The 286,391-nt window shown below is 48.1% G+C and overlaps 4 protein-coding genes and 1 non-coding gene across 9 annotated transcripts; 1 reads left to right on the top strand and 4 right to left on the bottom strand.

Moving 5' to 3' along the window:
* Positions 1-56,773: 56,773 nt before the first annotated feature.
* MCFD2 (multiple coagulation factor deficiency 2, ER cargo receptor complex subunit) lies at positions 56,774-98,624 on the bottom strand. Of its 2 annotated transcripts, XM_061155472.1 has the most exons (4): positions 98,509-98,624; positions 60,747-60,907; positions 59,607-59,766; positions 56,774-58,262 (listed from the first exon to the last, which is right to left on the bottom strand). In XM_061155472.1, the coding sequence occupies exons 2-4, from the start codon at positions 60,893-60,895 to the stop codon at positions 58,134-58,136; spliced, it is 438 nt and encodes a 145-aa protein (XP_061011455.1). In that variant the 5' UTR covers positions 60,896-60,907; positions 98,509-98,624; the 3' UTR covers positions 56,774-58,133. The 2 variants fall into 2 exon arrangements, with proteins under 2 accessions (XP_061011455.1, XP_061011456.1); XM_061155473.1 differs by lacking the exons at positions 60,747-60,907; positions 98,509-98,624 and adding an exon at positions 66,204-66,302.
* On the top strand, positions 98,405-217,511 carry TTC7A (tetratricopeptide repeat domain 7A). 3 transcript variants are annotated; one of them, XM_061155467.1, is made up of 20 exons: positions 98,405-98,662; positions 106,869-107,032; positions 112,804-112,972; positions 127,134-127,264; positions 129,441-129,556; positions 143,207-143,285; positions 144,101-144,258; positions 144,870-144,933; positions 154,852-154,989; positions 156,532-156,615; positions 160,833-160,937; positions 170,092-170,209; positions 171,873-171,930; positions 173,068-173,140; positions 175,808-175,968; positions 190,214-190,330; positions 193,722-193,819; positions 195,854-195,988; positions 202,906-203,108; positions 215,258-217,511. In XM_061155467.1, exons 1-20 carry the CDS (start codon positions 98,479-98,481, stop codon positions 215,477-215,479), a joined length of 2,577 nt encoding a protein of 858 aa, XP_061011450.1. In that variant the 5' UTR covers positions 98,405-98,478; the 3' UTR covers positions 215,480-217,511. The 3 variants fall into 3 exon arrangements, with proteins under 3 accessions (XP_061011450.1, XP_061011452.1, XP_061011451.1); XM_061155468.1 differs by lacking the exons at positions 98,405-98,662; positions 106,869-107,032; positions 112,804-112,972 and adding an exon at positions 120,308-120,717; XM_061155469.1 differs by lacking the exons at positions 98,405-98,662; positions 106,869-107,032; positions 127,134-127,264; positions 129,441-129,556 and having other exon boundaries at positions 112,833-112,972.
* A 5,862-nt stretch (positions 217,512-223,373) lies between these two features.
* On the bottom strand, positions 223,374-223,446 carry TRNAE-UUC (transfer RNA glutamic acid (anticodon UUC)). Its single transcript has one exon. It is a non-coding gene; the product is annotated as a tRNA-Glu (tRNA).
* A 7,799-nt stretch (positions 223,447-231,245) lies between these two features.
* On the bottom strand, positions 231,246-265,759 carry STPG4 (sperm-tail PG-rich repeat containing 4). The gene is given in 8 exon segments (XM_061156119.1): positions 231,246-231,265; positions 231,268-231,367; positions 234,391-234,495; positions 249,834-249,888; positions 250,095-250,159; positions 262,053-262,310; positions 263,399-263,455; positions 265,616-265,759. Coding segments are annotated over 8 exon segments (804 nt in total).
* A 3,837-nt stretch (positions 265,760-269,596) lies between these two features.
* Positions 269,597-282,289, bottom strand: CALM2 (calmodulin 2). Of its 2 annotated transcripts, none has more exons than XM_061155471.1 (6): positions 282,168-282,289; positions 276,657-276,687; positions 271,497-271,640; positions 271,278-271,384; positions 270,732-270,867; positions 269,597-270,262 (listed from the first exon to the last, which is right to left on the bottom strand). In XM_061155471.1, the coding sequence occupies exons 1-6, from the start codon at positions 282,168-282,170 to the stop codon at positions 270,234-270,236; spliced, it is 450 nt and encodes a 149-aa protein (XP_061011454.1). In that variant the 5' UTR covers positions 282,171-282,289; the 3' UTR covers positions 269,597-270,233. The 2 variants fall into 2 exon arrangements, with proteins under 2 accessions (XP_061011454.1, XP_061011453.1); XM_061155470.1 differs by lacking the exon at positions 282,168-282,289 and adding an exon at positions 277,729-277,835.
* Positions 282,290-286,391: the final 4,102 nt, after the last annotated feature.

The following is a 286,391-nucleotide window of genomic DNA, read 5'->3' as shown; positions in this document are numbered from 1 at the left end:
CTGGACCATGCTGAGGTGGGCAGGTCAGCCTATGGATTGGCTGTCTGGAGCTCAGGTGCCCACATCTCATCCAATCACCTGGGGAAGAAGGGAAGCACTACTGTAGGTCAATCTGTGAATCTGAAAAAAGATACAGCTGTGTCCTAATCATCAAAACCTGTGAATGTGACTATTTGGGGAAAAACGGTCTTTGTATTAACAGATATGGTTGAGATAAAATTATCCTGGATTATTCAAATGGGTCCTAAATTTAAAAACATGTCCTTCTAAGAGATGTGTAGAGAGAAGACAGACACAGAGGAGGCTGCGGGAAGATGGAGGTGAAGGCTGGTATTATGCAACCACAGCCAAGAAATACCTGGCACCACCAGAAACTAGAGGACCCAAGAATTCTCCCTTAGTGCACCTGGAGGGAGTGTGGCCCTGACGACACCTTCATTTCAGAACTTGAGCCTCCACAATTAAATAAATTTGTTATTTCAATCCACCAAGTTTGTGGTAATTTGTTACAGCAGCTCCAAGAAACTAATACAAGCACATTGCTCAAAATATAGGTCCCAGGCAGCAGGATCCCTTGGCAAGACACTTTTCCTGTGCTGACATATAGGCCACGTAAGCATACACCTCATTCCCCGACCAGGGAGTGAACCCTTGCACCTTTTTCTTCTAAGACCTGAGACCTGCAAGCCAAGACAGCTTGCACCCCAGTGTCCTACTATTCAGCATCAACACATGATGCTTTCAAGAGGTCTCAAGACTGAAAAGATGTGATATATAGCATCTCTTGAGTCTCCTGCATTGGCAGGCAGTTCTTTACCACTGCGCCACCTGGGAAGCCCAACAGAAAACTATTTGGTCATAAAAAAATGAAAGTGAAAGCCACTCAGGTGTGTCCAACTCTTTGCGACCCCATGGACTATACAGTCCATGAAATTCTCCAGGCCAGAATACTGGAGTGGGTAGCCATTCCCTTCTCCAGGGGATCTTCCCAACCAATGGATCAAACCCAGGTTTCCCACATTGCAGGCATATTCTTTACCGTCTGAGCCTCCAGGGAAGCCCAAGAATACTGGAGTGGGTAGCCTATCCCTTCTCCCCGGGATCTTTCTGACCCAGGAATCGAATTGGGGTCTCCTGAATTGCAGGCAGATTCTTTATCATCTACCATGGAAGCCCACTCAATCATAAGAAAGAATGAAATCTTGCCATTTGTGACAACATAGATTGATCTAGAGAGTATTATGCTAAGTGAAATAAATAAGAGAAAGACAAATATCATATGATTTCACTTATATGTGAAATATAAAAAACAAACCAAATGAACAAATGGAACGAAACAGAAACAGATTCACAGATACAGAGAACAAACAGGTGGTTGCCAGAGGGGAGAAGGAGTAGGGGAATGAGTGAAGTAGAGAGGGAGATTAAGAGGCACAAACTTCCAATTACAAAATAAATGAGTCACAGGGATGAGATGAAACATACAGCAGGGGAATATGGTCAATGATATTGTAATATCTTTCTATGGTGACAGATGGTAACTAGATTTATCATCTTGATCGTTTTGTTCTGTATAGAAATACTGAATTACTACAATGTGCACCTGGAACTAACATAGTGTTTTAAGTCAACTTTACTTGAATTAAAAATTTTTTCCCATTCCCTCCAAAAAAAAAAAAAAAGGTATAAGTTAAGATCAAGATGGAACAGTATTTTAAGAGAATTAATGATAAGGTCATGGAAAGAGTTTCCTTTGGTTGTCTGTCTCCGAAGGACATAGAGTCCTGAGCATCCTTTCAGAGGCGGAGGGAAGAAACCAGGGGAGCAGGAGAGGAGACAGGAAGAGTCATGTCCTAATGCCAAGTACACCATATCTCTGTTCACACAAATTAACAAATTAGAGCATCACGGAAGGTCAGGGTTTTGCTTTTAGCCCTCTCACTTAACAGATGAAGAAGCAGAGGACACAGAAATGAGTGACTTCCCCGGGGTCCCCTACAGCTGTTTGCTCCAGACATCCAATCCCCTCCTCTTCCCATGTGTCCAGGACTTCATAATGTGCCCTTGGCAAAGACAACTATTTTTTAACTGCCTTTATTCATGTCTCTACATGTTGTAAAATGCCTCTAGGACTTTTCTATTCTTGTGCCCTTTCCCCGCTTCCCTGGACATAGTGGCTCATGAACGCCTTGTCCCTGCCAAGTGCAGCTGAGGAAATGGGAGCGGCCACTTGGCTGAGCAGACAGGAAAGCATGCACTGAAGGGGCTCTGGTCCTCTAGCCTGGCCAGGACTGCAGCACCCCCACACGACTGCACGTTCCTCGGCCGCCAGCCGAGAGCCCTGGGGTCTATAGCTTCCCACCTTCCTTGCAAGCACAGTTCTAAGTAAGTTCCTGGCAATAGAGTCACATACACAAGATTTCCTAGACCAAAGATAGGAGAGTCCACCTTCTATGAATTGGCCTGGACGGACACGAGGTTGACGGTGGCCTCCAGGCAACCTCCTGCAAGCTGTCCAACAGTACTGCTGCAGACTGGGTGATCTCTGCAGACCCGGAACTTCCCAATTTTGTGGGGTCTGACAGTGGCTTCCCTGACCTTCCCTCATCCAGCCCTGTCACCTAAATCCCCTAATATACAGCTTTTAAATCCTATGTATTTGGGATATCTGGAATGGTTTCCATTTCTCTGACAGAATCCTGACTGGCACAGGTAAAGAAGCTATGTAAAATGATGTGTGTGTCGGGTCGGCGTGGGGGAAATCCCTCTGGAATGTAAAAGTTTCCTCCTAGAAAGTGAAATTTGTTTTTTTAATATATAAAGTGACAAATTGGCCCTTAGGTTTGTTTTTGTTAGTTTGGTAGAAGCCTTCTCAGGTGTGTGACCTTGAAACCACTAGATTAACATCAAAACTCTCCTTTGAGACTTCTTCCAGGCAGGAGAGTCCCTCTCCCTCGCCTTCATCCTTCCTGAGATCCAAGAGAATCATGGTCAAGAGGGCCAGCTCCAGGGAGAGTCTTCCTTCCCTCCAGGACTGCTAACACACAGGGAAAAAAACAGAAGCCACAAGGAAGTCTAGTCTTTGAGTATGGCCATTCCATTTGATAAGAGCAAGGAGCAAAACAAGTTTACATTACCTGATTTGTATGAACAATCAGAACAGAAGTTAATCAAGTACAGATAATCTTTGAAGACACATTGCAGTTGATATTTTGGGGAGATCATAGTATTTGCTGCCTTTTTTTTGACACTTTTCTATGTACTGCCTGAAGCTGTTTTATATATTATCCTATTTAATCTTCCCAACAATGCCAAAGTGAGGATAGCATTCCCCCAGGTTCATAGCCTGAGGCTCAACCAGGTCAAAGCCACCTGACTACTGAGCCATCCTCTTTCCAAGGAGTCATTTGGCTTCTTTTACTAGAAAGGAGGAAGGAAGAAACAAGAAGAAAAGAAAAAGGCAATAGGAAGAAGAAATCAGAGAGAGAAAGAAAAAGGGAGAAGTGAGGGGGGACATCTGTAAGCAGAAAGCGGGGAGAGGAGAAGGCCCAGGGATTATGTGAAGGTAGAGAAACTCACCTCCTCACCACTTCTACTCAGACAAGGTGTTCAGAATGTTACCCTTGCTCTTGGCTATATTGATTAGCCAAGCTATTCAACTGCTCCTTATTCTCTGGCTTTCTGAACCTCCAATGTGAATAGGAAAAGCCACAACAATCCACTCAATATAAATATCTTACTCCAGAAGGTAGATTCAATCATGCTGGGCAGCAGCCCCAGCCCCTGGACTAATGGGGAAGGGGTATTAGGTTTGCCCTTGTGCCATGGGGTAGCTGGTGAAGACTGTCTTAGATACTCTCAGCCTCTCCTTCCAGACCCTTCTCTAAACACCCTCAATCCCACCCTGGCCAAGGTCCCCCTCTGTGTATGTGAAAGGCCAGGCCAGGGCTGGGAAGCCGAGAGCTGGTCCATATCCCCTGAGATCTTAGATTCTCAGAGGTCCCGTGAGCCAATCCTTCCATTTTATGAATGAGGAAATGGAGGGCCAAAGAGGTGAGGGCAGAGGCCCGAGGCCACACTGTCAGCACACTGCTAAGGGCCCCAACTCTTCCCTCTGGCAGCTCTGCATCTCCCAGGGCCCCAGCGCCCAGCAAAAGCCTCACATATGATCATAATTACAGTGGGCTTGGCCGGAGCCCAGCCACACCGTGAGCACATCCAGGCCTGGTAGCTGGCCAAGTTTCCATCTCAGTAGAAAAATGAATAGGGTCAAGGGATACATGTTAATCCCAAACACACGAGTGGGAAGGAGTGGGGTGAGGGAGAGAGGCCAGCCAGGATTTCTCGGGGAATGTCAGTCCACCAATAGCTCCTGAGATCCCCCTTCCCCCTGCGCCCCAGGAAGCAGAGCGCCCCTGGCCAACAGACAAAAAACAGGCTGTGTGCTTGCCTGTTGGGCATTGTGGTTCCAGAGCCATCTTGAGATTGTGGTTATAAACCCTGCTGGCTCCAAAGCCCAAGATGGAACTCAGCTGGTGAGACTTGGCCGGGGGCCCCAGAGGAGTCACCCCTCCTCTGTAGTCTCCTTTCTTGCATTAAGCATTTTCCACAGCCTTTGTGTTTCTATCTTTTCTTCAGCATCACCATCTCCTGCCATGGATAAGGAAACTGAGGCAAGGAGGATGGGCTGAGGCCGGGTAGCCGGAGGAGCTGGGATGGGCTAGAACACAGGCCAGTCTGGCCCACAGCCTCCCTCCTGATGCTCCTGAGCTACCTGGGGTGGCCTGGGCTGTGTCTAGGACTCTCCTGCTTTTCCCGGCCACCCTCACAACATGCCCAGCATCTGAAGACTAACTTCATGAGATGTCAGCTTCATCTGCCCCACACCTGCTGCGTGGTCCTGCTGGGGCCCCAAATTCCACCTGAGCTACCAGCTCTTGCCACCTCTAACAGTGACATCTCACATCCCTGAGGCTTCTACACTGTTTCTGCAGCCCTTGAGACAAAAGTTCCTTCTTCCCTCCCAGACTTGAAGCAGCCGTGAGCCGCACACCACTCCCAGCTTACCTCAACTCCCAGAATACCCATCTGCAAGCTGTGCTTGGTTCTGGCTGCAGAAAAGGCAGGGAGTTTGAAATTTTGATCTGTGGTATATGTGCATCTACCCTCTGGGAGGCTTATAACAGGTTCAGTAGGTATTAGGAGAGCCACCACTCTCTGCCCTGGGCACAAAGGAGTTAACACTTTTCTGGAACTTGACTAGTCCTCAGCCATGTCTGACTCTTTGTGACCCCATGAACTCTAGCCCGCCAGGCTCCTCTCTCCATGGAATTTTCCAGGCAAGAATACTGGAGTGGATGGCCATTTCCTCCCCAGGGGATCTTTGCAACCCAAGGATCTGTATCTCTTGCATCTCCAGCATTGGCAGCTGGATTCTCTACCCCTGCACCACCTGGGAAGCCCAGAACTCTACTAATACCCTGTGACATGTTAAAAAAAAAACCCTGTGGAGGACAGCAGCCATCTGTTAAATATCAATTGTCTGGTGGGGAAGAGCTGTGGCCCCCAAAGGGTACACTGGACTTTTTTGATTATTGATGCCTCTGAGGGGGTACACATCCTCAGAAAATGAGGTCTGCCCCAGAAAAATGTGCTTATTTACACTGACTTCTAGACTGCCTGAGGACAGCTCAGGGCCTGCAGCCAGGCATATGAGCAAAGGGGCGAGCAGGCTCCAGAGTGCAGCTTCTTGCCGACTGGGGGATTTATGGGCGTCCTGGTCAGGCCACGTAGCCTGGTTTTGAGGCCAGCGGCTGGGCCAAGAGGTTGGCCAAGGTTTTCTGAGTCTTTGTAAGCAGCTGGGCCCTTCGGGAATATGCTTCTGATACTGTGGGGGAGGGGCCAGGGGTAGTTACCTGGTCTCCCATCTCCTCCAAAAGCAAAACCTCAGCAGGGGCATTTCTCTTGATGAGGCAGAGGGGGGAGCCACGAGGGTGGGACGGGGAGATGGAGCAGGGGAAATGTAGCATTATTCTCAGAAGGCTAGCTCTCTTTTTTTTCTACTTTCCAAAAGACCCAGTGATCACTTTGTGTTTAAGCCAATCTTGCTTTCTCAAAGAAATGAAGAAAGAAAAAGATGTTTTTTCCAGGAGGTCTGATTATAAGAATCATAAGACTAGAAAGATATGGAGGAAACATCAGTCTCCCAGTTCTGCCTCTGCCAGGTACTAAGTGAAGCCCATAGGAAGTCGCTGAGCTGTGAATAACTTGCTGGGGTGTGGGAAGCTCCATCAGCAGCTCCTGGGCTCCCAATCTCAAGACACCCCATTCCATTCTATTCATATTCCCATTGCTGGAGTTAAAGTCCATTTGTTCCTTTCAATTGTCAAGAACTGGACAATGACCAGGAGACTAGGAGCTGGTGATTTGGGTCATTCAAGGCTCTGAGAGAAAGCAAGTGGGGGAGCGGGGTCTCTATCACCCCAGGGCACCTAGTTTTTAAAATCTGTGCTGTCAGTGAAACAGCAAACCCCAGATCCAGGGCTGCCCCAGTAGGACCGCTGTCCGAACAGCACAGCCAGGGGGTCAACGTCCTAAACAGATGGCGTCAGTCTTCTGGTCTTGCTCTGCCCAAGAAAAATAGAGTGGGTGTCCCTTGATTTCCTGTTTGAAAATGTGCTGGCGGGGGGGTGGGGGTAGTCGAGGGACAAAGAAAACATCTCATCTCTCCCTAATCTATCGAAACTATGAATCTCGACCTCCCCAAGGTGAGGTAGAGGTGGGTTGGCGGGGCCCAGGGAGTGGGAATCTGGCAGCAGGGGCTGAGCTCGGGTAGCCCCTCCAACTCTGACAAGCTTTGAGCTCTGAAACCAGGCCCCAGGGGAACCCCATCACCTCACAGCAAGCCTCTCCTTGCCCCCACAGCTGCTCACAGCCCAGGCCACTCAAGATGACACTTTCTAAACACTGCAGAGAAAGATAAGAAGCAGACGGGAGGAGAAGCCTGGGAGCCGGAGAAGGCCCCGGGAGGAAAGTAGGCTCCCTGCTAAGAAAAGTGGAGGCACCAGACCCCAGCACAGGGGCCTGGATGGCCAGAATGCGGCTCTCACCCCAGCTCTGATGGCACGCTGAGTCGGTCCACACAATGGCGGGAGCCAGAGCCCTTGGCCTGGCCAGTACTTCTCTGGTCATAACTTGCGCTCCCCTGAGCAGCCTGGGCACAGGCACTGCCCCCACGCCCACCCCGTGCCCGTGGGTGGGTGCCGAGCTCGTGCAGAGCTGCCCAGAAGGGGAGATGGGAGAGTTAACTTCCCACCAGCGTGGTTTAACGAAGCACAGCTCCCTCTGTGTCACATTCCGGGACCAGGTCTGGCTCGTGGCCTCGTGGCACTCAGGACGCACCTGGAGAGAGAATGACTTGCTGTATTACTCCACCTGGAGGGAACTGGCATTTCAGCTGGGACACATTCCCCAGGGATGGCAATTCAGGGGCAGAAAAGGGATGCCCATGTGTCCCTTACAGCAGACACACAGGAGCTTGGTTAAGTGCAGGTGGTCTGTGTGGGGGAATCTGGGTGACCTGAGCTCTTGACCCACCTGGGGAGTTTTTAGGAAAGTCATCCAACGGTAACAGCAATAGGAATAATGATGGGTGCTGTGGTGCAGAGGTGAGGGGACGCTTCTTCTGGTGGGCTCCAGAGAGGAGTTTCAGGTCACTCTGGTCCCTCCTTGAAACCTTCAGAATGACCGGAGCACTCCAGCCTGCTGCCCGCAACCAAAGAAACCCTGGGAAATGGGCTGTTTGGGGTTGGGGGCTGGCAGCTCATTGAATCCTTACCCCCTTGAACTCTTACTTCCAAAGACAATCGCATAGCACACACTTTAAGGGAGAGTTGCACACCTCACACCTCCCATGGGTGATCTTTGGTTCCCCTCCAGTCCAGACAGGGTGAAATAGAGCCTTGGGCCGCTACCCAACTCAGCTCACTGCTGTCTCAGTGCAGAAACCTTGGGAGAAATCCCAGCTCCAGCCAAGGAAAACATGAGTCTGGCCTGGCTAAGCCAGATGGCTTCTTTCTCCCCACCTTCTGTCCCCCCGACTGCTACCCTCTGGAGCCAGTAGGCTGTTTGGATAACCCCAGGACCCCTCTCCCACACTGTCTATAGCCAGGTGTTCATGCAGCATTCCAGAGCCGTGGCCAGGCTGTGGGTCGCTGCCTTTGAAACAGTGAGAAGTGTGAGGCTCTGGCTCCTAGGAGAGAGACCCCTTCAACCGGCCTTCCCTGAGCAGGAACCCCTTTTGGGGAGGGGTGATTGTCCTCCAAGGAGTTCACCTCTGCCCTCACTCCCGACCAGGAGCAGCACAGAGTTCCCATTCTACAGGTAAAGAAGAAACTCTCTGATTTCTCCTGTCATCCCCTCCAAGCCCCTCCACACTCCCCCAGGCCTCGCCTCATGCTGAAATGCTGACTTGCCTGCTGGGCTCTGTGAAAAAAGACCTTCCCACCTTTGCGGATTCTGGTTCCAAAGTTTCACCAACCTCCTCTTCTTTGAATGAAGAACCCCAGTGTCTCACACAGTGTTTCCTTCCCTCTTGAACACCGCTGTTCAATAGAAATAAGATGCAAGCCACAGATGAGAGTTGCATCTGAATTAATATTGTCTAATTGCCACTTTTTTTAAAAAAGAAAAGTGACATTCATGTTAATGATACGTTTTATTTAACCCAATCTATTTATATCAACACAAATGAATGTTATCATTTCAACTTTTAATCAACAGAAAAACATTATCGATGTGCCCTTTTACATTCTTTTTCTCATGTTAAGTGTATTCGTTTCCTGGGGCAGCTATAAAAAACTACCACAAATAGGGTGGCTTAACGTAATAGAAATTTATTCTCTCACAATTCTGGAGGTTGGAAGTCTAAAATCAAGGTGTCAGTGGGAAGCCCAGTGGTTAAGACTCCATGCTTCCACTGTAAGGGGCACAAGAACTACTACATGCCATGTGGTGAGGCAAATAAATAAATAAATAAATAAAGGTGCAGCAGGGCCACACTCCCTCTGCAGGCTCTGGGAAGAATCCTTCCTTACTTCTTAACTTCTGTTGATTAGTCCTTGGTAGGTCTGCCGCCTTCACCACACTGCCTTTTTTCTTTCTGTGTCTTGATTTTCACATGGTTTTCTTATAAGGGTACCAGCCACTGAACTTTGGGTTCACTTTAACCCAGTTAAATCTCATTTTAAATTAACCAGTTACATCTGCAAAGATTCTATTTCAATAAAGTCACATTTTGAGGTTCCAGATGAGCATGAATTTTAGGGGGACACCATCCAACCCAGTGCAATGTTGGATTCAACGTTATCAGGCCAGTAAAGTCCATGCCCCCTTCCCCATCTGATTTTTTACTCCTAAGTAGTCACTGTTGTCTATTACATTGTCTCCGTCCCTTTGTTTTCACTTTGGTGATGCTTGGGGCAGGACCCCGGGTAAAAAGAAACAGGAAGGGGACTTTCATGGCAGTCCAGTGGTTAAGGCTTCATCTTCCCATGCAAGCGGTGTGGGTTCAATCCCTGGTTGGGGATCTGGGAACCCACATGCCTCATGGCCAAAAAAACCAAAGCATAAAACAGAAGCAATACTGTAACAAACTCAACAAAGACTAAAAATGTGCTACATCAAAAAGAAAGCAAAAAAAGAAACAGAGATTAATTTTAATTAACTTTAACCCAACATATCCAAAATATTGTCATTTCAACATCTAATCAATATAGAAAAAGCTAAACAAGATATATTTTTTTTTCATACTAAATCTTCAAAATCCCATCTGTGTGTGATGCTTACAGCACATCTCAAACTAGACAAGTCACATGTCAAGTGCTCCACAGCTGTAGGGAGCTAGTGGTACCCAACTGGACAGTGTGGCTCAAGAAATTATTTTTAAAAAAAAATTGAGGCCTATGGTGATGCAGAGGACTCCACTGAGGAGGTTGAGGGGCTCCAGGAGTGGAATTTCCTTGATGGCTTCACCACCTCCAGGGTCTCCTGATTATCTTTCATCTGTGTCTCCTGAGGAATTTCTAAAGTTAATCCAGAGTTACTGCCAGTCTCTTAAAGCTGCAAATGACCTTTCTCATACACTCACCACACACACACACACTCATCCACATATCTTGGGAGTCTTCCAATTGCCTTCTGCTATGCATGGACCTCACAAAAAGTGACTCAACCTTACATAAGAATCTGAGGGGGCCCAGGAGTGTGACTCACCGCCTTGAAATTTCCAGTGGGTTACACATGTCTTCGTAGATGAATTTTTTTTTTTACTGTATCTTTAATGGTTGTCAAAAAGAAAAAATTTGATGTGGGAGGCAGATTGGGTGAGAATCCCGCCTTGGGGCAGGAAAGGATAGTTATGATGGATGGGAGGGCTCTGGGGCTGAGGACAAGGCCCTTTCAGTGTCAGGCTTCAGAAGGTTCTGAGGAGAAAAGAGGTCGCTTCCTCAACCTAGATGCCCCTCAGCAGCTGAATGGATAAGGAAGCTGTGGTACATATACACCATGGAATATTACTCAGCCATTAAAAAGAATTTATTTGAATCAGTTCTAATGAGATGGATAAAACCGGAGCCCATTATACAGAGTGAAGTAAGCCAGAAAGATAAAGAACATTACAGCATACTAACACATATCTATGGAATTTAGAAAGATGGTAATGATAACCCTATATGCAAAACAGAAAAAGAGACACAGATGTACAGAACAGACTTTTGGACTCTGTGGGAGAAGGCGAGGGTGGGATGTTTCGAGAGAACAGCATTGAAACATGTATATTATCTACAGTGAAACAGATCACCAGCCCAGGTTGGATGCATGAGACAAGTGCTCGGGCCTGGTGCACTGGGAAGACCCAGAGGGATCTGGTGGAGAGGGAGGTGGGAGTGGGGATCGGGATGGGGAATACATGTAAATCCATGGCTGATTCATGTCAATGTATGACAAAAACCACTACAATATTGTAAAGTAATTAGCCTCCAACTAATAAAAATAAATGAAAAAAAAAAAGAGGTCGCTTCCTCTTAGGATCGCAGGGCATTTCAAGATACCTCGTGTTACAATCACCTCAAATAGCAAGACTCAGCCCTTGGAGTCTCCAGGAAGAACTTTGATTTGGGAAGGTTTGACCAACTTCAGTGTCACTGCTGCCTAAAAAAATCCGCAGAGCACTGCAGGTCAGGGATTCCCAGCTCTGGCCATAAAATTCCTATGTCTAGTCACACCCCAGACCAACTCAGTCACGTCCTGTGGAGATGGGGCCCAGGCATCAGTATTTTCTGTAGATTTCCCAGATGATTGCAACATGCAGCCAGTAAGCAAACCCTGCCGGTGGGAGGGCCTGGGACCCTTTTATACCTGGTGCATAACTCCAGTCCTTGATACCTTGTTTAGTTGCTAAGTCGTGTCTGACTCTTTTGCAACCCCATGGACTATAGCCCACCAGGCTCCTCTGTCCATGGGATTTCCCAGGCAAGAATGCTGGAGTGGGTTGCCATTTCCTTCTCCAGGGGATCTTCCCAATCCAGGGATCAAACCCAAGTCTCCTGCAGCACTGGCAGGTAGATTCTTTACCACTGAGTCACCAGGGAAGCCCCATGAAGCCTTAATGCAGAAGGGGAATTGTTAGTTTACAGTTGGTGGCAGAGTTCCCCAGAGAATGAGCGCTTCTGTTGGCAAGGAGCAGGATGAGTCCTTGGGGGTGAAATGTGAAGCCCCCAGGGAATGGCCCGCTTGGGCTGAAGGTGTGGACGGGTGCTACAGAATTGCATCATGAAAGAGAAATAACAGCGGAATCCGAGAGTTGGGGCTGGCAGCTGGAAGGGAAGGGCACTGCCAAGGAGAACATTCAGGTATTCAACAGGTATCTGTGTGAAGCAATGGCCAAGAGTCTTAGAAGAGTGTGACAGGGACTTCCCTGGCAGTCCAGTGGCTAGGACTCCACACTTCCACTGCAGGGAGCGCGGGTTCCATCCTTGGTGAGGGAACTAAGATCTCACATGCTGTGCAGCGCTGACACCCCCACCCCACCCCTCGCCCCCCGCCAAAAAAAGTATATGACTTTCTGTTTTAAGGCATTTGCTGGGTCATGGCACAAGGTACCTCACTTTCCATCTTTATGCCTTTAGTGAGCGACAGGGCAGAGTATTCCAACGCTGAGGAAACAGGACAGCTGAACCTGGCCGGCTCCCACCCCCCCACACAGACATGCTCAGAGCTGCCGGGAGCACTGTTGGGTCTGCCACCATACCTGGTATATCAGGCAGGGGCCCAGCAGGAAACAGATGGCGTGCTCAAAACGGATCATGTGAGAGAGTTGAATGAAGGGACTATTTACAGAGGTGTGGGCAGCCTTGTGTGTGTGAAAACAGTGGAGCTGGTACCAGCCCAGCACCATTAACTCTACTAGGCCTGAGGGGACAGGAACAGAACAGGCTGCCTGATGAGAGTCGTGGCCTTCTGTTTGAGGGGCACAGACACTCTCAGTGACCCCACAGGGAGGGGGTCAGAGGAAAGACATTATGGGCTGAACTGTGTCCCCCCCCAAATTCCTGTTGAAGCCCTAACCCACAGAGTTTCAGAATGTGACTGTACTTGGAGCTAGAGCCTTCACAGCAGTGATTAAGTTTAGATGAAGCCATTAGGATGGGCCCTCATCCAAGCTGGCTGGAAACCTTATGAGAAGAGGAAGTCTGGACAAACAAAGTGACACCAGGAACAGGAGTGCAGAGAGGAAAGATGGAGAGAGAAGACAGCGGAAACGCAAGCCAAGGAGGGAGGCCTCAGAAGACACCCAACCTGCTGACACCTTGATCTTGCACTTCTAGCCTCCAGAGCTGGCAGAAATGTATTTGTGTTGTTTAAGCCACTCAGCCCATGGTACTCTGTTATGGCAGTCCTAGCAAGGGAATATAGATGAACTTTACCCTCCTCCCTCTTTACAAGCTCTGGCTGGTGCCCCCCACATTGGCCAAACCCAACCAAAAGACAGAGGGCATGAGAGCAAGTATGCACAGTCCACATGGGTCAGACCCCAGGGAGGAGAAGGTGGAGCCTGGACCAGAAGCGGCAGACAGAGGATGTCCGTCTACCTGGGAGGGGTGCTGAGCCAATTTAATGTATCAAAGGATAGGTGACCAGGCTTCTGACACCAGGTTGGTGTGGTAGGACACAGGATGGTGTGGTGAAAGTAAGCCACCACTTGGACCAAGATTGGAAGAAAATAGAAAAAAATGATGATGTTTGTCAAGACGGTGGCTAATTATTTTTTTTCAAAATTTCCTTTACTCATATAGTTAGGTTGTTTTCCAATAAAAACAGACAATCCAGAGGAGATTTTTCAGAAAAAAACCACTTGAATGTAAGAGTCTTTTTTTTTTAAATCCATTCAGCCAGTCTGTCTTTTGATTGGAACATTTAGTGCAATTATATTTTAAAAAATTATTGATAGGTTTGTACCTATTGGGGCTTCCCTGGTGGCTCAAGTGGTAAAGATTCTGGATACCCTGGAGAAGGAAATGGCAACCCACCTCAGTATTTTTGCCTGGAGAATCTCATGGATAGAGAAGCCTGGTGGGTTACAGTCCATGGGGTTTGCAAAGAGTCGAACAGGACTGAGTGACTAACACTTACACTTTTTTCATGTACTTATTGCCATTTTGATGATTGTTTTCTGGTAGTTTTTGTAGAGGTTTTTTTTTTTGTTGCTGTTGTTACTTTCTTCTTTTATTGCTCTCTTGTTATCTGATGACTATTTTTAGTATTTTGTTTGGATTCCCTCCTCTTTTTGTATGTGTATCTATTATAGGTTTTTGTCTTGTGGTTACCATGAGGTTCATATTAAACAATATATATGTGTTTACTTTAAGTTGATTATCTCTTAAGTTCAAATCCATTCTAGAAATCTTACATTTTTCCTCCCCCACCCCTACTTTTAATGTTTTTGACATCATATTTTATATCTTTTGTTCTTTGTGTGCCTTAACCTCTTATTATAGATGATTTTACTACTTTTGTCTTTTAACCTTCCTACTAGCTTTAGAAGTGTTTACTGTATATTTGTTTTCTCCTTTCATAATTTTCCTATTTCAAGTTGTGGATTTTTCTTTTCCACCTAGATAAGCCCCTTTAACATCTCATATAAGGCTGATTTAATGATGCTAAACTCTTGTAGCATTTGTCTGTTAAACTCTCTACTGTCCTTCAATTCTGAACATTCTCGTAAATATTTGGCTGGGTGGACAGCTGTTAGGGGGCAGGGATATAGTGGATGAGGGCAGGTAACTCCCTTGAAATATTACAAGCACCATTGGAAGTAAGGTGTCCAGGTGAACTGTGCAAGAGAGGCCCCTTCTTGCATATGACAAGTGATTCCCTAACCCTGGACTCCATCTCAACATGGGGCACACCCAGGACACAATTCAGAGAGGAGCTGCCCTAAATGCCCCTCACTTGTGCCCCCAGAGTCCCTGGGGAGCTGCCATTCTAGACTCAGCCTGGTGCCCCCACCTTTGGTCTCTGAGCACCAGGCGTGCCTCCCACTGGCTGCCAGCTGCCCTCCCCAGCCCTTCTCCCTCTCACGCTGATGCCCTCAGGCCAGTGCTTACCAGCCTGGCCCCTGCCCACCCCTTCCCTTCCTCAGCCTTTGGCCCGAAAACCTGGGTTTTCCAGATTAGGAGGTGCAGATTGTTCCCATGGGTTCTCCTCCGGGGACCTCGGGCTGGGCCAGGTGGAGGGGTTCTGAGAACGTATGTGTCTTTCGTACACAGAGCTGACATGTGTTCAACTATTCCCCAAGCCTCCTTAACTTATAGGAATCAATAAGAGGAAACCAATACCACAGGACCACCCACCTCACCAAGTCAATGTGAGGGCTGCATGACAATCAAGACTGGGGTTCAGAACACATAGCATATAGACATGTCCAACAATGGGGAGATTACAACCAGATGCAAAAGCTAAAAGAGAATGACACCACAGGGACCAAGCAACCCAGCTATGGGACCCTCCAACGTGGGGAAGGGAACACACTTGCATTTTTTGGTGAAACAAGAAATGATAAAAACCCGTTAGCAGAAAACCTAACTCAAAGAGGCTTAAGCAACCTTACATAACAAGAAATCACAAGGTAGGCTGGCTCCAGCAAGAGTTAATTAGCAGTTCAGTGACGTCACCAAAGACCCAGGTTCTTTCCAGCTTTCTGCCTGGCTATCCTTGGTGCTATTGTCAGCCTTGGGCTGGTAAGTAGATGGTTAGAACGGTTCCAGGCACAATATCCAGAGGTGTAAGACAGATCTCTTTGGAGAATGAGAAATCTTCTTCTGAAGCATCCCAAATAGATTTTCTCCTTGTATCTCATTGGCCAGAATTGGGTCACATGTCCAGGCCTCACAGGCAAGAGGAATGGAACCATCGTGATTGGCTTGAACCAATCAGGACCCAACACGTAAAGCTAAAGATAGGCCCACCTGGGCTGAGGCATGTGGCCGGCTGGGGGAAAGTGGATGCTTGAATTAAGTCAGGTTCTATTACTGAGGAAGATGCTACACTCCAGCTGAGGCCAATTCCAGGAGCTGACACCTAGCAGGCACCAAATACTTAGAGTCATTTCCCTTTAAGCATCTTGCCGAAGGGCACAGAGCTATAAGTAGCCTGGCCGGAACTCAAATCCACAGAGAGGAGAACAAAAGGGCTAAAGATAAGTGGAGCTTATTCACAGTTGTCCCCCAGGACAGCCCCTATGAGGAAAAGCCTCCTTCTCTGGGGAACTGACTATTTCATCATCCTGCAAGTGAGGGCGACAGTAATAGCTTTGTGGAGCAGGGGTCCCCCTCCATTCCATGATGACCCCATGCATCCCACTTCTGCCAACATCCAGCCAGCCCAGCTCTCACATCACAGCTGCATTTTTCCATCTCTTCTGTACAAAATAACTCCCCAAAGTCTGACAGTTTTTCCTCTGTCTGTGTTTGATTTATGGCTACAATTACAAGCCTTCCTTCACATGGCCCGCATGCCAGCAGAGATCTTCTGCAAGTCAGCAGCGCTGCCATCCCAGCTCCTGGCTCTCATCCCCAGCATAAGTGCTGCAGACGACCCTTTCCTCCACACCCTGAGCCCCAGACCCTACTCCCCACCCCACCCCCCCACCCCCAGATGCCTGGGTCTGGGCTGTATCAGAATTGGGCAACAAGTTAAGTGATCTCTTTTAACAGAGACCCTGAAAGACAGGAAAGGCTGCTCTCCCCACCCAGCACCCACCTGGCAGGGCTCAGAGAGCATTGACTGCAGTCAAGGGGGTGGACTACCTCCCTAATGAGATCTGTACCATATGTTGCAGGGGGTTCCCATCCTGAAGGACAAAAAAGCCTCCAGGCCGTGTTTGATTAGTACCCCAGCTTCACTTCTGGCCCTTTTTGATGCTTCTTCCTAAAGTAATCACTCTGAAGTCCAGGTCTCTGGTTCGAATTCTGGCTCTGCTTCTTCAACAAATTCTCTGTACCCCAAGTTCCTTCTCTGTACCCCAAGTTCCTTCTGTAAAATGGGAATAAGGATAGTACCTACCCTACAGAGCTATTCTTGGATTAAATAGAATTAGCTTTTGCATGTAGTATGTGTTCTCAATGTTCATTTTTATCATTATCATTATGGATGCCTAGTTTCTAATCCAGAGTGACTCTTGGGTACCACTCACTGAGCATCTGATGCTGCCAGGCACCCTGCGGATTGTGTGGGATCCCGGTCACCTTGGAAGACAGCACCCCTGTCCTGAAGATGCCCAAACCCAGGCCTGAGGAGCTAGGAACTTGTCCAAGTTCTCACAGTCAGGAAGTGGGAAAGCAGAGATTGCATCCCAGATCTGGCTGGGTCCACTTTTTCACTCCACCAACTGTCTTGCCACCCTATTTTATCTGAGCGATGTTTTTGGAGGACTTTGGGGCAACTAGAGAAACCTGAGATGTGATAGAGGGACGCTGCCCAGTGAGGACACAATGCCACAATCCCAGGGCTCACCAGGCAGCCTGGGGCTCCTGAGAAAAGAAGGCGAGGTCTACAGAACCCTCACCACCTCCTGCGTCTGTAGCTTTTGTTGTCTGGCACCTGATGCTCCACAGCGATCCTGGGAAACTTGGTAGGAGAACGGCCTCTGGGGTCACTGCAGGGAAGCAGGCTGTGGAATAAAACTCCAAGCATGGACAGGGAGGTGCGGGTGTGGCCCTCAGCCTGGCGAGGGAAAAAGTCCTCTGTGTCCCTTCCCACCACACTTCTGGGCCAACTGGAGGATATAGATGGGGCCGTATGCTAGCAGGCGGGGTCACTGAGCAGTAGGGTGTGGCCCCTTGCAGGCCAAGCCAGCACAGTGCCCAGCGGGTAGGGGCTGAGTCCGGAGAGGAAAGGCCTAGGGGTTGCTTTTCCTTAGAAGAGGTGTTTCTCCACGTGTCTCCTTCTCCCCACTTGTTACAAGTAGCCCCGGGCAGCAATTCTCCCCCATCCCAAGTCTGCTCCATCCAGACAAGGTGAGCCTGAGTCTGATGCCAGGAAGGCCACCTGGGCCATGCAGCCTACATGTTACAACTGCTGCTTCTGGGCTGGCCTCTGCTTCCCTGACAGCTAGCTGTGGCCTTGCCGGGGTGGGGATGCCCTTTGGTCCAGGTTCTGGGCCCTGATTCTGAGGAAAAAGGTGGTTCTGCATTGGTTCCTAGGTTTAGGGTCAAGGCTCCAGCCAGCAACAAAGTGCCCTAGAAATGGTGAAGGACAGGGGAGCCTGGCGCGCTGCAGTCCATGGGGTTGCAAAGCGTCAAACACTATTTAATGACTGAACAATTTTGCTTGACCTTTTCCTGTGAGGGCTGGAAGGGGCGGGAGAGATTTGAATCCTTCTGGGTCCTCTGACCTGATATCCATCCTATGGCCACCTCAGTCTCCCTGTGACATTGAGAGTGGGCGGTGGCAGCTATACTAGAAAAAGGAAAGAAGAAAGAAAAAGGAAGATGGGTTATGTCCTTGAGCCTCTGGAAATAGCAGGTTTTGTCTCTGGCCCCCGGGAATTTGCATGCAAAAAGCCCATGCAATTCCTTGACACGCGACTCCCCCTACCCCCTGCCCCGGCCCCAAACCCAATGGCATTTAACTTAGCAAGGGAGACAAGTGCAAAAAAAAATGGAGACACTGGGGTAAGAGGAGAGGCTATGGGGACATGGAGAGCAGCGACGATGGAGAGGTGGCGAGGGCACATGTGTCCCTAGCCCCGTGGCACTAACAAAGCACCTGGCCTTAGGTCAGGCCTTTCCCATCCTGTGACACAAGCTCTTATGACACTGAGGCAGCTCCGAGAAACTGCCCTGTGTCACTCAGGAGGTCAGAGCAGGCTTCAGGACTTTTTGGGTGAGGATGTGACAGCCAAGCCAAGGTCCAACCTTGGTGGGGGCGGGGGGTGCGGCTCCTCAGCAGCGAGGTTGCAGGTTTGGAGGCCGAGGCTGAACCTGCAGTAATGGGTGACTGTGCAGGGTGGGTGGGGCGGTCACGGCTCTGGAGGGAAGGCCTCTGGGAACACAGCATTCTCAGGAAACAGCAGTTCCTGTTGTAAATCCTGGCTCGTCGCCTCCGACAGACTTCCTGACTGAGCTGCCTGGCCCCGGTGCTGGCACCTTCCCGGCATAAAGCAGGAGTGAGGATCTGAAGAAGATCTGCTGAGTGGGGACTTGCCACAGGACCCCCACCCTGACTCCTTTGGGAATCTGTTCCTGCCGTGCTGGGGTACTCAGGGCTACTCCTGGGGGGCCAGGGTCATAGCCCCCAAACTGGAACTTCAGGAGCTGCATTCTCATCCCAGTTGACATGCTGGGCAGGGCACACCACTTCTCTGAGCCTCGGTTGCCTTGTCGATAAACAAGACGCTGAATCTCAGAGCCCCTTTGGAGGTTCTGTCATTTTTATTCAGTTGCTCAGTCGTGTCCGAATCTTTGTGACCCTCTGGGCTGCAGCACACCAGGCTTCCCTGTCCTTCACCATCTCCTGGAGTTTGCTCACATTCATGTCCACTGAGTCAATGATGCCATCCAACCATCTTGTCCTCTGTCACCCCTTTCTCCTCCTGTTCTAGATTCCTCTTTTGGAACCAGTGGTGCCACTTTAATAACTTGCCATGTATTCCTATGTTGGTTTATGTTTGGGTGTCCTCAAAGCTCCCATGGTAAGAAAGGCAGCCTTTCTCTCTCAGCAGGTCACAACTTCCTTGGGGAGAGGCCTCTGCCTTGATAACAGGGGCCGAAGCTCTTTCTGCCTCTGAATTATGATTCAACTCAACAAGCACTGGCTGGGCCATGCCACGTGCCTGACTCTGGGCTGGGCATCATTGAGCTCAAGGACCTTCCCTCCAGGAGTTCTTAGTCTAGTAGGGGAGACAGGCAATAAAACCTCCCTGAGATAAGGGTAAGAGAGTGGGTCAGGGAAGGAGACAAATGGCTCGGTCAGGGAGGTCAGGGAAAGTTTCACAGTGGAGAAGTTTCCTAAACTGGGTCTTGAAGGGTGAATAGGAGTTCGATAAACTAAAGCACAGGCAGAGGGAATAGAAAGTGCAGAGGCACAGAAGTATGAAAGAGTGTCACAGGGGAGAACTGCAGGAGTCTGAAATGGGATGACAGTAAATGGGAGAGAAACACCAGGGATGAGGCTGAGGCTGTAGGGAGGGCAAAACAAGAAGGCCTAGTGAGTGGGCAGCCTAAGGGAATAGAGCTTCATCCTGAGGGCCATAGGAAGCCATAGAAGGGTTTAGGCAGATGATGTGAAGATCTGTTTCTCAGACAAAACCTCTATAATATGGAGAGCAGGGCTTTCCTGATAGCTCAGCTGGTGAAGAATCCGCCTGCAAAGCAGGAGACCTGGGTTCGATCAATCCCTGGGTTGGGAAGATCCTCTGGAGAAGGGAAAGGCTACCCACTCTGGTATTCTGGCCTAGAGAATTCCATGGGCTGTATAGTCCATGGGGTCGCAAAGAGTCAAACACAACTGAGCAACTTTTTTTCTTCATGGAGAGCAGATCATGGGAGAGGGTGGATGCAGGAGCGAGTGGAGGCTGAAGGCTACTGGGAGCTATTGCAGGAGCCCAGGAAGAAGCAAGGAGGACTGGACACAGCCTTAGCACTGGTGGGTGTGGAACCAGCAGTCGCCCAGGGGACAGAGGCAGCAGGAGCGGCCATCCAGAGCAGCCATCACAAGTGGTTGGGAGAAAGAAGGTCCCCAAGGTACCAGCAACCGGTTAGATGTGCTTCGTGTCATGGGCAGGCATGCTTCTGCACACCCAGTGAAGCTGTTCTCAAAGGAAACACACCTGGGTTCCCCGCCACCTACTCTGACCACACAGTTTACTCCTTGTGCTCTCCTGGGGGGACAGCCTGTGACCCCAGCCTACCCAACCCAACTTAAAACAGCTTTCTGGGTCTCAAACAGCTTCCTGCCTTCTTCTGTCTTGTGGCCTGGAGTTCTGCTTCCCCTGACAAGAGGCAGAAATTCGAGGAGCTGGGGAGAGATCAAGGGATCCACCCACAGTCCCACCAGTCCAGCAACTTCCAGTTCCAGGGCTCCTCCACACCCGAGCCTTCCCCTTAGGCCTGCGCTTCTCAATGGGGACATTTTTTCAAGTCCTGAGACATTTAGGGCTGTAGGGACAGGAGATGCAACTGGCATCTAATGGGTAGAAGGCAAGTGTGCTGCTGTACCTCCTGAAATGCACAGGGTGGGCTTTACCACAAAGAATTATCCAGCCCCCAAAGTCAACAGTGTTAAGGCTGAGAAACCCTGCTTCAGATGGGGTGTCAGGGTGCCCCAGCCCACAGAAGCCAGCAGGAGCCCAGATGCTTGAGCAGGGCTCCTAGGAAGGTGTCCCAGTGATAAGGACAATCCCACCAAGAGCAAAAGTTGGTGTCTGTGTTCCCAGGGCCCTGATGTGGCTTGAGGGGCAACCTGCCCCGGGTCCCCCAGGGGTAGAGGCATGGCCAGGCCTGGAACTCACCTCTTGGGCCTCCTCGGCCAAGTCCCAGAAGAGCCCCTGAGTTCTCTCTGATGTTCAGTACCTGCCCAAGTTTGAGGGGCTCCTCCCCGCCACCAGCAGCCCCACTCCAGTGGGCTAGGGGAATTTGTTTTCTTCTTTGGAGCTTATGGCATGTTCAGCTGTCTCTGATACTGTGGGCCACAGGGACCCGAGTGAGCACGGGTCAGGTGCAGCCGAGTCCATCTCCACTGGCAGGGTTTGGAGTGTTTTGGCAACTCACATACACACAATGAAAGCAGGGCTGTCTCCAGGACATGTGTCTGCCCCACTGTGGCTCACTTTTATTTGTTTATAGACCAAACTAGCCTGCCTTTGCTGTTGGTTTAGTCTAACCCCCACCCAACTTTGACCCCCACCCCCACCCCCACCCTGGGGCCTCTGAGGCCCCTCTGCCCAGCTGGCCTCTCCCGTCCTGAGCCCGGGACACAGATTCTAGAGCCCCCAGGGTGCCTGGCCTGAGTCTGGCAGAATCTGCTGCACGTTAGGCCACATGAAGAGGAAATGTGCCATCAGACTGATTGGGGTTGGAGAACAGCTGTACCCCTTCCGCTCTGGGACCTCAGGCAAGTTCGTTCCATCACCTCTCTGTACCTGCCTTCGAGTCTGTAAAAGGGGGAGGAATAGCAGGGCTGCGATGAGAACGCCCAGCTGCAAAGTACTTAGAGTAGGGCCAAGCGCTAGATCACAGGAAGAGCTCTCATGATTAACACGTGCCTTGGTGCTCCTCTGTGAAGCATGAGCACTAGAGTCCTGGCCTTTGGTCCACCCCAGGTCCACCTGGGGGTGAAGACCAGCCCCCTTTCTGACCAGATCCAAGACCAGCCTCCCCTACTCACCTCCCAGGGCACTGACCAGGCAAGAAAAGGGAGGGGGCAGTTTTTCCGGCAGAGGCTGTGGTATTTCTTCTTCTTCGATGGGTACTGCTCTGAGGAAGAGTCAAACAGCTCTATGCTGTAAATGCATTGTTCATTGGTGGGGGTAGGAGGTGGGGCTGGGACAGTAAAGCCTGGCTCTTACGTCTGGTCCACAGAAAGACTGTGGGCCTCACTTTCAGAGCCTGGATCCCCCTCTCTGTTCTTCAGGCCAGTCCCTCTCCACACGCTAGCCCCAACTTCCCAATCACCCCTCCACAGCCCCCAAGACATTTCTGAGCCTGTCTCTGGGCAGAGGGGGAGGGGCACCCCCCACTGCCCCTTCTGAGGTTGAGGAGGTCAGACTTCTTTCTGCTCCAGGTTTTCACGATCTCTATTTCATTTCTGTCTGTCCTTGTGTATCTGAAATGTACACATTTCTACACAAGTTCAGTCTTCTGCCACAGTCCTCATGGGTCAACACACAAGATTTCTACCCCCCATACCATAACTTTGTTCTATCACTTCCAACCATAGGACATAATACTGGGACCCCATCAACTTCACCCCAGAAGACAATGTGCCTTTTCTCTTTCCCAATTCCCAAGCTTCCTCTCCATCCTCTCCCTGCCCTCCCCAACCCCAGCACAACAGTCCCACTGCCTTTTTTTTCATTCCTCACCTCCGCCCTATGGTTCTATTTCCTCCCCCAAGCTGGCCTTACAGGAGACTGCCTGTTCCCTGGGTGAAGGAATGGTCCAGTCTTTAGAATATCCTTATAGCTTTGATAATCCTAGACAGCATATTAAAAAGCAGAGACATCACTTTGTTGACAAAGGTTTGTATAGTTAAAGCTATGATTTTTCCAGTAGTCACGTACAGATGTGAGAGTTGGTCCATAAAAAAGGCTGAGTGCTGAAGAATTGATGCTTTCAAACTGTGGTCACTGGATAAGACTCTTGAGAGTCCCTTGGACTGCAAGGAGATCAAACCAGTCAATCCTAAAGAAATCAACCCTGCATATTCACTGGAAGGACTGATGCTGAAGCTGAAGCTCCAGTACTTTGGCCACCTGATATGAAGAACTGACTCACTGGAAAAGACCTGATGCTGAGAAAGATTGAGTGCAAAAGGAGAAGGGGATGGCAGAGGTTGAGATGGTTAGATAGCATCACTGACTCAATGGATATGAGTTTGAGCAAACTTCAAGAGATAGTGGAGAACAGAGGAGCCTAGTGTGCTATAGTCCATGGAGTGGCAAAGTCGTACATGACTGACTGACTGAACAACGATAATACAGCCTTGACATCCAGTCAACCAATCTGTGACCAATCACCCTCATCAAGAGGCTCTTTAGTTCCTCTTCACTTTCTGCCATTAGAGTAGTGTCATCTGCATATCTGAGGTTGTTGATATTTCTCCTGGCAATCTTGATTCCAACTTGTAATTCATCCAGCCCAGCATTTCACTTGATGTACTCTGCATAGAAGTTAAATAAGCAAAGTGACAATATATAGCCTTGACGTACTCCTTTCCCAATTTGGAACCAGTCTATTGTTCCATGTCCAGTTCTAACTGTTACTTCTTGTCCTGCATACAAGTTTCTCAGGAGGCAGGGAAGGTGGTCTGGTATACCAATCTCTTTAAGAATTTTTCACAGTTTGTTGTGATCTGCACAAAGGCGTTAGCATAGGAAATACACTTATTTTTATTTATTTCTTTGAGTGTGCAGGGTCTTGGTTGCAGCCCATGGGATATTAGATCTTCCTTGCGGCATGCAAGATCCTTTAGTTGAGGCTTGCAAACTTAGTTGCAGCATGTGGGATACAGTTCCCTGACCAGGGATCGAACCTAGGTCCCCTGCTCTGGGAGCTTGGAGTCTTAGCCACTGGACCACCAGGGAAGTCCCCCTGGTCTTTTAAGTGATCTATAATTAATAATGTTGTTTTTGTTATTTAGCACTTTCTCATCAAAGGACTCATTTATTCCTTGCAATCATCTGACAAATAAGGCCACGTTTAAGGCGTCTCATGAGTGGCCCCAGTGAGATTGGCAGAATCCTTGGATTCCTCTGCCCACTTCGGATTCCCATTGCCAATGTTAATTAATTGTTACGAAGGATGGGAACAGGAAGGGGAGAAATTCCATCTTCCTTCTTAGACCAGGGATGCCCTGAAAAGATTGCCTATGGCTATCTCAAAGGCAAAGCCCCCTTCTCCTCCAATCTGGGACATTCCCAAGCTACTGACCTACGGGTCTGAATATCCGGTTGCCCAGAACAGTGGAAGCCTGCTCTAGAATGCAGCGACATCTTCTCTGAACTGAAGTCTGGCCCCCAAATGGCAGCCTTTCTGTATACCTCCACCCCATGATGAGAATTTAAAACCACCCTTCCCTAGGCACACCACATGGGACCTTTGGTTCCTGGCTGAATGTCTGGCCTCTTGCATTCCCCCACCCTCATTTCATTACCCTAGAACATGGCAGAGCCACAGTGGATGCCTGATAAAAATACTGGCAGCAGAAGAAGGAATCGGCTTCTCTGGCACAGTGTTCTCAGGAGTAGCTGAAGGGAATCAAGCTGTCAGCAGGGACCAGAGCAGCCTCTCCCCTCAGTCTCCAGCCCTGAGCTCAGGGCCAGATGAGGAGGAAGGAGCGGGGAGCCAGAGGGGAGTAAAGGTGATGACAGGGGGTCAAGGTGGTGGGAGGAAATGACCCCAAAGGTCCAAAGCCCACTCTGACTTTTCAACGGGGAGTTTCTTCTGCTCCCCCAACCATTCCTCACTCCAACCTCACTTTGCACAATCGATGGATTCCTGAGAAGATGCCAGGAAATGATTTTTTTGGGGAAATCATACCCTATTCTGAATGCCCAGTGGGGAATGCAGTGTTGAAATACATCTTCCGTAAATCCTTTTGTAATGTAACACCCCCTCCCGTCACCCGCATTGCCCAGATCCGGTGAGTTTCTCCTGGATGCTCCCCCACTTCCTACACTAATGAGCTGCCCTCCTCCAGGATCACCTGGTTTGGAGGTAGAGGCCAGGCTGGGGGGACTGTCCATCTCAGAGGACAGAAAGGACAGCTAGTGAGATGTCCGCCTCTTGCCGGCAGGACCTTAGCCCTGCAGTGCTGAGTCACAAGCCATGATGAGTCACCCAGCATTGTTTGTGCGGATGAGCCTTGAAGGGATCAGTCAGACTGTGGGGAAGTGGACTTTTCTCATCTCCCCTTGGGCTTATGAGTTTGTGTGTGTGTGTGCGTCTGTGTGTGTGCACACACGGGGCAGCACGTACACAGAAAATCACTTTCCTAACACATCTGGGGTAAAAATGACATCCTTCAGTCACAAGCCTGTGTCTTAAGATAATAGGGTCAAGGCTTTACAACATTAGCCTCTGGAACCCTCCCTTAGGGATGCTGTAGGGAACTACTCTCCCAGCTCTCCCAAGCAGGGCTCCCCTTCCTCCTCTGGGTCACCCCCTCCCCTCTTACCAGTCACTGAGTTCCTTAAGGGCAACAGCTGTGTCTCATTCATCTTTGTTCACCTGGCAGAGTGCATTGCATACAATCAGTTAAGTTCAGTTGCTCAGTCGTGTCTGACTCTGCGACCCCATGGACCGCAGCACGCCAGGCCTCCCTGTCCATCACCAACTCCCAGAGCCTACTCAAACTCATGTCCATTGAGTCGCTGATGCCATCCAAGCATCTCATCCTCTGTCATCCCCTTCTCCTCCTGCTGGTCCTTTAATGGACCGGAACCTGGTGGTCCAGAGTCAACGATAAGAAAGTAAGAGAGAGAAAGGGGCTGACATCCCCTGGTTTACTTGGAAAGCCAATAGAGCCCTGTTCTTAGGGCTCGTGCTGCTGCACGTAGGCACCGGGTGCCCTCTCAAGTGGGTGAAGGAACAGTGTGCCTTCTCGAGAGGGTCTTAGAAGCCCGGGTGAGAAAGTGAGTTCAGCAGGCCTCCACGCTCCAAGGAATTAGCCAGAAATAGAGAGAGAGAGAGAGAGACAGAAAGAATAGAAAGAAAGAAAGACACGGGGACCCAAGCTCTGATGGAGCAAAGGTGTTTTAATCAACGTGGTGTGTGCATATATACTGTCTTACAAGGTGATTATTCTCAGCAAAGATAAAAATTCCAGACTTACAAAACAGAAGACATCCCTATCAAAGAGAGAGTTGCAAACAATCACCTTTTACCGTATGGTTCATAAGAAGGAAGAGGGTACTTATCACCATAATGAGAAATGCCTGGATTCCTCAGCCCTGGGAATATTCAGGAATTAATAAGGGCCAGAGGGTTCCTGACAGATCCAAAACAGCACACAGGAAGCCTCTTGTTAAATGCTTCCTGACATCCTCCCACCTTCAATCTTTCTCAGCATCAGGGTCTTTTCAAATGAGTCAGTTCTTCATATCAGGTGGCCAAAGTATTGGAGTTTCAGCTTCAGCATCAGTTGCATACAATGCATGCTCCCTGCGTACTTTTAGGCCAATGTCCCAAGGCCAGTGCTGACCTTTTCTCCTGCTGTTCCCTACACAGTTAATGAGCAGAGCCACTCTTGCCTCTGTGGAAACCTGAGTTCTCCTTAGCAGACAGGGCCGAGAGCAGTGGGTCTCCACATGCCTCCCCAACCCAATTGGGAAAACCAAGACAGGAGGTGTGTGTTTTATGATCCAGGGAGCATTCTGAAGAACACAAACCCTGCAAGCAGAAGAGCTTGTTTCTGAATTGACTGGGATGTGTTTGGCTACTCACACCGCCCACTAGAGTTGGCCTCAGAGAATTCACTTTAAGGAATAGAGGGCGTCTTAAACCAACGATGAAAGTGAGTGTTAGTCGTCAGTTGTGTGTGTGTGTGTGTGTGTGTGTGTGTGTGACTCTGTGACCCCATGGGATGTAGTCCACCAGGCTCCTTTGTCCATGGAGTTCTCCAGACAGGAATACTGGAGTGGTTGCCATTCCCTTCTCCAGGGGATCTTCCCAGCCCAGGGCTCAAACCTGGGTCTCTTGGATTACAGGCAGGTTCTTTACCATCTGAGCCACCAGGGAAGCCCCAAACCAAGGATAAGAGCCTTAGAAATCACCCAAAACATTTTTCTATACAAATGTGGGTACAAGTATAAGTTTTTACAAATAAGAAATCAAACTGTACATTCACTCTTTTTTTAATTCAACAATATATTACATTCTTTTGTGTTAATAAACTTAGACTTAAAACTTCATTCATTGCTGGTAGTGCTTCCATTGTAAGGACATGTCAGGGTTAGATGCACGTGCTTTGTTGTATGACAGCTAGCTTATTTGTCACTTTAACATGGAAAAGAACACTAAGAAAGAACACTTATATACACATCTTGAGTGATCATCTCCATCAGATGGTTATTGACAGTAGCATTGCTGGACTATGGGGTAGGCATTGGGGTTTTCAAGTGTTTTTAAGCATGTCACCTACTTCTCCCCAAGGAAAAATTGTACCAATGAAACCCTCTCTCCAGCAGCCATGAGAGTGCACATTCCCTCAGGACTCACTGACACTGGGTCCTATGAGCCTGCAAATGATTTTCAAAGAATCAGTCAGTCATAAATAAATTTTTGCCTCCCTTGCTTGGAATACACTTCACAGGCAATGATCCAAACTCCCTGGGGAGGGACTGATATGACTGAACAGCTTCTACCACGTGTCAGCCATGAGACACATTTGCTGTCATTTAATCCCATGAGGTAGATACTATTGTTCCCATCCTACAGATGAGCAAGTAAAGGTTCAGAGAAGTTGAGTGACTTATCCAAGGTCACACAACTGGGTAATGGACAGAATTAGGCTTTAACCTCAGGTCTGAGAACAAGGCCCATGACCTCTCTCCGGATGGCTCCTGGTGACACAAAATAATTTGGCCTTAATCCACACCTTCCAGCCACACTTTAACCACACCAGTCCCCTTCATAGGGTGTACCCCCTGTGTTAGCATGGCCACTGCTAGATGGTGGAATCAGAAGTGATTTTTTTATTGCTTATCTGTACTTTCTATCACAGCAATGTTTTACTTATTTACTAAAGAAACAGAAGAAAGATTTAATTTCTTAAAAACATAATTGTCAAGATTCTCTTGGAGAAAAGAGAGTCCCCTCCAGCAGTGTTTCCCAGTGTTCCTAGAAACACACCACACTCACGTACATGCTATGATAACCTGTCTGTAGGTAGGAGGGAGCAGAGCATCTCAAAAACATCCGTGACCTTCCAACGCCATGAAGGAAGACTGGGGCCAAGCTCACACACAGTCAATTCTCCTACAACAGTCCACTGGTCTTTGAGGATGTCCTAGAGCTACTGCTGGCCTCTTTCTCTCCCAGGTTCCGGGCTTCCCTTGACTCAGGCCAGCTGTCTCTGGCATAGACCCCCAACCAGCCAGCCTCTAGGGAAACTGCTGGAACCAAATGACTCCAGCGGCTGCAGTTAAATGACCAGATCTTCCAAAATAAGCAAAGGGAAGCTGAGGGAGTCAGGACTGCCAGCATCAATGAAGGAGTCAGCTGAGGGAAGCAGGAGGGTGGGGTGGGGTGGGAGTGGAGGCAGAGCCTGGGAACCTATCACTCAGGGGACCCAGGGGGCAACAGGGGTTGGTCTAAGAAAAGGGTAGCAACTGGGAGACAGGATGGAGGGTGGGGCAGGGACTACCCCCACTATATCCACATCGATATGCATCTACCAGAATGCATTCTGGTTTGGGATTTCTGCAATATATTTAAAGTTTAGAGGACATGTGGTATACATCGGATGGATGGATGGATGGATGGATGGAAGGGTGAATGGATGGGTGGATGGATGGATGGATGGAGAACTGACTAAACAAAACAAAGAATGCATACATTGATGGATAACTAATAAAAAGGCTTGGTTCCGTTGAAGGTCAACAATACCAAGGTGAATCAAGAGTTGTAAAAATGCTCATTGAGTCCCTAATCCAATTCTTGTGAATTCACTCTTAGGAAATAATTCAGAGCAGAAAATTTCTCTGGCCCCAAAAGGCTGTAGTAGCATTGCTTCTAACACAGCAACACCAGAATGGCCTAAATGAGAGACGATCTGGGGCTGATGAGTAAATTACAGTAAAATGTTGTATTATGCAGTCATTCAAATGATAACCAGAATGACAGTGTTAAATAAGGTAACCTTATTTCTGAAATAATATTAAGTAATAAAAGGAATTTAAAATGTGTAAGTCTGTAGAGCTCTGTTACAAATTGGTGGAAAGGTATTTAATGGAAAGAATATTATAGGCTCCAACATTGGAAGATCCATATTAAGGCCCACTTGCATCTCAGACGTGGTGCTTCATACCTTTAGCCTCACTTCCCACAACCCTGAAGTGGGGATGATGTACACATCATTTCCTTGTTGGGAGGCCTTAGCGATTATGTGGCGGTGCTTTGTAAGCTCTACAGTACAAGTCACACACTAGTCAATTTCTGGATTGAGATTAGAAGGAAGACAAATAAATACAGTGATGGGGTTAGAACTGGTATTCAGAGACATGCAAATTAAAACAAATATAATACAATATTTCACCCATATCAGATTGCCAAATGCCACCAAACAAAGAAACAAAAAGCACACATAGAATGTCCTCAAGTCTCAAGTAAATTGAACCTGAACCCCAGCTTGGGCTACCCACCTTGACCAGGCAGTGCTGGGTCAGAAAAGTACAAAGTGGAACCATGGAGGGGCATCCAAAGACAGAGGACTCGCTCCCTGGGAAAATAAACCAATAAGTTCAGCTTCACTGAGCTTGGCGTACCTGCAATGGATTTAGAGTGATAGCAAATACAAACATAGTGTTTGCCCTGGCCCAGTAACTTTACAAGAGCTTTCTTATGTGTTAATTAATCTTTTCAACAGTCCATTGGGGGCTTTCCTGGTGGCTCAGTGGTAAAGAATTCACCTGACAGTGTGGGAGATGCAGGTTCGATCCCTGGGTTGGGAAGATCCCAGAGAAGGAAATGGCAACCCACTCCAGTATCCTTGCCTGGAAAATTCCATGGACAGAGGAGCCCAGTGGGCTACAGTCCACAGGGTCACAAAGAGTTGAATACGGCTTAGAGACTAAATAACAACATCCCATTGAAACAGATACTATTATCCACATTTTGGGTAAGTTTAGCTGGGCCCAAGACCACCCGCTTTTGACCAGGAAAACCAGGATTAGGAACCCTCGCCACCTCTCACACACAGGCCTCTCTCCAACAGGCCTACTTCAATCTCCTGAGATCACCAGTCTAATAGCTGCAGACCTGAAGCCATAGCGCAGGCAACTCTGGCCCCACCGCAGCACTCTGGCTGGAGGACAAACCAGCTGGTCAGTCAGCAGTTGGCCATTTTTCGCGGTGAGTAGGTATCTTTGCTGCGCTGGAGCAGTGGACCAAGCCCGGATGAGGCCCAGGTCTTCACACCCCATCCGCCCTCTTCCCGGGTACCCTGCGTCCCCACCACCAGTCCTTGGATTTCTCAGTGCAGCACCCTGACCCTGGGGAGGGAGCTCCCGATGCCAGGTTTTCTCCCTCCTACCGGCGGGATGGACATGAGTTTGAGCAAGCTCCGGGAGTTGGTGAAGGACAGGGAGGCCTGGCATGCTGCAGTTCATGGGGTCGCCAAGAGTCTGACACAACTGAGCGACCGAACTGAGACTGCACTCCCAGGAGAAGCCTCCAGGGGGCGCCCTCATCCCCAAGTCCAGAGGGCCTAGGGTGCAGAGTCAGCGCTGGGCACCAAGCCTGGGGTGATGGTTGGAACACAGGAGCTAGCTCTGTGACCTAGAGAAATAGCTTGGCTTCTCCTAGCCTGTCTCCTCATGTGTCAGGAGGAAGAATGATAGCTATTTTGTTCCCGGGTCTACTTACCACATCGGGTTGCAGGGGCGGAATAATGGAGGCCCTTGAGCTTGCCACTGGGCTTTCCCTTGTGGCTCAGCTGGTAAAGAATCCGCCAGCAATGCGGGAGGCCTGGGTTCGATCCCTGGGTTGGGAAGATCCTCTGGCGAAGGGAGCAGCCACCCACTCTATTCTGGCCTGGGGAATCCATGGACTGTATAATCCATGGCGGTGGCAAAGAGTCGGAAGGGACCGAGCGACTTTCACTTTCTCTTTTCAGTCTGCGCTAGGCGGCTCGGTCTCAGGGAGGAGCCCTGTGTCTGGGCTGTAGGCGCTAAGAGGACAGGGCTTCTTGGCAGGGAAAGGGAAAGGGCCTGAAGTGCCCCCAACAGTATGATCGCTGGCCCTGACCCCAGCTGTTTGGAATTGAGTTCACAAGTATTCCTCAGCTCCCGCTGCAAGTAAAACGGTGTTGGTGTGTTTGGGGCCCTGTGGGGAGAGGCGGGGATGAGGCAAAGGCGAGCAGCAGTCAGGTGGCTTAAATGAACCCTCACCCGCTAGGCACCAGGTTTTTCACGCTCACTGCCTCCTTTAACCCTCACAGTCACCCCCGAGAAATAAAGACGGTCACCTCCTTTTTACAGACGAGGAAGCAGGAGCCGGTCCAGATTTTCCCGCCTGCACCCCTACCCCGCACGCCCCCTCCCAGGACAGTCTGAGTGAACTGACGGTCTGGACACAGGAAGAGAAGCTCTCCAGGGGCTCTCCAGGGACTCGGGTCCGGCTGAGTCACCTGCCTGGGTGTCCGTTTCATATGGCCTCTCAGTTATTCACTGACCAAGAACATGACTTAATTCCCCGTGGGCGATCCCACCAGGCACATAAAGAAATGGGTGATGACTGTGACACAGAAGCTAAAAGCCTCAATTACCCTTCGTGACAGGAACAGGGGACTTTTTTATGAAGAGAGAAATTTTTGCCTCATAAATTGCACTTGTGAGGGGTCAGCCCGCACTGCTGGTGACCCTGTTACATCCTTCACAGCCAGAGGCAGCCTCACAGATAGATGGCAGGGATCACCCCAGCCTCACCCCTGCTCATTAAGCCCCAGATTCGTGGTTTGAGAGAGCTCTGAGGGGTCAGAGCGGGGGCCAGGGTTAGGCCAGGAGAGGCAGCCAGAATGTAGGTATATTCCCGGCTCTCATCTTGGCTCTGCTTATGGGTATCAGTTGTAGGGGGTGGGCAAAGGGAGGGACTTTAAAAGGTTTTCTTGATGCTCCAACCCCCAGAAATTCTGATGTAATGGGTCCAGGGTGGAGCCTGGGCACTGGGAGCTTTAATAGCAGCTCAGGTAATTCTGATGTACAGCCAAATGGAGAGCTAAATAGACCTTACCTGGCCCTGACAATTGATGAATTGAACAGAAAGTTTTTAGCAAGTGCGGGCTGGTGGGGGGCAGGACCAGGAATAAAACACAGTTTCTACTCAGGCTCCTATACGTGAAGCCGTATTTCTGACTCCCCATATCCCATGGGCAACAGGGACCCTGTGAGGGGGCCTATATGCAGGATGTGGTCCCTTGGGGAGAAGCAAGCCGAAGCTTGAGGTGAGCCCAGAAGATGATCTGATCTGTTTGGGAGCTCCCACCAATGCACACAGCCACTGCTCCCCTCCCAAAACTGTCATTCCCGGGGGCGTTCACCCCTTCATCTCTGCTGTCTTGCTCCTCTGACCTTCACTAGGTATCCTGAATGCCCCACACCCAGCTGCCTGAGGATCCCCTTTCACTCCACTTACAAACGTTTGCTGACTGCCTCAGGGTCGTACTGAGCACCACGACTACCAGAGGCAGCGGCCTGGTAGAAACAGGGACATGGGGAGCTACTTCAAGGACATAGCGGTTCTTATCCCCAACAGGTGGAGTCCATCTGTTAGGTAGTTAGAATAGGGAAAAAGAGTCCAAAATGGCGGTGGCTAAAAGACCTGGAAGGGAAAGCCCGCGAAAATAGAACAAAGGAAGGTCCGAGGACTGGAGTGTGAACCTCAGGTGAAACAAACAACACTCCTGGCCGGCCCAATTTACATAAGACAGGCCCGGGGACAGAGAAACATATAGAAAGAGGAGTCAAAGCCCTCTTCTCTCTCTCTCTCTCTCCCCCCCGCACGATGGGGCGATCTTCTCTTCGCGTCTTTGGATCGACGTGCCTTCATGCCTCGAAGATGGATTTTCCTGCTATTATCTAAATAAATAGAGCTGTAACACTGAGCTGTAACACTGATTTATTGAAGAGCTATAACACGGTCTGTCCTCCGAGAGCTGTGACCCACCAAGGGGTTTTAATGTCCATCACTCCAAATTTTTGTTGTGACGAGACAAAAAACCGAGGAGCATACACTCGCGTGACACATCCATTTGATGCGTTACCACAGGGGGAGCAAGCCGAGGTTCAGAAGATTCTCTAACATCTTGTATAGTTCACAGGAAGGTTCCATAGCTTTCCACTTACTCTTGTGGATTAAAAAAAAAAAAAAAAAAAGCCCCATTTTCTATAGTAAAAAGCCAGTTCACTTGAATATCAAAGCCCCAAACTCTCACCCAGTTTTGCTCTCTCCCCTTCCCTCAGCCCAGAGGTGGCTTGGGGGTCTCAGGATCCGTGCTGACATTATAGTGGAGACTGTGTGCTCTTTAGGGGCTTTCCAGGGCGGGGGTGGGGGTTCCTTGGACTTGACAATATCTCCTCCCAAAGCTGAAACGACAGCAGAAGCCCTGTTTAACAAGGCTGTTTACTTGCCCGATATTAAAACTTCTGTGTGTTGTTGATTTATTTTTTTACTTTTTAAAATTTATTTCTTTTTTTAATTGAAGTGTAGTTGATTTACAACGTTGTACTAATTTCTGCTACAGAGCGAAGTGATTCAGTTATACATATAAATATATATTCTTTTTCATATTTTTTCCATTGTGGTTTATTGAAACTGTTTTCTTTTTTTTTTTTTCATTTATTTTTATTAGTTGGAGGCTAATTACTTTACAATATTGTAGTGGGTTTTGTCATACATTGACATGAATCAGCTATGGAGTTACATGTATTCCCCATCCCGATCCCCCCTCCCACCTCCCTCTCCACCCGATCCCTCTGGGTCTTCCCAGTGCACCAGGCCCGAGCACTTGTCTCATGCATCCAACCTGGGCTGGTGATCTGTTTCACTATAGATAATATACATGTTTCGATGCTGTTCTCTCGAAACATCCCACCCTCGCCTTCTCCCACAGAGTCCAAAAGTCTGTTCTGTACATCTGTGTCTCTTTTTCTGTTTTGCATATAGGGTTATCATTACCATCTTTCTAAATTCCATATATATGTGTTAGTATGCTGTAATGTTCTTTATCTTTCTGGCTTACTTCACTATGTATAATAGGCTCCAGTTTCATCCATCTCATTAGAACTGATTCAAATGAATTCTTTTTAATGGCTGAGTAATATTCCTTGGTGTATATGTACCACAGTGAAGTTGTTGTTTGTTTTTTAATGAAGACAGTTAAGAATATGAATTTTCTTATTTTTGTACATTATCATTGATTGCTCCCCCACTCTTCAATAATAAATAAAAGTATTATATGTCCATTGCTCAGTTTCTACCACCCAGAAAAGCACTCATTCATTCATTCAACAAATATTTAGCCTAGTGGCTCCCATATCACTAAAATGGCTCTTGCCGCTATGGACACATCAAGAAATATATTAGCATAGATCCCGCATTTGGAGAGCTGACTGTTCACCCAGAACTCAGAAACTAATAATTATGATGCAATCTGCTGCAGAAAAAGAAAAAACACATCCCCCTTCATTTCAAAGACCAGAGATTTCCAGAGTTCACATCTCAGTACGTGACTTTCTAGTACCGATATTATTATTGTTACACTCAACACTACATTGAGAATATTTTCCCCATATCAACAAATATTTTCAACAAAGTGATTTTAGTATTTCAAGATGTGAGGGAATCATGAACATCTCACTCATGGAATCTTTAAAGCTGAAAGAGTCCTTATTCTGTGGGTGTGTGAAGTGGGTTAAAAATCAGGAAATGGTTAGAAGAGTGAATTGTAGAGGCATTTCCTTCCTAATGGCACACACATTTTGGGAAAGGAAGGGAAGAAAAGTTAAAACACTGTGTTGGCCAAACACATCATGTGCAAGATTTAGCTCCAGCCCCTAAGAAGCCACTCCTTTCATTGAGCCACAGATGAGGGCTCAGAGACCCAGGAGGCTGTGTGCCCAGGGGGCTCTGGGGTGACATGATCAGGACAGCTGATGGTCACTATCAGGTTGCACCATGTCCACAAACTAGACAGCCGGGTTCCCCCTTCTCCCTCTGGATCCTGAATTTTTTAAACAACTGCCTCTATCTTCTCAGCAAAGCCCAAGGTTGAGGCAACCAATGTTGCAAACAAACTTTTTCCCTTTTTAAGGGAAGACATTGTGCTCCTGGGAGCCACAGGGCTGGACCCTTGAACACCTTCTGAATACGAAGGCTGAACTTGGCTGAAATTCCCTTTCCTCAACCTCAGCCAAACTGCTGCTGAATTTCAACTTTATTTAAACTTTGGAAAGGTCTGGTGCGTGTCTTTAGTTGGGAGAGGTTTTTTCCTGCCTTTTAATCAGCTCATAAGTCAATAAGCAGCTCAGGCCATAAAGTTCATACTTGGAGAAACCAAAGACTAAATCACCATCCGCATTCACACCCAGGGTGGACAGCCTCAGCTTTCAAGAATTTGGTGTTTGTCTTGGAGAAAACCAAGAGCCTGACTGCAACCAAGGGAAAGAGAAAGGCTGCCTCAGCCCCAAGCTCGGCTTCCCCTGCAAACACCGGAGCGAAGGTGGTAATAGAACCATAGCATGGTTGAGAAACTGTCCAGGGGAACATCTGAGTGGATTTGTTCATTTGAAAGTTCTGAGATGGTCTGGTCTTGCATTGATCACCTCTCCATGTTTCTGAGGAAGTGAATTCACTAAATCATCTGCTGATGATGTTCTTTGTGACTCTGCTTGGTCGTGGTTCCCAAGTGATTCACCTTGCGGATATTTTAAACTTTCCAACTAAATTTTAAGCTTTGGGCAGGAAATTTGTGGGGCTTGGGAGTTTGGTTTGTTTTTACCACCACCCACCTACCTGCTCACCCACGACTCTTCACACAGGCTCTGTTGTGATGAGATGGGAAAGAAGCAAAGTACGTCAAAAGTTGTGGTTGCTGCTTCACTTACTAGCTGACATAGAATAAGTCCCTTCTCTGGGGCTTGATTTCCTCATCTGAAGAGTGAGGAGAGCAGTGTCTGCCCTGGGAGGTTGTACCACATTAAATACAGGTGATTAAACTGTAAAAGGTCATATAAAGTTGCTTACTATTTACCCTTACTGTTGGGCTCCCCTGGTAGTTCTGACAGTAAAGAATCTGCCTGCAAAAAAAAAAAAAAAGAATCTGCCTGCAATGTGGGAGACCCAGGTTTGATCCCTGGGTTGGGAAGACCCCCTGGAGAAGGGAATGGCAATCCACTCCAGTAGTCTTGCCTGGAGAATTCCATGGACAGAGGAGCCTGGTGGGCTGCAGCCTATGGGGTCGCAAAGAGTCGGACACAACTGAGTGATAACACACACACATCCTTGCTGTTAAATGCTAGTTATCCACATGGAGATTTAAACTGTCTCATGAAGAACGTTCATTTTATTTCGTTCTCTCCTTACTATTGGGTTGGCTAAAAAGTTTGTTCAGGTTTTTCTGTAACATCTTACTGAAAAACCCAAATGAACTTTTTGGCTGACCCAATGTGTGTTCAACACGCTTCTGGGGGAGAGCAGAGGGCAATTACTAATAGCTCCAGAAAGAATAAAGCTGCTAGGCCAAAGTGGAAACGATGCTCAGTTGTGGATGTGTCTGATGGTGAAAATAATGTCTGATGCTGTCAAGAACAATATTGCATAGGAACCTGGAGATAGCGGAAGACAAGCGAAGCTTGGTATGCTGCAGTCCATGGGATCACAAAGAGTTGGACACGACTTAGTGACTCAACAGCCATGATATGTTCCCAAGGAGAAAACATTATAGGAAACTTCTGAAGCAAGAGAATAAACTGCAAAGTGATGGAGCCTGGCCCTGGGCTTGATGCTTTCTCATGAACTCATTTATTCCCTCCACAACCCCATGAGGTGAGAAACATAATTATCCCCATTCGGTTGGAAAGACAGACTCACTCAGAGTGGTTTTCCATAACCTCCTTACTCAAGGTCATCCAGCTTAGGAGAAGTCACAAAGTGTGCTGGTAAACTGACTCCCTGAAGGGAAAAAAACGTCTGGTGTGTGGGCCCATTGCTCTGGTTTAAGTGCTTCCTCCTTGGCTGATTTCACACTAACTGGCACTCGCCTGGCAATTGAGTGGCAGTGTCAGCACACTCCTGGATGAGCAGCGTCTGGAAGCAAACTCAGGTTTCTTGGTGAAGATCCTTTCCTGGGCCCAGAGCTCAGACACTCTCCTCCAGCAAAGAATCATCTGGCACTAGGGAGGGACCAGGACCGGCTAAGCCACCTGGGGCTCCACCCCCACATCTACCCAACCAGATCCCCCCCAGGCAGGACCGGAGGGCTTGCATTCTAAACACAGACTTGTACGGGCACTGGAGTTTGGGTACTGCCCAGCCCTCAACCTCCAAGAAGGTGATGAGTCCAGTCACCCAAAGGCCCCTCCCACTCCTGTCCCTCAAAGGCAGCAGGGGAGCTGACACATCGGAAAAGAGAAAAACACAGCATCCTGTGTCACCTGTGGCTCAGACAGTAAAGAATCTGCCTGCAACCTATGGACGCCTTATCTTTGACAAAGGAGGCAAGAATATACAATGGAGAAAAGACAATCTCTTTAATAAGTGGTGCTGAGAAAACTGGTCAACCACTTGTAAAAGAATGAAACTAGAACACTTTCTAACACCATATACAAAAATAAACTCAAAATGGATTAAAGAACTAAATGTAGGACCAGAAACTATAAAACTCCTAGAGGAAAACATAGGCAAAACACTCTCTGATGTAAATCATAGCAGGATCCTCTCTGACCCACCTCCAGAGTAATGGAAATAAAAGCAAAATTAAACAAATGGGACCTAATGAAACTTAAAAGCTTTTGCACAACAAAGGAAACCATAAGCAAGGTGAAAAGACAGCCTTCAGAATGGGAGACAATAATAGCAAATGAAGCAACTGACAAAGAATTAATCTAAAAAATATACAAGCAACTCCTGCAACTCAGTTCCAGAAAAATAAGAGACCCTATCAAAAAATGGACCAAAGACCTAAACAGACATTTTTCCAAAGAAGACATACTGATGGCTAACAAACACATGAAAAGATTTTCAACATCATTCATTATCAGAGAAATGCAAATCAAAACCACAATGAGGTACCATTCAACGCCAGTCAGAATGGCTGCCATCTAAAAGCCTACAAATAATAAATGCTGGAGAGGGTGCAGAGAAAAAGGAACCCTCTTACACTGCTGGTGGGAATGCAAACTAGTACAGCCACTATGGAGAACAGTGTGGAGATTCCTTAAAAAACTGGAAATAGAACTGCCATATGACCCAGCAATCCCACTGCTGAGCATACACACCGAGGAAACCAGATCTGAAAGAGACACGTGCACCCCAATGTTCATTGCAGCACTGTTTACAATAGCCAGGACATGGAAGCAACCTAGATGTCCATTGGCAGACGAATAGATCGGAAAGCAGTGGTACATATACATGATGGAATATTACTCAGCTGTTAAAAGGAATGCATTTGAATCAGTTCTAATGAGGTGGATGAAACTGGAGCCTATTATAAAGAGTGAAGTAAGTCAGAAAGAAAAACACCAATACAGTATATTAATGCATATATATGGAATTTAGAAAGATGCTAACGATGACCCTATATGCGAGACAGTGAAAGAGACACAGATGTAAAGGACAGACTTTTGGACTCTGTAGGAGAAGGCGAGAGTGGGATGATTTGAGAGAATAGCATTGAAACATGTATATTATCATATGTGAAATAGACTGCCAGTCCAGGTTCGATGCATGAGACAGGGTGCTCGGGGCTGGTGCACTGGGATGACCCAGAGGGATGGGGTGGGGAGGGAGGTGGGAGGGGGGTTCAGGATGGGGAACACATGTGCACCCATGGCTGATTCATGTGAATGTATGGCAAAACCACTACAATATTGTAAAGTAATTAGCTTCCAATTAAAATTTTTTAAAAAAGCATCAGCCTGCAAGTCAGGAGACCTGGGTTTGATCCCTGGGTTGGGAAGATCCCCACTCCAGTATTCTTGCCTGGAGAATCCCATGGACAGAGGAGCCTGATGGGCTGCAGCCTATGGGGTTGCAAAGAATTGAGCACAACTGAGTGATCAACAGTTTTCTTTCTGTGTCACCTGTACTGGGATTCTGGTTCTGGGTGTCCATTAGGGGCTGGATCATGGTGGTGAGCTGGTGGCTCTGTCTCTTGATTATTACTGTTTTTCACCAACTCTAAGATGTAGTCATTTTATTTCATTTTATTTTACCGTTTATTTACCATTATTTCATTTTAATTTACCACCAACAAAGAAAGTAGCATAGCTTAACATATCATAGTAGCATAGTGTGTGTGCTCAATTGTGTCTGACTGTTTGCAACCCCATGAACTGGAGCCCACCAGACTCCTCTGTCCATGGAATTTTCCAGGCAAGAATACTGAGGTGGGTTGCCATTTCCTTCTCCAGGAGATCTTCCCAACCTAGTGTTGAACTGGAGTCTTGTGTCTCCTGCATCAGCAGGTGAATTCTTTAGCTCTCCCGACACCTGGGGGAAAGTGTTGCCAAATTCAAAGTTGTGAACATACAAAACAGTACATTTTAGAATCTAGGCGTGTACATGTGGGTGTTCACACATTCATGGGGTCTCACTTTATTTATGTTCTCAGAGATCCGTCAGATTTGGTCAAATGTATCCATGCCTAGGAGCACATTGATATATACTATTTATCCATCAGTTATCAATAAATGCCACAGGCATTTGACACAATTTCCACAACAAGCCTATGAAACAGGCACTAGATTATCCACACTTTCAGAGGACATAACTGAGGCTCTGAGAGGCCACCTCACCCCAGAATCCTAACTCCATTCAATCCTGGCCCTCGAGAGATGTTCAAAAACGTTCTCTGAATGGACTTGTAGAGCCCTGTTCCTCCAGGCTTGACCATAAATAAACCAGTTTGAGTTCTCTATGGTGCTTGTGTTGCTAAAGGATGAATAACATTTCTAAAAGCAAGGTGTTCTCACCTCTGTTGGGCTTTCAGCTTTCTTAGACTTCTTGAAGAGAAGTGTGGCTTTGGAAACGTTTGAGGAGCTTGCTGGAATCGAACCTTAGGGATTAAGGTTAGGATGTAAACTCCATTGTGTAGGGCCATGACAGAGCTCCCTCATACCCGCCTCTCCTTCGGGGCTTGGCTCTTTCAATTTACCTTATTTTCCAAATCCAAGTTGTTGTTGTTCAGTCAGTAAATCGCGTCCTACTCTTTGCAACCCCATGGACTGTAGCACGCCAGGCCCTCCAGGCCTCCCTTTCTCAGGTTAATCCGCATCAATTCCCATGCCTCTCCACCCCCATCCCCACACTGTGGTAACCTCTTGGTGGCCTTGCTCCCTTGGAGAGCAATATTGATGCAAGTAGTGGGGGAAATCCCTTTTCTCTGTGGCTGAACTGCTATAGGGTGGAGATTTTTCAGAAGGCATTTGTATTAGGAAAAGAAAGCACAGTAACACAAAGGTTGATTACACCTGGACTTCAGACACTGCTTTGGCTTCCCTTGTGGCTCCGCTGGTAAAGAATTCGCCTGCAATGAGGGAGACCTGGGTTCGATCCCTGGGTTGGGAAAATCCTCTGGAGAAGGGAAAGGCTCCCACTTCAGTGTTCTGGCCTGGAGAATTCCATGGACTGTGTAGCCCATGGGGTCACAAAGAGTTGGACTGGGCGACTTTCAGTTTCACTTTGGCGCACTCAGAGTTTACTGAGGCCACAGTAACACCATTGCCTCTGCCCATCCAGGTCATCATTTCCATTGTTTGAAGAAAGGTTAATAATGCCTTCCCCAAAGTAGTTCAATCTGAGCAATTTTCAAGTTCATATTCATTTTTGAATGATTTGTTGTTGCCATTTTGTATGTGTGTGTGTGGGAACGTGGCCGTTTGATGCAGGCAGATTTGAAGAGGAGTCAGCTTATCCTTTTGCCCTTCTAAATAATCGTGTGGAAGGGAGGGCACCTCCAATTAAAAAGACCCTGGGATTCAGCTCTGCCCGCACAGGAATACATGGACGCATCTGATGTCAGCCAGCCTGGCTCTTGAATTTGAAGATTAAAAGCTTTTTGTTCCACCTTGAAGCAAATAAAGCCGCCGACCGCACAAGGAAACATTCTGTTTTCCTGTCAAGCTCAGTGACCCAAACACCATCTACTGTAAGTTTTCTCACCAAACCTGATTCATGTGTGAAGAATTCACACATGTCATGTGTGATAGTTTGGGGGTTAGCTTAAGGTCTACTTCTTACTAAGATCATCAAGTATATGTTCTTTAATGTTTTTATTTCTTTAATTAAATAATGGCAATGTTACAGAGTCCTTTGTATAGAGAACATTTCATATAGACCATCATTCTTTAACCACATCCTAATTACTGACTTCGTGTTTGCATGTCACCTTCGAGACTTCGTCCACATATGTATTTTAGCTTCGCTGCAGTCAGAGTCTGTTGTAATTTACGTTTTCCAACTGGAGTGAACAGCTCAGAGAGAGCAGTACTGCTCAGACCAGCACCAGTTCCCACTGCAACTCTCAACCATCCCCCCAAAGACCACAACTACTCTTTCCTTTCATTCTCAGGATGTGACCACACATCTGTGACAGGGACAGTGTACCCTGTAAATGAAGCATAGCTGTAAGTCTAACACATAGTAGGTGCCCAGAAAATGCTGGGAGGCCCTGAATTCTCCATTCAGACCAGTCAGATCATTTTGTACTGACCTTAGACTGTCTACCTACTTACCCACAGTCTTCCACTTTTCCCACTGCCTTCCCCCTGGAGGAGCAAAATAATGCAGCGATGACTCTGTCTGGGAAATCCGCATGGGTTGTGGGAGGGACTTGGATTTTCCAAGAGAGAAATAGAACTGACTCAAAAAATAAAGAGCCCTTGGATGCGATACCAAGTCTGGGAAAGGCGATTCTGCGGGACGCTGCTGCCATCTAGTGGTGCAAATGCAAATGACAAATTTTATATCAAGAGAGGGAAGCGAAGTCGCTCAGTTGTGTCCGACTCTTTGCGACCCCGTGGACTGTAGTCCACCAGGCTCCTCCGACCATGCGATTCCCCAGGCAAGAATACTGGAGTGGATTGCCATTTCCTTCTCCAGGGGATCTTCCCAACCAAGGGATCAAACCCGGGTTTCCTGCATTGCGGGCAGACGCTTTAACCTCTGAGCCACCAAGGAAGCGGGGATTGGTGAAAACAATCTGCCTGCAATGCAGGAGACCTGGATTCCATCCCTGGGTTGGGAAAAGCCCCTGGAGGAGGGCATGGCAACCCACTCCAGTATTCTTGCCTGGAGAATCCCCATGGACAGAGGAGCCTGGTGGGCTACAGTCCGTGGGGTCGCAAAGAGTTAGACCAGGCTGAGCGGCTAAGCACAGCACAGAGGGGATCAATAGATGACAAAAATCTCAGGATCTTAAGATACAGACATTCAACAAGTCATCACAGGCAGAGTCAACACATGCTGATTAAGGGTTCCTTCCTGGCCTAGCCTCTGCCATGCATTTAAGTCTGGGTGGTGGTCCAGCAGGTAAGAGAAGACAGATTCAGGTCCTCTGAACTTAGGACCCTGCCAAGACAACACCAATTAGGAGAGGACCAAACCTGGGTGGGGGGCAGGCAGGCAGAGGAGTGATGGGGCTTGGAATCTCACTGTAATACACATCTATTTTGCATTTAAAAATACATTATTTCTAAGGTTATAAATAATTTATTATGTGTTACAGACTATATATTCTCTAGGGCAAGGGTTCTAAACCTCAGGCCCACCAACTGTCGTCCCTAGATATACTTCAGGGGTTCCATGAACTTGGGTAGGAAAAAAAGGACATCTTTATTTTCAGGAAACTTAAGCTGAAATTTAGCATTTTCTACAATTATGAATTAGGCATCAAACTATGGTGGTATTAGCAGAAACGGTGACTTCATCATTCACAGAAAACTTTAAAATATTTTCCTATCATTTGTAGTCATTGCAAATGTCTCAAATCACTTACTTATCACGACTTTGAAATTACAGTGATTGTTGTAAGTGCTGGTAGATGTTATTAATGTGAATTAAGAAGCATTTATATTATTAAATGGCTCACCTCTTAAAATGTTTTGGAATCTGTATTTCAATGTAATTGACTTCTTTGAAATCTTTTCTTTTACACATTTGAAGGCGTTATTCTGTGAAGGGATCCATGATGCATAAGAGGTCAACACATGCTGTTCTAGAAGCTCAGGAGAGGGACTGGTGACCACCGGCTGGACTAGTCAGAGAAGGGGTGAAGGGCTTCTTTGCACTTTATTAAAAGGGGCCTCACAGAGAAGTTTCAACACAAGCCTTTCCTGAAGAAGCAGAGCCAGGCTTTGCTAAAATGTAAATATGGGAAGGTCTCCATGATTTCTTCTGTGTCCAGTCCAGCAAATGGCCCCTCTGGAAAGAGTCTGAGAAGATAACTTGGTCCTAAAGGAAGACTGGTTTAAATTGTTTTCATTTTGGGAGCATTTTCATTATATGTGACTTAAAGCCTCTATGACAACAGAGGATTGACTGACTGGTGATGGAACTGGATTGGTATGGCCGACGGGGTCAGCCTGTCCTTGAGTTACACTGTCCCCAAGGCCTTGTCTGTGTGCATTGGCAAGATTCTCTTGGTCATAAACAATATAGAAACCAAGTTGGCCACAGTTAGGAAAAAAAAGGCAATTTAGTGGAGGCCATTGGAATCCAAGCGAGAGTGGAACCGCCCTTCTCAGAGCGGCTGCTCAGGCCTCCTAGCAAGAGGTGTCTGGAGACCTTCTCTCTAGAGCAGTTTCTCCAATTTAAATGAGCGTACGAGTCACGGGATCTGTTAAAGAGCAGATTCCAATTCAGTTGATCTGGGATGGGCATTTATAAACACCCCCACCCCGGGTGATGATGCTGATCCATGGACCACACATTGAGTAGCAAGGGTCCCACACACCTGCCTCCACCACCGTGCCTGCCTGCTGATTGTCCCTCGGTCCAAAACATCAAATCCCCGGGAGAGAAAAGGCATTGGCCTGAATTGCATGGGTATCCAGGCCTATCTCTGAAACTATGGTCAGTATAGCCTTACAGTTTGGGCATTCCCACCTTCAAGGAGGGGAGAAAAGAGCTATTGGCTGGAGGTCCCACCCTGAGGCAGAGGGAAGACTTGTAGCCCTATGACTTCACTGTCTGCTCCTTGCCAGCCCCGTCTACACCATCTTCTTCCCACCCAGTGACTTTTTCCAACAACCCAAGGACAGTTTTGATGAGGTTGTTGTTCATGGGCTCCCATAGCCCACAAGAATGGGTACTTTCAAAACCCTTAACCCTTCAGATATGGTCATTCTACTCTCAAAATCACACCCCACAGAGCTCATAGAAGTTAGCTTATGACTACCAGAGTCTACCCTGTGGATGACCCCCTGCTATTTCCAGCACTCCAATTCCGCAGTATCTGTGGAGCTCAAAGTCTCTCCCTAAAATCTAGATGTGGACACCCTTTGGGTCTCTCCTCTCAGGTTCACCCAGCACATCCACCCCTGCCCCCATTCCAGTCCTCTTTGGCTATATCCACAGCCAGGGGCAAGGGACACTCAACCTCTTCTGCCCTGTGCCACTCAGGCAAGCCCCACGTACTTCCCTCCACAGAGATGCAGTGACTTCCTCACCTTCCTCTCCCCTCCCTGGGCCTCTTAGCCTTGGCAGGAGTGATGTGTACGTCCTTCCCCAGCCACCCAGAGGGAAGCAATTAAAAATTCATGGACAGAAAATGCCCAGCGCAATGTTTCTGGCAGAGCAAATCGAATTCTCTGAAAGCCTCTGAAAGAAGGCTCTAATTGTGAGTACCGCCGGTATAGCCCCTGGGGCACTATCACCAAGCAACCGGCCTCTTCTAACACTGGCTCAGAGGTCCCACATTTCAAATCGCCACGATGGGGTTGAAAAGACGACATTTTTCAACACTTTTTGTTTTTCTTACCTTTTTTTTTTTAGTCTATTTTCTCTCTATTTTCCTTCCTGCTGTTCTGTTTCCTTCTTTTATTGTTGCCTTTGTGTTCAAAGAACTCCGTTTAGGCATTCTTTTAGAGTAGATCTGCTGGTGAAAAAGTCCCTTTATTTTCCATGGTCTGAGAATGTCTTGGTTTCCCTGTGAGGATATTCTCACTAGATATAGGATTCTGGACTGAGGGATCTTTTTTGACACTTGAAAACTGTGTGCCAGTTCCTTCTGGCTTCCATAGTTTCTGATGAGTATGGGCTGTTGTTATTCAAGTTGTTTTTCCCTTATAGGTATGGTTTTGTTTCTGTCCCTACACCTTTGAGATTTTTTCTTTGCCTTTAGATCTCAGATGTTTGACTGTGATAAGTCTCAGTATAGATTTCTTTGCACTTATTATTCTCTTTGGGGGTTTTCGCACTCTGGGAAAATTTATTAGCCAGAGAGTAGTTTGGCCAGCAATTTAAAACATTTTCATTTTATATTGGAATAAATGATTGGGCTTCCCAGGTGGCATTAGTGGTCAAGAATCTGCCTGCCAATGCAGGAGACACAAGAGATGTGAGTTCAATTCCTGCATCGGGAAGATCCCCTGGAGTAGAAAGTGGCAAACCTCTCCAGCATTCTTTCCTAGGAAATTCTATGGACAGAGAAGCCTGGCGGGCTACAGTCCACGAGGCCGCAAAGAGTCAGATATGACTTAGCAACTGAGCAGTGTTCCCTGTGTTATACAGTAGGTTCTTGTTGGTTATCTATCTTAAATATAGCATTGTGGACATGTCAATCCTAAACTCTTAATCGATCCCTGCCCGCATCCTGCCTGCCCCCCACCACCACCCAGTAACCATAAGTTTGTTCTCTAAGTCTGTTTTGGTTTTATAAATAAGTTCACTTGTGTCATTTTTAAAAAATAATTTTATTTATGTATTTATTGGCTCTGCTGGGTCTTCCCTGCTGCGTAGGTTTTCCTCTGGCTGCAGTAGGCAGGGACGACTCTCTAGTTGCGGTTCGTGGGCTTCTCGTGGTGGTGGCTTCTCTTGTTGCAGGTCATGGGGTCTAGGCACTGGGGCTTCAGTAATTGTGACTCCAGGGTTCTAGAGCACAGTCTCAATAGTTATGGCACACAGGCTTAGTTGCTCCATGGCATGTGAGATCTTCCTGGACTAGGGATCAAACCCTGTCTCCTGCATTGGTAGGCAGACTCTTTATCATTGAACCACCAGGGAAGACCCCATTTGTGTCTTTTTTTTTTATTCCACATATAAGCAATTTCATATGATATTTGTCTTCCTCTGTCTGACTTCACTTAGAATGATAATCTCCAGGTCCATTCATGTTGCTGCAAATGGCATTATTTCATTCTTTTCGATGGCTGAATAATAATTCCATTTTTATATATGCACCACGTCTTCTTTATCCATTCATCTTTCCATTCTTCTTTGTAACTTCTATTTCTTTGCAGAGACTTGTTTTTTTCGTGCTTGTTTGTGATTGTCGAAATATTCTTTTTATCACAACTGGTTTAAAATCCTCATCAGATAGTTCTAACCCATCTAATTCTCTAACAACTAATACAGATATCTAACAGAGAGCATCTGTACCTCAGTGTCAGCATCTTTTTTCCTTCAGTTTGATGTCTTCCTGGTTCTTAGTACGATGAAGGACTTTTTAGTTGACACCTGGACATTTTCCTGTTATGTAATGAGACTGGATCTTATTTAAACCTCATTATCTAGTTTTCTATGACATCAGTCCAGCAGGGAGCAGGTAGGGTTCTGTCTCATCACTAACGGAGGGAGAAGTCCAGAGTCTCCATTAGTCCTGTGTTGATAACCAAAGCCAGGACCTCCTCATTCCCGCTGGGTGGGGATGGGAGTTTGGAAACAATGTGGTCTCCACTGACATTGCGGTACCCGCGACCTTGTTATCACTGTCCTTTTGTCTTTTTCGTGCATGCTCATTTGTGTACAACTCTTCGCGTCCTGTGGACTGTAGCCTGCCAGGTTCCTCTGGAGTAGGTTGCCATTTTCTTCTCCAAGGGATCTTCCCCACTCAGGGATTGAACCCGCATCTTCTGGGTCTCCCGCTTTGGCAGGTGGATTTTTTTTTTTTTTTTTTTTTTTTACCACTGAGCCACCTGGGAAGCCCTTGTTGTCACTGAGCAGTGGAGAAATCTTAACCCTCTATTGGGCCTCCTCTGATCCATCCAGCAGGAAGTGGGAGGGAACCCAGGTGGAGGTAGAATTTCAGGCTTGGTACTGCCTAGCAGGTGGGAGGAATAAAAGTCCAAGCTCTTGGCCTCCTCTGGCAGGAAGGAGGAGAGAACCCTCATCACAGCCTGGCAAGGGGGAAAGTCTGGGCCTCGCTCAGCCTCTGCTGGAAGGGCCAGTTTTCCCCAGTGTCTGGCAGGAGCAAAGCAGTCATTGTCTAAATGTTTTCTGCCTTGTTAGGCTGCTCTTGTCTTCATCCTTGGCTAGAGACAGCAGGTTTTCATGGGGGCTTTTTTATGTCTGTGCCTTTTGGCATTTCCGGGTTGCAGGCTTCGTTATCTCCAAGTGGGATACATGAGGTTAAAAAAATGAAAACAGATAAGGGAACTCACCACCATATGTTTGCTCAGACCCCAAAGCCCCTGGCCAGCCTGTCTTCTCTCCACCTTTCAGAGTCTTTCTATGTCTGTTTTGTGTATAGTGTCCCAGGGTATTGTGCTTAGAGGAACAGGGAGAAGCATGTCTGCTTGCTCTTCCCAGAAGCAAAAGTCCTGTAGTTTTTTTTTAACATCCCAAAAGTTCAGATATAATGTTCATGGTTTCTGCAATGAATTCCCTGTTGAAATGCTAGCTATTTGGTTTGGTCCTTGATATAATGGATTCCCTCTTGTGGTAGAAATGTGATTTAGCTTTTGTTTTATTGGAGATGCTATTCAAGAATATTTTTATGTTCACCTCAGCACCTTGTAGGGAAACGGGGTCAGTGACAAAAAGCCTTTTTCAGGGTGGGTTGTGGGGCAGGGTAAGGAAAATAAAGAAAAGACTCTTTTCTTTTTCTCTTCTCCAGGAGGTACTCAAATCTAGATACTGTAACAGAGAGGTTACATAGTAAACACAATAAGTATCCAGTAAGTAAATGAACAAATGGTATCATTTGTATATAGCATTGGTGTAGATTGTATTGTTTTGAGCAAAATGTAAATTAACTAGTCTGACTCTTCTGGACCACAATTTAGCAGTGCCTATCAAGGCTTAAAATTATTCAGTCCTCAGTAACTCTATTTCCTCAAGAAATAATAGTAAAGATAGACACGATTTTAGGCACAAAGAGAGACATCACAAGGAAAATTTAACACCACTGATGAGAACATTCTCACATGTTATCTAGTTCCTCAGTGGACAAATGGATTGACATCATGGTCTATCTGTTCAACAGAATAACATGCAGCTGTTAAAAATGAAGTTTACAAGGACTACATCAGAGGACAGGAGCATGTCTTTGATAAAAACATCCACAAATTGTATAAATACCATGATTAAAATAATGTTAAAAAAACAGAAAAAAAAGACTATGAGGAAATACATCATCATATATAACTGTTGAATGAGTCCATTTTTTTCCTTTCTTTACTATTCTGGATTTTCATATTATTATTATTATTACGCTCTTCACTTTCACTGAAGAGGCCTTGTTTAGGCTCTTATTTTAAATTTTTATTTATTTACTTTTATTTTTGTTTTATTGTTTATAACTTTTTATTTGATTATATTTATTTTTGGCTGTTCTGGGGCTTCACTGCTGCAAGGGCTTTTCTCTAGTTACGGCGATTGGAGGCTATTCTCTAGTTGGGGTGCGTGGGCTGCTCATTGCGTTGGCTTCTCTTGTTGCAGAGCAGGGGTTCTAGAGCACAAGCTCAGTAGTTGTGGCACACGGGCTCAGCTCCTCCACGGCACGTGGGATCTTCTCTAATCAGGGATCGAACCCATGTCTCCTGCTTTGGCAGGCAGATTCTTTACCACTGAGCCACCAGGGAAGCCCTGATATTATAATTTTTTTAATGATTTTGTTTATTTATTTTTGGTCTACTGGGTCTTTGTTGCTGCTCGGGCTTTTCTCCCCTTGGCAAATAGGGGCTACTCCAGTTGTGGCGCTCGGCTTTTCATTGTGGTGGCTTCTCTTGTTTTAGAGCACGGGCTGTAGGGTGCAGGGCTTCAGAAGCTGTGGCACTTGGCTTCAGTAGTTGCGGCTCCCAGGCTCTGGAGCCCTTCATATTATTTTTAAGGAAAATATAGTATATTCTTCTAATGAAATCCCAGCATTTTGTTCCTATTGCACCAAGAGGGAGAGAGTAAACTGGTTGTGTACATAGTCAAGCACAAAGTAGGAAAATAAAGCTGACACATTAATACATTTGTTTTGTTTTTTAAAATTAGTTTATTTATTTCAATTGAAGGATAATTTCTTTACACTATTGTGGTGGTTTTTGCCATACATCAACATAAAGCAGGCATGGGTGCACAGGTGTCCCCCCATCCTGAAACCCCCTCCCACCTCCCTCCCCACCCCATCCCTCTGGGTTGTCCCAGAGCACTGGCTTTGAGTGCCCTGCTTCAAGCATCGAACTTGCACTGGTCGCTCAAGTAGCAGAATTTGTATAGATTTAGATGTATGATGCAGTTTCACTACATAGTCACAGGCTACGGAACTCACTTTGTCTTAACTCCCTATTGAATCCTATTCAGGGTTTTGTTGTACACACTAACCTTTCAGCAAATTGCAAATAAGAATGGCAGGGAATAAGACAGGGAACAGATTTGATCTGAAAATGTTCTAAAGCTGTGTTAAGAACCCTCTTCATGGTAATCCTGATTATTGAAAGACATGGCTAAATTTCTAGGCTTCCTGCCTTCTCCTCTAACTCCAAATACAAGATTGATGTTCCTCCTTATCCAGGGTTCTTAGGGGCTGTGAACAGCTTGCATCTCTCATTGGTGTCACATGGATGCCCTCTTCCCACTGCCATTGGTCCCAGCTGCCTATGGGAATACGACCTTCCTTGTCTAGGGCACAGGGGTGGGGCCTCCTGCGTAAGCACTGCTGGGACCTGTCAGGTGACCACTGCACTGTGACCGTCATTCTTTACTTATTCACCTGTGGCTACAAGTCACTAAAATCTGCAGCTAGTCCCCTACTCTTTCTCCTGTAATTGGATTTATAATGAATCCAATCTTCCTGGGTTTGGGTTTCTTTAAAACACAGGCAAAACGACTGTATAGAATCCCTTTAAACGGTGCTCGCCCTGGATATGTTTGTGAGGACAAAGCTTTTATTATCAGAGTAAGCTCAAGACCTTTAGAATAGGGATGTTGTCTTTTCTACCTAGATCTAGAACTCTACACATTAATACATTTTAAAACACATTATTGTGAACATCAATTACATTTGACATCCAAATACCCCTGAGTTCTCCAGCTGCAGGCTCATCCTCTCAGAGCATTCCATGGACTCTCCCCACCCTACTTTTGTCCTCAATTCAGTTCTCTGGTGCCCTCCAAGTCCTGACCATGGACTGGAGTGTTGCCAACCTTCCTATCAGCCCTCTGTCTCATTTCTCTAGTCTTTCTCTTGTGTGTGCTTGACATGTTTCCATTCTCTCCTCCCAGCTCTGGGACTCCGTTACTTTACTTAGGTAGGCAGATCTTTCCTCTTTTTCAGGCCAATGCTCCCAGGAACCTCTGTCAATCTCCCTGCAGCAAGGCAAACACTCATGGTACTTAGAGAACACCTCGGACTGGAGGAAGTAACCCCACTGAAGATCCAGGTGTTGAGGAGCGTAAATTGGTTCAAAGAGCCATCCTGTGTGCCCTTGTACAGATGCAGACATTTTTCCTAAATGGTGTCAGACTGGACCATGTTTGACCATGATTATTTACTCCTGAGAAGTGAGTGTGAGTGATTCCAGGCAGTTTGGGTCTGAGTTGGATGATGAGAGTCTGACAGAAAGAGAACAGAACACGGCTTCCCCTCATGCTGATGATGGAGGCCCAGGTGGGAAGAGGCGGGAAGCTGGGCCTTCAAGTACAGTATTTATCTATCTCAGCAGCCCCTGAGGCCTGGCCCTGGATGGTGAGGAGTGAGGAGATTTCCTTGGAAGAATGGACTATTTCACTGCCAACCATCCTAGGGCAGGACATGCAGAGCTTCCCACCTCCCTTTTCTAAAAATTGTACCCTGATTTACTTTGCAGAAATGCCTCCTCATCACCATCACTCATTTTATGCTATTGGGGCTCAAGCCCCTCCCCAGAAATGCATCGCTAGCCAAGGCCTGAGCCCCCCAGTCTGTGTGGCATGGCCTTGGCCTCAGTGATGAGTTGAGGGCTCAGAATATTAATGGTTCTGACTGACACAAAGTGCTCCCTCTCTGCAGGCTCCGTCCTTAGGGTTTTGCAAATGTTACCTGTGTTTCCTCAATCACTCTGCACACAAGCCTCATGAGGTGAATCTCATTCCTGTTGTAAGATGAGGAAACTGAGCTATAGAAGCACTAAGTAACAAGCCCAAGTGACACAGCTCAATTCAGTTCAGCCGTTCAGTCGTGTCTGACTCTTTGTGACCTCATGGACTGCAGCACGCCAGGCCTCCCTGTCCATCACCAACTCCCGGAGTTTACTCAAACTCATGTCCATTGAGTTGGTGATGCCATCCAGCCATCTTATCCTCTGTCGTCCCCTTCTCCTCCTGCCCTCAATCTTTCCCAGCATCAGGGTCTTTTCCAATGAGTCAGCTCTTTGCATCAGGTGGCCAAAGTATTGGAGTTTCAGCTTCAACATCAGTCCTTCCAATGAACACCCAGGACTGATCTCCTTTAGGATGGACTGGTTGGATCTCCTTGCAGACCAAGGGACTCTGGAGAGTCTTCTCCAACACCACAGTTCAAAACCATCAATTCTTCGGCACTCAGCTTTCTTTATAGTCCAACTCTCGCATCCATACATGACTACTGGAAAAACCATAGCCTTGACTAGACAGACCTTTGTTGGCAAAGTAATGTCTCTGCTTTTTAATATGCTGTCTAGGTTGGTCATAACTTTCCTTCCAAGGAGCAAGTGTCTTTTAATTTCATGGCTGCAGTCACCATCTGCAGTGATTTTGGAGCCCAGAAAAATAAAGTCAGCCACTGTTTCCCCATCCATTTGCCATTAAGTGATGGCACTGGATGCCACAATCTTAGTTTTCTGAATGTTGAGCTTTAAGCCAACTTTTTCACTCTCCTCTTTCACTTTCATCAAGAGGCTCTGGCCCCGAGGCATGTGGGATCTAAGCTCGCCAACCAGGGATCAAATCTACACCCCCTGCATTGGAAGGCGAAGTCTCAGCCACTGGGCTGCCAGGAAGTCCTTGGGAGTCTTGGTTTTGCCACTGAATAGCTGTGTCACTGAACAGTGACACAAAACCAAGACTCCCAAGGACTTCCAGGCGGCTCAGCGGCTGAGACTTCGCCTTCCAATGCAGGGGGTGTAGATTTGATCCCTGGTTGGGGAGCTTAGATCCCACATGCCTCGGGGCCAAAATACCAAACATAAAATGGAGGCATCATTGTAACAAGTTCAATAAAGACTTTAAAAAATAGTCTACATAAAAAAAAAAACTTAAAAAAAAAAATAAAGACTCATATCTAGGTAGCCTGAAACCAGAGTTCACACTCTTCACACCATGCCATATGGCTTTCTCTGGCATGATCAGGGCACAGGTATGTGCCACGGCAGAGTCAGGCTTTCTTCTCTGCTGAGCTGGGAGCCAAGGGGAGGAGGGTGGTGGTTGGGGCGGGGGAGGGGGGTGAGGAAGAGGAGGAGGGGCAGGGGGAGGAGAGGGAGGGGGAGGAGGACGCCCTGGGTCTGCTGTCTGGGAGCTGCAGGTGAAGCGCACTCCGCAGGGGGTGGGGCTGAAGACCAGCAGAGAGAGGCTGCTGGTGGTGGAGGGAGTTCAGGGGTCAGCCACACCTGAAGTCAGTTTAGTAATGTGGCCGACACATCCTCACCCATTTTTCCCCTTATTCTAGTTTGAGTTGACATTTGATTACTCCCTGTCATACTTTCTGTTCTCCCTTTCTAAGAGCTCCTATTAACTGGATGTTGGATCTCTTCAGTAAATCCTCTTACTTTCTTTTCTCATCCAACTATTTGTCTTTTTGTTCTGTTTCCTGGGAGATTTCCTTGACCTTACTTTTCATCCATGGAAAACATAATGGGGGTGGGGTAGGGCATTTTTTTATTTCCAGATTCTATAGTATCACATTTTTTGTTTCTAGATGCTATTTCCAATTTTTCCTTTCTTATGGCATCCTAATTATGTTTCCTGGATGTGATCAAGTCTCACATCTCAGAAGATACTGATCATAATTGCTTTAATTGTCTGCTCACCCCTGTATTAGTTCAGTGTCCTCAGAGTTCCTTTTCTCAGCTTGTTTTGGTTACTGTCTCTCTCATGTTGAAGGTTTCCCCTGAATTGACGTACAATCCTAAGTAACACATTCATATTTAAGTGTGACAATAACAAGTTGATTGGTAGCCATGGGTGTCTGGACGGGCTCCATTTGGTAGTTATCTGCGTGGGGGCAGGTGGCCCGCCTGGATTTTCATTGGGAACCCCAACATGTCAGTAATTGAAGGTCTTTACGCAGGGGCACTTCAGTGTCTCCAGAGAATGGACTTTTCATTCACAAGGAACACAAGCCTGGCTTCTGGCTTTCTGAAGCTTTGTGATCATGTGCAGAAGAGCCTTTCACTTTTGCTTTTAGCATGGTCCCCTCATCCCCACACATCGCTTGGCATTCCCAAGCCAAGAGCATCTCTGGCTCACCTCCTCAGAGCCAGTCTGCTATACTCTGAGGAGGATGAGGGGGCTAGCTGGCTGCAACAGACTGGGCCTAGCTGGGTCTATGCCCTCCTCTCATAGGGCTGGAATAATCCCTGCTTTTGGCTCCCGCTTCATGCCTCCCCGGGGCCTTGTTCCTTCAGTCCCCAAGTCTTCCTAGAATTCTAGGGGACAAAGGAGCTGCTTCCCTCAGCGCCACCCTCATTCTTTCCCTGTCGGTCCACCTACCACTCCCCCCTGGCTTTCCACCCTCAGGCCTGGCAAACCCAGGTCACTGAAGGTAGAATTTGGTTTTTTTTGTTTGTTTGTTTTTATTCTTGATTTGGGACTAATTACTTGAGATGGAGATACAGGTGCTTTTATTCTGTCATCTTGCAGTTGCCATTTATTAAAAAAAAAAAAAAAAAAAAACCCTCTTCTAGTGCTTTATCAAACTGCACACCTCCAAAACGCCCCGGGGGGACCACAGCCAGGTGAAAAAGCAGGCTTGAGGCAGCTGTCCTTTGTGGTCTCCATCTCCACAGCCCTGGACACTGCTGGCGCCTCTCTTCTCTTTTCTAGATCTTTCTAAGGAAGGAGGCACAGCTAACGGCTTGGGTGCCTTCTGTATGCCGACTAAGGAGGTCTGGGAAGTGGTCTGTTTTCCCCTCTCTAAGGGGGATTAACTGAGGACCAGTGAAATCATGGGAGGCCAGGTGAGTAGAAAACTCCTTTGATTTCCATGCTTTTGTGTCCTTCACCATTGCATTCAGTATGACCCTTCATTTCTTCCCTGAAAATTCACTCACTCACTCACTCACTCACTCACTCATTCATTCAGCACTTTTGTTGCAGGAAGGGGGGCCCCTTCCAGGGCCCGAAACTGGGCTCTTGTCTAACACTTGGAAATGAATTGTCCGAGGAGACACATGTTGACAAAGCAAGAGATTTTATTGGGAAAGGGCACCCGGGTGGAGAGCAGGTAGGTAAGGGAACCCAGGAGAACTGCTCTGCCGCGTGGCTCGCAGTCTTGGGTTTTATGGTGATGGGATTAGTTTCCGGGTGGTCTTTGGCCAATCATTCTAATTCAGAGTCTTTCCTGGTGGTGCATGCATGGCTCAGCCAAGATGGATGCTAGCAAGAGGGATTCTGGGAAGTGGACGGACAGGTAGTGTCTCCTCTCGATCTTTCCCGAACTCTTCCCTGAACTCTTCCGGCTGGTGGTGGCCTATTAGTTCTGTATTCCTTATCAGGATCTCCTGCCATAAAACAACTCATGCAGATGGTTACTATGGTGCCTGGCCAGGGTGGGCGGTTTCAATCAGTGTGCTTCCCCTAACACTTTGACTGAGGAATATAATCAACAGAGAAGAGAGAGTTTCCTGGTGGTCTAGTGGTTAGGATTCAGTGCTTTCACTGCTGTGGCCCAGGTCCAATCTCTGGTTGGGAAACGGACGCCACAAGCTGCACAGTGGGCCAAAATTTTTTAAAAATTAAAAAATTCAAGTTAAAAAAAAAAAGCAGCAGAAGACATTTGATGCCTGCCCCTAAGGAGCCACCCACTTCTTCCCAGCCTCTCCAGACCCAACTCTTCAGGGAGACGCGGTCCAGATACTTCGGCCAGGCTGAGGAACAGGGAGGGGACTGAAGGTGCTTAGCTCATACTCTGTGCCGGCCATTTGCTTGATGTTTTATATATATTTTCCCTCGCTTCAATACTTCTAACCACTCTGTGGCTAAAGTTCACCATGTCTTTAGATAAGAAAGTTAGAGAACTTTAACAGCATAGCAGGCTTGGGGTTTTACCTCAGCTCTGTCTGAGTTCAAAGCTTGTGTTATAAGGCGGCCTCTCTCAGGTGTATTTGTCTCTATTTTGGAGATAAAGAAACTAAAGAGCAGAGATGTTCCTTATACAATCTGAGAAATCGAGGCGGGCTGAGACGGCCAACACCTCACTAGGGGAAAGGAGATTAAGGGGCCGTGATGGGGAAGTGTGGACCAGGCAGTGATTCGGGTTGGGGGGTTGGGGGGGGTGGGGGTGCTCCCACAGGGAATTTTCTATGAGGAAAGGCAGGCTAACCATCAAGGCCAGTGTGGAATAATTTCAAAGTGAAGCCAGGTCTGTTTAACCGGGTGACTCTACCTTGTAGGAATCTGCCTCTTCCTCTCCAGCTGCCTCAGTTCCTAGCTGCCAACAGTACAAGGTTCTTTCAACCGTGGGTCTGCTCACTAGATCCATCCAGAAGGGCAGCTCTGGATGAAAAGGGGCAAGACCCAGGGGTCTCGGGCAGGGGATGGGAGTCAGAGAGGCAATGGTAACTAACTTCTTCCTTTGCTCTCCTTTCAACTGGCAGAACAAAGTGTCATTTCCAAAAATCCAGGGAAGACTCTGCTTCCTGCTTGGGCCAAGGGTGCTTTCAATAATGCTATCTAATTTAAATTTTCTGGCTAAGAAAAAAAGTCACCGAGAATCAAGGAGAAAACATTGTATTTTCCTAGACAATGTCGTCATAATCTGAACTTGGCCAGAGAAGGAAGGTCCAAAAAGCGATTTCATGCAGAGGAAAAAAATGCCTCCAGAAGGAAAGTGACTGTGAATCCTAGATCTACCCCTGCAGAAAGGACCAAGGTAGTACCAGGGAGGGTTAAACGTGGGCATTAAACCAACCCACCCTTTGGGTGGTAGGAGAAGAGGCCTATGTGGACAAAATCAACTGCTCTTTCATTTCATCAGTTTTATTGGTCATATATCCAGAATTCATTATATAAATCTTTCAAAATAACCAGTTATTACAAGAATAGTTTACAATTCAGCTCTGATTGCACAAATACCTGACACAGGAAACCATTTTTACAAATATTTATTTTTCTTATAAGAATACTTTGGTACAGAAAATAAGCCTATATATCTTACAGAAAATTTTATGCAGTTTTTTTTTTTTTTAACCCATTCAACTATCATTTCAGGTTTCCTATCACAGCATATCCATCACATTCCATAAACCAACTTATAATCTGCAGCCACTTCTGATTTTGAATTACAATTGAGATTCACACTATTACGAGTTTTTAGGCTTCTTTTTCTACTGATCTGAAAGAATTCACGTACTCAGGCAGAAGAGGTAATTTAAACAATATTCCTTCTAGATCTCATGTGTGTTGGGTTAATCACTGTGCTTGGTGAAGAATCTTTTCACTTTTCACTCAGGCTAGACTGGCTGGTCGTTCACCTCTGCTGTATCAAGCAGAAGGGATAAAGTCCTTACATTCTTAAGAGTTTCTAAACTGCAAAAACAAAACCCTAGAAACAAGAGTTAAATACAAATACCTAGAAAGCTAAAATGTTTGCTAATGATGAGAAGTAGGGAACACTTTTAGAATTGAGGTCTCTCCTTGGTTGAAGAAGACATAAAAGATAGTGTAAGGATGTGGCAGTAGTATTATAAAATATTGAAAAACTGAAAAAGGTGAATCACTTAGGTCAGTGGTGTGTTGTTCCTAAAGTGTCAGGAGATACAGAATCTTAGACTCTAGCTAGCTCAACTATTTGACATTCTTCTGATCTGTGGCTTTGAATAGCCTAATAAATACTCCCTTGACCAGAACAAGTAATCATTTAGGCCAGGGGAACTTTACAGAATACTGACCACGTTCCTCTGAAGAGACAGGATACCCCCAGGGGAAACATTTGGCATTCATTCCATTCCTTCAGTTACTGAAAAGTGTGTCCAGTTAGCAAAAGCTTGTCTTACTTTTCAGGTAGCATGAATTAAAACCAAGAGCCTGGCAGCATTCTCCGTCCAAGTTCCTGAGTGCTCAGCTCCAATCATCCAATTTTTTTATCAAGCCCTTGTCCAATAAGATATTTAACAGTACTTGGGGACTACAGTAGGTCCCATTCCTCTGCTTTTTTATTTCTCTTGATTTCTCTTTCTCACCCCAGTGTAACAAGTTGCTACAGGTTTTTACCAAAATACCAAAGCAGTATTTTGGAAAAGAGTTATTTTGCATTATGGAAAGTGTCCGATCACATTATAATGGGTCAGATTTGCATTTAACTGGGAGATGGCCACATCGGGTCTACTGCAGGGATTTTGCAAATTCGGCATAGTCGATGTATCCATCATTGTTCTTGTCATCGTCTCTCAGAACACCATCTATTAAGTTGATCAACTCATCTTCGTTCATTGGTGTCTGCTCATTTCCCTCCTACAAGGTACAAACGACACCATGATGAGCTGCATCTTTTACTGACAGCACCTGGTTAATGTCCAAAATAAAATGTCCTAGACTCCTTCAAATGTAGTACTTCTGCTTCTAGGAAATCCACAAGCCACATGTTAGATCCAGAGTCAATTCACATCAACCCAATTTAAAAATTATATTTGGCAGTTAAAAGGACAACGCAATCAAAGTAGGCCCTTGCTGATTTGTTTTTAAAAATACTTTTCATTCTTTTTTCATTACCAAAGTCATACATGTTCATTGTAGAAAGCTGGGTCTGGCTTACAGAGAACTCGGAGTTTCATAGATTCCAGGACCCACAAATCAATCCTAAAGAAAAGCTCGCAGCCCAGGCCCTCCCACAGGTCAGCTCTGCTAAAGTGGTGAGAGCCCACACTAGACATGTGGGGGTCAGGACAAGAGGAAGGAGGCATTGCCGACCAGTAGACCCCATTACAGTCTCTGAGGTGAAGGCACTTCTGCTCCAGAAGCGGGTGTGGCAGGGCTCACGTTGCCAAGGGCTGAGCTGATGCTGCTCGTATCTGTGGCCAATTCGTCCTCTGTCACCTCTCCCACGTCCTGACCCTCTCCTCTCCTGTCCACCACCATCCTCGCCTGCCAGGGCAGCTGGACCCCAATTCCTCTCTCAAAGCCAGTCTTTGCTAGCATCCATCAGTCTGCCTCCCACAGCCAACACTGCATTAGCCACACTTGTCTCCCATGCGAAGCCGCTGGTGCTCCCCGCTACCTTCAGAGCAAACACAGCCCCGCTCAGCTGGCAGCCGGTGTGAGCACACGCCCCTCCCCAACTTTGCCTCTCCTCCTCTCTTGAGATTACGGTATGGTCAAATGGAACAGACATTAGATCTGGAGGCATAAGATCTGAGTTTCAGTTTCCTCACCTCTCAAATTAGAGATAACAACAAGGACATGACCACCATACTGTATCACCCAAACCCCCACTTATCATCAAATCCCTCGATCCCTTGGCCCAGAATGGCCATTCTTCCCAAATGATATCACTTCTCCCCAGTTCTGCCTTTTGAATGTGGTCTGCCTTTCAGCTAGTTCTCAGACCCTGGCACATGGTGGAAATGCCAGTGGCACTTGCTAAAGATCCCAGGCAGGCTCTGGGACTTCTGCCTCAGCTGGTCACCCTTTGTGAGAAGGCCCTCTGAACAGGAAAAGAGGCAGAGCTGAAGATGAGCAGAAAAAGGAGAAGCAGTAATAGTGTTGTACAAGGATAGGGGAAGTTGTCAAGAGCAGGGACTGAGTCACCAGAGGGAGGCCCCTCCAAGATGCTGCCCCCTGGGCCACTGCCCGACCTACCTCCTTATGGACATGAGTGATGGCCGTGGAGAGTTCTAGGCCGTCAAGCAGATTATTGCCATCATAATCATGCATTTTGAAATAATGGAGCTGCAGCTCTTGTGGGGACATCTCCGCCTCTGGTTTGTTGATGACACCTTCGAGATGCTCCATGATATGCCTAAAGACCAACATTGAAGCTCAGACCACTTGGCAGTGCTGGGCTGGGATCCTGCTGAAATCTTAAGGACTCTGAAAAGTTCAAGATCTTCAAGTACATCCATCCCAGAAAAACTAACAGAAACAGTGGCAGACCACTCTCCAAGAAGATAGACATAGGCAAGGCCATGAAAGGAGTAGGGGAAAAAAAAATCAAACAGTTCATCTGTTATGCTGGCAAGATTATGGGTGCTTTTTCCTTTTTATTATTAGAATATGGTTATAACATTTGGGTGTGTGTGTGCATGTTCAGTCGTATCTGACTCTTTGCGACCCCTTGAACTATAACCTGTCAGGCTCCTCTGTCCATGGAATTTTCCAGGCAAGAACATTAAAGTGGGTTGCCATTTCCTACTCCAGGGGATCTTCCGGACCTTGGGACTGAACCCATGTCTCCTGGGTCTTCTGCAATGGCAGGCAGGTTCTTTACCTAACATTGTTGGGGGAGCTATTAATTTTTTTTTTTTTTAAAGCAATTTAAGAATAATAGACCAGGAATTGTAGGCAGGAATGTGTGAGGCTAACTGGCCCAGGGTAAAAGTTCCAACATATGATGCAATGTTTGAACATGCCAAGGAAAAAGAAAAAGATCTTGTCATAAGCAAGAAACCTTAGCTCTATTTTGGACTCTGCCACTGCTGCTGGTGTCTGTGTCTATCTGCCTGTCTGTGCTGAAAGAGAGAGACAGAGTGAATTCAGGAAAGCCATTCATCCTCTTTGGGTCTCATCTGTGGTATCATGGCAAAAAAAGAACACCTGGACTTACAGGGGGCTACAAGGAATAAACACCATGCCCAGTGCTCTTTCAATGTCAAGGGGTTCTGTCAAATGTCAAGGGGTTGTACAAATAGTAGAAGGCAAAGGGGACAGCATGTGTCTTTGTAACTGGCTGCAGCTGCAGACGGGGAGGCCCCTGGACCACAGCCCTGGCTGAATACGTACTCTTGGTCATGCACTGTGCTCTTATCCAGGCCCATGCTGCCGTGATGGGAGGAGCTGGCCCCGGGCTCCTCGGCCCTGGCACCTGGGACACCAAAGGCCCAGAGCAGACCACACAGGAAGGGAATTCTGAGCAGTCGCAGAGATCTCATGGTCACCGGTACCTGGGAGGTGGGGAACAAGAAGGTGAAGACGAGAACACCATAACTGAGGCTCTTTCAAGATTTGACACAGCACGCTCCGGGGAACTGGGTGAAGGAGCCGGGCTGGGGGAGAGAACTGGCCAGCTCCTCCACCAGACTGCAGGATGGCCTCGGGCTCTCCAGGTCCCCATCACTCAAATGGGCTGGCGGGTCCATGACCTTTCCTGAAGCCCCTTCAGAATGCCAAGCAGCTCAATGAGAGCTTACCGGGATCTGGAGAGCACTCCTGCCTACGAGCAGCTTACAGTCTGGTGAGAGAAATACTTCCTGCCGAGAGCATGAATCAAGGCAGAAAGTGAGGTGTACTAAAGAAAGAGGAAACCCTCTGAGAGTTCAGAGGACGAAGTATCCTTTGGACTAGAGAAGGCTAGAGGTTAACAGACATGGGGACACTTCAGCAGGTCCAGACAGAGGGGTGTGCAGTGGACATGCAGGAACTGAAGGACGAATGGAAGGTGTGAGTAAAAGGGTGGGTGCAGACAAGTGGGAGAGAGACTCCAAGTGGGTGAGTCAGACCTGAGCTTAGAGGGTATGAAGTGGATGGAACAGTGGGCAACAGGCTGCAGAGGCTGACCAGGCCATGCTGGAGGCAGCTCTGCATGCTAGGCCAAAGAGGCTGACATTGCCTGGGGATGAATGGGAGCCGCTGAGGGAGATGAGGGCAGAGATGGTTTCAGAATGGCTCATCTGGCAGTGCAGTGGGGAAGGTATTAGGTAGAGTGAGACCAGAGACAGGGGTTGAGGGAAACAATGGGTGGGTTAGATCAAGGCCCACGGCAGTGGACATTAACCCCTGCCTCATCCACCTCCCAGGGCTGTGAGGGAGGCGAGTAATTGAGCCACGTGAAAGAGCACTGGGGAGGAGAGCTCCACAGGGATTAGGTTCCATCAGGTACTTCCAGGGTTTGGCTGGACTTGGAGTCAAGGTCAACAAGGAGACACAGCTGGCTACACAGCAAGCTCCCCGAGGGCAGGGCTGCCTTGTTCCCACCTGTGCCCCACCAAGGCTCAGGCAGCCTTACCTAACTGCTATTAAACGGAAAGTCCTGATCCTTCCAGGGCTTACAGACTGACCTCTATAAAAAAAGAAGTTGAAGGACAGCCAGGAGACCTCTGCTCAGAGGTGTTCTCGCCCCTCTCACCAACCCCAAGAGGCTCTGGAGGGCGGGACCCTAGGAAAACGCCATCCCCACAATGTTTAGGAAAATTTCCCAGGCCCGCTTTGCTGGATATCAGCAGTATACCCTCCCTTAAGGAGACAATGGTCCCTGGGATATATAACTTCTAGGTGTAAAAAGAAGCATCGAGTCTCGCGACTGAATAGGGACATCAAAATGCAATTGTCATATTTCATAGCAGAAAAAGACATTCAATACACACCAAATGAAAAAGAGCAGGCTACAAAAGTCTGTAAAGAACAATTCATTTGGGGGAAATTCCCTGGTGGTCCAGTGGCTAAGACTCGGTGCTTTCACTGCTGTGGGTCTGAGTTCAGTCCCTGGTTGGGGAACTAAGATCGCACAAGCTGCGTGGTGCAGCCAAAAAAAAAAAAAAAAAAAATTCATTTTTGTAAAAAACAAAACAATGTATGTGTATTTCTCATACAAAGAACAAAGACTAAAAACTATTAACAAAGATTACTTTCTGAATTATGAGATTAGGAGTGACTTTTATTTTTCTTCTCTTCACTTTTCCATTGCTTCTAAAATTTCTACTATAAACATGTTTTTCCTTTACAAATATATATTTAATGCAATTCATCCCATAATTTTGTTCCAGTTCTATATGGATGGAATAAAAAGGGGGATTCCGGTTGAGTCTCATCTCTAGAAAATAATTTAGAAACAGCCAGAAACTACATCCCAAATAGAAGTGTCCAGACACTGATGAGGCGACTGCCATTCTACCTGGTACCTGAAATCAATGTCTCAGGTTACTCTCCACAAAGACTGCCCCAACCAGAGAAGAACAGCTTGTTCTGACCACACACTGGAGAGTTCTGGGACAGGAGGGACCAGACGGGGAAGCCTTTAAGATTCATAATGCATTAGATGTCTCTTTTTCTAGCAAGCCTTATTCAATTCCAAGTCTGGCTTAGACGGTCTTCCCATATGCTCCTAAGTGTTTCCCTTCAGAAGGGTCCTGTCTGTTGCTGACAACAGCTGTGCATGTGCCTATGAACATGTCTGAGGACCTCTCGGTACCCTCTGTTGGACTGGGCTCTGTGAGGCTGGGGGCGGGATTCACATTCACAGCACTGGGCACAGTTCCTACAGAGAGGCTGGTGGTTCTCAGCCTTCGTGCCATGGTCCTTGGGAGCTGGGGGGTTACCATCCTCACCCATACACTGCCAGGTTCTGATGTCAATGTAACTGAAGATGAAACTTGGTTTTGGCGCTATCTATCAGATAATAGAGCTCAGTGATCAACAGACCCATGGCACCATCTCCTATAACCATGTGGTTGGATACTTAGTATATCAGGTAGGGGTAGGGTGAGGGGAACAGGTTCTATTGACATAACACCAAAAAGCAACCAAGTGCTTGGTAATATAGTAACTTTGAGTCCGAATTATCCCCTCTTCAAAGGAGATAGGATAAAGGCCAAGAACCATCCATTTGGGGCTTATCCATTTTGGTTTGCTGTGCCAGATTTCTAACCTTGAGACCACAACAAAAGCCAAATTTGCAAACACAGAAGAGAAACTCCCCCTAGCAAGTGCTACAAGAAGAACAGGGTATCTGACTGCCACCTGACAAACCATACTGCTCACACTGAAAAGGAAATACTAGCAACCCCTTCCGCCAAAAGAACAAGTTGCATCATCCACACTCTAACTATTTAGCTCAAGGCCATAGCAAAGAGCTTGGCAGATAAGCCCCAGGAGTTCCTGGGTTCACTGGCCTTTCAGAAAGTGTAAAGGTTAGGCTTAGAGAAAAATCCAAAGGAAGAGAGATTTCTGAATTTGAGACATCCTTCACAGGAGTTCTGGGGAGAAGCGCTAGACCACTGATGGCGGCTGGCTCCCACAGGGCCTTGACTCTAACAGGGCTTTCCTCCCGGCTCCAGCAGCCTCTTCCAGTCCTAGGGCATTTGTTCCCACTGGTTCCACCTGTCCATCCTCCCTCTTCCTTCCAGGCCCAATTCAAATGTCATCTCTGTGTTTCTCAGCCAAAACCAACTGTTGCCTCCTCTGACCTGCCTGCGGTCTCTCATACTCACTTGGCCTTAACATATGGTCACATACTGTTCTCCTTAATTTTTCTCTTTCCCTCCCTCTGTGAAGACGGGGAAGCTATTTTCTCTGTCTCTCCTTTACCCTAGTGAATTTATAACAAAATACTGAGCTCACCTGGCAGAGCAGGCCTTCACTCTGTATCAGGGCTCTGGGCCCTGGGACCCAGGTGTGTTGTTCGCCATCACAGAGGATCTGACCTAAGCTAGAAAAATAACTTCCCCCAGGGGTCCTCCCAGCAGTGGTTTGGCCTGGCCCACTCTTATTGTGTCCTTAGTCTCATCAGCACCGAAGAGTTTGGAGCCAGCCTTCTTCCCAGCAGTTGTAGGCAACTCTTCTCTCATGCTACCGCCCTCAGTTAAGAATCAGACTCAAAGTAGCCACACATCCTGTACCCAGAGTTGATGCCAAGGAAAAACTCTGACTGGTACTTTCCCATTTAAAACTGCCATGGTCCTGGACTGAAAGTAAGGGAAGAACCAAGTTCCTAGACAAAGGAACCTCTACATGGGCTGGGGGTTGAGAACTGGTTCTGGAGAAGCCGGCAGTTAATAACTTGATCTATTTGTTCATTTCGGAGGGAGCTGCCATGCTTCATTTATACATTTAACTAAACTGTTTCCTGGGTTTCCCTGGTGGCTTAGCAGTAAAGAATCTGCCTGCAATGCAGGAGACATGGGGTTCAATCCCTGGGTTCGGAAGATCCCCTGGAGAAGGAAATGGCAACCCACTCCAGTATTCTTGCCTGGGAAATCCCATGGACAGAGAAGCCTGGCAGGCTACAGTTCATGGGATTGCAAAAGAGTTGGATGTGACTAAACTACAAAACAACTTCACCAAACAGCTTGGGGCTGCACAAGGTTCTGAGGACAGGTATGTCTGAGGATAGTATAATCTGTGTGACAAGAACCATACAGGCTCCTGTCACACAGATTACAGCCCAGTGGAAAAGACCAGTAAATGGGACAGCTGTAGGGTATGGCAATAGCCCCAACCCCTACCTGGGTTAATATATGAAGGATGATTTTTTCCAATTAAAGGATAGTACTTCAGGTAGAGCGAACATGCTGTAACAAACACCTAAGCCTAGAAGGGACTTGGTCCAATCTGGGAACTAAAAAGGGTTCAATATGGTTGAAGACAGTATAGTGGAGATGGATGAGTTAGTAAAGTAAAAAAGAAGACAGGTCACCAAGGGCATTGAAAGCGATGTTCAAGAGCTTGTAAGAGCAATGGGGATCCACAGAAGGAAGATCAGGGGATGGGAGGAGGGTTCTGGTGATCGTGATCAGATTTCGGTTTTAAGGCCATCACTCTGGCTTTCCAACATATAACAAAGCACAGAGGATAAAGTAGGGGCACAGGGGAGAGATGATGGTGGCCTGAACTTGCTGGAGCAGAGGAACTGGGCGTGGAGAAGTCGGCGTATCCAAGAGAGATTTGTGATGGGTTCGATGTGGATGGGTAAAGCGTGCAGGAGGTGACAATGACGGGCAGGTCTCTGCTCGGGCATCTGGATGGATGGCGGTGCCATGCCCACACAGGGGATACAAGAGAGGAATACAGGCTTCCCCGCCTCCCTGTTCCCCTGGTACAGCCTGGCCAAGCTCGGCCCCCGTCAGGACCTGTTTACTGTCTCTCCCAGAGAGAGACGGGGTACCAAGGGCAGACGGAGAGCAACGACTCAGGCCCGCGCGCAGGTCCACCGCAGGTCCTCCAAGAGCGCGGAGATCGACCCCGGCCGGCCCATCAGGCTTTAAAGCCCCTACGGCATATGCCCCGGGAGGGAGGCTCTGCTCCTAGTCGGCTAGCTTCCCGCGATGGCTCGGGGTCCGAGACCCCCACCCAGGCCGCTCTTGCCTTCCAACCCTAGCCAGAAGCCCCGAGACCCCCCGAAGGAACGCCAGGATCCCGCCCCGCTGCAGACTCCTGAATGCCGCCCCCACGGACCTCCTCCTCTAAGGTCGGGCCACAGGGATCACAGGCCGTAGCCGGATCGCGGGAGGCCCCCGGTTCACTCACCCTCGCTGCCACCAGCTGCCACCAGCTTTTCCCCAGACGCGAAGCCCTCCAGCATGAGCCTCGCCAGCTCCCGTCCTCGGTACGTTTTTCCTCCGCTCCGCCCCCTCCCTGGCCCGCTGTGCGCACGCGCGTCCCTTTCAGCCCGCCTATTGGCCCCGCCTCTGACCAGTGCGGGATCCGGCGGGCCGCTGGGGTGCTTCCACGTGTAACGGGCTCCGGCCCTATAAGGGCTGGGCGGAGGCATTTCTTCTGTCTACCTTCCGTAGGGCGACACTCGGTTGGATCCTGGGTTGGACCACCTGAACCCCCAAGTCCGTAGGGGCTAGGCAAGCCCGGAAGCCCCCAGGAATGTAGTAGGATGAGGACGTTGGATGGCGGATGCAACTGGCGTCCAAGCTGGCTTTCACCTCCACCACCACCTCCACCTCTACAGGTTCCTGGGTTTCTCTGACAGCAAGTTAGGAAAAAATATAATAGTGTGAAGAAAAAAATTGTTGCCTGCCATTCCAGTTCTGTCAGGATCAAGCCATTAACCCCTGCAGTTGCTCACCAACCGTGGGCCTGGGGCCAATTTCAGGATGGAGAAAAACGGGAAACGTCCTGTACTTCAGGTATACTTAGATAGGTTAAGATGCATCTCTAAGGAAAAAATTCAGACAACCCTAGGAAATACAGAGCTGTGGGCTCAGCTAGGGATTGAAGATGATGCAGGGACTTGTTTGAGAGAATCATGTTGGGAGTCTGGGAACCGGGAGAACCAAGCAGCCAGGCTTCCTGTCTTTGTATGGGTTGGCAGAATGAAGAAAGAAACATGGATGGTGAAAATATTGTCTAGGATCAAGTACCACTTTCTCGTTTTAATAGCTCAGAAAATTATTTCCTCCCTTCTCTGACCATTGTGGCAGGACAGCAGGGGTTTAGTTGCTCAGTCATGTCCGTCTCTGTGACCCCATGGACTGTAGCCAGCCAGGCTCCTCTGCCCATGCGATTCTCCAGACAAGAATACTGGAGTAGATTGCCATTCCGTTCTGCAGGGAGGCTTCCTGACCCAGAGACTGAACCCAGGTTTCCCGCTTTAGAAGCATATTCTTTACCATCTGAGGATAGAAGAAGCCCTGTTAATCCCAGACTCCTCCTCCTTTCCTTACTCTGAAGTTTGAGTTAGTTTGATCTAGTTCATTTTTCAGCTCTCCCTCTGCCATCCATCCATGCTTCCATCTGGTTGTTTATTCATTCATTCATTCATTAACATTTCTTAGGTACTAGGCTCTGTGCTAGGAGTTGACCAGAGAAATGAATACAAACAAGAAATGGTCTCCTTCAACAAGTTCAGTGTCTGATAGATGGATAAAGCATTTCTCATTCTCTTTATCCAACACTTCCACTTTTTCTGTGGATCTTATCCTGTGTCATCTCTCTCTTGAATCACCAATCACTTCCTCTCTAATAGACCAGCCCCAGGATCATTCATCTTGCTGTGGTTTCTTCTCCACTGCACTACTGAAACTGCAGTCTTCATGCAAATTCAGCGGTGCCTTCTCCTTTTCTTTGTTTTTACTCTCCCTTTCGGTACTATTCCTCACAGTCAGTCATTGCTACTTTGAAACACCTTCTTCTCTTGTTTTTTGATGCCCTGTACTCTTGGTCCTTCTCCTACCTCACTAGCTGTTCTTTCTTGGGTTCTTTTCACTGACTTCTCATCTTCTGCTCAACCTATAAATATCAGGGTACTTAGGGTTCTATTCTTAGTCCCCTTCTTTGTTGACCTATCCACTCTGCCTATGTGATTTCATCTAATCATGTGGTCTCAGGTGCCATTTACACGCAGATGACTCCAAAAAAAGATTTCTAACAGTGACCTCAGCCTATAAGTCCTGACTCCTCAAAATAACTGCCTACTTGCCATCTCCACAGGAGTGTCTAACTAGGATCCCAAACTTAATTTGGCCCACTGAAATATTTTCACCCCCAAACATGTACCTCTCTTTTTCCCAGTTTAGCAAATGTCACTGCCATCCATTTAGTTGTTCAAGCCAGATTCTAGGAGCTACATTCCCCCCACCCCTCAGCTTTACTGAAGTATAACTAACACCCAGGAAACCATCATCCACTACTTACACTACTGTGAGAACTTCCATATTGACCTTCCTTGCCCCATTTTAGTCCATGAGACATTTGTTTAAGCCATTCATAGAGGACTGTTCTAGAACTTGTAGCTGAACCCATTCCTAACAGGCAAATAACTTGTTACTAGAAGTGGGACACAAAAACCAAATACTAAAATGTGGGATTGGCTAACTGAAGGTTAAGGTGGCCAGTGGTGAAGACTCTCTATTCCATGTTGGAAAGCTGGTGACCAACATGTTAAGTCATAAAGAGCTGAACCGCTATCACTTGCTAAACCTTGGGAAAAACCCACATGCCAACCAAAGTTGTATTATAGGAGAAATCTCAGGAACAATACAGAACACTTGAGAGTGTTGCCTTTTTTCCTTCCTTTTTAAAGTAGCTTTCAGCAAAGTCCAAGAGAGTGGCAAATCCAGATTAGAGAGGATGGATTTGAAAGCAGAGATTAAAGAAAATAAGGCCTTGGTGAGAGAGGAGGCCTTGATGAGGTGCAGCTCACAAACAATAAATGCTGGAGAGGGTGTGGAGAAAAGGGAACCCTCTTACACTGTTGGTGGGAATGCAAACTAGTACAGCCGCTATGGAAAACAGTGTGGAGATTTCTTAAAAAACTGGACATAGAACTGCCATATGACCCAGCAATCCCACTTCTGGGCATACACACTGAGGAAACCAGATCTGAAAGAGACACGTGCACCCCAATGTTCATCGCAGCACTGTTTATAATAGCCAGGACATGGAAGCAACCTAGATGCCCATCAGCAGATGAATGGATAAGGAAGCTGTGGTACATATACACCATGGAATATTACTCAGCCATTAAAAAGAATTCATTTGAACCAGTCCTAATGAGATGGATGAAGCTGGAGCCCATTATACAGAGTGAAGTAAGCCAGAAAGATAAAGAACATTACAGCATACTGACACATGTATATGGAATTTAGAAAGGTGATAACGATAACCCTATATGCAGAACAGAAAAAGAGACACAGAAATACAGAACAGACTTTTGAACTTTGTGGGAGAATGTGAGGGTGGGATATTTCAAAAGAACAGCATGTATACTATCTATGGTGAAACAGATCACCAGCCCAGGAGGGATGCACGAGACAAGTGCTCCGGCCTGGTGCACTGGGAAGACCCAGGGGAATCGGGTGGAGAGGGAGGTGGGAGGGGGGATCGGGATTGGGAATACATGTAAATCCATGGCTGATTCATATCAATGTATGACAAAACCCACTGGAAAAAAATAATAATAATAATAAAAAAAAAAATTAAAAAAAAATAATAAACTAGCTGAGTCTCACAATTTGGAGCCTTGCTGGGTTGAAATAAACAATTTTCTTTGAATATCCAAGTTGAAGCCAGAACAAAGGGAGACAGGGAAGAGGCAGCTTTATCAGGAGATAAGATAGAGGCCCAAGGGAGCAAAGATGGACCACAGGTGGCTTCTCCACCTGCTTCGTTTTGAATTACCTTCACTGCAACTGAGCACACAGGGACCAGCCCCTACAAGACTTAAATATTCTTATACTTGGTCTTGCTTGTTTCCCAAAAAGAAACATTTGAGGTATACACAAGAGACTAATAAAAGAGAACAGAAGTGAGAATAAGACCTCATTTTATATCTTTTTGTATTGCTTTAATTTTTAAAAAGTCAAATATATTACCTATTTGGTGGGAAATATATTCTTTCATTAGAAAACCATTTGAAGACTCTCTAGATAAGTTATATGATTGTGATTACTCATGCATGGACTTGACCAGAAGCCTAACAAATGATGGAGGGAGTCATATATCCCTAAAATCTCAAGCCTGGTCAACAGTGGTCGCCCCTGTTAACAAGGGAGGGGTTGCAGATCCCCTACAAGAACCTGATATGTGGTCATGGAAGAGACCCCTTGTTTCTGTCCAGCAGGACTGGACTGGATGTGGTTTACTGACTGTGGTTTACTCTATGTTTTTTATTCTGTTTTTTTCTGAAAAGAACAGTTTTATTATTTCTTCACATTGTGCACTGACTGTGTTTCGCTGTATTTTGATTTGGTTTTCTTCTTTATGCTTATTGATGCACGGTTGTTCAGAAAAAAACACACTCTTGTTTTCCTTTACTCGCACACACAATACTTCTGACAGCAGATGTGTGGGCTGTTTTCCCCACACTAAGCAATTCTCTGTGACACCAGCTGAGTGTTCTACAGTGCAATTCAATTATGACACTAACTGAAGTTAGTACAGTCCTCACAGGTAAAGGACTCAGCTGCATAAGACTGCGGCCCACTTCCGATTCCAGGCTCAGTAAGTAGGTCCCCAAGTTAACCATGACTTCTGTCGGACTCGGCTACAAATTGAAGGTTCCCATGACTCCCTCCTGAGATTTTATCACCTGCTAGAACAGCTCACAGAACTCAGGGAAACATTTACTTGCATTTCCCAGTTTATTTTACAGTACAGGTTATCATAAAGGGTACAGGTGAACAGCTAGACGAAGAAATATATAGAGTGAGGTCTGGAAAGACACAAAGCCGAAGAGCCCCTGTCTCTTTGGAGCTTTGGTCCCCCGCCCTGCAGACGTGTGGATGTAGTCACCAACCCAGAAGCTGTCCAAACCCCGTACCCCTGAGATTTTTATGAAGGCTTCCCCACACAGGCATAATCGATGATTAACTCAATCTCCAATCCTTTCCCTTTCTTGGAGGCTAGTGGGTGGAGGTAAAAGCTCCACCTGTCTAATCGTGGCTTGGTCTTTTGGTGACCAGACCCATCCTGAAGCCATCCAGGGGCCCACCAAGGGTCACCACATTAGAACAAAGGACACGCCAATCACCAAGGAAATTCCAAGGGATTTAAAAATCATCACGAACCAGGGTCAAAGGCCAAATATTAGAACAAAGATGCTCCTAGTGCTCCTGTCACTTTTGAAATTACAACAGAATTACAGCTCTGTGCCAAGAACCAAGGGCATGCATATATATATGTGTGTGTGATGTGATGTGAAGTCGCTCAGTCGTGTCCGACTCTTTACGACCCCGTGGACTGTAGCCTTCCAGGCTCCTCCGTCCATGGGATTCTCCAGGCATAAATATTGGAGTGGGTTGCCATTTCCTTCTCCAGTATATATGTGTGTGTGTGTGTGTATATATATATATATATAGTTTTTTTTCTATTATTTCACAATAGTATACACAAAAGTACACATACAGAAAAGAATACAGCTCAGTAAACTTTCAGAAATTGAATACCCCCATATAACCAGCACCCAGATCTAGAGGAACATTACCAACATCCTAGGACACCTGCCTGTGTTCCCTTCCATGCACCACCCTCTCCCTGAAAGGTAACTGCTATCCTGACTTTTCCTGATACCACAGAGCGGCTTTTACTTGTTTTTGTTTTTTCTATAAATGGAACCACACAGTACATACTCTTGTCTATAGCTTCCTTTACACTGCATTGTTTTGAGATGTGTACATAGTGTGTACATCTAGAACATTCATCCTTATTTCTGTATACTGCTCCCTCTTCCCTTCTACCATCAGTGGACATCTGGGTGGTTTTCAGTTTCAGGCTGTTATAAATTATGCTGCTTCAAACTTTGTAGAACACATGTTTTCTTGCACCTCTGCTCACGTCTCTGTCAGGCATTCACCCGGCTCAGAGTGAATGTGGGTGTTCAGTTGTGTTAGATAGTGCCAGAAGTCTTTCAAAGTGGCTGTGTCAGTTTAGACCAGCAAGAGCATATGGTGTTCTATTGGTCCCCATTCTCTCCAACACTTGGAACGTCCCATCTTTCACATTTTAGGAGACAATGAACTTGTCCTGGCTTAAATCATCCAACCATGAGAAGCCACACCTGAACCTCAAAGAGGGTCCTGCAGGGGACACAGAGAACCTAGACTCCAAGCGGTAGGCAGGAGCTGGCTGAGACTCCTGCCTAGGATTACCTCTTGTATGGAGTGAGTGCCCACCACCCCAAGTTAAATATGTATGTGGGAAAGAGGGAGTGTGAGTAGGTTTTAAGTAACCCAAGAGCTGCACCAGGCCAACACTGGTGAGTTAGAGTGGGTGATAGCCCAGTTTCCATTTTCAACACCCTTCTCTCTTGTCTATCTCTACAATAAAGGCTAAAATATATTAAACACTCACTTCCCCATCTTTTTTTTGCAGCTAGATGACAAGGGAACACAGTTCTAGGCAATGAGACATAAGGGGAACTTGGGAAATCTTTTGCTTTTCTAATAAAGGAGACAAATGCAGACCTCTCCCCTTCCTCCAGTTCTGAATGGGGATGTACAACCTCAACCATGGAGGGAAGTGGGAGAGGATTTAGAAAGACTACTCCAATGCTGCGGGGCCACTGAACCAACACCAGCAGCTGCTTACTTCCAGATATCCTCTTATGAGCAGAGGACTCCTATTTGTTTAAGCCACTCTAAGACAGTTATTTGCAGTCCAAAGCATTCCCAAGTGACACAGAGGCCAAGAAAGATGTGGACTCAGATGGGAATTGGATTTGTCTATGTGAGGTCACTGTAGGCTCAGAGACCAGTTTATGTGGCATTCTGGGCAGCAGCCAATGTACAGTGGGTGGTGAGTGCCTGGCAGGTAAGACTGGGTATAGCAAGTGTGGGCAAGCCTTTCAAGTTTGCCTGTGAGGGAAAGGAAAGTAGCTGGAGGAGGACGCAGGACCCAGAAGGGTTGTCTTTAAGGTGGAGGACCTTGTGCATGTCGAAATCATTTTGAGAAGGAGCCCAGCAAAGACGATATTGAAAAGAGCAGAGTGGAAAAAACTGAAAGAATGAGGTTATTGAGGAGGCAGGAGAGAATGGATATAAAGCTCAGATGAGTGTTAGCCTGAAATTTGGGCATGCTGAATTGCTTTTGTCGTGTTCTAGCTACATCCATGTGTAAGTTAGATGCAAAAAAAATTTTTTTAATTAAAATTCACAATGCGTACATTAACCATTGTATATAATTAAATAATTATGCAGACTACCATTCTGAATGAATGACCCCTAATTCCAACTGAGCCTTCAAGTCAGGCAGAAAAGTCTTCTATCTCCTTTAGGCAGCTTGCTGTCCCAGTTTCACAATGATGATTTCAAACTTTGACCCAGCTGCCTGCCCTTCCCCCAGTCACAGAACTCCCAGAACTAGAGGCTTCCCTGGTGGCTCAAGCAGAAAAGAATCTGCCTGCAATGCATGCAGGTTCAGTCCCTGGGTAAGGAATATCCCCTGGAGGAGGAAACGGCAACTCATTCCAGTATTCTTGCCTGGAGAATCCCATGGACAGAGGAGCCTGGTGGGCTACAGTCCATGGGGTCGCAAAGAGTTGGACACTACTGGAGTGACTTAGCATGCACGCGCGGAGGGGCACACAGCGGGCTTGCAGCACAGCCTGGACGAGGTGCAGGGCTTTGAACCTCCCTCCCGCCTCCCACCTCTTAAACATAGCTTTTTAACAGTCTTGAAACTGAGGGCAGTCATCAATCAGAATCCTTGAACTATAACTTGCTTAATAAATAACAACTAGCAACCCACCTTCACTAATCAAGCTTGCTTTAATTGTTCTTGCAAATTGCATACCCTCCAAGCTTCTCCGTAGCTTGGACAACAAATCACAAGATTTCTTTAACCATGCTCTATAGAGAAAAATCTCTGACGTATGGGTCGCTATAGTAAAGGTTCTTAAGTTGTTTTTCAGGAACATGGGGATAGTCTTGCCCAATTCAAACTGGTCAAGATGACTGACCATTCAGCTGTGCAAGTTTCCAATGGACGTCAGAGGGACAAAAACTCCACCCTTAGGTCATGCTAATGCTGCCATTTTCTGAACATGTGTCCCATGAGGAACCATGTAATGCAAATACACCTGCACACAACACTGATTATTTTACCTTTTTCTTATCTTCAACCCCCTTTCCCCATGCCTCAGACCACCCTGCTTCTTTATCCCATAAATATCCCAAGCCTCTCACCTTTACAGAGGTGGATCTGAGACTTGTTCTCCCATCTCACTTGGCTGTCTCATGAAAAAACCCTTTCTCTGCTGCAAACTTCACATCTCAGTGCTCGGCTTGCTGTGGAATGGGGCAGATGGAACTCATTTGGTAATAGTCTGGTAATTCTAGTATCTAAAGTTATTGTGGTCTAGTCCTGCTTCTGTGTTTATTTTTTTGACCCTGTGAAAGCATAAAAAGTGAAGTCGCTCAGTCGTGTCTGACTCTTTGAGACCCCATGGACTGTAGCCTACCAGGCTCCTCCGTCCATGGGATTATCCAGGCAAGAATACTGGAGTGGGTTGCCATTGCCTTCTCCAGGGGATCTTCCCAACCCAGGGATCGAACCCAGGTCTCCTGCATTGCAGCCATATGCTTTACCTTCTGAGCCACCAGGGAAGCCCTAACTTATGAAAGCATAACTCAGAGACATTTAGTTATCTGCATGCCAAATGACATACTTACTTGTTTTAAGGAGGACAGTCACTAGGCTGTTGTCAACAAAAAGGGCTTTATGAGAGAAGAAAAAACTAAAGACACCCTAGGCACAGTAAGTTTTTGGATTCTTTTGGTTTGACATTTGGGTGGGGGGAGGTTAATTGATTAGCTGTCATCTAGCAGAACCTACGGAGAAGGCAATGGCACCCCACTCCAGTACTCTTGCCTGGAAAATCCCATGGACGGAGGAGCCTGGTGGGCTGCAGTCCATGGGGTCGCCAAGAGTCAGTCACGACTGAGCGACTTCACTTTCACTTTTCACTTTCATGCATTGGAGAAGGAAATGGCAACCCACTCCAGTGTTCTTGTCTGAAGAATCCCAGGGATGGGGGAGACTGGTGGGCTGCCGTCTATGGGGTCACACAGAGTTGGACACGACTGAAGCGACTTAGCAGCAGTAGCAGCAGCAGCAGAACCTAGTCTGTGAAGTGTGCTCTTGAATAGGCTGATTAGGATAAAGAAACAATTTCAGTCACTGTGACATTCCTCTGATGACTTGGAGATTTTAACTGTGGGAATATTCATGCCAGGCTGAGGCTACTGTATTAGGCAAGGTCCGTGTCACTTCCCTCCTCAGAATCTCTCAACTCTCACTCATGGTGATTATTTCCTCCTGCATTTTGCAATTTTAGGTAATGGGCTCATTAGAGGGGTTTTGTCTATAGCAATCCTGTATAGTTTATGTGGAGCATATATTCCTTTCAAAGAGATTTTATATTTGCTTCTCTCTGCTTGGTATCCACTTTTAAGTTAATTTTTCAACTTGTGGGCCCCTGCTTTCTATAGGGAGTATAAAATTGAAACCTAGAACTGAGTAAAGGCAGACTATAATTTTAAATTCTCAATTCAGTCACTCAGTCGTGTCCGATTCTTTGTGACCACATGAACTGCAACATGCCAGGCCTTCCTGTCCATCACCAACTCCCGGAGGCCACCCAAACTCCTGTCCATTGAGTCGGTGATGCCATCCAACCATCTCATCCTCTGTCTTCCCTTTCTCCTTCTGCCCTCAATCTTTCCCAGCATCAGGGTCTTTTCATATGAGTCAGCTCTTTGCATCAGGTGGCCAAAGTATTGGAGTTTCAGCTTCAACATCAGTCCTTCCAGTGAACACCCAGGACTGATTTCCTTTAGGATGGACTGGTTGGATCTCCTTGCAGTCCAAGGGACTCTCAAGAGTCTTCTCCAACACCACAGTTCAAAAGAATCAATTTTTCGGCACTCAGCTTTCTTTATAGTCCAACTCTCGCATCCATACATGACCACTGGAAAAACCATAGCCTTGACTAAATGGACCTTTGTTGGCAAAGTAATGTATCTGCTTTTTAGTATGCTGTCTAGGTTGGTCATAACTTTCCTTCCAAGGAGTAAGCGTCTTTTAATTTCATGGCTGCAATCACCATCTGCAGTGATTTTGGAGCACAGAAAAATAAAGTCAGCCACTGTTTCCACTGTTTCCCCATCTATTTGCCATGAAGTGATGGGACCGGATGCCACAACCTTAGTTTTCTGGATGTTGAGCTTTAAGCCAACTTTTTCACTCTCCTCTTTCACTTTCATCAAGAGGCTCTTTAGTTCTTCTTCACTTTCCGCCATGAGGGTGGTGTCATCTGCATAATCTGAGGTTATTGATATTTCTCCCGACAATCTTGATTCCAGCTTGTGCTTCTTCCAGCCCAGCATTTCTCATGATGTACTCTGCATATAAGTTAAATAAGCAGGGTGACAATATGCAACCTTGACATACTCCTTTTACTATTTGGAACCAATCTGTTGTTCCATGTCCAGTTCTAACTGTTGCTTCCTGACCTGCATACCGGTTTCTCAAGAGTCAGGTCAGGTAGTTAAATTCTCAAGGGAAGTCTTTTTGGTTTTTTTTTTTTTAACCAAATAAAGAGGTTATAACAGGACATTCTCTATTTCCTTGTGCATTTCTGCAGTTTCATTTCTGGTACATACCTTCACCGCAGGTAGAGCCCTTTCAGAGTTCTAACTTTACAGGAAAGCATCAGGTCTGCCTCTGTATTCTTGTTAACCCAAGGTCTTTCTACCATTGCTCTGCATCTATTAAAACTCAAAGTCCAGTAAACCCCCAGGGAAGCCTCTGCCTCAGCTCATCCAACATTTCTGCATCCCCCCCCCCAATTTAACTCCCTCTTAATTTTGGGACCATCAAGAATGTTCCCTACTTTCTTGTGAACTTAGCTATCCAATTAACAAAAAGCTTAATTCATTTTACAAGCATCTTAACGTGTCTTGGAAGAAACAGAACTGAATACATTTATGGAACATATTCACATTCATGAAGAAAAATATATTCTAGAATAATTGAATATAAATGTTTTAAATTAGAATATGTGACAATAATATCTTGAAGATTATCTTGAATAACAAATACTCCTTGTGGTATTCATAAAAAAATCTTAATATTCATTGGATATTTTCAAGAGTGCTCTTAAGTTTTTGATAAATCACATATTGACAAATTGGGAGTAGCTTGAACATTGAACTAACTGATCCTTCCATGAACTGACCTTTAGGGATCTGGGCTGCTTCAGTACTTTTTTAAAGTACAGGTTAGTTCAGTACACTGCATTTTTTTTTTTCCTTTGGTAAAATGTTGACACATGCCTGCTCAGAATAAATTAACTTGACTGTATCAACTGACTTACTTGGTGGAAAAAGGTAATTCATAAACCAGTTCCTATGCTGATTTTTCTTTTGCCTTTCCTCCCAGATTCCGTTATGGTTTAATCCCCTCTAAGCAACATTAGGGCTTCCTAGGTTGCTCTGTGGGTAAAGAATCCACTTGCAATGCAGGAGACCCAGTTTTGATCCCTGGGTTGGGAAGATCCCCTAGAGGAGGGCATGGCAACCCACTTAAGTATTCTTGCCTGGAGAATCTCATGGACAGAGGAGAGTGGCAAGCTATATAGTCCATAGGATCAAAATGAGTAGGAAGTGAATGAGCACGTACACAAGCAACGTTAATAATTATTTTCTCCACCCAACATCTCACACAGTTTTAATAACAATAAATGAAGGGATGGATGAGTGAATGAATCAGTTAATCAATTTTTTCCCCATCTACTTACTTTTTTTCCTCTTCCAGTTTTACTGAGATATAATTGACACAGAGCACTGTATAAGTTTAAGGTGTACAGCATATTAGACTTACATACACCATGAAATGATTATCACAATAACTTTAGAGCATACATCATCTCATATAGATGCAAACTTAAAAGAAATTTTAAAAATGCTTTTTTCTTGTGATGAGAACTCTTAACAACTTGTCACATATACGGCAGTTGTATATCACGTTGTACAATACATGCCCAGTGCTTATTTATCTTATAACTGGAGGTTTGTAGCTTTTGATAAGCTTTCTAAATTTTTACAGTGACACTTGTTGACCTATACCTGAAATTCTGATTATTATAAATATACTGAAGAACATAATGATAGAAATAGGAAAAAGAAGGAAGAGGCAAGAGAAACATTTTAAAATGTTTTAAACTGACTATTATGCTTCTTTTTAAAAAATATATTGCAGGAATTGAATATTGAAGCACAAAGAGCTAAACTGTAGGACATAGACAACATTAAAACTGACTTCAGAGATGAATGAAAGGGAATTATAAAACCCAGGTTGGAGGGAAAGGCTTCATAGAACAGGTGCAAACTGAGGTGAAGAACCTGGGTATTGAGTCAGGACACAAGGATTCTTACAAGCCATTAGGTAAACAAATCCAATAAACTATAGGTTATAGCCTGACTAGTCACATCATAAAAGTCCTTTCATATAGAGGGTATTTTCTACGATGATCATTTCTGCCTTTCTAATAATATTTAATTTTACAAAATTCTAATTGATATGTTACTTTCCAGCATCAGTTACTGCATGAACAAAGTTAGTTCATCATTTTGAAGAGTTTTCCCAGCCACAGCGTTTACTCCAAGAATTAGCTCAAACCCTCTGCTTAGTTTTCAATGGTTCATTATTCTTTGTAATTAAAATAAGTGTTCTCAGGATCAACAGTACACTCAGACCACCCTTGACACGGATAAAAGGAATGTGCCAAAACTAAAGGGACTTCTTTGCTGGTTGTTGTCATTGTTATTTAGTTGCCTGTTTGTGTCCAGTTCTTCGGGACCCCATGGACTGCAGCATGCCAGGCCACTCTGCTCCTGTCCTTTTATTGGTTGGGGCGGGGGGACGTTAATTAACGGTATTTTATTTTCATAAAGTAGATAATCACAAACTTTCATTTGATCACTAGCTCCTCTTTCCCTCTAGACATCCCTTAAAGTCCTAGGCTGTGACTGTGCACATCGACCTCAGAATCAGGGTCCGGAACAATGGCTGAGAGGACGTTTGGCAAGGGCTCTGGCAGCATCTTTGAACTTGAACAAGGCCCTTGGCCCAGGTCATGGTTGTCCACGTGGTCATCCTTTGGCCCTGGCCCAGGCAGGAAGGGCCATCCTCGGCTGTGAGGCTGCTGAGGAAAGGACTTCTTTTGACAGAGTATTCTTTTTCAGAAAAGGGTAAAGGTATGAATCCTTCTGATCATTCTAGAAGAATGTCAGGTTTTAGGGGCTGCCTTGCATCCAAAGAACCATGCAGAATGTTTATATGAACCTGTCTGTATTGATTGATGGCTTACCCTTTACTGTCTGGAGGTAGAGTGAGTGAAGAGGAGGTGAAAGCAGGTCCATTTTACATGCCATCCTTTGGGTTTACTACCAGAAATGCCAAGAGGATTTTAATAAACAACTTTCTCCCATCCAGTCTTAAGGACAGAGTTCATTGTAAAATGCTATGGTGTACTGTCTTATATTTATGGAAGGTCTTTATAAACTTGCCCCATATCTGCTCAGAATGTTTCAAGAATGCTCACATACCCTTTATTCTTTCAAGCAAAATCTTTCTTCTGGTGTTCTGAGTGGCTTGGGGAGGCCAACCCAGAGTCTCCCAGAGGTATCAATTATGTACACCTGCGACCTGTGTGATGGATGGAAACAGTTCAGTTCAGTCACTCAGTCATGTCCGATTCTTTGTGACCCCACGGACTGCAGCATGCCAGGCTTCCCTGTCCATCACCAACTCCTGGAGCTTGCTCAAACTTATGTCCATCATGTAGGTGATGCCATCCAACCATCTCATCCTCGGTCATCCCCTTCTCCTCCTGCCTTCAGTCTTCCCCAGCATCAGGGTCTTTTCTAATGAGTTGGCTCTTTGCATCAGGTGACCAAAGTATTGGAGCTTCAGCTTCAGCATCAGTCTTTCCAATGAATATTCAGGACTGATTTCCTTTAGGATTGACTGATTTGATCTCCTTGTAGTCTAAGGGACTCTCAAGAGTCTTCTCCAACACCACAATTCAAAAGCATCAAGTTTCCAGCGCCCAGCTCTCTTTATGGAGAAGGCAATGGCAACCCACTCCAGTACTCTTGCCTGGAATATTCCATGGACGGAGGAGCCTGATAGGCTGCAGTCCATGGGGTCACGAAGAGTCGGACATGACTGAGTGATTTCACTTTCACTTTTCACTTTCATGCATTGGAGAAGGAAATGGCAACCCACTCCAGTGTTCTTGCCTGGAGAATCCCAGGGACAGGGGAGCCTGGTGTGCTGCCGTCTATGGGGTCACAGAGTTGGACACGACTGAAGTGACTTAGCAGCAGCAGCAGCAGTAGCAGCTCTCTTATGGTCCAACTCTGACATCCAACACATGACTACTGGAAAAATCATAGCTTTGACTAGATGGACCTTTGTTGACAAAGTAATGTCTCTGCTTTTTAGTATGCTGTCTAGGTTGGTCATAACTTTTCTTCCAAGGAGCACGCATCTTTTAATTTCATGGCTGCAATCACCATCTGCAGTGGTTTTGGAGCCCAGAAAAATAAAGTCAGCCACTGTTTCCCCATCTATTTGCCATGAGGTGATGGGACTGGATGCCATGATCTTAGTTTTTTGAATGTTGAGTTTTAAGCCAGCTTTTTCACTCTCCTCTTTCACTTTCATCAAAAGGCTTTTTAGTTCTTCTTCGCTTTCTGCCATAAGGGTGGTGTCATCTGCATATCTGAGGTTATTGATATTTCTCCCTGCAAACTTGATTCCAGCTTGTGCTTCAACCAGCCCAGTATTTCACATCATGTACTCTTCACATAAATTAAATAAGCAGAGTGACAATATACAGCCTTGACGTACTCCTTTCCCAATTTAGAACCAGTCCATTGTTCCATGTCCATTTCTAACTTTTGCTTCTTGACCTGCGTACAGGTTTCTCAGGAGGCATGTAAAGTGGTCTGGTATTCTCATTTCTTGAAGATTTTCCACAGTTGTTGTGACCCACACAGTCAAAGGCTTTGGCATAGTCAATAAAGCAGAAGTATATGTTTTTCTGGAATTCTCATGCTTTTTTCTATGATCAAATGGATGTTGGCAATTTGATTTCTGGTTCCTCTGCCTTTTCTAAATCCAGCTTGAGCATCTGGAAGTTCTCAGTTCACATACTGTTGAAGCCTAGCTTGGAGAATTTTGAGCATTATTTTGCTAGCATGTGAGATGAGTGCATTTGTGCGGTACTTTGAACATTCTTTGGCATTGCCTTTCTTTGGGATTGGAATGAAAACTGACCTTTTCCAGTCCTGTGGCCACTGCTGAGTTTTCCAAATTTACTGGCACTGAGCAGACAGCACACAAACTGGAGGACAATGATACCAAAGAAGTTCTTGCAGTGTTACAAAGTTCTAGGACCCACAATGGGTTTCCCAACCAGGGAATCCGGTTGGGATTTGATTACAGAACTTCCAAATGACTGGGGCAACTTGGAGGGCACAAACAAAACCTTGTCCATACCAGGACCCAGAAGAAAGCACTGACCCCACAAGAGATGGAGTCAGACTTGCCTGTGAGTGTCCTGGAGTCTCTGGCGGAGGCGTGGGTTGACAGTGGCCTGCCATGGGGTCAGGGGCAGTAAATACAACAGTGCTGGCATAAGTTCTCTTGAAGGAGGTTGCCCCTACCATAGTTTGGCCTCAGGCCAAACAACAGGGAGGGGATACAAACCCACCCATCAACAGAAAATTGGATCCCCACATTCAGTCCCTCCCATCAGGAAGCTTCAGCAAGCCTCTTATCATTACCCATTAGAAGGCAGGCAGAATGAAAACCACAATCATAGAAAACTAGCCAAACTGATCACATGGATCACAGCCTTGTCTAACTCAATGAAACTATGAGCCAGGCAGTGTTGGGCCACCCAAGACAGACAGGTCATGGTGGAGAGTTCTGACAAAACGTGGTCCACTGGAGAAGGGAATGGCAAACCACTTCAGTATTCTTGCCTTGAGAACTCCATAAACAGTATGAAAAGGCAAAAAGGATGGAGACACATCTATGGAAATACTGGGGATATACAAGGAAGTGTGGCCTGGAGCAGAGCTGAAATCACTGCAGTCTTCCAGCAGACTGGAGAGCAGAGGCTTCTGGCTCTCAAAGTCAGGAAGGATGGCTGCAGCTCCAAGGCTGGAGTCCCAGAGGCAGGAGGGGGCCAGCAGCGCCTCCTAGGAGAGTTGTCTGGGTCACAGGGAACAGTTCCTCTACCCAGAATATCTTCTCCCTGCAGATTCAGCTGGGCTTGGGCTTGCCCAACTCATTAGCTCCTTATCTTTACAACTTTCCATAGTTTACAAGCAAATTCTTTCTGAGTTTCTCAGCTGAAATCCTTGGGAAAAAGAATTTGGTTGAGGCCATCTTTTTGTGCCAAGTCATCATTACAGCTGATTGGTCCATGGGTGGTCTGGCTTCCCTTGAAACAAGAGTCTCCACTTTGGTTTTGGGGTCACTCATATCTAAACAGACAAGGTTCCTTGTCATGGAATGACCTGCTGAGGCACATTTTGGGGCTATGAATGAGTGGGGCAGATTCTCATAGAAGGGAGGACGGTGACTGAGCAAGCCTGAAGCAGCCGAGATGGTGGCCTCTCAAAAGTCCTCTGGGGAAGTATCTCCTTCAGCCTTCATTCCTGTCAGGGCCCACATACATGCTGGGACCTGGGGAAGGAACAGGCCTCTTGCAGCCCACTCTAAAACCCACTCGTTTTAGTTTGGATCCTTTAAAAACAGCCTGGAGCAAAGCTTACTAAATTTTATTGGGAGATCAAAACAAACACTTAGGCGGAGAAAGCAGACTGCCCTAATAACTAGCAAGTGTCATATCCTAATGCAAAATTTCCTCAACCTTATTGCAAATCAAAGAAAGGCTTTGTCAACTACAAATTGGCACTTACCAAGAGCATTGCCAATGACTGAACAACAAGACATTTGCCATCTGCCTCTACTGAGATTGAACCCCATGCTGCTATAGCTGGTGACCTTCAACAAACCCCTGAGGGAGTTTAGGATGGAGTGAGGTACTCTGTGCTCCAGGGAATCTGGTGGGACAGGTCTTTAGACAGTTGGACGTTTTTCGGAAGAGATTTTATGATCTCAATCCTTGCATCTCATATTTAGAGAAGCACTAAATCCCTTCATGGTGACATCAGATCCTCATGACTAACAAAAAGCCTTCTGTAAATTGAATGCTTCATGGTATTGAACTCCCCCTTCACCAAAACCTTATATATTGACTTTCCCCCACTGCCACTTTGGAGCAGTCTCTCAGAGCTCTCCGAGATGCTGCCTCCTGGGCTGCAGTCCTCATTTTGCCCCAAATAAAACTTAACTCACAACTTTCAAGTTGTACATCTTTTTTAGTCAAGAACTTAATTCTTAATTTTGGCCTATTACACTGGCAAAAATGTAAATATCCATTGTTAGGAGGGTACAGAGAAAGTGTATAAGAGGGTATACTCTCGTACACAATGGAAATGCTCACTCAAAGCCTTTAAAAAGGTGTGGAAAATGAAGTATTTCCTGCTATATCAGTGGGCAAGAAATATCATAGCTATTGCAATTCCAGCCCTCCAAATGTGAATTTCTGAGCCATGCCAACAAGCAGCATCACTCCCTACAAGAGGAACTTAAGGATGGCACAGTCATCAGTGGTTTATAGCCCTCCAGTGTGACCTAAGGAAATTCATGAAGAGAAGAATATATCTGTAAAAATGCAGGGTACTGGTCCCATATAGGGAAGATGCAGGTGAAAGGAATGACTTCAATAATCCCAGACTCTTGCATCTTCCCATACAGGCAAGAACCCTAAATTTCTTTAACTTGATATCTAGTTTTCCTTACTTAACAATAATCTTTGATGTTCAGACTGCCTGTCCGCTTTGTTGCAAACTTGTATATAGCCTGACTCCTTCTCCTGCCTCTGGGAAGCAGTCCCTCAGGGCTATTGAGATGCTGTCTCCCGGGAGTCCTAAACATTCCCACCAAATAAAGCATTTCCCAGCTTTCAGGTTGTGACTAATTTTTTAGTCGACAGGTGCATACGGTCCAACTCAGTAATTTCATTTGTAGTGGTGTGGGTGGGTTAGTCACTCAGTCATGTCCAACTCTTTGTGACCCCAAGAACTGTAGGCTGTCAGGCTCCTCTATCCATGGGATTCTCCAGGCAAGAATACTAGAGTGGATTGCGGTTCCGTTCTCCAGAGGATCTTCCTGACTTAGGGAATGAACCCAGGTCTCCTGCATTGCAGGCAGATTCTTTACCGTCTGAGCTACAGGGAAGATCTCATTTGTAGTAGGGATTTGAAAATTTACCTAATACTCCCTAGTGTGAAACACAAATGCAGCCCTTTGATTTTATATAACTGATCTCATTTCCTCTAAAGCAACTATCTTGGTGGAAAGTGAGAGAAAACTACATTTGTCCACTCCACTAAATCACAGTTTAATTAAATAATGTAACCTGTCCATTTAGACCCTCAGTCTATCCAGGTAACTTCTCAATATCTCAGGTTTTCTCTCTTCTATTCCACTCCAAGATAGTTTTAGGTATATAGGTGATGGGAGGGCTTACATATCCTTATGGTGGTAGGGAAAAGGCTCTTTGGAGTTCATGTATGTTACAATCCCATTTTAGTTATTAACAAAAAGGGCAAGTGTGTTAAAGAAAAAAAGTCTGGAAAGGTATACTGAAAAGTCCTATCTTTGAATTATCTCTGGGAGGTGGGATTGCCCTGGGCCACTACACTCTTTTACATTTATGCAATAGTTCAATTTTATAAGAAGCATGCATTAATTTTATAATCAGAAAAAAGAATAGTGATGTTTTAATTCCAGTAAAAAACAAATAAGTACAACAAAGGATGTTAAGTTGGAAATTTTTATTGACATGCTAAGATATGCTAGTTACTGATCGTCAAAGTAAGGTATGAGTGGACCACAAAAATGCAGATCTTCAAAGGAAATTTTCAAAATCAGGTTACCTGTCTCTTGATCTCTCACTAGGGAATCCCCCCCTCAGAGAGAAGATAAGAAGAGTCAGAAGAGGGGAAGGTTTCAGGGGGGAGGTTTTGGGGGTAGGATTTCTTTGGGAAAAATCTAAGGAGTCACCTGCTCCCTCGCCTCAAGTCTAGTGAGAGAGGTCTCAAGGGGACTGACCACTGCGGGAGTCTGACATGGCCTCTGTCATAGAGCACATGCTCTGGTCAGGTGCTGGCTGGCTCTGGAAGGTTAAGCAGCCTTCGTAAAAAGAAGTGGATCTGGGCGCGAACTGCTCTACATTCTGAGTGCAGATCAGAGAGACTAGACTCCTGGGGGCCAGATGAGGAAGAGGCAGAGGCAAGGTCCACCCCCGGTGAAGCCTGAACAAGAGCGTGACCTATGAGGAACAAAGAGACTTAGCCGTTAGGGACCAAGAGGCAGATGCTAAGGCGTAGGCTGTGGGAAGCAGAGGAACAGGAGGAGAGGGAGCTGGGTCTGAGAAACCCAGCATGGGAGTCTCCCAGGACCCCATGAAAGCCCCTAGGAGTCAGGTTTAAACATGCCAGGGATCTATGGATCCCTAGGTGTAGAACCTGTGAAGCCATTCTACCAGGAAATTTCCTATCCCCCTTCCCTCGGGTCCTTTTCCCACTTCAACCTTAAAGGTCAGAAGCAGCAGCAAGATAAGGAGGAAGAGAAGCAACTGAACACAACCCTCCCTGAGGCCGCAGACCGCCCACCTGCCATTGGCCCTAGCTTTGGGGAAGTGAGAGAGAAATCTTATCTTTGAATGAGGGTTTAAATACTAAGTAATTAAGTCTTTATTTGTGACCCTTGGACTTTTAACTAAGGGTGCCCAGAAAAATTTATATGGGATGGGATTTTTACAGGTGCCCAGGAAAAGACCATCCTAAACCCTCACTAAAGCCATGGAAGGGATGGACTTGGAGGCTCCTATGCTAAGTAAACTAAGACAGAGAAAGACAAATACTGTATAATATCACTTATATGTGAAAGTACAAAATACCACAAACTAGTAAATCAAAGAAGAAACAGACTAACAGATATAGAGAAGAAACTAGTGATTACCAGTGGGGAGAGGGAAGGAAGGAGGAGCAAGACAGAGGTAGGGGATTAAGAGGTATAATCTTCCATGTATTATGTATAATATACTACAAGAATATATAGTACAATATTTTGTATAATTTTATTTCCAACATTTTATAATAACCATAAATGGAATGTAACCTTAAAAAACTGTGAGTCACTATGTTTTATACCTGAAACATAAAATATTATATATCAACTATACCTCAATTTTTAAAAAGGCAATGGAAGACAAAAATAAAGTGGCTTTGATAAATACAACCCACAAGTTCTGTGTGTTCAGCATACTGGTTATAAAAGATTCTTTTCTTAGAAACCAGTCTGCCTTGAGTTCCTAGATATACTGAAACAATGCTATTCAGATATCAGCAACAGTCCCTCATTCTTTGGAGGTCTGGGTAATTCAATAGCTTGGAAACATTTGAGCTTGTCCAATAATTTCTCTTCATTCCTAGAAATTTACTCACCTGAGGTGCCTCTTATTTCTGTGTCTGTTTTGTCTTCTGCTCTTTCCTCTCATCAGCCTGGATGCAGAAATAGCATCTCTTAGCATTCCCTATGTAGAAGAATCTCCTCACACAAAGAGTAGTTGTGAGTAGTGGAGACTTAACTGAAGTTTTCCTATCTCTTCAAAGTAGAAGTGTTTGATGGTCAAGGAGGTTTCTTTAGGTAAAGTTCAGTTGAGTTCCACAACATTTATGGAGTGACTGCTGTTACCAGGAACTGTGATAAATGCTGGATACACAGAGTAGGTGATAGTCTCTATCCTCAAGATACTTACAGTCTACCTGGAGAGAGAATGTAAGAATCACAGTAAATGCCTGGCAGAGCCCATGTTGCCATGGCAACACACAGTGGTAGTGGGGAGTACAGTCTGATATTAGGATGGGGGGAGTCAAGGAAGGTTTCCCTCTGTGATAAAACAGAAGAGTAACAAAGTAGCAGATTGGAAAGAGAATCAAATAAAAATTTGAGAACAAAGAAATATAATAGGTGTTTAAAAACTCAAGGGTTGGGTTTAACAACAGTTTGGACACATGAGAAGAAAGAATCAATGAATCAGAAAACTTGGTAGAGGAGACTACCTAGAATGAAGAAGAGACAACAGGGCAGAAAACACAAAAGCGAACACAATAGACACAGAATACAGAGAGAAGGTCTTATTTATATCCAGTTGGTATAAATCCACTTGGAGCTGAGAATGAGCAGGGACAATTTTGAAGATAATTAAGAATTTTCCAGAACTGATGAAAGATGTCAAGCTCAGACTCAAAAGAAAAAAAAAAAGAAAAAACCCCAAGAAAAGTTAATAAAACAGATCTATTCTTGGCACATTAAATCTGCAAAAAACAAAACAAAGAATTAAAGATAAGCAGAGGAGAAAAAAAGATTATTTCCAAAGAAGCAACAGTTAGAGAGGATGAGCAACAGCAACAATGGAAACCAGAGAACAATGAACTGTCTTATCAGTGCTAAAAGAAAACTGCTAGTCCAAAATTCTACATCCAGCTAAAAGGTCCTTTAAGAATAAACATCAGCAGATATTTTTAGACAAATAAAAACTGAGTGGTTTACCCACTAGCAGAAATACTGTATTAATTTTCTATTTTTGCATAACAAGTTACTATAACCTTAGCAGCTTAAAACAACATCCACTTATTATCTCACAGTTTTGTTGATGAGAAGTCCAGGCAAGGATCAAATAAGTTCTCTACTCAGAATATCACATGGCTGAAATCAAAGTGTTGGCCAAGGCTAGGGTCTCATGTTAGGCTCAAGGTCCTCTACCTGGACCTTGTAGTTGAAAGCAGAAATGAGGTCTAAAAAAGGTCTAAGATTTGAAAGTGTACAAATCATATTTTCTGATATAATGCAATTACACTAGGTAACAATTAAAAAAACTCGACATTTATTTGGATATTAAGAAGGGCTTTTAAATAACACATAGGTTAAATAAGGTATCACAAAGAAAATTAGAATAATATTCACGGGGTATAGCTGATAAAGGGAAATTTATAGTCTTAAGTGCATATATTAGAAAATAACAAAGGTTAAAATTAATGAGCTAAGATTCTATTTCAAAAAGCTATTTTCTATTCTAGAAAATAAAATATTGTATACTATACTATTACAGAGATTTACTGCCTATCTCTGGGCATTGGCATCAAGTTTAGCTGTGTTTTCTGCACCAGTCAATGAAATGTTTACAGAAGTGTGATATGTCACACCTAGGCAGAAGTTTTACATACAGTTTACCACACTGTCTCTTTTCCCTCTGTCATAAAGATTGTCAGTGCTCTAGACAGTGACTGTTCTGATAGCTTGAGTCACACAGTGAAAACAATGTGGAAAAGAACCCAGCCAATCTGGATGGAACAGGTAGCATGAATGAGAAATGAACTATGTTGGTTGAAAGTCCTGAGATTTTTGAGTGATTGTTGGTTAATGCAGCCTAGCATCCCTGGTGGCTAAAGAATGGTGGTAAAGGACACTTGGGTTCGATCCTTGGGTTGGGAAGATCCCCTGGAGAAGGAAAGGGCAACCCATTCCAGTATTCTTGCCTCAGAAATCCCACAGACAGAAGAGCCTGGCAGGCTACAGTCCACGGGGTGGCAAGAGTGTCGGACAAGACTTAGTGACTAAACAACAACAGCTGGGTAGGGCTGACGTCCCTCCCCAGGACGACAGCACCTGGGCAGGGAATCCGCACAAGGCAGGCTGGAGGAAGCATGGACCACCCCTCTTGGGAGGGGACCACCAATGCAGTCCTACAGGAAGACACAAAAGCTACCAAAAAGTAGCAGGAGTCACCTGAGAGACCAGGGAAAGAACAGATGGGGATGACGGGAGACAGGTATGTGCACGGAGGGAGGAGCTGGTATTTAGACCGTGAAGTGGGTGGGTGGGGTCAGGAGACACCAGAGCCCTCATCTCCCAGGCATGGGAAAACGTTAGATTTCTAGGATTCTAAAAATAACATAACAGAGGGGAGGGGGAATTACATAAAACCAGTCAAAGAGTGTAAGTTTTCAGTTATAAATAAGTACTAGGGATGTAATATAATGGCGGACTACAGTCCATGGGGTCACAAAAGAGTCAGACACGACTGAGCGACTAAACAACAACAAAGGATGTAATGTACAATATGGTAAAAATGCAGTTAACACTGCTGCATGCTACATATGAAAGTTGTTGAGAGTAAATCCTAACAATTATCAAAAGGAAAAAAGTATTTTTTTCTTTTTCTTTTATATCTCTATGAGATGATAGATGATCATTAAACTTTGATGTATATAAGTCAAATCATCATGCTATATGCTTTAACTTTATACAGTGCTGTATTTCAGTTATATCTCAATAAAACTGGAAAATAAAATAAAAAAACATAATTACTAAGTGCCCCACATGCACAAACACAAGAATTGATGGTTTTGAAACTTGCCTTTCTATGGTCTCTTTCCCTTACCTAATGATCACCCCCTAGATTTTATGGCAGCTATAAAGGGAAAGACTGACCATGCAGGTCAGCCTCTGGCAGAATTCATGTCAACATCCTGGGAGGGCTGGTTGGGCTGGCCAGTTCACAGCACTGATAATTAAGACGTGAGTTACATCACGGACTAGAAACGCTATGAGCCAATAATTATGGTAATAAGTAAAAGTTGGATTCTGTATATGAGGATTTGGGCTACAACTACAGAAAATTGGGAAGGCAGTTGTCATTCTGTTCTACATCACATACCCTGAGATCTGGGTGGATTAAGGGACTGTTGACTCAAATTTAGTATTTTTAGGGTTCCTGTTGGGAACCCCAAATGGTAAATACAACAGTATGAAAGAAGAGGCTGGAGTAATAGGTAGGAGGACATCTCCTCCCCAGGCTGTCTTTCCCTCTAGATGACCTAATGACTCATGGGCACAGTGAAAGCCAGTATAAATAGCAATGGATTTGATACGGGCTTCAAGGGGATGTTGGAATAATCATACAGAACACATCTTTGAATTAGTGCATAGAAAGAACTAAACATCCTGACAGCTTACTGTTGACACTGACTTGACTTTTCTGTTGCAGGAAACTCTTGCCTGGGATAATAAAAGTTGTAAATATCATTTTTTTTTTTTGCAGAAATTTCAAGAAGAAAAACATATAAAGGAACTTTGCAATTTTTTAAATAGTTAGTATCCAATCACTGTCTAAGACTGAAATCCATGCCTCAAAACCCTCCCATTGCCCTGCTCAATAATCCTCAACAACTACATCATGATTCTATCCAGTTCCCAATCAAGCCCCCTCACTGGAAGTGCTGCCTTCAAATAGACCCCAACGCTTCATAAATCCCAGCTCGGCCTCTCCCTTCTAGATGCTTCTATGCTTCTGCAGATTTGTGTTCTCCCTTCCTGTGATGAGAACAGATTTGGCTTTGCATTATCACAGAGCTCTTTTGAGGGTATTTTCAGGGAGCCACCATTCAACTATCAAAGCCCACCAAGACCGAATGGAGACTCCCTTCACCACTGGAGTGAAAAACGCTTGATTCAAAAACAGTGTCCTCCTCTGAGGCCCTCAAGCCCCACAGGTGTCTTTCAGACATCACTACTAAGGGATGTAAGGCTTGCCCTGGGCCTGAGTTCCAATTTCTTTTCTTAAGTCTCTTTTTTATTGAGGTCCCCAAGTGCTGAGTCTGTTTTGTCTCCTACCAATTAGGAACCCTTTTTAAAGAATCCTTTTATTACTAGGCCATCTTTGAAGGTTTTTTTTCTCCTTGGTGGATATCTACCTTATCACTAATTAGCCAACTATTTGTCTATATCCACCCTGGTCATTTATTGTTGTGCATCTAAAATAATAAAGTTAATGGTGAAGAGGACAAGCATGGGTCCCAATAAGTCCATCCCTAAGCCAGCCCAGGGAAAAATTCTGTCTCAGGACACTGATCAACACCTTATGAGAACTTTATTCAGACTTGTTTTGTCTGTGAGAGTTTGGATCAACAGAGCTCTCCACACACCTTTCACCAGCTGAGAGATGTAAATTCATCAGAGTTGCAATTGGATAAGGTCGAGCTGCGAGGTCAAGGGCCCCAAGCTACAGGATGCACAAGCAACTCTCCAGGGACATTCCCAGGCTGTCATCGGGGTTCTCTTAGTGTAAACTTCAGTCCATGTCTTCCCCAGGCCCAACTTTCGCTTCTTACTGGTATTTATGCTATTGCCCAAATTTGTGCACTTATCTTTCTAAATAGCATCATTTTACCAAGGATGCTTCAGAATTACAGTGACCACTACAAGAACTTTGGACATGAACAAAGTTACCCACTTGATGTCTTTGAAGGAAAAGGGAACACAATAGAAACATCCAATGGTCTTTTTTTTTTATTAGCATGAGGAAGAATCCAAAAGAAACTGGATTCTAAAATCGCCTCCTTAACAGATTCCTTGGCCAAAGCAAAAGAAAAATCTGAACAACTTAAAACCATCTGTCTTTTAGATTTCCCACAAATCACAATTCAAACACACTATTCCTCTTCCTCTGTCCTACATTCTTCCACCTCCTACTGCCCCATATCTCCCTCTGACCCATTCTTTTTCCCTCCTAGCCCAACAGATACCCCAAACCTTGCATGCATGTGTGCTAAGTCACTCAGTTGCATCTGATTCTTTGTGACCTATGGACTGTAACCTGCCAGGCTCCTCTGTCCATGGGATTCTCTAGGCACAACTTCTGGAGTGGGTTGTCATGCCCTCCTTCAGGGGATCTTTCTGACCCAGGGATCGAACCCACATTATGTTGCCTGCATTGGCAGGTGGGTTCTTTACCACTCCAGAAGTTCTTTACCACTAGCACTACCATGGAAGTCCAACCCTATCCTTACTTACCTCTTCAAGGTAAACCTTCTTCAGCACAGAGAAAACTGCTACTGCTGCTAAGTTGCTTCAGTTGTGTCTGACTCTGTGCGACCCCATAGATGGCAGCCCACCAGGCTCCCCTGTCCCTGGGATTCTCCAGGCAAGAACACTGGAGTGGGTTGCCATTTCCTTCTCCAGTGCGTGAAAGTGAAGTTGCTCAGCTGTGCCTGACTGTTAGTGACCCCCATGGACTGCAGCCTACCAGGCTCCCCCTTCCCTGGGATTTTCCAGGCAAGAGTACTAGAGTGGGTTGCCATTGCCTTCTCCGACAGAGAAAACTGCTAATAGTGAATTTTAAGCTCTGGTTCCATTCTCAGCTGAAAGCCATTGTCAAAGACTCTCCAAGGCCTAGACAAGATAAAGAGAACAGTAAAGAGAAATTCAGATTAGTTTGAGGGACATATAATCCAGGGTGACCAGATATATACCAATTAGTTCATATGTTGCAAAAAGTTCAGTGAAAAGGTCAGAACTTCCAAGGATGACTTAAAAGACCTTGACTTGAACAGGAAACCAAAGGGACTTAGAAACACCGCAGATGTGGGTCAAGGGCTTTTGAAAGCTATTCTCTGTCTTTTCTGTGAAAATAGTGTGTGCTCTGATTCAGTTCTTCAAGCCAAAAAAAGAGAAGTCTGATGGAGACTTTAGGGACAGGTTCTTTAAAATGTAGCAGCAGGGTTCAGTAGTAGATCTTGAAGCAGATGGGACCCTGGCTCTCCCTCTCATCTTTTTGTAAACTGCCTCAAAGCAGAAATAGGAGATTTAATATGCAAGCAAAAAGTAGGGTGGGAAATAGGCCCATGGCCAGATCTCCAAAACCCTGGAAGAGCTCTATTTAAAAGAGCCCTAGAACTAACAGACTAAAGGGAAAATAAAAATAAAAAATAAATAAAGGGAAAAGAAAAAAAAACTATCAATGAAGGTGTTCAGTTTCCCATTCTACCTGCAAACCCACAAGGAAACACTTGTCTAAAAATTAAAAGACAATCTTACAATTTTGACTGATATCCTCACAATAACAGCAATCTTAAATCTGAGCACTATTGTATAGATCTTCCTCAACTTATAAAGGGGTTATATTCCAATAAACCCATCGTAAGTTGAAAATATCATTAAGTCAAAAATGCATTTTGTAAACCTACCATCATAGCTTAGCCTTGCTGCCCTTAAACAGGCTCAGAATTTACATTAGACTGTGGTTTGGCAAAATTACCTAACACAAAGCCTATTTTATAATAAAGTATTGAGTATCTCTTATAACTTATTGAATACTGAAAATGAAAAACAGAATGGTTGTCCAGGTATAGAATGGTTGTAAGTGTATTGGCTGTGTCCCCTTGTGATCACGCGGCTGCTGGGAGCTGCCACTTGCTGACCTGCCCAGCATCACTAGTGAGGATCTTGCTGCATTTTGCTAGCCTGGTAAAAAGATCAAAATTCAAAATTTGAAGTATGGATTCCACCAAATAGGTATCACTTTCCTACCATCTTAAAGGTGGAAGAAGTTGCATCATCATAAGCCAGGGACCTGCTGGAACAACCCTCTCCTTGGATTCAACAAACTATGTGGTCAGGAATCTATCTGATCATTCTCACCACACCTTTCCTAGGCCCCAGCACTTAACCATCACCCTGTACTTTTAACCAAGGAATGTTCTTTTCTCCTTTGTGACATTATACTCATTAACTTAATAGCAAGGGATTTACTGTGTGAATGGAATTGCCACATTAAATGCTCTCCTGATGGCCTCTTCCTTTCAGTCCCCGAGGACCTCCCTGTTCATAATGAGGTCTTGGCTAATGTGAATATTGATTTACCAGTACTTTTGGTGGTAAACCAAGCATAGATTGCAGTTCTCTTGTGGGCACACAATTCCACTTACATTCTACTGGAACTAAATGCATGGTGTTCAGTTCAGACTGACCCACCTAAACCTCTAGGTGGGCAAATTTGCCCAACAACCTTTAAAACAAGGCACTAAGGAAGGAATAAAACTAATAATCAAAGGCCACAAAGAGAAAGGAGTCTTCATACTTCATCCCAGTCTTTGTAACACTCCTATTTCCCCAGTTAAAAAACCCAGTGGGCAAGAGCATAGATTCATTTATTAATAGTTCCCTGGGGCCATAAATATTAATGTCACTCTCCACTTCCCTTTAGAACCAAACTCAAATACTGTTTCATCCTCAAGGTCTAAGGTGACTGGGTGTGTTGTACAACTGTGGAACACTGTTGTGCTTTCCTTGTTGTGCCTTTAAGTTAGAAGTTAATACCTGTCTTCTCCAAGTAAAATCAACATACCTGGAATGGTATGCCTCAGTTTCTGAGGTGCCTCCTACTTTTCACAAATCCTCAACCAGAACCTCTGGAGCTTTAACTTGCCCTGTGATCCTATTCTTAGCCAATATGTAGATAATCTTTCTTGTTCCAAAGATGAGGCTGGCTCTGAGGCTGATGCATCTGTGTACTCTTTTAGCTCAAAGAGGGCATATGGGTTCCTGAGAGAAGTTAACAATTTGTTAAAGGACAGTGCATGACCTAAGACAGGATTTATCCCATGAGGTAAATCTCTTACTCCAGACAACCAGCTGTGCAAAAGCTTCCCAGCAAACTAAGAGATAATTATGAGGATTCTTGAGATGAATCCTCATAATGGCATCACCGACTCGATGGACATGAGTTTGAGTGAGCTCTGGAAGTTGGTGATAGACAGGGAAGCCTGGCGTGCTGCAGTCCATGGAGCTGCAGAGTTGGGCACGACTGAGTGATTGAACTGAACTGAGTCTCACTGGCCACTGTGGGCTGTGTGTTCCCAAGTTTTCTTACACTCCCACATCATTATTTGACTTACCCAAGTTCCTGGTAATCAAGTCTTTCCTCTGAGAAAAAACATAAGCTTATTTTTTTAAGCTCGAATGAACTGTTTAAAAGTCTCTTACTTTGGGCCTACTGTGTGTTAGTCTCTCAGCTGTGTCCAACTCTTTGTGGGTAGCCATTCCCTTCTCTAGGTGAGTCTTCCCAACCCAGGGATCAAACCTGGGTCTCTGGCACTGCACGAAGATTCTTTACCATCTGTGCTATCAAGGAAGCCCAACTGTAAGTCAATAAGAGATCTCACTGAGAACTTAACTTCATGAGAATAAACACCAGTAGCTTAGCTTCTCTGATGATCCAGTGGCAAGAACGTCCCACTCTGTTCAGGGGCAGCAGCGAAAGGAACAGTCTCCTACTGGCCTGGCTTTAAGAGTCTCCTTTAGACCAGATGGTCCCTTGTGCTCTACCATCTTTGTTGCTCCCTGAAAATACACATTTCTCATTAAGTTGATTTACCTCCTGTGAACTTCCTTCCCTTCTCTGAGATGCTGCAAAGATGGTCTAGGCAGTACTCTCCCTCTGGTAAGCAATGAACTCAGCCTCCTTCACCTGAGGAGGAAAATACCTTGCTGAAAATACCTTTTCTAACTTATTTCCTTTTCCTTTCTACCTTGCTGAAGGTATTTTGGCAGCATTTCTGAGCTGGCAATGACAGCATTCTTCATCAGAATGTGTCTTAAACTCTCATCTGGGAGATCCCAGATTATTAAAAATAAATTAAAAACAACCTCTACACTTGTATTTGCCACTGATTTTGTCAAATATTACTGATTGGATCATGGTTGTTCTTTGTTCTTGTTCCTACAGCCTCTTACTCCCCTAAAAGACAGTGGTGACTCGTGGGCTGGGGTCTTGACTCTTCTGGAAAACAGCTCTAAGGGGGTCCAGCATGTGTTTGTGTTCACTAAGCTTTCACCATCCTGCTGTGTTCCTCCTGCCAGTGCCCCAGGCCCACACAAATATCGGTGCTCCTGTCAAAGAACATGTTAGTTGCTCAGTCGTATCTGACTCTTTGTGACCCCGTGGACTGCAGCCTGCCACGCGCCTCTGTCCATGGGATTCTCCAAGCAAGAATACTGGAGTGGGTTGCCATGCCCTCCTCCACGGGATCTTCCCAACCTAGGGACCGAACCCAGGTCTCCTGCATCAACGACAGATTCTTTACCATCTGAGCCACCAGGAAAGCCCAAATAACAGTTTGACCCCAACATGATCTGAATACGCAAGCAACAGGCAGCAATACTGCCTCAGATAGTTCCCTGGAGTCCAGCAACTTGGGGGGCAGGCATAGCAGAGGACTGGAGAGAAAAGAGGGAGGAGAGGTTTTCCTTATTTTGTTAGGATTCCTCTTATCAGCTCTGCTTTTCTTTGGCTGCCCGAGGGCTGACTCTGGGGCAAATCACAGGGTGTCCTCAGGCCGCCTCCATCCAAAGGACACACACAGCTCTCTCCAAGTCACATCCGGTTCTGGTGACCAGCAAGGGCAGCCAAAGGGTAACCAAAAGGAGTCTGTGTAAATTGAGTAAACTGCCAAAGCCACCCTCATTTTCCTTCATCTATCTCCTTGTCTCTAGGAGCTCAGGTCAGACCCTAGATCAGCCAAGGTGAGGAATTCTGCCTCACAAGCAAGGAATGGAGCTGCATTTGGAACCTAGAGAAGAGGACATCTAGGGCTTCCCTGACGGCTCAGGAGACCAGCGTTCAACCCCTGGGTCGGGAAGATCCCCTGGAGAAAGGAATGGCTATCTACCCCAGTATTGTTGCCTGGAGAACTCCATGGATAGAGGAGTCTGGTGGGCTACAGTCCATGAGGTTTCAAAGAGTCGGAGACGACGGACCCACTAACACCGAAGAGGATATCGGCAGGGACGGGGGCGCAGGGAGGCCGCCTTCAACAGACGCCCCCTTGTGGCTGCAGAGACAAAGGGTCCAGGAGCCTGAGCTCCACTTCACAAAAACTTCCCACGGGTTAGTTGTCCAGACGCACGAAGTAGTGAGTCTCCTGACACTGAAAGTGGTCAAGCTCACTCCCAGCGTTACGTATCAGGCAGGGGCTGGGGAAGAAGGGGTGAACCTTCTAGCTCTTAGGGGTCTATACTCAAAAGCTTGCTCTGACCCTCCGGTCTTCTGGAATCTTCGGTCTGTGCCATGCACTGTCACTTAAATAGTTCTGTTTTGATGCTTTGGTTTTGCGTGATGGCCTTCATCCCCACCCTGGGCTGTGCCCGGATGCTGGGCCACCATAAACGGTTCTCAAAGGGTCTGCCTCCCCCGCCTCCCCCGCCTGCCTTGTAATCCTTTGAACTTCTTAGTACCCACAGCACAGGGCTAAGTCCTGCTAAGAGCTAGGTACAGCTTTGATCAAAGTAGTCTTTATACACTAGAATTAAGAAATAAGTAAATACCAAGTTGGAGAAACGGCTTAAAACGTCTAAGAAATCCAGGGCAACAGGATTCTGCAGAGGAAAAGGCCTGCCAGCTGGGGTGTGGCGAGACAGATTGGAAAGAGGAACTCCACTCTGATGAAAGAACGTACAAATCTTTCGCAGGGGAGGCATCCCGAGTCGCGGGTCTCGGAACTAGCAGGTTCTCCCGAGCGCCCCGGGGGTGGCGCGCAAGAGTCGCGCGGCCCAGCAGGGCGGGAACCGGGCCACTGCCGGTGGCTCCCCGGGGAGGCTCCTTCTCCGAGTTGGGAGCTACCGGCCGGCCGGCCTCTCCCCGGATTTGTGACGTGCCGGGGCAGCGGTGGTGACGGGGCCACCACACAAAGCAGGGTCGTCGGGGCGGAGGTCTCCCAGGCCAAGAGCCCCAATGGGATGGGGAGGGGGTGGGGAGCGAGGCGCCCCCGGGCGCCGGGGCTCCGCGCGGTATTAAAGTGAGCGCCGAGTCGGCAGTGGCGGCGGCGGCGCGGGGGTGGCGCCGGTGTGGCCGCGAGCGCCCAGCGCGCGCCTGGCTGCTGTGGCCGCGTTGGCGGCCCGCGCGCCTGGCTCGCCGAGGCCGCGCCACGCCCCCGCGGGGGTGGAGCTGCGGCCGGGGGCGGGTCCGCGGCTGGCGGCGCCCGGGCCCGGGGCGGGGGTTGTGGCAGCAGCTGCAGCAGCGGCGGCGGCAACGGCGCCAGGAGCTGCTGCTGCAGAGGCGGAGGCTGCTCCTGGACGCGGCCGGGTCGCGCAGCCGGAGTCCCAGCCCGGAGGTGCCGGGCGGTGCGCTGGGTGCTGCGGCTGCTGCCCGCCCGCCGCTGCCCGGGCCCCCGCTGCCACCCGGGCCCCGGCCGCAGCTCGCGCCCCCGTCGACCCCGCCCGCGTGTGTGCCCCAGCCGGGACGCCGCCCCCGGCCGGGTCTCCACTTCTCGGCCGCACCTCCCATGACTGCGCCCGCTCGAAGATGGCTGCGAAGGGCGCGTACGGCTCCCACCTGAAGATGGAGAGCGAGCTGGAGCGCTGCCGCGCCGAGGGCCACTGGGACCGCGTGCCCGAGCTGGTTCGGCAGATGCAGGCGCTAGTCATGCTGGGTGGCGGAGGCGGCCGGCGAGGCAGCCCGAGCGCCGGGTTCACCTCTCTGGACACCGGTGAGTGAGTAAGGGAAGGGGCCGGTTCGCAAGCGCGGAGCGCGCGGAAGGCGCCGCCTCCTCCAGGAAGCGGGCCCCGACTGCCTGGGGCGGGAGGTGGCTGCTTTCGGTATTGCTCGTCTTGCGTTGCTGATGTTAGGAAACAGCCAGGGTACTTAGGAAGGTTCTTCTGCCCCGGGAGAAAACTCACGTGCAGGTTGTTTTGGGGAAGAGAAATAAACGGCTTTTGCTCTCTGTCCTTTCCGATCTTGTGGGCTACTCCGACTACTGTGAAATGGTGGTAGCAACACTTACCAGCTCAGGGCGTGGGCTGGACCCCTGCGCCACCCCTCCAACCCCCGTTCCGGTGCCTAAACTCCGTCAGGTGAAGGCTGTCTGTCTCTCTTTGCCCTCCCCGCTTTCTCCCGTCATTGACAGCGAAGCCGTGTGCACCGCCAGTACGGTTGGGGGCTTGACGAGCACCACGGTGGAGTGAAGTGGGAAAGAGGGCTGGTTAAGCCTTAGATTCCTCTTCTGCGTTCTGCTTCAGGACGCCTCCAGCCCTGGCAGTCGGTGACTTCAGCAGTAGGGCTGGTTTGGCTGGGCTGGGCTCTTGTGCCGGGGCGGGAAAGCAGCCTGATGTGGCGGTGGGGAGCACCCCACCCCAGTCTCCAACCTCAAATCCTGTCCCTCGTACCTTCGGCTCAGCCCAGCGAGCCCTGTCTGAGCCCTCTCTGCTCAGCCAACTCTCGGGCCTTTGTGGAAGGTGGCAGGGAGTAAATCAATACAGATAGAAAGTTTTAACGACTTCCCAGCCCGTGGAAGGCTCTGAAAGGAGACAGAATGATAATAGTAATATCAGTAATAAGTAACTTGCTCAGTCGCTGTGTGCCAGTGTCTAAGCCCTGTAATCAGCTCGTTAATTTCTCCAACAACCCCATGAAGCAGGTACTCTTGTTTGCCTCTTTCAGACAAGGAAACTGAGGCACAGGTTACTTAAGTAACTTATCATCCAGCCTAATAAGTGGTGGAACCAGGTTTTGAACCCAGATTTCTTTTTTTTAATAGAATTTATTTTTTGGCTGTGCTGGGTTTTTGTTGCTGTGTGTGGGTTTTCTTTAGTTGTGGAGAGCTGGGGCTACTCTCTAGTTGAGATACACGGGCTTATAGCAACTTATAGTGGCTTATAGCCAACTTTTAGTGGCTTCTCTGGTTGTGGAGAAGGCTCTAGGCACAAGGGCTTCAGTAGTTGCAGCTCTTGGGCTCTAGAGCACTGGCTCAATAGTTGTGGTGCATCGGTTTTGTTGCTCCGCGGCACGTGGAATCTTCCCGGACCAGGCCTGGAACCCGTGTCCCCTGCACTGGCAGGCGGATTCTTATCCACTATGCTACCAGGCAAGTTCCTGAACCCAGATTTCTGAGGACATCCTTTTAACCACTTGCACCATTACCTCTCAAGGATGTATTACATAAAAACCGAGCTTGAAGACCTGACGAAAATGGATGGGAAGCCGAGGGGTGATCGGAGGGCAATTGTGTGTTAGATTGTGGAGCTCAGAGAAAGGAGAGGTTTCAGGAAACTGCAGAACCGGTGCTGGCCTCTAATTGGTGTTGGGAAAGGCAGAGTATTGTTTCCTGGTGAGGAGGAGGGATAGATGGACACCAAGGGAACTAGATGGCAGGGATGGACAGTTGGTCTGAGACTCTCAGGTAGGTCTGAATGTGGCAGTGAGTTGCACTGGCCAGAGCTGAAGATGCATATGGGGGAAACATGGGCATCTGTCTTCCAGGGAAGGATTGATAAATTTCAGGTTCCTTCTGTTCCCTGCGTGGGGTGATGTGGTAGGGTGGGGCTGGTGAGGGTGGAAGGCAAACTGACCCATGCCAGGGTACTGGGGCCTGGACAGTGCGTGGGAATCTGAGTGAGGTTGGCAGAACCACAGAGAAACTCGCTGGGCTCACAAAATGAACCGGGGCCTCCTGGAGTCTCCACGGGACTGTGCTTCCTAAGCCATTCTTCAGACATCTCAAAGAGGTTGACTAATTAAGTCATTGGTATTACAGGACAAAGGAGTTTGGGGAATCCCAAAAGCTAAGACGTGAGGCTTAGTAGATTCAATATGGTTAAACTGATTTTTTAAAACTACAGAACGTCTTAGAGCCTTTCATGTGCTCACCTGCCGGTGATATTCAAGCCCAGGTTAGAGTATAAACATTTCTCAAACTTACTTTGACCATATGCTATGAAGCACTATTGGTAAGCACTGGCATTGCATAGTTATAAATGGTATGTGTAATTATAAAGTGCTTCTCTATTTGAACAACCTTTTTTTGTAAACAGCCCAGTGGGGAAGGTAGGAATGACTGTCCCCACTTTAGACACCAAGGGCCAGAAAGGTCACATAATGAGTAGTATGTGGCAGAGAATGTGTACCCAAACATGAGTCTCACCCAAGTCTACTAGGGACAGAGGAAGGAGTGTGAAGCCTGGCTGGGCTTCACAGTGAGTACTGGCCAGCCCAAAGAGGGAGGCTGAGGGCAGTGGGGTCTTTACTGCCAACTTTGAGGTTTGGTTCTATGAGTGATTTTCTCCCACTGTTAAATCTAGATACACTTATTCCAAAATGCGCACACGCACATGCACACACAGACACACACAAGGAATGAAAACAAGTGACTTCCAAAGCCCATGTGTAGGGCATGTTTGGATTGTCTGCTGTTTTGGTCGTTTCTCCGCTGAGTTCCTTGATCACTGGAAGGATTGGCAGCCTATTCTTTTTGAGGGGGTGCTGGCATGACCCTCCCCCCCGCCCCTGCAACCCAAGAGGGAGATTCTTAAAAGTCCCACCTGGTCGATTAGATTGTTACAGTCAAGGACCAGAAGCGTCAACATAATGACATACTTTGGGAGAAGGGAGGAAGCTGAACCCCGGCTGAACCCTGCTTTACAGACTGAGGCCCCACTGCATCTGTGGGGTTTCCTCCAGAAACAAAGAATAGCTCCCAGAGCCTGGGTTTCACTCCAGGCAGCAGGAGGGGAAAACCCAGCTGGAGGGGAGCCCTTTTTCTGGTCAGAGATGAAGGAGTGAAGGATCAGGAGATGCTCCCCCAGAAGGGGCCCTTATATCCCCCTTTCCTGTCTGGGGAGATTGCTCCCCACCACCTGCCCAGGGGAAAGGGGTTGTTATTGTTTGTACATTTTCTTTCAGACATATCCGGTTTAGATTTGGTCAGGATGCAGCAGGGGAACCCCAGAGTGTGGCTAGCTGTGATGGGGTTTGTTCATGTAGAGACAAAAGACCCCATCCAAGTGGTTAAAAAAAAGAAAAAAAAAAAAAAAAACCTTTATTATGAAAAATTTTTTAAACATTAAAAAAATACAAAAATGAATCTGATGTATCCATCAACCAGTGTCAGTAATCACAAACTCATGAATAGTCTTGTTTGAGCTATACCCTGGCCCATTTCTCCCCCACATTGCTATTTCAGTATTTATTTATTAAACAAGAACTCTTTTGAAAAATAAAACTACCATTATTGCAGTCCCCCTTCATCTAGTGCTTAACTTTACAGATCATTTGCTAGAATCAGGATCCAAATAAGGCCTCACATTGCATTTGGTTAATGGATTGATCTGACATTTTATTATGAAAATTTCAAACATACAAATTTGAAAGAATTTTGCAGTAGACACTTATATTGCCACCACCTAGATTCTGATATTCTTTTACTGTACTGTCTTTAATCACTTCTGCCACACTCTCCATTCAGCTTGAGTCTCTTAATCGGTAGTTATCCCCCTTTTAAATTAGTGATTAAAAAAACCTGGCAATTGTTCTTAGCTTTTTTTTTTCTTTTTTCAGCTGAAGCTAGAGGGAGTGTGTTTGAGGCAGGTGGCCTGTCACGAGTTTTGCCCTCTTCCTCCTCTTGCTGTGGTTGGGAGGTCCCACCCTTTGCAGTTCTGTGAAGTGAGCAGTTGCAGAGACCACTGTGTCCCCTTTTGACCAGGAGGGAAGGGGCTGATCTGAGCACCTGGCCCGCTGGCTGGACCCAGCTTTCCTGACTGAACTGACAAGTGAAAGAGAAGGGAGCTCTGCCCTGAAAGTATGGGTTCCGGGGAGGAGGCTGGTATCCTTGAAGTGGGTCCCTATTACCTGTCACCCATTGAGAGGCCTGGAGAGGGGCAAGAATGGAAGGGAAGCTGGCCTCAGAGGCCCCCAAAACAAGGGAAGACTGGGGGACCCTAAGTAGGGGATTCCTTTGTGCCTCTGCTAAGGCAGAGGGCTGGGCTGGGCTGCCAGAATCAAGAGCCAGGCTGTCAGAGTCTGTGGCATTGTCTGTGAGAAAGGCCTTTCTAATGCCCTGGGAAGGGAGAAGCTGGAACACTTAACCTGACCTGGGATAGGGAGTAGATGTCAGACACTAAATGATAAAGAGTAATTTGTTTTACCTTTGGAGATGGATAGGAAGGTCTCGATCTACCTATATCCTTATTTAACAACTGAAAACATAGAATAGCCTTCAGTTCCATAGACTGACCACTTGAGGACAGTGGGATGGAAAATGTGGAGCAGGGAGGAGAGTTGGACAAGGAGGAAAAGAAAGTAAATCCCCAACATCCACTAGAGTGTCTGCTAAGTGGAAAAACAGAGACTGAGTGAGGAGTGAAGAGGGAGGGCAAAGGATTCTGGAGAAGGACCCGGAGTGTTAATTTAAAAAATAGTCTGTAACTCACAAGTGTGTAACAGTGAGAACTGTTCTTATTCCTGACCTTGGAATTAGCTTTTAACCTACTGTTTACAGCTCCTTAGATTGTTCTTCATTTCCAGACTATCAGAGGCTCTGCTCTGCATGGGATGTGGGGAAGACAGACTGTTCTTTGGCTGCGTTACGTTATGGTGGGTTGTGACCATAACAGTATTACATCTCTATTGTCATCTATAAAATGAGTATAATTTCTACCTTTCAGAGCTGTGCAGATTAAATGATACTAAATGATAAAGTACCTGATACTCAGTACATGCATGCGTGCTTAGCCGACTCTTTGTGACCTCATGGACTGTAACCCATCAGGCTGCTCTGTCCATGGGATTTTCCAGGCAAGAATGCTGGAGTGGGTTGCCATGTCCTCCCGCAGGGGATCTTCCTGACCTAGGGATCAAACCTGCGTCTCCTTCATTGGCATTCTTTACCGCTGAGCCACCAGGTATTCAATGAGCCCTCAGCAAACATCAGCCCTCCTTTGGCAGTAAAAGGCACTCTTGTGTTTTAGAGTAGTGCTTCTCAAGCTATCTGTGGTGAAGGCTCAGTTTTATGTTCTGGGTTTTGGGTTTTGTTTGTTTTTTTAGATTCTCAATCTGTTGTACTCTGATACTTTCTTAAAATACATAAACTGATACCCACTCACCCCCAGTTTTTTAGTATTTGGTTCAGCAATTATTCTGTTACATGATTATCAGTGTTTCTAAACGTACTTTGTAAATTTCTGCACTCACCCCGCAGGACTGGGTCACAAACATGCACAGACCCGCCCCAGCCCACGGACCACAATTTAGCAGAATGTGTTCCGAGGATAGTTCCATTATTTTGAGGAGAGGTATGGACCCTGGAGAGCATTTCAAGATTGAGGTTTGCCTGGAAGGAATTGGTTTCTTTTGGCATGAAAGGAAAGGGAGCCAAGGAGCTCTAGGGAGCTCTGGGTTGGGCAGTTGAGTGGTGGAGGCGGGACCTGGGGGTCCAAGGGCTGGGCTGCAGACCTCAGGGGCGGGAGCTGTGTGCGCAGGTGCGCCAGACAGCTGAGGGGCGGGACCAGCGCAGGAGGCGGAGCCTGGGGAGGGTTTCGGTTCCCAGGGAAGCGGGCGTAGATAGGCTCAGTCCCTCAGCCTTCTACAGGTCTTTGCAACCCCATGGACTGTAGCCCTCCAGGCTCCTCTGTCCATGGAATTCTCCAGGCAAGAATACTGGGGTGGGTTGCTGTTTCCTCCCTGGGAAGTAGCAGGTTCCTAACTCTGCCTCAAGCTTTACAGATTAGAAGGGGACAGCAACTTGCCTGGTGGCCCACAGCTCAGAAATGCAGCTCAGGCACCCACTTCTAAGCAGCTCACTTCCCTTCCTGCCTGAGATTTTGGAAATGTAGGATATTTCCCTTTATTCTTGGGTTGATTTAAATTTTATTTTTGACTGGATAATATTTTCACATGGGTCAGTCTTCCAAAGGTAACCAAAAGAGTGAAAAGCCTCCCTCCATTTCTGCCCCTCCCACATAAAGCAGCAGAGTTGGCAGATGTTTATGTTATTCTTTCGTATATTTTTATGCATAAATGCACAGTGGCCCACTGTGTGTGCTACACTTTCTGATCAGTGTATCTTGAAGTTCATTTCATGATGACCCATGCAGAACTTCCTGATTTCTTTATATGGTAGTATGGTGTCCCTTTTAATGAATGTATCATGCTTTATTTAATCAGACTCCTCTTTATGGACATAAAAGTTGTCTCTGGTTTTCTGCTATTATAAACAACATTTCAGGAATGGGCTTATATGTCAGTCGTTTGACACATGTTTGAGGATGTCTGTAGCCATGGGATTACTGAGTCAATGGAATGTGCAAGGAATAATTTTAACATATGTCACCAAATTGTACTTTATAGAGGTTCCCAACTTTTGCCCCACCAGCAGTGGATGATAGTTTGAGCCATTGTTTTTGCCCATTCCGTCCAAATGTTAATTTTAGAAATCATGAGGTCGGTAGCAAAGAATGGGTTTGTAGGCTGTGGCATACTCAGAGGGGACATGTCCTGTGACAGTTTTCTTGGGTCTGGTCTTCCAGGGTGCTCTCCGCAGGGCATCTCCCTTACAGAGAAAGACTCTTACTCGGGGACAGGCAATTGTATACCCGTGGCTTTGATTTGTGAGCAAACTGCAGTGGTCCTGAGAGTAAGGAGTGAGTGGCATTCTGAGTAGGTCTGAGAACGCCATCCTGGCAGCAGAAAGAGCTCTAGAGGAGGTGGGACTGAGCTCACCTTCCTGGAGGCATTTTGGATCTGTATGGAAGTCCCCAAGCCCGATAGCTTCCCCATGGGGGAGTGGAAAGGATCTGTTTCACTCAGCAGCTAATATTTATTGGGTGCCTGTATTCAGTGGTCCCTGCTTTGTTCGAGGGGACTGGGCCATGAGCCAGTCACACCGAGCACAGCCACCCGAGGCTATCCCTAAATCACCCTCAACCTCAAACCCTGCACCCTGAGCACCCGGATCCCACCCCACCCAGGTTGCCCCTGCTGTAAGTAGCAGGAATGTGGTGGCCCCAAGACTGGAGTTTTCAGTGCTGCTGGGGAGACGGCAAATTAAACCAAGCAGTATAAAATCACTAGCCAAGTAGTGAGGTCTGTAGATGAGCTTACGTATGTGAGAGAACTCTAGAAAGTGCCAAGTACTGAAGATGTTCAAGGATTTGCCTTGCTACACCGGTAAATCTGCTTCCCGCCTTAACTCTGCTTGGCTGTTAGATTATCCCAATGCCGTGCCACGACCAGTCGCTTCAGTTGTCTCCGACTCTTTGTGACACCATGGACTGTAACCCAGCAGGCTCCTCTGTCCATGGGATTTTTCAGGCAAGAATACTGGAGTGGGTTGCCATGCCCCCCTCCAGGGGATCTTCCTGACCCAGTGATACAACCCACATCTCCTACGTCTCCTGCATTGCAGGAGGATTCCTTGCTGCTGAGCCACCGAGGAAGCCCAGGTTATCCCAGGGTCATGTTCAAATACCTTAAAAACAGTGAAAACCAATTCTGGTTACATGGAAGTTAGGAACACTAAACTAAAATGTGTAAGCCACCTTGCTTATTTTTCCTCTTCAGTTGTTTGGGAAACGTTCCTTCTTGGTGTAAGAACTTATCACTGTGGAGCACGGGTGTGATTTTGTCATTTTAAATTCTGAAATTCCGGAATTTGTGCCAAGTCCTGGGAACTCCACGTCCTCAATCGCTACACTGCAGAAATTAAACCGAAGGGGGCAGTTTGTGCTGTGGCCGTGGTAGAGTGTCTGGGTTTTCTCTTCAGAGGCTGGTTAAATTTGTGGAATCTGTCTTTGTTTTCTTAGACCTGGACCATTCATGTGCCTGGGGCAGGAGTGGTCGGGTGCGTGCGTACAGTCTTCATACTCTCCTTGTTAAGGGGACTGCTGCCCTCACGTACCGACTCTGACTCCCACCCTGCCTTCCAGATGACTTGGGGAAATTGCTCCTGGCTGAGGCCCTCCTAGAACAGTGTTTGAAGGGGAACCATGCCGCGATAAAAGACTCCATCCCTCTGCTGGAGAAGAATGAGCCGAAGATGAATGAAGCCAGAAACCACCTAAGCAGCATCCTTAACCACGGGAAGCTGCCGGTAAGCTGTTCTCCCCTCTACCCACCAAGCCTAGGGCTGTCTCTCCTCTCCTCCCTCCTGTCTGCCATCCAGTCTTGCTGGGGTCATGTGGTTGCTGGGGAAGCATGTATCTCTTAAGGGTCAGCCTTATGCTGCTCAGTACAGTAGCTACTAGCCACAAGGTTCATCCAAATTGAGACGTGCTGTGAGTGTAAAACACACACTGGATTTTGAAGACAGTACAAAATGCGGAATATTAAAGATCATTAATTTTTTATATTGATTACATATTCAGATGATAATATTTTGAATGTATTAAATAAAATATTAAAATTAATTTCACCTGTTTTTAACCTTTTTTAATGTGACTAGAAATTTTTACTAGAAAAACCTAAATTATACTTGTAGCCCAAGTTGTATATTTCTATTACACAGTGTTTGGTGGACCTAGTTTGTCCCTGATTATTTGGCCTCTTCGAGAATCTCAGGTAAATAAAACCTAGTAAGCCTACCATCTAGTTGGAAACAGGCACATATGCTGTTGTCTAGCAATGGAAGCCAGAGAAGGCAATGGCACCCCACTCCGGTACTCTTGCCTGGAAAATCCCATGGACGGAGGAGTCTGGTAGACTGTAGACATGGGGTCGCTAAGAGTGGGAAACGACTGAGTGACTTCACTTTCACTTTTCACTTTCATGCATTGGAGAAGGAAATGGTAACCCACTCCAGTGTTCTTGCCTGGAGAATCCCAGGTATGGGGGAGCCTAGTGGGCTGCTGTCTATCGGGTCGCACAGAGTCAGACACGACTGAAGTGACTTAGCAGCAGCAGCAGCAATGGAAGCACTCCATAACATGGCAATCCAGTTTGAGTCCACGTGCCTTTATTGAGCACCTACTGAATGCAAGGCATTAAGGAGTGATATAGAGGGAGGTACAGTCTCAGCTTTCTTTAGACCTTTACTGCTCGAAGCACGGTCCACCCATCTGCAATATGGGTATTATCTGGGAGCTGTTAAGAGTGCAAAATCCGGGGACGTCCCTGGTGATCCAGTGGCTGACTGCACCCCCAGTGCAGGAGCCCAAGTTTGATCCCTGGTCGGGGAGCTAGATCCCACATGCCACAACTAAGAGTTTGCATGCTGCAATTAAAGATCCTACATGCTGCAACGAAGACCCAAAATAATCACATAAAGAAACATAAATAAAAGGGAAAAAATGCAAAATCTGATTCAGAATCTGCATTTAAGAATGCTCTCTCGGTGATTCTCATGCACTTTAAGTTTGAGACTCTTCTCAATTCCAGTGTATAGTGAGCTGTAATAGAAGTATTGGTATGTCATTAGAGACCCAAAGAGGAAGTAATTTTTCAAGAGATATTCCAAAGTAATGTATTTCCTGACTTAAATATTGTATCATAACCCACTATGTGCAAGGGATTGTGTTATGTTGTTCAAGGGCAATAAGCATGAGTCCAGTGTGGACCCTGCTGCAGGGCTACTGAGAAGATAGTCCTGTTAAAAAATTGTTCAAGGTGGACTGTGATACATGCCACTGGAGTAGCTTACAAGGGGAGGCAAGTCTTAGGGGAACGGTCCTTGGGGTGAGCTGGGGCAGTCAAACTCAGGCTGATGGTAGTTCTGAAATTGGAGCCATCTGGGGGCTGGACCTTGAAAGGGGTCAGCATGTGGACTCACACAGATAGAGCAGGGCATTCTAAGCTATGGAAGCGGTATATGGTCCAAAAGTTCCTCTTAGAAGGATTTCCTTAAAGTATGTCAATTAACAGGAGCATCAGGGAATGGCTTTAAAATTAGGTGTAAAGGGACATTGTGGCCAGAGAGTTGGGAGTGAAATACCAGGCCAGGAAGCGGGTGCGTTTTCTGTGAGCGGTGTGGGGAGACTGTCCTGGGAGTTTAAGGTTACTGCCTTCAGACTCATTGACAGGGATTACTGTAGTCCTGGGAGGTTTTGTCCTGGATTAAAATAGCTGCTTGACCCTGAGCCTGTCCCCTGATCTTCCAGGCCTTCCACTTTCTCATCTGCCCATCAAAATGGCTGAACTTGACCAGTAGGTCTCAAGTTTTTCCCATCAAGACCCTTTAAATTTTTTTCCTTCTGGTAGACTTTTTAATTGTATATTAAAAATTTCTTTTTAAAAATGAAAATGACTCAGGCTTATTGTAAAAAAAAAAAGTTCACTAAAATAAAAAACTAGTTTGAATAATAATAAGTCCTTGTTTCCACTCCTACCCCCGTGCCCACTCCCATACTGAGTTGAGCTCTGGTCATCACTTGCTGTGAATTCCATATGCTTTCTCTGTGTTAACAGTCACATGTACACATGTATGGAGCTTTCTTTTCTTCTTAGCGTTATATGGTTCTTACTTGTCAAGTTGCTCTTTTGCACCAAAAACTTTCACTTGATGCTGTCTCCATGCCAATACCCCATTCTTTATATTTGCCAAATAGTATCCACATGTATTATTGTGAAAACTGCTTTATCTACCGTATCAAATTTATTCAGTACAGATTTTACCATGCTTTATTAACCAGAGACAAAGATAGGCAGTGATAACATTGAGAAATTCACTGTTATATGGACCAAGGCTAAAAACTCCATGTTGATCAGGCACAAAATATTAAAAGTAGTTTGTGGGATTCTCTATCTTACCCCAAAGGCAAAGGTGTGACTGGGGTGTGCTGTTTCTTGGCAGCAGATGAAATCTCAGGTGGATTCCCATGCATTCTGAGGCATTCTCATGGGGTGAGGAGGAGAGGTGGGTCTCGGGGCACCTCCTCAGCGTAATTTGGAACCTTCTGCCCTCAGTCACCTCTGAGATCCTCTACAGCTCCGTGCTTTGGAGGCTGGTGAAAATGAGCCATTTGTCCTGATTTCGGGTGTCCAGTGAGTGCCGGGCTTTGCCCCATCTCGTTGGTGCCTCACAGTAACCTTCTACAGTGGTATTTACTGTTATTCCCATTTTCCAGATGAAGAAACTGAGGCCTAGGCGAGGTTAGTCCCTTAGCCAAGGACCACAGCGTAGGTCTTGAGCACAAGCTGTCTGCCTCTGCTCCCCTGTGCTCCTGTTCTTTGCCATTTTTCAGTGTTGTGTGTCCCGAGTGCTGGAGCAGAAATTAAATAATGACTGAGAAGCTGGGACTAATGTGGGTGGTGATGTTGTGGCTTCTGCTTTTAGAGATCTCATTTGGCATCTGTGAAGTATTTCCCCATCTCTTCTTCCTCTTACCTGAGTGTACACATGAGATCACTCTTCCCTGTTTATTGACAGAGACAGTGAGGCACAAAAAGGCTCAGTGACAGGCCTGATCCATCCAGTTGAGGGACTATTCCCCAGACCCAGTGGCTTCCTGCAGAGCATGCTTCCGTGAGGCCTAGGCTCTGTGGTTCCCACACAGTTGAATTGACAAGCCAGGTTCAAATTCAGAGGCGTGGGTCCCAAAGAGCATAGCCAACTTTTCATTCTGCCAGGAAAGGACATTCACAAAGACCCCAAGCACAACAGCAGAACCATACCATTTTCTATTACTGTCGGTCCATAAAAGAACAAACATCTTAACATCAAAACACAAGACAGATATGCTTAAGAATTAAGAATTATGCTCTTCTTAATTCTTAAGAATTAAGAATTAAAGGCAGCTTTTTAACTAGCATAACTTTAACTTTATAAAACATTCACCTCATTGTCCTTAATTTTCCACCAGCTTGGTGGAAACCCTGTTGTAAACTGTTATTGGTTCACCAGGAACCACTCCAAGCTACACCCTGTCATCTCGCCCTGAAACATGTCCTGAGCTTAGCTGCCCTTTTCCCCCTTTACAGGAGAACAGAATAATAATAATAATAATTACTCATGGCCTGTGTTTATCTAGCTCCTTTCTAGAGAAAAGTTCAAAGCTCTTTTCTGGACTTCGTCTCCTAATGCTCTTGGCTTCGCTGTGACATGAGGTGATGGGTGGCTGTTATTATCCTGCCCTCAGCGATGGGGAAATCCAGGACAGGGCAGGGAAGAAACGTGCCTCTAGGAGGTGTGCGATCTGTGGCCCTGACCCAGGGCAGAGGTGACCTGTTGGGGGAGACTAGCAAATCCCCTTGAAAATTCAGCCTTTGAGCAGGTCTGCAGTCAGCAGATTAGGCATGCAGGGGGCCCAGGGGGCCCACTTGGTGGAGACATTGTGGAAGGTCAGCAGAAGGGAGCTCTCTCTGGCAGCCAGGGAGGCTTCTAGGAGGAGGTGGGCCTGAGCAAGGCCCCGAAGAAGAGTGGAAGATCTGCATAGACTGAGGGGAAGGGAAGACTGTTCTAGACGGGGCTTGTGTGAGCAGCAGCAAAGGAAGAATGTGTATTGGACCAGTGAGGAAGGAGATTTTGGCTTTGCCGTGTTCCACTTCCCTTTATTGGCTTCTGAGAGGGCAGTAGGTGGTGAGGAGTGGTGGATGCTTCCCCTGGAGTCATGAGTACCCCAGACTCTGATCTCCCTACAGGGGGGCAAGGGCAACACCTTCCTGTTGGTGACAGAGGCCAGGAGTGGGGACCAGGACTGCATCTTGCAGTCTCGTGAGAGCGAGAGCATCTCGCGGGAGCCGCGTGGACAGAACTGATGCTCTATGGTGGGGGTGGTGCCCAGAGCCTGGCCAAAGGGGTGCTGGGCTGGCTGAGCAGACATGGAGGCAGAGGGCTACAAACGGTGGCCTCAGAAGGTGGGAGATTTTAGAGCAGTCTGGGCCCATGTCCAAGGCCAGGACTCTCAGACAGGGCTGACCAGACCTGCTCGGGTCCTGAGGGAGTTCCCAAGAGTGCTCATATGGGGTGGAGATTTGAGTGTAAGCAGTCCTTGATCAAGTAGGGGAAAGAAAACAGGCTTGAGTGCAGGCACTTGATTCTGATAAGATAAGGGCAGTGGCCTCACAGGCCTTCACTCTCCTGTCTTCTGGCCATGTTGTGGCTGTGGCCGTCTCCCCACAGGGGTCCTGCTGCTGTGGGGGAGGGTTTCAGCTTCAGGCCCCTCACCTGCAGGACTCTTTCCAAGGCCTTTCACCTGGTTAAATATTTATACACATATGCGTCTATCTGTCTATGTAGATGGGGCTTTCCAGGTGGCACTAGTGGTGAAGAACCCTCCTGCCAGTGCAGGAGATGTGAAAGATGCAGGTTTGATCCTTGGGTTGGGAAGACCCGCTGGAGGAGGGCATGGCAATCCACTCCAGTATTCTTGCCTGGAGAATCCCATGGACAGAGGAGACTGGGGGCTACAGTTCATAGGGTCACAAAGAGTGGGACACGACTGAAGTGAGTTAGCACGCACGCACATTTATATAGAGGACCCACAATTATATAAGCTTTAGGCCCCACAAAACTTGGCTGGGTCTCTGCCTCCCTACTTGTGTTAAGAGCAAGTGCCTGAACTGAGTGCCAGTGCCTGCCTTGTGTGAAGCTTCTGGGAGCTTCAGCAAAAAGGAGTCAGGGCCCAGTCTGTGAGCCACTTGCAGTCTAGTCGGGGGTGTAAGACACACACACAACACAATTAGGGACTCGTGTGAAGATATCACCAAGAGCTACAGTGTAGGCCAGGGACTACAGGTGTGCAGAGAGGGGAGCTGTCCACATGTACTTGAGGGGTGGGAAGGCTTCCTGGAAGAGGAGGGGTCTTCTGAACAGGGTCTTAGGCAAACTGTTATGGCTCAGTGAGGGGAGTATTCATCCCCGGGTACCTGGTGGGGGTGTGCCAGGGGCTTTGCGGCAGGAGCCCATTGATATGATCCTTGTCCTTTCAGCCGCAGTATCTGTGTGAGGCCATGCTGATCCTGGGCAAGCTGCACTACGTGGAAGGCTCATATCGAGATGCCATCAGCATGTACGCACGGGCCGGCATTGATGACATGTCCATGGAGAACAAGCCCCTGTATCAGATGCGGCTGCTGGCAGAGGCCTTTGTCATTAAAGGTAGGTGTGGGCACCGGCTGGGGCTCCCCTTCACTGTGCCCAGGTCATTACACTCTGATCCCCATGTCCTTGGAACACTGACCAGCCAGGTGGTTGCCGGGGTAACCAGCCACACCGCTGGCTGACTGCAGGTATGGGCTGGATGTCAGGTCAGAAGACTTGGGTAACCCGCCCTTGCTCTGTTGACAAATAGTAACGCAACTGTGTGCCCTTGGGCATATAGCTCTTTACCTTTCTTGGCCTCAGTTGATTTGTCTATAAGACAGGGTCATAATAATCTGCCCTCACAAGGTTACCACGAACAAGAGGAATCAGTTGTGTAACCAGGTTGGGAAGGGCTTAAAAAATGTGCCCCCTGTCGTCACGCTGGCACCAGTGTTGATGTTGGCTACAGGTCAGGTGCTTGATGGCAGAGAAACCTGGAATTGCTCAGATATCTGCTGCTCTCCTGCTGTGAGCGGCCCAGGAGGGTGGTGCTGGGATCCTGCTATGGGCGGATCAGAGCCACCTCCCAGGGTGAGGAGTGTTCTGGTGGGGAGCTAGGCACATGGACTTAGTAATGTAGGAATTTCATGATGGGGGCTGTGGATGCCCATGTGGGGAAAGAGTGCCCTTGACCTGAGCTTGCAGGTATTACATGGTAATGAAAGCCCTACCCCAGACTTTGCACTGCAAGCTCCTTCTTCCCTGGATCCTTGAGCCCTGGGGTCACAGAGCCTGAGCAGTGGCTCTTGGTGGCAGTGAGGGTCACAGGAACCTGTCTGTCCAGACTGTTGCCAGGATTCTTGGATGGTCAGTCTTCTTTTATTCCAGCATAGACCAACCCCCAGAGTCTAGAAACACATGTGGCCCTGTGGGGATTTGGTGTCTGGTATTGGTAGAGTATTTGTCACCTTCTTTTCTATTGTAGATGGGGACATTCTGCCATCTTATATACAGGGAAACTGAGGCCCAGAGAGGGAAGGTGCCTCACCCAGAGTTACCCAGAGATCTGTGGTGGAACCAGGATTGGAACCTCCACCTCCTGTGATGTTGGCTTTGGACCATGATTCCCCACTCCCAGTCTTCTGTCTCTTTTGGGTCCAGGAGGGCTGACTAGTCTGAGCAGGGCATAGCCTCCTTTGAGAGCTGTTTGCCCACCCCTGAGTCCCTGGGTCCCTTTCACCATTGAGAGATTGTTAATGCCCCCCCAGGAAGTCTGCTGAGATTTTCACCCCAGACAGACCCAGTGCTGGGCTGTGAAAGGCCGGTGTCCATCTCAGGTGGTCCAGTGTGGGGTCTTCTCCCATTGCTTTCTTGTGCCCTTCTCTGTGCCCCTGGCACAGGCTGGGGGGGGGGGGGGGGGGGTCTTGGGAGGTTGATCTTCATTTGGAAACCACCTCTGCCACCAACTCCCCGAACCTAACACCCTTCCTCAGGGCTCCTTTCCGGCACTTTTTCCTGTAGACCTGGCTCGGTACCTACTGCTCCCTGTCTCCTGCTTTCTACTCTTTCCAGCACGCCTCCAGCTTCTTGGGGGAACACAGGCCCGGTGGTCAGAGGTGCTGCAGGGGAGGTAAGGAGCCGGGTGTCCCCGGCATGGGCTGCTCGATTATCTGGCTGTGCTGGCTCCCCAGCCCCCACTGACTGCACGCGGTCTTGTGCTTGCCTGCCTCCTCTCTGCCTGTCCTCTCTGACCTGCTGCAGTGCCTGTACCCTGCTGCTTGGCATGCTGAGGTTCACCTGACCCTGTGTGTGCTTGAGATTGCATGTGGCCTCCAGAGTGTGCATGGAGTTGATTTTCCTGGGTCTAGGGGATCCAGCAGGGCTCCCCATGCAGAGAGTAAGGGGTACGGATGGCTCGTCATTGGTCCTGACTCCATTTGTGAGCATGGGGCTTGTGTTAGCCTGCCAGGCTGCAAGAGCAAAATGTCATTGACTCGTGCTCAGTCATGTCTGACCCTTTTGCATCTCCGTGGACTGTATCCCACCAAGTTTCTCTGTCCATGGGCTTTCCCAGGCAAGAAAAGCTGGAGTGGGTTGCCTCTCCCTCCTCTTGGTGATCTTCCTGACCCAGGGATCGAGCTATTGTTTCTTGAGTCTCCTGCATTGCAGGCAGATTCTTTACCGCTCAGCCACCTGGGAAGCCCCAACAAAATGTCATAGACTGGGTGGCTTAAATAATAGGAATTTGTCACAGTTCTGGAGGCTGTGAAGTCCAAGATCCATGTACCAGCAGCATTGGTGTCTGGTGGGGGCTCACTCCTTGGATGGCGGGTGGCTGCCTTCTCGCTGTGTCCTCACATGACCTGTCCTCCCTGTGGGGTCCTGGAGAGATCTCTTCTAGTCACCTTCTTATAAAACCTCTAATCCCATCATCAAGCCCCCACCCTGATGGCCTCATCTAACCCTAGTTACCTCCCAAAGACACCATCTCCAGGTACCATCCCATTTCAGGTTAGAGCTACAATGGATGAACTTGGGGGCCCACAGACACTCAGCCTGTAAGTAGAATGGAGGCAGCAGCATGCCCCAGAGTTCAACAAACGATAATATATATTTATTAAACCCTCACTACACTGCAGGTATGCCCTCCTGCAGTCTACACAGTAACCCGCTGAGTAGGTGTTCTCTTCATTCCTATGTTCTAGACCAGGAGTTACAAGTAAAGAGGAGAGGGGACCCTTGTGGATGTCCCTGGAGTTTGCAGAATCAGGATTTGAACCCAGGCAGCCAGAGCTCATGAACACTCTGTGGTGATGCTGCTCACAATTCTAGACTGAAAGGAATCATGGAAATGATGTAGGTCAGTTCTCAGGTAACAGATGAAAAAGGCTGGCGGAAGTGAAATGACTTACCTGGACATCAGTTAGCTTGTGTGTGAACCAGAATGCCCTTCCTCTAGGCTGCCTCTTTTCAGCCTCTGTCAGCAGATGTTGGGTGGCCTCCTGCGGAAGTCCGACATGCGTGCTCCCCAGTACTCTGCCTGGCTAAGCCGTTATAGCTGAGCTTCTGTACCATCTTGCATTGGAGTCTGCTCTGTGGTTCCACCTGGTCCCTTCCTGTGGGGCAGGGAGTTGGGTTCTCCAGCCCATGTGGCTGGAGGGAAGGGGGCGAGGCTGTGTGTTGTAGTGGGAGGGGCCTGAGCGCCCTGCCTGGAAGCTCAGGGGGGCTGTAAGTGTGGGTGTCTCAAGAGCAGGCTCTGGGTCTCTTCACTCATGAGAGACACAAAAACACACTCAACTCACCCGCTTTCCCCTTCAGAGCAGAGGGACTTGGCACTGTGTCCTCTGGGGATCACTCACCAGGACTTGACCTTGCTCTGAAGTTGGGGGGACATGGATGAGATCAGAAGATTCTTTCTGATTCTCAAGGAGGGCTTCAGACACCGTCCCAGGAGCTTGAGAGAGGGGGGCAGCTGAAGCAGTTGTGGGTTTCTCTTGCTTGAAGTGAAGAAACCTTATGTGCATATATGTGTATATTGCATAGAGTGGGGGACAGGAGGTATATGACCCTCCAACTCCTCTAAGGGAAAAAAAGTTACTGTCTGTGTCAAATTTGATCAGAAACAATATGAAAACCACAAACTTTTCACTAAGATAGAATAAAACAGCTTCACTTCCCTGTCTGAATGAACTGTTCCCCAACATCACACCTGGGATCAGACTGACCTGATCCTGCCAGGAGCGGAGGACTGGATTTTAGGGCCTCACACGGGCCCCCGGGAGGTGGGCTGGGCTCTGTCAAAGCCTCTGGCTTTAAGGAAGGACTGTCTCTCCCCAGGTCCTCCAGCTCCTCCTGGCTGCCGAGTTGATGGGTCTGCCACACAGAAATAGGCCTGTCTTGTGGCCAGCCGCTCCCAAGTCCCCTGCTGGCCCTGGATGGAGCTGAGGGCCCTGTCCCTGCCTGTCACAGTCCCCCAGTTGGTCCCTTCTCCCCCAGTCTTCCAAGCTCCTCTGGTTATCTGACTCCATGGTATACCCGGAAACGTGAGGCGTGGGCCCTCCCGCTCTGGACCCTGAGCGTGTGATGGGGGCGGGGGGTGGGGGGGCAGGATTATCACATGCACCACCCAGGAGCTTATCGGAAGTGTAGACTCAGGCCCCACAACCAGACGTATTGAATCAGAATCTGCATTGTTAACAGCATCCCCAGGTGATGTGTATACACCTTACCGTTTGAGAAACAATGCCCTGGAACTCTCGTTTAATAAATATTTGTTGGCTGGTGGATTGACCTTCATTTCATCTCTAGAATGGAAGGGAGTTTTTATGCCCACTCTTTGGATGCAGAAACTAAGGCTTGTCCGCGATTGTGCAGCCTGTGAGTAGCAGAGCTTGGACTGGTGGCCACTGGTCATCTCCCAAGCTCCCATGGCTGACTAATATTCCATCATATGAATATGTATGTTCCACATCTTTATCCATTCATCTGTGATGGATATTTAGGTTGTCTCCATGTCTTGGCTGTTGTGAATAGTGCTGTTGTTAACATAGAGGTGCGTGAATAGATACAGATCCCTCCTTTTGATACCATTTTGATTGGTTTGGGGGGAACATCTTCCATTTACTTTGCATTAAAGATGCTGAAGCTGAAACTCCAATACTTTGGCCGCCTCATGCGAAGAGTTGACTCATTGGAAAAGACCCTGATGCTGGGAGGGATTGGGGGCAGGAGGAGAAGGGGTCGACAGAGGATGAGATGGCTGGATGGCATCACCGACTCGATGGGCATGAGTTTGAGTAAACTTCGGGAGCTGGTGATGGACAGGGATGCCTGGCGTGCTGCGATTCATGGGGTCACAGAGAGTCAGACACGACTGAGCAACTGAACTGAACTGAAAGATAATCTATAGTAATTTAGTGTCGAGGCACTTCTCCAAAGGCCTGTGTTCAGTACTGCCCATTTTTGCAGAGCCCTGCTGGTTTGATTCTATATGCTCGTGGCTGTCAGCCTGTCTTCCCATGAAACTTGAAGCCCCTTGAGGATAGAGGGTCATTTCTTCAACATTCCCAATCTTCTCTCCCTCTTCTCCCTTCCCTTCCCAGAGCACGTGTTTCTGATAAATGAGGTCACTCCTGGTGCTCAACATGATCTAAAAAGTTCTGTCCTTTCACCTTTTCTTGGGCCACTGTCCTCGCTGACCAACCCCATTTTTGTTCCTCTACATGTAGGTAGCACCAACGCTTCCTTCCAGACACAGTTCAGGTGCCTCCTCCACCAGGAGATCCCCCTGATTGTAGCTGCAGACTACAGCATTCTCTCCCTCTGTCAAGCTCATTTGGACCTTGGCCCAGTCTCCCCAGTTAGAGGTCAGTTTGCTTCTCCTGCCAGGGGTCTGGTGTCTTGTCATTGTACCCCTGGCCCAGCTCCCACTGGAGAGAGTAAAATTTGCCAGCGGTTGATTCAGCAAGTGCCTGCTGGGGGTGCCGTGATGGACAACTCGGGTCCCTCCTCTCAGAGGAGTGGCAGGTAGGTGAGCAAGGCCCGCTGCTGGTGTGCTATGCCCGGGGAGAAGCAGCCGCTCTGGAGGAGGCCCGCAGCCTGCAGTGGCCATCCCAGCGCTGGTGAGTCATAAGCCACCTGGTGCCACTCTTTCCGGCCCCACCTCTGCATCGGCAGGCCGTCGTGTCAGTGAAGCCCACCATTTGGGAAAAGCAGGAAACGGGAACACCCAGTGGTGGCTGGTCTGTAGCTTACTCCCATGGCCTGCTGGGCAGGATGCCAGACTTGCTGCCTGGCCATGGTGTCCTGGCCCCAGTTCTGTGGGCTGCTCTGCCTTGACATCTTGGTGGGGGCGGGGGAAGGGGTTGGTCTTTGAATTCCCTTGGGGGCTACAGCTCCTCAGCTGCCCATCTCCAAGTAGGAGAATCACCGACGCCCAGGGAGAACTTGTTTGACCCACTCTGTTCCAGAGAGGGAAGTGAGTGAGACCTAGCAAGTTGTGGGGCCTTCCCAGGTGAGCTGGCAGGTGAGGCTGAACGTTAGGATGGATCAGCTGCAGATGGATGGAAGAGGTGCCCTCCAGGTAAAGGAAAAATCCAGAGGGAGGCCCTGGGGAAATGGAAGTGACTTATTTGGAGTAGGGTGCAGTCATACCTTTCTGGAATTAAGAGAGTGTGTGGGAGGGACTGGGAAATGAGGGGGCAACAGGAGCCTAGCAGGAAGGCTTGTGGTATCCCTTTTGCTGGTGTTCCAGAACTTCGGCCCTAGGTGGCCATACCATGAGGTGTGGCACAGCCTGTTTCCTGTAAAATTGGGCTCATCTGTTGGCCAGCACGCTGTCCGGGTCCATCTGGAGTAGTCTAGGCAACGCCACTGTGGATCCACGTGACAAACTGTCCTCTTTTCTGTTGATCTGAGTTCTAAGGGTATCCCCAGCTCTCATGGACATGCATGATGCGTCAAGGCCTGTTCTTTTGACATCTCGAGCCTTACCCAGTTCAGCCCCGAAAGCCCCAGTGTCACTGTCCACCTCTCAGTGGTTCTTTGGCAAATGGCTTCCTTCTCTCCCCAAGTCTGTGTTGCTTCCATTTCTCTGGCCCTTGCCCAGTGTGGTAATGACCCCCCATTTCTGCGGCCATGTGTCCTGCCCTAAGCCCTACAGATGTAGTCATTGCTGCCTACTTTGGGGCTTGTGCGCCCCTTGAAAGCCAGAGGTGCCTTGTGCTTTAGCCAAACCAATCCCTTTGCCTCTTGCCCGCAGCCCAGCTCCAGGGAGGCTACTCTGGAAGGTTTATCTGCTGGCTGACTAATAAAAGGATGGCCTGGCCGTGGAGGGAGCTAGCCCTGGTTCACCCAAAATACTGCAGTATGATGCTCGATTGTGAAAGTGCTATGAAAAGTAAAAATTTTAAATACATTAAGTAGCTATGAGAATTATCTTTTCCTTAACCCTCAAGATTTTTTTTCCTGTTCATTCAGCCTCTGAAACTGCCAGCTCTTCTACTGTCTCCTGGGATTTTATGACTTTGTGTGTGTGTGTGTGTAAGTTCAAGCTTATGCACACATGTCCTTTTTTTTTTTTTAAATTAACTATTTATGCATGCGTGCTCAGTTGTTCAGTAGGGTCCCAAAGACTAGCCTCCTAGGCTTCTCAATCCATGGGATTTTTTCCAGGCAAGAATACAATTTTATGGGTTTAGTAAAACTTTGAAAAAATGAAAGAAGGCAGCTTCTAGGGCGGGACATGGTGGGACATTTGGTTTGGGGGTTTTTTTTAGTCCTGGTATGGCAGGAATTAGCTGTTTATTTTGGCTTCCTTCTCAAAGGGGCGTGAGCCATCTGCCTTGTGGGGAAACGGGTCAGCCCTGGCCCCAGACTGTGAGCCATGGCGTGAGAGGCTGGCGTGCAGATGGAGACGAATGAGCGGTCTGGGCGTCTTGCAAGGGGCTGCTGTGTTCATTGTGTGCTCAGCAAGCCTTCCCCGGGGTCCTGCCTGGGTTGAGAGATACAAACCAGGACAGGAAGGTGGGCAGACTCACAGAAGGGAGACCGTGGGGCTGGAGGTGAAGGAGTTGGTGTGGTCTCCCCGCATCGTCTCCTGGTGGCCCATTCCTCCATCGTTGGAGGCCACCCCCGAGAGCAGTCGGTGTGAAATGTGGACAGGGCATGGAGGGGTGCATCTGAGAAGCCAGCACTGACCCTGTGGCCCAGCTGAGCCGGGGTGGCAGCTGTAATTCAGCCATTAGATACACGTGTGAAAGGCAGGCCCCCACGGATGGCCAGAAGCCTGAGATTTGGGAGCCCTTGGTGGGTCATCGAGGGTAAGTAAGGGAAGACGTGTGGAGTCTGGGCTGAGAGGATGGATGGTGTTGAAGCCAGAAGACCTGGGTCTGGCTAGCACTTAGAGTGGAGAGGTGTTGGAGGGAATCTCTTCTCCCTGAGTTAGATTTCCCGTTTGTCATTCTAGGGAAGGGCTAGACCCCTACCTAAGAGATCATTTTGAGCATTACTTGAAATGTTTTCCGAGAGCACATGCTCTCTGTTCTTTAGAATATCATCAGATTTAATGTTCACAGCCAACCTATGAGGTGGACACTGTTGGCAACCTTATTTTGTGTTTGGGGAAACTGAGACTTAGATCTCTGTAAATGGTTTGGGGTATATTCTTCCAGTCATTTTTTCCTATAGGTTTATATGTTTTAAAGAAAAACAAGTTCATATAATCATTTTGTATGTAACTGTATTTTGCAACTTGTTTTTTGAAGTTAATATTTTATGAACTAGTTTCTAGTATATGTGTACATTAAAGTAGCATCATAGCATTTTATTGCAAGAATCTATTGCAGTTTAGCAAACTTATCTCCTGTTAGGGTGTAGTCCTGTAGGTGAAGTCTCTCTCTCTCTCTCTCTCTTTTTTTTTACCTTTATAGCAAAGCTGTACTGGATATATTTAAAGCTAAATTTTTTATTTTTTTGCATACATTATTTTTTTAAGGATAAATTTCTAGAAGTAGAGTGAAGTCAAAGTATATGCACTTTTCAGAAACTTTGATATGAGTCAAATTGTCTGCTCTTCTTTTCTTAATTTTTTCAATTGGTAAAATATAAAATTTAGCATCTTAACCATTGGAAATTCTTTCAGCTGCAGTAAAATACACGTAAAATTTATTATCTTAATAAGTGCACAGTTCAGTAGTATTAAGTACATTCATGTTGTGCAACCAATCCCCAGAACACTTTATCTTGTAAAATTGAAACTCTGCATCCAGTAAACAGCTTTCCATTCCCCTCCCCCAGCCCCTTGCAGTCCCCATTCCACTTTCTGTCTCTGATTTGACTACTCTAGGTACCTTGTAGAAGTGGAATCTTCCAGACTTTGTCTTCTGTGACTGGCTTATTTCACTTAGCATAATATCCTTAAGGTTCATCTGTGTTGTTGCATATGGCAGGATTTCCTTTTTTTAAGGCTGAATAATATCCCACTGTATATATATCTTACATTTTCTTTATCCATCCATCAATAGACACTTGGATTGCTTCTGCCTTTTTGCTATTGTGAATATTGTTGCTATGATCATAAATGTACACATATCTCTTTTAGATCTTTTTTTCAATTCTTTTATGTATATACCCAGAAGTTGCTGGATCATATGGTAATTCTGTTTTTAATCGTTTGAGGAATGACCAAGCCGTACCATTTTGTATTCCCACAGTTGTCCGCTTTTGAGTGTGATTTATAAGAGTTCTTCCCAACCTGGCCTTGAGGCTTCCTCTCCGAGGGCTGAAGCAGTCACTTGCATGTCTTCCTCTCTCCCATCCTCCACCCCCATAGGGTGTACCCTTCTTGGGTGCCCTGTACTCTTCAACTAGCTGGGTAGGCAGGAGGGAGGGGTCCACATATCTGGAAAATTCTACTTCAGAGGAAACATCGCGTTCTCCATCTCCACATCCAGAACCCTGGGCTCCAAGGGTGGGGCTTCTTGGAAGAACTGCTGTCCAGGATATGATGAGTCACTTAGACCGATGAGGCCAGGGCCAGCCTGTGTGTTGAGCCCAGGGCTGTGCCAGGATCAGTTTGCCTCCAAATGGAAAGTTTGGAGTTCATGAAAAAGCAAGAGTTCTTGAAAGAGGAACTCCCCTCTCTCATAGGACAGGGTGTTTTCACAGAAAGACCCCTCTGCTAGTGGAAATTCAGGAGGTAGTACCCAATGCTTCCTGGTAGCCCCTGGCTTCTTGACCCTTGACAGGACTGGGATCCACTGGGATCCTTTGGGAGCAGACTCAGGAGCAGCCTGTCTCCGTCTTGGACCTAGTATGGTCTCAACACAGAGGGCAGAGGGTGAAGAAACTCGAGGCCTGGAGTTCCTGGTATATTTCCCGTTAGATGTTCATAGACAGGAAAATGGACCTTCATATGAATCAAAGAGCAAATATAAGACAAGCCTTTTTTTATGGACAGAACTCAGTGATTGGACTGTGACCCTCACTAGGAGGAGCCATTGCTAGCTCCAGGAAGCTTTTTGGTCTTCTGTATATTGGAAATTATTTCACATACCACCACTTCAATGACTATATTCCCTCTATCTTCATTAGTTCCCTGGAGTCATAATTGCTTCCTTTAAAAGAGGAATATTTTTATTGTTTTTAGATATATTTTTATACAGTTCCTGAGTCTTAAGTGTGTAATTTGATGAATTTGGCAAACATAGATACCCATGTAACCAACAGCCCAGTAAAGACAAAGAACATTTCCATCACCCCAGAAAATTCCCGCAGGTCCTTTGCCTATTGGTCCCTTCCCCAACCCCACCCCCGGCAGTGATTGCTTAGTTTGTGTTAATACAGGTAATAATTTTGCTCTTGTTTAGAATGACTTATAACTGAAATCATACAGCCTGTACTTTTTGATATCAGGCTTCTTCTGCACAATTATAAGTTCTGAGAGATTCATCTGTGTTGTTTATTTCTGAGTAGTATTCCATTGTATAAATATGCTACGGTTTGTTTATAAATTCTGCATGAACTATTTTTTAGAGAGGGAGAAACCTCACCAGGCTCTACACTCTGCATGAGTGAACGTGCGCATTCCTCTATGCATCCTTCCACTCACTGAACACCAGGTCTTGCTCTCGCTGGGTGCAAAGATCAACCAGAAATGGGCAGAGAGGAAAGTTAGAGTGTAGGGGAAGGGCACACACAGAGGAGATGCAGCTAAAATGTTCTGCTGCTTCTGGAGTTGAGAGACTTCCGAAACCTTCAGGGAAGAGCTGGTTTCACTGTGAGCTTCCAAGGAAGATGGATTTAGAATTCTCAGGGAAGCACAGTGGAGAGGCCCCTGCTAGGAGCTGAAGGAACAGATGAAGCGCAGGGAAGCTGGCTGCCCCACAGACAGATGCTTTGTTGCGGCCAGCCCACCGGAGGCTTGGAACTGGCAGCCTGAACCTGCCAGGCAGCTGGCATCACCCATCCCAGTTCTGGGCCCAGAGGTATGGCAGCAGGGAACCCAACCAGTGGCATATCTCCGGCCCCGGGGCGGGGAAGGCGGGCACAGGATGTGATAAAGCAGACCCTCTCTGTGTCTTCTGGGGTTGGCTGTGCCCTCTGACCATCTGCGCTTGGCTTCCAGGCCAGGCCCTGAGCAGTTTCTGTGTCCCACCATCCTTCAGGGAGCTTCGGCCATGGGTCTGGAGAGGAGAGGCTGGGCCAGCACCAGCAGTGATGGGGGGACCTGCCTTCTTCTGCCTCCTTGTTGCGTCTCCTCCAGCGCGCACTCTGTTCCTCCTCCCTATTCAATCCTCTCCTGGTCATGAGTCATTTGGCAAGAGGCATGTTGACACTTGGTGACCCGGGTAACTGAGTCTTTGTGTTGAGCAAGGGCCTTCCACGGCCTGTGCCCAACGTTTCCCAGACTGAGGCACCCCGACCTTTGAACCAGTTCCCACCCCATCCTGGCAGAGGGCAAGGTCACTGAATCCATAGGGGTTGACATCTAGCCAAGAAAAGCAGTAATTCCTTACCTTGTGTTTGTGGAGTACTCTGTACTTGTCAGACATGAGTGGGCTTGTCATTTGTTCAGCCAGCCTACTGGGCACCAGGTTATAGAAAGGGGAACGTGATGAGGTCTGTGCCTTTAAGGAACCTACAGTCTGGCTGAGCAAACATGTGCACAAATAAATAAGTATAAAAAATGGTGGGGCTGAAATATGTCAGATGTAGACCGGGAGAGATGGTTGGTTATACCAGGGTGTATCAGGAGGGGCTCCGCAGAGGAGGTGGCGCTTGGTGGGGCAGAAGGTGAGCTGTACTTTTGGGTGGACTTTGGGGGTCCTTACATTCCCGGCAAGAGGAGCAGCCTGAGCACAGTCAGCATCTGGGAGCAGGCGGTTGCATGTGGGTGCCGCAGGTCTGGTGTCGCAGTCGGCTCAGGCTTAGAACAAAGCACCACAGACTGGCTGGCTTATACCCCACAGACACTTGTTTCTCACAGTCCTAGAGGCTGGAAGTCTGAAATCAAGATCAGGTTCTGGTGAGGCCCCTCTTCCAGGTTGCTTGTTGTTGCTTGGTCGCTAAGTTTGTACCTGACTGACTGAGACCCCATGGACTGTAGCCTGCCAGGCTCCTCTGTCCATGGGATTCTCCAGGCAAGATTACTGGTGTGGGTTGCCATTCTCTTCTCCAGGGGATCTTCCTGACCCGGGCATCAAACCTGTGTGTCCTGCATTGGCAAGTGGGTTCTCTACTGCTGAGCCAGATTGCAGGCTGCCGACATCTTGCTGTGTGCTCACATGATGGAACAGATGAGGGAGCTCTCTGGGGTCTCTATAGACACTAATCCCTATCATTAGGTCCCAGCCTCAGGACCTAGTCACTTCCCCAAGGCCAGCCTCCTCATATCATCACCTTGGGCTTTAGGTTTTCAACGTGTGACTTTCAAGGGGACGCAAACATTTGATCTGTAATGTATGATGAGAGACAAGGCTGGCGAGTTGACAGGGGTGAACCTTGGAGGGTGTGGTGCAGAGAGTCAGGAGTTTGGACCTTACGCTATAGCAGCAGGGACCCTTGGAGGGGTTGTAAGCAGTAGAGTTTTAGAAGGATCAGCCTGGGAGCCTTGAGCAGGATGGATGAGAGCCTGGAGGCAGAACTATGAGCTGTGCCAGACAGGAAGGCAATATATCTCTTTATCTACCCAAGAGATAAAGCCCGAATGAGGAGATAAGAGTGGGGAAGGGGAGAGGAGGTTTGAAATGTTAAATGGTCATCAGTTGGATGTTAGGGCCAAAGGCAGAGAGTTGAGGATTCTCTTCTTACACCTTCCTTCACTCAGTTCATCTTGAACACCTGCTACATGTCACATACTGTGTGGGCACGAAGATGAGAAAGATCTGAGTTCTGCCCCCTGAGAACCGCCATCTAGGACAGCACTCTCTAGTCTGGACTGAGTTGCCTGTGACAGGAGTACAATTTAAGCAGACTTTGACCCCTCCCCCGCCTGAGGGAGAAGTAGGGGACGTGATTTATTGGTGCACATATTGGAAGGTTTCAGGGTGTAGTTCTTCAGGCAAGGTGTTCAAACACTTTCTTTAGGAATCTGCCCTTTACCATCATGTCTCATCTCTCCTCTGAGTAGACTTCAGTTTTTTTTTTTTTATGACTAAGAGTTTAGTCAATCTTTTTCCTGTCTTAAAAAAAAAAAACACAACAGATATAAATATAGTTGTTTTCCTCCACAGCTTTCTCTTCCTGGTTTCTTATAGTTTAGGGATTTTTGTTTTTGTTTTGACTTTAAAGTTATGTTTTCCTATATTTAATTTTTTTAAAATTTTAGTAAGAAAACACATACTATAAAATATACCATCTTAACCATTTTCAAGTGTACCATCATGTTAATGACATTCACGTTATGTAGCTTTGTTTTAAGGTCAGCCTTCCCTAACATTTCCAGTCTGACCTCTTAGCAGCTTAACAAGCCCAGTGGAAGGGTGAGAATTCCTCTTGGCCCCACCTGGCCACGTGCACACCCTAGCTAGTCACTGTGGGCTTGATGATAAGTCAGCCTGGATCACATGCCTGCCCTGGAGGTGGGATGGGGTCTTTACCCTGTGAACCATGGGGGCGAGGCTGCAGGATGGACGCTCAAAAGGAAAGTGAGGTGCTGCTGCTAAAAGAATGGGACGTGAATGCCAGGGACACAAAAACCAGCAGATTCCCCTGCAGGCACATAGGACCTGAGCGTATAAGGTAGGCGGGGTAGAGATTGGTTGGTTCCTCAAGAGGTCTGTGTGTAAATGCCGTGTAATCGAGCGTCTACCACGTGCGAGGACTGTGGCACTGTAACACACCAGAGAGACTCATTTGCCCAGGTTGAACTACTGGGGGAGAGGAGTTGGATGTAAGTAACCACTCCAGGGTGTAGACATGGTGAGTGCCTGGGGAGGGGTCAGGATTGCTTCGTGGAGTGCTGCCTGGAAGGCCAGGCAGGAGTTGGGCCTGGGGGTGCCACCAGTGTGGTTCCCCACATAGGGCACGGGTGCCTGCTCTCTGCCTACTGCTTCATGCCCGCCGCTGCTAATACCATTCTTGCTTTAGGCCCTCCCCCCGCCTCCCCAGACCTCTGCCTTCCACTGGCTGCTCCAGAGTCTCAGATGAGGCCACCCTGGGCCCCTGAGAGGGGCCTGGAGTTGGGCGCCCCCACCTTCAAGCAGGGCAGGTCCGAAGTGCTCCCCTCCTCCTGCAGGCCTCTCCCTGGAACGCCTGCCCAACTCCATTGCTTCCCGCCCCCGCCTGACTGAGAGGGAGGAGGAAGTGATCACCTGTTTTGAGAGAGCCTCCTGGATCGCTCAGGTGTTCCTGCAGGAATTGGAGAAGGTAAGCTGGAAATGACAGCCCCGTAGTCATCACTGCCCTCTGCCGAGCACACGTATCTATGCACCACCCAGCCCACCAGTCCTGCCAGCTAACCCCGTAGGTCATGCTTGTGCAAATTAGAAAAGAGGGCCCTGCACCCATCCTTAAGATGCTCTGGAAACTCCTTATAGTATCCCGATCCTGTTAGCATGAGACTCTTTACTGCCAGAAAACAGTTTTAATAAATGGAAGAGTCCATGCTGTCTATGGGGAGCCGGCAAACTCCTTGATGAGCTCAGCTTATATGACCAAATTTGACAGCCCTGTTTGAGACAGCCCTCACAACAGCTCTATGAAGTAGATATTATATTCATCCCTGTTTAATAGATGAGGCTTAGATTAGTCTATTTGCCCACTCCTCTCCCCTTGGAGGGCTTTCCCGGGTGGCTCAGTGGTAAAGAATCCGCCTGCCACTGCAGGAGACACAGATTCGATCCTGGGTCGGGAAGATCCCCTGGAGAAGGAAATGACAACCCACTCCGGTATTCTTGCCTGGAAAATCCCCACGTAGACAGAGGAGCCTGGCAGGCTACAGCCCATGGGGTCTTAAAGAGTTGAGCATGACTTAGCGACTGATCATCATCACCCGCTCCCCTTGGAAGGGTGTAGTCAGGCCAGTCCTTGTAGGCACTCTTCTCAACCCTCAGGTGCCCTGGCAGTCCCTTACTGGACCCCCTGGTGGGGAGGAGGCCCATTCTTAAAGCAGCAGAAACAGGACTCGAGTGTATTCCCTGGCACAGGTCCATGTGGAGACTTGCGTTGACCTCTGCCAAGGTCACATGCAGTGTTTTAGAAGCTCTTCACATTTGAATTACATATGGTTTGGGGGAAGCATTCAGGAAAAAGAGAAAGTGACCCATACAGTAGAAGCCTGGCCTTTGGACTCTTTAAAGGGGATGATGTAGGCGATGAGCTGTAATGGTGTCCAGGGCTGGAATCAGCACCCTGGGGACTCTGGGCTGACAGATGGGCCTGGATAACTGGGTATATGGGTCTAGGGAGGGCAGGCCGTGGAACCCTGTGCATTTTCAGGAAGACTGGGTGTCCCTTCTAAGACCCAGCTCCAACCTCTGAGGAACTAAGAATCCTTCTTAAACCTACTTCAGTTTCTGAAAAATAAGGTGGATGGCGCGTTGATTTTTTTTTCCCCTTGGATCAGAGAGGGAGGTGGCATAGTGAAGGCAGGCTATTAAGTGATAGCTCAGTTAATAATACAGTTGTTCCTCAGCTTCCCCAGAGACCCGGAGTCGCCATCTAGCTGTTCTGAGGTTTCCTGGTATGTGACAGGGACAGTGTAGGGCCTGGCATTTGGTAGGCACTTGAGTGCTTGTTGAATGAATGTACCAATGAATACAGAGCCTGGAATGTGTAGCTGGCCAGACTTGAGTCTGAGATCATGGCCCAAGCCAGCTTTGTGTTCCCAGGCACTTTCTGAGCCTCAGTTTCCTCTGAAGTGCAAATAAAACCAGCATTGGAGGGCTGTTATCGGCATCTGGCATTTGCATGCAGAGAATGCTTTAGACTTATTTTATTTATTTATTTATTTTTTCTGAAGGGTAGTGTTTTATTTGACAGACAGCATGGACTTCTTACATATCCATTATCAGTGCCATTAAAACCGAACAACCTTAAAATTTAGCAGCAGTTTCTGCAAGTACAAAAATACACATTTATTACATATGGTAGTAAAATTTGTCAAGATATACAAAATCAAAGCATTTTAGATAAAGCATTGGTCTAGTATATTATAGATTGACAGAGTATAATAAAATGACATGTAGTCTGTCTTCAAATCATACAACATAATACTTAGTGGGTAGGAAACCATCCACTCAGTTTAAAGCACAGAAGATGCTGAGGTTCTTCCATAACCATTCCTAGTCTCTGTGTTCCCTTAGATACTCCTGTAACGTTTAATGTGAATAGTTAATATTGCTGGAAAGTATTATATTGTAGCCTTACTTTAAATGGAAGCAGCTCAGGTTGCGTTGGGTCTGAATACTGCATTACGTGTCCCTGAGGTGCCTGGGGGCTTGGGAGGTGCTGGAGCTGCTGCCCCTGCCTGGGCTGACCCTGGCCCCAGCCCCTCAGCCTTGGCACCTGCAGACAGCAGCGCTCTCTGTGTTCCCCTCGCCAGGTCACAAGTAATACCACATCCCGGCACCTGAAAGGCTCACACCCAGTCGACTACGAGCTCACCTACTTCCTGGAAGCCGCCCTCCAGAGCGCTTATGTGACGAACCTGAAGAAGGGGTAGGTCGCCGGCAGACGAGCAGGACCTGGTCATTTCTCCTAGTCCTGGGAGCTGCTCACATTGGTCTCGCTGAATCAGGTCCCCCTTGTCTCTTGGGCACGTGTGTGTGGACTCCCTGGAGAGGACAGTGGGGGCTTGGCTTATTCCTGTCTTGTCAGATGAGCGTGCCCAAGAGCTTGGGAGAGGGGCTGGCTTCAGGGAGCTGCTGAAGCAGTGATGCCTGCACGTATTTCGGGATGGTCATCTGTAGAAGAGGGGGTTCTGGGAGCCTGGCAGGGTACGGGAAGGGTGAAGGACAGCGAGCCAGGCAGTCTGGAGGTGGTTGCTGTTGCCTGACGTGTCGGCTGAAGTCATTTTGCTTCTCTGAGCCTCATTCTCTCCAAAATATAATGAAAAAGGCAATTCCTGCTTGTTCCATCTTTCAGGGGGCTCTGAGATGCCAGGGGAGATGTGAAAGTAAAGGCTCGGCATTGTTTTGGGGGTGCAGCTGCCTGCAGATGAGGTGGCAAGAAGCTCATTCTCCTGTGTGTCGACTGGAGAGCCCTGGGATGCACAAACACGGGCCGAGAACCCCTGTCTTAGCCTTTTGCTCCTCGGGGTTAAGAAGGGCGCCCTTCTTGTGAAGAGCCTGGTGGATATTTCCACTCGGTGGGGGTGGAGCTGGGGGTGTAGGTGCCAGGCCCAGCGTGCTGTTTCATGGGGTGTGTTGGTGGTGATGGAGACAGAGAGAGAGGCGACCCAGCCAGGAGGGTGTGTTGCTGGCGGCGTTGGGTCTTTGGCGGTTCTACAGGGCTCAAGGCCTCCACCAGGTCGGAGACTGGCAGGCAGGGGCCTGGGCTTCCTGTGCCTCAATTCCCTTGGCATCATTCCCACCTCCTGCAAACACTGTGGTCTGGGGCCATGAGGACATCCAGGCAAGCAAGGGGAGCGGGGGGAGTGGGGACTCGTGTGCTAAATGGAGTTGGTCACTGTGCAGGTTGGGTGAACGCCTCGCCTTTCTCAAGCCTCCCAGGTGGAGGCGGGCCTGCCACACAGGTGTTACATCCTCCTCACAGGTGAGGAAACAGGGTCAGGATCACAGAGCTTTCTTTGCTCTGACTGGCTAGAGGCTTTTGAAGCCCCTGTGTCATTTTTGGTGTGATTCATTTTGTTAAATTCCACTATATTCATTCTTTTAACATTTTCGCATTTTTGGAATAGAAGATTCTTACACAGGATACCAAATTTAAAAGGTACAGGAGACAATAAGTTTCCCTTCCATCTCCATCCCCTGCCTTCTGGTTCCTCTGTAGGCAGTGTTCCTAGGCTCTTGTGTCATTCCAAGATAGTTAGCAGCGTTCCTAAGTGATTATATGCATGTCGTATTTTCTTCCTTTTTAAAATACATATTCTCCCATTTGCCTTTTTTCATTTAAAATGTATCTCTTGGAGACTCTTCCACATCAGAGCTGCCTTTTCTTCACTCTGCTGCATAGTGTTTGTAGGATCCTATAGTTCAGATGTCCTACTTCAGATGTCCTCAGTTGGTTTACTCAGTTCCCGACTGAGGAACAAATAGGTCACTTCCAGACTTGGGCTCTTTTCGACATATGCCAGAGTCCAGAACAGTACTGTACTGGTGCATTATTTCAGTGGGAACCTATAGGGTAAATTCTAAAAGAGGAGCGTTCTGTGTTAAAAGGTATGAGCATTGGTCATTTCAATACAGATGGCCAGCTTAGACCTCACGTGAGTATTAGTCGCTTAGTCGTATCCGACTCTGCAATCCCATGGATTGTAACCCTCCAGGCTTCTCTGTCTGTGGAATTCTCCAGGCAAGAATACTGGAGTGGATTGCCATTCCCTTCTCCAGAGGAACTTCCCAACCCAGGGATCAAACCCTGGTCTCCTGCCTTGCAGGCAGATTTTTTACCATTTGAGCTACAGGAAAGTCCTGCTTGAGCTACAGAGATGGCCAGCTTGGACCTCGTAGGGGTTTCCATTCTGTGCCACCAAGATGTGCGGGAGAGGCTGCTTTGTAAGCTCTCACAGCGCAGTGCAAGCGTTTCTAAGAAAAATTTTATCGAAATATAGTTGATTTACAGAATTGTGTTAGTTTCAAGTATATAGCCAAGTGCTTCAGTTATACATATATGTACATGATATTCTTTTCCTTTACAGATTAATACAAAATATTGATTATCGTTTCCTGTGCCATACAGTAGGTCCCTATTGGTTATTTTTTATGTAGTAGTATGAGTATTTTAATCCCAAATACCTAATTTTTATCCCTCCCTCCCCCAAAATGAACAATTTATTAATCACTGCCTCCTTCCTAGTTTATATAAGTAATATGTTTATGGTGGAAAATTTGAAAAATACTTAAAAACATAAAATAGACAAATTACAAATCACATATTCGATCTTCAGATCAGAAACTGGCAAATTATGACCTTTTGACCAGTCACCTGCTTTGGTAAAGTTTTTTTTAGAACATAGCTCGCCCATTGGTTTAGATATCTTCTAGATCTATGGCTGCATTAGAGCAACTACAGAGTTATATGACTCCAAGCCTAAGATATTTACAGTCTGACTCTGTACAGAAGAAAATTTTCCAGCTCCCATACTCTGGATAATCACTATTAACATTTGATATATGTCTTTTCACATTTTCCTATGTATAGATAAACAGGTGTATTTTTTCTTTTTTTTTTAAACAACAACAGAACAGTATCATAATTTACAGTACGCTGCTTTGCAGCCTGAGTTTTCCACTCAGGGCTTGGTTGCAAGCCTCTTTGGTGCCTTTGCTCATCTCTTTTCCCTGTGAAGTTGCTCCCTGTGGGGTCAGGCGAAGATGGCCAGGCCCACACCGGCAGGTGGGCCTAGGACTTGGTGGGCTGCGTGGCTGGGACAGTCATCCTTGAGCTGGGCTTCGAGGGAAGGGAGATTCCCAGAGACAGGAGGAGTCTGGGTGGGGCAGAAGATAGGATGGGGCTGAGGATTCTAGATGGGGAACTTGGGATGCTCCAAGGCCAAATACACTTGGGAAACCGTGAGTTAAAGACTTCCCAGACCCTTCAGGAACTCCAACGAGCTTGAATGCAGCTGGCAAATTTTCAGGAGGAGGCAAAGGCATATAAAGTGTTCAGCTTGGTTTGACACGGAGCCCTTGTTTGGGGTGGGACTCCGAGGGGGAACAGCTGGATGGAGGCATGGTTTGTGGCCCAGACAGCTTTTCCATCCAGCAGGCTTCCTAGTCCCATCGGAGCCACATCCCATTTGGGATACTGGAAGCTCTATGCTTCAGCGCTTAATCCCTGGACGAGAAGGAAGCAGAGTTCTTGCCCAGAATGCGGAGCAGGCCGTGGAGAGGCCACTGCCTGGAGGCAGAGGTGGCTGAGATGGCCGGAGCTGGGCCTGCCTCAGCTGGACCCCAGCCTGGAGGAGACCTGTGCCCCCTCCTCTCTCCCTATCCCGCCCTCCTGGTAGCGGCCGTGGGTTGCTCCACGAGTCCTGTCCTCCAAATGGTAAGAAAAGGGAGACGGTCCCGGCCAGGGACACAGGCTCCCTCCTTGTTCTTCCCTCATACGTGAACACCCAGCCTAGCACCCTATTCATCACAGCTGCTTAGAAAGTCATTATCATTTATTTGTATTATTTTTTAGAAGCACTCCACAGCAAGATGGGCTGCTGCCTCAAGCTTTAAATTTACACTTAAAAAAAAAAAAAGTTCTCAAGTGCTAGGCCAGGGAGGTGGTGGTGTCCCCATTTGGGAAGCGAGGATCAGGAGGCCCAGAGAGCCGAGGCAGTTTTCTTTGCAAGGGCGGTACTGGCCTGGCTGCCCCTGGGTGCCTCACACCAACCAGGCCAGGGAGGTGGGGCCAGGGGGGCCATTGGGTGGTACCCTGTCTGCTCTAGCTCCATCCACCATCTGCTTTTTTGTTCTCATTTGATTACTGAACCTCAGTTTCAGTGAGATGATGGCCTGGCAGGCTGGTTCCTGTTTTTACTGCTCAGGCAGCTGCCACCTGGCTGCTTCCCTTTAGCTGGAGACTGTTGTCACCCTGTTTTTGCAAACAAAGTTTTATTGGCACATTGCTGTACCCCTTATTTGCATATTATCTCACCCACAGAGCCTAGTAGTTGGGTTTGAGACTGGATGGCTAATCCTAAAATATTTAATCTGGCCCTTTACGGAAAAGAGTTTGCTGACACCTGCTCTCTGCTTAAGAATTCCTTCCAGTCAGGGCCTCTCGCAGCAGAAGAGGTGCTCTTTTTCTGTAGGGGAGCCCTGTGGAGCAGAGGAATAGATTTCTTGGGGAAGGAGACACTTTTTGAGGGCTCTGCATGGCTTGTGGGAGCTTAATTTCCCAACCAGGGATAGAACCTGGGCCGCAGCAGTGAAAGCGCCCAGCCCTAACCACTGGACTGCCAGTGAGTCCCCAGATGGTTCTGATTCTAGTGTTCTGTGCCCTTCATTCATTCATAAGAAATACTCCTCTTGCTAATACATGCCACGTACTAAGTGCTGAATTTGTGTATTTTGTCCTTCCAGCACTCCTCTGAGGTGAGTACTGTCACTCCCATCCCCACTTTACAGATGGGAAACTGAGGCTCAGAGAACACAAGTGACTTGTCCGGAGCAGAGCTAGGACTGTGTGTGCCGGCCTTGCCTCACACCATTAACCAGCAGGCTACACTGCCCACAGCAGATGCCCAGGTTAAGACCCCATGGCCGCCCCCCGAGGTGCTCACCACTTGCCATGTGTTCCTGCGAGTATGCCCCTGCTTGATATGCGTGGTTTCAGCTTCTGGTTTGAAGAGTCAGTGGTCATCAGAGCAGGGCTAAGGAATGGGGAGCCACTCAGTGGCCCTAGTGAGTTCTTCCTCTGCCCCCACCCTCACCTCTAATAGGGGCTTTCTGTTTGTCTTGCATCCCAGGGCGTGAGGGTCCAAGAGGAGAGTGGGAATGAACAGACACTGGAGTGTGGAATTCAGAGCTCTGTTAATCCCTCGCCACTGAGGTCCCTTCCCTTCTCCCCTCAGGGCTGCCTGCTACCTTCCCCATACTGGCTTCTCTGCTGGTGTGATGAGGTCAAGGTGAGCATCGTGGACAGCCAGGAGGGGAGGAGAGAGCCAGCAGTTATCAAGCACCTGCTGTGTGCCAAGCTGGACCATGTGCTCTGTGAAGGAGGTCATGTGACCCCCGGGGCCAGGGCTCAAATGAGCTGGAGTCAGTTGCTTGACATCACTCCCTGGGGTTCCAGCTTCAGATTTGAGTGGCCTGGAAACCCATGCCACTTAAGGTTTCAGGGGTGTCCGAGGGCAGCCTTGGCACCTGTGGGGGGTGTGGGAGAAGGACAGGGTCCTGGTGATCCTTGCTGTTGCTGAGTCAGGGCTCCGCTTCCTTCTCTGGGACCCTGAGTCACATTCTCAGAGAGTGGCTCCTCTTCCGGAACCAGGCCTGCTCCTCCCCAGAGTGGGCCTGCTTCCTGTCCTGGCTTTGTTCCGCACACTCAGGCTGTGTGTGTGTGTGTGTGTGTGTGTGTGTGTGTGTGCGCCCTTTGTGGGCAGAGGCAGTAACCATCACCCCTCCAGGAAAGCCCAAGTCATTTCAGTTCGTTTTCTGTGGCTGTCACTGTGTTCCCCTGTCTTTGTCCTCTACCTCCTGAAGCACAGATTTCGGTCCTTAAAGCCAGGATGCCGACTCCCCCAACCCCTGCTCCACCCTACCTCCCACATGTAGACAAATAGATTGAATCATCATTTTTTTTTTTCCCAGCGAACAGCCTGAACATTTGAAAGCCTGAGTGTGAGGAGCAGTTCTCAGGATGTGTGGAAGCAACTCAGCCCTTCCCTCTCTGTTTCCTGTGAGCTCATCCAGCCGAGAGTGACCCTGGAATGTGACAGAGAGAAAGTAGTCCTGGGTGCCTGGGTGGGCTTTGAATAGTGTCTTTACACCTTTCTTCTTGATAGTCGCCAATATTTGTTGAATACTTGCTGCATGTCAGGCAGAATGCTGATGCCTTTACATGTAATCTTTTGAAGTTGGAACTAGTAATATCCCCATTTTCCTGAAGGAGAGGTTAAGGAACTTGCCGGAAGTCACAAGGCCACCAGGTGGTATCGCCACCAAACGTGGCGCTGACTGTGTCCGTCCCAGCCCACAGCCTGACACCGCACTCGAGAACCGCTGTCTCAGCTCAGGGTGCGAGGGGCAGGAGGTCGGGGGAGGCTGGACTGCGGATACCTGACACCCCGTCACCGTCTCCCAGGCAGGTCTGGAGAGTCTTTTAACGGGCTCCAGAGCCTTTTCCTGGTGGTTAAATTCACTTCCACTGCCTGGGCTCCTGGGGTGTTTGGGAAGGGTTAGGAGGAAACCCTTTGCTGTGTTGAAAGAGGTCACAGCCCAGTAGGGGAAAGGGGGCTAAGATGGAAAAGCCCTGAGAAGAGACAGCAGCTCATCTCCCAGCTTGCTTCTGAGAGCCCCCTGAGTGTCACCCCCAACCCCCCGGGCCGGACGAGGACCCTCCTCACTGAGCTCACGTCTGAGGGGGAGCTGTAACAGCCATGTGTGGATGGTGGGCAGTGCTCTGTGCCGGAGGAAGAGAAGGCAGGGAGCTGGGTGCCGCCGAGGACAGAGTGGAGTCTAGGGAGACACTTTGTTCTGACCGGCTGGGTGGAATGGAGACCCTGTGGCTCAGGCGCTGTTGGGTGTTAGAGGACATTCATTAGGGCCTGAAGAACAGGAGGAGGTGGTGGTATCTGCTTCCCAGACTCTGGGCTGGAATCTGAGAGCCGGAGCTCATTCCCTTGTGGGCATGGTGTGGACCCAGGCTTCAGAGGGTCAGAGGAGACCCTGCTGAGAATGGGGTGCTTAGCCCCAGGGGCCAGATGACCACAAGTCGTGCTGGCTCCCAGGGCCCAACTTGCTGAGGATTGAGGATTGATCCCTCCAGTTGAGGATCTGCCATGACTTAAAGGGTGTGGTGCTCTCCACTGTGCAGTGTGAGTGATCTTTGCTTGGCCTCCAGACAGCGCTTCCCCTTTATTCCGGAGCTTCACTGAGGCCTGGGCCTCCCTCGTGCTGCCCGCTTACTCATTCACTGTCTGAGGGACATTCATTTTTTCCAAGGGCCTTGCCCTATTGATCCGGCAGTTAATTTCCCCAGCTGACTCCTGCCCCTTGCTCTGTGACTGATGGCAGAGATCCTAATTGACCTGGGACTGAAAGTGCTGGCCTGAAAGTCCAGAGTTAGAAGGGCCCTCCCAAGGGGCAGGGACCTGAGGTACCTGGGTTCCACTTCCCCCTTGCTGCCACCAGAGGGCAGCCGTGGACTCTGGTTGGAGCTTCACCCCAGGCAGTTCTGCAGATGCCAACTGCCAGGAGGAGGCATCTTTCAATTGGGGGTTGGTGAGCCCAAGGTCTTGGCTGTAGGGGAGATTTGGTTCTCCTTTGCACGAAGCAGTTCCAGGAGTGAAGCAGCAGGCGGTAGCTGAGGGTGGTGCAATGCCGGGGAAACTGTTAATGACCCTGTCCTCACTAGAACTGGGTCTGTGAGCATCTCCCAAGAAAAGAATGTGAGCTGACTTGGCTCCTTCCCCCACAGTGGGCAAGGGGCCATTTCTCCTTGCAGTGTTTTTTTTTCCCTTCCTTCTCCCTAGATGTACAGAGCCCATTCTTGGCTCAGGTCTGGGAGCCAGCTTGGGTTATGTGTGTTGAAACAGGTGGGCTGAATGTTTTGTGCATGCTCTTTAAAAAAAGTTTGGGGAAAAAAAAGTTCATTTTTTTTTTTTTTTAATCACTAAAGCAATATATGTTCTTTGTACCAAAACCAAACAATAGAGAAGGGAATGTGTGCTTTCTAAGGGAGTCACAGGGCTTGGCAGGCTGTGAAGCCATATGAAAACACTCTCCCTTTTACTGTGTGTGTGTGTGTGTGTGTGTGTGTGTGTGTGTGTAGGTACCTTAGAAAACCCAGCCTGCTGTTGAGTAGAACCCGGTGAGGGGTGTATCCAATCAGCAGTAACTTTTTACTCTGTGTGTGTGTAGGTACCTTAGAAAACCCAGCCTGCTATTGAGTAGAACCCAGTGAGGGGTGTATCCAATCAGCAGTAATTTAGTATTCTCATCAGCCATCCAGTATCTGCAGTGCTGGGGGAGGGCAGGAGACAGATGGCTCAAGAGGGCATCCAGGGAGCAGAGTCCCCCAACAGCGAAACCCAGGAAAGCCTCCTGGTGGTCACGGAAGAGACCTCTTTAGGCAAAGGGAGAACTTGGAGGCCCATCAGAGAAGGCACATCCTTCCAGCCTCTCCCAATGCACAGTCTTTACTTATTGTCCTTACCCGCTGCCCACCCCCCACCTTGCTAGAAAGGTCCCGTTGCCTGGATGTCCTCAGGGTCCTGCACGGAAGTGTCATAGTCTTTTTCTGGGGTTTGGAGTGAAAAGGAGAGCTTTCGTTTTTGAAACTGATGATGTGGTTCTGTGGCAGGAAAGAATAGCTTGATAACCATTTGAACTTCACCTGACCCTGTCTTCTGGTTCAGTCCTCCAGCTGTTGGGATCTGGCTGTGCATTTCTGGGTCTTTGACCAGAAATCTCTCATATGCGATTAGCAGTGCCAGCCCTGAAACGGAGACTTCTGGCCGGGGCTGTGCATACCACAGCCTGTTTAGGTTCCATTCAGTGGTAATTCCATGTATTTTCTCATTCCCTGTTTCTCATTCTCCCCCTCAAGAAAATTTGTTGAGCACCCTACTGTATGCAAAATATTTTGCTAAGCTCTTGAATAAATCAGGGGAATGGCTAAATTTATAGACCATGAACTCCTTACGTGCAAGCCCATAAATGAGCTATTCATTCATCATTCAGTCTCTTAATTCATTCCCCCTATATAAGTTGGATGCCTGTTGAGAACAGGATACTTGGTGTTCAATATCCAGTTTAGTTCAGTCGCTCAGTGATGTCCGACTCTTTGCGACCCCATGAACTGCAGCACTCCAGGCTTCCCTGTCCATCACCAACTCCCGGAGCTTGCTAAAACTCATGTCCATCGAGTCGGACAATATCCAGGTACTTGGTGTACAGTGAGCCCTTTGAAAATACTTAGTCGAGGGAGTCCTGGAGTTCGGATAGCCAGGAAAGGGAAGTGTAACTGTGCCAAGTCAGAACACCATTGTCTTTCTGGAGGGTCTGGTTAGCTAGAAGGGAGTAAAATCTGGATCTCTTGGTGCCTGCAGGGAGCCCACCTTTTCCATAGGGTAAGTGATGGCCTGAAAAGGCAGGCATCTTCAGGGCTTTAATTTTCCCCTTGGAGAATGAGGATGGATTTATTCCACAGTGATTTTCTTGAGTGCCTCCTGTGTTTGAAGCATTGAGCTGGTACCCAGGAATACGAAGCTTCCCTCACCAACCTCATTAGAAGTTGCAAAGACTGGATGAGATAAAGTGCTTTGCAAATTCCTCCCCACTGCTTAACCTCCTCGCATGGCCCACCTTCAGGCCGCTCTAAGACAAGTTGTTTCCGTTGACCCATGCCTGCACGCACATCTCCTCTTTCTCTCTGCTCCTGACCAGCCAGGGTTTGCTTGAGTTGGAATCCATGGCCTCCTGGCTCGTCTGCATGCAGCCTGATTCTGGGCCAGGGTTTGTTGGAGGCTCCTGTTTGGATATTGTTAAAAGTGTCAGCTTTGCTCAGAAAGGTCAATGTGAGAGATTGGAACAAAGAGATCTTTCAAAGTGGCCTCTCATGGGGCTCAGAAAAGCCCCAGCTCTACCTGGCACCAGCAGTTTAGACCTGTGACAGGTTTATTCAGGCTGTTGGGAGAGACCCCAGCTTACTTCCCATTTCCGAGGGGTACGCTGAGGCAGAGGGGCATTCCTGACATTTCAGAACAGGTCAGCATTGCCCGGGAGCCTGGGTCTCTCCCTGTCTAGCTCTGGCCACCAGAACCTGTGTTGGTTTTTCTCTTTAACTGCATTCACTAAAAATTGGAACTTATCCAAAAGATGCCTAAGGGTGATTACTTTGCTAAAAAATTCTTGGAAGCTTATTTAGGTGCCTAGTTCCCTTACAGAGTTGAAAACAGTAAAAATATACAACTTTGGGAGCACAAGATCTTGTTAAAATACAGTGCTCATTCCTAAACTGTGTGTGTATTGGGAGAAGCAGGATCCCTGGGAGTCTGCGTTTCTCCCAAATCCCCAGGCAATGCCAGTACTGCTGGCCTGGGAGTGCTTTCTGAGTGTTGATGATGTAGAACCTAAAGGCAGAGAGAGGACAGTCTTTGCCTTGCAGTGGGAAGAAGGGATCATAGTCCTTCTTGGCTCTGGTCTCCTGGTAGCAGCCTTGGCCAGGCTGCCAGGGAGGAGGCTGGCAAGTAGCCTACAGAGTGGAAAATCACCCACAGGTCCGGGGAGCTCCCGGCTTCCTCTGGGCCACAGGGGCCCTGGGGCAGCCCCAGGGTCCAGCCCTCCTCAGCCTGTGCCCATTTGGCCCCGCTGCTCCAGCAGAGCTCTCCCGCAGACTGAGTTCCCAGAGCCAGCCATTTCCTCTCTTCTGAGAATTCATGCAATCTTTTCTCACTCTTCTAATAGTGGCTGCTATATGGTTTTCCTCTCAGCTGCCCCTGCTGTCCATCTCGGGGTCCTTTTCTAAGGCAGAGTCCTCGGTGGGCTTGAAGGGCTTCTGCTGCAGACTCTTGCTTTCGGGCTTGTGGGGGCTCCCAGCCTGTCCCTGGGTGTGGTTTGCCTACCAGGGAGTCCTGTCCTTCTGTCCCCTGTGGGGATGGGGCTGATGGAAGGAGAAAGATGGACACAAAACTGGAGAATCGCCTTGGGTACTTCCTTCCCCTGCCTTTACTCATTAGCTTTCGAACTTCCATGCAATATAATGTGGCAAATTAAAACATAAGTAACGCGATGTTTAGGACCCAGATTAGAAGGAGAAAGGAAAATAGGGAAAATAGCTAATATTCAGTGAGTCTGTACCACATGCCTAGTGTCCTCTGGGCTTCACATACATTCACCTTCCTGACAGCACTGTGAGCAAATGAGGAATCCTCCTGCAGACAGGGAGACTAGAATTCAGATTGGCTACCTTGCTTTCCTAAGATTGCAGATTTAGGATCTGGCTGCAAAGCCAGGGTTTCCATGTCAGGGTGTTCCTCCTAGAACCTGATTGCTTAGCACAGGAGAACTGGAAGACATTGAGGAATCATCTAAACCAGTGGTTCTCAAACTTGAATGTCGTTGGAGCCCTCTTGGAAGTTTGATAAAACATGGATTGCTGGCTCTACAGTAGAGTTTCTGATCCAGCAGATCTGGAGTAGAGGGCCTCAGAATTTGCATTTCTAACAAATTCCCTTGATGCTAATGCTGCTGGTCCCACCTTAGTACCTCTAATGGTACACCGATGGTTGTAAGTGATACACAGACTAAGTTTTTAAAGTACTTCTGAAAAAAAATAAGTACTTCTGTATGTAATATTTATTAGCAAAAAAGAAATGCGAAACCTGAAGCGAAACAACTTGTACACCAAATCTATGATTTCAGGTATGTTTGATGAAGGTGGGATGTCTGCTGAAGTAAAAAGAAAGAAGATATAAAGAAAAGTATTGCACAAAACAATAACACTAATGGTGTACAGCTAGTAGCCCAAAGTGTAGATGTGGCATGCAGATGATAGTAGTCTGGGAGATGCTGTTTGAAACTGAAGGTGTGATTTTATAGAGGAGAGGACTGTGCACAGCCTAGAGAGGTGACCTCTACCTTCAGTAGCAGCCCCCAGACGTGAAGTCTCTAAGGACCCTGTGGTACCCTCTGCTTCTTGCCCTTTCTGGTTCTTCAGAAGCTCTAGACAGACTAGGGAAGACCACTGTGATTCTTATTCTATCCCCCAGGTCTTAGTCTCCATTCTCAATCTTCCAAACAGGGATCTGAATTTATAATGTTGCTTGCTTGTCGGAAACCGGAGGTTCCCAGAAGGCAAGGAATTGAGCGTCTGTCCTTTTATGGCTCCAAGCTCAAAGTCCCCAGGAATCTGTTTCACGCATAAAAGCTGCAGGAGGGACTCATGTGACTTCCCCAGCAGTCACCTTTGGCTTTTTACCCTCTGTGATCTTTCATTTCTAAATTTGCTGGCCTGGCAGCTACTGATTTTCCTTGTGACCTAGAGAACCCCCAGAACAAGTGAGGGCATTTGCGGAGCACATGCTGTATGCCCAGGCTGAGCTTCAGGAAGAAGACAGGAACCCTGCCCTCAGGGGGTGTACAGTGCGAAGGGGGTCAGCCTGCACATGGGAAGTGACTGCAGTGCCCTGCTTGCTTCGAAAGAGGACTTAACATGAGGCAAGAGCTACACAGTCAGGAGGGCCTGGGAAGGCTGCAAGGAGGAGGTGATATCGAAAGTGATGTGTAAAAACACAGGGTTTTTTTAAGGATGTGTAGGGGAAGGGCTGTTAAAGGCAGTGAGGGAAGCCTGTGCCAAGACTTGACATAGGGAACTGTGGACAGTTGTTCAGAAAGGACTCAAGTGGTGAGAGATGACATGGGAGAGAGGCAAGGAGCAGGCCTGACAGCCCTGGGACGCCGTGCTGAGCGCCTCAACTGGATTCTGTGAGCCTGGGGGGGAACCAACGAAAAGCGAACTTGGAGGGGAACAAGATGTCTTTGCACATCAGGTGGAGTCCTCAAGGGACAGTGGCAGCAGTTTTTCAAACTCGGGTCACACCCATCAGTGGGTTGCAAAATCTGTTTAGTGGGCTGCTGCAAGCCTTTTTAAGAAGGGGAAGTTGCAGGAGATGTAAAATAGAAAATATCAGAGTGGATTGCCTTGCACGTTGTAGAGATAGATAATAGCTCAAGAAACGTACTTCGGTTTTATGTAAGCAATGTGTGCATATATATAGAGTTGCAGTGTCAAACGTATTTCTTACTGTGGATCACACTTTAAAAAGCTTGAGGCACAGAGGGCTGACTGGAGTGGGTGAGACCAGCTGTCGCTGTCATCTAGGCCCCAGGTGATGTAAGGACTGAGAGGTGAGGATGGATTCCAGTGTAGACCAGATGTGGTGGGTGAAGATGGAGAATTTGAGGCTGACCTCAAGTCTGAAAGTTTGACACCAGCCCAGAGCACTTGGGCCAGAATATCTTTGAAATAACCTGATCCTTTTTTTTTTTTTAAATTGGGGGTAATTTCTTTACAATTGTGTGTAAACCAGTTGTTGCGTTGGTTTCTGCCATACATCGACATGAATCAGCCATGGGTATACCTATGTCCCCTCGCTCTTGAACTTCCCTCCCACCTCCCACCCCATCTCACCCCTCTAGATTGTCACAGAGCAGCTGGTTGAGCTCCCTGTGTCATAGAACAAATTCCCTCTGGCTATCTGAAAGACCCAATCTTGGTCCCTTTCTGATGGTAAACTGGAGGCCTGGGTTTCTGGAGGGCTGTAGGAAAGAGGAAGCCTTTCTATTCTTTTATCAGTGAAGTCCTGGGCCCCTAGGATCCTGATGTTACAATTCTGACCTTTCTTACCAATTACTGGATGTTGTCAGATAGCATTCAAACGAGCAGGCTCCTCCTAGCATCCTCGGGTTTGATGAGGATGTCTTTGTGGGAACTAGGCTGGTAACGACTCTGCTTCTTCTGTCTTCCCACTAGGAACATCGTGAAAGGCATGAGAGAGCTCCGGGAGGTGCTACGCACTGTGGAGACCAAAGCAACTCAGAACTTCAAAGTGGTAAAGGAGGAGGCCCCAGGGCTGGGTGCTGGCTCTGGCTGGCTTATTCAGGGGTTGATTTCAGCAGGAGGCTACAGAAGTCCTAGCAGGCAACCCCTGAATCAGGGATGACCATATGTTGCATGCATGTGTGCATGTTTATCCTCTCCCTGTCATGCTCACAACAGACATTGCTAGTCAACCGCAGCATTCTTTTCCTCCAAGCCTGGGACACGCCCTCAACATCCTTTTCATCACAGCACTGTGCATGGCCCCTCACATTAGATCAGTGCTGAAACCTCCTGACATCCCTTCCTAGCACGGTGGTGTGCTAATTCTCAGGCTTTGGTTTCTGATCTTAATAAAGAACTTTGGCTTGCTTTCCTGCCCCACTTCAGGCCTGCCCGCTTAGGCTTTTATTCACCCCAAATCAGAGTCACAGCTGCTTCTCACTCTAGACTTCTCTGTCAAATATCAGGAAGGTGTCTGGTGGAGAAAGCTGCTTGTATCAGGGGGCCTTATGCTCTGCAAGGGCCTGTGAACACTCAGAGCCATGCCAGGCTCCATGGGGCCAGAAGGAGGAGGAAATGTACCCCTTGTCTAGAGAAGAAAGAGGACAAAAGATGAAGTGGGAGCCATCAAAGGCCAACAGAAGGGGTGGGGGCAGCTCAATGCTAGAGGCCCAGAGAAGGGAGGGGGCTCCTCGGGAGTGCAGTGGTGGGCCTCCCGAAGGGGCAGCATGTGGCCAACAGGCAGATGTGGCTGGGCCGCGAGTGGAAGGCCCAGCAGGGCAGAGCCAGCATGTGCCTGCCTCTGAGTCCCGCCCTCTCTGCCAGATGGCCGCCAAGCACCTGGCTGGGGTCCTGCTGCACTCCCTGAGCGAGGAGTGCTACTGGAGCCCCCTGTCTCAGCCTCTGCCCGAGTTCATGAGCAAGGAGGAGAATTCCTTCATCACGCAGGCCCTGCGGAAACCTCACCTCTACGAAGGAGACAAGTAAGCCCTGTCTGCTCAGGGGACCACTCCAAACTCAGGCCACCGTCCCTGGGGTTGGGTGCCCAAGGTGGCCCCTCTCTCTGCTCCACGCTCTCCTGCTCTTTCCGCCCAGCTCCCTGCCAGGCAGGCTCCTTAGAACAGGCAGGAGCCGAGAAGACGAGAGAAGGCAGGTCTTGTGGTGGGGGCAGGGGGTCCTGTAAGGCTTCCAAAGGCCAAACAATTATTTGGGGAGTCCCTGCCTCCATGCACCATCTGTCTTGTTTCTGCCAATAATCGAAGGTGGGGTCTGTGAGCTTCCTTTCTGCTCATCTCTGCAGCTTGCTCCAGCCACTCACTTGCCCCAGGCAGTGCTGGGGGCTGGATGGGGCATCCCCCACCCCCACCCCAAGAGCGTTGCAGTGTTTCCCACCCTTGCCCGCCACAGCCTTTCAGATCCGTGACTCTGGGGCACGATGAACTACAGGTGGAATCCGGTGCCTGTGAATTATGCAGGGGAAGGTCACCTTACGAGGGCTGGTGCCGACTCCAGGGCCGAAGGGCCAGCGGGGCGGGCCAGCTGTGCTGCTTGGTGAGGGCCGCACTGCAGCCAGACTGCCTTCTTTGTCCTCCAGCCTCTACTGCCCGAAGGATAACATTGAGGAAGCCCTGCTGCTGCTGCTCATCAGCGAGTCCATGGTGAGTGACAGGGCCCTACCCGGGCCTCCAGCCTCCGCCCCGGGGGGAAAGCTGCTGGGCTCGGGCTTAGCCCACCAGGTCCTGGCTGAGATCAGCCCCCGTGGATGTCACTGCAGCAGGCTTTGCTTGCCCCCCCAAGGGGGTGCGGCTTGCTTATGAGATTTAGGTGTGGTGTCCAAGGCTCCCTTTGGGGGCCTGGGTCCTGCCCTCCAGTGACCAGGGACTGAGCTAACAAGTTCCTACCTCCTGCTTCTGGAATTAAACGATATCATCAGCTTGTTAACAGAATGTTGCATGAACAGGCCTGAGCTGGGTCTGTGGTGATGGAGAGGAGTGGAAGGAACATGTAATTTTCATGGCAGCAGGCCTAGATTCAGGTTCCAGCCCTGCCACTCAGTTGCCGAGGGCCCTGGGCAGATCACCTAAGCTCTAGGAGCCTTAGCTCCTCACCTCTAAAGTGACAGTAACTCACAGGGGTGAGATGCTTGTACAAGTAAGTATTCATGCACTCGTGCCAGTCTTTTTTTAATCTTTATTGAATTTGTTGTAATATTGCTTCTGTTTTACGTCTTGGTTTTTTGGTCACAAGGTATGTGGGATCTTGGCTCCCCGACTAGGGATCAAACCCTCACTCCCTTCCCTGCATTGGAAGGCAAAGGCTTAACCACTGGACTGCCAGGGAAGTCCCACGCCACTCTTAATTCAGAGTATCATCTACTTTGTGCCAGGCCCCGTTCTGGATGCCAGAAAAACAGCAGCAGACAGAATGGAGAAAACTGCCTGCCCTCGTGGAGCTTACATTCTAGTGAGGGAGGTGGGCGGTAAACAAATAACTCTTCAGCTATCCAGGGTTTCGGTGCCTGACTGCTGTGCGGAAATAAGGCGGAGGGGGTATGGAGTGAAACACTTTCTAGATTTTTTCATAAGACCGCTTGTCCCGCCCCAGGCAGACACACGTGGACACAGGTGCGTATACACACACGCGTGCCTGTGCCATGGAGGCTCGGAGGGGAGATGTGTTGGGTCATCCAGGAGGTGGTGAGATGAAGGATGTGGCCCAGGGGGACTGGAGGAGGGGTGGGCATGGAGCAGCCAAGTCAGGCGTCCTCTGATTGAGGGGTCCCTCAGAGCTTATGAGCTGGGGACCCCTGGGTTGAGAACTAGGTTTCTAAAAATGATGCATCTGAGAGCGGTGACTGAAAGCGGAGTTTAAGAAACCAGGTTCCTAAACAGCCAGAAACAAATGTCTCCTTGGACACCTGGGCCTGTGTGATGCCAGGGTTTATTTAGAGAACTCTGGTCAGTGAGGGTTACCTCTAACTGAGCAGGTCCCTCCTGCCAAGTGGATGGGGAGGGTAGAGGGGGTGACACTGGATTAGGGGAGAGAGAATGTATCCTTCCCCAGCCAGGTGGGGTCCATTTGGATCCAAGAGTGCTCAGGAAGGAGTGTAGCTACTTGGATCCCAAGAGCCAACTAGCCAGGATGTGGTCCTGAAAAATTTGCAGGGTGCATGCTAGAGGGGGGACATCTAGCTGGTTAGCCCGATGTGGGCAAAGGGGTACCAAGGCCAGATCTGGTTCTCATGGGAGAACAGTGCACTTCTCACAGACTGAACCCCAGTTTATAATTATGGACCCTCAGCCATAAACCAGCATCCCCTCCCTGCCCCCTACACACACCTCGGCCATCTCAGCACCTACACCGTCAGATAAGAGTGCAGAGAAGTCACCTGCTTTGGGAAACACAGGCTGTTATTTTTGCCTTCCTGGGCTGAGGGTTACAGTGTTGTCTGCAGTTGGGACATCAAAAGGTGAAACTGGGAACATTTCTTGGGTCCTTTCTCTGCCGGTTTCCAAGCTGATCATCTCTTCTAGTGGGCACGGTGTTGAGCCATGTGAAAAGTAAGTTTCATATTGTTCAATCTAATATTATGTTCCCATCTTACAGATATGAAAAGTAAGGTCCAGGACAGGTATGTGTCTTGGTCAAGGTCATTTGTTGTTAAGTCATGTTAAGTCATGTCCGATTCTTTGGGACCCCATGAAGTGTAGCACACCAGGCTCCTCTGTCCTTCACTATCTCCCAGAGTTTGCTCAAATTCATGTCCACTGGGTCAGTGATGCTATTGAACCATCTCATCTTCTGCCACCCGCTTCTCCTTTGCCTTCAGTCTTTCCCAGCATCAGGGTCTTTTCCAGTGAGTCAGTTCTTCGCATCAGGTGGCCAAAGTATCGAAGCTTCAGCTTCAGCATGAGTCCTTCCAGTGAATATTCAGGGTTGATGTCCTTTAGGATTGACTGGTTTGATCTCCTTGCAATCCAAGGACTCTCAAGAGTCTTCTCTAGCACCACAATTTGAAAGCATTAATTCTTTGACACTCAGTCTTCTTTATGGTCCAGCTGTCACATCCATACATGACTACTGGCAAAACCACAGCTTTGGTCAAGGTCACATACTAATAATCCTCACAGCCATGATTCAAATCACATCTGTGATTCACTGACTTGGTTTTCTCCTCTGTAAAAGAGCCAGGGGGATAAGTTTGAAAATCAAGTGAGACAGGGCTTGGGGAGGGCTTTGTAAACAGGGCCTTGGCTGTCTGTGTGAGAATGGTCAGCGTTTATCTCCCTGGCAGGGATAGAGGCTGGACTCTGTCTCCACAGAGGATTTCCTATGGCTGTTGCTTGATCTGGGTGCCCAGAACCAGAATCTGGATGCCTTTTCTTTAAAGCGATTCCCCCCAACCACTCCAAGTAGAGAACGGCGTTTTATTAAAACGTGACCCACACTTGGAGCCGAGGTGGTTTCCCTCCCAGCAGCTCTCTCCCTTTTTGAGGGAGGGTATGTGGCTGACTGGCCTGCACGTGCGACTTGGTGGGGATGTGGTGGGAATTCCCTGAGGCATGCGCAGCAGAGGACGTGCTCAGACGCTGAGTGCGCTGTGGCTGGGAGGAGGCCCTCTTCAAGGCTGGTTGGTTTCCTCCTCCTCACACCCAGCCTGTCACACATCTAGAAGCTTCAGACACCTGGAGGAGGGTGTTGGTGATGGAAGTAGCTTTGGTGTCTCATCTGAGGGCTTCGCACCTGGGGATCAGGACCTGGCCACTGTGGCTCCGAGTGGTTTCTCAGAGTGACCAGACCGCCCCTGACTTCTCACCTGCCCTAGATGTGCCCCCTCCTTCCCCACGGGTCACATTCTCCATCAGGTGTGGGCACCTCTGCCAGGCTCCTGCTCAGACCCCGCAACTGACCACCTGAGGCTCAGCCTGGCCTCCATGTACCAGCAGGGTTTTCCTCATCTCCCTTTAATGCTGGCTGGGTTTGGCTGGAGGCGATCGGGAGAAACTTGTAGAAGCAGACGGCTGCCTTGCCTGCTCCTTGGGTTATCCCAATCCCTACAGGATTCACTGCAGCAACAGTTACCCCAGCACAACCGGCCCTAGAGGCAGAGTCATCACAGCGCTCCACCTCCAGGTCCCCGGCGCAGCTGCTCCAGGAAAGGGTGTTTGCAGATTTCCTCGGCCCCTGTTTTGTGGTCTGGAACTCAGAGGAGTATTCTGTCTGAGTGCAGGGCTGGTAATGTAGGTATGGTTTTTGTGGCAGGCTGAGTGCGATCAGAATGAATAGGGGAGCCCTTGTCTTGCAAGAGGTAAACAGAAACCTTACAAATGCTATCATAGAAATGCATAGGACATGAGTTACAACTGGCTAAAGGAGACTTGTATTTTGTACTCAGATTTGAATTTGGGGGGCCAAAAGGGCATTTAAAAATGCCCACCCACCTACCCATCCATCCACCTACCCACTCTCCATCCATCCAGTCTTGTCTGAGCAGCGATGATGTGGCAGGCGTGCTCAGCAGTGGAGACAGAATGATGACAAGTTAAATCACAGCCCTTGTCCCAGATGTCCTCCTACCTAGTGGAAGATGCATCTAGGGACTCGGAGGAGGGCCTGGCCCCCCAATCAGAAGGAATTAGCTCAGTCTGCTGAACCTCAAATGCATATTCTGGTTTTTTAAAAACCCACGTGTCAAAATCAGCCTGATTTTCTCACTGGGTAACCAGAGGGGATAGGACTCTGTCATTTCTAAAATCTTGATCTCAGGCATGAAAATGTGTTGTAGCAGACTGAAATCCTCAAGCCCCTGTTTCATTCAGCCAGGGGAGAAGTAGCTGCTGGTGTCAGGCTCCTGGGAACAGAAGGAACACAAAGGCTTGCGTTGAGAGAGGGTAGGTGGGTGGGTAAGTCCCTGGGGCCTGGGATCCTGACTGAGGCTAACTGCCATCCATGCCCAGTGGCAGGCAGCCAGCCATTTGAATCTTGAATTGGCCACTCACAGCCTTTGTAGCCTGGACAGGTTTCTTACCTCCTTGATTCTCTTGTTTTCTCATCTGTAAAATGGGACTAATAAGGTCTCTTTCTCCATTGGGTGGATGAAGTACAAAATGAACACCAGGGTGCCTGGTACATTGTGGGTGGTCAACATATTTGCGTTTTATCCTGACAGATACCTGGTTCTAACTCAGTAATTTTAGAAAACATTTAGGTTCAGGTCTGGTTGGATGATAAACTGGTTTGAGGATACCGTTTTTTTTGTTGTTGTTGTTGTTTTAAAAAGTGCTTCCCAGACTTGATTCCATTTGGAACTCTGCAGATAAGCACAGATTGTTCCAGCTTCGGGCACCTGCTTGGCTCGGACATGAGACCCTGTGTGCTGCAGGCTGTGAGGGGAAAGGGCCTGTTACCACTGCCAGCTCAGAATGCTCAAGGCAGTGGAGGTGGGAGAGCCTCGCACCCTCGCTGGCAGGAAAGTTTCTGCCTCAGGAACATGCGGGCTGAGAGGGGCCTGGCCAGGATCACTGTGTAGATGAGACGTGCCACAGAACGTGTTATTTCTCGGTTCTGTGGGCTGGCGGCTCGAGAGCCAGTGGTAATGATGTCTGCTGGTGGGGAGCGCAGCCCGAGCAGAACATGACCGCGTCCTCCAGGGAGGGACAGGCACAAATGCCACTGGGAGACTCCTTTCTAGGGTGATGGGTGTGGGGGCTGAACAGCAGGCCTCGAGGTGGGGCCCTTGGCTAGTCAAGAGGCTGTCCCTGAGAACAGGGCTGACGTGGTCCAGGGAGCTTGTTCTCTGCTGAGAAGCAGCCCCTGAGACCTGATTGAGAAGCCCAGCCTCATGTTTTGCTTTGGTGCTTTCCAAGCAGAGCCACCCCAGGGCCTCTGAGGGTGTGGGCTGGGCTGGCGGATACTTCCTGAGACACCTGGAGGCAGGGGAAGAGTTGGGATACAGTCAGAATGTCTAGGTTCTAATCTGGGTCCTAACCCCCCTATCTGTATGCCTTGAGTATCCTCCTCGGTCCCTCTGAACCTCAGTTTTCTCATCGGTTAAAAAAAGACAGTAGAATAGGGGATGGTCATTGTCAGCATTATGTGATAATACTTACAAAGTACTCCACAAGTTAGTTCCTTTTCCTTTTACCCTGCTTGTGTCCAGGATCAGAGGAGAAATGGGGCTGTCAGGGCTGTCTGTGGTCAGGGCTGTCTATGGCCCTGCAGCCAACAGAGGTTGGGGACCAGGGCTGGCCGAGAAGCCCATAGGGCTGCAGGTACTTAGGGCAGTAGAAGCTTGTCCTGGACTGGCCATCGGAGGTTCAGCCTTAACTCCTAGAGACCTCACACGAGTTAGCAAAGTTCCTCGCGCAAGTTCCCTTCTGTAAAGGGAACACCAGCACTTTCATCCCGCCCCTCCATGGGGTTAGTACGAGATCATGGCATCGCTAATTCAGCTCATAAAATGCATGGCACCCACACCAGGGATGGCTGTTTGAGCAAGAACCATTCTGCCTTAGGTGTCATGCCGCTGGTCCATCTGGGGCAGAAGACATGCCCTTGTGGGCGTTTTCTTAAGGCGTGATGTTTGCTTCATGGATACGTGTCCAAAGGCCACCGTAGGTCACACTGGATGATGGGTGGGATGAGGGGTGGGGCAGAGCACGTTTCTTTGACTTTTCCTCTTCTGACCTGCTTGGTCTGGGGAGACTACCCCTTGGAAGGACAGCAGAGCAGAAGATCCAAGGCTAGGAGCTGGGACAGGTGATGAACCCTACTTGGGATTAAGTGCATGAATTAAACAAGAGTGGGGCACCCCCCGAACTGGAGGAGACTGAAGCTTTTGCAGCGGAAAACAGAGGAGAATAGCCTGTCATTATCCCAGACTGGTAAGGAGTGGGGTGATGAGAAGAACATTTAGTTTCCATACAGTTCATGACTGTCACTGCATCTGACGTGGAGGATGTCCTTGTGAGGACATTTAAATTGTGGAAGGGAAGTATGTGAAGGGGCCGAGGGTGAGGCAGGGAGCTGATGGAGCTGGAAGCAGAGTTGTGGCCTGTAGGAGTGAGCTCAGTGGAGGAGGAGGGAGTAGGGTAGCTAGGGCACCCTGGGTGGGGACTTCAAGACCCCGGAAGGTCGAGGCCCTGTGCACTGAGGCCTGCTCTGGCCCCTGAGCTGCACGTGAATTCTTACCCTGTCACCAGTGCACCCCGCCCCCCACCCCGCTGCCCCCCGAACTGTGGCTTCCTTTTTTCTTTTCTGTTTCTCCCCTCCACCCCACCCTGTTGCCATGGTTACATACACAGACTACCCAGCTGCCCTGCAAACCCGTGAGCGTTTCAGCCGCAGCCCTGCCTCAAAACCATAGCAACCGCTTGCAAACTTCTGCTTCTGGGTTTCCTTTGGGGACCCACGCTTCCCTCTGGGCACAGGTGCCAAGTCCTGAGGACCTCTAAGAAGATGGCTTTCCCGCTGTCTCCCTGTTGGGGTGGGAGGGAGTCCTCAGACAGAGGAGATGCTACCGTGGTTCCCTCATCCGTTCCTGTCCTTCTGACCTAATGCTTGCCCAGAGCTTAGGAGTTCACGCCTTCCTCCTACCAGCCACACACATTCAGAGACACTGTTCTCTTAAAGGTCAAGGTCTAGGGCAACAGGAGGAAGTTTCCACATGAGGGCCAGAATCTTTCTGTTTCAGATGTCACTTGAGAGTGCTGTGTGCGGGCCTCTGCTGGGGCTGGTAGGCTAGAGATGAGCGAGATGCATTCCTGCCCCAAGAACTAATGAGCGAGGCGGGCATGTGGGGCCTGGGTGTGTGCCTAGGGTTGGGAGAGGATGTGGGGTGGGCAACCTCCCCTGGCAAGACAAGTCAGGGAGAGCAGCGGAAGGAAGGGATCCCCAAATTGAGTTTGAGGGGCCAGAAGGCACCCACGTGGACAGGGGAACATAGATGGGCCTTGGTGAGGGGAGGGAGCTGCAGGGAAGGACCTGGGAGCTGGTGGAGAGAGGCTGGCCAGCGGCACAGGGCTTCTTGGCAGCCACAGAAAGGCGGGTGGGTTGGAGTGGGGGCCTGGCAGGGTGCTCCTGGAGGGACAGGCCAAGCACAGCTTACTGCTTACTGTCCCCTACAGCAGACTGGGTCCTCGATCCTGGATGCATCCTGCAGGAAGGCCGCCCCTGCTGGCCACCTGCCCTGCCCCCTTTCCATGAGGACCCCCTCTCCCCGCAGAGTCCTAGGTCAAGTCCACTCGCTGTGGCCACAGGGTACTGCTGCTGCGTCCTTTCCATAGCCCCTCCCCGAGGGCAGGGACTGGGTCTCCCCTCCTCTCAGTCCCAAGCCTCCGGGCCCCATCCCACCATAGCGGCAGCCCCCACCCTGGGTGGCCGAGAGCTGGGGGAGTTAGTGGAGGTGGAGGAGTGGGCAGGTCCATGGCTGGGCACAGAGTGGGTTTTGTGTTCCTTGGTGAAATAGCTGCTGCCAAGGCTCTCCTTAGAATCTCTTCTCTTCCTGTTAGTGCCTGTGTGGGTGGATTTCACTGGGAAGGAGGGGGATTTCTCTGGCACTTTCCCTCTCTCCACTCCTCTCCCTTAACCCTTTGGCATCTGAGCGGCTCTTGTTTACCAGGCTGGCACTGGGGCTCAGCCTTTCTGGGGATCTTCTTCCATCCCCAGCACCCTCTCCTGGGGCAGTCCATGCCCTTCGGGGTGGTGGGCAGCCCTGGCCTGCTGTGCCTGGAGGAGCAGCCCAATCAAGGCCATTGGGCTGCCTTACTGACAAGCCCCCACGAGTGAGTCACGTCCTTGGGTCTTATAGGCGTTTTGGCTTCTAGAAGCCTCTGTGGGAAGGCACGTCAAGCCTGCACGGTGGGACACGTCCAGAACCTGTAATCCAGAGACTGTTGAGCTTCTGCTTCTGTAGCCATCACCCTTGGCAGCCCCAGCCCCTGCCCTGGAGGAGGCGATAGTAGTCTTGCATGGAAGGAAGTTGTGAGCACCACCTGTGGATTCCTCATTTGAACCTGACCAGCAGGATCTGGGTTTTAAGGGTCAGGAGGTCTTTTTTATCCTGTCAAAGAGGTGAAGTCCCTGGGTCTGAGGTCCTTTGTGGGGTAGTAGAGGAGAGTGAGTCCCTACTCACGAAAGGGGGTTCAGCCTTTCATGGGGGTGGGGAGGAGGCAGGAGGTGGGAGGACGCTGGGAGCGTCTGCCCAGAACACAGCTTTGCTTCAGCTCAGGCACAGCCCTCAGAGAGAGAGAGAGAGAGAGTATGTGTATGTGTGTGTGTTTGTGTTTATGATTGGAGGAGACACGGGGGGCCCAGAGCATCCCCGGCCTGCCCCCCCCCCCCGCCCTGTCAGGATCCCCATGACCCCTGTATAGCTTCTCCTGAGCGCTGTCCCCAGGATGCGAGTGTACAAGAGGGAGTGGGGCCACAGAACAGGTGGGTCCCCAGTTCCTGATGGGGGGATTTCAAGCTTGGGTTTACAGAGCGCTCCCTTCAGATTGTGCAGACTTGCCCACTCCTAAGGCACGTTTTCTCTTGCCTCTCCCCTCCCTGAGCAGCCCCCGGCAACTCTGAGCTACTGGACTCCTGGGTGCCAGATGCCAAGCACAGAGACCTTGGGTTGTGGGGAGTTTCCTGAGAAGGATAGAGGAGAGTTCCATAGTGGGAAGTCAGGGACAGGGTCTGGGCCGGACACGGGGGTGATGGGAAGGAGGTATGGGGTCTTTATTGGAGGAACTTGGGGGCACCTTCAGAGGAAAAGGGTGCAGAGAGGCCTCCGCCCAAACTCTAGGCCTGTGAGTCAAGCCACACAGCCACCCCCCAATCTTGTCAGTTTCCAATGTTATCTGAAGGTTGTCCTGTGAGTGGGCGATTACACACACACAAGGACTGTCCCAGAGGACAGCTGGCCTGTACCCTCAACAATGCCAGTGTCCTGGAGACGGAGGAGGGCCACGGGACTCTTAACAGTGAAAGGAGGCACAAGAGACCTGGTGCCCACCTGCAGAGCATGATCCTGGGTTGGATCCTGGCATGATGGCTCTTCCATGAAGGCATCGGTGGGACTGGAGGCAAGATTTGAATATGAGCTGCTCTTAGGAGATAGAGGGAACAGTGCTCCATTTCCTGAATTTGGCATTTCTGTTGTGGTTATAGAAAGAATGTCCTATTTAGGGATGAAAGTCCAAGTGGCGTTAACTGACTACCATAACTATTATTGCTGCTACTGCTACTGTTATAGAGAGTCAAAGCCACCGTGGTCCATGTTACCAGGTTGGGTTTACTGCTGTTGTATTACTTTTTTGCGACTTTTCTGTAGGTTGGACAGCTTGCAGAATAAAGCCCTGAAAATCAGGGGCAGGGACTCAGGACTGCTCCATCACTGCAGCCTGGGCTACAGGTGGAGGGTTTGCTTGCTGTCGTGGTGGTGGGGAAAGGCTCTGGCTGGCTCTAGGAGTGTGGCCTGAATCAGCAGCGAAAGGGTGAAGGTCACTGGGCCTCAGAGGCAGGGGCCCTGTAGAGAAAGACACCTGTTGATTCTCTGTTCTCGCTCTTTTCTAAACCGTGTCTCCCCACAGGCCACTCGGGATGTGGTGCTGAGCCGGGCACCAGAGCAGGAGCAGGACCGGGCGGTGAGCCTGCAGAATGCGGCGGCCATCTATGACCTGCTGAGCATCACGCTGGGCAGGCGGGGCCAGTATGTCATGCTCTCCGAGGTACAACCCCCTCCACCATCCCTCCCCTGCTGCCACCAAGGGGTCCGGCTGTGTTCTTGGGAGACCCAGTGCAGAGAGGTGCTGCCCTTCACTGGCAGGGTGTATCTGTTCTTTCAAATGTTTTTGTGTTTTCTCCTTTGAAAGAGCACGTTGTTGTATAGAGAAGCCCGAGAGGATAATTATCCACCCCTCCGTTTCCCCTGGAGGTGATGCTGGTGTTCTGGAGGGGTTCTGAGCTGAGAGTGGTCGGGAGCCTGGATCCCCCTCCCACCCCCTCTAGAATGAGCACCCCCATTGTATTGGGCAAACCCTACTGGGGCAGCGCTCCATGGGCTGGACCCAAGGGGTGGTCCCGCTCCAGGACGTGAGGACCAGGGGCACAGAGCTGCCCCTCTTTCCCGCCCTCCCCCCCACCCAGGGTGAACGGCATGTGCACAGATTTGAGCTTTCAGATCCAGGCTGAGATCAAGGGTGGCTCTAGGGCCCTGGGCTTAGGTGGCCCTCTCAGCAGCAGATTCTCTGGCCACGTGTTTGGGAGGGCTCCGGAGAGGAGAGGCAGTGACACCTGCCGAGCCCTTGCTTACACTAAGGCACCGCGGGAGGTGCTTCCAGAAGATACCGTCTTTAGTATCAGGAGATAGGTGGTCTCTTAAGTTCGCCAGTGAGGAGGGCGAGGCCCGGCCAGGTGGTTCTGCCCAGGTGCGAGGGGCTGTGTTGAGTCAGCCTGGGAGACCCAGGCCACTGAGCTCTGCAGGGGCCTGCGTGTGGCCCCGTGCCATCCCCTCCGTCCCCTGCCCACCTGACGGGCATACGGTGAATCCTGGCCGCATGCGCTGGCTCTGCCTCTGTCACCTGGAACCACCTCTGTGGCTTCCTCTCAGGTCTCACAGATAGCCCCTGACTCGGGGTGGCCCCGGTCAGAGGGCCAGGGAGCAGATGGTTTTTCCTGATGGTTGTAGCAAAGAGCAAAAGGAAGCCTGTGCGTTCGGGCATCATTCTGTACACGGGCTTCAGAGTCAGTAAGTTTGTTGCTTACTGGCCCTGCAACTCTGGCAAATCAATCAAGTCTCAGCTTCTTCATCTGTGAAATGGGGGTAATTAGAGAAGCTGCCTCAGTGAGTTGTTGGAAAGAGTAAATGAGTTCATCCATGTAGAAAGCTGAGGACGGTGCCAGGCATAATAATGAGAAGAATTGTCAACTGTTATTTTTTTTTCAACTATTATTTTTATTGGGTGTTTACATTTTGAAAGCACTTTCACAAATCTCATTTCATTCACTTTTCACTGTCGCCCTTATGTGGTGTTCACATGATACACTGGTGGGAACCGAGGGCCAGAGAGGGTGAGAAACTTGGGCAAGGATGCCCAGCATGCTGGTGGTAGAGACAGGCTACCCCCGGAGTTCTCTGACAGGAACCAAGTATGAGCTCTGGCCGCCTCCAGTGGGAGCGGCTTGAGCAGTGATTCCCCTGGAACGGTGTGGGTGGGCCAGGGGAGGGAGGACCCCTGAAGGGAAAGTATTGACCAACTCCCTCTTCGCAGTGCCTGGAGCGAGCCATGAAGTTTGCGTTCGGAGAATTTCACCTCTGGTACCAGGTGGCCCTGTCCATGGTGGCCTGTGGGAAGGTAAGGCCCAGGGCGTGCTGGAGGCTGCACACTCCCCCTCAGGTGGGGCTGGGGGCGCCACTGTCCACTCGTTCCTCCCGGAGGCTGGCAGAGGGTGGGGCAATGATTCAGAAATATTGTCCCGCAACTGATGTTAATCTCCAGGGCATGAGGGGCACAAAGGGTTGCCCACAGACCCCTGTGTGAACATGGTGTCTTATCTCTGAGTTATGATGGGGCCAGCTGTGTAGGAGTGAATCTGTCAGTGGTTTCCTCTGAGTACATGTGCACGCCTGGGGCGTTGCAGCTTTTCTGCCTGTGAGCTGGCTGGTCTGATTGCCTGAGACAGGCATGAATGTGGTTCCCAGCGAGGGGAACGGTGTTCCACTGGGGGCTGCATCTCTTCTCATCCGGGAGTGTAGCAGCAGGAAGGACCTTGCAAATCCAGAACTTCCCTAGGAGGGTGGGGTTGAAGGGTAGAGCAGAGCAGAGCACCCCCCTTCTCCCAAGGAAGTGTGTTGGGAGCTCTGTGAGGTGGACGTGGCTGGGGTGGTCAGGAGGAGTTCTGCCCGGAGCAGGGCTGACCTTATCCAGGTCTCCGGAGCTGTGTTTGCCCTCCACCACCCTCTCCCCAACCCTGTCCCTGCACCCACTGGTTTTCCCTCCCATGAGAATCACACTTACATAAGCCTCTATTCTCAGCAGTGACATGAAAGGAAAACCTTTCCAGAGCTGGGTGCTGAGGGTGTTGGGGCTGAGGATGCTACGAATGCAGGAAGTAAGGAGGCTTGAGCTCACAGATCGTTCCAAGAGCTATAAACACCCAGAGCCCATTTGTGGGGCTGAGGGAATTCCTCCCCCGCCACCCCCAAGCCATTTGTGCCACCTGCTCTTCTAGCCCTGCATTCATCTCCAAGGAGGGTCCTCCTGGGCTTGCCAGCACCCTCCCACCCCCACCCCCCCCCACCCCCCCACTGAAAGGAGGGTATGCTTGCCAGGTTCTGGTGGGGAGAGGGGGAAGAGCAAGTGCCTCTTCTGACAGGTGGGAAGGAGCTGGAGAAGTACAGCCAAGAATCAGGCAGGAGCCTTCTCTGCACTCTTGTTACCTTGCCAAGCATTTTCTTCCCAACCTCTTCCCCTTCCCTCATCATCTTGGCCACCTCACAGAGCATCCTGTAGGTCATGGCATGATGTATCCTGGCTGTGTGTTCAGTAGGGTCTTGTTGAGAGTCAGAGGGAGCTCAGAACAGATGGGTTGAGGCCCAGGGGAGGAAAAAGGGGGGCTGGGGCTTGTATGGAGCCTGGGTAGGTAGCTGACGATGGCATCTGAGAGCTTCTTTATGCCTTGAGGAAACAGAGAAAGAGCCTCTAGTCTGAGTATGGTCTGGGAGGAGAGGCCCAGGGCTAGGCCTCCACCCTTCTGTGGGCCGTGAACCACTTTGAGATGCTGAGGAAAGCTGAGGGCCCCTCCTCAGAAGAATGCACTGCTCTCAGAAGTTAGCTTTAATTTCTGGGGGTGCTCCTGGAAGGCCCCCATTTCAGGAGAAAGTGTCACACTAACCTGGGAATTACAGGGTCTTCAACCCCCTTACTGAAAAGAGCTCAGAGAGGTTCAGATGCAGCCTAGGACACCCCAGAATCTGGGGAGCTGATGTCACCCAGGGCCTGGCTCCTTCCCAGAACAGCAAGGTAGACACAAGAATGGGCTTACAGGCAGGAGGTTGGAGTGATCAGTGAGTGCCTCGTGCGTGAGGCCCCACAGGCTGGGTCACACCTACACCTGGGTTAGTGCAGCCGGAGACTGCTCTGGATGCAGGCTCTCCATCCCCACCCCTCAGGAGCCCTGCACACCGGCTCAGCCTGCTGGGTTGGCCCAGGCAGCCCTGGGAAGAATGGCCAGACCTTGTCCTTTGCCACGAGCCTAGGGTGGGAATCCAGGTTCTGTCCCTGCGGTTGTGTGCAGAAGGTGAGGCCAGGCGGATATGAGTATATCTGGCACCTCCACCTGCAGGAAGAGAGGACGAGTTCCCTGGCATGATTTAGGTCGCTTCTTCTCTTGGTCTCCTCAGCGGCTGCGTTGCTAGGTAACCAGCATGACAAAAAAAGAAAGAAAAAAAAAAAAAAGAGCCTGCAGCTCTGACTGAGGAGTCCTCAGATGGCTCCTTCAATAGCAGTGTTTCCTGGTCTGGGTGGGGTGGGACGTGGAGGGTCAGGGTTAGAGAAGTCTGTGTTTCAGGGATGCTGAGGTCAGCACCCAGGGAAAGGGCAAGGCTTGCTGTGGGGTGGGGCAGAGGGGGCCACAGTGAGGGGCTGGGAGCAGCCTTCAGAGGAGAGGGTCTCGGGAGAGGCGGATGGCCTGGCACCTCCTGCCAGCCCTTCGCTGGCCTCTCTCACCCCAGCCCACACCGAGTTCCCTCCTGCCCCGCAGGCCCCCAGTCTCCCAGCTGGTCGTATGCTAACACCCTCTTGGTCTCTTACCCTCTTCTTTCCTGAGAGAGCAGTGGGGCGGGGCTTGGTTCTCTCCATCCAGCCTTTCTCTGGGTCTCTTGCCCTATCCAGCAGGGACCCCACAACTCCCAGTCCATGCTTGACACGGAGCAGACCCGAGTTTGAGACACCTGATGTTGGCCTAATAAGCCTGAGCCCAGAGCCCAGGAAGTCTGTCACGTCTGGGCTGAAAAAAGCTCTCCTTTCTCCGCGGGGAAAGGAAAGGCGGGTAGAGAAAGGCGGGGGTCCAGGGTGGACACAGACCAGTGGGGCCCCAGGTCTGCATCCACTAGTCTCCATGCTGTGCTGTGGACAGAGAGCCTTCCAGAGTCCCCATGTCCCTCACGGGGCCTCTGGAGTAGCCAGGGAGGATGAAGCTGGTGGATTAGCCACCAGCTAATGGTGGCGAGCTGGGCCAGCAGTAGGGCCCAGCTTGTGGGAATTATAGATACACACACGTGCACGCGTGCATGCACGTGTGTGTATAGGAGGGAGACGGAAGCCTCCTCTCTGGCCAAGGTAGGCAGGATAGGGCAGTGGTTACAAGCTTAAAGTCAAACTCATCAAACCCCAGCTCAGCCATTTATAGTCAGTGTGGCTTCAAACACACCACTTCTCTGCATTTCAGTTTCTTCATCTGTAAATAGGGACAGAGTGAAACAGGAGGGAAGGGGGCAGGGACAGCCTTTAGGATGTGACGAAATAGTTGAAATACTCCTCCCACTCATTAGCCTATAGAGTTACCCAGCCCGTTAAAAACTAACCGTACCGTATTTCAAGGGCGCTCTCTCTTCTGACCCACACTCTGTCTGTGAAGTGTGTCTCTCCCTAAATAAATCCACTTCTTACCTATCACTTTGTTTCTGTCACTGAATTCTTTCTGTGATGAGACATCAAGAACCTGAGCTGTATTAAGTCCTGAGACCAGGTGTGTGATCTCAGTTAAAAGACCATAGGTTCAAGTCCTAATCTGAGTTACACGGTTTTAATAGCAACCTACCTCCTAAGAGAGTTGTGAAAAATAAATGACTTCATATTTATAAAGCAGTTAGAACAGAGGTCAGCAGACTTTCTATAAAGGGTCAGAGAGTAAACATTTTTGACTTTGTAGGTCAAACAATCTTCATGGGAACTATTCCACTCTGCCTTTGCATCATGAGAGCAGCTGTAGGCAATACTCATCTGAATGGGTGTCCCGAGTTCCAATAAAACTTTATTTGTAGAAGCAGGCAGAGGGCCACATTTGGCCTGTGGGCTGGGTTTTGCGGACCCTCCACACTTGGCCATCCTCAGCATGTCTGTGGCCCCGTCTCCGTGGCTGCTTTCTTGCTTCTTCTCTGACAGCCTTTTTGCTCCTGCCAGTCCCCATGTGAATTTGTCCGCTTCTTATCACTGTAAACAGAGTTTTGAACTCAGAGATTTGAGAGAGTTTCCTTCTACCTCTAAAATTCCTGTGGTTCACATGTGAATTCCTTTTGAAGAGTTTCCCTATTTTTTTCTCCTTAGTTCTTGTTACATCACCTCTGGCAAAGGTCACAGCCTCCATTTTCCAGATGAGGAAACAGACCTAGGGGGACTTGCCTGCCACCGCCGCCTGGACCCCTTCCAGTGGGCCTCTTCCTGGCTTGGGTGGAAAGGGGTGCAGGGCAGGGGCTGGCCATTTGGGAGGTGCCCCCGCTGAAGGCATGAAACACCCAGTCTGCTGCAACCCAGGGCTGTGAGTGACCGTGTTGCCGCCCTTTTTCCTGCAGTCATCCTACGCTGTGTCACTGCTGAGGGAGTGTGTGAAGCTGCGGCCCTCGGACCCCACCGTGCCCCTGATGGCCGCCAAGGTCTGCATCGGGTCCCTGCATTGGGTGAGTGATCCCGGTGGCAGGGTCCAGGTCCTGGCAGCTTCCTGCAGGAGGGTAGGGGCAGGTGGGTGCGTCTTGCTGTGTGTGGAAGGGGTGAGGGAGTGGAGAATGGCTTCTGAAAACTCCAGCCTTCATCCCCCAACTCAGGATGGTGTCAGGTTTGTGCTTCAGCCTTGACTGTCTCCAGGGAGCCAAATGTGGAGTCGGAAGGCAGGGTGCCCCCCACCTGCCCAGCTTAGGGGAAGTGAGCAGGACCTTGAAGTTACCTGGGCTAGCCCGCCGTTCTGCATGAGAACCAGCCCTGGGCTGGATGGGAGGGTGGTCCCTCTGTCAGCCACCTCCTTCCCTCGGGACTCCAGCACCCAGGCCCTGCCTTGTGCTCAGCTGCCTGCTTAGCACTCTCTGCTGAGGCGACTGAACTAAAGATGAGCTCAGCGTTCGCCCTCTGTCCACAGCTTCTTTCCCTCTAGGAGGTCAGCAGGGGGAGTGGGGAAGGAGCCCTGGCCCAGGAACCCAGAGCGCCAGGCCTCGCCTGCTGCTCCCCTCGCCCTGGCTCCCTGGCTGCTGCTCTCGGCCTGGGGGATCTTGCTGCGGCACCTCTGCCCAGCTGTCTGCTCTCACTGGGAGCGCCTTTGCCCACGTTCCTGGCTTCCACAGGCCCACATCAGCCTCCTACATCCAGGCCGTCCTGTTTCCGCCCTCTTCAGCAACTAGAACAGTGCAGCGTCTCTCCCACGTGTTGGCTTTCAGCCCCACCTACATCTCTCTTGAAGCTCCATGAGCCTAGTTCCTTCATTGGCCCAGTGTCTCCCCAAGGGGGAGCTTCTCCCATACATGTCCCTCCCCTTCCTGATGTCCTGACACCCCTGCCTGCCCTTGCTGTTGGGTGCCCAGCTTGTTCCAGGGCAGCAGGGTCTAGGTTCCAGGTGCCTCCGGCAGGTGCTTCAGAGTTAGCAGCCTCTCCAACCCCTCCAGCTCTGGGGAGGGAGATCTTGCGTTCTAACCCTTCCCGCTAAGGATGCTGAGGACCCTCTCAGAGGGGCTCCTTCGTTGCCACCCAGTGGGCCTCATCCTGGCCCTGCTGCAGGGACTGCTCCCTCGGATTGGGGGTGGGAGGCCGGGGAGCAGGACCTTTCCATCTGGTCCTCGGGTCCCCATGTATGACGTCGAGTATGGCCCTGCCTTGGCCCCACCCGACTGTGGGAGATCAGGGAGGAGAAAGCATGCCTTTTGGCCCCAGGCTTTATGGTGTCCCGTAAGACTGATCTGCAATAGGCTGTCAGCATTTGGAGGAGGCAGCGTGATGAGGGGGTAACAGTTTCACTGTCGTGTGGTGTAAATGATGTAGAGGCAGGAGAGGGTTGGACAGGTCAGGGAGGCCTCCAGGAGAAGGGGGCCTTGGATGGGGCTCAGAGGTGGTCCCTTTCATCACAGCTTGCTTTCCTCAGCCTCATGGTTACGGGGAAAATTGCCCATCCCCCAAGTGTTTTTCGGGAGACTGTTGGCATCTTCCACCCTAGAGGATAGGGTCCCCTCTGGGTGGTGTGTGAGTGCCAGCAGAGTGAGGAGCCAGGCTGAGCATAGCAGCGGCGGGTGGTCGTGTGAGCCAGAGGATGCAGAGGGTGGGCTCGCTGACCACTAGCTCACGGCCCTGTGTGTTCCCAAGGCTCCAGAGAGGGGCCTCAAGTGCATCCCTAGGACGAAGCCCAAATATCCACCTCGCCAAGGGTGGGTGGGGAGGGCATCTGTGCTCCCAGGAGCTGCAGGCTCTGAGGCGGCTGTGGGTCCACCCAGGCAGTGCCGCCCTTGCCAGGAAGCCCTAAATTTAGGTCTTCCCGACGCGGAGGAGCTGTTTCCCTCAGCAGTATAATGACAGTAATTATGTGCATTCAGATTACATGGTAATAAAATTAGGATCCAATCAGTCCAAATTGAAATCAGATGAGTTGGGAGCAAAGTAATCAATGACAACATAAATAGAAAAGCCCAAAAGGAAACTTCAGCATTCAGACTTGACATCCGAATTAGGGAGGAGAGTGAGCCGTTTAACCTCGGCTGAGAAACATATTTCGGTTTGGGGGCTGGTTTGAACTAAGGTTTAAGTCAGGTCCAGGCTAGAGCGTGATCCTGCTGTAGGGCTGGGGTGGGCTCCTGGCAGCCTTCCTTGCTCTAGAACCTCATGTTCTCTTACCTTCCCCAAAGCCCCATGTATACCTGCCTTGGACATGTAGCATGATACATTGCATTTCCTGTTGCATGTGTTTCTTGAAGGCAGGAACTCTCTCTCCTCTTACTTGAAACTGCAGCCCAGAGTTGATGCTGGGTGCTGATTGGATGGATCCTACTTGGCAAGGAATTCTGTCTTGTATGGTACTTTCCTTTCCATCTAAACAGGAAGCTTCTTCACATACTGGGTCTCATATCCTCAGCCCTTTGCCCCCACAAAGAACTCTGCACACAGTAGGTGTTCAGAAATATAGATTGACTTTGGCCCCAGCTGGCCGGGAGGAACAGGTGTGGGAAGTCTACATTTGGTTCACGGGCCTCCCTGCTCCCTGGCTTGGTGCTGGGCCGAGAGCAGGCTGTGGGTGGCCAGGGGCAGCCCGTTCTCCTAGGAGGCCAGGGGAAGGACGGCCCACGCTCTCTGTCCTCAAGGCTATGAGCAGGAAGAATGGGTCTGACAGGCAGGCAGAGGGGCGCTGGTGCTGGTGGCAAGCACAGATCCTGAAAGGCATCTGACGTCACCTCCGTCTCCTGTCTTCGTGTCTCTTCTGACTCACGTCAGCCCCCAGCAGGCCCAGCCAAGCCCCATGAGCAGGGGATGGAGATCCGGGGGTGGACAGTTTGGCCCAGGTTGCAGGAAGGGAGGCTGAAACTGGGACTTGGAAAAATGAGTTGTGCTGGGTGGAAGCGGACTAGGTGGCTATGTGCCCAGAGGTGGAGCGCCTGCCATCCCCGTGTCCTGTGCTTATGCCTGGAGCTAATGTCCCTGTGCCCAGGGCCAGTGTGGGATGCTCCGGGCTGGGTCTGAGAGCAAGATTGCCCAAGTGAGAGTGGGTGAGGAGGGGCCTGTGCAGAGGGACCTGTGATGTCCCAGGGTTGAGAGCCCTGGTCCCACCATTTATTCTGAGTGGAGGAGGGTGCGTGTCCAGGCTCTGACCTGGTGAGAGCAGCGGGGCAGCCTCCTGCCTCAACGTGGCAGTGTCTTGCCGGGGTCCCCGGCCAGTTATTTGAGGCAGGAGAAAGAGGAACTGTAAATATTTTTTCCTATCCCTGCAAACAAAATTAGTTCAGAGTCATTTAATTAAAAAGATTAAAACCTTTCTAGGTGGCTGGGGGATGGGTGTGTGTGTGCGTGTCACACATGGACGGAGAGGAGGTTGTGGAATGGAAAAGCAAGCCATGCTTGTTTTTTTAAAAAGGCTCAGCCTCTTCCCCTAAGGGGGTGGATGGGGTAGTGAGTGGAAAGAGTGCAGGCTTTGGAGGCTGAGAGGATAGGGTTCGGATCCCTGGCCTCCCACTTGGTAGCTCCCAGCTGACTCTGGGTAGGTAGTTTACCCACCCGGTGCCTTGTCAGTAACCTGGAGATAGTTGCATCTACCCTTACAGGGTGGCTGTGACCCCCAGAGCTGAACGGTGTCCCTGCTCAGCACGTGCGAGGTGCCTGGTCAACGGTAACCATCCCTGTGATGGCCCCTTCAAACTAGCAGCCTCGCCTTTGTGCTTTTGCCTTTGTTTTTTGAGATTTAGGGGTAGGAGGGCCAGGAAGATGGATTAAGTGTTTTGGAGTCCAGAAGTGGACTCCAATGCCAGCTGTCCTGCCTGGAGTTTGTGGAGATGAGGAAGAGTACCTGTTCCTTCCAGGAAGAAAAAATGTGTTTTGGGGGAGAGCAGATGACAACAGGTCCTGGGCCCTGTGGGAAGCGACTAACGACAAACCGGAGGTGCTGTTTAAGCAGAGCTTTGCGGGCTCAGAAATGACCTTTCTCTGGTTCCCTGGGCAGGAGGAAGGGGTACAACCAGTTTGGCGCCTGCGAGACGAGCCAGGCAGCCTGAGCAGGAGCGGAGTGTACAAGCCGGGAGCCTGACTGAATTAGGAGAACTGGAGATAGGCAGGAACTTGGAAAAGCACGGAAACACTTTCCTTACTTACAGACAGCGAAAGCAAAGGATCAAAATGCTGCATCCTTCCTTACATCCTTTTCCCCAAAGGGTCACAGAGGAGAAAAATGAAGACCCACAGAAGGCAGGCATGATTGAGCCACTCTGAAAGACCTAGATATAGACTCAGAAGACCTGAGTTGAAAACTTAGAAAATGTTCTCCCACTTACTAGCGGGGTGAGCTCAGATGGGTCTCCTAAGTGCCCTGCACCTCTGAACCTCAGCTGTGAAAAACCCTTCTGTCAGCTGGCCACCGTGCTGTGACGCTCCAGTGGGCACCCAGCTGCTCTGGAATTGCAAGGGAGGATGCGGGGGGGGGGGATCGCCTCCTGGGTTTCGTGGCAGAGTTACAGCTAAAAGAGGTGTTAAAAAGCAGTGCAGTGGGACTTCCCTGGTGGTCTAGTGGTTAAGAATCTGGCTGCCAATGCAGGGGACAGGAGTTTGATCCCTGGTCTGGGAAGATCCCACGTGCCACAGAGCAGATAAGCCCATGCGCACAGCTATTGAGACAGTGCTCTAGAGCCTGTGTTCCACAAGAGAAGCCACCACAATGAGAAGCCCTCTTGAAGCAACAAAGACCCCATGTAGCCAAAAACAATTTTTTTTTAAAGCAGTGCAGGAGAATGGTTGAAAGCTTTGGAAACCCCTCACCCTAGAAGTATTTTGATGAGCAAGGAGGGCACAGTGCTGTTACCTGAGCAGATCTTACTGAAGCAGGGGCCGCAACTCTAGAGCCATTAGCTGCTCACTGTGGAGGCCACAGGAGGAAGCATGTGGGGTTTGGGAAGGGCAGGTGAGGTATCAGATGGCTGGGTGGTTGTACATGGGCAGGCTCTGGGCGGCTCAGTCAGCAATTTGCTTTTCACGTCATTGATCGAGACCTACTACTGGGTTATGAAATAGAACACTTTTATAAAAGGAACAGGTAGGGAATAGCACAGAAAATATCTGAGTGTATTACCCACAGTGGAGGTGAGTACTGTGACATGGCTAGGTGGGTGGTTACATGTATGTGTGTTGCAGACCGTGGGTGGGGGAGGGGTCAGAGAGGTGGACCGACCTGGCCCAGCTGACTGCAAGGAGACCCTGTTGTCCTTGTGTAGAGTCACTCCTTTTCTGTGATTAAGGGTCACGCCAGAGACAGAAGGCAGATTGTGGTGTCCCCCCTCTGGGTTCCAGGAAGGTCTTTGATGCCACTTCCTAACTTGTCAGTGAGTCCATGTAGCTGTAGGGGACACAGACTCTACCCAGATGGCACCTGCCACTTAAAAAAATTCTGGACTTAAAAGAATACTGGAAAATTAAGCTAATTCTAGATCTAATATCATAGCTAATAGTAGTGGTTTAGGTTTCTTCAAGCATTGCTCTGAGCATTTGTTGTGTCGTTATTTCATCCTTCAGTCCTCCCCACAATCCTGAGACCTAAACCTGTTATCCCCATGTTACAGAAGAAGGAAATGGGTCATAGCAGAGTGCAGCAACTTGCCTAAGGTCACACAGTAAATAGCCAAGCCAGGATTTGAGTTCAGGAAGCCTGGCCCTAATGCTTGTGTTCTTAACTGCTAGGCTGTCCTGATCTTTGCATGGAAAACTTACTCAGGGGCATGGAGTGATTCTGGATTTGGGTGGGTTTATCACACTTAAGGGTTTCCCTGTTGGTAAAGAATCTGCCTGTAATGCAGGAGACCTTGGTTCAATTCCTGGGTCAGGAAGATCTGCTGGAGAAGGGAAAGGCTACCCACTCCAGTATTCTGGCTTGGAGAATTCCACAGACTGTATAGTCCATGGGGTCACAAAGAGTCGGACACCACTAAGCGAGTTTCACTTTCACTTCACTTCATCACAGTTAAAGACAAAGGCGGGACAACCATATTCTCAAGGGTTTTAGGATTCCCACTCCTGTCTTAGATGAAGGGAAATTGTGCATTATGTATTTTATTTTATATTTAAAATACATCTATTTTGGGGATTTTGTTGATTTTAAATACGACAGCATTTTCCCCTTTGGCTAGTTAAAGTACCCATGAATAAATATATTAATACTGTATATTATCATATTTAATAAAATCACTAGTATTTCTCTTCATTCATAATCATCGCTTTGACTCCACATGCAAAAAACTTTTGTGGTAGGTAATAGAGATCAAAAGTGCTGTCGGCCACGTGAGAAAGTGGTACACTGAAGCCTTGTGGGTTTGATTTGAGACAAATGCTGACACCATGCTCAGAGACCATTTTAAACTATGTGGGCAAGGCTGGCAAGTACTGGCCAAGGATGGCTACTAACCTGGAGTCAGAGTGGACCACAAGTTGGAAAACTAAGGATGTATGTTGTCACTTTTTGAAACTAAAGGCTGGTGAGCCCTGTTAATCCAGAATGTGATATACATGAATTGCAGAGTAACTTTTCCCTGTATGCCAGTAATTGCTGACTTTCATTGCTGGCACCCTCTCTGCGTGGGTTGCAGGAGATAGAAGTTGGCATTTGCCTAGGAGAAGGACATGGCCATGAGAAGAGTGTATATACACGGAGTGCAGGAGGTTTCCGAGTTCTGTTTATAATTTGTATGCAGGAGACCTGGGTTCGATCCCTGGGTTGGGAAGATCCCCTGGAGATGGGAAGGCTACCCACTCCAGTATTCTGGCCTGGAGAATTCCATGGACTGTATAGTCTGTGGGATCGCAGAGAGTTGGACACAATTAAGCGACTTTCACTTTCACTTGGTGATTTATAAAAAAGCTCGCTCCCATTTGAATGGGGCATAGTGATGCCTGAGGACAGAGTAGGGGACAAACCGCACCAGCATCGGGCATATTTAAGAGGAGGCAAGATGCTGTTTGCTCACTTAACCCTTCCCTTGGTGCTTTCTGTCCCCTCTGCCACGAGGCCTCCTAGGACAACCCCAGCCAGGCTGTTTCCCCCTCTTGGATTTTCCATGGCCCCAGGCCAGCACCGCACAATGGAGCCTTAATTAAGAGCCACCCTGCCCCATGGGGTCCTCCCTCGTTAGAGATTCCTTGTGTGTTTCAAACAAACATCCTGTGCCTGTGACATTGCACCTCCCCAGCCAAGCCCAGCATAGAGTCCCCGAGGAGATTTGTAGGGAGCAGCGGTTAAGAGTTGGAGAGGGGTTGGTGCTAGCTCCTCATTTTGCAGATGAGGACCGTTGGGGCACAGAAAGAAGAGGAGGTGACTTGCTTGAGGTCCCATATCTATCAGGGGCCAAGCCTGTGTCGGGGGGGCTTGAGTGAGTGATAGTTGCTCAGTCATCTGACTCTTTGCAACCCCATGGACTGTAGCCCACCAGGCTCCTCTGTCAGTGGAATTCTCCAGGCAAGAAGACTGGAGTGGGTTGCCATTCCCTTCTCCGGGGATGTTGGGGGGCTTGCCCGGTGCTCAGCCTGGCTCTCCCTTCAGGCCCCGCAGCTCTCCTGCATCCTGCTGGGCCACATGCTCCAGGAGACAGATCTCTGCATCCACTATCGTCAGTCCTCCCAGCAGTCGAGACTGGGCAGCAGGCAGCCGTGATGTTTCCTAAGCTGCCTGCCTCCCCTGAACCCCGAGACCTCAGGCCTGAGGATGTTATAGGCCCAGCTCTCAGCTTCCATGTCCTTTCAGTGACCAGTCTGCCAACCTGGAGGCAGTCCACTGCCCAGGTCAGTGGCTTGAGCTCGACCATATGGGGCACGGAGAGCTGCCCTTGTCAGCGTCTGTCAGGGCTCACGGCCAGGCTACTAGGAGCCAGCCCCCCATCGCTCTCTGGGCTCTCAGCTTACCCACTCTATCTCTCTTAGGAAGTTTTTAACTCCTCTGTTCCGTGGGTTCTCTGCTCCGTCAGCCTTCTCTTGCACCTAGCTCCCCACAGCTGTGCCCTCAAGGTGGACTCAGCCCAGCTTGCCTCTCCACAGTTAATGGCCTCTCTCTCAGGCTCCCCTAAAACTCCAGGGAAGGAGAGCCTCCCAGTGCCCCCAGCTGTGGCCTGCAGTCAGATGGCAAGATGCACAGAGCTGTCCCTCTCTTGCCGAGTAGGGTGGACCTGGGCAGGGACAGGCACACTGGCTGGGGTGTCAGAACCCGGCTTAACTTTGTGGGCCCCTCTGAGTGGTGGAGGGGAGCCCCCACAAGGCACCCTGACCTCTGAGAGGCAGTGGGGCTGTGGGTATGAATCTCCTTGCTGAGGGTGGTACCAGTCATTCTTAGTGACACTGCTATCCCAGCCATGTGGGCAGATGACATGCCAGGGATGGGTGAAAGGAGGGGGCCTCTGGGCAGCCTGCGAGTGGGCCCACCAGAGGCCCCCAGCTGTCCCTGGCCTTGCAGCTGGCCTGCCTGCTCTGTGGGTGCCCCAGAGGGCTCGTGAGGGCCACCTTGTCTGCCCCTCTGTCCGTATCACATGTGGTGTGTGATGTGTGTACATGTGACCTGCGCCAATTGGTCCCTTTCCAACGGGAACAGTCCCTCCTGCTCCCAGGACAAAAACAACCCCAGGCCTTTTTCCCCTGAAAAGTTAGAGCGCCTGGTGTCGGGTAGCGAGCTCACAGCCGGAGAAGGCGTGGAGGCCTGCCTGCTCAGCAGGGTGGGCTATCCCAGGGCCTGGTCCCTGAGCCCTGCCTGCCCCCCCCTACCACCGCCTGCTCCCAGCCCTCCTGTCTCTGCTGATGAGCAGGGCAGGGACAGACATGGGGGCCACGTGAGGAAAGAGGCTGCCACAGACAGTCCAGGCTCTCAGAGCAGCTGTGGGGAGCTGCGGTCTCTGGAGCAAGGCAGACTTTCCCTGTGAAAGGTAGCATCCCATGACCTGGAACACAGGCCCCTGGATGGGGGAAAAGGTCCAGGTTGTCGCAGGTGGAGGAAACACCTATCTTTCCATTCAGTGGCTGGGTGGCCTCTGAGAAGCACCTGGGCCTCTCTGGTCAGGTGTGAGGAATTGCAGTTCCAAGCTGGGTGCCTCTGAATAGCTGCCCTCCCCAGTGACCTTTGCCTCTTCTTTGCAGCTGGAGGAGGCAGAGCGCTTTGCCATGATGGTGATCCACCTTGGGGAAGAAGCCGGGGACTTCCTCTCCAAGGGCTACCTGGCACTGGGTCTCACCTACAGCCTGCAGGCCACCGACGGTGAGTGTCGGGACCCGGGAACCTCTGCTCGGGCTGACTCCGGCCTCCTAATGGCCTCCCAGGCCTTTTGTCCCATCAGTGTCCACTCCACAACACACCTCCATTGACTCTTCTAGGATAGGTGTGCACACGTACATAAAAACACACACATGTGCAGACAGACACACACACTGATGTGCACGAGTGTGTGCGCACACACACCCCCCCCCAGTTCATTTCTGCTATTGCTGCAACTTCGCCAGCCTCAGATATGCCCTCTTCATGAACCCGATTCTTTCTCCTTTCAAGGCCCAGCCCCATCTGATCTCTGCCCCTGGAAATCCTGTGGCATTTGTGCCACCAGCCCTGAGCCCACAGTGTGTTCGTTCTGGTCCACCTTTACTTGCAGCACCTCTGCCATCTTTTGGGGTCTTTTAAATCCCCCCAATGCATGGCACAGAGCTGCATATACAGCAAGCATTTACTAAATACTTGACTTGAGCTTGGTGCCTAGGTTCCCCTCCTGCCACCTGGAGCCTGCATTCCTGCTCCAACCCTACCAGCTCCACCTGCTTCTATATCCTTGCAGCCTGAGGGAAAGGGAGTGATAGGTCCCCACCCAGGCCAAACCCAGAATAGTCATCAGCCCCCCGCACTCCCCTAATGCCAGAAGCGGCATCCTGGAAGCGGGCTTCAGATGCCCACACAGCGAGAGGCAGGAACAACTGGTACTTGCACAAGGAAGGGAGGAGGAAGGGTAAGATCCTGGTACAGTGCCAGCTCTTTGTTCTTGAGTGACAGTGGTCACTTCGAGGTGTCAGTGAGGCTCTGATAGGGAACCCTGGGGTCCCCACACACTGGTCAAGTGAGGGAGTCATCAGTCCCTTGGTCAGAGCCCAAAGACCCTCCATGTGCCTTTAATTCTCTAGAAGCAGGGCTGCTCTATGAGCTTGGGATCCCTGACATCTATCCATGCCTGGTGCTGCCAGCGGCATCCTGACCTAGTCTGGCTGGAGCCTGTGACCGTCATTTTAAAGCTTCTCAGGGGGTTCAGTGTGTAGCTGAGGCCTCAAATGCCTATCCTACTGCACTTAAAGCTGATTTAATTTACCAGGGAGGTGTCTGGTTTGGGTTAAAGCAAGAAGCCTCATGGTCAAAGTGCAATAGAGGGTTCTGGTGGACCTGCAGAAGAGGAGGTCGTGTCCAGTGGGTGCAGACAATGTTAGGGATGATAAGACATTCTGGGGATGGATGATGGTGATGGTTGTAAGACACGGTGAATGTACTTAATGCCAGTGAGTTGTCCACTTGAAATTTGTTAAAATGATTAGAAAAGAAGAAGCCTCATGAGTAAGGAAGCCTAGGGAGGCACATGCCAGGAGAGAGGTGTAACTTTTCTCCAGAAGCTTGGGCCTTTGGAAGGATCAAGGTGGCCCATGCGGCAAGGAAGGCAAAGGGGTAAGAAGGACCTGTTGTACCAAGGAGTGTGCATGCCAGGAGGCTGGGGCCAGGGGGACACCTGCACCCCTTCCCCTGGTAACCAGGGCACCAGTCCGGAGCATTTGACAGACAGGGTCCCGGTGGGGCCTCTCCCCGCAGAGCTCCATGCCCCGGGTGGGGCAGGGCTGGGTTGGCCCCCCTCCAGCAGCCCCTCACGGCTCTGTCTCTGTCCTGTCTCCTGCAGCGACTCTGAAATCCAAGCAAGATGAACTGCACCGGAAAGCACTGCAGATGCTGGAGAGGTGAGGACGCTGGAGGGCAGCGTTGCATGAGGTGGCTTCTCATGCTCTCTCTGGGGACCCTCTGGTGTGACAGAGCGGAGGTTTCTGTCTCCATTTTCTTGACCAGCAAACTGAGGCTCCGAGAGTTCACACAGGAATCGGGGACAGGCCTTTGGGGTTGGGTGGTTGGTTGAGCATTTCTGTACTGGGGGAGCTGCCCCCAGGCTCCACTCTCCTGCTTCTGAGTTCAGGGGACATGAGATAAAGCAGGAAAGCACTTTGCACAGTAATCTACAAGTAGCAGGGGCTCAAAAAGGGGATTTGCCTCCTCCCAGCCCCTCCCCAGCCTGAGAGCTGTGAGGCTCCCTCCCCCAGCCCTCAGAGAGCTTTCCTGGGAGCCCAGAGTCTGGGAGGGAGCGTTAGGTTTGGGGGTGGGGAGAGGCCCTTAGCCCAGGCCCCTCCTGTGAGTTCCTCTCCACCACAGCCTGGCCCTTCCTGAGCATTCCTCTCCCTCCTTCCTCTGGCCGTTGTAGGGCTCTTCCCTCTGAGCCCTGCTCCCTCTGAGCACAGATGGCAGACGCTGGGTTGGGGCCTGCCCCAGTCTCCTTGTGCCAGCTTCCTAGGAACATCCAACTCCCCTCTGGGGCAGGTTGTTCTTAAACCCAGGGAGGAAGGAGAGTCCCATCCTGGCCAACTCCCTCTGAGCTCCAGGATCAAGGGATAGTTCCTTCTTTCCCCAACCGGCTCTTCACTGCCAAGGCTTCCAGCCCAGAGAGGCCATCCAGCCCCTCCATCCTCTGGAGTCTTCACTGTCCCACGTGGAGAGGGCAGGCTGCAGGCCCTGTACAGGCCCCAGCCAGGCCAACAGCTGCCCAGAGGAGAAGGGCTTCCCTCACCCCCTAGTCCCGCTCTCCCAGGTGTCCCCCACCTCAGCCAGAGCCAGCCCTCTCGGCACACACCGCCCCAGCCTGGGCTGCCCCTAGGCTTTCCGCCCCAGCCGTCATCTCCCATGGGGCACCCTCCAAGGTGGGGCTGGGCAAAATCTCCAGCATTTGGCCCTGCTAAAAGCGCCCAGCACAGGGCTGGCATACTGGAGGCCCTCATCACGCTGGTTGTCGACTCTTGATGGCTGATTCACTGCTCCCCTTCCCGATACAGAGCCCAACAGCTGGCGCCCGGCGACCCCCAGGTCATCCTCTATGTCTCCCTGCAGCTGGCCCTCGTCCGCCAGGTGAGTCCTCACAGTTCCTAACACCCAGGTCTCTGGGGGTGCTGATCTCCTGGCCCCGCTGCTTTTACCAGCTGTGCGACCCTTTGCAAGTGACTTGACCTCTCTGAGCCTCTATTCCTTATCTGTTATGTAAGTGCCTTCATACTCCGCCTCAAAGGGCCCAGGCAAGGATTAAGTCAGTTACTGTGGTAAAGCCCCTGACCTCTGGTGGGCACACAGGGAGGGCTTGTTCTCTGCCCTCACTCCCCCTGCAGCACGTTCGTCTCCTGAGAAGTTGACAGGAGACCTCAGTGAACATCTGTGTCCTCCCCTTCCACTGAGCTTTCCCTAGGGGCCTAGGGGAGCAGAGAGACTGTCATGTGGAGCTGCTTGTGTGACACAGAGCTTCCCCTGACTGTGTGGATGCCGCCGCCAGGCTCGGCCTCTGGGGCCTCCTATCCGCCGACCACCTCGATCCCCAAGACCCCTCCAGGCCAACCTGCCTTCCTTCTCTGAGCTGAGCTGTTGGTGCCGAAAGGTCTGTGCGGGGACTGAGTGAGGTCAGGCAGTCACCCACCCAGCTGTTGCCTCTCAGAAAAAAGTGGAGGTTCCCATCCCCCCAGGCCCCTCAGAGTCTCTGCTCTCACATGGGCCCCTCAGGCTGGTGCTGTGTGTGAAGCAGGGCCTCTCGGTGGCCTCGGTCTGGTGAGTGTGGACACTGGGCCACTCAGGGACCGCAGACAAGCCAGCGGGACCGGGGCTGGGCGCTAGCCTGGCAGAGGGGAGTCCGCAGAGCCCTCTGGGTGGTGGCTGCTCGCGGTTGGGCGATGGGCAGCCCGGCTGACCAGAGTGCTGCCGTGTTCCATGGGCGCGGGCCAGCCCTGCAGCTGATGAGGAGGGTGCCGTTGGCCCTGTCTGACACCTGAGGCGCTGCGGCTCTGCTGAGCTCAGGAGCTGGGAGCTGGCCGCGCCTGCACAGTTCAGCTTCAGGGCCCACTCTGACCTAGTTAAAGCAGCCCCGTGTGGCTCTTAAGTATCCTGTTCCCCTGTTCCATTTGGAAGCGGGCACTTGGAGCCTTGTCCACCAGCGTGGTGGTTGGTTTTACAGGTCGGTGTCAACTTCTGGCCCCTGGTCTTCTCTTCAGGGAGCTGTCTTTCCAGCCCCCCCGCCCCATGCCACTTGCCCCCGCTTCCCAACTCCCAGGTCCTAGAGCAGACACTCGCTACCTCTCCACCACTGTCTCCAGAAACATCAGTCCGCTCTGGTGCTCCCTGGAGCGTGGACTCAAAGATATCTGAGACCAGTTTATTTTTAGCCTCAGTTGGAGAACCAGTACTTCCCTTGCCCGTCCAGTTCCTGATAAACCTTCCGTGATGCATTTTTTAGTATCTTTAATTATTCAGTCACCTCTGCTGAATGGCGTCTGTCCTCCGGGAGAGATGGCTAGGCCAGGCCAGTGGAGCCTGGTACCCCGTGTCCTTGGGGTCCCCAGATCTTGGTAACCTCAGGGGGTTGAGGGTCTCCAAATGGACTCTAAGCTAGTCCTGCCTGCCTGGGTCTATGAGGCCCTTGGGCCATCCTGCCCAAAGCATGTCTGGCTGCTCAAACAGTGAGGGCTGGGTGTCAGGATCCCGCAGGATCATGCTGCTGGAGCAGCCTTGGGGTGGGGGGCATGGGCAAGCTGAGCCAGCGGTCACAGTGACCTTAGCTTCCTCCTTTACTTTCCATGACCTTTCCACAGAAGGAAGTCCCCATTCGAGAACTCTGGGCCTGGCAGTAGTGCAGAGACCAGGTGGAGACCAGGCAGGGGTCAGGCATGCCAGGGGCCAGAGCCCCCAGCTGACCTGTGTACTGTAGACCCCTCCAGGAGCATTGGAGATGTAGGTCTGAGGTTTGGTCAAGAGCAAGACTTTTGGAAAAAGACACTGAGGTTCCTGGGAGGATGAGGCTCTGGTGTGGGTAGTGTCTCAAAGAGCTGACAACCGTTAAGCCTGAGTGCCTGAGTGAACATGTCTCTCTGGACTGGAAGGAAGGCTCTTAACCTGTTCATTAGCTGCCTGGGCTTTGGGGGCTTGAAGAGGGAAATGCGCATTTTCAAACATGTTCCATGCCCAGCTGGACGTTTTTCCTACGTTGTCTCGGCCCTCTCAGCCAGTGTTGTAGGTAGGACTGTTATCCTCATTTTGCAACGTAAGAACGGCGGCTCAGAGAAGCCAAGTCCCCTGCCCTGGCACCAGCTGGGAAGTGGCAGAGTTGGAATTCACATCCTGTCTGACCCCAGGCCTAAGCTCTTGCCACTGTGAGCCCCTGAGTAGGAGGCAACATGTATCTGTCAGCCCCAATCACTGCGAGAACAGGTTCAGAGGAGAGATCTGTAGCCAGTGGTCTGAGTGGCCTCTCACAGCCCCTCCTCTTCCAGTTTGGTTGGGGCTTCCTGACCAGTCCTTCATGGTCCATTGTGGACCTGCCCCTCTTTTCTCTTCTGTGGGGACAGCACTGACTTGGAACAGCTAGACACTTACATGGTGTTCGAGCGTGTGTTTTCTCATCAGAGCCCCTGCCTGCCCCACAGGGCCTGGGGTTTCACTTGGGTCTGCTGCGCCTCGTGGGCTGGCACCTGGCCCCTGAGTCTGGGGAGCAGTATGGGCCTTGGGGAAGGTCGCTAAGCTGGCAGTTTTCTCCGGCAGATCTCCAGCGCCATGGAGCAGCTGCAGGAGGCCCTGAAAGTGTGCAAGGACGACGCCAATGCCCTCCATCTGCTGGCACTCCTCTTCTCCGCCCAGAAACACTACCAGCACGCCCTGGACGTTATCAACATGGCCATCACGGAGTACCCTGAGAACTTCAAGTGAGTTGCCCGTGGGCGCTGCTGGGCTGGGAGGCTGGTTGTGCACACACTGAGAGTCAAGGTGGGCCGAGGACCTGTGGGCTCGGAGCCTGGCTCTGGCATTCTGTTTGGTGCCAGAAGGCACCGTGTGTGGAGGGGGAAGCTCTTGGTGATAACTGCAGGCTCCGGGGGGGGGGCTGTGTGGATCACCAAGGAGACTGTGCTCTAAGATAACATGCCTGAGCTGCTTCCATCCCTCCCTGTACTCTACATTTGAGCATCATGGGGATTCTAACTTGTGTGACTTAATCATAACCCTACTTAACCATAACCCTGGCATAGCCAGCCAAGGATGGTTTCTAACAGTGGCTGGGCCGATAGAGGCCATGTGAGTTGGCCCCTACCTCCAAGAATGCCACAGGCAGTCGGGGTGAAGATTTATATCCCCACAGAGTGGTCCTGGCCTTTCCCTCTATTCTCAGCTCCTCTGCAGCTCCTGCTTGTCACATCGCCCAGATGCCTGTCTCTAGGGAGCAGGGTTCATGCTGCACGTGGCCCCATTGGTGGTGGGTCGGGCAGGACTGGACCCTCTTGCCCCCACCTATACACAGGGGACCTACTGCCATCCAACCAGGACCCTGGGGAACAAGAGCCTCACTGGCTGGCTGAGGCAGGAGGGTGCATTGCCCTGTGGGAGGAAATGAGGGGGAGGTCATCTTTTGATTTCTGCCCTCCTTCCCTGGGACAGGTGACATAGGGTGCTAATAAACCCTGTTCCTCTGAATCCCATGATCCCAGAATGAGGGGCCCTGAGCACCCCCACTCCCACTGTGCTCTACCTTGGGATTTGAAAGAGAACCGTTTAGAAACGGCCAAGGCTGTTATCTTCAGACAGCAGAAAGGAGCGTGGTCCTGGTGCCCTGAGAGGTGACTCACGCTGGCAGTGAAAACAGCTTCACAAAGAATTAGGGAAATTGGTGGGTGCCACAGCCGAGATTAATGATCGAGGGGAGCTGCAGGCGGCCTGGCCCAGGGAGAGTCCCTCCACGTGGAGAGTCCAAGCACTTGTCTCTGTTTACCTTTAGTCCAGCAGGGGCAGGACTGACCCTTTGCATCAGGGGCTCAGGCTTTCCTGTGCCTTGGGCCTCCTTCAGAAGATGCCACTGTGGCTTTGCCCATGGACTTTGCTGGGTGTGACTTCCTCCTCACCAAGTCTTAGGAACACAAAGAGCGGGCTATGTGGAGCTGGCCTTGCACCATCTCAGCTCACACCTGACCAGGGGAAGCTGGGACCCACCTGGGCCAGGACGGCGGAGTCAGGAGTCATGATGCTGTGGGCGGGGTGGGGGTGCTAGTCTGGACTAGGATCAGTGGAGTCCAGCTCCACTGGTGGGTCCCAGCTGCCCCTGGGCAGGTGTGAGACGAGATGGTGCGAGGCCAGCTCCACATAGCCTGTCCTTTGTGTTCACAAGACAGCCCTGGCTCTTGGCCCCCCTTCTATATTTGAGAGATTATTAAAATTGAAATTAGTTCACTTTAAAAGGCAAGTTGCCTAGGGCATACACCACGTAGATAGAATCATGTGTGTGGACAAGGCGTAGTTACCTAATCCCAAATACAGTACAGCAAGACCTACTGTTTAGAAGTTTATTTTTTACTTTTATAAAAATAGAGGAAGGACAAAGATCTTCCTCTTCTAGTACCAGCTAACCTGGCTTTTTCCCAAGCTCAAGACTATCTGGCAGGGTCAGACCCATGGGTCTGCTGCCAGCCGTGTGTGTGCATATGTGTGTGTACGAGGGTGGCTCTGTGTGTTTTATTGTCAGTTAGGCTTCGGTGGAAGGGTTAGAACAGTAAAAGGGTTAGAATCCTCATCTAGCCCCTGGCTCAGCGTGTGTGTCTCAGAAGAAACCAGAGGCTGGGCCAGGCGTCAGACGTTGTCCTTTATCCGAGTGAAATCTTCCATGTATTAATAGATGGAGACGGAGCAGATGGGCGCAGAGCTGTCCTGTGGAAGCCACAGAAGGGGCTGCACACTCTGCTCCCTTGGGCCCCCTGATCCAATGCAGGAGCTTCCCATGCCAGTGTCGGCCATCTGACCGCCCGTGTGTCTCTTCCTAACTCCTGGGCTGAATGCTCTCTGCTGGCAGAATCCCCTCCCTGGCCTGATGTGGGGAGGCCAGCGTCACTCTTTGAAGTCGGCTTGAAACTTACCGTGTGTGAGGCAGAAGCCCACCTCGACTGTCTTGTTCCACGCCCTGGGAGGTGTCTCCTGCCACCGCCCATCTTTCTCCTTGCCACCCGCTCCCACTTGCTCCTGGCTCTCGGGCTGAGTGCGAAACCGTCTCCTTCTAGCCCCCCAAGTGTACTTTCCACCACCCACTTCTTTCCTCTCACCTCGCTCAGGTGCAGACTCTTTCACCGGGAAACTCTTCAGTCTCTCACAGTGTCTTGGAGAGGTGGGGGGCAGGTGGGGCCTTGCTGTGAGGGTGGTGACTTCCCCTGGAGCCCCGTGGGTGGCCTTCTGGGCCCCCAAGAATACCTGGACCTGAACTGTGACATTTGCGCCTGCCTGCCTGCATCGGGAGAAGAGAAGCCAAAAAACTGGGAGTCCCGGGTGGAGACTGTGCTGGTGGGCAGCGTGTCGGGTGACTGCCGCTGTGTCAGCCGGGTCCCCACTTCTGCAGGCAGGCGCCTTCAGCGTGGGGCAGCCTCTGCCGTGGGAGCAGAGCCCCTCTATCCAAACACCGCAGGGCCACTACAGGGGCCTCAGGCGCTCTCAGGGGCTGGAAGCACGAGGAGACACCTCTGACGTCCCAGCCCGAGGAAGGAAAATGTTTTAAAGTCCCATTCTCAGAGCACAGTTGGGGTTCTTGTGTTCCTCTGTCACCACAGAGAAGCCTGCTGTGGAGTGTTTGGGGCCCAGAGCATCCCGTCCCCCGTGGTGCTTCCATCCACGAACCTGCCCATCCAGGGAGAGAAAAGGCTCTTTATCTCTGAGCCACTGTGTACCCCTCACATTCATGACCATGGGGAGCTCCCCTCTGAACTGGGCCAGCCCTAAAAGGCTGCAAAACTAACTGAATAAAATGCAAGGGGCTTCTGGCTTCCAGAACTGTGAGACAGTATATTTCTGTTGTCTTAAGCCAAAAAAAAAAAAAAAAGGGAGGGGGGGTGAGGAGGGAGGGAGGAGGGGTATGAGGGTGGAATATCCACCTACCACACAGCACTGTGGAGTGACCTAGGGTGTGACCGTGGGTCTTTGCAAATAAGTCAGTGCTTTTCCCCACGGATGAGACCCATGGACTAGCAGGAAATGTCATTGCGCCCATTACGGTCAGGGATCACTGAAGAATGTCACTGCCCTTCAGCTGAAACTGTAGCCTGCTCTCCCAGCTGCTCCCTGCATTGGGAACAAGCTGTGTGTGGCTCCAGCTGTTGCCACGGCAGTTAAGTAAACCCCGAATCCAATAAATATCAGTGCAGCCCAACAAAAAAAATCTGCCCCAGATGATGGGGTAGATGCCCTGACCTCAGCATCGTCAATAAGGTCTGTCCTGTGGTCACTCAAAGGCACCGGGTCTGGGCCTTCCTGCCACCCAGTGCCTTGCTGGTTCCAGTGGCTGAGACCTTGCTCTGCCTTTGTGCAGAGCGAAGGAGAGGCTGGCAGGCCCGTGTCAGGTGGAGGAGGCCTGGCACAGGGGGATGCTGGGGAGTGGAATAGACCCTTTCCTCTTGGCTTGTCCCCACCTGGGAGCCACAGCAGGTTCCTGGCTGTTACTTAGCTATGCTCCCTCAGCAGCTTGCTCCTCCTTCCCATGCCCCCTCCTCCTCAGCTGCTGAAAGACTGGCATCTCTCCTGCCTCCCTCTGCTTCCAGGGTCTATTGTGAGATTCAGACAGAAGAAGATTTCACAGTCAGTTTACAACCTGGTTCAAGGGCAGCAGTGGAGGAAGGGGAAATGGTCCACAGCATAAGGCTGTGACATGGGGCTCAAGGTGGGCAGCACACGTGGTGGGCCAGGGGAGGGCGTCATGCACATGAGGGTCGGTGGAAGCTGAGAAGAAGTGTTCCGGCTCCCTAGCAGCCACCAGGAGGTCACCATTCCCAGGACTCAAGACTCCTGGAGAAAATCCCAGCCTTTGTGGAGCTGACTTCAAATTCAGGGATTATAAACATAGCACAGGGGATCTTTATTTCCGTGCTGTGGGGTGACCTTTAGTTAATGGAGCTTGAGTTTAAAAAGGCAGAAACGTGATGAGGCAGCGGCTGACGGCCCTGCAGGGACAGTGTGAACCTGGCATGACGAGAACCAGACACCCGAGCGGCTTCCTGAAATGCTGAGGGCTTTCCACTAAGCCCTGGACACATGTGCTGGCCAGGCTGCTCCTAGCCAGTTTGCAGGGGGCCTCAAGGGGGCAGCAGGCTCCCTATTTGGACCTAAGTTCCAAGCCAGGCCGGGCCTTGGAATTCAAGAGGTCCCCACAGCAAGCTCAGCAATGTCTTAGCTGTTTCCTTCTCCCTTCCTGGGCTTGGGAAGCCCAGCTAGGAGAGTCAAGGGAACAGGCCACTGATAAGCTTGTTCCAGAAGCCATGGGCTCCACAGGGTGCTGGTTTTAGGTAACAGATTCCTTGTGCTTTAGTCAGGCTGCTTGTAGGGAAGGTCGCCATAGTAACCAAACAACATTCCTGGGCTAATGATGGGAGCTTTCCAATAACCAGCCTGTCAGTCATTGCTCCCACCCCAGGCCTGGCAGCCTGCCAGACCAATTTTGAAAGCCCAGGCTATTGGGCTTCGCAGGAGAGGAGCAAACTGGGTTTGCCCTTCCCCTCCCCTCTTATCACCCCTCTTGAGAGTTTCTGCCCAACCCAGGTCCTGGGGGCCTTGGAAGGTCCTGGGGGAAGGGTTGTCTGGAGCCCTAGGGATCTTTCCCCAGAGCAGGAGCTATATGGCTCTCTCAACAAGCCAGAGCTCAGCTTGCCACTTGTAAACAAATGGAACCAGTCACAGCATCTCCCCCAGGAAACCTGGGCTGTTTTGGAAAATGTTTGAGCTGATAACTAGGCGTTAGCTGGGGCCAGACTGTGACTGAATCCCAACTAGGCCTCAAGGGCACCCTTCTGATCTCTACCTGGCCCGCCTCACCTTTGTTACAGGTTGCATGTGATAAACTTCTAGTTGTGTATTCCACCAAGCGGAAGGGATCAGAGTCCTGGGGCTTCCGTTAATGTCTTTGACTTAAACCCACTGTGTTTATTGGGTGGTTCTTATTAGGGACTTGGAGTGGATCAAAAGGATGCCTAAAATACCAGCACGCCAATGAGGGGCTGGAATCAAAGGTATGAGCACAAACATAGTTTATCACTTCGCCAGGTTCATTAAACATTCTTGGCTGCCACAGGAGAGGCCCCGATGAGGATAGCAGCCTTGGGGTGAACTTGCAAGGCCATGTGGTGGAGGGAAGTGTTAAGCCAGGCGTAATCGCTGGCACCAGGTTGCTCTTCCCCAAAGGTCAGTTCCTCTTCAGCTCAGCCAGTCTGACATTCAGCATTTCCCTGCGCTGGTTTCTCTGGGGAGCCTCCTAGGACCTCACTGCATGTGACGCTGCAGTCACCAAGTCGTCCGTCTCCCTGCAGCCCTCTGCTCACACTCCAACTAGAATGACCTTGGTTATTTTGTTTGGGGAAGAAGGAAGGAAGGAAGGAAAAAGCAGATTTTTCCAGAAGGAATTTTGTTTTAAAGTGGTTTTTAGCTCTTTGTTTCCTGAGCCTCACTGCTGTCAACATTTGCTGGAGGCAGGTGCTGTGGCTGGGCCCTTGGTTTTCGAGCAGGAGTGGCCCGGCCTCTGCAGGTGGGAGAGGACCCAGGAGGTACATTGATACCCATGAAGTGGGGCTGCCCTCTGCAATGGGTGGTCTTCAGATCTCCAGATCATCTCACTGGGCAGCAATTATAGACTGAGGTGTCTGCTTCTTAGTTTCTTACATTGGGCTGGGAGCCAACTTTTGTTCCAATTAAGGGTCCTTCTGGAAGTTCTTCCACCCCAAAGTGGTTATGGAATGGCTTCTGTGGTTTGTGTTCATATCTTTCATGATCAAGAATGTGTCTTTGGAGAGGGGTGGGGGAAAAAAAAAAAAGAATGTGTCTTTGGGGAGTCACCTGAAGGTAACTGGAACTGGTCCCCCGGAGTTGAGGGAAGCCAGGCCTGAAGGCCCACCGGGTCAGCCATCAGCCAGCTCAGGTTAGGCCTTAGGTGCCATGGGTGTAGGCAGCTGTTCCACAGATGGGGCAGAACTTTTGAAACAGAGGTGCTAACTCCTGGAGGTGAACGCTTGCAGGGCTGTTGATTTTAAAGGATTTGAAAACTTCAAAGTCAGATCATATTGAATGAACTCACTAAGAGGTAGAGTGGCTGTCTCCAGCCTTTTTGGCACCAGGGGCTAGTTTCGTGGAAGACAATTTTTATACAGGTTGTGGTGGGGTAGGGGGATGGTTTCAGGATGATGCAAGCACATTACATTTATTGTGCACTTTATTATTATGTTAGCTTCACCTCAGAACATCAGTTATTAGATCTTGGAGGTTGGGGACCCCTGAGGAAGAGGATCAGTGTGAACCGGCCAGAACCAAGGAAAAATGGTTTTTAGGACTGAGAAAAGTTGCCATAAGTGTCCTTCTCCCTTTCAGGAGGTCTCCTGTTAGAGCTTTAAAATAATGTCCTGAAGAGCAAATGTGTGAGCTGAATCAGTTAATTGCTCTGGTGGAGTCTCTCCCAGAGGCAGGGCATTTGGAGGACTCTGAGACCCGTGTCCTTCAGCATTGCCCTGGCCAGGGTGAGAGCCAGATGATTTACAGCCCCAGTGGAGGTGAGGGAGCGGCCGGCTCCAACACTCTGGCCGCTCCTCGCCTTCTCCCTGCCCCGACCCAGGGCTAGGAGTGGGGCCTTGGAGCCCCACCTCCAGGCCTTCAGTGCTGTCCCTGCTGGCCCAGCCCCAAGGGGGGACCCTCCTTCCTTCGCCTTGATTCCAAATTCTGCCCACCCTCCGGGACTCCCCTTGGGCTCCACTTTGCCTTGTAGCTCCTGCACTCAGAGCTGACCCACTCCCTGAGTATCTGATTCTCTGCTGTTTCCTTTCCTGATTGCCTTGGATGTGTTGCTTGAGCTTCCCTGAGCATGTGGAAGCACCTTTGGGGACGGCGGACAGATGATGGCCTGTCTTCTGTCTCCTCTTCCTCCCTGGAGGGAACCGACAGCTGGGCATCCAGCACATACGTAGACCGCCTGATGGACAGACTGTCCGAGTTGTTTGTTCTTTCAGAAGGATGGAGGAAAGGAAGGGAGGGAGGCAGGGAACACGTGGGGACGTTGGCTTCTTACAGCCCTCAGAGTGCTCTCACATCCCCTCACCCTGTTTTGTCATTGTCTTGGTTTGATTTGTTTAGTTTTCGGTCTTACCCTCCTCCTGCTGCTGCTGCTAAGTCGCTTCAGTCGTGTCCAATTCTGTGCGACCCCATAGACGGCAGCCCACCAGGCTTCCCCGTCCCTGGGATTCTCCAGGCAAGAACACTGGAGTGGGTTGCCATTGCCTTCTCTGCTTATCCTCCTCCTCTAAAGGTAAAGAAACTAACTGGAGAGTTTGCTGGTCTCTCCCGGTCAGACAGCTGATGAGTGGCAAAGATGGGACTAGAAACCCAGCCAGCTGATTAGCTGACCAGCCCTGCTGTGCTTGAATCCCAGGCACCCAGCGCTCGGCTGTGTGCCAGGCATTGCTCTGAGCGCTTCCCATGCATTCGCTCAGTTTCCTTACAACCTGGGAGGTGTAGAAACTGTTGTTAACTCCGATTTTCCAGATGAAGAAACAGAGGCAGAGAGGGCATAAGTGAGCAGTCGTACATAACGGGCTGGGTGAGTAGTGAGGAAGGGCCCATGTGGATGGACCTTTTAGGAAGGGCGAGGCCCTGTGTGTGCCTTGCTTCCTCCTAATAGCCCTGAGGGTGTAGCGATACTGCTGTCCCATTTTACAGATATGAAACTGAAGCTCTGAGAAGCTGAAATGACTGTTTCGGGGGTCACAGGGCTAGAGGAAGGGAAGCTGGGATTTGAACTTGGGTCATCAGACTCAGGCCCGGTTTTCTGGGGAGAGACCCACTTCCCACCAAAGCCCACACTGTTCGCAGGCTCTGGCCTCCTGGCTGAGGAGTTAAGACTTTCCAGAGGCGTGGCCGTGGTGACTCAGAGAATAGCCTGCTTTTTCCACTCAATTATGTGTTTTCTATAAAAATAGAACTCTTCATTAAAACAACGCAGCACGGCCATCAGCTGGAATTACTAATTACTGTCCTTTAAAGAGATAATACCCTCTTTCGTGCCTTCACCATACCTGCCACCACCCTTCCCCATCACAAAGGACTCCCCTGAGGGCCAGGAGCCAGAGGCCAGGGCCGGGGAGACTCACGTGGGCAGCGGGACTGGGAAGAGGGGAGTTTCCATAGGGTGCTCTGCAACTTGGCTGCCTCGGTTCTTGGTCCTGGGGACCCTACAGCCTTCCAGGCCTCAGTGAGTCCTTGTGACTCAACTTCCTTCTGTTATCCAACGATGATTTGTTGAGTGACGTTAGGTGAGGCACTGGGCATATAAAGATGAGAAAGATGTGGTATCTGCTGGAGCCCAGAGCCTGGTAGGAAAGACCAGTAATGATGGAGGGGTCTCGGGATGACGGCTGACCTTTCTTGAGGAGTAGCCATGCAGCAGGGTCGGCTGCCTTGCTGATTTCTGTTGCCTGTAGTCCTCCCAGCAGCCCTCCGTGATGGCGCTGTTACCGCCCCTGCTTTACCAACAGCCGGTCAAGCTTAGAGAGGCCAAGGCATCTGCTCGGGAGCAGCAGGGCCTGGCAGTGGACCCACGTTGTCTGAGGCCAGAGGCCACGCTTCAGCACGACGTCCTCCTGTTTGCTGGGCAGTGAGTCAGGGGCCAGAGGCGGCTTCTTCGGGTACACAACAGTTACCATGGCCAAGTCTTTATTATTGCACATGCTGAGTACATTTTACAGGGAACTTCTTTCAAGGAACATGAAAGTAAAAATGTGGACCTGTTGTGCTTGCCGCCCACACAGCCCATGTCCTTCCCCGCAGCCAGCTCAGTTCTGCCAGCATCCACTCTGCCACTGAGGGTGGGGTGCTGGGGTGAGCAGCAGGAAGGGAACACAGGAAGATGACTGGAGACCCTGGGTGAGGGGGATGGACAGGATGAACTCTGACCCCAGGACAGTGCTTGTTGGCTTAGCCAGAGCCATTGTCACAAAAATATCCCCCATTTACAAAATAATGTTTTGTTTTTAAGAAAAGTTTTTGGAAAGGCTCATGCTCACCCAGTTCTGAGGAGGGCCACCCTAAGATAGTTCCTCTTTATAGCAGTGGAAAGAAATGATTTGTCTTGGCCTCAGGGGGGAATAGCTCCAAGTCTTAATCCTCTTGACAAATAATTAGAAGGCTGATCCTGGTCCAGAAGTGCAGGCCAGGCAGAGGGCCTGGGAAGAGAGGCGGGTGCTAGCCCCATCCATGCTTTCCCCTAGGAACCTCCATCATCAGCCCCTGGCCAGAGCGACCAGAAAGACTTACAAAGGCAGTGACCTGTGGTAACACCAGATATGCTGACCTCACTGGTCTCTGTCTTCCCCCACCGGAGGAGGGCTGGCCCAGATGCAAACGGACAGACTGACTCTGCAGGGCTGAGACTGGTCGTGGTTCAACAGGGACTGGCTCTGTTCAGGTCCGATGAGTATCTGTCTTTGACCCCTGGTGCTGACCTGTGCAGGTGACTCGGAAGGGGGCCGGCAGGGACTGCCACAACTCTGGTGGCCGTCAGGAAGGATGTGAGTGCTTAGAGGGTGGGCCGCAGCTACACTGGTCTCCTGGCTAGGAACAGGGCACTCATGCCGCAGCCTTTGGTCTGTGCAGAGTACAAGCACCTGGAACTCTTCTCCTGCAGCCCCAGCAGCTTCACTCCTGCGGTGGGGACAAAGGGCACGGCGTCTACACTGCCCCTTGCTCCTTCGCCTTCCCCAGAGAGCACACTCACTTTCACATCTGCCTTCAGACGCCCTGGCGGGCATGGTGAAAGCATTCGGCCTTAAAAGACCTCACTGTTTATTCTACATCTTAAAAAACAGGAAAGGGCTTGCAGGAGGGCGGGGGTCACAGCAGAGGTGGTTTCGCTCTGCCTGGATTGGTGTGGCTCTGTCCATCCCCTCTCCTCCGTTTCCTTTCTTATGCCCATCTTTCATCCCACCTGCCTTGCTGAACAAGCCCTGAAGGTCTGGGGCTTTCTGAGAGCCTTCGAAGGCACCTGGCCTGAACGCTGATTTTCGAGGCCTTTCAGACCTGCAAGTATAAAGGAATCCCTTCCCAGAGCCTTGGGCAGGCCCATGCTTGAGGACTTAGTGCAGCTGTGGGTTTCTCAGCTGCTGCTTCTGGGTCATCACAGTTCATTCTGCAGGAGTCCCTGGGGCAGACGGGACAAGAGACTTCACTCCTATGTCACAGGTTTGGAACCTGTGACATGCCAGCTGGGTGGCAGTGCAAAGCTGGGACTTTGGCTCGGGTTTCTTGAGAACTCCTGGGCCAACGTCACAGGGCAGGGTCAGGACAGCAGTGGGGCCGTTCCCCCGGAATGGCTCATGTCAGGGCATCGGAGGGCTGCTGGATTCCAGTATCCCAGCCTTCCTGCCTCAGAGACTCTCCTCTCTTGTACTTTTGGTTCTGCCTGGGGACCCTTCTCTGGGATGAAGACCCCCTGTCCCATGGAGCGAGATACCTTCATGTCACATCCCAAGCTCCCCATTTCTCCCCAGGCCCTGGGACATTTTGCTTCTGGACAGCTTAAAATGGAATCGGCTGGCACTCTGCCTGTTGGCTGCGTTGAGTCCAGCCCTCGCTGCAGTTCTGAGGCATCCGCGAGCAGACTCCCCACCTGCCTCCTAGCTGGGAGTTAGCAGCGGGAAGCGGTTCAGAAGTTGGCTCTGATTTACTGTGGACCATGAGACCCAGAATGTGACTGGAGGGTTGTAACAACACACATACATCCTCATAGTATTAAGCTAAATGGACACCATGCGCTCAGCTCTGTGCCAGGCACCAGGGAAGCCAGGAGGATGCTGACGTGGAAGGCGGCAGAGTCTTGCCCTGCAGGCACTCATCATCACCCAGGCGGGGACACACAGCAAGACCCAGGACAAGATAGATGGTAGTTTTACCATCTGTATGTAGGGCTGGCTGCCGAGTGTTCTCTAGAGTATCTGAATTTGTAAATGCTTGATGTGAGTGTTTCTTCATTGTTAAAAGCATAAGCCTATGTGGAAAAAAAGAAAACATTATGTGTGCGCATGCACACACACACACACACACACACACACACATACATGCATATGTATAAATGAGAGAGAGTGGTTTAAGTGCTAACTGAAGGTTGTCCTAAGCAGAGAAGGGCAGGGGTGATCACACTTCTAGGAGGAAGACTAGAACTTTGGATTAAAATAGTGGTTTTTTAAGTCTCAGAAGCGTTTCTTAAGATGACATGTTAGACTCATTCAGTGTATAAAACAGGTATGCCAGGGGCTGGGCTGGTTGAAGGGAGTGGGCAGCCAGGGCTTCCCCCTCTCTTCCCAGCCCCACTGCCAGCAGCCTCCCCAGGGCTCTACCCAGGAAGCATTGAGTCCTGATGAGGCTGTGGCCCCACCATCCATAGTAGCACCCTAGGGCCCTGCCAGCCTCCTCGTACCATTGCTTGAAGATCTGTGCCACCCATTCTGGCAGATGGGAGGGAGAGAGAGCCTGTGCTCCAGGAGGACCAGTAGTTGGTTGTCCTAGAAGAGCAGCAAGGAGTGGGGTGGTTTGCTGATCCCTGTCACCAGTTGGAGAGCTTTCAGCGGTGCCCACTATGTGTGGATGCCCATGTCCCCACGACATAGTAAAAACCCCTGGGGGTGAGGCCCCCATGGGGACACACAGAAGGTCAGAGGGTGGCACCTGGTTAGGAGCTGGCAACGTGTCAGGGGAAGGGGAGCCCTAGCAGGGGCAACGACGTGAAAGAAAGCATGGATGAGCCGGGAAGCCTGTCCTGTGGTCCAGGTGCCACTAATACCCCGTGAGCACCACACAGGTGCCCAGGGTCACGGGGAGCAGTGGCAGGGATGGAAGGTGGCACACAGAGGCGTTCTGATTGAGGTCACAGTCGGCGCAGGGCTTCTTGTCAAGGAAGATGGTCCTGGTGGTGAGACCAGGGAAATCTCGGGAGTTAACCTGGGCCTCCAGGGATCTGGGACTGAGGGATCCAGCCTGAGGAGGGCTGTCAGAGTGCTTGCCCCAGCCAAGAAAGGATGTGGTTGGGTTGAGAAATTCCACTCTGGGTCGCTCATGCTAATGGAATGTGAGCAGCCATGAGGAGAAGAGCCTGTGTTGGTAGAAGTCACTGTAACACCAGCTCAGCTTTCGGCCACTTCTGTTCCGGGCACATGGTGTGGTTGGATCCGTCCCACGGACCCCTGCCGGCCCTCAGGGACACAGCCAGCGAGCAGGAGGGGGCCAGGCCCTGGTGGAGAGGGGCATGCTGCAGAGAAGGCGGGTCTGGGGAGATCTGGGAGCAGGGGAATGCTGCAGGGCTGGTCTGCCCAAAGGACTGCCCAGGGAACCAGCTCCCAGTCACCCTGCCTAGGGGATTCTGCTGTTCTGGGTGTCCCTGCCCCCTGGAGAGCTTGCACTTGCACCAACACCTGTTCTAACCATAGCCCACCACAGTTTTCCTCCTTCCCTCAACTCTCAGCCACATCTCACCCCACGTTCCTTTTCATCAAACACCAGTCCCAGCAAGACCCCCTTCATCCTTGCTTTTCCTTATTCTGAGTCTGATCCAAAACCCCAGCCCTGGATTCTGTGAGCAGTTTGTCATTTTTAGCACTAATTGTCACCTGGAAGACCGAAATTGTGTCTTCATGTTCCTAAAACAGAGGCTCCTAATACTTGTGGAGTGTTGGACCTTTCAAGAATCTGGAAAAAGGGACTGGGGATGGCAGGAACAGTGTCCCCAGCAGCTCCCACCAGGGTACTGAGACCATGGATTTGCCCAGAAGCAGTGTCTTGAATGAAGGAGGCTCACCGCTCACCACCCGAGGAGAACCAGGAGTCACAGCCTTGTTTGGGCCTCAGTGGCTCAGCCAAGTTCTCCACAGGCTGCCAGGCAGCTGGTGTGCGTCAGTGTGGCTGGCGGTACCCGTGGGGAAAAGACCGCAGTATTTCCATACATGTTGGTAAATAGCCACTGCCTTGGCCCTCATCAGGACCCTGGACTCCCCAGCAACTAAAGGGCAGGCACTTGGCATCACCCTGGTCATGCTGAGCCAGTGCTCTGATGGTATCTACTGTTGTCTTGGGCAGAGCGGGGCAGCTGTCCGTCCACCCCTGCTATGGACCTACCTTCTGGTGGGACCAGCCCTTTCCCTCTCTTCCCTGCCTCTCTCAGGGCCACATCCCCACTGTTCCCACTGTTCTTACCCTAGAGGACTTCAGGTTTGGGGGGGGTTGAAAGAGATTCTGTTGTTCCTAAACAGTGACTGAATAAGACTTCATGTCACTTTCATCCTATTGAATATATGAGGAGAACTGGCAATTTTCGACTATTCAGTGAAGATAAAGGAAAACCTGATCATCCTCGGGTGTTCAGGGTCAGGATACAGTTTGCGTTCAAGCACCTGTCACATGCTGGTGAGGAGGGAAAGCAGAACCCTGTCCTTTGGTGACCTTTTCACCCGTTCCTTTCTTAGCCTCTTTCCTTGAGTCAGTTTCCTTCTGGGTCTGTCTCTGATATAAGGCCTAGAGAGCATGTAAGTAAAAAGATAGCCATGTGTTTGGTGAGGAGGATGCTGCAGAGCTGAGGGTGTGGGGGGAGACCGCCACCACGGCAGACAGTGCTTGAGAGGTGGGCGGGATGGTACACGATCGGGATAAGCAAGAGCCACAGGGATGCTGACAAATGCAGAGGAGCGCTCTGTGCTTCGGCAGAGAGGATGGGGAAACGAGGCAGAGAGAGAGCACGTGACCCAGGGATACGGCTGCGGCCGCCGTGCTTGTGGGCAGTCTGCCTCCTGAGTGCTGGGGAGGTGGGCTGATGGGGGCTGCTCTGGTGGGGCAGAATCCCTTGGGGTTCCACCCAGGGAGGAAAGCCAGGGGAAGGGGGCCCCTCAGGTGTTCTCACTGCTGTTCTCCCTCCCACAGCCTGATGTTCACCAAGGTGAAGCTGGAACAGGTCCTGAAAGGCCCAGAGGAAGCCCTGGTGACCTGCAGACAGATGCTGCGACTCTGGCAGACCCTGTACAGCTTCTCCCAGCTGGGGTGAGTGGCGGGTCCCTCCAGACGGAGTTGGGAGGTGGTGGTTGCCAGGGCAACAGTCCACAGCTGAGTGGCCATGATGCCTCGTGGGTGAGAGGGTGGTGAGGATGTCTGAGGGCATGGGACTTACTGCTCCTGGGGCCTTTTACGGCCTGCCCTAATTTTAATCTTTTGACAATCCTCTGTGAAGGACGGAAAAAAGGTCTTTAGGAAACTAAAGTTCAGGGGGGTAAGAAGGAAGAGAAATTATTATTAAGCACCTCCCCCATCAGCTGGTTTTATCTTATCCACTGTCATAGTTTATCCTCACCCCCGGGGTTCTTAACCTGAGACCCAGAGACCTTATATAACGTATCAGAGCCACTCTCCTGTGAGTGGTAGTGGTTGGGCTTAAACCTGAGTCTCCAGCCTGTGGAGCTTGTCACCTCTTTCCTGGTTCCATCTGTAAGCTGGGAGAGGAGGAGGAGGAAGCTGAGTTCCTGAAGGGCCCCCCACTCACCTACCATCTCCACACATCCCATCTCCTGCTCCAGCCCCCAGCTCTGAGATTCTCCTTGACCAGAGCAGGGCACTCTTGTCCAGGCTGAATCTGCAGAACGTCTTTGCTGACACCTGCCAAGACACCTGGGCTCAACTTGTGCAGCCCAAAGCAGAAATGGGCTTCATTTCTGCTCCACTCCCTTTGTCTGGCTGTGTCATCTCCCCACCACCTCAGGGGACCCCACTCTGGTGGGCACTTTCACTGGGACTCTGGGAGCCTAGCAACCTCTTAGAATCCCCAAAGCAATGTCTCTAAAGTTGGAATTTACAGAGGAGACCCGAAGATAATCTGATTGAATAAAAAATCCTTGGGCAGGGTAGGGTCAGCCCTCTCTTTGCAGGCTTTGGGCCTGGGAGATTCCAGGGCAGAGCAGGGCAGTGGGTGGAAGCTGCCAGCAGGCAGCCCTGGAGTGAGGGACTTTTCAGAAAGGAACTGGGGAACCACCTGGCAGCTGGATGCTGTGAAGTGAGGGCCAGACTCTGGTGTGTGGGGGGCCCGCCTTTGGATGCCCCTCACCCTGCCACTCACCAGCTGTGACAGGCAGGCAGGTGCATGGCCTGGCTCCACTTGCAGAGAAGAGCTGCCCCAGAGCTGGCAGAGCGCGCCTCTCAGCCGGATGGCTGGCTGCCTGCTCATCTAGGCGATCATGGCAGGGCCCCTCTGAGCTGCAGCCTTGTCTCCACGTGTAGGGCTTAGCCTGTGGCTCCCCTCCAGGAGCAACAGAGCCGTAGAGCTGTCAGGAGCTCTCGATGGTGGGGCGGTCAGGTTTGCCTTGGGGTCTTTTCAAGCCACCATCTTCACCCTCACCTCTGGAGGACACCCCCCCCAACCCCCACCCACTCAGGGTAGAGCAGGGCTCAGCCTGGCCAGCTAGTTGGAGGCAAACTGTTGGGAGCAGAGAGTCAAATCCAAATCCCCTCCTGGCTTTCCCAAGGATAGGGAGTGTTCTTTCTGAACCTGAAGCCACCAAGCAAAAACTTGTCACATCTGGGCTGGGGAGTCCAGGATCAAGGCCAGAATCCACAGCCTGAAGGTCTGGGCCGCCCTGCCCTGCCAGCCCCGCCTCCCACTCTGAGCCTTGGCCATCTTCCCCTGCTCTGCTCTGCCTGGACCGGCCCACGCGGCCCCTCGGGGAGCCCCCTGTGCCTGGCCTCTGGGGCCCCAGTGCAACACTCTGCATCCGGGTCTTTGTTAAATGCTTAGCGTGGACTGTCTCTTCTTGTCCGGCTGTCAGGTTCTTCAGGGTAGGGGCCTAGGACCAGGTGGCAAGAGGTCCCTGAGCTGAGCCGTTTCTGAAGCCCCTAGAAGAGCCCCCTTGGGAGCAGCAGCTGTGTCTGTGCATTTACTCTAGGCCGGCATGGGAGGGGCCCCAGTCCACATCCTCATTTCATCCTCACAACAGCCTTGTGATGTTGACATTCTCATGCTCGTTAACTGCACACAATAACATTTCAAGAAAAGAGAAGTAAGATCTAGAAAGGTTAAGTAGCTTTGCCAAGGGTCACACAGCTAAGGAGGGGCAGCCCCCAGCTTTCCCCCAGGGTCTCTGGCTCTTTCACACGCGTGTGCCTCCCGAGAATGAGAGGTGGGCATGAAGGGTGGGAGCCAGGCCTTTCCCACTGTGTTTCTGTGGATGGTTTCCTCTAATGCCCACAAAGATGGCTGTGCACCCAGAGGCCCGAGCTCCGTGTGAACCGGCATTAAGACGGAAGGATGCCCTGCTGTTCTTTGTGGGTCCACTCTGAAGGGAGGAGGCCTCTGGGCCCACTTCCTCCTCTCCTGCCCTTTTGGCCTCAGTCCTCTGAGACTCCGCAGTCAGCAGGTTAAGGCCACAGCACCCTTGGCAGGGTGCTGTCGCAGGGTGCTCTCAGGGGCTGTGTGCGCCCGAAGATGGGCGTAACCTTTCCGAGCTGGCGGCTCCCCCACACCCCACTCTTTAAAAAAGAGGAGCCTCCCTAGCCGTGTGGGAGCCGCAGGGACCTGGGGAATTGGGGGAGCTGTGATAAGATGGCCAGACTGCTTATCTGTCACCGAAGGGCCCCCTCCGGCTCCTCCAGGGCCACTCTGGCAGTCCAGGGTAAGGGACCCTGAGGCAGGGAGCGGCTTGGGCCTTCTGTGCCTGCAGGGCGGGCTGGTCCACAAAAGAACAGGCTTTCCATGGAAGCCAGTTCACAGCGCCTGCTCTGTACCTGGCTCTCTGCTGGACACCGAGAGGACACAAAAGGTAGAAGAGGGATTAGATGGACGGGAGGGTTTCTGGTCCTCAGCGTGTGTGTGTGTGTGTGCATGCGTGTGCGTGCGCATGTGCATGCACTGGGATCCACCCGTGACAGAGAGCAGGGAGGGAAAGTAGCCAGAGGGCAGATGAGCTGCTCGAAGCCTCTAGAGGGAGGCGGGGACCCTGGACTGGCTTCTAAAGGGGGTGGGGGGGGTGGGTGGATCTCGAGAACAGCAGGAACATCCTTGGTGGCAGCAGCATGAGTAAGCATGTAGCTCTGGAAACAAAATGTGGTCACGGTAGGGACTAGTGAGGAGACTGACGGCCTTGCAGGCGCACAACCTGTGGGGTGGACGAGGAAGGGAGCGGGCAGGAGGCGATCAGGAGTAAGGAGGGAGTGGGCAGGAGGCAATAAGGAGAACTATCATGTCAGTTCAGCTCTGGGATGAACCAGATTCTAGAATGCTGAGCCTGAGCTGTGATCTGGCCTGCTGCTCTTCTCCATCCTTCCCAGTGGTCTTTAGCTCTGTTCTCAGGTCTGAACTCAGCCCCAGAGCCTACCTGGCTTAAGGCTCCCCTCATTCTCCCTGCCAGCCCTCCACCTCACTGGGGCCTGGCCCTCCCTTGCCTTCCAGGGGCCTGGAAAAGGATGGCAGCCTCGGCGAGGGCCTCACGCTGAAGAAACAGAGTGGCATGCACTTGACTCTGCCCGATGCCCATGATGCAGACTCTGGTAAGAATGTACCCCGTGGGCAGCTGTCCACATGAGCCCGCGGCTCCCTTTCCCAGCGTGAGCATCTGCCCGGCCTGGTGGAATCCATCCTGCCTCTGGCTGGCTGCTCCCCAAGGTCCTGTGCTAAGGAACTGCCCTCGGGCCTCTTTAGGGCCCAGAGAGGCAGGATAGCTGCTGGGCCTGGGGCAGGAAGTAGGCAGATGGCATAGGCAAGAGAGGGACCCCATCGTCTGTGTGGGAGTAGGGAAGACTGGGGTGGAGAGATAACTGTGGAGCACAGAGACCATCTCCCCTTAGGCTGAAGCTCAGGGCCAAGGGGACTTCCTGATGGTCCAGTGGCTAAGCTCCACGCTCCTGATGCAGGGGGCCTGGGTTCAATCCCTGGTCAGGAAACTAGATCCCACATGCCGCAACTAAGAGTTCCCATGACAAAGATTCTACACAGCCAAATAAATGAATTTTTTTTAAAAAAAAAGCTCAAGGCCAAGGTCTGCCGCGATAATGTCCTCAACAGATCAAGTCAAGTAGAAAGGAAGGGCTGAGCTTCTATTTCAGCCTAAATCAGACCGTAGTTTCCTGGAAAAATTCATCCTGACATCCATGACTTGTGAAATTCAAACCAGTTTAGGATCTGCAAGCTTACATGTTTTAACCCAGGACCTGATTAAAGTGAATACCTTCCTCCAAAACACAAGCAAAGTTAGTCACGGGAATGAAAGTGTGAGGGAGTTGTATTTGGTGTCATTGCTCATCTTTTCCACTTCTGTGGCTGTGAACCAACTTGCGCCTTTGTTGTCAAGAGATGAAGCTGATTCCTGAAGCCACACCCAGCACCTGATTTGAGCTGAGGAGCGACGGGCTGGACGTAGAGCTGCTGACTCCAAGGAGGCAACGGTGCCGGGAAAAACTCTGGGCAAAGTTATTAGGACTCTATGAACACTCGCCTTATAAACTGAAGTCATCTGTGGTTTGCCCCAAGGTCTCTGAGTTTATTGGAGCCTTTACTGCCTCTGAGAGAGAGAGGGGAAAAAAAGTGCTTGCATTTCACCTGCACATAAACATAAATGTCAACAGCTTGTATATCCTGAACAGGGACCCATGTTACTCAGGACTGCCATGGGGAGAAGTTCTCCAGAGGTCACACGGTCTGGCCCAAGCTGCTACCCAAGAATCCTTCACAGCCCAACCTCCAATGGGACTTTTCTATAAAGAAATAATAGGCACTGTGAAAGAAAGTGAAAATATAAAAGGGAGAAAGGAAAATTCACCCATCATTCCACCATGTGTGCGTGCTAAGTCGCTTCAGTTGTGTCCGACTCTGTGACCCTATGGACTGTATTCCATCAAGCTCCTCTGTCCATGGGATTCTCCAGGCAAGAATAGTGGAGTGGTTTGCCGTGCCCTCCTCTAAGTTACTTTTCTATAAAGAAATAATAGGCACTTGTGAAAACAGAAAGTAAAAATATAAAAGGGAGAAAGGAAAAGTCATCCATCATTTCACCACTCAAACCTTAATAGGTGGCCTTTCAGACTTTCGGAAACATTCCTGTATTTTGTTTCTTATAAAACTGTGATCCTACTCTTTTGCAGTCTGCTTCTTTTTTACCAAACGGCATAATATTACCATCTTTCTGCATCAGTACCCATTGTTATGCATTGTTATTTTAATGACTGCATTGTCCAGTATGATTATAGTCTCACTTATTTTTAATCAGTCCCCACTGGTGGACACTGAGACCATTTCTGTCTTCAGTATCCTGGGCAGTTGGTAGAATGCCCACCATTGCCAACGTTCACGGTGTTCTTCCTTAGGGATTGAAGTGGGCTTACTGCCTCACTGCCCCTCAGAAACCCACCCCTCTCTTGGCGTGGGTGAGGGTATTAGATGGGCCCCTCCTAGTGGGTCTGTGCACTGTTTCGCGGCTGCAGCGCCCGGCCACCCTGCTGTGACCCGGCGTGCCCTGCTGCTCCTGCAGGGCTATGCAGCCACTGTCACCAGGCCTGCAGCTCAGCCTTTCCCATCTTGCTCTACAGGCTCTCGGCGGGCATCATCCATTGCTGCCTCCCGGCTGGAGGAGGCCATGTCGGAGCTGACCGTGCCCAGCTCGGTCCTGAAGCAGGGCCCCATGCAGCTGTGGACCACGCTGGAACAGATCTGGCTCCAGGCTGGTGAGTGCTCCCACCCCCTACCTACAGGCCACCCAGGCTCCCTCTGGCTCCTGCGGGTCTGCCCTGGCAGCCCAGGTGGGAAAGCTGTGTCTTGAAGAGAACCAGTTAGGACTCAAACCCCCGAGAACTCTTGGGAGAGCTAGAGCAGAAGTGAGGTGTGCTGGCCCCAAGAAAGCTGGGGGTCGAGTTCATTGAAAGCAGAGGGCTAGGAACTCAAGGATCGCCATCCAGGTAATGATCTCTCTTGATAGCTAGTAGGCACCATTGCCACCCTGGAGTTGGACGGTCTGTTAGTGTTGGGGAGGCAGGAGGTTCAGAGTCCCACAGCTCATTTACTGTTCTGATCTGAAATGAGAGCTAGTGTGTGTCGAGCAGTTAGCACATCCATAGTAGGTGCTCGGCAAAGTTTAATTTGCGACCCTATGGACTGTAACCCGTCAGGCTCCTCTGTCCATAGGATTCTCCAGGCAAGAATACTGGAGTGGGTGTGAGAGGGGGATTAGAATGAAACAAGAGAGAACCAAGACAGGGGATGTGCCTGAATGAGATAAAATGGTAGCAGCAGCAGCCAAAGTAAAAGGAAGGTGCTAGGGTGAGTGGAACCCTAAAAATGCACCAGGCCAACATGACCCCTTGACCCACGCATGAAGCTCCTCACCTGGTACTCATTACCCTCCTGTCGCCCCTCCCCCCCAGCCTCCCACCTGCCCTGCCCCTGGGCAGTGTCTATAACCCCTGGAAAGAGAGAGAAGAGACAAAGGAGATACTCCCTTCCTGGGACCTGCAGATTCTGCAAGTCAGAGTTAGAATGTGCTTGTTGATTGAGGATCTACAGTTCCCCACTGGTAGCTTCCACATATGGACACATTAGTATGCAGGACGCCCCCACTGTCCCCTCCAGAGGATCTAAATCTGGGGGAAAAAATTGGACAAGGATTCATAAAAAGACTAGACCGGGAAGCATGTTAATAATGCAGATATTGTCCCAGTTAGCATATCGGGCTCCCTTGGGATGCTAGGGATGCGGGGGCTGTGTTCCAGTGTCGCTTGTTGCACCTGAAGTAGGAAGAAGAAATTTGAAAAGTCCAGAGGGATAACGAGCTAGGCTTCCTCTGAGGCAAAGATGCCCTGTCATCTTCTCAGACGTGGAGCTCTAACAGCTCCTGGTGGGCATACTGGGGCCCCACCCCCACAGGGGCCTGGGGTAGAAAGCTGCACCCTCCCCCGGGGTTTCACCAACTTCAAGGAATATATTGGCAGTGTACTGATGAGTGGTCGGATTTGGGAGGTGCATGCTACCTGCTTTGGCACTCCCAAGGCCTTTTGTGTTAATGGTCTGTCTTGTTGACTCATCTTAGCAGGTAACAACCGTATCTGCATTTTACAAGGCTGCTTGCATCTGTGAGAAATGCTGCTTTCTGCTAGGGGGGTAGTATGTTCTGGTAGCTCCAAGTAAGCCTAAAGGGCTTCCTGAAGCCTGTGATTAGACTTGGGAATTTTGGTATAAGCAACATCCTTCAATAATTTGCCTATTAGCCTTTCTTCTCTGGACATTATCCTAGATGTTTGGCCCATGGAGAACTCTGAGAACAAAATCTGAATGCTTGAACTGTGGTGCAAGGTGAGGGTTGGGCGGTGTGGCGTTAGGAGACAAGCTTGGGGTATGTGACCATGCAGAATGGCAGTGGCTTCTATAAGGTAGACACTTCTCTTTCCTTCTGTAACAGTTCAGAGATGGCAGCCTTGACTAGGATGACTGCTCTGCTCTCCTGGTCCAGGGACCCAGATTCCTTCCGTTTTGTTGGCTTTGCTCTTCCTGTGGTGTCACTCTTGTCTTGGTGACCCAAGGTGGCTCTCCACCACATTCACATGCCAAGGCATAACTAGGAAGGGTGGGAGAAGGGGACACCCTGTCCCTAGAAGGACATGTCCTAGAATTTGCATACATCACTTCCCCTCAGGATCCATTGGCCAGAACTTAGTCACATGACTATATCCACCTGCAAAGGACTCTGGGAGGTGCCATTATTCTGGGTATACATTTGCCCCATTAAAAATCAGGATCTCTCATTATAGAAGAAAGGAGGATAGACTGGTAGGTAGCTGCCACAGGCAAAAAGGGAAGCAAGAAGGTATCCTAGGTCTTTCATTCTGAGTTTGGGAGGATTCTGGAGAATCCTCACTGCGTGAGCCCCCTCCCCTCCCTTGGCCATCATCACCACCAGCAGGCATGTGCTGAGCACCCCTTGAATGAAGGACTGCCAGGAGCAGATCACCCTAAGCCTCCTCAGCCCCACCTGACCCAAGCTACAAGTATCGTCATCAGCAACGCCCATGACCACCCCCACCCACCCAGCCTAATGATTCCTCCAGCTGCACCAGATTTCCAGGAAGAGAAAACTACCCCCCTTTATCATTTTAGAATGAGCTAATCCTCCAGTTTGTTTCAAGATTAATTGCATCCCAGTCTGTCTTGGCAGTAAGTTCCATCATTAACCTGCACTTAGGTTGGGAAATGTATCCCTCGTCTCCCAACTGTCCTCCTGCCCCACCGCTCCCCACTCCCCACCCTCTTCAAGACTCCTTCCCATTCCAGTCTGAAGTGAGAAGCTTCACGGAAGGTTTCTGCCTGAGAGATGAGTTTCAAAAATGTTGCTTCTTTCAATGAGTTTCAAAAATGTCTCCTCTTTGGCAGTGGATTTGTGTGAAAAGGGGAGAATCACCCAGCCCTATAGATGCTCCAGGATCCTGAGTGTCGGGAGGTGCCTTCCAGAAGGGCGGGAAGACCCACCTTCCTCTCACTGCAGCTCGTGTCTCTGGGAGCTAAGAGCTAGAGAGGGGTGTGGGTGCAGGAAGAGTCCCCTTTCCCTGAGGGTCCCAGGGCTCACAGGCAGCTGTGGGCATTCCCTGCGTCGGGGGAACATTGGCCTGAGTCTCAGCTTCCAGACGGCAGATCCACACCATCTTGGCGCCGGTGCCCTGGCTCTTTAGATGGCCTCGGAAGTGGATGCTGCCCCTGCTGTTGGCCAGGCAGACTGGGGACCTGGGGTGGGGCAGTAGGGCAGTGTTTATAGATGAGACAGAAGCTGCATCTGACCCTTGGTCCAACAGGCTCCCCTGACTCTGATGTTTCCCTGTTTCCTCCTTATTTCTTCCCTTATCTCCCTCCACTCTCCCTTCTCTCCCAGCTCCCTGCCCTTCTCCCTCTGGCCTTATATGCCCCCTTCCCACGTCCTCTCTTCCTGTGCTCCTCTTTGTCCTTCTTCCCTCCTCTCTTGTCAGTCAACCCCTCCTCCTGAGTTCGTGAGGAGAGCTCCCAGGACAGGAAGTCGGGCGCCCAGGCCCACAGGGCCTTGACGCCATGTGGCCTGAGTCAATGCGTCACACACCCCTGGGTCCCAGGCTAACCCCGAAACATCCCTTCAGACCTTTGGATTCTCTGTTACTCTCATGGCCATCCTCCCTTCAGCTGGTCTTCTCTCTCACTCCTCCCCTGCCCTCCCCGACCCTTCCTTCTCCTTTATTCTGGGCACCCATATAGGGAATTGCTTATTTCCTTTAAGGGATAACTTTTGGAGACACCTCCCCCCACCACTGGAGCTCAAGGTGGATTCTTTTTAGGGTCTAACGTTATCTCCTGCCCTGGAAGGCCTCTGCCCTTTTAGCCCAGGTAGCCCCACTTCCTTTCTCGGGTTTAAAGGGGGGGGGGGGGCTCTAGGAAGCCATCTCACCTGGGGAGGTACCTCCAAGGCCCCAGGCCTGGCCCTGGGCCCTCTTTCACCCTGCTCCTCGGGACCAGCCGAGAAAAGCCCTCCTCCCAGCAGAGAGGGCTCGGAACTGGCAGGAACTACCCAGAGAACTGGAGCCAGCTCTGGGTGCAGGGTTAGATCAGGATGCCTCAGAAAAAAATAATAAAAGGGACTGTTGCAAAGCTCCAGGGAACAGATGTTTTCCATTTGGAGCCTGCTGAGAGAAAAGCACAGAGGTGGGGGGGCGGGTGGAGAGAGATGGAGGGAAGAAGAAGAAAAGTTGAAACACACAGACAGGAGAGGAGGTCAGGGCTGGGGTGTGAAGAGAGGAAGCCGAGAGAAGTGGAGACCAGGAGAGGGAGGGGGACAGAGGAAGGACCAAGGGGATCAGAGAGGAGCCTCTGACTCTGAGGGGGCTTCGAGGCCCATTTGCTGGAGGGATGACCTCGACTATGAGAATCCATGGAAAATCCAATGATGGCAGGTGCTTATCCAGCCCTGGCCAGGGGAGACTGGGCTGGGTATGAATACCTTGGGGCCCTGGTCACCAGGGCTGGGAGGTAGAGGATTGGGCAGTGGGCGGGCACTGTGCCATAGGGCTCCTGCTGCAGCCTGAGGCTGGCTGTCTGGGGAGCACCATGTTTGGTAAAACAACTGCCCGGGGAGGCTGAGGCTAGAAAAAAGGGGTACATTTGCAGCCCTCCGACCTGTGGGTCTGTGTGCAGGTCCGGGAACCCACCCTGGCAGTGGGCCCGCCGGGGGCCGTCTGTAAGGTGGCCAAGAGCCCTCACCTCTGGCTCTGTTCTGTGTTACGTGGTTTCCTGCCTGGCTGGTGATGAAGTCCATCAGAGCAGAGCAGCCCTACCTATTTTTCAGGGCTTGTCCTCTGTTGTGTGGCTGGGATAAAGCCCAGGGCCCCGAGGAAGGAGGGGGCTGGGGGTCATCGTAATTGAAATGTGTTGATGTACAGGCACTGTGAGGAGATCCCTCGGGAGGGCCGGGGGGCCAGCCTCCAGAGACGAGGCTCAGGAGTCAGGGCAGCAAGTTGTAAACAGCTTAATGAGCCAGGCCAGGACCAGGTGGGCAGGTGGGCCAGGCCCGAGGAGGGCCTGCTGGGACAAGGTCCAGGGGAGGAGAGAGCCCAGCTCGCCTCTGAGCTCAGCTCCTGGTGGTGGACGAAGCAGCCCAGGGGCTGGTGCGGGACAGGCCTCCCCACCCCCACCACTCACGCTTCCTCCCTCCCTTTTCCCCTGTGGCCCTGGAAAGACCTGCCCAGCCCTCCAGACCCAGCCCAGCACAGCCTCCCTTCTCCTCTCTGCCAGGCCAAGTGCCCCTGTGCCTTCAGGCCCCAGCTCAGATGCCACCTCCCCCAGGAAGACTCCCCTGATCAAACCAGCCCAGCTGGCCTGACCCCATCTGAGTGCCCCGAACACTCAGCCCTGGCACTTGTCACTCCACGGCCCTGGTCACTCCAGTGGTTTGGTGGCTCCGCTGCTCCCCTTCCCCCACCTCCTCTCTTTCTCCTTCTCGTGGGAGGGCCAGGCACATGGTCGGTCCTCAGCAGCTGGATGCTGGACGCAGGTATGAAGGCAGCCAGTGGCTAGCCCAGGCGGTGGCTCCGGTTCAGGCCATCTCTGAGGACAAGAGCCGGTGCTGTTCTCTCCCACCTTATCATGCGAGCCTGGCTCCTCTGAGTTAATTCTCTGATTCTCCCACACTCTCATCTCCAGGAAAGGAAAAGAGCACCCAGCTCAGAAAGCCTTCTGCAGTGTTCAGGCTGCTTTGATTACCCAGCGGATCTTACTGCATTCAGCTGGGTGCCCCCGGTGCTGTGTGCACAGTCAAGGCCGTTATTAGGCCTCCTCCTGCTTCTTGTTAGAAAAAGGAGGGCTGCCTAGGCCTGGGTTTTCCACCTCTTTCTGGTAGCACCCCCCCAGACCTGATCTAAACCAGTGTGACCTCAGCTCTCAGCCGTTGCTGGGAATGGCTCTTGGCAGAGTCATGAGCCAGGCTCTGCTTGCCCTTCTGTGCTCCCTCCCTTTGGTGTGGGGCGCCAGCCCCCAAGGGGGGCACCTGAGCCCAGGCTGCCATGGGAGGCGGGCTGAGTGGGCTGCAAGCAACTCCAGAGCATGTGTTTCTGACAGCACCTGCGGTGGGTGTGTACCTGCACAGTGTGGGTTTGAAATGTGTGTTTGTGTGGGCTGGGCCAGGATTGGAGAAACTGCCCCGTTTTCTACTGATGTGGGGCCAGAAGGCACACTGGTTGTGGGGAGATCTTCCCTGCCAGTTGGTTGAAAAAGACGTTCTCTGCTGTGTGATGGAAAGTCCTGAGTCTGGAGGGAGGTCGGGAGCTGCACCTTCTACCAAGGGGCTGGGGTGAGGTCCTCCCTCTGTCAGCCTGGGACACGGGAGAGAGCCTGCCTCCCTCCCAGACCTATGAGGATGAAATAAGAGAAGACGTTTGCCTGGCCCAGGCTCCACAGTCAGCTCTCAGTGTATACTGGTGGCTTTCTAGCTTCTCGGTGTGAGCCCCAGCCCTGCCCCTTCGCAGGCGCCCTCGGGACTTCCTTCCTGTCCCATCTCTGGCAGCATCACGTGGCTCTCCTCGTCCTGATGATGCAGGTAGAGTTAGCTCTTCAGTCAGTTGGCCTCCCTGGGGAGCCACCTCATCTGCCCCCCACCCTGTCCCCAAACACATGGTGAACAGATGAACAAGTGATGAACAGGACCCGAGCAAATACTTAGCTGCAGGGGACCCCACTCATGCCCCCACTGCCAGGCTCTGAAGTCAGACAGCCCAGTGTGAACCTTGGCTCCATCACTCTGTCTCCCTGCGGCCTTAGGAGAGTTCCTTAGCCTCTCTGTGCCCGTTTTCCTCCTCCCCAAAGTGGGTAAAAGAAGTGATGGTCCTGTAGGGTTTTGTGAGTGTTGGCAGAGTTGTTCTGCGTGCAGCACGTGGCATGATCCTGACACAGGGTGAGCACTCAGAAACCATTGGCTGGCGCCACGGCCGTGCCCCAGAGTGAGCCCATCCTGTGCTGCGTCTCGGGGGGCTGGTTCCATCACCCAGGACCGGCTGCTGAACTCCGGGGGCTGACGGTCAGATGTGGGAGGGGGCCACCGTCTCTGACTTCTCCCGCCGCCTCACCTGCCCTTCTGGTTTCACAGCTGAGCTGTTCATGGAGCAGCAGCACCTCAAGGAAGCGGGCTTCTGCATCCAGGAGGCGGCAGGCCTCTTTCCCACCTCACATTCCGTGCTCTACATGCGGGGCCGGCTGGCCGAGATGAAGGGCAGGTTGGTGGAGGCCAAGCAGCTGTACAAGGAGGCGCTCACGGTGAACCCCGACGGTGTGCGCATCATGCACAGCCTGGTGAGTCAGCCCCGCACCCCCTCAGATGACCCCAGAGCCCCCTCCCACCTCGCCCCTCCCCTGCCTGCAGTGCCCTGGTATCTGTGGGAGACGGCTTCCTCCTTGCCTTGTTGGGAGAGCAGGGGCCATATGGCGGGCCACTCCCCTTCAATCCCCGGCCTGAGTGGATGAAAAAATCTGGGAGGGTTGGCTGATTCCTTGTGACTTCCTCTTGGTGTGTTTCTGTAAGGCCGTCTAGTCCCAAGGGTTTTCACTGTAGGTGCTCATCAGGTCCCTGCCCTGCAGACTCTAGACAGATACCAGAATGCTTTTTTTTTTCATCCCCAGGCCCTGCCTGATCACAGGACTGCCTCCCCCATTTGAGAGGAGCCCCATGCCTCCTTGTGGGATTCAGACAGTGTCTTGGGGTGGACTGTTGTGTCAGGCCTGACTCAAGCACACATGGAGAATGGCCTCGGGGTGCTAAGAGGGGCCAACAGCCCCTAATCTTAGGACATGGAGACCAGGGTGTGGGTGTCCGGGGTTCAGTGACTCTCCTGTGGGAAGGCTTGGCAGTTGGGAATAGGAGGTTGGTTCTTTTGCCCTGGCTTTGCTGTTCTTTTCCTGGGTGGTCAAGGGCAAGTCAGCCCCTTCTGTTCAATTCAGTTGCTCAGTCATGTCTGACTCTTTGCAACCCCATGGACTGCAGCACAACAGGTCTCCCTATCCTTCACCAACTCCCAGAGCTTGCTCAAACTCATGTCCATCGAGTCAGTGATGCCATCCAACCATCTCATCCTCTGTCATCCCCTTCTCCTCCTGCCTTCAATCTTTCCCAGCATCAGGGTCTTTTCCAATGAGTCAGTTCTTTGCATCAGGTAGCCAAAGTATTGGAGTTTCAGCTTTATCATCAGTCCTTCCAATGAACACCCAGGACTGATCTCCTTTAGGATGGACTGGTTGGATCTCCTTGCAGTCCAAGGGACTCTCAAGAGTCTTCCCCAACACCACAGTCCAAAAGCATCACCTCTTTGGCGCTCAGCTTTCTTTATAGTCCAACTCTCACATCCATACACGACTACTGGAAAAACCATAGTTTTGACTAGATGGACCTTTGTTGGCAAAGCCCCTTCTCAGGACCTGTTTTACTTACCTGTGCAGTGGGGACTCTGGTCCAGAGAATGTCTCCAACAGGTGGTTGAGTAGAACCTAGGGAGAACTCTTTCCTTGCCATCCTTACTTGCTTTCAAAGAGCAGGTATCAGGATAAATGTAATGACCTAAAAGTGGACAGGCCTGCATGTACAGTGATTTCTGAAGTATAATTTAGGAGCCCATAGTTACAACACATTCGGGGTCTGGGTTCCACCTAGATGCCCTGCTTTAAGAACTCTGTGAGGAGCACAGCCGTGAGGGTGTCAATGATGTCTGCCCCATCAGCAGCCCCAGGGGAGTGGCTCCAGATGGCTGAAGGGTTATCACTGTCACAAGGGGTCTGCTTTTTTCCTGAGTAGATGCAAGGAGTTAGCTGTCAGCTTAGCATCAGGAAAAATGGTTTAACTCTTGGCATAGTCCGAGGACAGACTCGTGAATCATGTGGTGAGGATGCTGCCCAGAGAATGTAAATATCACATGGAGGAGGAGCTGGACCAGGTCATCTTTATAAGTTCCTTGCTAACCCCAAGAGTCCTTGAAAACAGGGATTCCCATCTCAGCCTGATCTCTGGATTCCTAGCTCAGGCCCACGTAGCAGCATCTCAGCCTGGGCCAGGTTCCCTGCACCTGGTACCGTGTTGCCTTCCAGTCTGCTCAGCAAATGTTTGTTTCTTGCAAAGCACATTGTCCTTCCCCCTGCACTCCAGACATGAGCTTCTCTGATAGATGCCTCCCCCACGGTCACATCCAGAAACTTGATTAAGGAGCCAGAGCATGCAGGCTCTGTCATTAGGCCTGCAGCCAGGCAGACGGTTGCCTGCCTCTACGGTCGCAGATAGGAGCCTACTGTCTCAGCCCCCCTGGAAAAACCCAGCCAAATCCGGTAACAAGTACAATTTTGAAGCAAGTGTACCATTTTTCATTTATGCTTATTACTGTTTGTAGCTATTTTCCTGAAATTGAGGCAGTTTCCAAGGGTGGGTTTCCATGGTAACTGAGTAGCTGTCCAGAGTGGCTCCCTACAGATGTTTCTGAAATGGCCCCTTTTCTCTTCCTGGGGTGCCTTGCTGATTTGATGCAATCTGAGAAAGGACTGCCCACTGTGAAGTTCCAGGCAACCAGAGGGGCATCGGCTCCAGCGCAGGCAGCCTATCCCCTTTCCACATGCTGTGTTCCTGCCAGCATCCCACACATATGCATAAAGAATAGCAAATTTCAAGCCTGGGGAAGATTTACTAAGCACTCTTTTCCTAAAGACACATGAACACTTTGGTGTATTGGTCTCCAGCATTCCCTTGTACTGTCCTGAGACTCAAAATATCTGGGATCTAATCCTAGCTCTGGCCCTAATTCACCTGAGTGATTTAGGAAAAGACACACTTGGCTTCCACGATCCTAATGTCTCCTTTTATAAATGAATAATGAGCTTCATCACTCCTAGACCAGCGGTGTTATAATCAAATGAGCTGATACATGAGAAGGCACTTCTGAAAGTCTGCAGTGCAATATCAGAGAAGGCAGAACACGGCACACACGCCACACTCTCTAGTCCCTCACCCAAGACAGACATCACTAATCGGTCACAGCACTTTTTCCCACTGAGCACAGATGGGATCTTGGGATCTTTTTCACCATGGTACTGCATAATGGGAGTCACTCCCCGTTGGTCTGAGTCAGCTTGGCACTTATGTAAGGATTCACAAATCCCTTAGATTTGATGTGAATCCCCAGGATTCACAAATCTAAAAATAGTAGAGAATGAGAGAGACACAGTAGTTGCCTCAGCCTGAATCTGATGCATCCTTGGAGAATTGTCCAGAAAAAGGAATATGGTAGGGGGACCAGTACTCCCCTGCAACTGGAGTCATTGCCAAGGTGGGTTCTCAGGGAGGAGGACATCCTGGCCTTATGATGCCACTGTGGCTCTCTGAGGACATTGCCCTTGCTCGGTACAAGAGGAAGGAGATACATCCCTCTCCCCTGAGAGCACAGCCACCCATAACCCGGCTGGAAGAGCTCTGGGTCCCTCAGTGAGCCCTCTAACATAGTGGCTGAGTCCCACACTCTGAGTTCTAGAGAGAGGAAGGCAGAGATACACTCAGTGCGCTGTGGGGATGCCCGGCTCTGCCCTGTAGTTCTGAAGGCGGGATGGTCAATCACCAGGAGGCCGGCCTTGGGGCCTCTCTGGAGCTGTGTACATGGGACAGGAGATTTGGAGATAAGCTGCAGAAAGCCTCTCAGAGGGGAAGGCTATTGCTTTTAGGAGCTGGGCTCCAGGCTTCCAAGAATAAGAACTTTTGGCCCAGAAGTGTGTTCTCTGCTCTCCCTGTCCTGCTGCACTCCCAGCCTGGGACGTGATGGAGGTGTTTCCATGGTTCTGGCTCCACTCTGGGCTCATTTCAGGCTTTTCCACCCAGATCAGGCAAGAAAGAGAGACCTCTTTGGCAGGGTTGTGCCCCTGAAGAGTCCCTGCCACACACACAGCAGTGTCCCAGAGGAATCTGTGCCATCAAGCCCTGATGCTGCAGGCTGCCACCTCCTCCAGGCTCAGGGGTGGCCAGGTGGCTTTGGGAGTCCACCAGGTGTGGGAAGAGAAAGGCATGCTCTCTGCCAATGGAAATACTTGGTGAAACCCCAGGAGCAGGTCCTGACAGTCTCTGCCAGCTCAGTCTTTACCTCCCCTCCAGGTAGCCGGAAACCCCACTCACTTGGCCTGAGTGCTCAGAACTTAATTTACCTGCAGGAGAATGTGTTGCGTTGGCCATAAACTTCGTTCGGGTTTTTCCATCAAATGATGCAGACTAACGAATGTTTTGGCCAACCCAATAGTTACGAAAGGGCAACCTGACCTGTACCTGCCCGCCTCTAAAGAAACCTGAGAAAGGAAGCTGGGTACTTCCCGAGACCAGCAGAGGCCTTGGCCTCCAGGTGACACTTTTTCAGAGAGGGCTCCACAGGCGTGGCTGAGAGAGGGGGCTTCCTAGGAAGCAGGGATGCTGAGGGAAGGCACGGAGCCCAGCAGTGACATCAGGTCCCTGAGCACCTCCCAAGAGGGGGCTCCTTTGAGGTCACCTGGCCTTAGTGGGAGGAGGTCACTAGCCCCGGCCGCCCACTGCCTCAGTCTCCCTCCCCTCCGCGTGGCTGAGCCACGAGGACGGATGCTTCGGTGCAGCCTGTCTCACTCCAGGTGCAGCTTGAAAGCTTCAGCCGGGAGCGGACAGCCAGGACTCCCTCCTTGCCGCCTGTGTTTGTGGGTGGCGCCCCACCCTCCTCTCTACCAGGGACAGGTTCCCGGGGAGTGGGATTTCCTGGCTCCTCTCCTGCCAGGCTGCCCTGCTCCTCACAGGCCCCTGTTCTTGGTAATGCTTCTTTCTTGGGACAGAGCTCCAGTTCCTGCTGCCCCATCTTCTCAGAACCCTTTCCTCCTCAGGACCGCAGGAGGAAACAGCCCTGTGTGAGCTTTGGCTCCCGTGATGTAATTCCCAGAGATGTGATTTCTGAAGCAGTCCTGGCCTCACGACCTGGCCTGTTCTCTCTCCAGATGCCCCTGGAAAGCCAGGAAGACAGTGTTTATCTCTTTTTAACCTTTTATTTTGTATTGTGATGTAGCCGTTAACAAGGTGGTGATAGTGAAGGGACTCAGCCATACATACGCGTGTTTCCATTCTCCCCCAAACTCCACTTCCATCCAGTCTGTCAGGGAACATTGAGCAGAGTTCCATGTGCTATACAGTAGGTCCTTGTTGGTTATCCATTATAAATATAGTGGATATATTTGTGTCCAAATGTAACTCCCTAACTATCCCTTCCCCCAGTCCTCTCCCCCAGTTCCCCATAATCATAAATCATAAGTTAGTTCTCTAACTCTGTGAGTTTGTTTCTGTTTCGTAAGTTCATTTGTATCATTTCTTTTTAGATTCCACATATAAGGGATGGGGAAGACAGTGTTTCTGTCATCCGTTGTCCTCTAAGAGAGCGGCTGAGGAATTACTCCCCTGCCTTCCCAGGTGGCTCAGTGGTAAAGAATCCACCTGCCGTGCAGGAACCGCAGGTTCAATCCCTGAGCCGGGAAGATCCCCTGGAGAAGGAAATGGCAACCCACTCCAGTGTTCTTTCCAGGATAATCCCATGGACAGAGGGTCCTACAATCCACGGGGCCAAAGAGTTGGATGTAACTGAGCATGCATGCATGCGTGCATTCTCTCCCTGCAGCTCCCAGCATGGCTGTCTCTAAGTGGACTTGGGGATCAAGAGCATGGCCATGACCCCAGAGAGCTTCTTGCCTCCCTCTCTCTAGGCTGGGGTGTGCCACTTCATAACTTAAGTCCTCAGAAGCTCCCTGCCACCATCCCTCTGATCCCCTGAGGCAGGACCTGATTCAGCAAGGGCCAGGGCTCTGCCCCACCCAAACCTGAGGTTCTGGGTTGGGCCTTTTGCAGGTGCTCCAGGAATCCAACCAGAAGGCTCTGCTGTCTGAGGTCAGAGAGATAAACTCTGGCTGCACAGAGCTCCTCCCAGCCCCCAGGGTCCCATCCCCGATCCTGGAGGGTGAGTGCCTGCGCAGTCTCTCTGTGACCCCATGGACTGCAGGATGCCAGGCTTCCCTGTCCTTCACCATTTTCCCAGAGCTTCCTCAAACTCATGTCCATTGAATCAGTGATGCCATCCAACCAACTCATCCTCTGTTGTCCCCTGTACCCCGGTACATATATTCTATCTTGACTCACTACAAACTCATTTTTTGAAAAGCCAAGCCATTTTTGCCAAACTTAAAAAAATGTTAGTTGCTCAGTTGTGTCTGACTCTTTGCGAGTCCATGGACTGTAGCCTGCTAGGCTCCTCTGTTCTTGGGATTTTCCCGGCCAGAATACTGGAGTGGGCTGCCATTTCCTTCTCCAGGGGATCTTCCTAACCCAGGGACTGAACCCAGGTCTCCTCCATCTCTGCATTGAAGGCAGATTCTTTACCACTGAGCACCTTGGAAGCCCCAATCCTGGAGGGTAGGACCACACAAGAGAGGTTCAGCCCTGCCAGCCCCTGGGTTGTGAGGGCACTTGGAGATTACATCTTCTTGCTGGCTCAGTTTTTGCTTCTCTCAAATGGGGATAATAATGTGACCTCCAGGGGATAGGGCTCAGATGATGAAAAGACAAGTCAACATTGGGTATATTTTTGGTGCCATTCACAAGGAAGGCCAGGAGGCCTGAGCCTCACCTTTGACTAGGCTGTCTGACATCACTGCCATGGCGGTTGTCTGTCCTTTTTGCTTTTGAACTGCAGGAACTGTTTGTGTGTTTTGGAGATTAATCCCTTGTTGGTTACATCATTTGCAAATGTTTTCTCCCAGTCTGTAGGTTATCTTTTTGTTTGTTTATGGTTTCCTATGCTGTTGTGAAAGCTTTTACCTTAACCTTTTTCATTTTCAAGTGTGGCTCCCAGGCCAAGTTCAGATGCTCTTGGTTTGCAGAGGGGAGAGGATGCCCAGAGTCAAGTCTCACTCACTCACTGTAGCCAAGTTGCTCCGTTCTCTCAGAGCACAGTGAGTGACTCTGGCCAAGGCACAGAGGTGCCAGATGTCGGCCCCAGCTGCCCTGTGGCTGGGATGAGTGTGCACAGGGCAAGGCCAGGCTGACCTGGGCTGAGAGCAAGGGCAGCTGGCCCAGTGGACTAGAGTCTGTGTTGAGAGACAAGTGAGACTTGAGACCCCCCTCTTGCTGGTGAGGCTCTGTAGCTAAAGGGGTGGCTGTGCCCTCAGGCTGCTGGAGAGGAAGAACTGGGAAGGTCAGGCTCTGGAGAAGCCCTGTGCTTGGGCCCACAGTCTTGTTAGGCTGGGTTGATGGACGAGGTGGACAGTACCATAGCACAGCAGGGTCTCTGGTTCCAGGCCCCATGCCTGCTCTAGGCTTCTCCCTCCCAGCTGGCTTCCCAAGCTGCGGCAGGGGCTGAGAGCGTCCGGGCAGCCTGAGGAATGGGAGGACCCAGAAGCCTTGCACTCTGCTGTGTGTGTGCACATGTGTGCGTGTGTGTAGAAGCTGAGTTGCTGCATACACAGCCCCTCATCAGCAGAATCTGAGCTTTCCCCCAGCTCCAGTGGGCAGGAATATTGCTTCTGTTTGACAGGAAAATTCAGTAGGAATGTCTGTACCTGGTGCAGTAGTTTTATTGTGAGTTCTCTTCCTGGCCCCTCCCCAGGGCTGCCTGAGGTCTGCATTCCCTGATGGGGAAGTGGAGGAGAAGGGAGGAGGGGATGAGAGGGGCAGGGTGTGTTCCCTCAGCCTGGGCCTCCTGTGTCCAGCGGCCCCTCCCCAGCCCCACTATGCCCACGCCGGCGCAGCCCAGCACACAGTCTGAACCCTTGCCCCAGGCTCATGAAGGTGGAGGCATGTCCTCTTGCCTGCAGCCCAGGACTTTGCAGGCAGACCTTAGGTCCGTGTGTGGACTTCTGAAGTCCACACCAACCCTGATGAGGAAGTGGACAGGAAGCCTTCTGTCAGTGTCACAGACTCAGCGCAGAGCCATGAGTAGGCATTGTTGGCTTACTTTAACCCCAGAATCAGTGGTCAGGGGAAAGACTTACACGTCTGGAGGGTTCAGCAGGGCTCAGCCCCCTCCCCTTGTACAAAGGCCAGCACACCCCAAAACAGACTGTCGCCAGCCCCTCAAGCTCCGCCTTCTGCTCAGAGGGCAGCATTTGCCATCACTGCCCATCACAGTGTTCACGTCTGGAACCCAAAGTCCGGAGGCCTTGCTGTAGCCTCCTGACCTGGCCCTGCAGGCCTGGCTGTGCTCCGGAGTGGGCAGAGCCCCCAGCCAGCCCAGAACCTGAAACCAACCCAAAAAGGTGCAGCCCCCTGCCTTGAACTGGGACTGGCAAGGGACAGGTGTGAAGGGCACAGCCACCTCTGCTGCCCCGGAAGACCCCCCGCCCGCCCCGCGCACCCCCCCCCACACAGCTGGGCTCTGAGGGAGCCTGGGGGCTCTCTCTCTTGGCAGGGGCCTCTTCCTGTGAGAGCCCGGAGAGCTCTGGGCCGGGGCTCATCAGCCCGGCCTCAGGTGCCTAGAAGGAGTCGTGCCCTCCCCACAACGGGGAGGTAGGTGGGCCTCCTGGGGCCCTGGAGCTGCCCAGCTCCAGGCGGGGTGTGGCCACGCGTGGGCTAGGTTCTCAGCCGGGACAGAGTCCTCATTCCCAGTCTGGTTGGACGGGTTGAGGCTGACACAGTGGGAAGAATTTGGAGTGCAGGAGAGGGCCTGGGCTTGGCTGGAATGTGCGCCTCCCTGAGGGGTGTGTCAGCCCCCACTTCAACTCGGGGATGATGGCAGGAGCCTTCCTGGAGCTCCCTCAGAGCTGGTCCTGCCCGGGGCTCCTTCCTGCAGCCCCAGGGTCCCCAAGCAGGGGGCTCCAGGGACCAGGAGGCTCCAGCAGCCTCCAGCTGATGCCCGGCTTCCCAGCTGGAAAGGCTGTGACAGAATCCCAGGAATGCGCCTTGAGCTCAGAAAGAAAATTCCCAAAATAACTTCTATAAATACTTGAGGGGAGGGATGGGGAGGGAGCACTGGGCCTGGCCTGCAGCTGGCCTAGCCCCGGGGTTGCTTCCCAGGACCACCTCCCCCACACAGCCAGACCCTCCCGCTGCCTGCCCCCACTGAATTAACAGGGTGAGGCGCGTGCAGTGGCAGTTCTGACAAAGGCCGGCAGGACCCTCCCTCCCCCTCATCCCCACCCCAAGCTGCAGCTCCTGACCCCGCCCTGTGCCCTGTACTTCGGCAGGGAACCTGTATTCCTAACAGGGAGGGGCCCCTCAGAGCCGCCATGCACTCCTGAGACCAGACCCCGCCAGCCTGTGTGGCCCTAAGCAGGTCACTAAGTACACATACAGGCCTCCAGTGCGCCTGCTTTTGCATCCAGGACCATCCTCCTGCCAACACTCTTTTGAGCTGCTGTCCTGTGGTAAATCACAGGGCAGGGCAGGAGCCAGGGACCCTGTCTCTTTCAGTCTAAGGGGTGGGTCAGGGGTGGCATTCAAGAGCCCACAGTAAGGAGCACGGTGTCAAGGTGGTGGTGTGAGCCGAGGGCGCCATTCTTGGGGAGGACTTCCTGGAGGAGCAGCAGGTAGATGAGATGTGGCCAGAGGCCCCCTCCTCCATGAGATCCAAGGAGGGAGGGAAGAGGGGATGGATGATCTCGGGAATTTCTGGGGACTCCCCCCCACTCCCCACCCCCCTGCCCCATAGCCCTGCCCCTCCCTGAGCTCCACCATGTTCAGCAACTTGCACTTTGTTCTAATCCCTGTGTGGGCACGGCTGTGGCATTTGCCAGGTCAGGCGTCAGGCTGAGAGTCACTCAGCGGTCTGGTCTTCCCCTCTCAGCGCAGGATGGGGCGGAGTCAGGAGGGGTATCTGGATGGAATTGAAATACCGGATCTGTGTTCCCACCACCTCCCTGGAGACCTGGGGATGCAGGTGCTGAGAGGGTGACTGACGGCGGGCCATGGGCACAGTGCCAGGCTCAGGGCAGAGCAGGTGAGACCTCGCACCCTCGCGGAGCGGGGCCCCGCCCAGTTGTCAGGCAGCAAACAGCGCCGAGTTGCTACCAAACATGAACCCGACGGGCTGGTGTCTCAGGCAGGTGGCAGCAGATCTTGTTACAGGCCCTGGGCCTCTGGGGCCCAGCCTGACCCCGGTGTCTCCTTTCAGGCTCCCAGGTCAGCACCCCAGGGTGGGGGGAGGTGATTCAACCCCACCCCAGCCCACAGTCTCCTCCATGGGGAGCCAGGCCCTCCAGAGAAACCCACTGTCTGCACCCTCCCTGCCTCCCCCCAGCCCAGGCCCCTCTGTTCATCCTGGGGACACTTCCATTTGTTGTCGGCCCACCATGCAGCCCACTCATGATTTCGCATTCATTCTTGCAGAATCCTCACAATAGCCTGCGAGGTAGGACTGTGCTCTGTCCACTGGTTTCCAGACAAGGAAACAGCGGCTCAGAGAAAATGGGCCACTTGCCTGTGGTCACAGCCCCCGGCAGGGGCAGGGCTCGATTCCAACCCAGCCAGGTCTTCCGGCTCTGAGCCCTGTGCCTTCCCCTCTACACAGAGGAGCCGGCCCCAAGCTCCTGAACGATGAGTGAAACCGACACGACACCCCGTGCAGCCCTTCCCAGACACCTGCACAGTTGTTGAGATCAGGGATTTTCAAACTCATTTTCCACCAGAGAGCCCTCTTTTCAGACAGAAATCTCCCATGGAAGCTGGACATAGAAAATGTGTGTAAATACCGCTGCGGCTCCGCCTCCGCCCCAGGCGGCCCACTGGCCTTCCCCATCTGTCCTCTGTCGCTCCCCGTGCACCGCACTCCCAGCGCTCAAACCTTCCATTTTTGGTGCTTAATTTTGGTGTCTGGCAGCCTGTCGTCTTGCCTTCCTGCCCTCCTCCCTGTGGGCCCTGTTCCATCATGCACAGCTCGGGGTCCAGATCCCAAGGCCATGTGGTCAGAGCAGCTTGGCCCGGAGCCCTGCTGGACATGCTGAGCCCTGCTCTCTGGTCTCAGGCAGCCCTGAGTCAGCACTGTTCCTATCTGTCCAGATCCAAGGGCTCTGCTAAGGCTCCATCCTGTGCCTGGGTCCCCCGTCCTCCCCCATCCCTGTGGTCCCCTGGGGACAGTGCTGCCCTGGGTTGAAGTGCTCCCCTTCCTTCTGGCCCCCTGGACACCTGACTTTCATCCAGCGCCTCTGACAGGCTTTTCTGAGGGCTTCCTGAGCACCATCTTTCACTCTTGCCTAAGTGGTTGTGTTCCAAGCCCTCAGAGGACTTTATGAAATGAGGCATGTGCATCTTCCCCAGTGGGTCTCCATAGCAACAGAGGGCCTAACTCTGGGGAGTGCGGCGAGGAGGAAAATGTTCCAGCTAAAAATGTACATGGCCGTCAGTGGGTGGGCACCCGAGAAGGGGCTCCAGGCACACAGAAGGCAGCCCTTGGTCCCCGGCTGTCCGGGAAGTCAGTGTTCGGGCTTTGCCTCACAACTTTGAATGAGAGGCTGGCCCCTAAGCTGCTCCCCTGTGCCACCTTTGAGGGCTGGGACACAGGTTGGTGGCGTGGTGCAGAGCAGTCTTTCTGAGACTGCAGGTTGAAAGGGGACCCTGACGCCTCCCCCTGCTCACCACCTTGTTCCCCCACCTCCCACACCCTTCCCAGTGTGGGTGGATGTAGAGGGGACAGTGTGCCAGTTTCACTTCCTAGCTCTTTTGTGACAATTCCCGTCACTTTCTCTCTCTCTCTCTCTCTCTCTCTCTCTCTCTCTCTCTCTCTCTCTCTCTGCTGCTTGAAGCCAAACAGCAGGGCCAAGCTTCCCAGGCAGCCCTGACCCCTTCTCAGAGGCCCTCCTTTCATCCAACATCTGTCCCTGATCCCCAGCCGTCTGGGGCCCTCACTTGCCAGGCCAGGCAGGGACGGGCTTGGGTCCCAGGAAGACAGGCCCCTGATAGCAGCCACAGGACCCGTCCATCCACCACAGGCTTGAGGACCTCACACGCCTCGGTCTCACATGTCCCTGGGGAGAAGGCAGCACCACGGTGCGGCTTGGGGTCTCAGGGTAACAGACCCCTGGACTGAGAGCTCACATATGCCAACGCTGTTCAAGTGCTTTGCCTACACTGTGGTGTCAACTTCACAGCAACCCCAGAAGTGGGCACCATGGTCTTTCCCATTTACTGATGAGGGCAACCTGCTCGGGAGCCCTCAGCTGTTAAAGGGGAGACTCACAGCCAGGCCTGCTGACCCTAAAGGCCATCCCCTGGGACCAGGAGGGACAGAGCTGCCCTAGTGGGTGGCCTGGGAGGCCGGGCTAGGGCTGACACAGGGAGGGTCTGCATAGGTCAGGGGCCCTTGATAGTACCCAAGCCTGGAATGCAGGGCTCTTTATAGCTTGTGGCCGAGCCGCTTGCACTCCTTACCCTGACAGGCAGGATGCTTGCCCCTCCGCCAGCACAGCCTCATGCACCATACCCTCTGCTTGCTCCCCAGGGTCTCATGCTGAGTCGGCTGGGCCATCAGAGCCTGGCCCAGAAGGTGCTGCGGGACGCCGTGGAGAGGCAGAGCACCTGCCACGAGGCGTGGCAAGGCCTGGGCGAGGTGCTGCAAGCCCAGGGCCAGAGCGAGGCCGCTGCCGACTGCTTTCTCACCGCCCTCGAGCTGGAGGCCAGCAGCCCCGTGCTGCCCTTCTCCATCATCCCCAGAGAGCTCTGACACTGCCCACCACCCCGGGCACGGAGGGAGCAGCCTGGGGGGCGGCAGGCAGGCACAGGCGAGGAGTAGGGAGCATGGTCAGGGGAGGTCCAGGGCCTCAGGGAAATATATCTCTAGGGAACACGTCTGCTGGCTGCAACCCTGGTTCTCCTCGCCTCCCCCACCTGACCCTGCTCTCCCTCCGGGACCAGCGAGGACTGAGAGCTGCTCCTCTGGAGCAGGGTAGACCAGATTTGCATCAGAAACAAATCCCATGTTCGCTGGGACTCGGACATCATGGTGTCTGTGAGCAAGGAAGCAGCTGGCAGGCCGCATCAACAGGGGGCCGCTCCCCAGGGTACCTGTATATCGTTTAGGTGTACAGTCAGGGTGTGAGGCTTGTGTGCCCCCTGCACCTGTCTGGAAGACCCTGTACTGTACTGTACCTGTCTTCAACATGCCTAACTCTGGGTTTCCCAGCTTTGCACAAGCTTTAGTCTCAAACCTCAGCTCTCTGCTCCCAAACACCAAAGATGAGCCCCACCAAGTTGCCCTTTGGCTGGGCCGAGAGAGTTCGGGGTTCCTTCCTCAGCCCCTTGGGAGACCGTCTGCTTGAACCTACGTGACTGAGAGGCATGGTGACTGGACCAGTTCCCTGAGAGAGCTAGTGGGGGAGCCTCCCGGCTGTACACCCCTGCCCCCCAGGCCTCTGTGCCTGAGGGAGCTTCCTGGCCCTGGTCTCACTCCCCACTCTCAGGTCACCTCCAGAGCAGTCATGGCTGTAGGGTTTGCTGGCAAGTGGGAAGAGGATGGGCCTCTGGGGCCTTTCCCAGGTTTACGTTAGTGGGCAGTGCCTGGCCTGGCCCTTTGTCTGAGGAGGCTGTCGGGCCTAATTATGCTTGTCCCCTCTGTGGCCGAGTGCCTTTAAGGCCTCCGGTGTCTGGCCAGGGGCACTGGGTTCTGGCCCTAACTAACCTTCCATTTCTGCCCACCCCACCTCTCTGGAAGCATGCCTCAGCTGCCTCCTTAGGCCCTGGGCTGTAGCCCCAAAGATACACATATTGGCTGCTGGACTCAGCCCTTCCTGAATACCTTGCATCAGCACCTCACTCCTTCACGCCTTACCTTTCTGGGCAATGGGTACAATGTAGATGCCTCTAGGGGTTATGATGTGGAGACCGGCCTTAACACCTTTCACTAACCACAGCCCATTCTTGGATAACTCAAGTTCTGCCGTAGCCATTTGGTTTCTCCTGCCTGGGGCCAAACAAGGAAGGTGACTAGAGACCCCAGGAGGAGCCAGCCCCTTCTCTCCAGTCGGGCTGGCCTCTGTGTACGTGACACCCTTTTCTACAGGGGCCTGGGGTGGGGGAGTTGCTGGAGGGTGGGGGGGTCTTCCCTGCTGGCTTCCCTAGCCCTGCTGCACAATGCTCTTGGAATTCTCCCCAGGAAGTCAGCCTCCACAGGCCCATCAGGGAATTCCTTATCTGCACCTTGAGTTGTTTTTAAAGCTCCATCTGGTACGTTCGTCACTTGAAGGTGTGTGGAAAGGTTGGGCAAGAGCTGCCCGGGTTTGTCAGAGCTGGGTCTGTTCCTTGGAGGGGAGGAGCTGTTGGAGGACACCCCCCTCCCCAACCTCCGGGCCAGGGCTCAGCATTGCACACACCCCAGGTACTACCAGGGCCAGCCTGTACCTCCTTGCCTTCCCGTGCCGGGCCAGGGGACACTGTAAGGACACCAGATCCTTCTCCCACCTGGGTGGGATATGTGTATGTGTATAAATATATATTATATATATATATGATAGAGATCTATTTTTATTCTGAAATTCTGTTGGGAAAAAATTCAACAAGAAAAAGCAGATGCTATTGGTTCACATTGGAATGCCCAGAGAGGTGGGTAGTGAGTCTGTGGTGATGGGAAAGGCAAAGGCAACACCTGCATTTTGACTTGAAGTATTCCTGATGGGAGGCCTCAGAGGGCCGGGCAAGTTGCTGACAGTTCAAAGGTCTTGAATAAAGAGACCCATGATGGGAAGGCTGGTTTGTGTGAAGCAGTGTGTTCATGTTCATTTATCCACCAGTTACCCCTGGCCTTGAGTGAGCCCTGGAGAGAAGGCCAGTGTGGGGCCGCACAGGTGGGGAGGCGGGGGGTAGAGGGAGGGGCCCACTGAGGAGGTTGTGATGGGGGCCTGGGGGCGGTGTGGTGGGTGGGAGAAGGCAGAGGGGTCCTGGCAGGGCTGGCTGGAGTGGGCCTTGTTCTGGCCTGCCACCTGCCCCTCAGGTGGGCTGGGAGAAGCCAGGGCTGGACTAGCCACCTGAACAGGAGAGACTGCCCCGAGGGCATGGCCAGGAGCGCCTTTAGCACCTGGGGGAGAGCCCAGGGGAGGCAGGGGCGTGTGCTTAGGGTCCAGCCCACACCCAGGTCAGCCACCTGCTCTGAGAAGTCCAGACAGGTTCTCTTTAATAGATGTTATGCCGCACGTGATACACTATGCCTGTTATAAAATGTGCATCAAAGGGTGCGGACAATTTACACAGAAGCCCTGCTTTCTTAGTGCGCCCCAAGGGATTATCTGGTAAGACACCCAAGGCTGCACCCATCCAGTTTGAAGACACTGCCCTAAGGCTTCCCCCTGGCTCTCAGGGCTGGCCTAGACAGAGCTGCCCACTCAGCACCCTGTCCTCCTCCACCCCGACCCTCAGCCCTGTGGCCGGGTCACGGTTTTGCTATTCTGGTGAGGAAGGGCCCTTCCAGGAGCTGCTGGGTGCCCAGCTTCAATTTCCCTCAGGTACTTTTTAGAAAACACCTTTAGGGGACTTCCCTGGTGGTCCAGTGGCTAAGGCTCCATGCTCCCAATGCAGGGGGCCCGGGGTTCGATCCCTGGTCAGGGAAGTAGATCCCACATGCTGCAACTAAGACCCAACACAGTCAAAGAAATAAATAAAAACAAATATTATTTAAAAAAACAAAAAAAAAACCCACCTTTAGTCTCTAGTGGCTTAACAATTAGTATTAAATTACTTGTCTCACAGCCTCACCCCCAGCTCAGGCCCCTGGGGTGAGAACTAAAGCCTGCTATAGGCCACAGAGGGGGCTTCCCTAGTGGGGCTCAGACAGTAAAGAATCTGCCTGCAATGTGGGAGACCTGGGTTCAATCCCTGGGTCGGGAAGATCCCCTGGAGGAGGAAATGGCTGTCCACTCCATTATTCTTGCACAGATATATTCTATGGACAGAGGAGCCTAATGGGCTACAGTCCATGGCATCACAAAGAGTTGGACACGACTGAGCAGCTAACACTTTCCCTTTTCATCTAGGCCACAGATGGTGTCACTTGCCTGCCTAGCAGAAAGGTCTAGAAAAGCTAGTCCTACCAGGAAGAGAATGGTAGGAATCTGGAGAAGGGTGGGGAGGGGAGGGTTTTCGGCCCTGAGGAAGGCTTTTTTGGTCAGATGTTGGAAAGTCAGGCAGTGGTGGAAAGCCAGGCATTCCCTGACCTCCAGTTACAGGTCCACAGACCCTCATTCACACTTGGGCCATCCCTGGAGAGGGAGGAGCCAGCCTTGTGTCCAACCCATCACACCAGAACAAGGGCTGGAATTCCGGGACAAGACTCAAGGTCTCACCGTCACCCGCATGATCCTCCAGCCCACAGCCGTGTAGTGTTAACAGTGTTTATCTGCAGGCACAAGTATGAATGGAATGTCAGCCACCACCACCCAGACTTCTTTCTGGTACCAAAGTGCTCATTGTTATAGACACACCCCCTACACTACTGGAGCTCTCAGATGTTGTCACTGTGTAAATATTTCTTGGCCTTGCTTGGGAAGCATCCAGCTAAACAAATCTCCCCCAGCCCATGCTGCCAGCCGTTGATGACAACCCACAGTCAGAGAGCCTCAAGCATCAGTGACGTGTCAGACCAACCCACATGGTGCCGACTTGGGTTCTGGAAGTTAGGGAGGTCCTACTGGGAAAGTATCCCATGCCAGAAATTCCTTGGAGTTTTCATCAAGCTTTCAGTTGCAAAAAAAAGCAGAGGCCCACTGCAAAAGAAAAGAGACAAGGGGGGTTCCCTGGAGCCCTAAGGCAGGGACTGCAGGGCACAGATCTGGGGCCAAAGCAGCTACATATCTGTTTTTGGTGATGGAGTCAGTACCCAGAGTGAGCTCGAAGGCCCAGCTGTACCCCTGACTGCCCCCATGTCCTTGAGAAGTCACCAACCCTCTTTGCCTATCACCTCATCTGTAAAGAATAATCCTGGCATAGTGTCTGCCTTGTGGACTGTCCTGATGATTAAGTGAGAAAAACACAGAGCCTAGAACAGTGCCATGATAACCACTGGATACCATATGATGACTTTCCCTGCCCCCGCCTGCTCCCTCCTCCTCTCCCTGCTGGCTGCCTTTGCTCACTCAGATGCTCCCAAAGGACTGCATTCAATCCACACACCCTGGCTGCAGCCCTTCTCTGCACAGCGTAGCTTAGATTTTTGGATGTGAGGATCCCGTTGGTCCCACTCATTTTTCCACAGGTCTCTAATGACAACCAGCTATGACCAGAGGACATGGGCCTCAGGACACAAAATCTGGCTGCTTGAGCAGCTGGAGCCCTGGGTGAGCAGTAATGGGCCCCTTCTGAGACCCTGCATCAGCCCATCATTCCCTCACGCCCTCCTGGGCCCTGGGTGAGATGGAGGTCCCACTGGAGGAGACAGACGACAGAATTGGCACCCACCCTTGCCCTTCCCTATCATTGTCACTTTATGGTACACTGTGAGGCTCCTGTCCTGGTTCTTGATGACAATGACAATCCTAATTCTCCCTGCTCTATACTGGTATAAGATACTTTACTTATCCGTGAACTCTCTGACATTGCTCCTCTGGTAGTCAACAACCTAGGGAGGTGGGTTTTATTGCATGAAAGGTGATGCGATTATGGTGCCTCCACTCACAGCTTGGAACACAGCCAAGCTGAGAGTAAGGTCCCTGCCCATAGAGCTCCCAGCTCACTGGACGGGAGAGAGGCAGGCAGCGCCTGTCACCGAAGCAGCAGAATGACCCCTCTGGGATCCATGGAAACATGTATCACCAGGAATCCTCTGCTGAAGTGTCACAGGGGCAGATACACGGGTCCAGAACCCCACCCCCACCCACCCCATTTCACCGGCAGCTGCAGCCCATGGCCCAAGACCCACACATCCAGGGGAGGAGAATAGCTCATGCTGCCTGCTGCCCTCGCCCTCGCCGTTTTCTGCAGCCAGAGAGGAGGTTTCTGAAACAGAGATCATTCAAGAAGCTGGAAAGTCACCCAAAGAGCAAGAGGGTTCTCAAGATGCCAGGCAACCCAGAAACAAGAAAAGGTCACCACAGGAGCTGTGCACCAGGTCATGTGACCCCCCTGGCCTGCTCACCAGCTGATTGGTCCAAAGTTCCTCCTCTGGGCACCAGCCCACCGCCCAAGAAGTGGCAGGGGCCCCCGGCGGAGAGGCCCCCAGACTGCTGGTGACCCTCCCTCCTCCCTTATACTCTCACTGACTGTCTTCCCCTCTTAACTGTCTCTTTGGAATTTGGCAAGAAGTCAGCCATTGTGGGCCTCTTTTAAAAACATATTTTTATTTTTTTTCTGAACCCTTTGAGAATACGTTGCATAAATCATGCCCCTTTACCCCTTAATAATTCAGTGTGTTTTTGTTAAGAACAAAGGCTCTTGTCTCACGTAACCGCAGCACAGGTAACAAATGAAGGGATTTACCCTGACACAGTATTTTCTCTCCTCTCCCATTCATATGCCAGTTGGTCACCACTGTTCTTTGTAGCACTGTCTCCCGCAACCCCAGATCCCATACTCCACTTAGCTGTCACATCTCTTTAGTTTCCTTTCATCTGGAACAGTTCCTCTCCCTCTCTTTGCCTTTCATGACATTGACAGTACTGAAGGCTGCAGAGGGTCTGGCCTCTGAGGTGTCAATGTGGTTGGAGAAAAGCAGTTTGGGGACTTCCCTGGCAGTCCAGTGGTTAAGATTCTGTGCTTCCATTACAGGGGCATGGGTTTGATCCCTAGTTAAGGAACTAAAATCCCACATGCTGCATGGTGTGGCAAAATAATAATAATAAATTGTATTTTTTTTTAATGATACAAAAACAAAATAAATTTTTAAAAAAAGCAGTTCGTGGTTGGGGCAGAGGTTGAAAAGCAGTAGGTCAAAAAGAAAGTTGGAGGCTTCACAGATGGCACTAGTGGTAAAGAACCTGCCTGCCAATGCAGGAGATGGAAGAGACACGGATTCGATCCCTGGGTCGGAAGATCCCCTGGAGGACAGCATGGCAACCCACTCCAGTATTCTGGCTTGGAGGATCCTAGTAGGCTAAAATCCATGGGTCACAGAGAGTCGGACACAACTGAAGTGACTTAGCACACACACACACATGAGCTGGTTGGAAGAGTCAGGAAGATAAAAAAATGCAGAGCAGGTGAATCTCTGTAAAGACAGAGAGCTCCAAACAGAAATGGATGCCCATTTTCAAGGGGGCAGAAAATGATGGAAGCCCAAGAGCTTCATTGATTCTGTCCCAGCCAACCTTTCCAGCTCCTGCAGCCTGATGTCAAGATTCCCATCTGAATCCCTTTCCCTGGTCCTTGCAATGACCCCTCATGACTTAAGGGACCTTGAGTGTGTCTCTTCCTGGTGGCTCTGCCCATTCCCAGAGAGGCATACTCTCCTCTCGTGCACCTGGAGACCAGCCTTTGGGGGGCACGTGCCAGGGTACCCACCTCTAGGCAGAGGAGCTCTGACCAGAGGCAAAGGGGGACAGGTGGGTGTGGCAAAAGCCCATCTCACAGGAAGTCAGTGCAAGAAGGTGAGGTGACTTGCCCAATACCCCCATGCTCCAGGGCAATGGTCGACATGCAGGCAGCCTGCATGCGAGAACCTCGTCTACTGCATTCTTCCTGGGACACCTGCCAGCCAGAGGAGGGGCACATGTATGCTGAAACGGGGACCAGAGCAGGCATGGGGACACCACAGCAAAGACCAACTGGCCTCAGGGGTCAGCTCTGAGGCCTGAGATGGATCCCTTCGCTATGTACAGGTCACAGCATAGGTGTATTCCCCAGCTCCCTGTCCCCAGGTCCCAGCAGCCCTCCTGAGTATATCATGGCTGTTCAAGGGCCTACAGTTGTTCTTAATTCATTATAGTCTTTTAATAAAACTGTATGTATACGTAATCTCATTTTATAAGTTATTTTAGAGGAACTTCCCTGGTGGCTAGTGGTTAAGAATCTGCCTGCCAATGCAGGTGACTGGGGTTCAATGCCTGGCTGGGGAATTAGGATCCCACATGCCGTGGGGCAACTAAGCCCACGTGTCGCAACTTTTGAGCCCTTGCAACACAACTACTGAAGCCTACACGCCTAGAGCCCATGCTCCACAAAAAGATGCCATCACAATAAGAAGCCCACACACCATGACTAGAAAGTAGACCCCATTCACTGCAACTAGAGAAAGTCCGTGCGCAGCAATGAAAAGCTCATGCGCCATGATGAAGACCCAGCACAGGCAAATATATATATATATATATATACATCTTCACCATTAGGATCTTCATCTACACTATAGATACATGCATCATTAAACACAACTTTCCAGAAGCTTCATTTTCATTTCCATATAAAATAAGGCATATTTAAATTTTTGGAATAATGTGGCCCCTGGAGCCACATATTAGAAGCCATTATTTACTTCTAATATAAGTAAAATATTAGGAGCATTGTCCACCCACCCAACCCCATTCCCCATAATATAACTTTTTTTTTCTTTTTTTTTTTTTATATAATATAACTTTTAAGGTGACTTTTTTTTTTTTTACTTTTTTAAAATTTTTGGCCCATCCTCACAGCTTGTGGGATCTTAGTTCCCCAACCAGGGACTGAACCTGGGCCCATGGCAGTGAAAGTGCCAAGTCCTAACCACTGGACTGCCAGGGAACGTCCAACACGACTGCTTTTTAAGTGATCTTACGGAGCTTGTTTATAACATCTAACATCTGCAGTCTTAAGTTCAACCTTCCAGGAATGATTTCTAAAATCAGTAATAAATTTTTTTACCTTCTCTTTCAAAAAACTTAATTCATTTCAGATGACTTTTGTCAGCACCAAACACCAAAAATGGCTGAGGTTATTTAGGCTAACAGTCCTTCCCCAGACAATTCTTTGTGCTTCAAAATAAAAGGAACTTCCATAATATAAAAGACGTTATGAAATAGGAAAGACGCCTAATAGCCAAAACAATCTTGAGAAAGAAGGACAAAACTAGAGGTATCATACTCCCTGACTTCGGACTATGCTACAAAGTTTCAATAATCAAGACAGTATGCTAGCACAAAAATCAGACACACAGATCAGTGGAACAAAAAGAGAGCCCAGGGACTTCCCTAGTTGTCCGGTGGCTAAAACTCCCAATGCAGGGGGCTGGGGTCCAATCCCCAGTCAGGGAGTTAGACTCCACATGCCACAGCTAAGAGTTCACATGCCATGCAACTAAGATCTGACACAACCAAATAAATAAATAAAAATTAATATTTTAAAAAATAGCCTAGAAATAAATCCACAAACTAATAGGCAATTAATGACAAAGAAGAATATACAATGAGGAAAAGACCATCTCTTCAGTAAGTGGTGCTGGGAAAACTAGACAGCTACATGTAAAATAATGAAATTAGAACATTTCCCCATATTATTTACAAAAATAAATTCGAAATGAATTAAAGACCTAAATGTAATACCAGAAACCATAAAACTCCCAGAAGAAAATATAGGTAGAACACTCTTTGACATAAATTGTACCAATATATTTTGGGTCTGTCTCCTAAGACAAAAGAAATAAAAGCATTCACCTGAAACTACCACAACATTGTTAATCAACTATACCCCAATACAAAATGCATTTGGTGTTAAAAAATTTAAAATTAAAAAAATTAAAAACAGGACCTTAATTAAAAGCTTTCGTACAGCAAAGGAAACCATTGACAAAATGAAAAGATAACCTACTGAACGAGAGAAAATATTTGCAAATGACATGACCAATAAGGGGTTAATAATACAAAATACATAAACAGCTCATATAACTCAACATAAAAAAAAAAAACTGATTAAAAAAACCTGAATAGACATTTCTCCAAAGAAGATACACAGATGGCCAATATGCACATGAAAAGGTTCTCAATATCGTTAATCAGAGAACTGCAAATTAAAACCACAATGAGATATCACCTCACACCTCTTAGAATGACTGCTATCAAGAACACAAATAACAAATGTTGACAGGGATGTGGACAAAAGAGAACCCTCCTACACTGCTGGTGGTAATGTAAATCGGTGGAGCCACTGTGGAAAACAGTACGGAGACTTCTCAAAAAGCTAAAATTAGAACTACAACAAGACCCAGCAATTCTCCTCTGCATATATATCCAAACTGAAAAATATAAAAACATTAATTCAAAAAGATACATGCACTCCAACATTCATAATAGCATTATTTACAATTGCTAAGATATGGGACTTCCCTGGTGGTCCAGTGGCTAAGATTCTGAGCTCCCATTGCAGAGGGCCCAGGTTCAGTCCCTGGTCAGGGAACTAGATCCCACATGCTGCAACCAAATAAATAAAATAAATAAATAGATTAAAAAAACAACAACAACAACAATTGCTATGATATGAAAGCAACCTAAATGTCCATCAACAAAAGAAGATGTGATATGTATACACAATAGAATACTATTCAGCCATAAAAAAAAAAAGAGTGAAAATTTGCCATTTACAACAACATGAATGGACCTGGAAGGTATTATGCTTGGTGAAATATGTCAAACAGAGAAAGACAAATACTGTATGATATCACTTATATGTGGAATCCAAAAACTAACACAAACTTGTGACTATAGCAAAAAAGAAACAGACTTATAGATATGGAGAGGAAACTAGTGGGTACCAGTGAGGAGAGGGAAGGGGTAGAGGATTAAGAGGCACAAACAAATGATATATAAAATAAATAAGCTATAAGGATATATAATATGACACAGGAATTATAGCCAATATTTCATAATAATTATAAATAGAGCATAACCTTTAAAAATGGTAAGTCATTATGCTATACACCAGAAACATCATATTGTATCAACTGTACCTCAGTAAAGTACAGTATTCAGTAAGCATCTGTGTGCTAACACTATAGTGAAGTCACTCAGTCGTGTCCAACTCTTTGCGACCCTATGGACTGTAGCCTACCAGGCTCCTCCATCCATGGGATTTTCCAGGCAAGAGTACTGGAGTGGGTTGCCATTTAGGCATTGGGAAATTCACCCATTCCTCAGTAGATCCCAACTCTTATGATCCCAGAGCCCACAATCCAACACTGGCCTCAGGAAAGGATACGCAGATGACACCACCCTTATGGCAGAAAGCGAAGAGGAACTAACGAGCCTCTTGATGAAGGGCAAAGAGGAGAGTGAAAAACCTGGCCTAAATCTCAACATTCAAAAAACCAAGATCGTGGCATCCGGTCCCATCACTTCATGGCAAATACATGGGGAAACAATAGTGACAGACTTTATTTTCTTGGGCTCCAAAATCACTGCAGATCATGATTGCAGCCACAAAATTAAAAAACGCTTGCTCCTTGGAAGAAGAGTTATGACAAACCTAGACAGTGTATTAAAAAGCAGAGACATTACTTTGCCAACAAAGGTCTGTATAGTCAAAGCTATGGTTTTTCCAGTAGTTGTGTATGGATGTGAGAGCTGAACCATAAAGAAGGCTGGGCGCCGAAGAATTGACGCTTTTGAACTATGGTGTTGGAGACGCTTGGGGAGTCCCTTGGACTGCAAAGAAATCAAACTAGTCAATCCTAAAAGAAATCAATCCTGAATAGTCGTTGGAAGGACTGATGCTGAAGCTCCAATACTTTGGCCATCTGATGCAAAGAGCCGACTCATTAGAAAAGACCCTGATGCTGGGAAAGACTAAAGGCAGGAGAAGGGGATGACAGAGGTTGAGATGGTTAGATGGCATCACTGACTCAATGGACATGAGCTTGAGCAAGCTCTGGGAGATGGTGATGGACAGGGAAGCCTGGCGTGCTGCAGTCCATGGGGTCGCAAAGAGTTGGACACCACTGAGTGAACACCACCACCACCACCACCACCTTGACTTTAGCTCAGTGAGACTGATTTGGGGACCCCTGACCTCCTGAACAGTAAGAGAATCAATCTGTGTTGATTTAAGCACCAACATCTATGGCAATCGTAATAGCAACCACTGGAAACTAACATACATAATTTCGTTAGCAAGCTCCCTGGGCGTGGGGGTACTCTGCAGTCCAGCCCCCATGCCCGGCCCAGGAGGGGCTGGTGATCAGAAGGCTGAACAGCTGTGACCGTGCCAGGCATCTTTCCGAGCATCCCTGCCCCCTCCCAGGCTGCTCAGTTAAGTGGGAGGCACAGGTCCCTGCGTCCTCGCCTCCCACCAAGCCCACTCTGGTGACCAGAGATGTACTGTCACTGGGCCTGAGCCCAGCTTCCTGCCTACAGTTCTCAGGGACTAAGCTACACTCTGACCCAAAGCAGCCACATTGCCATCTCCCTCCCCTGCTGGACGGGCCTCTCTGAGCCCCTATCTCTCCTCAGAAGGGTGACATCCTATTCTGAGCTCTGATACGGCCAAGGGTGTCATCATGAAGGCAACGCGAAGACCTGCTAAGAGACATCCTTCCCGTGTCCACCCAATGGGCCTCCCCTTCCTCTGGCTCCTCCTCCTTCTGTCTCCGACCCCCGCTGCTTACTTGCCACCCTCAACATCCAGGCCTCTGTCAGCCTTGGCTCCTCCTACCAGCCACAGTCGCTTCTTCACCAGGGAAATGGCAGACGAGCCAGACCCGGATCTGGGTCTCTAGCATTGGCCCGCACAAGCCCACCCAGCCCCTGTGGTCATCAATGCTGAGCTCAAACCCCTCTGTTTGGGCCCAGTGGGTTCTGCATGCCTGCAGCCCTGCCCTTGGGCCAAAACCAAAGACCTGTACGGAGCCCAGCCTAGAATCAGGCTGGCAAGAGTGACTGGGTTCAGGCCCTGCTCACCTCCTATGCAGAACAGCCTCTGCTAGAATGCTCCAGGAGCCTGCTTCACTCAGTCTGGTCCAGCACTGCCCTCTTCCCTCGGGACTCAGCCAGACACCAACACGGACCAATCTCTTCTTCTGAGCCGAACTGTGACTTCTTAGGGCAACAGCGGCCCTGTCTTAAACCTTTACGGGTTGGAGGACTACCTGTGGCCCCACCTAGAGTTCCTGGTGATTGGTGTTTTCACACTGTCCCAGCAGATATTCTCAATCTTGGCCAATCATTGCAATCACCTGGGGTGTGGGGATGAGAAGGGGGAACAAAAACTACTGGGTCTGAATCCTACCAATGGGTTTGATGATGTCTGGCAGTTGCCAGGCTGTGAGAGTTTTAAAGTCTCCCCAGGGGGTTCTAAAATGCAGCTTAGAACAACTGATTTGGAACTTGTGGAATGTGTTTTCAAGATAACAGGGCTTCCAAAGTGATTCTAGGCTTGGGGACTGGAGTCCAGGCAGCTCGTGCTGTTTTGAGGCGGGTGGCACCGAGCATGTGAGAGGTAGTGCTGGAGCCAGGGCTGGTCACCTGAGCAACCTGTGGCCCTTGGTCTCTGGGTCTGGAAGGTGTCCTCTGTGGGCCGAGAAAGCAGTGGGGATGAGGAGGAGAGAAAGAGGAGAAGAGAAGGGAGGAGACAAGCTGTCCCCATCAGTATGGTGACTTTTGACATGCTCTGACTCAATGCAGAGGGAATTTCACAGGGCAACAGCAGATGATATTTGCAGCCGAGACGAGCCATTCCCTTTGGTTGAAGCCAAGTTCCGAGGGCAACTGGGGCATGTGAGTGGGAGGAGAAGGACCAAGGGATGCCCAGGGAAGCCAGGGCAGGGATCTCGAGAAGCAAGCGTCACAGTGGTCCATGCAGGAGGGCAGAGAGACCCTGGAGAGAAGGCCCCTCGGGGATGTGGGATAAACACCACATTCCCTTCCATTTCTGGGCTTTTCTAACTCAGTTTGGACCTGTACTGGATGCGCACAATGGCTGTAGCCGCTAGGTGTTAATATCCCGTTTTGGAGCTCAAGCTCAAAGTCAACCCAGGTCTGTCCAGTCTCTCCATGTTGGAAAAGACAGGAGGAGGCCCTGCTTTTCAAACGCCGTCCCAGTTTTAGGCTTGTGGCAGGAAAAAGCCACCCAGAATCCCTCCGGTCTATTTGGGAAAGCCTCCCGCTACCTGTATGAAGTACTATTTAAGACGCCGGAAGATGTCAAAGAGGGAAGCGAACACTGCTCTCCTCACTGCCGGTGCCAGCCAGCCCTGCTGCTAGTACCTAGGGCAGAGCTTCTGTCATATCCCCTGAGTCACAGAGGAGGCAGAGGGCTGTGTTACAGACAGGGGGTAAGGCTGGTAGGGAGGACAGTGCCCCCAGCTCCAGAAAGACAACGGAAGCCACAGGGGCCAAGGGCAATGTTAGTGCACAGACTCGACTCAAGGGTGTCCGGGTGGCCCTGCAGAACGTTCTCTCGCCGTTCCACCTCCAGCCGATGTCCCGGCAGGCCTCCCAAACACCCTTCTTGCAGACCAGGCAAGCGACATCCCCCGCTTCTTATGCTGAAAGGGTCTTCATTCTCTTCTAGAACGTGGGGGAGCTGCCCTCCACCCCAACTACTCATGTGACAACAGCTGGGCCCCTGCGGCTGTGTCTGTCTGCCCCAGGGGCCGAGGCCCTCCTGGCCAGATCTGGACGGGCCAGGGTGGACCCCTGACCCAAGCTGGCCAACTAGATTCTCTCTCCTGGGAACCTGGCAGTGGAATCAGGAGGGGCTGGTGACAATTCTTTAGGGCGTGACACGAACAGAAAGCTGTGTGAGACCCAATGCAGCCGGCCTGAGGGAGAAACAGCAGGAGGCTGAGGGAGAGAGAGGAACCACTCCTGCTCACACCCCTGGTTCACACGGCTGACTGGAGATACCCCCACAGACGTGCAGCACAATCTCCCTCCTGCCCCTGCCAGCGTGAGGGTTCCCCTCACCTCCCACCCACAAGCCCCAAAACAGATGCGGTCACCTCTCACCTCGCTCCTTCTGGGGCCCTGCCCCCACTGCCCTGAGCACCAGGCACAACCTGGCCCCCTGCTCCTGGAGAAAACACCCTCCGCCAGGACCGCCAGTGCCACCTTCTGATCCTGCAGGGGCCTCTGACCCACTTGGAGAATAAAATTGGGAACTCTCTGCCCTGTGGCCATCTGCTGAGCAAAGTGGGAAAGGAGCAGCCACCCGAGGCGGCCGCCTCACCCTCCAAGGGGCCATTTTCTGCTCTGAAGGAACTCAGGGCAGGGAGTTTCTTCCATAAAAGCAAAACGTGGATAAACCCAGATGGGAGATGCAGGCCTCTCCTTCCTTGTCCCCAGCACCTACTTTACAATGGTATTTATAAGACTAGAGAAATGGGTTTTTCTCCATATAATAAAATATAAGGGTTTATATTAGGTTTTCTTTTTCTTTCTTTTAGTTAAAAAGATTCCTTCCTATTACTGATGAATGACTCTGTAGTCTCCCCATCCTTCCTTTCTCCTGATGTCATTTCCCGAGCCCATGCCCTGGCTGGAGTCCCTGAGCAGGACTGACTGCTGGGCCTGTGATCTGGGCCTCACCCAACCCCCTCCTGCTCCGCCTGCACCCTCCACTCTAGCTGGGCCTGTCTCCCTCTGTTCCCCTCCAGCAAATGTCTCTTCCTGCTTTTCGCTCAAAAAGGGTTCCTTGCCCAGACCTTCTTCCCTCTCCCCTCTGCCCATCTCAGCCTCCTGGTCCCAGGGGTGCCAGCCAAGCTGCTGGCCGCATGCTGCCATCCCTCCCCACTTGGGCAGTGCTGCCCTGTCTCTGCTCTGAGTGCCTGTGGCCTTCGATGTCAGGATCACTCCTCCATGCACTGGGCACAGTGATCTCGCAGTTTCCTGAGCCGAGGCTGTGTCTTCCCAGTGTGACTGCCGTCCACATGTCAGCTACCCCTGAGCCGCACACACAAGGTAACCAGGAAGAGGTTCTTGGCATGGTTCTCAAAGCCTTCCTTGCGCCGGGAACTATTCCAAACTACGTTTCTGGCCTTGTCTCCCCTTTAACCCACCCTAAATTCAGTCACATGCTTCATTCATCTTTGTCTTAACCCCCACTCCCCACCCCCAGCACAGCTCCTGGCCCGGAGCATATTGTCAAAATATTTTTGTTAACTTGAAACCACAAGTGCTCATCAGGCTGAATCAATATTGTTCTTTTCAGGGAGATGAGATAGAGAAAAAACTATTGGGTTCCCGTCAAGTTCAGGATGGCCCTTGTTGAAGCCTCCAGGAGTCCATGAGGAATGACAACCTCAGGGCAGTGGAGACTCAGCTAGAGAGTCCAAGGCCACACAGAGCCCATCTGACACCTCAAGGCCTGTCCGGGTGCTGTGAGCACAGTCCAGGGACACAGCCTCTGACAACACACAGAGAAGGCATATAATTTACTGTTCAAACCGGGAGACTTCTGAGTGAGAACTGGACATTTTGCTGGAACTATTCCAGATAAGTGGGCTGGGCAGTCAAGCCAGGCAATCGAATGTGGTCTGTGGTCAAACTCTCCTAAAGAGGAGACAAAATAGAACTTACTAAAACTCAAGAGTTGCTTAGGGCCAAGGTGGGGTTTATTTATTTTAAAAGCCAATTGTGTTATTGAAGAAAAGGCTGTGTTCTCGGCCCATTTTGGCTATGGTACGGGGCTGCTTGGGGAATTGCGCTGAAGCGGTATATGCTCCTGGGCCCGGGGTTTTCTGAAAACACAACAGAGCACAGGAAGTGATGATATGGTGACACCAGAACCCAGAGCCTCCTGACCTTGGCTGTGGACTCAGGCGTGGCTGGCAAACCCCCACCGAGGGAGACAGGACTGCACTGGTCTGGGCTGAGGCCTGTGCAGCTGAGAACTGGAGCCTGTCCTCGGGACTGAGGCCCGCTCCTGTCCCCGGCCTCCCCACGGCTGCAGAGGTGCTGCAAGAAGGGCCGACAAGCACGCAACAGCCCAGGGGAGGTGGGCTTACACTTCCCCCACACCTCAGGGCACGCTTTCTTTGGGTCACCCCGTCCCTGCAAATGCCAGTGCCCCCAGTGACTTCACTCTAGTGGTCATGGGTTGGAGAGGATGGATTCTGAACCTGAACAGTTGACCTCAGAAGCCCAAACTCCTGCATCTCCATCATCTTCCCCAGTACAAACAGAGTGAGATTCAGCACTACCAAGGCCCATGGACCTCAGGCTCAAGGGATGGATGAGTTCTAATTTTGAAAAGCCCTGTTTTCATTTTGATGAAATGCTTGAAAAATTCAGTTCAGTTCAGTCATGTCTGACTCTTTGCGACCCCATGGACTGCAGCACACCAGGCTTCCCTGTCCATCACCAACTTCCAGAGTTTGCTCAAATTCATGTCCATCAAGTCGGTGATGCCATCCAACCATCTCATCCTCTGTCACCCCCTTCTCCTCCTGCCTTCAATCTTTCCCAGCATCAGGGTCTTTTCCAATAAGTCAGTTCTTCATATCAGTTGGCCAAAGTACTGGAATTTCAGCTTCAGCATCAGTCCTTCCAATGAATATTCAGGACTGATTTCCTTTAGGATGGACTGGTTGGATCTCCTTGCAGTCCAAGGGACTCACAAGAGTCTTCTCCAACACCACAGTTCAAAAGCATCAACTCTTCAGCACTCAGCTCTCTTTATAGTCCAACTCTCACACCCATACATGACTCTTGAAAAATTATTCAACCAATTATTTAAACAAAGCTCCTCTTATGTTGTGGTAAGATGCCAATGAATGTCATTCTCATTGATTTCTTACGTCAGTGCTGTCCATGCTGAGGTGCATGCACATATTCTCAAATACCCCAAAATTTTATCTTAGAGAGACAACAGTACCTCTATGTATGGTTAAGGAAAGCGTCTTAATGTCAGACAGGCCTGGATTCAAGTCCTAGTCCCACCATGAATGGCTCGATATGACACATGCTTCCTACTCCTCACCCATCAGATGAGGTTTTGAGGTTCACGGGGGGCCCCCAGGGACAGGCAGCACCTGCCAGGCTGGCAGCAAGTACCGCTCCACACACCAGCTACCACCACTATTATGAGTCCCTATTATCACCAGCTTGTCCCTGCCATCCTTCCCTGCAGTTTGCTATCTCTACAGGAAGCAGTCAGAGTACAAACAAGATTACCAGAGCGGTCAGCCCAGGGAGCATGAGATCAGCTGCCTGCAGAAGCTGCTTTAAATGACAGGATGTTTCCCTGGCCAAATGCAAAGGAGCAGCTTGGGAATCTAATCGAGTCCTGGCCAGACGTCAAAGGAAGCCGAAGGCCTTATTAGTGCTCTTAATGAGGAAGCTGCCTGTGTGTGGAGTCCAGGAAGGCCAGTGCCTGAACAGGAGGTTCGGGGGTCTGCACCCCAAAAGGCCATCCTTCAGGAAGCTGCCGGCCGCAGTCCTCAGACCTTGAGAACATCCGGCTCTGTCCTCCAGCCCTGATGTCACTGCTACCAAGCAAACTCCGCTGTTTTTTGGCTTCCTTCCGAGTTTCCTGCAAGCAGAAACGCTCCACGGAGCAGCGGCTCAACACCAGCCCCCTCGCTGGACACTTGTAAAGGAATACCACCACCTTCCGGCTTCTCCATCAGTCTCTTGGGATTTTGGTTAGCATGACTCCAACATCCTGAAGAAGCTCAGCCCTGTGAGCTCGGACGAAAATCTGTTTGGATCATGATCATGCCACTAGGGTATGAGGATCTGCTGAAGGGAACCACTAGCCTCCAGCTGTCTGTCTGTTTTTAGTCTTTCCTGTGGGGCCTCCCCAATCTTCCTCCAGAGAAAGACCAAATTAACCATCTCAAATCATGCTACAAACCAGTGAGTCTGGGGGACTTTCAGACTGAGGAAGAACAAGACCACAGGAATGAAAACTTTAATAATTAAACAAACAACTCAAGCCACTTTCATAAGCTCCGTGTTGTGCTTCTGCCATCTTTCTTGGTCTCCTCTAGGCCTCCGAGGCTCTCACACCCTCCCAGAATCTACCTCCTTGTGTGTCTCCATGGAATCGAGCCTCTTCCCTGTCTGTCCTAAGTCCTCGGGGGCAGGATGATGGCTCAGGACTTAATGGTCTCCTTTGGTTCAGTGATAATGCTTCTGTTCTGTGACTTTCTGTTCCCAGAAGGCACATACGCAAAGTACGGCAGTTCTGTAAGGGCCCACTGCTGGCCTCTGTTCGTTAGAGGGGTTTCCCCACGAAGCAACCAGGACATAACGGTGATAGCTAATCACTGTGCTGGCTGTTCTCAACTGGACTCGTAATTCAGCCATGGTCTTTGGGCCTGGAGTCACTTTGAGCCTGAAGCTGGCTGAGGGCTTATCTAGTGAGCTCGAGACTCTGCTGCCTTGTCAAGCAATCTTAATGTATACACACTAGAATTGTGGGGCTTCCCAGGTGGTGCCAGTGGTAAAGAACCTGCCTGTCAATGCAGGAGACATAAGAGATGCAGGTTAGATCCCTGGTTTGGGAAGATCCCCCAGAGGAGGGCATGGCAACCCACTCTAATGTTCATGGCTGGAGAATCCCATGGACAGACGAGCCGGGCGGACTATAGTCTGTAGGGTCACAATGAGTAGTACACAATTAAAGCGACTTAGTACACACACATGCACACTAGAATTGTATATAACTCTACTGCCCCCCATCCCATTCCCAATGCCCACCCCACCCCCTGCATCAGCCACAAAACCTACAACCATATCTGTCTTTTAGGACACTTACTGAACAGGCAGGCAAGAATCGAGGTACTCTGGATTGAAAACAAGAAGTAACAGAACTTGCCGAAGGTATTTTCAAGTCATAATGACCTGGTCCTGGGCCTTCACGCTGCAGAAAAAAATTGTTTTTGTCTCATAAATAGTGATAGCTGATATATTTTGATGCTTTACTCACCTTTTATGAACAGACATATGACTCAGTGTGATATGGTAGAAAAATCCCTGGATTGGGACGTGGAAGCTCTTGTTAAGGTGTGCCCTGGTACCAGGCACTGTGAAATGGGAATAATACCTGCTTTTCCTGCTCTACCTGCCTTGTGGATGACTGTGAGGACAGCACAGGAAATGACATGTGATAGTCTCCCATCCCCGCCTGGATACCCTCCCCTCTCCCAGGCCCCCTGCCCACACCAGCAGGCCTCACTCCATTCTTGTCCCTCTGCTGAGGGTGACTCACTGCTCTGAGCTGTTAGTTTTATAAAACACACTTATTCCTTCACACACATGCAGCATATGTTCTCTTAGTCCCCCAAAAAAGTATTCATAGCAACTCACTGCCCTACGTACAATGCCATGAGATTAACATAAGTAGATGAACACAATTTTGAAAAGACAAACAGCTCAATAGAAAAGTCAGCAAAAGGCAACTCAGAGAGAGGAAATGCAGTGAGGAAACTGCAAGGTGAGGGGGGCGGAGCTCTAAGGTCATTAATAACAAACTAAGTTCTCATTTAAAGAACAATGAGATATGCTTTTGTAGGGGTCAGGAAAGAAAGAAAGAGATAAAGGAAGGAAAAAAGGAAGAAGGGAGGGAGAAGCCAAAATCTTTTGCGGGGGTGGGTGTGGAGCCCAGGGCATGCACAGCTTGGCTTGCAGGATCTTGGTTCCCAGACAAGGGATTGAACCTGTGCCACTGCAGTGAAAGCCCCAAGTCCTAACCTCCAGTTAATTCCCAAGAAACTAAAACTTTATCCACAGTATGGATACTCCTACATGACTCTGGCAGAACTGTTAATTTGATTAGCCTTTCTGAAGTATAATTTGGCAAGCTTGAAACAGCTTAAAAACACATATACCTATCCAAAGGGAGAGAAAGATAATAAGAGTCTGGTCACTCCTGACTGTTGCAGGAATCCAGAAGACAAATAATGAGTCCTGAGCCCAGATATGGCAGGAAAATGAATACAGCCCAAACACCACAGTAGATAATGTAGACAAAATGTTAACCTTTTTTTTCCTTTCTAGCAATTCACTTCTTTTCCTCTCCCATTTTCAAATACCAGTGCTATTTGACAGAAGAAAAAAATCTTTCTGGCATGATGTTTTAGATCTGTCTCTGAATAATACAGGAACTAGGGGAAGTAGGTGGGGGTGTAGACTGGCCAAGAGCTGGTCATTTTTGAATGCGAGTTCTGTTTATGTGGTATATATATTTAAAGTTTTCACAATACAAAGTAAAAGACAATATATATTTGTTATTTTGATCTAGCAATTCCATTTTTAGGAATTCTTCCTAAGAAAACAATTGAGAATGTGTACAAATGTTTGGTCACAAAGACATTCCCTACAACACTGTTTCTAAAAGTTGAAAAATCAGAAATGAAAGAAATGACCAATGACATGTGCCTGGTTAAATAAATTGTGATTCTTCCATCCAGCCATCCAAGCTGATCAATTTCTATGGACATAAAGTCTACTCCCAAGTATTGTTAAGTGAATACTCCCAAATATTGTTAAGTGAACAATACAAGCTTTAAAAAATGTGCATTAAAAAACTGGGAATGAATGTTCACAAACAGCAGTTTTCTCCAGGTGGTGACATTTGAGTAAAAAGACATTTTTTTTTTTTTTTTTTGCTTATTGGCTGTTTCTAATTTTTCTATGATGGACTTGAGTGTCCTTGAAATAAGAAAAAAAGTTATTCTTAATGCATAGATAAATGAATATGGAAATTGGGTAAGGGAAAAAGGGGGTAGGGAAAAAAGATAAAATGAGCAGAAAGATTAGAACAGAAATGTATTCCATAAGATCCTTGTGACACGTATGAGACTGAGCCACAGGTTAGCCCAATGGATTTGGCTGAATAAGCACCCAAATGTGGCCCCTCTGCAGGATTTAAGAGCAAGGTTTTCAAAACCCTGTTTTCCTTTTGTGGCACAGTGGCACAATTAGGGCTGCCATTCTCAATTATCCACCACGAATGAAGTCTGTTATTATCAGCCAAGCACAAGTCTGATAATCAAGGGATGTGTCTCATCATTTTACAACTCATGGCAGAGAGATGAAACAGCAGTGTCTTCAACCTGATGCATCTGTGGGACAGAGACTGCTGTCAGGGCAAGGCTTCTTCACTAGAGAAGTCTGAGCCACCATAAGCACACAGGATAGAAAGTCAGGGGAGTCTGAACAGGAATGGTTTGCACAGAGTCCCCTTGGTTTGGCCATCATAAATGCAAGTTCTCAAGCTTTAGTGGCAGCTGGGGCAAAAGATGCTGCTGAGGGTGTCACCACCGACTCCATGCCTTTGACAGCCCAGCGATCCATCTGTGGAATGGCTAAGAAACACTGTGAACACTACCCTTTCCCCACAAGCCTCATGTGGCTTTCACTTCTAAGCTTCTAAGTCGTGAGCTGCTTGAGAGTCAGGTGCCAGGCCTGGCGAGGCCCTGATACGTGCCCGTGCCATCCAGCAGCCTTCCTGCATGTGCGTGGTCATCTGAATCAAAGGGCCTAAGACTCGGGACAGAAAGAAATTACTGAATGCTATTTGCCCCCCATGTGTCACATGGGACCTCTTAAGTGGGGAACATTAAGGAAGTTGATACAGACCCAGGTTTTAATTCCAGAAACCACAGGAATCCGGTTTTAAGTGAGAAGTAATGATCAGGCCAGGGTCGTGCAATGGGTGGGAAGCAGCTTCAACAGAGTTCCTGTTTCTGCCCCATCCGAGGACGATGGGCAGAGTGGGAAGAGCTGAAAGGAGAGAAGAGGGCTTGGTCCAGGATGGCTCTGAATGTGAGGAGAAATGGAATCAGTTCAACAGCGGGGCGCGGGGGGCGGGTAGGGTGGGTTCAAAACAAAGAGGATAAGGAGAAGACATATGGTATGAAGACATACTATGGCCTTGATCTTGAACTTCTTGACTTATTTGGTTCCAATTCCATGCACCATAATGCTCAGTACCATTGTAGGCATCTGCTAAAGGCTTGCCACCACTACCTCCAACCCTCCAGGGCTGAGAGGATGGGACTGGCTTATGCATACAACACTGCTCAGGAAATGAAAGGTGCCAGGTACCTCTGAAATACTGTGTGAGGGTAGATGAGGTTATCCCAAGATGTGTACTGAATTAAGTTCTCCAAAAATCTATAAATCCTCTGAGTTTTAGGTGTGTTTCATCATGCTGAATGCTGAATGACATTCCCTCAAAATTCTTAAGACCTGCGGATTTGGAGCTCACAGTATCTCATAGTGTGACCTTGTCTGGAAATTGTCTGACCTTGTCAGACCTTGTCTGACCCTTGTCTGGGTCAGTCCTGACTGTAGCCACAAAATTACAAGATGCTTGCTCTTTAGAAGGAAAGCAATGACAAACCTATTCAGCTTATTAAAAAGCAGAGACATCACTTTGCTGACAAAGGTCCATATAGTCAAAGCTATAGTTTTTCCAGTAGTCATGTACAGATGTGAGAGTTGGACCATAAATAAGGTGAGTGCAGAAGAATTGATGCTTTTGAACTGGGGTGCTGAAGACTCTTGAGAGTCCCTTGGGCAGCAAGGAGATCAAACCAGTCAATCCTAAAGGAAATCAACCCTGAATATTCATTGCAAGGGACTGATGCTGAAGCTCCAATACTTGGGCCACCTGATTCAAAGAGCTGAATCATTGGAAAAGACCCTGATGCTGGGACAGATTGAAGGCAGGAGGAGAAGGGGGCAACAGAGGATGAAATGGTTGGATGCATCACTGACACAATGGGACATGAGTTTGAACAAACTCAGGGAGGTGGTGAAGGACAGGGAAGCCTGGTGTGCTGTAGTCCATGGGGACGCAGGGTCGGACACAATTTAGTGACTGAACAACAACAACCAGATATAATAAGTTAAGATAAGGTCATTACAATGGACCCTAAACCAATGCTTCTTGGTGCTGAGAGGTGTCAGTACTTAGCTTTAAGCTATTTTCCTTTTAAAATCATAAAGCTAAAGGGAACCTAGAAAGAGCACATAGTCTGTCTCTATTGATCCTAGGCACAAACAAGTTTCAACAAATCGTACTTCAAAAGAGAAAAAGTCAGAGACAAAATAAAATGTATAGCCCCAAATGTCTATATATATATACACACATGCAAAACATAAGAAATACACAACATAAACTGAAATCACTAGACATGGTGGCAAAAACGATCTCACCCAAATTTGGTGGGGTGGATGGTGTGATAACTGGACCACACTGCCCAGAAGAACAGAGGTGCCCCAGCAAGGAGGGGAGAGCCCTGTGTGGAGGAGGGCACATATAGGAGCTAGAAGTGCCTCTGTGGGAATTCAGGAGGAAGCATGTGGCAGGGTGTATCCAACTCAGGAAATTCTAGAATTCTCTAAGAATACGTCTAAAGGTTCAGAGGAGAAAGGAGACAAGTATGCTGGTGGATAGGGTAGAAGTAAACTTGGCAGGGGCCAAAAGTTATCCACATTTGTGAAATTAAAAACTGACAGTACTGGGACTTCCCTGGTGGTCCAGTGGCTAGGACTCTGTACTCCCAATGTAGGGGGCCCAGGTTCAAACCCTGATCTCACGTGCTGCAACTAAGACCCAGCACAGTCAAATAAACAAAGAAATTTGAAGAATTGATGGTATCTCTGAAGCTCCATACTTCTTAAAAAACCCTAGTACATCTGTAGTTATATTTGAAAGGTTATATTTTTCTGTATGCAGGTCAGAAAGCAACAGTTAGAACTGGACATGGAACACAGACTGGTTCCAAATAGGAAAAGGAGTATGTCAAGGCTGTATATCGTCACCCTGCTGATCCCCTGGAGAAGGAAATGGCAACCCACTCCAGTACCCTTGCCTAGAAAATTCCATGGATAGAGGAGCCTGGTGGGCTACAGTCCATGGGGTTGCAGAGTCAGACACAATTGAGTGACTTCACTTTCACTTTATTTAACTTATATGCAGAGTAGATCATGAGAAACACTGGGCTGGATTGAAGCACAAGCTGGAATCAAGATTGCTGGGAGAAATATCAGTAATCTCAGATATGCAGATGACACCACCCTTATGGCAGAAAGTGAAGAAGAACTAAAGAACATCTTGATGAAAGTGAAAGAGGAGAGTGAAAAAGTTGACTTAAATCTCAACATTCAGAAAACTAAGATCATGGCATCTGGTCCCATCACTTCATGGCAAATAGATGGGGAAACAGTGGAAACAGTGGCTGCCTTTATTTTTTTGGACTGCAAAATCACTGCAGATGGTGACTACAGCCATGAAATTAAAAGATGCTTACTCCTTGGAAGGAAAGTTATGACCAGTCTAGACAGCATATTAAAAAGCAGAGATTACTCTGACAACAAAGGTCTGTATAGTCAAAGTTATGGTTTTTCCAGTAGTTGTGTATGGATGTGAGAGTTGGACCACAAAGAAGTCTGAGCGGTGAAGAATTGATGCTTTTGAACTGTGGTGTTGGAGAAGACTCTTGAGAGTCCCTTGGACTGCAAGGAGATCCAACCTAAAGGAGATCTCCATCCTAAAGGAGATCAATGCTGAGTGTTTATTGAAAGGACTGATGTTGAAGCTGAAACTCCAATACTTTGGCCACCTGATGCGAAGAGCTGACTCATTTGAAAAGACCCTGATGCTGGGAAAGACTGAGGGCAGAAGGAGAAGGGGAAGACAGAGGATGAGATGGCTGGATGGCATCACTGCCTCAATGGACATGAGTTTGGGTAAACTCCAGGAGTTGGTGATGGACAGGGAGGCCTGGCGTGCTGCAGTTCATGGGGTCGCAAAGAGTTGGACACGACTGAGCAATTGAACTGAACTGAACTGATTTTTCCAAAAATGTTACCTACAAGTAAACTCTTTGAGAAGACTGACACTGAGACCTGTTTTAATCATCTTAACTTTCAGATTCCATTCAAACAGACATCTATTTGGCTTTTTTTCAATGTGACCATGTTTACTAATTATTTTTCTGCTCCTCACAGGATTTTAAGCTGAGTTTTTAATCGAATTAATTCCTTAATTGCAGAAATGACTGAAATGGTTCAGCATTCTTTCATAATGCTAGTATTTTTTTTTAAAGATTTCTTGATGTGGACCATTTTTAAAGTCTTTATTGAGTCTGTTACAATATTGTTTCTGTTTTATGTTTTAGTTTTTTGGCTGTGAAGCATGTGGGACTTTATCTCCTCAAGAAGGAATTGAACCCCCACCCCCTGTATTGGAAGGCGAAGTGCTAACCACTGGACCACCAGGGAAGTCCCCATAATGTTAGTTTTAATGCAGAGAGTATGCCATGAATCTGCTCTCCCCTTTTCAAACTTCTATCAAATGTGACTAAAACAGATAAATCACATAAAGCTCATTTGTGTCTGGACAGACTCTTTTCTGTTTATCTGATCTTTTCCTATTCTTTATAGGCTTGTCAGGTTTTAAGACATACAGAAACATCTTGAAATACTTCTGACAAGAAACCCATTTTTTTCATTTGACATTGTAAGATTTTACTTCTACTGCCAGGATAAGATGTATATGCATCTCATTTTTTCATTTTATATGCAACTGTGAGAAATAATTGAAAAGAATCTGCTCAGCAAATCACTGCTGGAAGTCCCAAATCACATGAATGACTGAGTCCTAATTAAGTAGTAGTAATGGCATTATCTTTATTAAAGTAATGAAATATATTTATGTTGACCATTTCCATGGCTCCTTTCTTCAAACTATTTTCCTGACTTTTAAAAATTGTATTTTAAAAAATTATAGTAGCAATGCAAAAGAGAGAAAGGAAGCAAACACCCACCCTTAATCACAACATCTCAGCATAGCCACTAAAAGCATTTTGCTGCATTTCCTGTTTTTAACAACATAATTTTTCTTACATGACTTTCATCATGATTTTTTCACTATGCATTAGATCAGGGATCTCCCCTGCTCACTACCCATTCCTTGGAAAAATCGCCTTCCATGAAACTCGTCCCTGGTGCCAAAAAGGCTGGGGATTGCTAAGTTAGTTCATAAACATTTCTGGTGCTATTTCATAATTTTAACAGTAATTATTTTAATGACTGTAAAATATTCCTCTGTGTTGATATGTAATAGTCTTTTAAAATTATTTCCTTCTCCTGGATATGAAATTGTTGCTATCATCTTGCTATTATAAACAATCCCTTGATGATATTCTTTGCATAGATGAATATTATTGTAAATAAATTATTACTTTAGGAGAGTTTTCAAACAATGAAATTAATTGGCTAACAGATAGAAACAGTTTTGGTGGGTCAATACTTTGGTGGCTTTGCAAGAGGTTGTATTCTGTATACTTCCACCAGCAAGAGACTAGAAAAGCACTGATGCTATGGTTCATAGATATTGGGGAAAATAGAAAAACAAAATCTTCCTTACTCCTCCTTACCTGAATGGGAGTATTAAATAAAGTCATCAGTATTCCCTATATGTTCAAAGAAGTTGTGCAGGATATTTTTTTTTTAACGCCCAAATTGTGAAATGCATTCAGGAGGGAACAAAATTCATGCAATTTTTTTGCAGGTCAAGAATTAAAGGGAAGGATGAGGGGAGGAGAAACTGCAAATGGCAAGTTTTACTTTGTCTACTTTGCTTTGATAAGAATGACTATGATTTGTTGAAGTTTGTTTTCTACTCTTGGAAAAAATCCTGGGGACTTCCAGGTTAAGACTCCAATGGTTACTCCATGTTTCCAATGCAAGGGGTACAGGTTCAATCACTGGTTGGGGAAATAAAGCTCTCACATGCCTGCCATGCAGGAAAAAAAAAAAAACCAAAACTTGCTATGAGGGAACTGTGTGTTTGCATTGGATCTCAGGATCTGCAGGACTTGGTCATTATTATCCTGGTGTTAAAAGGAACATGGTGACTGGTACAAGTTTCAAAATACAATTTTTTTCTGTGAGTACAAAAGGGCCCTTTTTTACTTTTGGTAGAACATATCTTCTGGTGTCTATTGCAAAATGCTCACACAAACGCTCCCCTCAGTCTTTCCTACACACAAAAAAATTCTACTGATCCGGGTGGCAAAGAGTGGGACATGACTGAGCATGCATGCATCCACCCCAGCCATAATCAATTATTATTATTATTTCATCAATAACTGAAGTAGCCAATAAGTATACAACCTTATATTGGTAATCTAAAGATTAGAAACCATCTTCCAACAAGACAGATCCCTTTGCAACCGCCTCTCCTGAGAGGCATGTACACCTTAGAGACAATGTGTAATTCATCTACGGAATTCCCGACATAAACAAAAAGGCTGTGTGTTTTAACAAGTGATAATGGCTTGTCCACATGGAGGGGCTTTCAGGCACATAAGATCCTAGAGGATTTTAAAATTCAAAGTTACTGTACTTTTTACAACTAAAAAATGGTGTAGTGATCTGCCACATTTTCACATGGTTCTTGATTCTTTTGATAGGCTACCCCTGGGGATTCTAGGTGTAAATGATTAACACATTTCAATGAGCTAGTTTTCACAGATGATGGAAAGAAAGGAGGAGGAGATATACTTGTAAGTATCCATCTTTTATAATTTGCCTTATTCTCTAAAGGGTTTAAGGTGACTCAGTGAATGTCTGTATCTCATCATACTGTTTTGCACCTGATCTACAGGTCAGATTTCTGGTGACTGTAGGTTCCATGTATACCAATGGTGAGGCAACCTGTCCTGAGTCAACAGGGCTCAAAGTGACACTGTGATCTTGCACATGACACATTTTAAAAGAGTGACACATTTGTTTAAAAAAAAAAATGCCTCCCAAAACTGAAGAGAATTACAAGTGACAATATATCTCTGGGGGGAATTTTTTAAATTTTTAAGGGAGAAGTGGAAAAGGAAAGGATACAAAAATTTCATTCGTTCATTCAGCACATTTTTGAAGCACTGTACTTGGGGCTGGGGGCATCAGTGAATACGACAGCCCCTTCTTTCATGGAACTTACATTCCAGAAGGTAATTACAAAGTCTCCGATCTGACGATATAAACATTTTACATTTTAAACTTGTGTAAATATGAAAACACAAAAGTAAAAGCCAACATTTCTGAAAAACTTCAGCAAATACAAGCATTACTATTTCTTCACTCTAGAGTATATACAAAGCAACAAAAGAAGAATGTTAGGAACTTCCCTGGTGGTCCAGTGACTAGGAATCTGCCCGCCAATTCAGGAGACACAGGTTCGATCCCTGGTCCAGGAAGAGTCCACGTGCCACAAGGCAACTAATCCCTTTCACACAACTACTGAGCCTGCACTCTATAGCCTATACACTCCAACAAGAGAAGCCACAGCAATGAGAAGCTCACACACAACTAGAGTAGCTCCTGTTCCCCACAACTAGAGAAAGCTCACACACAGCAATGAAGACCCAGCACAGCCAAAAATAAATAAATAAAATTTTAAAAAAAGACTCTGCCTTCCGGTGCAAGGGGTGCGATCCCGGGTCATGGATCCCACATGCCAAAAAAAAATGAGACATAAAACAGAAGCAATATTGTAACAAATTCAATAAAGACTTCAAAAATGGTCCACACCAAAAAAAATTACAAAAAAATATGTTACAACTCCACCCACTAGATAACTAGGTGAAGAATGTGACCAGAAAGTGTGCAAGAAAAGCTACAAGGAACTAGCTAACAAATAATTAGAATGTGTAGCCTCAGATCTTATGGATTAAATTAAACTAATATCATTCTTTTACTATCAAATTAACAATGCTAAACAAGATTAATACAGATTTCCTGAAATGGACACTCTTTTAACTGCTGGTAGAGATGTAAATTAATGTAATACTAAGGATCAAGGCATTGATTTCCAGAACATCTGGGATGATATTCTCCTAGCAAGCATCATTTCTTCACACCGAGTGCCAAAATCTCCCACCATTGGGATCAAAGCAGTTTGCTCCACGCCGTTTACAAGTTTGTGGATCTAAACTAAACCCACAAGTCTGCTCTGGGAATGCATGTTTAGGACAGACATGAATCACGGCCCTGGGCTAATTCTATATCTTGGAACCTTTTCCATGAAAGTATTCTTTTCACTGTGGTGAAGGACAGGATGTTCCAAGCTGTGAATCACTTTTATTTATAAAATGGGATGGATGAGGTGACATCAATGAAAATGGCAGAATAAGGATCTCCAAAAACCTTCTTCTCTATAAAAAGCAATGAGAACAAAGGCAAAAGCTGTCAGAATCAACAGCTTTGTGCTACTTCACATACCAGGCTGCTTACCCTTCAGGATGCCTAACCTGGACTAAAACCCATTTAATTTTAACTGAGTCTGTTTACTAATAGTAAACAAATCATTATAAAACTCATGGCATTCATTGAAAGCATGCATTTCAAAGGAAATATCACCCAGTGTGTGAGGGTAGGGGAACTGTCTTGACCGCTTACTGCCAAAGCCAATGGAACACATGCATTTATTATCACTCCTCCCTTGTCAAATAAAAAGGCATAACTACCTCTTCCACCCAGATACACACACCTCTATACACACATATACACACACACATACAATCAAGAGAAGAGATAACAGCCAACAGAGATCATGTATTTTGAGAGAATGTGAAGCAGTTTGGAGGAATGGTCCTTGACGTGGCAGGGTGGAGAAAGCTGAAGCCTGGTGCTTCAGGGCCTGCTGGATGAGAAGTGGGCTGCTTTCCTCCACAGAATCCAAGAAAAGCTCAGGAATTTCAGGCCTTAGGCATCAGTGAGGTGGAGGTGAGGGTGAGGCCCACAGAATCCAAGAAAAGCTCAGGAATTTCAGGCCTTAGGCATCAGTGAAGTGCAGGAGGGTTGACTGAGCTCTTTTCTCTAGGTCCCTACCTACCTACTTTCAGCAGTCAGGTACTGCCCTTTCCTCATCCCTGTAGGAGATGAAAGGTTTCATTTCTAAAGAGATTGAGCCATAGATATGGATCCAGGATCCCAGGTGATGGGAAAACAGGGACCTTTACGGAAAACAGGAATTGAGAGAACTTCCAAACAGACAGCCAACAGGCACGTGAAAAGATGCTCAGCATCTCTAGTTATTAGAGAAATCCAAATCAAAAGCACAACAAGGTATCACCTCACACTGGTCAGAAAGACCATCACCAAAAAGTCTACAAATAATAAATGCTAGAGAGGGTGTGGAGAAAAGAGAAGCCTCCTACAGTGCTGGGGGGAATGTAAATTGGTACAGGCACTATGGAGAACAGTATGGAGGTTCCTTCAAAAACTAAAAATACTCCACAGAAGATGTACAGATGTCTAATAAACACATGAAAAGATGCTCAACATCACTCATTACTCAGTCCAGTTCAGTCGCTCAGTCGTGTCCCACTCTTTGCGACCCCATAGACTGCAGCATGCCAGGCTTCCCTGTCCATCACCAACTCCTGAAGCTTGCTCAAACTCAAGCCCATTGACATGATGATGTCATCCAGCATCCCGTCGATGACGTGGTGATGCTATCCAACCACCTCATTATTAGAGAAATGTAAATCAAAACTATAATGAGGTATCACCTCACACCAGTCAGGATGGCAATCATCAAAAAATCTATAAACAATTAATACTGGAGAGGATATGGAGAAAAGGAAACACTCTTGCATTGTTGGTGGGAAAATAAATTGATACAGCCACTATGGAGCATAGTATGGACAGTCCTTAAAAAACTAGGAATACAGCTATCGTATGACCCAACAATCCCGCTACGGGGCACATACCCTCAAGAAACCATAACTGAAAAAGACACATGTGTGCCAATGCTCATTGCAGCACTATTTACAATAACTAGGACATGGAAGCAACCTAGATGTCCACTGACAGATGAATGGATAAAGAAGCTGTGGTACATATATACAATTACTCAGCCATAAAAAGGAACACGTTTGAGTCAGTTCTGACAAGAGAGATGAACCTAGAGGCTATTATACAGAGTGAAGTCAGTCAGAAAGAGAAAAACAAACATTGTATATTAACACATACATATGGAATTTAGAAGGACGGTAATGATGAACTCCTCTGCAGGGCAGCAGTGGAGATGTAGACATACAGAACAGACTTGTGGACACAGTAGGGGAAGGAGAGGGTGGGATAAATTGAGAGAGCAGCTGAAACATATACATTACCATATGCAAAATTAGAGAGCCAGTGGAAATTTTGCTATATGATGCAGAGAGCTCAAATCAGGTGCTCTGCAATGGTTATGATGGGTGGGAGGTGGGAGAGTGGTTCAAGAGGGAGTGGACATATATATATCTATGGCTGATTCATGTTAATACATGGCAGAAACCCACACAATATGGTACAGCAACTATCCTCCAATTAAGAATAGATAAATTTTTTTTAAAAATGCCTAGCAGAATGCTTAGCAAACAGTAAATCAGCAATTTTTTAGGATATATATTTTGAAAAAGGGAAAACATGGGACAATGACTCTAATGTATACTTTGATAACAATTTGCAAATTCATTATATCTCATTCTTTAGTACTCTGTAGATAATCACTGAGCAATTATTTAGCAATAAAGTCACATCTTACTTAAAGAAAAAAAAAACCTAAAATAGTGTTACCATATGATCTAGCAACCCCATTCCTTGGCATTTACCTGGAAAAGATGAAAACTCTAATTTGAAAGGATACACAACCCCCCCCCCCCCACCAATTTTCATAGCAGCAGTATTGACAATAGCCAAACATTGGAAACAACTCAAGTGCCCATCAACAGAAACTGGATAAAGTAGATATGGTAGATATACAATAGAGTATTATTTAGCCATAAAAAAAGGAAATACTGCCATTCACATCAACATGGATGGACCTAGAGATTATCATACTAAGTGAAGTAAGTTAGAGAAAGACAAATACATATATGTATTTAGAATCTTACATGTAGAATCTAAAAAATGTAATACAAGTGAATCTATATACAAAACAAAAACACAGAAAACAAACGGACAGTTATCAAAAGGGGAGATGGAGAGGGTAAATTAGACATACAGGATTAATAGATATAAACTACTAATACTACACATAAAACATATAAGCAACAGGATTTACTGTATAGCCAGGGACTATATTCAATATTTTATAATAACCCATAATGGAAAATAGTCTGAAAAAATACATATATAAAATGGAATCACTTTGCTATATACCTAAAACTAACACAATATTGTAAATCAAATGAAGTGAAAGCTGCATCTGACTCTTAGCAACTCCATGGACTGTAGCCTGCCAGGCTCTTTGTCCATGGAGTTGTCCAGGCCAGAATACTGGAGTGGGTACCCCTTCCCTTCTCCAGGGGATCTTCCCAACCCAGGGATTGAACCCAGCTCTCCTACATTGCAGGCGGATTCTTTACCAGCTGAGCCACAAGGGAAGCCCAAGAATACTGGAGTGGGTACCCATTCCCTTCTCCAGGGGATCTTCCCAACCCAGGGATCGAACTGGGGTCTCCTGCATTGCAGGCAGATTCTATACCAGCTGAGCTACCAGGGAAGCCTGTAAATCAGCTATACTTCAATTTTAAAAGATTCTTTAACCACTAGACCACCAGGGAAGTCCCTCAATCACCTTTTTAGTTTCCCACACTTAAGTGTTAGTGAGACCAAAATTTTTTCACCTTTACTGGATATCTAAATTTCTTATTTACAAATGGTCTATTCACTGTCTTTATCTGTTTTACTTTTCTATTTCCTATAAATTATTAACAGAATTTAAGATAAGCCATTAACTATTTATCTGCCATGTATGTTGAAAATACTTTTCCTAATTTGCATTTGCCTACTAACTTTGTTTACAGTTTGTTTCCTGCTGTACAAAAAATTCAAAATGCTGTGTAATCAAACCTGAGGCTTCTTTTCCTTTGCAATCCACCCATTTCTGTTGTCTCAGAAAATCTGCCTTATCCTAAAATTAAATATGTGTGTGTGTGTGTGTATGTTAAGTCATTTTAGTCATGTCCAACTTTTTGCGACCCTGTGGACTGTACCCACTGTCCATGGGATTCTCCAGGCAAGAATACTGGAGTGGTTTGCCCATGTCCTCCTCCAGGGGATCTTCCTGACCCAAGGATCAAATCCACATCTCTTATGCCTCCTGTATTGGCAAGCAGGTTCTTTACCACTAGCACCACCTGGAAGCCCAAAATTAAATATGTGCTAATATATTTTCTTCTAGTTTTATAGTTCAAAAGTATTTAATTCTTTAATCAATATGGAATTTACTATATGTGGTAGGAAGAGTCTCATATTTACAAGTTTATTAATCATCTAGCATAAAATATCTCTCTTTCCTACTGATTTGTCATACCTTCTTTATCAAATATACAGATCTTATGTATTCTGGAGTCTGTTTCTGAGCTCAGTTCAGTTATCTCAGCTCCTCTTTCAGATGTTCACTGTATGTCTCTCCCCTTACACTGCTAAGTTTCTAGTTACAAATAAATAACTATAGTCCCTCAAAACACCCTGAAATAACTTCATAGTTTCTCATTCTTCCCTTTTTATTTTTTGGCATCATACTGATTACTTATCTAAAATAGTTAATTTTTATCAAACACATGTACACGTATTTGAAAATTTAGAAACAGGAAGGCATTTTTACATTTTTTAAAAGAAAAACTAGGAATACTTTTCTTTCTTGTTAATAATACAGTGATCTATTGAATATCTCTGATGATCTTAATAATTAACTAATCCAACAAATACTATGCACTCTGTGTGAGCCATTTTCCTAGATGCTCAGTATACAAGACAAGAACAGACAAAAATCCCCACCTTTGTGAAGTTTACGTTCTGTGGGGAGACAGATGAAAACACCGTAAGTAAATTTTTAGATGAAGTGTATCAGATGGTTATGAGCACTATGAAGAAAAATAAACCAAGAAAGGGGGATAGGGAATTCTGAACAAGTGACTAGGGATGACCTCAATAAGAAGGTCATGTGAATCAAGAGCTAAAGAAAGTAAAAGAGCCTTTACTTTTCTTCTATAACTTTACAAATGTGTTACTTACATTGCCATCCCCAGTGTATCTTCAGATATATTTTAAGTATATCTTGAATCACACATTAATCATTCATTGCCTTTCTACTATGATGAGCGAAATGTTAATCTTGACATCTCAGAAGGAATCACTGCATATTTTAAATATCAAATTCATCATGAGTTTATGGTCTATCAATATACTTACAGGAATGAAGCAGCCTGTTGGAAACCTTTGAACTGTAGAACGAAATACAAAGCTCCTATATTAAAAAAAAAAAGATACGATTTTCCAAACATATTTTTAAATGTGAAGATCTTAAACATATTCTTATTAAATATTTTAAAATGCTAATCTGAATATAATGGGCATAAATGAGGTTTAAAAGTCATTAGTGTTGGCTGTTAAGTATGTAAATAGAAAGGCATGAGTGAATTAGTAAAAGCAACTTCATAAGTACTTAATTACCTGGAAGCTTGCTTGGGAACTGGTGGAGGAAGTAGCTCGTATTGCCCTGGTGAAAGCTTAACTGACTACACAGAACAGACAAGGATACCAATAAAAGATTAACATAGGTCTCAAACTCACTTTATTATCTATCATTCATATAATTTATTTTATGACCATACCAACATTATATCACTTATTTTCTATTTTAAGAATGGAAAAGATATATTTCCAAAGGTAGAGTTTCAAAACACTCAACAGATACTCACTTTTCATGGTGAATTTAATGACAGTACACCTGCAGTGGTATGTAGAAAAATGTTGTACAATTAATCACATTTTAAGTGTACTTGATTCAACAAATCCAATCGACCACAAAATAGTGAGCCTGCTCTGTTGGTAAAGAACTACTAGGAGTGGCGGGAAATACAGGTCATGTTCTCATAATCAATAAACAATTCTAACATAAAACACTATAACCAATACTAAAAGTTAAAGACTGGACATCTGGAGGATAGAGAGAGATTAACCCAACTGGGTGATGCATAGCTAACATCACATACTCAGTGGTGTAAAGCTAAAAAGCTGTTCCTCTAAGTCCAGGAAAAGAATAGGGGTGCCTATGTCTCCATTCTTATTCAACATAGTACTGGAACTCCTAGTGAGTAATTCTGCAAGAAAAAGAAATAAAAGGTATCCAAATTGTAAAGGAAGTAGTAAAATTGTCCCTGTTTGCAGATGACATGATCTTACATATAAAATACTCTATAGAACTCTGGGCTTCGCAGGTGACTCAGTGGTAAAGAATCTGCCTGCCAATACAGGACATGCAGGTTTGAGCCCTGGGTTGGGAAGATCCCTTGGAGAAGGAAATGGTAACCCACTCCAGTATTCTTGCTTGGGAAATCACGTGGACAGAGGAGACTGGTGAGCCACAGTCCATGGACTCACAAAAGAGTGGGATACAACTTAGCAACTAAACAACAAAGAACTCCACCAAAAAACGGTCTGAACTAATGACAAAATCAGTAAAGCTGCAAGATACAAAAACAACACAAAAATCACTTGAGCTTATACACTAATAATGAACTATCTAAAAAAAGAGAAGAAAACAAGCTCATTTACAATAGCATCAAAAATATAACATAGTTAGGAATAAATCTGACTAAGGAGATGGAAGCTCTGTACACTGGAAAGTATAAGACACTGATGAAAGAAGTTGAAGAATACACAAATAAATGGAAAGATATACCATGGTATGGATTCAAAGAATTAATATTGTTAAAATATCCAAATTATCCAAAGCAATCTACAGATTCACTGCCATCCCTAGCATAAAACAGCATTTTTTCAAAGATATAGAAGAAACAACTCTAAAATCAATATAGAACCACAAAAGGCCCCAGATAATCAAAGCAATCTTGAGAAAGAAGAACAAAGCTGAAGGCATCACACATTCTGATTTCAAACTATACTGCAGAGCTACAGTAATCAAAACAGTATGATACTAGCATAAAAACAGACACATAGACTAATGGAACAAAATACAGAGCCCAGAAATAAATCCAGACAGAAATGGTCAACTAATCTTTGACAAGGGCACCAAGAATACACAATAAGGAAGCTATAGTCTCTTCAATAAATGGTATCTGGGAAACTGGAGATCCACATGATAAAACAAAATTAGACCCTTCAAAATTATAGAATGCTTAAATGTAACATATGAAACCATAAAACCTCTAGAAGAAAATGTATGGGAAAAGCTCCTTGACACTGGTCTTGGCAAAGATTTTTTTTAGACATGACACCAAAAGCACAGACAAAAAGAGCAAAAATAAACAAGTGGGACAACAAAGTATAGCCAAGGAAACAATCAACAAAATGCAAAGGTGACCAAAAGTAATGGGAGAAAACATTTGCAAACCATTTATCTCATAAAGTGTTAATATCCAAAATACATAAGGAGCTCATACAACTCAAGAGAAAAAAGACAAATAATCCAATTTTAAAATGGGCAAATGACATGAATAGGCATTTTTCCATAGAAGACATACAAATGACCAAGTACAAGAAAAGGTACTCAAAATCACTAATCATAAGGGAAATGAAAATCAAAACCACAATGAGCTATTACCTCATACCAGTCAGAATGGCTATTATAAAAAAAAAACAAGAGATAACAAGTGTTGGTGAAGATGTGAAGAAAAGGGAACTCTGTGCACTTTGGTAAACAGATGGGGAAACAGTGGAAAACAACAGCTAACTTTATTTTTGGGGGCTCCAAAATCACTGCAAATGGTGACTGCAGCCATGAAATTAAAAGACACTTACTCCTTGGAAGGAAAGTTATGACCAACCTAGACAGCATATTAAAAAGCAGAGACATTACTTTGTCAACAAAGGTCTGTCTAGTCAATGCTATGGTTTTTCCAGTAGTCATGTATGGATGTGAGAGCTGGACTATAAAGAAAGTTGAGCTCTGAAGAATTGATGCTTTTGAACTATGGTGTTGGAGAAGACTCTTGAGAGTCCCTTGGACTGCAAGGAGATCCAACCAGTCCATCCTAAAGGAGATCAATGCTGAGTGTTTATTGAAAGGACTGATGTTGGAGCTGAAACTCCAATACTTCGGCCACCTGATGCAAAGAGCTGATTCATTTGAAAAGACCCTGATCCTGTGAAAGATTGAAGGCAAGAGGAGAAGGGGACAACAGAGGATGAGATGGTTGGATGGCATCACCGACTCAGTGGACATGAGTTTGGGTAAACTCCGGGAGTTGGTGATGGACAGGGAGGCCTGGCGTGCTGCAGTTCATGGGGTCGCAAAGAGTCGGACACGACTGAGCGACTGAACTGAACTGTGCACTTCGGTGGAAACATAAAATGGTATGGCCTTTATGGAAAACAGCATGGAGATTCCTCAAAAATCAAAAACAAAACTACCATATCATCCAGCAGTCCCACTTCTGGGTATATATCCAAAGGAAACAAAATCAATATTTGGAAGAGATATCTTCAGTTGCACATTCACTGCAGCATTATTCACAACAACCGAGCTATGGAAATAGTTTAGGTGTCCATCCATGGATGAATGGATAATGAAAATGCGATATATAGTCCTTTAATGTATATATTATATTGTTCAGCCATTAAAAAAAAAGGAAATCCTAGCATTTGCAACAACATGAATGAACCTGGAGAGCGTTATTCTAAGTCGAATAAGCCAAACAGAGGAAGACGAATACCATTTTGTAACATTTACATGTGGAATATGAAAGGGTTGTACTCATAGAAACAGAGGGTAAAATGGTGGTTCCAGGAGCTGACAGATGGGGAAAATGGGGAGATGTTGGTCAACAGGTACAAACTTTATTATAAGATAAATAAGCTCTGGAGATACAATGCACAGTATAGTGACTATAGTTAATAATACTGTATTGTACACTTGAGAATTGCTAGGAGAGTAGATCTTATGTGTTCTTATCTCACACACACACACACACAATGGTAACTGTGTGAGGTGATCAATGTGTTAATTAACTTGACTGTGGTAATCATTTCACAATTTATACATATATCAAATCATGTTGTACACCTTAAATATGTTCAATTTTATTTGTCAGTTATACCTCAGTAAAGCTGGGTAGGGGGCAGAAATAAATAAATCTAACTGGGTGATCTAAAGATGGTAAAGAGAGCGAGATTTGAGTATGCTTTTAAGGAAGGTAAGAGTTCCTTGAGGGAGGAAAGGGGGAGATTCTAAGAAGGAAGAACATTGTAGAACAGACTGTCTCTCTGCCCATTGTGAAACTTGTTACACAACTACCTGGATAGCTCCATTATCCCTGGGTCTGTGGATGTCAGCCCAGAGTAAGAGAAGTAAGGGAGAGTTAGGAACTGGTAAGCACAGATAGTGGGCTGTGTAAAGAGAGGGATGGAGAAAAAGAAAGAGAGTGAGAAGCCAGGGGAAGACAGACGGGAACTTCCTGTGTTCAAGGAGTTGGCAGGGAGGAGTTGAATCCTTCTCAAAAAGGACACTCTACTTCCACCCTAAAATTAGATTTAAAAATACAATACTGCCCTTGTTGGAAACGAGACGTTCATATCCTGGTGTTATCTGCCACATTAAGTTCACCTATTGTATCTGATCCTACAGCTATCTTTCACATATTAATACAGAATTTTGATTACAGAGGCATTTTCTGTGGATTCAGTGATAATAACAGTAAATACAAATTTTATGATGAAATATACACAATGTCCTAATGCACCTGTGCCTTGTTCATTGTTCACTTGACAGAATAAACACCTAGGGAACATAGGTATTTATTATTATTATTACTATTATTATTATATGCTGGAAGCATAGAAATGTATTTTAAGCAGGGGGCTTTCTTGGGGGGCACAGCATTCTACTTCTTGATTTTGATGACACAGGTGTTTGCTTTCTATTTACTTTACACTGTGAATGTATGCTTCATGCTCCTTGCTCTCTGCTCCCTCTCTCTCCCACTCAGGCACATTATATACACATACACAGGAGGAGAAGGAAGAAAGAGAACTGAAAAGTGAGGGGGAAAAAAAACTTTACAGCCACTGTTTATTCATCTATACTCAGCAATTGCATAAGATTTTTTTCAATGAAGCAATCATGGAAAAACTCTTAGCCTTCCTCTAGAAAGGAATACTGGTTATCCATAGCTTCTTTATTTGTCCTACTTTACTTGGCATTGGCCATTCTTTGCTATTTAATATAGCTGAGAGAGGACTGACTTTTCCAGGAAGTCTTAAATACTCAGCTGCCTTACCTAAGAGATTGCTTCTCTGTACATTGTTGAACATGTTGCAAACTATCTGGATGGCTCCCTTGTCCATATATGTAATGCATGTTTGCATGCATGTATTTATATACAGTAAGTACATTTTGCTCTAATTCCTACATATGCTTCTTCATTCCTCACTTATAATGTAAGGCTCAGAGAATCTAGACAATATGCCCATAAAAACAGCTGATCCTAGTTAATTAATGTTTCAATCCATGCTGATTAGGCACTCAGAAATCCTGCAGTAGCTTGGAGTCATAGAAAAAGACAGGAAGCTATTAGCGTGGATATGTAATTCAGTTGTGTTGTACCAGCTCCAACAAGGTAAGAAAATTCGAGTAAATTAAAAGATCCAACCTTACTCATTAGGATGACGTAGGAAAATGCTCTAATTTCATTCTTTCACACGTAGTTGTCCAGTTTTCCCAGCATCAATACTAAAAAGACAGTCTTTTCCCCACTATATATTCTTGCATCCTTTGTTGGAACTTAATTAACCATAAAGGCATGGGTTTATTTCTGGGCTCTCTATTCTGTCCCATTTATCTATGCCATTACTATGCTGTTTTGATCACTGTAACTTTGTAGTATAGTCTGAAATCAGAGAGGGTGGTAACTCTGGCTTTGTTGTTTTGCCTCAAGATTGCTTTTGTTATTCAGGGTCTTTTGTGGTTCCATATAAATTTTAGAATTATGTTCTAGTTGTGTTAAAAAAAAAAAGTCATGTGTGTTTTGACAGGGATTATATGAAATCTATAGATTGATTTGGGGAGTACATTTTAACTATATTCATGAACAATGAACATGGGTTATCTTTCCACTTCTTTGCATCATGATGCATGGAAAAGATTCAAAATATATTTCTAAGAAAAAAGAAAAGTTCTGATTTCTGCTAACGGCAGGCTAGGTTATTTGGATGATGAACCTTTCCACTGTAGACAACTAGTAGAAATGAGGGACAAAATACACAAAATAAACAAGAGCTTTTGAAGAGATATGAAACTGATAATAAAGTCATAAGGAATATAAGATCCCCACACCAAGAGATGGGCTTCCCAGGTGGTGCAGTGGTAAAGAATCCACCTGCCAAGAGAGGAGACATCAGAAACTCAGGTTCTATCCCTGGGTCAGGAAGATCCCCTAGAGAAGGGCATGGCAACCCACTCCAGCTTTCTTGTCTGGAGAGTCCCATGGACTGAGGAGCCTGGAGGGCTATAGTCCATGGGGTCGCAAAAGAGTCAGACACAACTGAGCAACAACAAAACCAAGAGGCAGCAAGAAACCAGAGATACAAATGGCCTAGTTTTGCTCAGAGGATTTAAGTTGGTCCAGACTAAACTCAGCAGAGGAACAGACCTGGATTTGAGTGAACTTTAGAGCCCTAGAGGAATCCAGAGGCCAAAGCCTGGATCATCAATGATGGTGGTCTAGTGGGAGTCCTACCCACAGAAACTGGAGGCCCTAAAAGGGAGTTTCCTGAAAGCCACCCTCCCATCTCACCCCAGTGTTAAGGGGAGTACAGAAAGAGATGTCTTGGTGCTAAGCAGAATTGAGAGAACAGGGAGAAACCCATCCTTGAAAGAGTGTAACCATGGGCTGGTTCCTTTCATGGACTCTGGTCCAAATTCCCATCACTAGAGTGACCCAAGAATATATAAGCAGTGTATTTCAAGTGGCACCACCCTAAGCATTAGCAGAAACCAAAAATAAACTTTCTCTGAAGGAAAAACACTTTCATCTTAGGGAATCCATGGAAATAACCTTTCAGGGGCAATGAACAATGCACAAAGAAAATCACACATCCAGGGCAACAAAATGATGAAGGTCCAGTCAGATTTCAGAAATACAAGCAATCAATTCATTCATGCATTCAACAAATATTAACCAATCAGACACTATTTTAGAGGCAAAAATGTAACAGTGAACAAAACAGATAAGTATTCAGGCCGTCATAAAGCTTTACTCTCATAGGAGGAGGCAGACAACAAATAATAAATGCAAACTGTAAATAAATTATATAGTATACTCATGGCTCTAGGTTCTAAGGAAACAAAAGAGAAGGGCAGGAAAGGTCAGGGGTGTCGGATGGCCAACTTAAATGAGGCTCATTGAGAAAGTGACCCTTGAACAAAGATTTGAAGATGGAGAGGGAATAAGTCACATGGCTACCTGTGATAAGAGCATTCCAGATGAAGGAAGATTCATTGCAAAGACATGAGGTTGGATTGGGAGTAGCAAATTCAAGAAACAGCCAGGAGGCCATTGGTCAGGACCAGAATGAGGGGAGACACAAGAGTTGAGGTCACAGACGAAGCCAGTTCACCGTCAACCTGCTGGCCCTGAAAAGAGCCACTCAGAGATCACACCCACTATTACAAAGAGTAAACCTAGAGGTTCTCAATCAGAAGTTTTTTTTTTTTTTTAAGTTCCCTCCTTCTCCAGGGGACATTTGAACAATGTCTGGAGACAGTTTTGGTTGTTGCAACTGGGAGGTATGCTTAGTCGCTCAATCGTGTCCAACTCTTTGCGACCCCATGGACTGTAGCCCACCAGGCTTCTCTATCCATGGGGATTCTCCAGGCAAGAATACTGGAGTGGGTTGCTATGCCCTCCTCCAGGGGATCTTCCCAACCCAGGGATTGAACCCGGGTCTGCATTGCAGGCAGATTCTTTACTGTCTGAGCCACCAGAGAAGAACAACGGGGAGCGGGGGCTGCTAATTGGCATCTAATTATCCTGAAATGCTGTTAAACATCCTACAAAGCATAGGACTGCCCCCTACCACAAAGAATTATCCTGTCCAAAAAGTCAACAGAGCCAAGGGTGAGAAACCCTGAATTTGACATAAAACAGAGAAGTCAAAATAACAGCTGGATATACAAGCCTGGAGTTCAACAGAGAAGTCTGGGCAGGAGATATACATTTGGAAATCACAAACAGCTGGTGTTCAAAGCCTTGAGACTAAATCAAATCAGCAGGGAGTGACAGCAGATGGGGAAGAGGTATGCATGCCTGAGCCTCCAAATGGAAGAAGGCAGGAAGGAGGGGCTGAACAAGCCAAAAGGCTGAGAAGAGAAAAAAAGAATGAGGATTGAGGAGGAGGTGTTTAGGATTTGGAAAGAGGAAAGATGTGAGAGAAACCTACCCCAGGAGAATGGGAGAGTAAACAGATTAGGGACTGAACAACAACAATTCTGTACCCATGGGTGGTAAAGAATTTAAAATGAGACTAGTCATTCAGCTACACAAATGCAGGTTCCAAGTTCACAGAGAGATCTGACCAGGGTTGTGACTTTGCCAAACAAGTAAGATGAGCCATCAAAGGTCAAGGAATTGAGGTTGTGTGCAGGGAGTAACTCTAATGATTAACTATGGAACTTAAGCTTTGAAAGGAAGGAAAATATCAGCAAGTTGAGAGGCAATGAAAAGTGGTAGTGTAAGCAGATAGGGTCTTGGACAAACACATGCTGCACGCACATGCAAAGACTTGCACAAGCTGGTCCAGAGCCTGTGGATGGTGGAGACACCCAAGGGATGACAATGATTTGAGGCCTTGAGAGCAGCAGCAAGTTAATCCTTCCTTCTCTGCTCTTTGGCTTGGTTGTATCTTTTGGTTCAACATCCACCAAGAAGCAAACCCATTTTTCCAATAACAGCAGGACCAATGGATTGAAGACTGGGGGGAACAGAAAAATTGTTGAGGTTGATGCCAGAGTGAGCAAGGTAGAAGATCTGGGGAGAGTGAACACAGTGTGATGCATGCAACTGAAATGAAGGAGAGTTCAAAAAACTGAGAAGCCAGATTGTTGGAAAATCATCATCTCTGAATGTACTGAAATTATGACAGAAGTAGTGGAAAGAGTGACAGGGAGCAGAAGAAGCTAAAATCATCCACAAATAAGGTAGAGTAAGTAACCCAGGGGTTAGCAACACTGGGGAAAATCAGGTCATAAAACCACATAGTGAGAGAAAGGGTCCCACTTTTGAATATTTGAATATACATTCTAAAATAAAAACATACTATTTCTCTGATAAGAAAAAAATGACTGTAAAAATTTTAGGTCCATATCAAATACTCTTTGGAAAGAGCCAGACATAGATGGGTATATACACAGACATGGGGCTTCCCTAGTGACTCAGCGGTAAAGAACCTACTTGTAATGCAGAAGACTGCCTACAATGCAGGAGATGTGGGTTCGATTTCTGGATTGGGAAGATTCCCTGGAGAAGGAAATGGCAAGCCACTCCAGTGTTCTTGCCTGGGAAATCCCACGGACAGAGGAGCCTGGCAGGCTACAGTCCATGGTGTTGCAAGAGTCGGTCACGACTGAGCGACTAAACAACCACCATGCACAGACACACACATGTTAAAATATAAATATAAACACACATATGATTCTTCAATACAGATTCTCCAGTTGAATTATATGCTTCAGAATAAAGGTGTTAAAAATAGTAAAAACTTTCTTACAAATAAAAAACAGCATTAATGAGGTACAGTGGGACTATTCTATTAAGAATTATGAAGCTTATAATGTGTACTGTATCTACCTTGAATTCAAATGACTGTTTTACTGAGTTCTGCCATTAAAAAATCAGAATTCTGAATTTTACTGGTGAGTAAACAGGGTTACATCTGAATATCTCTCCTCTTGTGAATATATTATACCTTTGAAATAGAAAATTAGGAAAACATTTAATTCTTCTAGTTTTTAGCTCAAGCCTTTCTGGAAGGTGGAAGAGAAAGGAGAAAGAAAAGAAAGAAATAAGGAAAGTATTTTTAGAACATTTTATCCATCCCTCTGGATAAGCCAAATTCTTTTGGTCTTTTAAAGCATTAAATTTTGCCTAATACCAACCATCTATTTTTTCTTCTCTCAGCAGTGGGCCTGTGTCTACCCTCAGAAACTCAAAAAAGTCAGAAGAGAGGAAGCAGAAGGGAAGTAAATGGTGGAGGAGGCTAAGGAAGAATGATTTTTGCATAGGAGGTGGCCAAGACAATTTCACATGTCGCCTGGTTACCTGATACCAAGCCATAAAAGTCTATGTATAATTCAGTGCTTGTATTCATCCACTGAACCGAACAGGATAAGATTTACCCTGTGAACATTTATCATTCTGTCCTGTTTCAAAGCCATAATTTGCAAAGCCCCAGGAAGGGTTCATTGCTTGGACACAACATGGGTTCATTTTGCTGAAGATTTCTTGTCCATCCTAATAACCACAACCCCTTCCATTCAATTCAACCTCCAAGTGGCAATGCATCGTCTCAGGTTATGATCATGTTATCCTGATAAGGCTGTAAAGACTGATACATATTATTAGCTCCTTTATAAACAGAAGATATTAAGGCCCAAAGTCCCAAATGACAAAGTCCATGTCCCAACTCCACCCTTCTGTGAAATGCCTCCTTTTGGATCCACCCCCTGATACCCTGCCCCTCATTCAAGGCCAGAGGCATGAGGTAGACTGGAAAGAGCACCGAATTGGGGCTCAGAAGCCCTCAGTGAAAAGCACAGCTTGCTACACAAATAAACTTATTTATGAAACAGAAACAGACCCACAGACATGGAAAACAAATTCATGGTTACCAAAGGGGACAGCAAGGAAGGGAGGGGTAAATTAGGGGTTTGGAATTAACACATACACACTATTATATACAAAATAGATAACCAAACAAGGACCTATGGTACAGGGAACTATACTCAATATTTTGTAATAATCTATAAGAGAAAAGAATCTGAAAAAGAATAGATATATCTATAGATATATAGATATATTCAGCTTATATATATATAAGCTGAAACTCCAATACTTTGGCCACCTGATGCGAAGAACTGACTCATTGGAAAAGACCCTGATGCTGGGAAAGATTGAAGGCAGGAGAAGGGGACGACAGAGGATGAGATGGTTGGATGGCATCACCAGCTCGATGGACATGAGTTTGAGCAAGCTCCGGGAGTTGATGATGGCCAGGGAAGCCTGGAATGCTGCAGGCTATGGGGTTGCAAAGAGTCAGACACGACTGAGTGACTGAACTGAACTGAACTGATATATATATGTATAATTGAATCACTCTGTCGTCCACCTGAAACTAACACAACACTGTAACCCAACTATGTTGTTGTTCAGTCACTAAGTCATGTCTGAGACTTTGCAATCCCATGGACTGCAGCATGCCAGGCTTCCCTGTCCTTCACTATCTCCTGGAGCTTGCTCAAATCCATTTCCTTGAGCCGGTGATGCTATCTAATGATACTTTAATAAAAAATAATAATAAAATTAGGTCAACCATAAAAAAGCACTGCCTTCTTTATAAGCTATGCACCTCGGAACCAATTACTTCATCCCTATTCACCTCAGTTTTCTCATCTGTAAAATGGGGGTAAAATCCATCTTGCCTATTTCAGAATGCCTGGGGAGAACTACTAACAGAATATATGTGGAAGCTCACAGTAAATTATTAAGAGCCACAGGAATGTTATATAGTATCCAAGGTCCAACTTCAGTCCTACTCAATCCAGGGAGCGTTCTAGCCTTTCAAAGCCACATTCACTGAGCTCTCTCTAGGCCTTTCCTGCTACACCATCTATCTCAGCACTTGATCTATTTGCTCTTGTATTGTTACTAAAATACTTCTAAGTCAGGAACATCTTCCCTTTACAGAACCTAGCCCAGGGCTCTAAGAAGCTCAGTATCCTTAATGTGATGCATTCTGATATCACAATGCTCATTTCTGCAAGAAATTCTTGCAAAAGCTCTCCTATGGTGTACAGCCATATTCACACTCTAATATGAGGACTACTCACTGAAAGGCAGTTTTCTCTTTAAAAAAAAAAGAGGACATACCATATCAACCGCTTGAAGAGACCAGAAGCATGGCCCCATCATAGATAAGACCCCAAGTCAGGGGAATCCTACCAAGAGTCCCCAGCAAGGGAAAAAAAATTTCCCGTGTCCACATTAGGTTGAGAAGGGAAACATCTTGCTGGATGTATTTGCAAGTGAAGCATGCTTTGTTTGATTTCTGGAAGAAATATGGCATCCTACAGATTTTCAGTTTCTCCTGGGGAAGATATAATCTAAGTATAGAGAATATTTTCCTCTGGGCCTCTTTAGCTTTCCCACACAAAGCCAACTGCTACCAGCACTTTACCTGATCTCTGTAAACCAGCATGCTGGGGCTTGACCGCGGTTTGTCCTTAAATGAGTAAGTGGCCACTTGCTTCTTTAACAAGTCCAAGAAGTCAGGAGGCATGTACTGGGGAAGGTCATTCAGCACCGGATCATTTCTTTGCAAAAGAGGTGGTTTTTTCCTTCCTTCATTTTTAAAATTGTAGGTTGCTATCACTGGATTTAACAGGGATTCTTCAATAAAAGTTTTCAAGTGGTAAGTGCCAGGATTAGGAGTGTTCTGTGGAGAATTGATATCATTTTTCAAGTTAGTATGTAAACAGGTAACATCTCCTAAAGCATCATTCTTTCAAAGGTCACTCCTAAGTAGCATTTCTCTTTGTTTTACTTAAGAGAAATGTTTTAATAAAATTCCATCAACACTCCCCACAGAACAACATTTCAAGACAATCATGATTTCCTTTCTACGACAATTGCTTAACTATAGCAAATGGGTTGTGGCCATAGGTAAAACTTTAACTTTTTAAAAAGTAGCCTCAAAGATACTTAAATTTGAGATTCTATTTGACTATAAATGTCAGGTCTCTCATGAGAACCCTCTAGATAAGTTTCATGACTAAATAGAATTTAGTCTAAATTCTACTTCAGTTTAGTAGATACATGTGTTTCTTTCTAACCCTCAAGTGGGAAGCTATAGGCTAATAACATGAGACTGAGGATGAACTGGCAGAACATATGGTCTAATTAGTCCAAGAAGAGGTTTGGGACTTTCAAATCACAACCACAGTATGGCTGAATGGCCAGGCCCAACAGTTTAGTCACCACTGCTTTTGTGGCCATCTTCCCACTGAGCACTCGACTCAGTTATACCATTAAAATTAGCTCAATTCCAAAGAGGCTTTGGTCCCTAGGGCCCCTCTGTTATGGAAAGGTGTGAATAGAAAACATTTCTGCCATACAGAAATAAGGTATCTTGAGAGAAGGATCTTCTGGTCATCTTTCTTTCATATATCACCATCTTGCTTTCACACATTGACCATGTTAACACAAGCTATCATAGGCTCTTATTTTTTAAAGAAGTAAGATAAAAACTGAAGTCAAACACCTTTCCAGAATGTGTAAGCTTAGTTGACTTTATCAAGATAACCTGTAGTGTAAAACACCTACACTCCTATAGTTGTTTTACTTCCAAGCTTTTACTGCATTCAAAGTTTAGTTTCTCAGTCATGTGCTGATACTAAAATTATAAATATAAAACGAGCCCAGGTAGATCTGAACCACCATTGTCTCCTTAAAATTAAGTATTAGTGATTTAAAAGGTCAGACTCAAATACTGATTCAAATAGGAAAGGATGAAAATATACATACTGTTAATGCTATTCTCCACCATCTTTCTCTTTCAAAAGATGACTTCTGAGTTGGTTTCTATTAATAAACATAAAAATATGCTTATTCATTTCAGAAGTGATCACTAGAAGTTAAATATCACTTATAAAACATGTACTTGAAGAAACTGATACTGTATGAAACTGGTCACCCTGAATGAAAACAAGAGCTCCATAATCAATTTTGCCTATAATATTTCCTTAAATTGCTATTTTAAGATCTTAAGTGCTTTTTAAGTATCTAAATTTCCTTTGGGTAAATTAGAGTAATAAACATCCCCATCAGAGGACGAGATGGTTAGATGGCATCACCGACTTGACAGCATCACAAACTTGGAGTTTGAGGACACTTCAGAAGTTGGTGATGGACAGGGAAGCCTGGCGTGCTGCAGTCCATGAGGTCGCAAGGAGTCGAACATGACTGAGCAACTGAACTGAACTGAAATGTCCCCATCTCACCAAGATGTCATAAGAATAATTAGGTGACAAAATTTGGTGCTCTTAGGAAGCAAAGCGGAGAAGGCAATGGCAACCCACTCCAGTACTCTTGCCTGGAAAATCCCATGGACGGAGGAGCCTGGTAGGCTGCAGTCCATGGGGTCGCTACAAGTCGGACACGACTGGGCGACTTCACTTTCACTTTTCAGTCTCACGCATTGGAGAAGGGAATGGCAACCCACTCCAGCATTCTTGCCTGGAGAATCCCAGGGATGGGAGAGCCTGGTGGGCTGCCATCTCTGGGGTTGCACAGAGTTGGACACGACTGAGGCAACTTAGCAGCAGCAGGAAGCAAAGAGTTATGTAAACCCAAAACTGTATAACTGTTATTACAATTTATGGCTCAGGGAACTCAAGGTAAAAATATATAGACATCCAATTAATGTAATATTGGGATTCAAATTCCTGGCCATATAGCAAATGTTGAAAGTGCCATTTTCTAGATTTCCATATGCTATGATTTGGGCTTGAACTCCAGCTCAGCAACTACTTAGGTGTACTAGGCAAATTAACCCTCATGAACCTCAGCTTTCTCTTAGGAGGACAACAAAAGGCACCAGAGTTGGCACAAAAATAAGGCATCATAAAGACCTGTACCCACAACCAGGACTCAGTAAGTGGTGGCTTTTATTTTTAATATCTCATCTGCCAAGTTAAGAAGAAAATTATTTTGATATTCCTCAGGTTCCAAGGCCACTCTGGTCTTACACTGTAAGTACTCTAAAGTACTTCCACTTTTCATTATCCTATATTTGTTTCGGCTTCACTGTCAACAGTGAGGACAACAGAACACAGTTGCTTAGTTTTTTCCTTTTGTTACTTCCACTAGGTAAAATCTTTAAAATACTGAGTTTTACTTTCATTTAGAATGCTTTTTTAATTGCTATGAAATACAGGTCATCTCAAGCAACAAGGCATTAAAAATAATAATCTAATCAGTAAACTGATATAATTCATTCTTCCTAACATATATCCACATATAAGTAACCCTGGGCTTCAGTTTTACTATGAAATATAAGCATTTCTCTGAAAAAGCATTGCTTCATATGCACTGCTAAGTCTGAATTTCTTCCTATACATTCCCTTTATTAGATTTATGTTGAATCTTCTCTGTTAGACATTTATAGTCACAGAAATTGAACTTCTTCAGGCAAGTGAAGACAGGTCTCCATCACTACCTAGGACCAGGGAAATGAAGTGGGAAGAAGGGAAAAGTAAACATGATACATCTGAAGGAAGGTACCTGGCAGCTGCTGTTTTGTTTAGCCCAAGACAGGTGATCTCAACTTCCCCTATCTCCCACTTCATATTCACTTCAGGGGTGAATTACTTTACACAAGTTAGGCTAAACATCCCTCACCCAAATTTATTTAAAAACTAAACAAGACAGTTTACAATATTTTATAAATACTACAGTAGGAAGCAAGGCAAAAACGTGTCCAATAGACCAAGGAAGGAAAAACCCATTCCCTTGGCAGACAGTGGGGGAGTGGGGGAGGAGGTGGAGGGAGGGAAACGAAGAAATCTAAGAACCCTGTTAAAGCAGTTGTCCAGCGCAAGTAGCAGTAGGTTAAGATGGGGGGTGGAGGATGGGAAACAGGACAGAAAACAAAGGACGAAGGGTAAGGATAAGTGAGAGCTAGGCAGGAGAAAAGCAAACGAAGGGCGCTCAATGATCAGGAAGAAAGGACTGCAGGCGTACACGTGAAGGTAGGAAGCGGAGGGGCCCAAGGACCCAGGAATAGAGACAGCTGGTGTTTTTGGCGGAGCCCAGCAGGGGGAACAGTGTTTTGAGAATTGAAGGCAGGGAAGGCAGGCGGTACCGAGGCCAAGGCAGAAGCCCCATGCCTCAGGTCTTCCTTACTGCAGTGGAGGTGATGGCGATAGACTGATTCATTGCTGCCTCTTCACTCTAGGCCGAGGCTGGCGTCCGGTTGCCAGGAGGCGCCTCGGTCCGCCGGCTCCCGAGCATGCGCAGAAGACCTGCCAGTAGGTTTGGCTCTGGTGGTGGGGGAAGGGAGGTAGGCACACACTTGGAGGGCCCGCGCCAAGCCTAGCGAAATCGGTTGAGACCGTCACGCACGTGCATGGTAAGAAAATCTAGAGGGCTCAGGAGTCACCAAGAGCCTGCGCCAAGGAGGCTTGTAAAGGAGCTAGAGCATCCCATGATCTCCATCAGCCCTTTCCCGAATCACCTCCACGCTGTGATAGCATGCTTAAGGAAAAATCAACCTTAGCATCCACTTTCTAAGATTGTTTCTAAATTCCCCCAGAAGGAAATTTCTGGGAGTGTCACTGCTTTGAGAAGTGCCGTGAGCTCTAGATGCAAGTCTGTGAAACCACGGACCACCCTTTGCCCTCTTTATAGACCCTCTTCATTGTCAGCCTATCTTGGCTGTAGCTCCTCAACCTATACACATTTCCATCTTTAAAAACAAATGTCCCTTCAACCTTAATAGTTTGATTTTATGGAATACCTTCTGTGTGCCAAATACTTCACATGTATTTAATCCTCAAAATAACCCTGTGAAATAGATATCAATCCCATTTAATGAAGGAGGAAACAGGCTTCCTTGGACAGTTTAGCACAGCCGACTCTGCATCACACAACAGTGGCAGAACAGAGTTCAAATCCAGGCCTGACTCCAGTGCCTCCAACTGTCTACTATACCATGGAGTTTCTGCTTCCTGTCACACTTTCAAGAGCAGTGTGGATTCATTTCTTTCTTAACCTGCCCCATACTTCCCTGAAACTATCTTAATCTGACATCACACACCTTTAAGTTAAAAACTGCACTTAGTAAATAAACTAGCCAGTTATTCAGTTGCCAAAATCAATGGGGATTTTCCAAGCTTTTAGCAAGCTTGACTTCAGTTCATCACTGCATTGATTCCTCTTTTCCATTCTTCTTGAATCCCTCTTCTCCCTTACCAGGATTTGTATTTGCTGATTTATTGTGTTTGTCTATAAAGAGGTGAAATATATTGGTACCCTTATGATTAACTTCATTGAAATCTGGAACCATCTGGCACAATGCATTCAATAATCATTGCCTTTGGACAAAAGCAAAATTTACCATCTAGTCTCATCTTCCCATTAGAACCTCCTGATCTGATGTATACTTACAAATTCCAAACATGCCACCCACCATGCCTCCCCAAATGCTGACCCTTCTGCTTGAAATGCTATTCCCTTCTTCATGGCCTGGCAACCCTCAAGGGTCAACTCCTCTAAGTCATCTGAAGGACCCTGTGCCTATCTTTATAGAGGGACTCATTGTGACAAATCATGTCTCCCCTAATTTGAAACACATCCAAAACAGGTTTTTGTCCTAATTCTCAGCCCTTTCAACACAGGAAGTTTTCCTTTCATAAGTTAAAACCAGAAAATGGAATATAGCAGCACTTTTCAAATGTGCACATGAAGTATCTGGAAATACTGTTAAAATACAGACTGAGATTCTCTAAGTTCTCACAGGTGATTGTGTGGGTGACTTTTCTGGGTAGTAAGAGAGGACACCATTAAATTTCTCCTAAAATGCTAGGACTATTCAATAAATTCATTTAACATAGCCTTAAAAATAGGAAAAAAGGCAGGAGCAGCCAGGCACCAGGTTTGAAATAAAAAGCTGAAGTTGTAAGACCAAGAGACAAGTTAAATACAGAACTTTGACCAAAAGTGATTAAGCCAGTCCATCACTGTGCCTCATTTTACTTTCTTATTTTGGCTGAGCCTGTAAAACTGGCTCAGCAGACTAGGGACTGGTACCCTAGAGACTGAATATGATGAAAGGTACAGAGAAGTCCAGAAACCCATAGAAGGTATGAAATATAAGGGAACACCTAGATGAGAAAATAGTTTTGGGTACTGCAAAAATAGAAACAGCATGGGTCAATGATTTCAAGGACTTTGCCAATAAAACAGACTAAGTATGTAGAATAAACAAAATGTCCCCTTAAGAAAACAGTCTTGTACAGTATACTGTTTGATTTTCAGGTTACCATAACAGCAGTTTTAAAGGGAGGAGGCCATTCTCTTTGTGAATACAAGATTATACTATGTAGAGATCAACGGTGCCTATGCTATGCACCAGATTTTTAATAAAAATTCTAGATAAAATACCTCATATTGTAGAATCCCTTTTAACTGCACAGTGATAGTTTTGGTTAACTATCTGAAAGCAAACATGCTACAGACTGAGAAAAAAATTAATAATTACTATGATGCTTCTAATATAAAACACATAATATGGTTGACTTAAAAGGTTTTTTATAGTTCTGATTTGAGTAAGATTATGTAATGCTTAACTGTGTGACTTTTGTGAAGACAATATAAAATCAGCAATGAGATGCACGCAAGTAACCACAAAACATGTTTTCCCCTTCTACCTTACCAACTTACTTCAAAACTATTGGAACTAGAAAAGCACCAATATTAACTCTGCCTAATTTCCTCATTTTACAAGGATCGTAACTGATTAACAGCATAGATAGAATACAATGCAAATACTAAGAACTATGCTAAGTGCTGTGTGTGTGCGCTCAGTCGTGTCTGACTCTATGCTAAGTGCTTTACCTAAGCTTATTATAAAAGCCAAGTTAGAAACCACCTGGGTAAATTACACCCATTTTACCTGTAAGATAACTGAGGTTCAGGTAGTATTGCCCTCTTCAAGGTTATACAGAGCAGTGATCTGACTACTGCTTCAATAAAACTCCAAAGCCCATGTTTAACATTCTGGAGATTACTGTGCCTCAATAGCACATGAAACACATGAAACTCCTATCTAATGAAGGTCTTCCTATTTAATCGCCTGCCTAATATGTAATAACACCCTATTAAGATGACCAATTCCTGTAACTTCCCTTGTCCTATCTAAAATGTCCTATCTTTTCCTTCACGATCATCCAGTTTTTTGTTTTCTGGCAGAGTAACATTGGTATTAAAGTAGTCAACAATGCACAGTAACCTGTCAAACAAATTGCCCTCTAGGAAATTAAAAACCTTGTGGCTACAATAATCAAGGAACATACTTCATTGTTTTCATCCTGGCTCTGGTTTGCTATGGAATCTTTCATTAAGTATTTAAAAGTAATTAGAAAAACAGAAACCTTGATAGCCACGTTTTGTACAAAGAAAGCAATAGTTTAGAAGCAAGGAAAACTTCTAAATAAAACAAAGTTTAGTTACTATCAAGCCACTACCGAAGATATCTTATTTGTAAAACATGTTGAAGATAGTTAGCACAACAGAAAATTCTTTGTTTTGTGGTAGTAGAATTAAAAAAGCACTGAGTAAAAAATTAGGAAACAGGTAAAACTACCCCCTGCCCCAATTTGGATTTTTGTGTTTTAAAGCCCAAATATTTAAAAAATCATTGCATGGCTGAAGTCAATATGGATAAACAAAGCCAAAGCTGAAAATTATAAAAGTAGGCAACACTGAATACCTACCTTATGTCAGTCCCCATGCTAGGTACACTTTTATACAAGAGTTTTTAATCTTTCAGTTAAACCTTTTGAAGGAAGTATCACAATCTAAACACAGTCTTAAATAGTAAAAAAAAAAAAAAAAAAAAAAAATTTAAATATCTAAATTATACCCAGTATAAGAAATTACACCCCCAATTTGACTGTCAAAATTGTTCAACATCAAATTAATTAAATGACTCAGATTCAGAGCAACAGTTGGGTAAATTGTAATTTTTTTATTGGAAAACAAATATACAACTTGGAATGGATTTGAGGCAAATTGTGCCATAAGCAGATTTTCTTTAAGTGGCTAAAACAAAGTTTAAAAAGCAAGTTAACAATAAAAGAAAATGTTTCTGGTATAGGACCAGCAGTACAAAAAAATAGTGTACGAGTACCTGGATAAAACACCCGTTTTGCAATAGTGCAACTTTTAAGTACATATTGTTGACTGTCCGTAGTCCACGCAGAGTTACAACTCCACACTTCAACAACAACATGCTGACAATTCCTAAAGAAAACTACTCAAAAAAAAAAAAAAAAAAAAAGGCATAACCCAGATGTTCCCTCATTTGACCAACTCCATCTAAGTTTAGATGTGCAGAAGGGCTTAGATATATCCAGAGTAAGCCACATGCAACATGTTACTTGATCAATTTTCTAAAATAAGGTTTCAGGACAATGACAGTAAGATAAGGGAAGAAAACATGGAGGAATGAAGTCCTAATTACTATACATGCATATTTTTTTTGACAGTAGGGGGAAACCTTTTACAGATAAGTTACAAACAAAGAAAAGGCAAATAAACAATTTTGTACAAGAAATTTAACACATTCTGTACAATGTCTTCACTTTGCTGTCATCATTTGTACAAACTCTGAAAAAGAAGAAGTATACAAAGATGTTGAGTCAGTAGCAAAAGTCTGTTAAAACCAATCACACTTACTCAACTACTGAGCAGTTCCCACTCCCCTGTCTTTCCTCAAAATTATAAAGTACAGAGGAAAGCTAATTTACTGCTAAGGCTGGATTCTTCATAAATCAAAAATTATTTATGATTATTAAGAAATAAACCAAATTATTGCTTTAGTTTACAATATATGACATTTCTGAAGCATGTATAATTTCAGACTTAAAGCTAATTGGAGGGAAGGAGAATCCAATCAAAGACATTAAAGTCACCTTAATTCTGAGGATCCTGAAATAAGTTTAAAGAAGCTTTTCAAACTGTTCCACAATGGTTACCAAAAATTGTTTTATCCTAGTTTGGAGTGCAGTGCTTCTTTTAAAAGGGTAGAATCTGATAGTAAAGCACAAGATAAGGCTGTGACAGTGAAAAGACTTACCTTCATAGTTTACTTGACCATCACCATCAATATCTGCTTCCCTGATCATTTCATCAACCTCTTCATCTGTTAACTTCTCTCCAAGGTTTGTCATCACATGGCGGAGCTCTGCTGCACTAATATAGCCATTACCATCCTACAAAAAAATTTAGTAAAATGTCTGAGCAATATTATAGCTACAATGAGCTGGATAAGAAGTTTACTAAACTTCACATTCGGGAGCAAAATATACTTCAGAAATCCACAGAAACCTTTATTTAACTATTTCTTAGTTCCAAAGTCAATACCTCTTCTGCCACAAAACTAATACTCTCTCTCTCTCTCTCTATATATATATATATAAAATTATTGGGCTTCCCTCATAGCTCAGTTGGTAAAGAATGTTATTAGGAAATCTGCTTCTACGCTAAATTCTTAGAAAGCTTTTGCTTGATATTAAAGTATGTTGGCAAATAATCACAAAAACAAGTTTTCAAAGATTAAGAGATCCTAATATATTTAAAAATCCTCAAATTAAACGGAACAAATCCAGTTTCATATACTTACCTTATCAAACACACGGAATGCTTCTCTAATTTCTTCTTCACTGTCTGTGTCTTTCATTTTTCTTGCCATCATTGTCAGAAATTCCGGGAAGTCAATTGTGCCATTACCTGAGATGGTATTGGTTGAAATATTACAATATTTGAAATATTGTATTACAATAGAATTTAAATGCCCCTTCTTCAACTCCCTCTTCTCAAACCCAGAATTAAAAAGATGTACCATCAGCATCTACTTCATTAATCATGTCCTGTAACTCTGCTTCTGTGGGATTCTGCCCAAGAGACCTCATTACAGTTCCCAATTCCTTTGTTGTTATAGTTCCATCACCATCCTTGTCAAATAGTGAAAAAGCTTCTTTGAATTCTGTTTGAAAAGAAAACACAATCCAAATGTACAGGTTAAAAATAAAGTAACCTAAGCGAAATGTATTAATCAACTCTCAAAGCAAAGTTATTATATGGAGATAGGACCTGAAATGGGATTTTTATTCCTGAAGGATTAGGTGGAAAACCTTGTGGTATTTCAAACTTTTTTAGTTAATCATATGCTCATACTGATCTACCTGGGAGTTTTTTCCATCTAAAAATCTCACAGGGAACTCCAAAATCTAGACTAGATAAAAGTCAAATTATTGTTGAAAATGCAGAACCCAAAAACCCCAAATGTCTGGCTTCTGTATTTTCTGTTGAAGCTGCTCTGTGGAACACAACTCTAATTACAGATCTAACCTACACTCACAATAGAAAAGGAAACTATTGTTACCAAATACGTTTATTTCTATACAGCAACTGTACTACTTACAGTAATCCTTAAAAGTAAAAATTAAGTCCATTTAATCACTTACTAAATTAAAAACAAAAAACTTTATAAACTTTAGAACATGCATTAAGCTAGTTTCCTTTTCTGGAGGACAGAAGAGACTATCACCAAATAATCTGTAATGATGTTAACAATGGGATGATAAAGGTATGTATGGCCAGTTTTAACTGTTATCACTGCAAACAAAAATAATTTAGACCTCTCTTCAGAATATAAATTCAGAGCTTGCAACAAAATGAAATATATTATTGCCTAAAATCTTTAAGATACTATTGTGAAATGATGTTGCTTTTATCAATAGTTCACCACTACATTACATGGAAAGCTACTAGAACAGTCTAGGATACCCGAATACAGAGAAACTAGAGATTTACTTTAACAGTGCAAGAGCACATATTAATGAGCTAATAACAAAGCGAGTAGGAACAGAGATATTAGGCTCAATCAGCAAGTAAATACAAAAACATAAAACACAGAAACTAAAAGAAGAATTGGGAACTGAACTGCCTGGGCTTAAAAGAATTCCAGCTCTGCTACTAACCAGTAATGGAACCGTGGGCAAATTTTCCACCTCAGCGTCCTCATTTTTGTTACCTGGGGCTAATTGTACCTTCCCTGGTGGCTCAGCTGGTAAAGAATCCGCCTACAATGTGAGACCTGGGTTGGGAAGATCCCCTGGAGAAGAGAAAGGCTACCCACTCCAGTTTTCTCGTCTGGAGAATTCCATGGACTGTATAGTCCATGGGGTCACAAAGAATTTGGACACAATTGAGCGACTTTCACTTGTTCACTTGGTATCTACTTCCCAAATTAAATAATTAATATAAGTAAAGCACATTGAACTATGCCTGGCAAGTACTTAAATATCAAGAAAGAGATGATGTCGTTTTCCTGTAACCTTACACTGCCAAAGGGTCTCGCTATTTGTCTCCTGCATGTAGATCTGACCAAATTTCTTATCTTTTTTCTCTCCTTGGCCATTTCGTCTACGCCCACTAACGATGAAGACTTCAGTTAGTCCACTCATCTCTCTCAACGTATTATTTTTATTTCTGACATCCTACAGGACATCTCCCCCTAGCTGACCTCAAGGAAAACTTAATTAAAATGAATTCCATATATAGCAACCCTAGGAACACAAGCAAGTTACCTTAACTCTTTTCCCCTGAAACAAGGCCTGCTGAATTCTGCTATTTAAATACTGCCTGATTCTTTTTTTATCTCTACATCCAACATTTTGGTTAATGGCCCCATCATCTTTTATCTGGACTATCACAATAGCCTCCTAATGGGTTCTTTATTTAAAATTACCCACACAAGTACCTGAGTCCTATTACCATTTTGGATTATCCCATTATTTTCTTCTGCTTTGATTCTTTTAATTGTTTAGCTTTAGACTAGTATCACTGTACTAAGTGCTACTTACTCTCAATGCTAAACAGTCCACTCTATTTAAATGTTACTTGTTTTCAGAGGAACTTGTTTTCAGAGGAACTCACCCAATACTAGAAGCTTAGAACCAAACTACTGAATCTTATGAAAATATGCAGTACTAACCTAGACCAATTCAATGACAAAAGTAAATCAGTAATTCCTACAAAGAGCAGAATTTGATGAAAATATTTCCATTTTACCCGAGTTTTTTAAAAAACAGGATGTACAAATACTGTCTAGAAATATCATATATAACTATCATCATAATCATTTTACTAAATGACTTAATTTCAAAAACGATTTCTGAAAGATGCATGCTACACATTTATGTATGTTATAAATTTCAAGAAGTTTAAGAGGCAGAAATACCTGTAAAAACCTGAAATAAAAATAAACTGAAAAATACAATTTAAATTCACCTTTTATAGCTCACCACCTGTGCTTCAGAACTGGTTTAATCTTCATGTATAGATGCATATCATTTTAAACAAGTAATTCCCATAAATGACTTGAAATATAAACCTAGGAGTCAAAACTCCAATACACTGTAAGAAAACAGGTCCTGTCACAGAACAGCTTTCTTCAATATAACTGATGGAACCTCCCAAAATCTATTCTAGTTATGCCTAAGTTGAAACTTTCAGAAGTCATATTATTACTTGTTTTCGATTTTCATTAGCAACCACAGGATACCTCTCTATGTTTTACATAAATTCACATTATTATTAAAACAGGTTATCATGAAACAAGAAAAATCTAATGGCTGTTAACCAATTTCTACTTATTTATAAAATTCTGAACTTAATGATCCTTTAAAGGCCATATATTTAAATCCTTAAAGGCCTTTATTGAGTAAGATAAGTACTTTTTTTAAATCAAGTAAGTTTTATCCCTACACTGAAATTTAAAAGTTTAGGCATAAATTTCTTTAAAGAAAAAAATTATTTTACATTTTTCCTTTAAATACCAACAACTAACGACATCATTGCAAGTCATCAACAAAATTCACTTGTTATTATTGATGTCACACTAGACTGTTCTGGATTGCTCTTTAAGACCAGGGTAACAAACAATTCTAGGCACTTCACCTAAACTATAAGCGTACATTTTTCTAGGCCAAGTTACCTGCAAGGAATTTTAAGTCAGTCAGTATATGAAGATAAAGCTAACTGAAAAAGTACCTTAGTATATTTCAACTTTGCAACTCAAAAGTAAGGGACTCTAGGAGGAGGCAGAGTAATTGTTAGTATAGAGTAGGTACTACTTTAGAACATATCTGTGTGGCACACATCTTTGAAAATTTCTCTATTCAGGAAATATTTACTCAGTCCTTACTGTGTGGGAGGTAGTGGGGAAACAAGAGGAAATAAGAATTTTTATTTTAGTAGCATAAAAGCTTTAGCTCCTCTACCTTAAAGGTTCACTAAAACCTGGGCTCCAAGAATAGTCTTTATTAAAAGCCTAGGAAAAGGCAGGGTAGGGAAAGAACCAAAACAGATTTTTCTGCTACTCTCACTAGAATTTAATTATATGATAGGAACCAATGAAAAGACAGAATTTATCTTAAGGACAATATTCCATGAACTTTAAGTATCCTTTACAAAAATGCTATCAACCATTGAGGATTGATCCTCTTGTATTTAACAGACACAAACTACTTTTTAAAGAGTTGTATGTGTGTTTGGGAAAGGAGTAATGAGCACCAACTATGTAACCGGCACTTTGAATAATTCACTATCTACCCTAAAGTGAACATGCCGTGCCATGCAGAACTATCTGAGATTACGGAGAAACAAAGGCAAAGAAGACAGGTCTATTAGAGAAGGTAAGAACTTAAGATTGGAAATAATAGCCCGAGTCATACAGAAAAAACTATTACAGAATAACTTACATTTCATCAATATACCTAAAATACTATATATGAACAAAAGAAATCATTTCCAAAGCTCTGCTTGACTACTTCAACATACTCTATACACACAAATTTACCAACCTGAAAGAGCAAATTCCCAGCTTAAGTCAAATGCACATAATAAGAAATAAAAATAAAACCTGTCAAATTGGTCCTCAATGCTAATAGTTTTCTACTTTATACAGTCCAAGCAAATATTATCTGTGATGAGAATTTGAGATTATTGATTTCTGGCTCTGCCAAGTCTGTGTATGAAGTGTGGGGTAGTAAAGTAATATCTGAGTTCCAACTGGGTTTCTCAGTTTTCCCTAGTTAAAAAAAAAAAAGCTTTAGTGCTTTTGAGCACTTGAAACTCTTTGCCTATCAAGAAAACCACTGCAGTTAAAACTGCCTGATGCTTTCATTAGTAAATCTCTAATCGAAGTCAAGGAATAGTTTGAAAAGCATTTCAACCCTGAAATTAAAAAAACAAAAAACAAAACCAATTTAGAAGTTTCCCCAACCTTTTCTTAACTAGCCACCTCAAAAATATTAGAATAAAATCGAAAGTACTACTGGTTCAGCATAATGACATGACATCAGGTTTTACGTAACAATTTCACATCTCCACAGCAAACTAAAGGATACAAGACTTCTAAACTCATTTCAATAGCTGTCACTGCTTTTAAGATAAAACTCAAATTTGCTGTATCTAAAAAACAGAATACTAACTTTTGGATCTAAGTTTTTCACTAGAGAAATGGTTATCCCCTGATTGACCGACCATATGTGCAATTCTAAGGTTAAAATATCAGCTACTTTAAACCACGGTAAATTCAACATTCATTTTCTGACTTTACATTTCAAGTTAATTACCACTTGGCCTCTTTTCTTGTGGAGACTGGTTTGAAGTTGCAGAGTTAAAAACTGCCCAGAATTAATCTTTAGACTAAAATAACTTCAAGAAAAACAAAACAAAGAGCATCCCAACACCAGGCTCAAAAGTATACCTACATAACCTAAAAACATGTCTTTAACTACAGTTAGCCCCACACATCTTTCACAGTCAAGTTTACCTTCTCACTTGCCAGAGCAGGTTCAATTACTCTCTTATTACACTTACTTTTCCCATCTACTACACAGATCAAAGTCAATTCTTTCACACAAATATCTTTGAGAATGGCTTTTCAATTTATAAAATTCAACGGGTATAACCTAACAAAGTTATTTCTCACCCGCAATCTGCTCTTCAGTCAGTTGGTCAGCCTAAAAAGAAATCAAAGAAATAGGTAAGTGGCTTGACAGTATGTAGTTTAACAGTTACAGAAACAAATTTAAAAACACTTAGGGTTCATCTGGTTTCATAAACTTCTCAACTTCATTTAGTTCACTCCTTAGTACCAAACACGGGTGGGCAGAAAACACACTCTGGTTTATCTCCAAAGCTAAGCTACCTTGCCCCCAAGTTTAAGATGTGAAAAACATTTCAGATTATATTCAAAAGTCTAAATTTTACATAAATTAAAAAAAAGCAAATCTAGCACACTAACAGTACAAAAGTTTAATTGGAACTGTACTCTTCTAAAACAAGGATAGATGCAAAAGAAGCACTGTTTCCTTTTTCAAAGTTAGTATAAACTTAAGCTCATCTCCTCAGGTAGATAAAAACCATTAATACCAGAAATCTCCATCGAATCAAAAATAATAAACAAGAACTACATTTAAACTTTCCCTATAAGTGATTGAATACTTCACTTGGAAGTGTGATGTTCCAAACCTCAAAAAACCCAAAGATTACTAAGCAAAACTCTTATCTATCAAAAAGATAAAAATCCAAGCTGTACTGGTTGGGGCAACATGAAAGTTGCCAGTTTTACTCCTCACCTGCCATGTAACTGCAGAGAATCCAGGATTCTGAATATTTGAAGTACATTATTTACAAAATGTTAAGTCCACTTATTCATTTTCTTTTGATGTTTAAAATTCCAAAGTGATAAGGTTTGTGTTGTTTTTAGCCAATTGGGGGAAAAAAAGTTACTTGTTTTTACTTAAAAAAAAAAAAAAAATGCATGTTCAGGCATTTGCTGAAACCCATTATATATGTTGCTTTTGTTCAATCTTCACAACCCTAAATGGTATTAATAATACCATTAATACTTTTATCTTATAGATGGGGAAAAGGGCTAAGGTTAAATTTCAGGGAGCAGGAGCACAAAATTACTAACATGTAGGGTCAGAATTAAACACTTGTTGGACATATCCAATAACTCAAGTTTTAAATTCAGAGCACACTATAAAGATACTTGCAGAATAACAAGGTTCCCTGTTCCTCATGTGGCCTTCATCTGTGGACATGCACTGCTTATTGGAACATATATCCAGAGGCACTGACAAGAAATATCTTCCTTGCTAACATTCCTACCTACAGGAAGTCAAGAATACTGTGATTAATCCATTCACTTATTGATATGAAAGAAAAATAAACACTGCCTGGTTTCATCTTAAATGAACACACCCCTGGAAAGGATAATAACCTGAATATAGGATGGCATTCACATTTTCTCTAGGGGACAGCATGAAAACATTTGAGAAGAAACCCAGAAAAGAAGAAATTTCTTTGCCTGATCAATTTTGATTTGACCTTGAAGCAAACGCAAGGTCTTTAGAATCTACTTTTATCCTTACAAATCCCAATTCTCCAAGTATTTGGTATAAAATCTGATTGTGTTCTCTACAAATAAGAATTAAAACCCATCCACTGTTATTTTTTACTTGGTTAGAGGCTATAGATGATTTACCTCTGATCTAATTCCATCCTGCAGGACTTCTATCATTTCTAAAAGAAGGGTAACATGGCATGGTGGAAGAAAAAAAGCATGGTGCTTTGAGGCATCACTGGTTTAGTATCCCAGCTCTGCCACCATGTGACCTTGGACATGTTATTCAACCGCTCATTGTCAACTTCATCTATAACACAGAATATTAATACCTACCTTGCAGAGTCATTGTGCAGTTAGAAGCTATATATAAAGAGCTAGCCCCAAAAGTTCAGTGAAAATTACTTTATGTAAGTTAATTAACCAAAGAACCTACAATGTTAATATTAAACACCAACCTGACTAGTTCAACTTCCACAGTGAAGGTAGACAGGTGGGGCATTATCAAGCCCTTTACAGCAAACTCTTCATGTTCCTTCTTAAATTTGATTTAAGATGAGAAAATCTATTTCCACAAACCGAGGCCACAAGCCCAGGAACAAATAGGGCAGGAGAAAACAATTTAGGACTAACAATGTTAACCCAAAAGTGTGGAAAACACAGTAACATATGTGAAAGCTGAAAGAATGACTGCTATGTGCAGAAACTCAGACAGTGGGTTTTTCAACAAGTTGTGACAGAGGAGATTTTGGGAAGACTCACATATGAAAGCTGAGAAGGCTTTAGGAAGAAAAAAACCTTTCTTTTGTATTTACTACTAACCCAGAGTCCAAGGCTTTAAAATAACCTTCATCAGTAACTTTCAGACTAAAGACTACTGAAAGTAAAAACACAAAGCTCCCTAGCACTGTAATTTGTACGCTTTTTCCAATGACATGCAAATAAATTTGGTTCTTATTTTTGTCTATGCATAGTGTCATTTTCTTAGTAGAACTAGAAGAATTATACTTTTGGGAAAACTCAAGCTCATTAAAATGTGTTTATCTCAGTGAAGAGTAATTCACTAGAGAGACGACTACTTCTTACTCCTTTATGTCTACAAATATCGCTTTCAACTGCTACTGTCAACTCTAGAGAAAGCTCCCAAACGTTAGTATATGCTCAGGTTCCAGCTGAGACTTACTGGACTAGACTGTGCATTTTGAAGAACCACAGGTGATTTGTAAACACTAAGAAAAACAGAGTCCACTAATCTAGACTACATGTGTGACCTTAAGGGAATTATGTACCTATTTAACATTTCCCAAATGGCATTCAAAAGCAGGTATGGATACCATGGAGCTTATCTAGTGAAAGATTTTATAAAAATAATCCAAGATTCTTATCTCAATAAATATGAGTCCATAGGGTTGAAATGGAACAAACTTTCGTTTTGCATTCATTCCTGTTTACTCCAAGTATTTCTTAGATACAACAAAGACTTCCATGCTAAGCAAAAATTTTTCTAGTTTCAGAAGTCAGGTCATTTGTTTTACCTATATCAAAAGCAGCCTCTAAGTTATTTCAATAGAATTTAAAAGATACCTTTAATTCTGCTAGAACAGCACTTACTATACAGTATCTTGGCCCAAAGGGGAAACTAGAAGAAATTACTTAAAAATTAGGACCTTTACTAAAGGCCTAATTTGATCAGTCTACCTGAACCTAGAACTTTCAGTACTTTAATAGAGGCATAAATAATTTCTTTAGTCTAACAGAAACAGATCTTCTTGCTGTTCGATGGCTATTTATTTAGATTCAAGTGACCAAAAGTTCCACCTCTTCACATCTTTTACTTATCTCATCACCCCTGCTTCAAGTCTTCTTAAACTAATCAATCTCCCTTTCAACGACCATGTATCACCTATATGTAAACCCAAGAGCCACGTGAGCAAACTTATTCCGTATCAAATAAATGTTCATTCTTTGACTTTATGGAGTCCTAATTTTAAAACTTCAGGTCTTATAATTATAAAATTACCTACACCAGCGGTGAAGAACCTGCCTGCCAAGGCAGGAGACATAAGACAGGAGGGTTCGATCCTTGGGTTGGGAAGATCCCCTGGAGTAGGAAAGGGCAACCCACTTCAGTATTTTTGCGCGGAGAATCCCACGGACAGAGGAGCCTGGAGGGCTACAGTCCATAGGATTGCAAAGAGTCTGACACAACTGAAGTTAGCAAGGATGAGTCCCCAATATTTAGTTAACAATGACTGTCAAAAACACTCAAAACAGTAATGATGTGATCAGTAACTACAAAAGCTTACTTTTGGCAAAGGACCACGAAAGGGTAGATACAAACTGTGCCTCATCAAGAAAATCTGAGATCTTGATTTAATTATCAGATTGATTAGAAACAAAACTTATTTCTCATTTACATAAAAGTTCACCCAATTCAGAACCTTAATTACACGCCTATTTTCACCTAAAAGAATAAATTCCACCAGCATATTCAAATTTAGAATAAAATAATTAAAATATCAAAATGGAACGAGTACATCAAACAAATGTGAACTCCTCTCCCCACACCCATAACAGGGTGGAGGTTTCAGTTGGCAAGGATTCCCAACTCCTGTTTAAGATGTCACCTTGCCTCCTGGACACACCCATCGCCTGTAACCACTTGGCAGAAGGAACCACAAAGTAAGTATTGCAAATTACCGCTCTCATTAGACTTTTTTTAAACAGGAAAGAACAGGAGTTCCGGTCTCAAGTGACAGGAAAATGCTTTTTAAAAATCCCGTCCCCCAATATACTCTTCTATCACGATAGTCTTTGACAGCCATTAATGTACAAATGAATTAAACCGCACCTAAAAAAATAACCTGGCATTTCCGCTACGGTAATAGGGAGTTATTTTCAAAGGTGTTGGAGCGGGGCAATACAGGGTTAATGGATCTTAAACATTTCAACGTGCACGTGAGCACTCAGAAGAGGACTGTGGCCCCTGTCAAAGGCATCCTTCCGATTGTTACTAGAGGGTAAGATCGACTTTGGTAACAGAACGGGAGTCACCCCGGAGCTGGCTTTCGGTGAGTGAATAGAAAAACGCCTTTCAAACGCCAGCTGGAGTCTCTGGCTTTCTCTAACGAGATGCGCAGTGCGAGGCTGCGCCTGACTTCAGATATAGTCATTTCCTTCAACGACAAAACCACTTAAATTTTTGTTAGAAATATTTAGCCTGCGGCTGGAATTAGGCCTCAAGGCCCATATGTAGCAGAAAGATCAGGATTCACCGAGCTTCCTTCTCGCCGCCGGGGGTGGGGTGGGGGGAGGGGGAGGGGTGGGGGGGATGGGAATCGGACGAGGCTGCCCTCCTCAAACGTTGCCCGACCGGACGACCCCGCAGCGCCGCGGGACGCCCAGACCTCCGCATTCCTGCAGGTGCCAGCGCAGAAGCTGGGGCTCGAGCCGGGTCTGGCGGGCGACGGCCGCGGTCCCGACCCGCCCCGCCCCCGGCCGCTCCCCGCGGACTCGGCCCACTCAGCTTGTCCGCCCGCCAGCTCGCGCGCCCCCAGCTCCCTCCCGGCCCAGCACGCGGGGGCTGCGGGCTAACGGCGGCGCGGGCGCTCGCCCCGGGCCTCGCGCGCTCCCGCCCGGCCCCTCGGCGCATGGCGGCCGCGCGCGGACAAAGGCGCTTCCTGGCGCCCGCACCAACCGTCCGTTGGGCTTTTGAATACGGCCCCTGGCTGACCTTTTGAGATGCCCGACCCAAGGCTTCTGCGCTCCGGCTCCTCCCGCCCTTTAACCCTCGCCTACCCCGGGTGCCCCCGCCCCGGCTCCATCCACATCCAGCCTCTAAGGAGCCCGAAGGTCCCGGGGGCGGTGCGCCTGGCCCCCAGTACACCACGGGACACCTCCCTGAGGAGAGTGGGGGTTGGGAAGCACCTGCGACACAACCGCCGCGGACGCCCCCAGCCTCTGGCGCGCCATCCCCCTGGCGAAGACCACTCCTAGAGAGTGTGAGAAAGGTTAGTTCCCTTTCGTCAGTTCACTTCAGCCTCTTACCCCCCTACAGGCCGAGCGCCCGCAGCTTAGCGACGCACTCACCATGCTGCAAGCGCTACCGGTCTCCGGGACGCAACCACACAACCACTCAGCTCGCTCGCTCCACTCGGACTAATTCTCCCCTCCGCCCCCAGCGCCTCATAAACACCTCCCTCCGCCAGATCCCTCCGCCACACTTCAAGATAACGGAACATCATAAACGAGTCCCGGCCAACCCCCCTCCCCTCCCAACTCCTCTCGAGACCCTTTTATCCACAATTACGTGATAGACGATGCAAAAGATAAAGGGAAGGGGACGAACGGATGACGTAACTGTGTTTCACTCCCTAGCGAGCCGTTAAAGAGCCGGTAGAGTGGCTCCTGAGAGGCGCTACTTTGCGGCGCGGAAGAGCATCGTAGTAGCGACGCGCAGCGCGATGATCGTTGAGCCCTCCTCTGATTGGCTGGTTCGTACCTGCAATGCGTCACTGGGGCTCGCAGCCGCTGCCGGGACGCGGTGCAGCTTCTGCCGTTGCGGCTCGGGCCGCGCTGTCCTGGCAACTGCGCTTGGCTGGAAAGCTTTCCTCCTCCACCCATCCTTCCTCGCCACATTTGCACGAACGCTTTCCCGCCCCGGTGTAGGGGGGGGTCTACGAAAATAGCGATTAAGAATGAAGCTGAAGACCCAGTGAAACCCGTTTCCCGCACTCTTCATCTCATCTTCGTTTATCCGCCTTGTGGAGGCCACACGTTTACCATGTAACTCCCCCACAAAGCGAAAAGTGAAAATCACAGTCGTGTCCGACTCTTTGTGACCCCATGGAATTCTCCAGGCCAGAATACTGGAGTGGGTATCCTTTTCCTTCTCCAGGGGATCTTCCCAGCCCAGGGATCGAACCCAGGTCTCCGGCATTGCAACCAGATTCTTTACCAGCTGAGCCCACAAAGCCCATGAAAATCTTGGTAAGGGCGAATGCAGCTGCTCACCTGACTAATCCTAAAGGAACGTGCGTTTATACTTCCCCTTTGCCTTCATCATGGGGATAATTTACCAGAAGGGAAAAATATTTTTAAAAACGCAGGATACAAAATTCCAATAGTCCCTTGATACTGTGGAATAGGCTTGGAGTGAGACCTGGGTATGAGTACTGGTTGGGTCACTTTTGTTACATGTATAACCTTGGATGAGTCATTTAATCTTTAGCCTCATTTGTAAAATGGAGGTTACAATACTTATCTTGAAAGGGTACAAGAATTAGAATCATATAAAGATTAGCATCCAGGTAAAGTGTTGAAGTACCGGGTACAGGGTAGACACACAGTGGTTACTATAATAAAACCATAGTATCGTGTATATGTGATCATACTGAGTTTCCTAAAGAATTTGCCCTTTTGAGTCTTTAATCTCTCAGGTTTAAATGAACATTTTTGAAGCCACATAGAAATTAGCTCTGGAATTGGCATCCTTGTGCACTGTTGGTGGGAATGTAAAACGGTACAGCCGCTTTGGAAAATAACATGTCAGTTCCTTAAAAAAATTAAAAATAGAATTACCATATGATCCAGTAATTGTGCTTCTTGGTATATACTCAAAAGAACTGAAAGCAGGATCTTAGAGATATTGTCACACCCATGTTCATGGCACTATTCAAGACAGCTAAAATGTAGAAGCAATCCAAGTGTTCATCAGCGGATGAATGGATAAGCAAAATGTGGTATACATTTGTTGTACATAAATGGCATACTATTTGGTTTTAAAAATGCTGCAATATGCCACAACATGGATGAACTTCAAGGACATTATGCTAAGTGAAGTAAGTCACAAAAAGTCACATACTGTATGATTCCATTCACTTGAGGTATTTGGAATAGTCAAAAATCACAGAAACAGAAAGTAGAATGATGGTTGTCAGGGAAAGGGGGAATGAGGAGTTATTGTTTAATGGGTATAGATAAGAGATTCAATATTACAAGATGAAAATAGTTGTGGGGATGGATGGTGATGGTAGCACAACATTACGCATTTAGTACCACTGAACTCTACACTTTAAAATGGTTATGATGGTAAATTTTATATGCATTTTGTCACACATGAAAATGTTTTTAATTTTTGAACTTTTAATTTGGAAAACTTCAGATATAAACTATATACAAGTGGACTGTAGCCTACCAGGCTCCTATGTCAATGGAATTCTCCAGGCAAGAATACTGGAGTGGGCAGCCATTCCCTTCTCCAGGGATATACAAATGGAGAGAAAAGTATAACAAGAAAAGTACCAATCATTCAGGTTTACCAGTTTACAGCATTCTGTCATTCTTGTTTCATACATTCCCCTATACCCCATTTAAAAACAATTACCTTCTTCAGTTCAGTTGCTCAGCTGTGTCCAACTCTTTGTGACCCCATGAATCGCAGCACGCCAGGCCGCCCTGTCCATCACCAACTCCTGGAGTTTACTCAGACTCATGTCCATCGAGTCGGTGATGCCATCCAGCCATCTCATCCTCTGTCGTCCTCTTCTCCTCCTGGCCCCAATCCCTCCCAGCATCAGGGTCTTTTCCAATGAGTCAACTCTTCACATGAGGTGGCCAAAGTATTGGAGTTTCAGTTTCAGCATCAGTCCTTCCAACGAACACCCAGGACTGATCTCTTTTAGGATGGACTGGTAGAATCTCCTTGCAGTTCAAGGGACTCTCAAGAGTCTTCTCCAACACCACAGCTCAAAAGCATTAATTCTTCGGCGCTCAGCTTTCTTCACAGTCCAACTCTCACATCCATACATGACCACTGGAAAAACCATAGCCTTGACTAGACAGATCTTTGTTGGCAAAGTAATGTCTCTGCTTTTTAATATGCTATCTAGGTTGGTCATAACTTTCTGGTCCCACCCAAAATAAGCAAGGGTGTGTATAACCTGGAATATTTAACAAGTGAATAGCAATAATTTACCTACCGTATAAACTCATTTGAAAATAATGTAATTGTTACCTTAGAGGGGGCTTAGAAGGCACAGAGGAGAGGTTCCAAAGAGGGTTCCTAGAGAACATGACTCCTACATTGAGTCTGACATGATAATGGGCCAGGAAAAAGCTAAAAGGCAGGGAGGAATAGAGCAGCAAGTTCAGATGAAAGAAAGAACAAAGAAAGGCAAAATTACATGGCACAATGGAGGAGCGTCATTGGTTAGGCATTACCAGGGTGAGCCCACTTCAGGAGATAGTGCTGGGAAGTTAGGAAGAAACTAGCAATTCATGCTCAAACTGCAGTTCCTCAAGAATGTTGATAGAATCACTGCCCAGAAAAAATCCTCTTAGGCCACAACAAAATTTTATAATTTTCCGGTAAAAATCACAACCTTGTAAAACCTAATGAATAGTATTTTCAGCAAACCAAGGTAAGATCTGCTTACTGAGAAAAAGGTTCCCTCCAGAATACCTCCAGAATGCCCAACAAGACCAAAATGCTTTCTTAACAGCTTATCTGAACCAATTTGGAAAGCCTCGGTGGAATTTAACCTGCTTTAAACAACTTAGACTGGAGAAGGCAATGGCAACCCACCCCAGTACGCTTGCCTGGAGAATCCCAGGGACGGGTGAGCCTGGTGGGCTGCCGTCTATGGGGTCGCACAGAGTCAGACACGACTGATGCGACTTAGCAGCAAACAACTTAGGCTTCCCTGGTGGCTCACATGGTAAAGAATCTGCCCGCAACGCAGGAGACCCTGGGTCAGGAAGATCCCCTGGAGAAGGGAATGGCTACACACTCGAGTATTCTTGTCTAGAGAATTCCATGGACAGAGGACCCTGATGGGCTACAGTCCATGGGGTCACAAGAGTCAGACACTGAGAGATGAACATTTTCAAACTAAGACATTTTCTCAAGCCATCTAAAGTATTTCTTTCACTAGACCAGAGGTGGATTCTCTTTCTTTCAGTCATGTGAATCAGACACGAAGTAAGAGCTCTTTCGATTAGTGTTGGCAACCCAGTGACCTTCCTGTCAGATGAATGACTATGCAGTAAAAACTCTGGACCCCGCCCCGTGTGCTTCTATTGTCCTTGCTAATATGGTGATGTATTGATGTCACAGGGGGAGGGCTTAATTAACTTACCCCACCAATGAAACATGGGCTTCCCTGGTGGCTCAGACAGTAAAGAATCTGTCTGTAATGCAGGAGACCCAGGTTCCATCCCTGGGTTGGGAAGATCCCCTGGAGAAGGAAATGGCAACCCATCCCAGTATGCTTGCCTGGAGAATTCCATAGACAGAGGATCCTGGCATGCTAT

This window comes from Dama dama, chromosome 11 (genome assembly GCF_033118175.1).
Source record: "Dama dama isolate Ldn47 chromosome 11, ASM3311817v1, whole genome shotgun sequence".
Taxonomy (NCBI): Eukaryota; Metazoa; Chordata; class Mammalia; order Artiodactyla; family Cervidae; genus Dama; species Dama dama.
Note: the sequence above shows the minus strand (reverse complement) of the source record. Positions and strands in the feature narration are given on the sequence as shown.

Bases quoted from the DNA above. Each gene is read 5' to 3' on its own strand.
- MCFD2 (XM_061155472.1), bottom strand. From the start codon at position 60,895: ATGAGATCTCTGCGACTGCTCAGAATTCCCTTCCTGTGTGGTCTGCTC. The intron at 59,767-60,746 runs GTACGTATTCAG...GTTGGTCTTTAG, and splicing joins AGCACAGTGCATGACCAAGA to GCATATCATGGAGCATCTCG. The intron at 58,263-59,606 runs GTAGGTCGGGCA...TGTACCTTGTAG, and splicing joins TCACTCATGTCCATAAGGAG to GAGGGAAATGAGCAGACACC.
- TTC7A (XM_061155467.1), top strand. From the start codon at position 98,479: ATGGCTGCGAAGGGCGCGTACGGCTCCCACCTGAAGATGGAGAGCGAG. The intron at 190,331-193,721 runs GTGAGTGGCGGG...CTTGCCTTCCAG, and splicing joins TACAGCTTCTCCCAGCTGGG to GGGCCTGGAAAAGGATGGCA. The intron at 193,820-195,853 runs GTAAGAATGTAC...CTTGCTCTACAG, and splicing joins TGCCCATGATGCAGACTCTG to GCTCTCGGCGGGCATCATCC.
- CALM2 (XM_061155470.1), bottom strand. From the start codon at position 277,776: ATGTCCACAGATGAAGGCCACATGAGGAACAGGGAACCTTGTTATTCT. The intron at 276,688-277,728 runs GCAAGTATCTTT...ATTTCTTTTTAG, and splicing joins ACAGGGAACCTTGTTATTCT to GCTGACCAACTGACTGAAGA. The intron at 271,641-276,656 runs GTGAGAAATAAC...CTTTTCAAACAG, and splicing joins GACTGAAGAGCAGATTGCGG to AATTCAAAGAAGCTTTTTCA.